General features: G+C 37.3%; 11 protein-coding genes across 23 annotated transcripts; 6 read left to right on the top strand and 5 right to left on the bottom strand.

Moving 5' to 3' along the window:
- Window positions 1–3,146: 3,146 nt before the first annotated feature.
- Window positions 3,147–13,515, top strand: pdlim3a (PDZ and LIM domain 3a). The gene is made up of 7 exons (XM_051890132.1): window positions 3,147–3,314; window positions 7,973–8,124; window positions 8,635–8,719; window positions 8,812–8,999; window positions 10,636–10,769; window positions 11,790–11,901; window positions 12,640–13,515. The coding sequence occupies exons 1-7, from the start codon at window positions 3,222–3,224 to the stop codon at window positions 12,806–12,808; spliced, it is 933 nt and encodes a 310-aa protein (XP_051746092.1). The 5' UTR covers window positions 3,147–3,221; the 3' UTR covers window positions 12,809–13,515.
- Window positions 13,516–13,828: 313 nt separating this feature from the next.
- On the top strand, window positions 13,829–17,188 carry si:dkey-256e7.8 (uncharacterized). Its single transcript, XM_051890125.1, has 2 exons — window positions 13,829–16,742; window positions 16,854–17,188. Coding segments are annotated over exons 1-2 (1,017 nt in total). The 5' UTR covers window positions 13,829–15,727; the 3' UTR covers window positions 16,856–17,188.
- Window positions 17,189–17,378: 190 nt separating this feature from the next.
- ufsp2 (ufm1-specific peptidase 2) lies at window positions 17,379–23,638 on the top strand. Its single transcript, XM_051890114.1, has 12 exons — window positions 17,379–17,457; window positions 17,670–17,748; window positions 17,877–18,060; window positions 18,136–18,196; window positions 19,448–19,602; window positions 19,723–19,915; window positions 20,298–20,444; window positions 21,097–21,261; window positions 21,575–21,699; window positions 22,378–22,454; window positions 22,882–23,006; window positions 23,418–23,638. The coding sequence occupies exons 1-12, from the start codon at window positions 17,455–17,457 to the stop codon at window positions 23,502–23,504; spliced, it is 1,401 nt and encodes a 466-aa protein (XP_051746074.1). The 5' UTR covers window positions 17,379–17,454; the 3' UTR covers window positions 23,505–23,638.
- Window positions 23,623–30,567, bottom strand: ankrd37 (ankyrin repeat domain 37). The gene is made up of 5 exons (XM_051890157.1): window positions 30,419–30,567; window positions 27,262–27,374; window positions 26,890–27,048; window positions 26,680–26,771; window positions 23,623–25,337 (listed from the first exon to the last, which is right to left on the bottom strand). Exons 2-5 carry the CDS (start codon window positions 27,283–27,285, stop codon window positions 25,115–25,117), a joined length of 498 nt encoding a protein of 165 aa, XP_051746117.1. The 5' UTR covers window positions 27,286–27,374; window positions 30,419–30,567; the 3' UTR covers window positions 23,623–25,114.
- A 278-nt stretch (window positions 30,568–30,845) lies between these two features.
- Window positions 30,846–39,299, top strand: cfap97 (cilia and flagella associated protein 97). 2 transcript variants are annotated; one of them, XM_051890096.1, is made up of 5 exons: window positions 30,848–31,058; window positions 32,516–33,479; window positions 33,563–33,852; window positions 37,417–37,564; window positions 38,716–39,299. In XM_051890096.1, the coding sequence occupies exons 2-5, from the start codon at window positions 32,558–32,560 to the stop codon at window positions 38,805–38,807; spliced, it is 1,452 nt and encodes a 483-aa protein (XP_051746056.1). In that variant the 5' UTR covers window positions 30,848–31,058; window positions 32,516–32,557; the 3' UTR covers window positions 38,808–39,299. The 2 variants fall into 2 exon arrangements, with proteins under 2 accessions (XP_051746063.1, XP_051746056.1); XM_051890103.1 differs by lacking the exons at window positions 37,417–37,564; window positions 38,716–39,299 and adding an exon at window positions 35,275–36,519 and having other exon boundaries at window positions 30,846–31,058.
- Window positions 39,300–40,542: 1,243 nt separating this feature from the next.
- On the bottom strand, window positions 40,543–42,988 carry slc25a4 (solute carrier family 25 member 4). The gene is made up of 4 exons (XM_051890148.1): window positions 42,792–42,988; window positions 41,491–41,977; window positions 41,261–41,401; window positions 40,543–41,151 (listed from the first exon to the last, which is right to left on the bottom strand). The coding sequence occupies exons 1-4, from the start codon at window positions 42,900–42,902 to the stop codon at window positions 40,994–40,996; spliced, it is 897 nt and encodes a 298-aa protein (XP_051746108.1). The 5' UTR covers window positions 42,903–42,988; the 3' UTR covers window positions 40,543–40,993.
- Window positions 42,989–43,120: 132 nt separating this feature from the next.
- si:ch211-197n1.2 (EF-hand calcium-binding domain-containing protein 6) lies at window positions 43,121–80,767 on the top strand. Its single transcript, XM_051890083.1, has 18 exons — window positions 43,121–45,656; window positions 46,359–46,450; window positions 50,368–50,468; window positions 50,542–50,619; window positions 50,735–50,878; window positions 54,369–54,506; window positions 54,625–54,758; window positions 55,229–55,365; window positions 55,451–55,647; window positions 58,608–58,715; window positions 59,113–59,178; window positions 61,506–61,616; window positions 71,828–71,927; window positions 73,076–73,200; window positions 77,594–77,837; window positions 77,961–78,133; window positions 79,035–79,182; window positions 79,261–80,767. The coding sequence occupies exons 1-18, from the start codon at window positions 45,338–45,340 to the stop codon at window positions 79,522–79,524; spliced, it is 2,679 nt and encodes an 892-aa protein (XP_051746043.1). The 5' UTR covers window positions 43,121–45,337; the 3' UTR covers window positions 79,525–80,767.
- Window positions 80,768–86,868: 6,101 nt separating this feature from the next.
- helt (helt bHLH transcription factor) lies at window positions 86,869–88,943 on the bottom strand. Its single transcript, XM_051898667.1, has 4 exons — window positions 88,713–88,943; window positions 87,962–88,066; window positions 87,766–87,862; window positions 86,869–87,575 (listed from the first exon to the last, which is right to left on the bottom strand). The coding sequence occupies exons 1-4, from the start codon at window positions 88,740–88,742 to the stop codon at window positions 87,130–87,132; spliced, it is 678 nt and encodes a 225-aa protein (XP_051754627.1). The 5' UTR covers window positions 88,743–88,943; the 3' UTR covers window positions 86,869–87,129.
- A 3,923-nt stretch (window positions 88,944–92,866) lies between these two features.
- Window positions 92,867–130,378, top strand: acsl1a (acyl-CoA synthetase long chain family member 1a). Of its 3 annotated transcripts, none has more exons than XM_051901829.1 (21): window positions 92,867–92,957; window positions 103,367–103,588; window positions 114,043–114,157; window positions 115,784–115,848; window positions 115,993–116,094; window positions 116,864–116,963; window positions 117,335–117,510; window positions 117,605–117,637; window positions 117,781–117,832; window positions 119,823–119,896; window positions 120,297–120,374; window positions 122,134–122,268; window positions 122,368–122,502; window positions 124,963–125,058; window positions 125,147–125,219; window positions 125,330–125,418; window positions 125,776–125,892; window positions 127,992–128,135; window positions 128,278–128,379; window positions 128,658–128,729; window positions 129,356–130,378. In XM_051901829.1, exons 2-21 carry the CDS (start codon window positions 103,394–103,396, stop codon window positions 129,494–129,496), a joined length of 2,094 nt encoding a protein of 697 aa, XP_051757789.1. In that variant the 5' UTR covers window positions 92,867–92,957; window positions 103,367–103,393; the 3' UTR covers window positions 129,497–130,378. The 3 variants fall into 3 exon arrangements, with proteins under 3 accessions (XP_051757789.1, XP_051757780.1, XP_051757770.1); XM_051901820.1 differs by lacking the exons at window positions 92,867–92,957; window positions 120,297–120,374 and adding exons at window positions 98,599–98,906; window positions 120,173–120,250; XM_051901810.1 differs by lacking the exon at window positions 92,867–92,957 and adding an exon at window positions 98,601–98,906.
- Window positions 130,379–131,574: 1,196 nt separating this feature from the next.
- On the bottom strand, window positions 131,575–141,376 carry casp3a (caspase 3, apoptosis-related cysteine peptidase a). The gene is made up of 7 exons (XM_051903879.1): window positions 141,209–141,376; window positions 140,414–140,645; window positions 139,904–140,046; window positions 135,859–135,987; window positions 135,490–135,665; window positions 135,272–135,389; window positions 131,575–132,874 (listed from the first exon to the last, which is right to left on the bottom strand). The coding sequence occupies exons 2-7, from the start codon at window positions 140,455–140,457 to the stop codon at window positions 132,645–132,647; spliced, it is 840 nt and encodes a 279-aa protein (XP_051759839.1). The 5' UTR covers window positions 140,458–140,645; window positions 141,209–141,376; the 3' UTR covers window positions 131,575–132,644.
- Window positions 141,377–149,725: 8,349 nt separating this feature from the next.
- On the bottom strand, window positions 149,726–238,686 carry fat1a (FAT atypical cadherin 1a). 10 transcript variants are annotated; one of them, XR_007931357.1, is made up of 31 exons: window positions 236,880–237,000; window positions 231,949–235,232; window positions 213,381–213,695; window positions 196,767–196,828; window positions 190,030–190,359; window positions 189,159–189,369; window positions 188,686–188,754; window positions 187,393–187,532; window positions 178,215–178,490; window positions 177,745–177,955; window positions 172,977–177,047; window positions 172,084–172,280; window positions 171,475–171,628; window positions 168,579–168,812; window positions 166,701–167,090; window positions 165,442–165,656; window positions 164,895–165,032; window positions 164,661–164,804; window positions 163,517–163,714; window positions 161,377–162,199; window positions 161,162–161,293; window positions 160,468–160,625; window positions 159,109–159,565; window positions 158,865–159,018; window positions 157,762–157,872; window positions 156,473–157,119; window positions 156,228–156,365; window positions 154,984–155,044; window positions 152,854–152,913; window positions 152,372–152,407; window positions 151,342–151,378 (listed from the first exon to the last, which is right to left on the bottom strand). XR_007931357.1 is itself a non-coding variant. In XM_051903422.1 (29 exons), exons 2-29 carry the CDS (start codon window positions 235,205–235,207, stop codon window positions 150,702–150,704), a joined length of 13,947 nt encoding a protein of 4,648 aa, XP_051759382.1. In that variant the 5' UTR covers window positions 235,208–235,232; window positions 238,441–238,609; the 3' UTR covers window positions 149,726–150,701. The 10 variants fall into 10 exon arrangements, 7 of the variants coding, with proteins under 7 accessions (XP_051759382.1, XP_051759290.1, XP_051759899.1 ...); XR_007931362.1 differs by lacking the exon at window positions 152,372–152,407 and having other exon boundaries at window positions 151,230–151,378; XR_007931373.1 differs by lacking the exon at window positions 152,854–152,913 and having other exon boundaries at window positions 151,349–151,378.
- Window positions 238,687–242,275: the final 3,589 nt, after the last annotated feature.

The raw sequence follows: 242,275 nt of genomic DNA, 5'->3' as shown, positions 1-242,275 counted from the left end.
TTGAGAGCAAAGCCACTGAACCTCTCAGTAAAGGTACTAAAAACATATTTAAAACAGTTCATGTCAGTTCAATGGTTCTACCTTAATATTATAAAGTGACGAGAATACTTTCTGTGCGCCAAAAAAACTAAGTAACGACTTTTCAACAATATCTCGTGATGGCAGATTTTAAAACACTGCTTCTGAGCTTTACAAATCTTTTGTTTCGAATTAGTGATTCAGATCTCCTATCAAATGGCTAAACTGCTGAAATGACATGACTTTGGCGCGCCGAACCACTGATTTGATTCGTAAAGCTCTGAAGCAGTGTATTTAGGAGGGATTTTTTTAATACTATAACAACTGTGAACACACGCCTGGCTTTAGTGTAGTTGTAGCCAGAGAGATATGAGCACCTGATTTATTCTCATCGACTTTTATTTTGTTTGGCCATATCCCCAAAAACCTTTTATGGAACAAATAAATCAGGCCTGTTGAAGTCCAATTTCTGGCAATGCCTTTGGGGTTACATTGTTACTCTGTTGTAACAGAGGTATAAACTTGTAATATAACAGAGTTCTGTCATTTATTTTTTATGTTGACTGAACCAAAATATGGAAGAATGAATCAGTCAGATAAGACGAGATAGGGAGGAAGCCCAACTGTTTGTGTCAGAAAAAAAGCAATGGAAAGAAACAGAGAAGAGTTTACATTTGGATCCATGTCCTCTGCCTTGAGTTTATTATTGCTATATCAACAAAGTGGAAGTAATTAGGCCACATGAGAGGAAAAGATGTAAAAATGAGACAAACTGAACAGGACTCTTCTTAACTAAATGTGAGATACAGTGAAATCCAGATTGGTAATAAAAGAATGTGCCTGTGAGACTTCACAAGCCTCCACTTCATTCACTCACCAAATAAGGGCAGAAGCAGTGAGCCCTGTCTCTAGGCCCATATACAAGCACCCAGCCAGCCATCAGGACCAGAGAGTCCTCCTCTATCTCTGGTGGATGCATGACAGTGTGGTCAATGTTTCTTTGTAGCTCTGATCTAAGATCAGTGTCCCTTATCAGAAATATGGAAGAAGATTCTTATATTATCAGAAAAAGGAACTTTGAACTAATGCTTAACCCTCCTAGGCTGGACAAAATGGTCACATCTGGCTGTTTGTGGTCATTTTTTTAATCTTAAACAGCCAAGGTAGGACTTTTTATGGGTGAACATGAATCAGAGACTGTTCTCCAAAAAAAAAAAAAAAAAACGACCCTATAGGTCGTTCTTCAAGCACCTTATTACGACCTATATTTACGTTTTAAATTCATGCGCCCTCTAGCGGGCGTAAAAACAATGACAGTGTTGTGTTACATCTGTCGTCATGAAATGACGTATGACTGTCGTTACCATTCAAAATGCGTGTTCATTTAAATGCAATGTGTGGAGTTTTTACACCATTTGTCCTATTTTTATTTAGCAAAACTCATTTTTTTATTAACGACTACACCCATCCCATCCCTAAACCTACTCTTAGTGATTTATAGTGCATATACTCTTTATGAGCACATGCGTTCCTTGGGATCGAACCCACGATTGCATGATTGCAAAATGTTATTGCAATGCTCTGCCAATTGAGCTACGCGAATCCTGAAATGTGTTACAGATAAAAGGGAACAATGCATTCAAATGAAAGTGTCCTGTTGTCGAGAGGGGCGCAACTTTAGTAAACGCTCCTATAGGTCGTATTTCAGGGAAGTGACAAACGACCTATATGGTCGTATTGGTTGGAGGACATGTTGGGATTTCATCAAGTATAGAACATGTTTCTGGATCAACATTCCAATCAACCTACAGTGGTTCAACCTTAATGTTATGAAGAGACGAGAATGCTTTTTGTGCGCCAAAAAAAACAAAATAACGACTTTATTCAGCAATATCTACTGATGGGCGATTTTAAAACACCGCTTCATGAAGCTTCGAAGCTTTACGAATGTTTTGTTTCGAATCAGTGGTTTGGAGCGTGTATCAAACTGCCAAATTTGTGTTCTGAAGATGAACAAAGGTCTTACGGGTGTGGAGCGACATGAGGGTGAGTAATTAATGACAGAATTTTAATTTTGGGGTAAACTAACCCTTTAAGAATCAAAAAAAGATGTTGATCCCAGAACACTTGGCACAATCACGGCAACCCTTTTTTATGACCACTCTATGAACATTTTGATTGCATTTCTAAAAAAGTTACCAAGTCACTTTGATTGAGGAAACCATTTGTATGAAATCAACAAAAAATCGTTCAAGAATGTCCCAATCTCATGTTGTACAAAATATATATAATTTTCTTTCTTACAATATAAACAAATTATATAACAATCCAGGCTACTATAGAAGCTATGTAAGGCCTGCAATCTATAAATCAATGAATCAATCAGTCAATCAATAAATCAATTCAAGGTAAAAACAAATATATGTAACTATTTCCTCAAACGGAGACCATTTTTGATATTGTTGTAATTGTGTACACTCTTTCCTTAAAGAGATAGTTCACCCAAAAATGAAAATCCTGTCATCATTTACTCACCCTCAAGTTGTTCCAAATGTATATGAATTTCTTTCTTCTGCTGAACACAAAAGAAGATATTTTGAAGAATGTCGGTAACCAAACAGTTGATGGGACTCCATTGAATTCCATAGTCTTTTTTCCCCCCATACTATCAATGGGGCCTATCAACTGTTTGGTTACCCATATTCTTCAAAATATCTTATTTTGTGTTCAGCAATTCATACAGGTTTGGAACAACTTGAAGGCGAGTAAATGATGACAGAATTTTCATTTTTGGGTGAACTATCCCACTGGATAAAAAATTCTCTTAGTTCTGAAAACTAATGTGTAAACATGGCTTGGCATACCTCACATCGCTGTATTGTTCTGATATAGAATTGAGGTAGTTAAGATTAGTTGTGATTTTAGGCAGATTTGATGTAAATGGACATAGAGAGAGTGGCACAGAAATGTAGTGAGTAAAATGAGAACTTAGTGGAAGGGAGCAGAGGGAGATAAGATGGAAACAGTGATGAATAGACTGATAGAGAGGGAAGAACATTATTAAAAATGAAAAAAAGGGAGAGAGAAAGATAGAAAGAGAGAGATAGCCCTCACTCTGGAGGAGTGGTCTTCCCTCTTCTGAAAAGGATTTAGAGCTGAACACACCATCACACTCGACACACACACACACACCTGCTGTGGATATGGCGTTCACTGTTGTGCTGGATGGACCCGCACCGTGGGGCTTTCGACTTATTGGAGGACGGGACTTCAGCCAACCCCTCACCATCGCCAAAGTGAGTGTGGGTGTTATCTGTTTAGGATTTAATTCAGTTGTAATTCAGTGAAAAACAAAAGTGCATTGTGTGTTATAAAGAACTTTCACAAGTTCAAAAGTGCAACTGTCTCATTTATAGAAATAGCGTCTTACATCACCCATATAGACATAAAAAATACACTTAATCAGATGACAGACTTGACTGCTGAATCACTGATCTGTTTTAGGAAGTGTGTGTTCATATGCTCTAAAAAAATTCTGTTCCTCATTGATTCATTCTCACATCTTCTATAATAATAATAATATCATATATATATATATATATATATATATATCATTTCAAAATGTTTCAAATATATTTTTATTTATATAGCTCAATTAGAAAAGGACCCTTCATAATGCATGCCAATAAAGAATGGTGAATACTGAAGGAATAGTAGAATAACACAAAAAGGGTGAGTAAAAGAAAAGGAATATGACAACTTGATACCAATATTGTATAAACCAAAATCGGACATGACTTGAGGATTGTAGTATAAGATGCCTTATAAAGAGAATGTTTTATGGGGAAGAACAATAGCTGTCCTCATGCTCTATTTATGTTGCACTGTGTATGCAAGTGTGTAGCTAAAATTGTTGATGAATCACTCATGCTGGAACTAACATTTGGATCCTCACACCTGTTGTGGCAGCGGATTTGTGTATTCTACATCTAAACAAATGTCAGAGAGGATCCAAAAGAAAAAGAAAGAGAGATAGGAGAACATACGTATTCAAACAGCTCTGTCTTTTCAGCCCTTAAAGGGATAGTGTAGCCAAAAATGAAAATTTTGTCATCATTTACTCACCCTCATATTGTTCCAAACCTGTGTCAGTTTCTTTCTTCTGTTTATCACAAAAGAAGATACTTTGAAAAATGTTGGTAACCAGACAGTTGACGGTAGTCATTGACTTCCGCAGTATTTCTTTCCTACTATAGAAGTCAATGGCTACCATCAACTATTTGATTACCAACATTCTTTAAAATATCATTTTTGTGTGTGTGTTCAACTGAACTAAGAAACTCAAGCAGGTTTGGAACAACTTAAGGGTGAGTGATGACAAAATTTTCATTTTTGGGTGAACTATCCCTTTAAAGGGATATCCCTTTTAGTTCGCCCAAAAATTAAGTCATCATGTCATTCCAAACCTGTATGAATTTCTGTGTCTTCCATGGAACACAAAAGGTAACTTTTGAGGAGTATCCTGGCTGCTCTTATCCAAACGGAGACTGAAGCTTTTGTATTACATGGAGGAAAGAAAGTCATACAGGTTTGGAAAAACTTGAGTGATATTAATTACAAGTTTCATATTTGTGTGAACTCAAGTCTTTCAAAACAGCTGCTTAAAATTCACATGAAGTGATACAAACTGAATCTTCACACAATGATCAACTTATTCTTCATCCTGAGGTATTGTTTCCAAAAAAAATGGATTGTTTCAATAACTTTTGCTGTGTTTAAAAGGTTATGACCTATTACATGATCAAAGATCCAGTATTGAAATACACAATGAAGTTATTGTGCTGATCTGTTTGCACAGAGGTTTTATGCTTTTGTTCCCTGTGCAGATCTAGTTTTGGATTTCTACTTTGCTTTAATGAGATTTCACACTTGGAACATTCTCTGCTCACTCTGCGGGTTCAGCATGACACCGTTACCTAATCTTAACATCGCGCAGCCATTTTTGGTCAAACGCCCTCCTGTCCTCTGTCTCTAGGCCTTGGGAATTGTTTTTTACTTACAGCTAGGATTGTAACCTGGACTTTATTAAGTATGTTTGGAAACCAGGCCTGTTTTACCAGCAGCAGGTTGCTGGACTGTGCTCAGAACGTAAGAGTGGGATTTGTTGGCCTTCAGACGTGGAACTGAGGCACGAGAGGGATCCCTAGTAAAAAAGTAATATATTTAAAATACATTTATTTCATACTAAGTATATTAAACATATTTACTGACATATCGCTTGAGACTTACTGATATAAAAATTATAATTTACTTTAAAAATTAAAATGTATCATTTAAAACTTTATTTAGAGTACTACTTGTGCACAATGCACATTTCTTAATATTAAGCCTAAAATGTGTTTTAATGTCAATATTGATAAGGATTGTATGAACTTTGAATAATATTAGTCATTAAATGCAAGATATTTGAAGTGTACCTAAAGTATACTTGCAATAGTTCCCTGTACACAATCAAAAATACTTAAGTATATCTTTAGTTGGAACTCAGCACTACTTGCGCACAATTAAAGTGCATTTAGTACAAAATTAGTTGTTCCAATTTAGCAGACTTTAAGTGTACCAGTTTAGTATACCAAAAGTACAATTGCAGGGTAATTTTTAAAGGATTAGTTCACTTTCAAATGAAGCTTTACTCACCCTCAATCCATCCTGGGTGTATATGACTTTCTTCTTTCTGATGAACACAATCGGAGAAATATTATTAAATATCCTGACGCATCCGAGCTTCATAATGGCAGTGAGCAAGGATCAACAAGTATGAGCTGAAGAAAGTGTTTCCATCCACATCTATCCATCATAAATGTGTACTCCACATGGCTCCGGGGGGTTAATAAAGGCCTTCTGAAGTGAAGCGATGCGTTTGTGTAAAAAAATATCTATATTTAACAAGTTATGAAGTAAAATATCTACCTTCCACCAGACCACCTTCCGCATTCTACTTACAAAGAAAGTGTAAAACTCTGGCAGTTCAAAAAGCTTACGCTACATCCTATGCCTTCTCTATTTAACTTACGGAAAAACACTTAACTGACGCGAAGCTAGTTCCGTTTTTTCTGTAATTTGAATATGGAAGGCGGCCTGGCGGAAGACCGCTTTTTTATTTAGGATAGCTGGTCTGCATTATTGAATGTACATCTGGGATGAATGGATGAGAGACTATAAGAAACACATTGAGTTCTTGATCCTTCTTTCTGCTTGCTGATAAAGAGCTCATTTAGCAGTCAGGACCTGATCCAAAGCCAAACCAGTGCAGCTCAACTGAAAACCACTCTGCATTCAGAATGCCTTGATGTATGACTGATATGATGGATGCACCTTTACATTTGGTTCTTATACCATTATACATGCCATTCTGCTCATGTAATGCAAGTCAAATAATGCACTGCATGTGTAGCTTCATATAATTCATCTCTAGAGCTTCAGCAGGACTGCAGAACTGCTCTGGAGACTGTTATTTCCTCCAGCATGTTTACTGTAGAGTAGTTTACACGGGTGCACATACCAATGATGACAAGGACCTAAATACACACATACACACACAATCTTGAGATATTAAATGGATAGTTCAACCAAAAATGTCATCATTAATCACCTTTATGTTGTTCCAACTTTGTATGAGGGCCAATGACAAATAAGAATTTTCACGATAAAGAAAAAGAAAAATCTTTTCAAAAATTCAAGTTCATTTATTTTATTTTTTTTATGTAACAAGTTCTTATAAATATATGCTTTATATTTATGTTGGTTTCATATTTTCAAAACATAAAGCCTTAATATAAAGCCTTAAAAATGTAAGGTATTTTTTTAATATCATGAATTATTAATTCATATTACTTTTTGGGGGAGGGAGTCACATTACATTACATTTTATAACCTGAATATTAAAATAATGGCTCCCAAATATTAACACTGTAAAGCCTGACATATGAAATAAAAGTCAGAGAAGATTATCGAACATTTTGACAAAATATTGTAAAAATCTTTTTTTTAAAAAGTACATTCTGTATGTATTTTTTGTTAAGTATCATTTGATACATCAGGCTTTTATGGCTCATATAGTATGATATATATAAAAAATGATGCTCATACTAAAAAAAACAAAAAACTATGCAACTTGGTGCAGTTGCTGATATTTATAAGGCCAAAAAAAAAAATAAGATAGAATTCTGATAGCCAGTAATGTAAAACAATGAGATCTTAATAATAGTATAATAGACTATTTACATCAAATGCATACAAAAATCAGTTGGCACTCTATATCTCCCAATAATATGCTTTAGTAATTTGATTTTGTAAGATTTAAATGCTTAGTTTTATAATCAAACCTCTGTAGTTTTTATTGTGGGGCAAAACATATAATGCAATGCAATACAGTGATGATTGAGAGATTATAAACATTTTATAAACCTGATTTAAAAGCCTAATTTATCATATTTTAAAATGATTTTTTTTTTGTAATATTATTTATGGATGATCAAGTAAACCTAAGTGTCTTTGGTCCATTAAGTGTTCATCTTCAAATATTACTAACAAGTTATTATAAAAGTTATATATTATTTATACAAAAGTTATCTTGTTCACTTTATAAAAATAAGTAAAGATTTCATAGCAAGAAGACATGTGTACCACAACCTCAAGGTGGACATTTTTAAAATTAGACAAAAAAGTATAAACTATCAATCTGAGATCAAAATGTAGTAGGTTGTGTACAACAGGTTTTTCTGCAAAGTTCTGATCATGTTGATAATTTAGAGGCTCAAATATGCTGATAAGCAGTTAAGTGATTATTATTATTTAAAAGGGAAAAAAATATATTTTAACCAATGTTGCAGCTTTGCCATTTGCTAACACTAGTTAGCTTCTGCTGATGTTGTCTACCATTCTGTGTTTTCAGATATCACCAGGAAGTAAAGCTTCCAGAGTCAACCTCTCTCCTGGAGACATCATCTTAGCGATAGATGGAGTTTCTGCATTAAACATGATGCACTCTGATGCTCAGAATCTAATCAAGGATGCCACCTATCAGCTCACACTTACTGTTGAGAGGTCAGAGGTCACTTATAGGTCCATATGAATGTGCTTGAGTACAACTTGACCAACTGCTGCACACTGCACCCACATAAAGGGGTAGTTGATGTGCATGAGCTTTTTTTAAAATCAACATCAACATTGTCCTTTACATGATGCAACCACAACATTACCACATGGCACAAGCTGATTCTGCAGCCAATGAGATTGCTTGTTCAACATTTAAATAGTCTTTTTCAGTGTTTGCTGTAGGCTAGTCCAGTATCAGAGTTCCTCTAAAACCTGCCTAGATCTGCTACAGGATTTGTGTATGTCTATTCATGCAGCAGCAACATATCTTACATGCTCACAGCAGCGTGTCTGTGTCTAATAGCAGTAGCTAGTCGATATTCTCTGCAGCAGTAGATCTAATCCGCCAACACCAAATATATTAACACTACTTTGAGAGTTATCATGATTAAAATGTATTCAGAGCAAAAAAGAAAAACAAGAAATAATTAAAAATGTGATAACATTATTGTTTTGCAGACCAGAGACTAAGCTGTGGTCACCAAATATCACTGAAGACAACAAATCCAGTCCATTTAAAATGAACCTAGAGGCAGAGAGACAAGTATGTGTCTTCATAGTTTACATATGATGTTTACCTGCACAACTGTATCATAGTTTGATATTGTCTTTGATGCTTATAATTTTGGCTGACAGGAGTACAGACCAATAGGAACAGGCCATAATCGAAGGGCTTCGCCCTTTGTGGCTGCAGCCAACATCGATGAAACGCGTCAGGTGGTGAGTCCAACCTACAACTCCCCTATTGGCCTTTACTCTTCAGGCAATATCCATGATGCCTTACAAGGACAACTCAAGGGACTCATCCATAACAAACCAGCAAGGTGAATGTTACAGTCCTTCATACCTGAACCTAAACTACTTCATCTAAATCCTTCTAGTACAGTAAATGATAAGGCGAGCAGCCATGTAAAGTTGCTGCTACTTACATGTTTCAGATGATAAGCCATATTTGAGGTTGATGAATGATAGGCAAGTGTTTGGATGTCCTGCCCGATGTACTGCAATTACCACATAGGCCAGCTGTTGACAATCTGTCTGTCACAGACTGCGTGACTTCGCCACTTCCTGTGAATTTTTTTTCCCCTGCGACTAAGTGACTAATACAGTTTTTGGTTGACTTAGCCTCTTCTCGTCTACTAACGGTTAGTCGACTATTAGGGTGCAGCCCTATGATCAGAACATGGGTATTTTTGTAAGAATGTTAGTAGAGCTGAGCTCACCAGGAAACATTGTTAGGGTTCCTATCGTTATTTGAAATATAACATCTACCCAGTTGACAGGGAACGTTCTCAGAACTGAACAAATGGACATTTTTTAAATGTTACTTGTTTTACAATGTTCAGAGAACATTCAAAAATAACATTCGTATAATGTTAGCAAAATTATAAAATGGAATATTCCCTTAATTTAAAAAAAAAAAAAAAAAAAACTGGCCATTTGAACATTCAGGGAACATTCAGAAATAACATTTTCATAACTTAAAGTTAGTTCACCCAAAAATGAAAATTCTGTCATTTATTACTCACGCTTATGCCGTTCCACACCCTGTAAGACATTCGTTAATCTTCGGAATGCAAATTGAGATATTTTTGTTTAAATCCGATGGCTCCGTGAGGCCTACATAGGGAGCAATGACATTTCCTCTCTCAAGATCCATTAATGTACTAAAAACATATTTAAATCAGTTCATGTGAGTACAGTGGTTCAATATTAATATTATAAAGCGACGAGAATATTTTTGGTGCGCCAAAAAAAACAAAATAACGAATTATTTAGTGATGGCCGATTTCAAAACACTGCTTCAGGAAGCTTCGGAGCGTAATGAATCAGCGTGTCGAATCCGCAGTTCGGAGCGCTAAAGTCACGTGATTTCAGCAGTTTGGCGGTTTGACACGTGATCCGAATCATGATTCGACACGCTGATTCATAACGCTCCGAAGCTTCATGAAGCAGTGTTTTGAAATCGGCCATCACTAAATAAGTCGTTATTTTGTTTTGTTTTTTGGCGCACCAAAAATATTCTCGTCGCTTTATAATATTAATATTGAACCACTGTACTCACATGAACTGATTTAAATATGTTTTTAGTACATTAATGGATCTTGAGAGAAGAAATGTCATTGCTGGCTATGTAGGCCTCACTGAGCCATCGGATTTAAACAAAAATATCTTAATTTGTGTTCCGAAGATCAACGAAGGTCTTACGGGTGTAAAACGGCATGAGGGTGAGTAATTAATGACAGAATTTTCATTTTTGGGTGAACTAACCCTTTAATGGGAACGTTAGCGAAATGTTTTTAGAATATATTTTTGTTAGCTGGGTAGTTTGAAGGGGACTACAGTGAAATTATGTGTGTGTGTGTGTGTGTGTGTGTGTGTGTGTGTGTGTGTGTGTGTGTGTGTGTGTGTGTGTGTGTGTTTGTGTGTGTGTGTGTGTGTGTGTGTGTGTGTGTGTAGTCCCAGGAAGCTTAGCAATATAGAGGATTCAGATGTATATCGGATGCTGCAGAGAAATCAAGATGAGGACGAACCCCACGAACCGCGACAGTCTGGAGCCTTTAAAGCCTTACAAAGCTTTATCAACAGTGAGGGTATGGCACACATGTACACACACAAGCACACATAAAAGAACTATACAGAACTATACAGTACTATGCAGTAATATTTAAAGAGACAAAAATAGGTAAATAATTAATTAAATATAACAATATTAGCCATGTAAACGTTAGATTGTTTGCTAAAAAAAGATTTCTGACATATTTTAGATCATGAAGGCAAATATGCTAGTTATGTTTGTGCTTAGTTACATGTTGTTCTGAATACACATGTAAACGAATAGTATCCGATTGCAAAGTTTAGGGTACTTACAGTTTTTTTTCAACTGCTTACACACAAAATCCTTACTTGTCACACAATTTCTGAAACCTGACACTCAAACACCAGAACCACACACCAAATCTGTAAAACCATACACTAATTCTCGGCCTTCAACTTTTCAATTTCATAAAACACTTTTTTGCAAAACACACAATTCTCTATGTGACACACAAAGATCTAACAGGAAGTATCTTGATTTCCTTTTTCAAACACAACCAGTGTTTCTGTCCAACTACACATGGTTGATGTATTTTTCTTTCGTACTGTAATACTGTATTCACAACCACAGATGCCTACAGTAAAAAATAGTTTGGTTTCAATCTTGCTTTCGTGTTTACCGTGAATTTTTCAACATCTCTCTGCCAATTTCTTTCAATCTTGTAGCTCATGAAAGAAGAGCTTTAGGTTTTGAATAACTGTGTGTATATGATATATCCAAAAATAGAATATTATGGCAAAGGTGTTTGCAACGTAAGACAAATGTTTGCTTTTGAAATGTGTTTGTGATATTTTTAATGCATTGCTTCATTTTGCAAGAGATGTGAGGCATTTTGTGTTTTGTGTGTGCAATTCTTGGATTTGTGTGTAAAGTTTTGAAAAAAAAGAGGCAAAGTTTTGAAAATGTGTATAAGCAGTTAAAAAAAACTGTAAACAATACTTTCAAAATCTGCAGTCGGATTGGATTTATTCAGCAAACATTGTACTGGGATTCAGATCTTTTTGATCTTTGACAGGTACACGTCCATTAGTGACAAGGAAAGTTCGTGCCCCAATGACCAAGCCATCTGCTCCTGCGGGGAACTTGCACAAGTTACCAATGTGTGATAAGTGTGGTAACGGCATAGTGTAAGTCAGGTCACTGAGCCATTGCATTGTCAAAACATTTATTTACCTAGACCAACATTCTTGATAATACGAGCCACCATGTGTTTCTTAGAGATGGATTGAAAATTCATCCTATGGCTAATAATGATAATTGACACATCTACACTGTTTGGCTGAATTAAAAAATACATAAATGTTAGGCTCAAGTGAAGCATCACAACATTATAATGTACAGAATGAAAAATGTACACTATACATTTCAAAAGTTTGGGATCAGTAAGATTTTTTTTTTTTATCTGAAAGAAGTTAATACTTTTATTCAACTAATAATGGTGCATTAAAAGTGACAGTGAAAAGTGACATTTGTTACAAAATATTTATCTTTCAAATAAATACTGTTCTTTTAAATTTCACCAAAGAATCCTGAGAAATATAATCATGGTTTCCACAAAAAAAATTAAGCAACATTGATACGAAATCATGTGGCACTAAAGACTGGAGTAATGACTACTTTTAATACTGAAAATTCAGCTTTGCCATCACAGGAATAAATTACTTTTTAATATATATTAAAATAGAAACAAGTTATTTTAAATTGTAATAATAATTCACAATGTTACAGTTTTTCATCTTACCAATCCCAAACTTGTGAACAGTCAGGTACACTTATAAAAGACTTCTTTTTACATGAATCCAGATTAACATCCTTGTCTCTTTTTCTGTGGCTCTCTCGCTCTCTCTCTGGCTCTGTTTTCTCAGTGGGACGGTTGTGAAGGTTCAAGATAAGTTTCGTCACCCGGACTGTTTTGTGTGCACAGAATGTGAGGAAAACCTAAAGCAGAAAGGATACTACTTCATAGATGATGAGCTGTACTGTGAAACCCACGCTCATGCCCGGGCAAAACCTCCTGAGAGTCCAGACCTCTGATTACATGACGGCACTAACTACAAGTCAACTACTCAGTGCATGAACATCTTGTTTTAACCACTGACACAAAAGTTTTGCCACAAATCATGCACAATTATGTCAACCAGATACCAAGGGACACAGGTTTATGGATAGTGCATTGTCGTGTCATGTGTGCTGGGATGCAGTATTTTGCACTTACTTTATAGGAACAGGTGTGTTGCCATTGCCTGCCGTTTGTATAAAAAAAGGTTTTGTTTTTTGAGAATCATAATTCTCTTATCTGTGTTTAAACAGGACAGGGGAGAGCTTTCCTAGCACATGAAACATAATGTCCAACAAGACTCAAGTGGTTTCATGTCTACATCATTGCCATGATCGTGTTTAATTTGCTTGCAGGTCACAGGAAGTATTTCAAAATGAGTCATGTAGCCTATAGAGTTACAACAAAAACATTTCTTAATTTTGATTCTGAACCCTTTTGTTCTACTGTCATCATTTGTAAAGAAAAGTCTGCTTTGGAAATTTACTGTCACCTGGAGTAATGTACACAAGTGAAATTTACCTTATTGTTGTGTTTTCTGCATGATGAGTCGCATGTAATCTCTCTTCATCTCAAGCATGCCCTTCACTGACACTGCTGCCTCTTAAAGAGGACTTTTGATTCAACTTTATTAGTGGCAAAATTGCTCCGTTTTCTGGAAATAAAATAACTGATAGAAATCAAATTTTATTGAAAGTCTGGGTCTGGCACAAGGCTAAGACAAGTAATTTGAAAAGTAGCAAAAATAAATGTCATGGTAAAACCTTTACAGAACTGTTTTAAATGTGACATTCAAACATAAAAAAATGTTTTAATGAAGAAAAAATTGGAACATTAAAGTTGCTTTTAATTGTTATTTTGTCAGATAGATAGGTTTGTCCATCCATAAGCATGTTACAATTTACATTTAAATGTTCCGATCGATCGTCGTCAATAATATTACCCTTTATGTAGTTACAGAAAAAAAAATGTACTAGTATTCATCAATGACGCGGTTAAAATGTTATCGTTGGTCGATAACAATTAATGTGATCGATTATTGAGTAGGGTGACCAGACGTCCCCGTTTTCCGGGGACACTCCCGGTTTTTCGTGTTGTGTCCCCGACTGGAGCTGTCCCCGTAAAATGTCCCCGTTTTACAGCTCGTTTCAAACAACCCGCAAATACATAGCAAAAAATCCCGCAGCAGCCTGTTATCAGAGCAATCGTGTAGTGATTATTTTCACCAACAGAGGGCGCTCTGCAGCTACACTACTACACTTGGTCGCGCGCGCGCCGCTACTTCATGAAGAACGTAACCTGGATCAGAGCAGAGCGTCATTATTATCAATTATAAAAAAAACATCGTTAACGGTTTCAAGGTAGTAGTAACATACTAACTATTCATGTTACAGTAAAGTAATACTGTTTGTATGTGTTTTATAACAGGGCCTCAACAGGGTGAGGGATTGTTTTGCTCAATTTTAAACGTCCCTAGAAGTTCCGCAGTCACATCGCATCATTTCCACACACACACACACACACACGTCTTAACTATATCACGTGAAGGTAGACTCAGATATGAATATATAAAATAATAATAATAATAATAAATACACTACACTTGGAACTTTGTGCTTAAAATGTGTCTAAAATGCAAAATAATAGTTAAAAATAGTTAAAAGTAAAAAAAAAAAAAAAAAGGTTGTATAGAGCCTAGAGTATAAACAGCTTGTGAAAATGAAAACATTAAATTCAATAATAAATGTTAAAAATATTAAATGCCGTTTTATTTATCTTATCTTTTTATATTTATGTTGTTTTATTTTTTGTAAAGTGCTTTTGTAAAGTTATACTTTTGTTATAACATAATAGGCATATTGTTTTAACCTGCTTTTGCAATGGTTAGGCCTACTATTAATAGTGTAATAGTTCTGGTGAATTGTATTAAAACCAGACCAAAAATCCTAATAATAAAACTAAACCATAATAATTATTAATGTAGCCTAATAATAATAGGCCTAATAATAATAAATATTCAAAAATGTATTGTCCCCGTTTTTTAAATTATTAGATAATAACAAATGAGATTTCTGCGATATTTGGCCACTCAAATAGGAAATGTCCCCGGTTTCCATTTAAAAAATCTGGTCACCTTATTATTGAGGCATTATTAAGGAGTTCTGGGTGAAAAAAAAAAAAAAAAGCTCAAGAGACGACGTAATGACGTGAACCGCACGAGACTAGCATCACCTTGGTTACCAGCTACATTCATCAAACTATAAACTAATGTGAGTCGAAGCAAGGAGAAGTAGGCTATAATCAAATTATCAGTAAGTCTCCTCCCCTTTCGCGGTATGTAGCCTAGTTTTTTCAAATACAAACAGACATAGGCCTAGAGAATGTCCTAAAATGGTAATGGTAACGGTTAGCTATAATGTATGCAAAATGATACAAAATACGGCCTGTTATAAACAAATCAATATCTTGCTCTGTTCATTTTTAAGTAAAACTAAAATGATGTTAGAATATTAAAATATAATAGGCGTATTATAATTAAAATATATATTACATTTTAACTCGTTTTAATGTAAAAAGAAGTTTACCATATTTACTTCTATTGAAATTAGCATGAAAGTATATGTGGAGTGCCATTCTTTGACGAGTGCAACAGCTTTGTTGTGTTGTGTTGATGCCACTAAATTTAAATTTTTATACATTTCTAATAGTAAATTGCATTGGGTTGCTACTCTAAAAAGCCTACATTTGAGATAACTAGATTATCCTTTTCAGGCATCACACACAAAAGAAAAGAAGCTGTTTAGTGTTGCATAACTGACAGGTTGAAGGAGAAAGTGAAAAGCTTTACGTAGACCAGATAAAGGAGACACAGCAGAACTCATAATGTGACGGACATCATGGAGAAGTGCAGATTTTCAGATGGTAGTGTACCATGTGGGTTCAATTCTGACCCTGACATGCAAGCAAGTAAAGGTGGAGGAAGAGACCATTCCAACGTTATGGACAGCAAGTCTAAAGCAACCACAGATCTTAAAGACACTGTGCGGAAACTGAGCAATACAATGGCGCCTCTTGAGGAGGACAACTTAATACTGAATAAGAAGGAAAATAAAGGCATGAAACACGAAGCAAGCTGCCATGACTACAGCCTTGCAGCTAAGCCAACTCGTCAATGTCCATTTGAGGTTTATTTACAAAAGTGCACACAATTAGAGAAGGAAAACCTAGAGGTTAAGAAGAAGCTTAAAAAGACAGAGAAGTATTCCAAGGAATGCACAACAGAGCTGCAGAGATTTGTGAAGAGGTTTAAAGAGTTTAAAAACATAAACAAAGACCTGGACTCGAAGAACAAACACCTTCTCATTAAAAACCAGCAAATGAGGCAAAGAATTACAGAGGTCTTAAAGCAGAACAGACCTCAGTCCACCGATCTGAGAGTCACCAAATGCTGTGACCACCACTGTCAGGAGAAGCAGCAACTAAGAGAAACAGTTGTACTCCAAGAGGGACTAAAGAACTTAACAGAACCAGTCGAATCTCAAAGATTGAAACAGGATTCTGAAATTATCAAAGAGAGGAAGATTGTAACTCAGCTACAACAGGAAAACCAAAATCTAAGAGAGAGACTGGACCACAACTGTCAGGTCATAAAAGATGCTGAAAGTAGAGCTGAGAGAGTTCAGCAGGAGCTGGATGAGCTTGAGTGTTGTCTGCTCACTGTACAGACTGAAAGAAATCTACTGCGACAGGAAGTAAAGAGGCTCCATAAGGAATATATCAGTCTTACTAACAGCATCTCACTGCAGCTGAAAGGAGAGAACAAAGCTGCCGGTCTCAGGGGGTTTACAGGGAAACACCCTGAGAGCAATGCTTTACAGTCCACCATGGCAAAGTTTACCAGTTTAGGATCCTGTAAGTAAGACTAGTTGAAACAAGACAATAAAAATCGTAACATAATTAACATTTTGATGATGATCATCATTTACAAGTTAACTTTATTTTTTACTGTTTTCTTACTGATAGGAGGAGACACAACATGACAGATAAAGGTGCAATTTGAAGACAGAACCAAGGAGAATGAGGAAATGCAAAAGTGTTTATATAATATAGTATTTCCTTATTTTTTGATATTTTAAATTGTATTATATTCTTATTTAATTGTATTATTATTATTATTATTATTATTCATTCTAAAATGAATCTCTACTGGTGAAAAGTTAATTAACAATATTCTGTCATTAAATATGCTGTTTGTTTTTGCCATTTTCCCTCTCTCTCCCCCACAAATTCTATCACAAAGTCTTTATTGTTATTGTTACAGGCTAAAAATAAAAATAAAAATTCTTTAAAAAAAATCTCAAGCAATATTACTTGTTCTGAAAGTCTAGAAAGAACACATCTTTACTTGCTATTTACAATTACAATCATTTCTAAAACGGCAAAGTAGGATTGTTTACACATTGAGTAGTCACTTTCGGGTCAGCAGGGGGCAGTAAGAGACTATATTCCCTGTTATACGACATCAAGTATACGAAGAAGATGTGGACATGTTATGATACGTCATCAAACATGTCAGCCTCCTGGTGACAGCAGCTGAATTTGAGCCTTGATCGAGGGAATTAAAATGGTAATAAGCTTCTTTTTAAAAAACAAACTAGTTGAAATCGAACCGCATGTATTCTGTGAAACGTTATTTGCATACTAAGTTAATATAATATGAACTAGCCTTTTGTCAACATATGCTTCTCAGAGAAGTGCTTACTGTAATGAACAGCAAGACCTATGTACTCAATTATTTCTATATTTAGTAGTTAATGGTGTGTATTTTTATTTCCTCAGGTTTATTCAGAGGAGTGCGCCATTATTTTTCGAGTGAAGGGAATCTTGGAGTTTTCTTGCCAGCTTGACAATCCAAATGGTAAGGCTCAAATTATAAAAGAATGAGCTGGATTTGTATTGGATAAAACTTTTAACTTTAGATGTCTTCATGAATTAAATCTGGATATGAAAAAAAGTGTCTGTATGTGTTTCTTTTTTTTTTTTCAGGTTCACAAAGTCAAAGCATCATATCAAAAAGTTTTCAGGGTCTTCGATCCAAGGTTTCATCCAAAAGTATTGTTTTCACTGTCTGTAACAGTCCAATATTATTATGGCCCAACACTGGTTTCCGGTCAAGCATGGAAAGCTTGACAGAAGCATCAGCATGTGGAGACATTCTGCAGTATATAGAGTAAGTGATCTATATTGGTAACTGCACACACGTACTTGTTCTCAAACTAAGATACTTTCTTGTTGCTTTTCACAGATCAGATGATGGTGGGAGCAAGAAGACCATAAAAAAGAAAGATAAGAAAAGATCTGGACCTGTGAGAGAATTTCACTAGATCAGGGGTTTTCAAACTTTTTGATTCCATGGATCCCTAAATATGATGTTTCCTTTATGAGGAACCCATTTCTTAACTATAACGTGTATATATATATATATATATATATATATATGTGTGTATATATACTACCAGTCAAAAGTTTGGAAACATTACTATTTTTTTAATGTTTTTGAACAAAGTCTTTTATGCTCATTAAGGCTGCATTTATTTCATAATAAATACAGAAAAAAACAATAATATTGTGAAATATTATTACAATTTAAAATTATGGTTTTCTATTTTAACATACTTTAAAATATAATTTATTCCTGTGATGGCAAAGCTGAATTTTCAGCATCATTACTCCAGTCTTCAGTGTCACATGATCCTTCAGCAATCATTCTAATATGCTGATTTGATACTCAGTTATTATCAATGTTGAAAACAGTTGTGTTGCTTAATATTTTTTTGGAACCTGTGATACTTTTTTCAGGATTCATTGATGAATAAAATGTTAAAAAGAACAGCATTTATTCAAAATATAAATGTTTTCTAACAATATAAATCTTTACTATCACTTTTTATCAATTTAACACATCCGTGCTGAATAAAAGTATTAATTTCTTTCAACAAAAAAAAAGAAAGAAAAAAAAAATACCCCAAACTTTTGAACGGTAGTGTATATTGTTACAAAAGATTTCTATTTTAAATAAATGCTGATATTTTTTTTTTTACTTTTTATTCATCGAAGAATCCTGAAAAAAGTATCACAGGTTATAAAATAATATTAAGCAGCACAACTGTTTTCAACATTGATAATAAATCAGCATATTAGAATTATTTCTGAAGGATCATGTGACATTGAAGACTGGAGTAATGATGCTGACAATTCAGCTTTGATCACAAAAATGTATTATATTTTAAAGTATATTAAAATAGAAAATCATAATTTTAAATTGTAATAATATTTCACAATATTATTGTTTTTTCTGTATTTATTATGAAATAAATGCAGCCTTAATGAGCATAAGAGACTTAGTTCAAAAACATTAAAATTAGTAATGTTTCCAAACTTTTGACTGGTAGTGTATATATAAATAAATAAACATAATGATTTGGTTTTCTTAGTTTATTTGCATATTTACATTGTACTCTGAACTTTTTAATGGCCCCTCTGGTTTTTGAACCCCTTCACTATTTGAAGGGTGGTGACTGTTAACAGTCATTCTAACAGAAATTCTCTTTCTCTAGACTGTAGTGAATATGAAGCTGTTGTTTGAGGTCACAGACCCTGCTGGGAATGAAGCTCCGAGTCTTATCCAAATGAGCACACAACAGCACTGTGTGAAGATGCCATTGCATTTAGACTGTGTTGTGTCTGTGACCACCGATGAGAGCCTGGCATCGTGAGTACTTTATTTTTTATTTTTTTTGTAAGGAAGTGATTTGTTAATTACTATGATTTTAATGCTAATATCTGGATGTGAAATTCACCAGAATGATTGTTTGTGTGTGCAATTGTTCAGAGTGTGTACGGGGCTGGTGGAGACATTAAGGAAGCAATTAGCAGACATGGAAGAGGTGGTGCTGCGGTACAGGAAGGGCTCCTCTTTTCTTGTGCCACAGCCATTTCACTTTCGACTGCCTGAACCAGCTGGACTCACCACTGTGATCTACCCAGCAGGAGTGCCAGACAGCCAGTTACAGGCTATCAGAGAGGCAAGACATGCACAGATTCACTACCGTTCAAAACGTTTTGGAAGGAAATGAATACATTATTCAGCAAGGATGCATTAAATTGATCAAAATATATGACAATAAAGACTTACATTTTTACAAATGATTTTTATTTCAAATAAATTCTGTTCTTTTGAACTTTCTATTCAGCAAAGAATCCTGTAAAACTTGTATCACAGTTTCCACAAAAATAAAAAGCCACACAACTATTTTCATCATTGATGATCATAAGAAATGTTTCTTAAGCACCAAATCAAAATAGGTGACACTGAAGACTGGATGTCTATGTCAATCCTAAGCATTGCTATTTATTAGTGATGCACATGGGTATTTTCTAAATCATGTCACTTTCCTTTATATGTAGGATCTGCATAGGAAATTTGAGTTGCCAAGTGACAGGCCATACCTGAGACGTGCCAATGCCTTTCATTTCCCTGATGCAGCCTATAAAGACGGTTACCTCCGCAATCCCCACGTACACCTGAACCCACCCAACATTGAGGATGCTAAGGTGAGACTGTGCTTTAAAGGAATAGTTCACCCAGTTAAATTCATTTTCTTAACAGGTTTGGAATGACATGAAGTATCTATTTTTTTTTTTGCCTGTGAAACACAAAATCATAATTTTAAAGACTTTCGCACTGCTCTTTTCCATACAGAGTCGGTTCAAGCTCAAAATATGACAAAAATACACCAGTATGCATCAAACATTAAAAAAATAAACTTTTTATTCCAAACCTTCTGAAGTCATATGAGAGTTTTGTGTGAGAATCACTGATTCTGTACTTATTTTAAAAAGGCACTTTTGGTTTGTTAGCTTAAAAAATGGTAACTTTAGACATGTCAGATTGATGTGATTTGATAAACACCAAAGAAAATGGCTGCATCTGAAATCGATCACTTCAAAATCTTGCCGGAATTAGTAGGTCATCCAGGTACTTTTTGCCTAGTCTTTCATGAGTACTTTGAATTTGGACATACTACTCTTGTAAGTGAGTAGTGACTTGGGGGTGAGTAAATAATCGCAATATTTTAATTTGTGGGTGAACTACCCCATTAAAGGGGGTTGAATATATGTTCATGAGCACCTTTTAAAGTGCCAGATCTCTTGATACCAATAGTAGTACGTTTATCCATTAACATTCTCTTGTCTATCTCTCTAGCTGTATCTGGTGCAGGGTGTGTACAGTTATCATCACTACATGCAGGATCGTGTGGATGATGATGGCTGGGGATGTGCCTATCGTTCTCTTCAGACGATCTGCTCCTGGTTCCAGCAGCAAGGATATGTGGAGACAGCGGTTCCCACACACACGCAGATCCAGCAGGTAAACACAACTGTCACTGTATGCCTGGGGTTCTCATCTCTGGCCCTCGAGATCCAATTTCCTGCAGTTTAGCTCCAACCTCAATAAAAAAAAACTCACCTGCCTATAACTTTCTAGTAATCCTGAAGACCTTGATTAGCTTATTCAGGTGTGTTTGAATTGGGTTGGAGCAAAACTCTGCAGGAAAGGGAACATCAAGGGCCAGAGTTGAGAACCCTTGTTGTATGGGATGGAGTTAAAGTTATGCTGTCTTGTTATATGGATTTAAGAGGTACAGCCCTTCTTATAATCTATACATTTGTTGGTTTGTCAGGCTCTTGTGGATGTTGGGGATAAAGAGCCACGTTTTGTTGGTTCACGTCAGTGGATTGGCTCCATTGAAGTTCAGGCTGTCCTTAACCAGCTGCTGGGGGTCACCTCAAAGATCTTGTTTGTCAGGTAGACTGAGGTTTTGTATGTTTATTATTTAGGGTGATTATGCTTTTTCTTATTTCTTTTTAATGGCCAGACTCTGAAAAACTAGATACTTTTTTCTCCTGTATACCACCTTACACAATTGAGCTATGCATTTTGGTTAAAAGCTGGAATACTTTACACAACTTTTAAAATCTGATCAAATTTTAAAACACTAGATAAATACATTTGCCGACTTAGTAAATGGTTATAGACAAAAACTGGGTATCATAAACTGAACTACTAAGGATCACATGCTACAAGATTTTTCAAGTCTTTTCAAACACAACAAACTTGCAGAAACATGTTAGGAGATGCATAAAAAAGAAAACAATGTGAGTTCTAAAATCAGTTAAAAATATAAAACACATTTGATATCCTCCAACTGGATGGAATCATAGTATGAAGTAAAAAAATTGGAGTCGGTGACCATTGATTTTCTGTGAAAACCCTGACTCTGACTGGCCAAAGTCTGGCTCTGACGTTCGATAACTAGCGTCAACTTCTCTAGACTGTAAATCAGGGCAAATATCTAGGCAAAAGTCTTGTGGTGTATTCCAGCCTTAAACTTAACTAAAGCAGATGCTAGATTATGCGGAAATAGATTGACAATAAAGTTTCTGAATGGATTGAATTGTAAAAATGTTTGCCTTTCTGTTAAAGTCAGGGATCTGAGCTGGCAACCAAGGGCAGAGAGCTGGCCAACCACTTCCAGACTGAAGGAACTCCTATCATGATTGGTGCGTTGATGTTATCTTTAGCACCTTCCTTCAATTTGCGATTGAATGGGAGCATTCATTATCATTGATTATATATATATATATATATATATATATATATATAAAATAAGAACTGTTTCTTGAGCACCAAATCATCATATTAGAATGATTTCTGAAAGATCACGTGACACTAAAGACTGAAGTAATGGTGCTAAAAATTCAGCTTTGCCATCACAGGAATAATTTACATTTTAAAATATATTAAAATAGAAAACAGTTATTTTAATTTGTAAAAACAATAATACTGTTTTTACTGTATTTTTAAGCAAGAGAAAAATGTTTAAAAAATGTGAGGACAAAAAAAAAACATTGCTTGTTTTTTTTTTTTAATGTAATTTGTTGTTTTGCTATTTTTAGATGTAAAAGCTTGGTAATTCTTTCTCACCAGGTGGGGGGGTACTTGCACACACTATTCTAGGCGTAGCGTGGAGCGAGAACACTGGACAAATACGCTTTCTTATCCTGGACCCTCACTATACTGGTGGAGAGGACCTGCAAACCATCACTGAGAAGGTACATTTGACACCATCACTACTCTAGTCAAGAGTTTTTATTTTAATAATACAAAGTTAAACTTTGTTTTGTCCCAATGATAACAAACTTCTGTAAAAATAATAATAATAATCACCTTTTATGAGTCGTTCCTCCATTATACCCAGACACGCATGGGATTTAAAATGTAACATGGTGTAAAACATCACTTACTTGTTCAGGTATTAGCAACTGTTACAAGGTTGTCTGAAGGTCAAGTAATGTATATCAAATATGAACTGACAGATTTTGCTGCACCTAGAGCTTCCCTAATATCCTATTTATATTAGTTAGTTAGTGTATTATGAGTTACATCATTTGTGAATCGATGGCTCAGTGTTTTTTTTTTTTTTTTTTTTAAGTAGGTCATTTGTTAATGTGTGTTTTCTTCAGGGCTGGTGTGGATGGAAGGGGCCAGAGTTCTGGGATCAAAATGCCTATTACAACCTCTGCCTTCCCCAGAGACTCAAGACCATCTGAGTCACGTGCATGACACTTATTCACTTGTACTACTCCTACAAATCCATGAAATCACAGAAGTCTCATTGTTTTTAATGAGTACAAAACTATATTCCACAGTAAAAAAAAAATAAAAAAAAGTGATTTATCATTTATTACCCATTGTCCTCCTTACAATGTTTTAAACATCTGTTTTCAGTCACGCTAAAGGTTACAATGATTTCAGCAATGTCTTGTGAGGCTGTAAATGGATATTACAGATTTTTTTTTTTTTTTTTTTTTTTACAACCACTAGGTTACATTTCTCAGTACTTAAAGTAGGTCTCATTTTCAAAACTCTTAACACAGTTCTCTTAACCAACTTCCAGTTTGGCACAGCAGTTAATTTCACATAAAAAATGCACTAAAACTACCAAAACATATGTCTCAAATCAGCAGTAGCAAAGGTTGTCACCCAACAAACACACTTTGTCACTCATAAAACATTATGGTTTAAAAGTACACTATATAGCATTATGGTTTTCTTTTATAACATTTCTTTACAGAACAAGAATTGCATCTCTCTACTGTTTAGAATTCACTGCAGTGTACAGACTAACATCTGTGTAGATTTTCAGCTACATCTAATTGTTTTGTAATGTTTCTCTTTTTTTGCACTTGTAATATATTTCAATATGGTATTACTGTAGAAAAATGTAGCAAATTGATGTTTTATACAGTTTTGCATTATGTTAAGTTTTGATTATAAGTTTTGAAAAATTGTTCTGTAGGTACAGAGTTTTTGTGCTGAAGCAATAGAAAATGATCTAGTTGAGCCCACATAGGCTGCTGTTGTGCTCACTGTGTGAAGAGTTGAGAAATGGGTCCTAGCAACTGTATTAAAAAAAAAAAAAAAAAAATCCTGTAATGACATAATATCCTTGAGACTACCCAAGTTTACGAGTTTGTCATACATCAAATTCACAAGATATCTTTGAACCATCTTCACAAGATAAGGCTTCCTGCAATTCAATAAAAGGAAAAGCAGATAAAATCTCTTTCAAATCATTCCTAAAACAGCTATAAAAAAACTGCTTTTGTCAAAACATGTTTATGTAAACCAAAAATGTCACATACAACTAATCTAGCCTTATGAAGAATGTCTTGATTAGCCAAGCTTGGCAGCAAGTCAATGGTCTTCTGTTTTGTTCATTTATATCCACTCATTTCCACGGTCCTCAACTGACAGTCATAAAATCCTGAAAGCATTAATTGATTCACAAGATGTATGTGATCGAAGTTAAATGTTGCACGTTTTCCAGTGCAATCTCAACCTCCACCAGGAAATTCTCTGCTTTTGCCTTGATTGGCATCTGCTCTGTGTTGGCAGGTATCTGTGTGTGAAGCACACATCACTCTGAACAGATCTACAGTGTCAGTGATTCCGCTTGAACTTAAGACCCCAAATCACTGATCCCAGAACAGGGTCAATTTCTCTTCACTGTTGAGGCTACAGTAGGCTCAATACCAAATGTCCACAGGTTCTATTCAGACTCTGAGGACATACTGAAGCATTATCTGTTTACCATTCACATCAGTGGTTAAACAGCCTATATGTTACATGAAATTCTCTCTCTTAATGAGAGCATTGATCACCAGTCCCGTGCTTTCTTCCCGTCTTGAGCACTGGAGGTTGCGCGGCCTCTCTTCTGTCCTGCGAGAGTGCTGCTCTGTACATGCCGCTCAGCGAGAGGGGATGATGAAGCGTTCTTTAAGTCCTGTGTTCTCCGATGCATGTTTAAAAACCTCCCGCATTCCTCAAACCCACAAGACCATGCAATATCTTCAGCTGTCTGTCCAGCATTGTTGCAAATGCTGAACGGAAGGGAAAAATAATTGAAGACGTGTTAATATTCATAAGATTACAGGTAAATAATGCTTGAGCTCTTTTGAACTTTTTAAAAATCAATATGCCTGTGTTTGTCTATGATATGGTGTACCAGACTTTCAGATATGCACTGGGACAATCTCAAGCACATAAACTCTATTAAAGGGATCGTTCAGTCAAAAATGAAAATTTTGTCATCATTTACTCACCCTTATGTTGTTCCAAACCTGTATGAGTTTCTTTCTTTTGCTGAACACAAAAGATGATATCTTGAAGAATGTTGATAACCACACATTTGACGGTATCAATTGACTTCCATAGTACTTTTTTTTTTTTCTTTTAAGGAAGTCAATGGCTACAGTTCTACAGAAGAAAGAAACTCATACAGGTTTGGAACAACATGAGCGTGAGTAAATGATGACAATTTTCATTTTTGGCTGAACTAACCCTTTAACTGGGCATGTGGCTTGATTTTTTTTAAACAATGGTAACAACAAGAATCAAGAAAAGTGAGTTATTTTTCAGTGAGGGATTGAGAGTTAGCTAATAAATCTACAAGATTTTTTTAAAAAAGAAGAAATTAGTATTTTTATTCAGCAAGGATGCATTGAATTCATCAAAAGTGTCTTTTACACTATTTAAAAAAATCTATTTCAAATGCTGTTCTTTTGAACTTTCTATTCATCAAAGAATCTGAAAATGTCTAAATGTTTCCACAAAAACTGTTTTCAACACTGACAGACTACTAGAGTAGCTAATTCAGCTCTGCCATCACAGGAATTTTAAAATATATTAACATAAAACTTTTAAATTGTAATAATATTTCACAATATTAAGATTTTTTTTAAATAAAATAAACGCTTGGTAAGAATAAAAGACTTTCAAAATCATTAAAAAATCTTAAGGACCCAAACTTATGAATGGCATTGTAGGCTATATGAAAAATATACAAGATCAATGTCTTTTCATTGCAATGTTTTTGTAAATTTTGATGTATTTTACTAGGCTCTGTGTTCTGTCATTTTATCTAATATTTTAACTATTTAAAAGTGAGACAAACCATAAAACGTCACAGAATTAATAAGACAGTAAAACATTCTCAAAAAAAAAAAAAAAAAAAAAAAAAAAAGATTAAATTATTTGAAGTTAGCCTATGCTAATTATGATATTGTGATTTCCAACCAACATGACTAGGGCCATTATTGTATCGCATAGTCAACGTATAATATTAATTTGTAAATATGCAAATACTGTGGATATGGAAGTTTCTCTCGGTCAATCAAACGCTGGAAGGAGGAAATATTCAACCTCCCATGCACACACACTTACTCGAAATGTGCATAACTTGCCATCAGCACACTAATGCACTCCAAACTGCCCGCTCTGGCTGCTTTATGAATGGGCGTCTCTCCACTTGCGTCCTTAAAAAAAAAAAACACAGGGAAGAATGGCATGATTAACAACAGAAACTTAAGCAACACCCGCTAGGTTTTTATTTTTTTATATATTTTTCGAAGTTTTAGAGACAACGTAGCCTACCTGCTGGTTTGCATCAGCACCTGTTTGCAGCAGCCAAAGCAAGCAGAAAGCCTGACCCCCGCATGCCGCAAGATGCGCAGGAGACTGTCCGTGTCCGGGACCATCCAAACCTCCGTTCACAGCAAATCCGCTTTCAAAAAGATTACTCGTACAGTCCAGCTGAATGGATATTCAATGGAACAGAAACCACATTTGAACCAATAGACTGTTATTTTCTAAGAGTTTTAAAGCGCGTTATTGAATGTTTTTGACAAATAGAACAACTTTCGTTATGGTCTTTTACACCTCTAAAACAGCACTTTTTAGCGACTTGGCTAAACAATAGCGCTTTCTTTTTATACTCATAATAGTATTGTAGTTAAATTGACTTACCGACTCTGTCTCAAGCAAAAACATAGCTGATGTCTGGATAATTCAACAAAGAATAATGCCGTCTAAAAGTTTCTCTGGGTGTGACAGCTATTCCGCTGCTGATCATCAGTGTTCTGCAATCAAACAAGCACACGAGCATATACAATAAAAAGCAGAAGTATAAAAAGCTATTTAGACCACATGGTTCTTTGATGCTGACCAATCAGAATCAAGAATGGGTAGTCAGTGGCACGTGACTATGCATCAATCCGCCTACAGCTCGCGAACAAGCTGTGTGCTGTTCCACACGTAGGCACTTTGTTCATCAATTCACACGTACTCGGAGACGCTCTGCTTTAACAAGTAGATTTAATAATGCCACTGTTTACATTATGGTGTTCTGAAAAATTTATTTGTTTTATTTAAGAAAAAAAATAAATAAATAAAACTGGTCATTTTAAGTTGGAGTGGGGTTTGGTCAGAGACAAAATTACACCAATGATTTTGTTGGGCTGTTCTCAGAAATTGTGTGTTTTCTTCTTGTTCGTGCTTTCGAGTTTATGTTTATTTGGCATCTACTGCTTTCCCAAATTACATCAACAGTCTTTTCTTTGCTGCAGAATTACAATACAGGCCTACATCACAAATTAGGTTGAACATAACTGAAAATGTCAACCCTTACAGCTTGTAAACTGCTGTTGCAATGTGGCAGTGTTCGGCATTGTCCTTCACTTGGTCATGTACACGTGTAAATATTTCTCAACATTTATTGTAATGGCAAAGGGTGGCATCAGGATAGCGATTGTGGACTTGCAGTCTGGCCTTGCATAGTGTGAGGATGATGGATCATCTGTCATGCCACTTGTGCCAAGCAAACATGAAAGGGGCTTTCAGGCAATGTTATGTGCTACATGCCCTCAATTTAGCAGAATGCCCTACTTTAAGACTGAGTTGGCAACAGAATCATTAAACATGCACAGTGGTCACGTACTATAATATCACAGACAAAGGCAATGCTTGTTTAACAGCTTAATTAATATAATGAAACAGATTATGCAGCTTAGATGGTTAATGTGGTTGATTTGTCATTGGCCTCACCAAATAAATGAATGCATGCAGATGTGATTAAGCCCAAAACAATATTTAGCTAGTCCAAAACAATATTAGACAGTGAAAATGAGTTAATGACATTAATGAAAGTACATAGTTTGACTTGCATTTAATTGTTGCCCTTAATTTTCTTTTCTGTTTTTAATTTTTTTATATCAATTTAATAATGTTGTTCATTCATTCATTATTGGTCAGGAGCAGATTTTCAAACTGGGGGCCACAAGGGAGTGCTAAGGTGTCTGTGGAAAAATTTAGAGAAAAAAACAGTGAAGAAAAAAGATTTGTTTTAAATAAATATATTTTAATTAATAATTAGATTTAATAATAAATAGACTATAGCAGAACAAAGCTATAAGTGGAAAAATAATGTATTTATTAATTTATTATTATAATATTTACAATATTATTTTTTTCACATAAAAACTGGGTCTTTAAAGAAACTATGTGGCATATGAAAGATTAAAAACGCATCACTCTTGGCAACTGAGCCATATATTTGTACAATATCACAGTTTAAGGGGCCATTCACATATCGCATCTAAAAACGCATGGAAAGTGTGGCCGCGCCGCTTTCTCCTTCTTTCCAAAGTGCTTGCGCTCCCGTGGCATCTGTCATTGCTATGCAACCATGTGCTCTTGATTTAAATGATTTCTAGCCCTTGCATTAGCTTTACTGATAGATATATTTATGGAGTTGAGATATAAAAACTACCCTGTACAGGTATGATCATCTGTTCGGCTGAGCTTTCGATGTTTTGTTACAGAAAGGCCGAAGCTGATCGGTTGGTTCTTGTCACATGAACCGCGGTGCGGTTGCGGCATTCTGAAAAGTTGAGAATTTTTCATCTCGATGTGCCTGGAAAACGCATCGCATGTGCATCGTGACCGCGTCGCTTCTATTATGAGCACGCCTGCCGTGCGGTTACATTTGAAATAACGAATTTGAGCATGCAAAAGACGCGATATGTGAACGGCCCCTAAAGCCCCGGGTATACTTGCGGCCGGCCGCACACCCCGTCCGCGTGCAGCCCAAATTTCGAGACCGCGCGGACGGTGCGCATGCAACAGCGCATGCGCAAGCAGGACAGAAGAGTCCACTAGGTGGCAATATGCACAGTACTGAGCACAATGTGCAGTCGTTGAAGAAGAGTAAGTAAAGAGCGATTCAAAAACAAGACGAGTAAACTCAGAAGCATGCCTTCTCCGTTGTTTTTGATTCCTGTTCTCTTGGTGTATCTTCTGAACTATGTTGCAATGGTGGATGCACTATTTTTCTTCTCTGATCTTGCCCAGCGAATGTCCCGTTGATGACACGATGTCTAGTAAAGAGTATAGAAAAAATTGTACTGCGCATGTGTCGAACTCAGTCATCCGTGCGCATCCGTGGTTTAGTATACTTTGAAAGATGCGCGGACGCGACTGCGCGTGAGACGCGTCCGGGCGTGGAAAGTGAAGTATACCCAGGGCTTAAAGCTGCAGTCCATAACTTTTTTGGTTAAAAATTATCCAAAATCAATTTTTGAGCAAGTACATAACCGGCCAGTGTTCAAAACTATCTCCTTACCTTAGCCCGATTCACAACAGTAAGCTTGTAATAATGTTTTGTTCGTTTGTTAGTGCTAATTCGTGGTACTGGTAGGTTTCCGCTGGAAATTTGAGCATGCCGCTGTTTGTCTTTGCGTCATTACGTCACGTTACATAAAGAATGAGTCCCAGCTAGTAGGCTATATGGTATGTGAAGGATGCTGCAGGTGGCGGCTCATTTATATCCTTTTCTAACAGCAGCTGAAATAATTAAACTTATCATTTTGATGGCGGATTGTATGGTATGACAAATGGACAATTAGAGATTAGATTGTACAGAAATTGAAATCTACAGGTAACGATACACGCAATGCTGATGTTGTTAACATTAACAATTTAGTAAAACAATAATAATAATTTGCACCACGGTTTGATGTGATATGAGCTAAGAGATCATTAGATTTAATCACCATTGCTAGCACGATTTATTGTAATGCTTTTTTTCTCAGTTGGTCAGAACAAAAGTAGCAGATTTGTTACTTACTTGTTCAGATGACTTTTCCGGTGAAAATTCTTATTTTGGTCATACTTCCAAGACTACAACCTGTGATTCCGAAGTACCTGTACAGCTACAAATTCTCCCTCCGTGCCGATGCACAACCCACATAAAGATGATAATTGCGCAAATAACTGCAGTTGCAGGTTTCGAACAGAGATGGCGACAAAGAGGCAACACTTACAAACTGCAGCTTTAAATTTCTCTGACGTTTTCTTAATAGTTGTAACAAAACAGCAGTGCAAAAACGGGAAGACGTTAAAACACATTAAATTAATTGCTTGAATTGCAATATATCAGCAAGTGTTAGCTAGAGAAGGACCCAAAGAACTAAAGCTCAAATGCATAAAGCAGACGGCATCGCTTTTTCTCTCTTCTGACGAGGCCGTAAACTATTTGCGGAAATGACGTCACTTAGTTACTGTAACTATCGAGCCCACGCACTCATCTGTGCAGCGAGCTAAACAGCCGAAAGAGTCTCGTTTAACTCTTATCTTCAACGTTTATCTTTCTGAACAGCTTTTGGAGATTTAAAGCGAAACAAAATGAAGTACGTCAGTTCTGTGTTTTGGAGATTTTGCCTGACAGTGTCGCGGTCCCGCATGTTTTTTGGTGTGAATGTCAAAAGGTAGGCACTGCTAGCTGCATTAGCTGTATGAGTTTGCGTTGGCGTGCTCGAATCATGCATATGTACACAAGTTTTGTCTTGTTTCTAATAAAATAAAATATGCACATTAAACGTAGAGCACGCCAGTCTGCTGAACGGTTTTTTTTCTGTGGCAGCATTGCTAAACCATTGTTGCTAAAGCGTTGTTAAAGTTCGTGTCATAGAAACATATCCCTTGTGTGTGAATTATGAGCACCTTTGCTTTAAGAGTGTTAATTGAGTGTTTTCCTGATACCTGAACAGCTTAGCAGGGTCTCGAGCGTATTCATGTTTTGATTAATGCCAGAAAACACTACAGATACACCGATGATCGATTTTATATTGACACATGTCTGCTCGGTTATTAGTCCCCTCAATATTGGTGTAAGGAGTGTACTGATAAATGCTAAAATCTTTCCATAATTCTTTTACAACATTCCACTTTGTAATCATTGACTTTGCCCGTTATTATTATTATTATTATATACAAAAAAAAAAAAATATATATATAATATATATATATATATACATATATATAAATATAATATAATATATATATATATATATATATATATATATAAAATGAATTGTTGGATTTACTTACAAAAAGTTCATACAACTAAATCGTTATCTGTACAAATTACTCAATGTAGTTGCATGGAACCCACTTGACACTGCTCTTTTTAAGTAAATCCAACAACTTACTTTTTTGAGTGTAGCCAAAACTCAGTTAAATTAAGTTTGTGTAGTTACATGAGTTTTTAAGTAATGTGAACAAGGATGGTTTGAGTGGTTTGTTTTTAGTATACGCATTCAAAATGATTGTGTTAATTGTTGTTTAAGGATTTACTTAAATCATTTTCAAATCAATTTCAACAAACCAAAACAAAACAATAGTTAAAAACAGTCAGTTTTGCATTAATCAATATTTTAGCTGTCATTAAAAAAAATGAGCAGTCTGTAAAACAGTGGTTCTCCACATTTTTGACAAGGATTAAGGATAAGGGTTTATTTATTTATTATTTTTTACTAAATTTCTTCCCAATAAAATGTTTTAAAATCTTGGCATAACTAGAAAAATGTATGAAATAATTATATCGAATTTATGTAAGTTTTTTTCTAGGAAGTAGGAGGCCGAACCCCTCTACCTTTCTACAACCGTAGCTGTTAAGGGGGTGCATTAAAATAAGAAATACTGTAATGATTAATGATTGTTTTTTTGGTTTTTTTTCTTATTTTAAATCATTTTAAGTTACCTTATGGCCCTCTTGTTAGCTTGCTGAGGCCCTGTAGTGGGCCCCGCCCCCCGGTTTGAGAACCACTGCTCAAGAAAACATCAAAATAGTTCACATAATTCATTTTTCCACATGTTGAGTCTTATAACAGTTGCTCGTAGTATAAGTTTTTGAACCACAGCTTCTTTTTTCTTTCTCATTCAGGTTCCATTGAATGAGGGCACATTTGGAAGACACAGTACAGACATGTACAGCCCCAAAGAGCTAGAGGGAGAAGTTGACCACTCGTTCTTTGACAGTGACTGTGAAGCTAATGGACTTGATGGTTCTGAGGATGGGCGGCTCAATAAACAGAAGGCCTCAGAACGGCATGATGAGAGAACAGGAAAAGAGACCCATGTTTCAATGGATCAGATAGGGAGTGAAGTTAAAAGTGGGAGGAACAGTAAAAATAAAGCCAGATTGGAGGATGGTTCAAACCAGCAGGGCAGACAGGGACGGAGTGAACAGACAGAATATGAAAGAGAGCGACAAAGTAGTGATGCACTTTTCAAAGGCTCCTCAACACTCCCAAATGCCACAAGCTTAGAGACTATGAACAACAGCCAATCAGAAGAAGGATCTAGTGTGCATTCATACTCATCTGATGAGGAAAGAGAGCTGGATGAGAAGCATGCTGCTTTTAAACTCAGGAAAACCAATGGTAATGTTAACAGTGATGATGATGATGGATACCATCGTAGTAACGATGAAAGTGAGGACGATGTGAGATCAACAAAACATAAGAGACTGTCCCATGGAACACCTAAAAAATCTGCTGGTAAATTCCACAAGCTGAGCCACAGCCGCTCGTCATCATCTGATCCTGAGTCCTCCAACAGTAGTGAAGAGAGAAGCTCAATTCGCTCGCAGAAACATCAGCGGGTAGGTTCAGCTAACCAGAAAGAGCGACAAAAAGAAGTGGCAGAATCTGAAGACACAGTCACTGATGTTACACCTCTCTCAACACCAAATGTTAGTCCTTCACAGTCCATTGATGTGGTTCTGCCCTCTGAACCCTTGGCAGCAGATGTTCAACAACAACAGCCCAGTGTTGCAGAAGAGACGGTTGTGAATGATGGTTCGGACGGTCAGGGCAGTATAAGTTCTGAAGGAGAGAATGGATCAGGTTTGTGCAATTAATTGAGATGGTTTTTGTTGTTGTTATTGTTGTGGCTGTTTCTTAAGAATCTCTGTCTCTCTTCCTTGCAGTGTTTTTAAAAGTAGAGAAACAGTTAGACAGAGTACTTGTGATCTCCAGCCCTGGCAGTGTTGGCAGCAGCCGTAAGAACTATTCCTTCTCAAATGAAGAGGTACGAGAGATTGACCGGGAGAATCAGCGGCTATTACGTCAACTATCCAATTCCACGGCACGTTCACGTAGCGGCAGCTCCGCCTGCTCCAAAACCAGCAGTCGAAGGAGCAGTACACCAGCTATACGCCTTTATCACAGCGCCCTCAACAGACAACGAGAGCAAGAGCGAATCCAGAAAGAAAACCTGGTCAGTACAGATTCTTAAAGGGTTAGTTCACCCAAAAATGAAAATTCTGTCATTAAATACTCACCATCATGTCGCTCCAAACCCATAAGATCTTCGTTCATCTTCGGAACACAAATTAAGATGTTTTTGATGAAATTCGAGAGGTATCTGACTCGTCCATAGACAGCAGTTAAACCACCACTTTCAAGGTCCAGAAAGGTACTAAATACATTGTTAAAAAAGTCGTGACTGCAGTGGTTCAAACTTTATTTTTTGAAGCTACGAGAATACTTTTTGTGCACAAAAGCAAAACAAAAATAACGACTTTATTCAACAATATCTTCTCTTCTGTGTCATTCTTGTACGCTCTTTACATTCAGCTCTTCCAGGTTCTACGTCAGAACGCCGGTTCAGTATTGGCCGACGTTGTTCACATGAGCAGCACGACGCATGCGTGTGATGCTGACACAGGAGCCGGCCAATACTGAGCTGGCGTTCTGACATAGAACCTGGAAGCACTGAATGTACACACCATACGAGGAGTCATATAGCTCTCGGATTTCATAAAAAAATATCATTTTTGATCCGAAGATGAACGAAGGTCTTACAGATGTGGAGCGACATGAGGGTGAGTAATTAATGACAGAATTTTCATTTTTGGGTGAACTAACCCTTTAACTAGAAAATCTTACCTCTCCCTCCACTAGAGGGAGTTATTTCCTATCTTTTTAGTTATATGCAGGGAACTCCCCTTCAACATTGGATTAGATTTGAATTTTAATCACACTAAGAGCAACTACTTTTATAAGAGAGAAGCTTTAATTATTTTCGGCCTCAGTCAAGGTAGACTGAGGCCGAAAATAATTATGTGTGTGTGTTTAAGTGTACTTATGATGTACACTACCGTTTAAAAGTTTAGGGTCAGAAAGATTTTTTTTTTTTAAGAAAATAATTATTTTATTCAGCAAGGATGCATTTAATTGATCAGAAGTGACAGTAAAGATTTGGACATTTTACAATAAAGTCTTTTTTCAAATAAATGTTGTTCTTTTGAACTTTGTATTCATCAACGAATGTTGTATCATGGTTTTTCACAAAAACATTAAGTAGCACAACTGTTTTCAACATTGATGATAATAATAAATGTTTCTTGAGTGCCAAATCAGTATATTAGAATGATTTCTGAAGGATCATGTGACACTGAAGACTGGAGTAATGATGCTGAAATTTCAGCTTTGCTATCACAGAAATAAATTACATTTTAAAATACAAAATAGTTATTTTGAATTGTGATAATATTTCACAATATTACTCTTTTTACTGTATTTTTGATCAAATAAATGCATCCTTGGTAAGCATAAGAGACTCCTTTCAAAAACATAAGAAATCTTACTAACCCCAGGCTTTTTGAACAATGTTATTTTTCTATTCTGTTGTTTACAGTGCTCTTCTACTCAGACGCCCCAGTATGTATCACCAAATGTTCTTTGGAGATTTTATTCATTCATGTAATGATGTTTATTTTAGTATTCTGTGAAGTGTGCGTGGGGTGGGGGGCGCTGTCAGCCACAGCCAGTGAAAGCAGAGAGACAGTTACCACCTCACTCAGACGAGAAGAGACAGGTGGAAGCAGTTTTGCGCACATGCTGGTCTTGACATTATACTGAATTCACCCCGTACTTTTCTCATCTAAGCTTCAGTGAGTGAGAGAGAGAGTATTATGCAACTCATTTTCATTGGAATAAAATATAATTTAAAGGGATTACTGCAATTCACCCGAAAATAACATTTTGCCATCATTTACCCACTTTTTGAAACCTGTATGATTTTCTTCTGATATTGTTTTTTAGCTTTGTGTTGTTTGCTGATAATCTTTCTATCCGCTGTAGCTCACAAATTTCATTTGTTTGAGAGCGAGTCAATGATGAGGATCTGTCTGGTTCTGTGCTTTTGGAAGCAACATAATGTTTGCGTTTTGAACTCTCTTAACCTTGCTTGTTTACTGTTACACATGCATATTCTCTCTCTCTCACTCTCTCTCTTTCGGTCATCCTCACAGAGCCTTACGATGTCAGATCCTCCTGTCAGTTTTTATTGAAGAAAACAGAAAACTGAAAATAAAATTCTCCTTAATCAGTGGAAGCAGGGACTATGAGCTGAGACTCCGACTGCATGTTCCTCCAGGTCTTGTTAGCGTTTTACTGCCTAGCAACTAATGCTGGAACACAATAACAAGAGTACAAGACAGTCACTCTCTTTCTTTAAGAGCACTGAGCGAGCTGTCCTCTATCTTCACCTTTACTCTATTTCCAGTCCCTGCTCTTTTCATGGGTTTTGCTTACTGAGTGGTTTCCAAAGGGGTGTTTGTACATACGACATACGGAGGCATGACAGCCTGTGACATTCTGATCCTCGTGCACAGGTTATTTTTATTCTCAATGGTTCACTGTGGCTTTTCAGAGTTCATAGTTGTAGTCTGCTCTCTTGTTCATCTTGTTTGAGGCAAGTTAATGTAAGTTCATAGATGTCTGAAAGCTTTTAGCTTTAGGGTGAACACATAAAATCAGTCAAGAAAATTTACCTTGTCATATTTTTTCCTAAATATATAGAAAAAAGAAATGTTTTGCTAAAATTAAGTTTTTTAAGGACTATTGTGGTATTTTTGTGACAATCAAGCACATTTTTCCTCCCAAATTCTCATTACTGTAATAAAAAAAAAAAAAATTATGTATATATAACATATATATATATATATATATATATATATATATATATATATATACATACATACATACATACATACGTACATACACACTGTATTGCCAAAAGTATTGGGACACCCCTCCAAATCATTGAATTCAGGTGTTCCAATCACTTTCATGGCCACAGGTGTATAAAATCAAGCACCTAGGAATGCAGACTGCTTCTACAAACATTTGTGAAAGATTATATATATATATATATATATATAAAATATACAGTGTATGTGAACAATTGTGAACCTTTTTTACGGTATGGTAGTATTCATTAGATAAGTTAATTTACTTGAATTGTGAAATTTTAATTTAAAATTACATGTTCATTTAAAAAAAAATGTAATCAATTATTAAAAAACAATAAATATTTTATTATACTATTAATATTGTTAATATTTTACATAATTTGTTTTACATTTTTATTACAGTATAATGCAAAATCTAATGAACATAATGTTCTTCATGATGTGAATTATTGTTTAGAGTTGTATGTTATTTTTTTCAACAATTATTTTACCATAAGGATTTTGGCCAAGCTAAATAACTGGCATTCTTGGCCAGCATGTTAATAATAATACATATTAATTCATGTTGTAATTCAGCAAGCTCAAATTTTGAATTCAGTTCAGGAAGTGAAGTACATTTTTGACCTGGCTGTGAAGACTGCATAACACAGGGTTTAATAGAAGGTATCCTTAACCAATTCAGTCACAAATAATTTCAATTGAACAACTAATTTGTTGCCTGCAAAATATTTACTATTGCAGAGGGGTGATTATTTTGGACACTGAGGATAATTTATTGTATTTGTAAATATTTGTGCTTTCAGGCATTTCTGAAGCGTCTAGAATCTGTGAAGCCCACTCCTGGTATGACCCGAGATGAGCAGCTAGCTGATTATCAGCGCCAGAGCCGATACCTGGGAACACGTGTTACAGCTCTTCCACCAGTCAAAGTCAAATCCAACAAGACATCTGGTACATGCACACACACAACACAAACTTAAGCCAAAGTTTCCATGAGGCACTTTGAATGAAGACATGTTCAGTTGTCTGCATGCCATCACTATTACATCAGCCCATATTCAACTGTGTTGCAGATTCCAGAAATAAGTTGGGCTATAGATTATATAATACATACTTTTTTTTTTTTTTTTTTTTTTTGATTTCAGTAAAACCTTTTGACCTTAAGTACTACTTGTGAAGTGGTTCGCTTGTATGAGATGTTTTGTACTTGTTTCATTTCAGTGATAATTAAAATCTGCCATTGCAAATGACTACTTTTAATTGAAGTCCCATCTGATTTTATTTAATTAAAGGTAGGGTAGGCAATTTCAGAGAGGCAAGCTAGCTTTGAAAGCATTAGATCCCACCCTCCCTTCAGAGCATCTCCAAAGCCACGTCTCCTTCAAAACACATGAACGCGCACAGCCAGAGCAGAGTCTGCAAAGCATCACGAGAGACGGCGTTAAATGACCTCATGTCGCAAAGCACATAACATTACAGTAATAATGAACAAAAACAACTCACATTACGGTTACAGCATGACGTGAAAGCAGCATAAGCTCGTTTTTTTGGTTCAGGAGGAGCTGTAGAAGGTGGCTGCTGTTTGTGGAGCTTAAAGACTGTCTGTCTACAACTCTGCATAGACTTACGGAATGCGCTGATGACATGTGATGTCTGTGCGAGCAGGGTGCGCGGAGGTATGCAAATAGATATTTTGACAGGCAGGTCGGACATCCTATCATTGCATTCGGACCGAATGCAATGATTGGACTAAAATTTTTTTGGTCCTGAGACTTCCACAGAAGATATATGCACATTTTTTAATATTTAGACTTCTATTATTGATTGCTATCAGGATGTGAAGCGAGTTTCAACCAGAATAACAAAAAGTGATTATAAAAAAAATTGCCTACCCTACCTGTAAATGTTAGGTAGGTCTTTCTCCATTATTTACTGATAAACAAGTGTTTAGCCACTGAATTTGAATACAGACAACTGTTGTAATGTTGATTAGCTAAATGCTTTTACTGCATGCATACATTTAGTGCTGTTAAAAATATTGAATATTGTTAATCTCAAATGAACCTACCAATAATGCAACTCCTGTCTTTCCATGAACGCAGGAAGGACTTCTAGACCTGGCAGTAGTCCTCACAAAGCTAGACCGGAAACTGCTAAACTCAGCAGAGTAAAACCGCGGCCTGCATGGTCCTGATCCCCAAAATTTTCCTTCACTTTCTCCGTTCCCGACCCTTTCACTTACATGTTCTGCTCTGAATGTAAGTAGAAAATATGACTGCAGGTCACAACATGAAGCATTCTGGACAAACTGCTTAAGCTCACGTTAATTTGTCTAGTTATGGATTGATATAAAAATGAAATATTTGTCAGATAATCTACACAGCTAAATATTTGATAAAATTAATTACTTGAAAATGTGTGGATTATATACATTTTAGATATTGTTGTAGACTAAATAAATCGAATCAAAACTGTTTGGGGACCATAAAGTGTGATATTCCATTTTCTGAGACATTCAAAAGTAAACCAGTGCCTATATTTGACAGACAACAAAAATAATTTATATATGTTTAAGCTGTGTATAATTTTAAAGTCACTGTTGCCGTTATCAGAATAATTAATTACATGATGCATCTGTCCGAAACTGTAAATTTATGTGAAATAAATACTTTATTAGTTATGGTAATATCCAGTGTTGTTACATTATTCAGAAAGCAAAAGTGGTTTGTTTATTGACCCAGCTGTATGACACTTGAATACCTGGCATGCTGATATGAAGTGCCACACATGCTCAGACAGTGTTCCATCAGTTACAATCAATGCAACAATGCCAGTTATTCACCTGTCACTCTTAAATTGTTTTTGAAAAGGCTGACTGACACTTGTTGACACATAGCAGACTAACAAGGCTACTATGCAAACACAGAGACTGGCAAGGTAATCATTGTTGCAGAAGACATTGACATGTCGTTTGACTCGCGTTACTGTAACTAGTTACTGTTACTAGCCTTTAAAACAAACATTACAATATATATTTCTTTACAGATTGCTATTTAATGTGCATTCAACATGAAGTAATGCTTTTATTTACTTTTTAAGATGTTTATAGTTTATAATCTTATATTATCCTTATAATATGGTATATAATTTTATAATTGCTTGTATTATAATATTATATTATGAAATTGTAATATTTATATACTACCATTGAAAAGAAAGGTTTGGGGTTGGTCAGATTTTTAAATGTTTTCGAAAGAAGTCTTTTATGCTCACCAAGGCTGCATTTATTTGATCAAAAATAAAAATGGTGATATGAAATATTTTTACATTTTAAAATAGCTATTTTCTGTTTTAATATATTTTAAAATGTAAATGATTTCTGTGATAGCTCTGCTGATTTTTCAGCAGTCTTCAGTCACATGATTCTTCAGAAATTGTAATATGCTGATTTGGTCCTCAAGAAACATTTTCAAAAACATTTGTTGAAAAGAGTTGTGCTGCTTGTGGAAACTGATACCTTTTTCAAGATTCTTTCATAAATAGAAAACAGCATTTATTTGAAATAGAAATATTGTTGTAACCCTATATATGTCTTTACTGTCACCTTTGACCATTTTAATGCATCCTTGCTGAATAAAAGTATTGATTTCTTTAAAAAATGTCTTAAAAAACATCTTACTGACCCCAAACACTATATATTCTGTATTTGATGTAATATGAGTGATGAAATTTCAACAGTTTTTCTGAATTGCTTCTGTTCATTTAAATGTTCGTGAAATGATTTGAACTATGAAGCCTATATGAGTCCATTATCATTACTGAGCTGTAACTTTTGACCTTTTTTTAAAATTATTCTTATTCTAATCATAAAATCATGGCAGGGAGAAATATTATAATGTCAAAGAAAGAAACCACAACAGAAACAAACAGAAGTTGTATTTTCAGCTTTATTCTTATTAAAAGAACATATAAGGTGGAATAAACCACAAGAACAGTCAGCTTTCCAGTGTACAGCCACTTGCTTCAGTCTGGGAGTGTTCAGCTAGCTACAGAAGAGAAGAGCCACTGTAGAACATGTAGACTCTCAGAGTTATGACGGATTGATTCAAATAAATAAATGAGAAAAAAAAACTTTCAATCTGATCAGACTGAAAGTCATCTAAAACTGAGGGGCAGTAGACAGAGTTAAATATATTTACAAGTGTAGGGGTGGAGGGTGCAGTGGCCACCTACGATCACATGATCACAATCCACCCCTGGGCCAGCTTGACTAAGTACACTTCCCCTACTTCGCCCTGGTTGTTAACACTCTACACAATTAAGACATACACAGTGCTCAGGGGTTCCTTTGATGGAATCGACATGAGGGATGGAGAATGTTTATGTGTACTTCTTGATCTCGTCATACAGAACCAGCACAAATGCGCCACCCATGCCTCGGAGCACATTGGACCAGGCACCCTTGAAGAAAGCTCTGGCACCCTCATCCTTAGTGATCTTTTTCCAACAGTCGATTGTGCCCTTGTACATAATGTCAGCTTTTAAAAAGAAAAATGTGTTAGACTGATCATTGAGCTGTTTTTATAATCAAACATAAAATCCATAAAACATTAGTTTGTGATAAAATTGCACAATCCTTTGGCTTACCTCCTTTGCGTCCTGACTGCATCATCATACGACGTCTGACGGTGTCGAAGGGATATGAAATGATACCTGCGGCAGCTGTGACAGTCTGGGCAATCATCCAGCTGATGACAATGTGTGTGTTCTTGGGGTCTGGCAGCATACCTGAGTGATAAAGTTCGGCAATGTCACTGAGTTGTATTTAACAAGCAATTTATTTGATCCATGTCAGATGTTCCCCAATAGTTTCTTACCTTTAGCTGTATCATAGACACCGAAGTAAGCAGCTCTGTAGATAATAATGCCCTGGACAGACACATTGAAGCCAAGGTAGAGACCCCTTAAACCATCAGACTTGAAGATCTTGGTAATGCAGTTCCCAAGACCAGTGAACTCTCTCTCCGCTGCGCCTTTGCCGATATCAGCAGCAAGCCTTGTCCTGGCGAAATCAAGAGGGTAGACAAAGCACAAAGAGGTGGCACCGGCGGCACCACCAGAGGCCAGATTACCAGCGAAGTAACGCCAGAACTGGGTCTTCTGGTCCACTCCACCAAGGAAGATCTTCTTGTACTTGTCCTTGAAGGCAAAGTTGAGGGCTTGTGTGGGGAAGTATCTGATGACGTTGGCAAGATTGCCTCTCCAGAAGGACAGGAATCCCTGCTCTTTGGGAATTCTCACTACACAGTCGACAATGCCTTTGTACTGTGTCTCGACAGTGATCTGTCTGCTGGCATGCTGGACCTGTGAAGCAGCGCAGTTTCAGTTGGTAAGTGGAAGAAAGCACATTTGATATCATTGTGGTCGCATTTCACTTGTGAATTATGGAATATTGATTTTTGAGCTGTAATTTCATTTATTTCCGTGTGTTAATGTTGCATGATCATCCTGTGTAAGTGAGCCACAAAACTTCACAGTGTGATTTTTACATTTCAGTTCAGTCTGTCCACGTGCGCGAGCTGCACTTGGCGTCACACCCCACTTGCGCGCGGGGTTTAAGTATTGGGTTGCAGCTTCCAGACTATTTTTAACTTTAAACTTACACCAAATATTGCTGCTCTTCGTAGACACGATCTTAACACACATGATTGGCCTTTATGAACACTGACGGACAGAGTGACGGAAGTCTTCAAGGTCAAATATTTAAATGTATTTATTATTATTTTTTTATTATTTATTTATTTATTTTTTTAAGCAAAGGCAGTACTTAAATGAGCAAATAACATTAATCAAACATTTACTCTTTGCTGAAATTACACTCTTTTTTTTTTTTTTTTTTGTCAGTTCTTAGTAACGCTTTATAAAGTAGCACCATGGACAGCGCCATAATTTGTAGGCCTTTGTATTATCAGCTAAACTCCCCTGTTTAGTCTATTATGTTTGATTAATCGATTCAAATTTTACCGAAACATTTTTAAACTAAACTAACTTTCCATACAAGTTCACTGCACCCTCTTTCTAATATATGCAGTTGTGACTTGCATGCAACTTTTTTCAAGCTATTTACGAGGATATTCGCTCAAATTGGGAGATTATTTATTCTGATTTTAAAACGTACCTGCAGTAACAGTTTGACCCTTTCAATGGGGGCCACAGCTGTCTTGGAGATGGCAGCGGCCACACCACCGGCCAAGAAATCCTTCAAGAAGCTGATTACTGCGTCAGACATGATGTCCTATCTCCTGGAAGACAATCTCACCACCAAAGGACCCTATAAGAACCCCTGAGACGCCCCTTCAAATGGACGAGTGCTCGTGTTTGCTCTCAATATATCCGGACTCATTATCGCGAGAGGAGCAGATGATGGATCTACAAGGGACCAAACAGAAACTCAAAGCTGAATAAATATCCCGGGTCAGAGGCCATGAGTCTTGCGCAAGTTCCTTAATGTCCTGGGTCATGGAATTGGGGACGTTTAAAGGACAAATTTAAGTTCTCACATAGCCTACATAGGCTATTTATTACCAAAATAACTGTCGGATTTATATTTTCTTTTTTTCCGCTGGAAAAGGATATTCTATCATTTATAATATATTATTGAGAAACCATATTACATGAACTTTGTCTACCTTGCATTGTTTTACAGGAATATTACTGCATATGAAATAAATTAAAGTAAATAGTAAAAGCTGTTTTGTTTACTAAATTATGTCGGCCTATTCTAAATTCAATTTATACTTCCAGGATAAAGTTGATCGATATTTGTAAATGTCACAGGTCAATGTAAATCCAGTCAACATCTGCAATATTTTAATGTATTTTTGTTCCATGTATTCAGTTAATGTTTGCTAATGTTTACTTTAAGTCTGGTGTTAAAGGTATCATTTGAATTTTCATTGTGATATTTCAAATTCTCTTGATTGTTTCTACATAAAGTAAGTTATTTTTTATAGAATCAGGGTCCTAAAGGTCAGTATCCCTAAAATGCAAGATACACTGTAACATTAAGGTGAATACAAAATTACAGTTGGTAGATTCGCGATGGAACACAAATAAAACCTTAAACTCTCCCCAAAGAGTTTGTGATGCCACAACCGTTGTAAATACTAATTCATTTCAATGTGATAATCTTAAGCTTCTGAACAATGTTAGGCATTGCGTTTCACGCAAACTTATTGGCAACAATTAGGGAGTGTTGCATTTGTTTGCTTCCTGAAAATTGATCAACAAACTAAGCTACTTGAAGAATTAGCTATATCTTATTTTGCTGATCTCACCCTATACATATTCTACGATAAGTTACACTTTGAAGCTCCCAGTGACCTGCACTCGCAACTGTGTCACGTGACAGACTGTCCCAAAAATGCGCAGGACGTTTTCTGCAGCTGTTTAATGTTAAACTGATTTATTGCATAGTGAAAATAAGCTTAGTTTTTTTAATTTATTGTTGTCATTTAGGCACAATGCTGAAAATACTAATTAACGTGTTAAAATTGCTGCCTATACCCAACAAATATGGGCTACAACTTCAAAGTTTGGATGGCAGGCTATAACTGTACCTATGTGTGGTCACACTTACAGCTTTTACAAAAGTAGTTACATAAGTTCGTTCTGAGTAATATGTATTGATTTTTTAATTACTGAATATTTATAACATTTTGAAAAAGCGCTATACAAATATGCCTAAATGTGAATTGAAAAATAATAATAATAATAATGTTGTAGTGTGTTACGATGTGCGTTCAGAGCACATGCGCATTCTGATTTTAGATATTTGAAACCACTACCCCATTTTTTCTCCCCTCAGTCTGTTAGTTAGGTCTGTTGCCTGGCTACAGTACAGCCGTATTCTTCTTGAGTGGTTTTGAATGTTACTAAAACAATGTGGGAGACTCTTCTTTACAACACAATGAGAATTTGATTTGGGTGCCAGGACTGTAATGACACATCAGCTCAAATGTCCTCAGTCACAGGAACAAAATTATTTTATTCACTTTCTTTTATTTTTATTCACTCTCTCTCCTTTGAAACTGGAATATTAAGCCCAGAATTAATAAACATGCCAGCTAGAGATCGCCAAGTGTTTGTTTCTGTTATGTTTGCATTTTATTTTGTTAAATCACTACTAAGTATGTGGTGGGTTTACTTGAAAAGCGCAAAAAATGTAACGAATTATTATTATTAGCCTATTATTACTTTAGGTTGGAGTCAAAACGGACCCCAAAAGGGAGTTAAATCTGTCAAAACCTTTCTTTGGAAATGATTAGGCCTAATGTAGGAACATAAATCCATTCTTTAATTAAAAATGCTAAACGTTTTCTTTTAAGGATTGGGTTGGGATTCGATACATTTACATAAAAAAAAAAAAAATCATAGTATGTCTTTATTTAAATAACATCACGCGCCTTTAGGATTTGCAACCCTAGGCGCGAGCGCTTGCTGTTGCTAAGAGCAACTCGGCTTCTCTTCTGTAATAAAACAGTACGCAGACAGTATCTCCTCTCATAAAAGTTCTTCAACATTGTACTACACGGAACTTTTGACATTCAAGCCATTTTAAAGCGACTGAGTTCGATGCGTAATTTATCAAATTTAATCTCTTTTCTTTGTGTTTAACGCATATTGGAAACGGGCTTCCCAGGATAGTTGACTTAAAAAGTCAGGATGTCCACGGTGGCTTCTGTGCGGCTCCCGGCCATTCAACACCCTTTATCAAGACTTGGAGATCCAGATCTCATCTCTCTCCGGGGTTTTTCCACAGACTGCGGCAGAGAACAGAGAGGCTGGATGCCTCAAAGAGGAACCAGACCTCAGTCTCCAGGGACGGAGAGCCTGGATTCTGCTTTTCGCAGTGAGAGCAGCAGAAGTGATAGAAGTTCTCTGATGGAGAAAGGGAAAAGAGGAGGATTAGATATTCCAGAACAAATCCCCGAGGGAGACGAGGTCATCCACGACCAGGATAAAGCCAAACTACCTGCCTTCCGTGAGTCACTAGCCTGACATTTATGCGGTTTGTATGAAGGGGGCTGCACCACCTACAGCTGCTGATAATGGAATAGTAATGCTTTGTGAATTTATGGTGGTCTGGCTGTCGGATAAATCAACATTTCAGCACATGAAACAGAGTTAGAGGACACATAATTTGCTGACTGTGAAACATCTATCTATCTTTCAACACAACATAGCCTATACAAAAAAATAAAACATTTCGAGAAACATTTAACGGAACTTTTAGTCATGAAAATCTGATTTTTTTTTTTTTTTTTTTTTTTTTTTTTTTTAAAAAGGTTTACCAGTTCTTGCTTCTTAACCACCATAATTCGTAAATTTAATAAATATTCAGACTGTCACGTGTTCAACCACACGAGGGCGCTATCTCATCAGAGGAATGAATTGTCTAGTGGTCAGTGGAACTTGAGTATCTTCTTGTTCAGACTTGAGCATTTAAAGCAACAGTATCCTGCAGGAACATTTACGGGTCTATAAAATATTATTATTTAAAAAATATATATTTTATATGAAAATATTTTTAATTTACACAATTCTGTTATGATATTTTCATGACAAAAAAGTTTTGAAAGTTTTTGATATTTACCTTGGTCCCCCATTCAAGTAAATAGCCTAATGGATGTTTTAAATATAGTAATTTGTATGCATGTTTGTCTGGTTTGTGTGTTTGGTATAGGTCACAGGGCAGCATCAGAGAATCGATCCATTAGTAGGGTTTCTCATTTGACATCCAGCACTGGTCCATGGATGACAGATCAAACTGATCAGGTATTACACACATTTACTTATTTTCACACTTTATATTAGGTGTCTTTAACTACTATGTACTTACATCAAAAATAAGTACAATGTACTTATTGTGTTCATGTTGTATTGCAAAACACTTTTGGGAGGTGGGATACTGGTTAGGACAGGTTTGGTGGTGTTAAGGGTTCAGGTGTAAGGGGAAGGTCAACCGTGTAATTATAGATGTAATTACAGAAATTATTTACATATGTAATTATATGAAGGTATTGTAAATGTATAAACATATATGTACCCAATAAGTGCATTGTATCAAATAATTCAAGACACCTAATATAAAATGTAACATACTGTGTAATGATATGTTTATGATTATTGGATTAAAAGATGCAGCGGCTTACTATTACATACAGTAGCCCCAAAAGTAGTATTTATGAACCAGTATTTGAACACTTAATACATGAATATCATTAAGTTTGATAATAAAATATTAGACAAAGTATAATTTAATTTAAATAATTGGTTAGCTTTTACATTATAAAATGTACTGCTTAATAATACTGTTTACTGTAAATAAAGATAAAAACACTAATGGTCAAAAGTTTAGAGTAATTAAGATTTTTAAAATGTTTTTTTTAAAGTCTCTTATGCTCACCAAAGCTGCATTTTTTTTTATTTTTTATTAAAGCTGTAATATTTTGAAATATTATTAATTTGAAATAATTTGAATATCTATTCATCAAAGAATGCTGAAAAAATGTATCACTGTTTCCACAAAAATATTAAGCAGCAAAAACCGTTTTCAATGTTGTTGATGATAATAATAAGGGCCATTATTAATATTTAAGCACAAATAATACTTGATAATAACTGAACAACAAATCAGCATATTAAAATGAATTCTGAAGGATTATGTGATACTAAAGACTGGAGAAATGACTGCTGTCACAGAAATAAGTTAAAATATATTAAATCAGTTCTGTTAAATTGTATATTTAACAATATTACTGTTTTTACTGTATGTTTGATCAAATAATTTGTGAGCATGAACTTCATTCAAAAACATAAAAAATATGAATTATTCCAAACTTATTTATCTGTCTTCATACATCCACTCCATCTGTAGACCAGTTTGTTAAAAATGATGGCAAAAAAAAACTAAGATAAGTGAAATTAATGCTGAGAAAAAGCGATTGCAGATGCAACCTGGTTTAAATTTTTGTTTAATGCAATTTTAAAAATATGTATTTTTGGAGCCACTGTGCACAAGTTTGCATAGGTCTCCATGCACAATGTGATTCTACAGAGTTTAACTTTATGCAGTGCATTAATACAGGCATATTCTCAAGTATCCCCATGTGCTTTCCTCTCAATGACAGTGTTGCTGGCCTGTGTTCCTCCTTTTGACATCAAAGCCTGGCATTATCCCATTGAGAAAGAAAGCTACTGCTCATGTAGAATAAAACACAAGAACTGATAAAATCTCAGCTGCTGCTCAGTGGTTAACACCAAAGTATAACCGAGTTTACCCAGGAGAGATATTAGCAAAGAGCGATAAAGAGGAGAAGGGGGGAGTATATGTGCAAATGGGCGTGTGAGAGAGAAAGTCCTGCAAATCTGCAGGTGTCTGTCTTCTGGAGGGGGTGTTGTGTGTGATTAACCCTGCCAGTCTTATCCCTGGGGTCCTGTCTGTCTGACCGACTGAACCCAGCACACAGGCCCCCTCGACTCCGCCTGGTCACGAGAGCTGCCTTAGTCACACAGTGGGGGTACACACACACACATACACACACACACCCGTCACAAGAGTCAGAGTGGGTGTATGGATGAACACTCAACCCCTCCATCCCATCCCCTCACAAAAGAAGCTTGAAATGCTGTCACTCATCATATTTAATACATTCAGTAGGCCTACTTTAAAATCTTTCAGTTACTGCAGTTTTCAAATGAATCTGCATGCTATCCCTAGGCCTACATTAATATTGCATGGAAATATGATCTCTCAGATATTACAGAGAGTTTAGAAGTTCATGTGATCAGTCTATGTTTTTGCAGAAATATAAATAATCCCCAGAGAGAGAAGAAAAAATAAAAAATCAATCTGCAACATATTAGCAGAAAAGAATACTAAATAGTACTTATAGGTCTATATTTAAAAAAAAAAAAAAAAAAAAAAAAGATGAATAATTTAATAAATCGTGAATTGAAAAACACTGGGGTTTTTTATTCACTAAAAAGAACCAGCTTGTTAGAATCATTCTGTCATGTTCATGTTCTGTTTAGTCTTGTCTAGTTTCTAGTCTAAGGCCCTGTTTACACTAGTGCGTTTTCATTTTAAAACAGCGTTTTAAAATGAAAACGATCCTCATTTACACTGGTGTTTCCACAGCGTTTCAGAAACGATCTCCGTCTACACTACACGACCGAAAACGCATGTCACATGACCATTCATGCACACTGGGCATGTGTGTACAAGTGTAAACAGTTGCCTCTTGTGCATGTAGGCATCTGCAGTATTAAAAAAATGCAGAGTTTAACTGCACAATGGCTGCTAAAAATGACAACAAAGCCAGCAAAGATTGCAGTTGAGTCTCCATGTTATTGTTTACATGGTCATCAAGGATACGCAGAGCGAACGTGGGCAGCCTTGCCATCATTTTCAAAAGTCTCCGTTTTGGTCCGTTTACACTGAAATACAACCTCGGTGTTTTCAAACTAAAACGGGCTCTGCAGCTTTTTGAAAGTCTCAGTTTTCTAGGGTCGAAAATGCCGGAGTAGTGTAAACGCCGGAGTAGTGTAAACGTCAGGCGTAACCTGTAGCAAAAGTTATGCGTGTAAACTGGGCCTTAGGAGCTATTTACATAACACTGTTTTCACTGAAAGCTTTTTATGCATTTTGGCCATTAATTTACATGACAACTGCATTTTAGGGGCCTGAAAACTGAAAACAGGTTTCAAAGTGAAGGTTTTTGAAAACAATACCATTATCATCTCCGTGTAAACTACAAAAACGTGAATTTGTGAAAACTGTGACGTCATGCACATGTTTATTAAGTGTACAGTCTATAGGTGCGTAGTGTTTCTTTACAAAGTGACATCGCCAACTACTAGCCTGGCATGCATAATACAGCGTTTTTAGTCGTTTTCACAGATCAGTGTGAACTGGGATCATTTTGATAATGTTGTTGTCTGTGTGCAAAAAACGTAAAGGAGAAACTTTCCGTTTTTAGTATATCGTTGTTGTGCAAACATACCCTCATTTTTTATTGTTACTGTTTTGTCGTAGTTCTAGTCATTCATTAGTTGCCATAGTCCCAGATTAGTGTCACACCTGTTCCCTGTTACATTGATTACCTTCCTCTGTGTATTTAAGCCTTCAGTTCTCCTCTGTTCTTCATCTTGTGTTAACGTTATGTTTGGTTTGTGTTATACTATCACTCCTTGTGTTGATTAAAATGTCTATTATTATCTTTTTTTCTAGTCACACACCTTCATTGGATTATCTACACAGCCTACACGTGACATATTCGTTCGGGAATTGATTGACTCATATGAGTCTTTCATTCAGGAATCTGATTATACTGGTCACACTGTGTGTTTTTGATTCTCATAAGAATCGTTTGTTTGGAAATCTGTCAAACCTGGTTGTGCTTTGTTTTTTATCCACTAAAAAAAAAAACAGTTCACAAAGAAATCATTTGTTTGAATGCATTTCTTATATTTGCGTCATTTAATGTGCGTATAATGTCCAGAAAACAAAAGTAAAAATCAAGCTGCAACATATTAGCAGCAAAGAGTAAGTAAAACACACTTTTTTTTTGTTTTTTTGTTTTTTGTGAATTTTGCTTTAAACATATGAAAATAACATCTTGCATCAAAAATGTATCCATTTTGATTTGTGCATCAGTGTAACTAATATACCGAATTTCTTTCATTTAAAGCTGGAGGATGAGCTAAAAGAGCGCATTCAAACTACTGGAGCTCTGACACTCAAAATCCTGTTCAAGAACAACCACCCTGATGGCAAACCTCTGGTCAACAGGTGAAAACACAGGCAACACAGATGTACAGTATAGAAAACATTTCCAGTTTCTTATGGTTTGTTCTTTTCCAAGATCTGTTTTACTTGAAATCCTCACAAAGTTCCTGAGGCGGCCTGTCACAGCTAAACAGCTGAAAGACCTTCTATTCCAGTAAGTAATGACAATGCTCTAACAACTCTCAAAACAAAAGTTATGTTGTTCATTGTCTAATTAGTAGTGTTTTGTCATATATTACATATATTAAAAAAATGCCCTTTCTGTGTAGTCTGCACCTCTCTGACAGAGTGCTTATCAGTTTTGAGGAGTTTTATGGTGCCCTGAAAGACCCAAGCTCCAATAAAAGTAACCCTGCAGGTCCTCTTACAATTCCTCAGACACTGGCCCTGCTGAGAGGACCTGCACGCAACAGGTGAGATCTCTGCAGTCCTGACATTCTACAGTATTTTTGGTCCAGTTAACTTAAGCAGAATGTCATATTGAATGTATTCTTTGTTGTCATCTGGTGGAAAGTGGAAATTAAAATATTAAAATTCTATATTATCAAAATAAATATCAACATCAATAAACAGTTCAGATAATTTAATGAACAAAAGTAGCATTAATAATTAAAGAAAAATAGTATAAGCACACTTTTCAATCAAAATATTCACTTTTTTTTATAGATATTGGCTATATAGGCTATAGGCTAATGTTTGAGAAAACAGTTCTTATCCTCGTGTTTGATTTGTTAAGCAGCATTCCTAGAGGGCTGCACAGCAAAATCACCAGAGTTAAATCAGCTCTGCTCTGAGTACATATGGTCCCTCTCTAAATAGTGTTAAAGCAACACGGAAGCAGAGTTAAAGTTAATGAGATAATTAAGCGATTAATTAAGTGATGAATGAACATTAGTGATGAACACCTACTGTTAACAAGCAGAATCACTGAAGAAAAGATAATCCTCCTCTGCTGAGATCTTGAGAGATATTATGTCTTTTATCTTCAGTTGATTTCATCTAAGACTGTGGCTAAAGTCAATTGTAGTTCTTGTGTTTCTCTTTTCTTCATTGATTCTTCTTGGTAACAGCACGTGTTCATCACTAACGCCCAATCATCACTTAATTAATCGCTTAATCCGTTTCCTCGCTAGAGAAGCGTTCAGTTTTTCCACTTGCAAATTCCGCCATGTAAATAGCAACTGGCTTTTAAAGGGAATGGGAGATGAGACTCTGATTGGTTTTTTTGCATGTTACGCCCAAAACACATTCATTACTCATTAAGAGAATAAGGACAACCCTTTTAGACCATGCGCCGGGCGGTCATTAAACTTGCAAAAGTGGATTCGGACATGCCCTAAGTGCACTTGCGCCGTGCGCTTCAGACCATGCGCTTCAGACCATGGGCTTAGATCATTAAAATAGGGCCCTTTGAATCATTCACTCAACTGATTCAAAAACACTGATTCGTTTAAGAGATACATTCAGGAACAAAACATACTACTTAGACTACTAGCAGTTGCTTGGACACGCAATTCTAGTTTTGCTTTGATTGGAACTATTTTCATTGGTGGAGAAAAAGGCAAAAAAGGGGTTAAAAATTTTGTTTCTAAAGTGTAAGTTAACTTGTTGTTTATTGAACGGTTGTATAGAAGCATACACTTTCTCATTTGATTTGTGCTGTTGGTCTAGATGCTTTGTGTGCTGTGATTACTTATGCTGGTGTTCAGAACAACAGCAAGAATGCGATATTGCTTTATATATAGGATCTACTTTATTGTTGTAAAACATGCCCAGTTATGAACTACATCTGTGATTACTTTGCTAGGCCACCTGTGGCTCAAAAAAAAAAAAGTTATTATTCTTAGAAATGTCTGTTTTTTTAGCATTTTAATTAAGATTATTTTAATATAACTAGCTTTAAATAGTTTTAAGACTTGGGTCCCCCTCTGGTGGTTTCCTTACATTTTATCATTTCGCAACAATGTATAAATCATGTTTTTTGTGCTAACATTTTGAGAACATTATTAAGAACCAGATCATTTTAAATTAACAATCTATTAACGTTGCTGGAAGAATGTTTGTTCATAACTTTGAGAGAACCTTGCCAGAATGTTATCCAAAAGTTCTGAGAATGTTCCCTGTTAGCTGGGTAGTCATTCCCGGCCCCCTGGTTGAGAACCATTGATCTAGATCATTAATAGATGCCATTTGGTTTAATATTTTGTATCATTCAAACATTCAGATATTTTAAGTGTAGCTTAAGTCTAAGCGTAAGTCTACAAATACATTTTGGGGTCACTGTATGATGATTATTGAATCTAAATTGTAAACCAAACAAAACAGAAGTCATCACACAAACACTACTTTAGAAAGACATGGTGATTCAGAAACAGAGAATGTGAACTGCTCACGCTCAAAAGTTCACCAGCAGGGAGTGAGAGAGCAGCTCAGAGCCCGTCTTGTGCTCAGGGTGGACAGAAAGCAAAAGGATGATCAGCAAAGCAGCTTACTGCTCTGCCACCCCCTCCGTTTCTCCCTGTCTGTACTACTGCTACTATTGTATCTAACTGTTTAAAGCAGCAATGGAATACAATGAGGTTGTAGAGGGAGTGTGCAAGAGTGCGAAAGTTTGGTTGGTGTGTGTGTGTCGTACTGATTGCGTAAGACCTGGTCAGACACACTCCAGCCGTGAGCAAAAAAATGAAATCTCTGTGACTAATCTCACACATTTTCCCTCTCTTTCTTACAGACACATTGATTATGAGTGTCCAAGTGAGAGATGGTAAAAATAGGATGAGGGAAAGAAAAAAGACTGAATAAAAAGACAGCAAGAGAGGGATAAAGATGAAAGAGCAACAGGAAAAGAAGAGAAATGTGGCACAGATAAAAAGTGCGCAAAAGGCAGATTTATGGGTCCAAAAAGGTTGAAAATAGAAAGAAAGGATAAGTGGAAGAGATGAAGGGATGTAATAAAGAGAAGTGTTTAAGCTCTTGCTCTCTTCCTCCTCACATGTTTGATTGACAGTGTGTGTATGTGTGTGTGTGAGAGAGAGAGGGACAAAAAGGCGAGAAACAAAAAACGGACTTTTAAACAATCTCTGCAATGCTCCTTCAGTTTCTCTCACACCCCCACACACACTCAGATAAAAATTAATAAAAGTTAAGCATGTTTACATAACTCATCTATAACTCTTTATTTTGGTAACTTACAAAATACAGGGGGAAAAAAGTATAATAAACTATGTGCTACTACTATCAAAACTATGCTTTTAACTTGTGAATTTTTTATTTTATTTTAGCTGCAAGTATATTTAAATGTTTAATGTCTTCAATATAGTGAAAAAATAAATAGTAAGTAAATAAATAAATAAGTGATTTTCAGTATGTCAATATTTTGAACGTTTAATGATACCACTGTCACAGCACACACCATTAAAAAAATTAGGTCTTTTTTTTTTTTTTTGGAAAGAAATTAATACTCATATTTAGCAATGATATAATGATCAGTGACATTAAAGGCATTTAAAATTTTACAAAAGATTTATGTTTCAAATAAATGCTGCTCTTTTGAACTATCTTTTCAAAATGAATCCTTCAAAAAAAATGTATCATGTTTCCTGAGCACAAAATAAGCATATTATAATGATTTCTGAAAACGTAGCTTTGCACAGAAATAAATTACTTTTAAAAATATATTAATATCATGAAAATTTAATATATGGTATAATATAATATCAGTATTACTGATTTTACTGGATTTTTGGTTAAATGAATGCAGATATTGTGGGCATGAAAGTTTTCCTTCAAAAACATTAAAAATCTTACCAATCCCAAAACTTTCAAACAATAGTGCATAAACATAAAAAAATGAGCTTCTGAGTTGCTGTTTGCCCTGATTGTGAACCCATTTCTCCACTGCAGGTTTCTGGAGTATGTAGAGGTTTTGTGCAAGTCAGACAATTTTACTGAAAGCTGGATTTCTGCCCCAGAGTTCAGAAATATTCTCAACAAGCTCAAACTTCACTTGAAAGATCCTGATTTTGAAAAATTATGGAAAAGGTTTGAATTTATTAATTTGTACATGCATTCATATATACCATCAAATCACTACAGAGATTTTTTTTTAGGATAGAATTTTCTATTTAAAAAAAATCTATGAAAAATCTTTTTAAAACAGGTTAGATGTGGATGGACTTGGAGCAGTTAAACAGACTATTTTTCTGAAGATATTGGGATTGAGCAGAAGAATTGAACCAAACAATGAAAAAAACTACCAGACTTCCATTAACGCTAAAGCTGAGGAGACAAAAGGTAAAGTTACCTGTTAGCTAATAATATAAAGTTTGTTTCATGAGCTAAATTTTTCTGCTTTATACAGTATCCTCATCTGTCAGTTTACAAAGTGATCAGTAATCAAATGTATCAAAAGAGTAGTCCAATCACAGTCAATAGAAAGTAAACAGAAGTTAAATTATTATTATACTAAAATTATTAATTGAAATTGTTATAGATCAGTAGTATTGACTGTCTGCAGAAGCAGAAGGACAGACTTTGGAAAAACTAGCAGTTTCAATATTTGCTTTACATTGATGTGTATTTGAATAACAGTCGACCTATAGAGGGTGCTGTGGTCCTGTTTCTTTATGGTACTAAAATGATTTAGACTTTGCTTGGTCTAATTTGAACTAATCAGAAGATTAAATTAATACTGACCTGTCATCAAAGAGTTGAAATTATCATCTAATACATCATTTCCTGTCATGCCTTCCTCTTCACTGCAGCTAGGACACTCCCTAAGGCAGAAGAGGAGCGTCACACATCTATCGCCATAGAGACTTGGCTGAAGGACAGATTCAGGGAAGGAGTTCAGAAGATGAAAACAGAGTTTGATCAACTGGATCCTGAGAGCATCGGGAAGGTAACAAACAGCACTGGATTTCATAAACAGGCTGGTACCGAAATGTTTATCATATTGATATCATACGTTTATTTGTTGTTTGCAGGTGAGGGGTGCGGACTTTCTGCAGGTGTTAGGGAAGTTTGGCCTGCATCTGAAGAGAGAGCACCTGGGTCTGTTTCTGTCTCGGTGTGGTCTGAAGCTTAAAAAGGGTTGCGTGCAGTACTTGAACTTCCTGCGCACCTTCCAGGACAGAAGTTCAGATGGCATCACTCACAAGATCATCTCCAACCCAAAACACCGGTCAGATTTACAACATAGCAATATTCTAATAATATTTATTTATGTGAAGCTTTGATCTCTCCAGGTTCTATTACAACACTTGCAATTCTGCATTTTTTATTTTTTATTTTTTTGGGGTGAAGAGGTAACTCTTTTTTGCTTACTCAGATTTTAAAACCATTAAAAAAAAGAAACGTTTATAGTCTCATGACCTGTATTTTCTTAAATCATCACACCCTTGAGTTTTATTCTTAAGAACATGAATGAATTTTATTTATTTTTTTATGTTTAGAGTATATTGAGTTACCCTCCAAAATTACAAAAATGTACATAATAAAAAAGAGAGGACATTTCCAATATTTTCAAGAATTTATGTGCATCTCTTAAAGGATTAGTTCACTTCAGAATTCAAATTTCCTGATAATTTATTTACCCTCATGTCATCCAAGATGTTTGTCTTTCTTTCTTCAGTCGAAAAGAAATTAAGGTTTTTGAGGAACATTCCAGGATTTTTCTCCATATAGTGGACTTCAATGGCTACCAACAGGTTGAAGATTCAAACTGCAGTTTAAATGCAGCTTCAAAGGGCTCTACATTCTCCAGCCAAGCAATAAGAGTCTTGTCTAGCAAAACAATCAGTCGTTTTCTAAAAAAAAATAAAAATTATATACTTTTTAACCACAAATGCTCATCTTGCACTAGCTCTGCGATGCAGCAAGTATTACGTAATCACGTTGGAAAGGTCACGTGTGACATAGGCGGAAGAACCGATCCAAAGCGAGCATGCAAAGACTAAGTCAAACGGCCTTTACAAAAAAAAAAAAGGGGGGAAACAACGATGTTGGACAATCTTGAAGTTGGAGGAGAAAATAAGATGGAGTCTTTTCGTCCTACTGCGGTACTTCCACGTGACCTTTTCAGCGTGATTACATAATGCGTGGTGCATCGCAGAGCTAGTGCAAGACGAGCATTGGTGGTTAAAAAGTATGTAAATTTGGATTTTTTTTAAAGAAAATGACAGATTGTTTTGCTAGATAAGACCCTTATTCCTCGTCTGGGATCGTGTAGAGCCCTTTGAAGCTGCACTGAAACTGCAATTTGGACCTTCAACCCGCTGTACCCCAGTGAAGTCCACTATATGGAGAAGAATCCTGGAATGTTTCCTCAAAAATCATAATTTCTTTTCAACTGAAGAAAGAAAGACATGAACATCTTGGATGACATGGGGGTGGGTAAATTATCAGGAAATTTTAATTCTGAAGTGAACTAATCCTTTAAGCTGCATTCACACTGACAGTGATTAAATCACATATGTATAGATATAAATAAATATTCCATATTCAAGTGGATTAATACTGTATGCCAGTTGCCTTAAGGCTGGAATATACTACACGACTTTTACAATCTGAACAGATTTTAAAACACTTGCCGACTTTGTAAATAGTTACAGAGGAAAAACTGAGCATCATACACTAAACGACTGCGGATCACACACTACCAGACTTTCAAGTCATTACGAACAGAACAAACTCACGCAGAAACTTGCTAAGAGATGCATGACAAATGAAAACAATATGTGTCCTAAAATCATCACAAAATATCAAAAGTTAGATATCCTCTGCTCTGACTGGATGGAATCAAACTTTGAAGCTAAAAAATTCTATGACCATCATACACTACACAAAATTCTGTGAAATCTGTCAACTCAAATCTGCACACTGGCTCTGACTTTCGCCAACTAGCATCAACTTGTCCAGACTGAAAATCGGGGCAAAAGTCATGTAGTGTATTCCAGCCTTTATTCGGATTGAGAAACCAGTATTGATTGGGACATGACAGTCACTTCACTAGATTTACATTACACATACTGAATATTAACCCAAATCTGTTTAAATCCATCTAATATCAGAATATTTATCAGGATTTTGCATGTAAACAAAGTAAATTGGGAACAAACAAAACATCTTTGTACAGAAAATCTTGGAGAAAAAAAAAAGTTTAAGAAATTTGGGGTCAGTAAGATTTTCTTTAAAGAAATTAATATTTTTACTCAGCAAGGATGCATTAAATTAATCAAATTTACAGTGTTACATAATATTTCTATTTCTAATAAATGCTGTTCTTTGGAACTTTCCAAAGAATCCTGAGGAAAAAAAAAAAAAAAAACTAAACGAAAAAGTTTCACAGTTTCCAAAAAATATTTTAAGCAGCTTAATAAGCAGATTTAACATTAATAATAATAATAATAATAATAATAATACATGTTACTTGAGCAGCAAATCAGCATATTAGAATGATTTCTGAAGGATCATGTGACACTGAAGACTGAAAGTAATGGCTGCTGAAAATCTGAACATAAACAACATACAATATTGATTCTGATAAGTGTTGATAATTCTGTCATCAGTAACAGAGCAGTGTGGAAACAGAAACTTTTCTCTGCTTACACAGAGCTCAAATTACACAGAAGCATCCAGAGAAAGTGATCTTTAAGCCTTGTAGTCAAACTCTTTCCATTTCTAACAAGCTTAAGGCCCATAGTTCTTCCCTGCCCTGGGTCACCCAGCACGCAGGGATGAGTAAACAGCAGCTGAACACTAGGCCTAGACTGGCTGTGTTTGGTTTGATTAGGGTGGTCCACAGCTTAAAGGATTGGCGGATGAATAAAATGGGCCAGGCAAACAGTTACAATGTATAAAACCTTTCACCATGGTGACAATATACAGTGGCCTCAAAAAGTATTTAGACACTTAAGCCACATTTTACAATCTATGAATTTTATTGCGGTAGATAATAAAATATTAGATCTAATGCAGTCTGTAAACAAAAGATGATATACATTTTCTCTGAACTAACTTTATTTTATATATATTTTTTGTAAGTATTTTATTATTATTATTTTAATCAAATGCTTCCAGGGTCATTTGTAGTGGATGTTTGAACCTTAAATTTTTTTTTTTTTTTTTTTTTTTTCCCTGTAGGTTTCATTCTGATGAGAACCTCAGTTGTGCTTCCTCTTTAAGTGCCATAGAGGTCAAATTAACTCGCCTGTTTCAGTCAGAATACCTCTCCCTCCTCCAGACCTTTCAGTGAGTACAGTCCCATTCTCTCTCTTTCTTCCTTCTACTCTTTCTCTTCTTTTCTCCTTGTGAACACCATTAACACCCTCTAAATTGAGAACAGGTATCTTTTCTTTCTCTTTTAACACGCAAGATGTTTTACTACCTTTTGGGTCAAAGGTTGACACGTTTTTTTGGTCTCTTTAATTATACCTTTGCATTGTTACTAAGAACCTCATCACAGAAACCCTTCTGCTCAAATGAATTTCCTTTAGAACTCCTTCAACTCCAAATCCTCTATCTAGAAGCGTCTCGCTTGAGTTTGAAAAGCCCATTCTCTTACTTACATACAGCTTATGCGTTTAGCAAATGCTTTATAATACATTTACAAGTATACGTGTGTTTCTCTGTGTATGTATTTGTATAGGAACATCGACAAGCTTAATAAAGGGGCCATTAGTAAAGAAGAATTTAGAGCTGCTATGGAGAGCAGGTACATTTTTTTTTTTTATCTTTCTTATCTTTCATAAAATCATTTTCTCTTTTGTCATTTGTGGAGTTATAAGCTAACTGATAATTAAACTGCATGATTATTGTAGGCAGACAATGTTTTTCTAAAATGTTGTGGCATAAATCACCCATTCACAAGGTCTGATTGAGTCTCACTTTCAGCGTATTTACTTTCTGTCGTGATCATCAGCCCTCTCATTTGGTGACACAAAACACATCAAAATGACAAAAAAGGGCATTTATCAATTACTTAGGTTAGGATTGGAACCCGGGTCCCTTTGCTTGGTAAAAACTATACCACTAGACCAGTGGTTCTCCCAGTATATTTCTGGTACTTCAGTTATAATGTCGAAGCTGTTCATTTTCAAACTTTTTTTATTTACAGAAATATATTAAAATAATTAAAATAAATAATGAAATTCCAGAATTCCGTAAGTTTCAGTAACAATGTTCTTTAGCGTTTGTTTTTTTCTAGTTGTTGTTTTTTCTATTTTTTTTTTTTACTCACAATTTGCAATTTCACAGCAATGTCTACCCAATAAAATATTCTATATTTAATATTTTATAACTACAAAAAAATATTTAAAATGTAAATTATTATTATTTTTTTTAATTTTCATGACTTTTCCAGGTAGAAATCACATTAAAATTCTGTCATTTAACAAGGTTTTCCAAGACAGTGAGAATCCTGCTCCATAAATAAAAATAACAGTTAAAGGGTTAGTTCACTCAAAAATGAAATTTCTGTCATTAATTACTCACCCTCATGTCATTCTAAACCCGTAAGACCTTCATTCTTCTTCGAAACACAAATTTAGATAGTTCATCAAAAAGATAGTTTTGATGAAATCCGAGGGTTTCTGAACCACACATCATTACACATTTTGAGGGCCAGAAAGGTATTAAAGACATTGTTAAAACAGTCAATGTGACTACAGTGGTTCTACCTTAATGTTACGAAGCGATGAGAATACTTTTTGTGCACAAAAACATGAACTTTATTCAACAATTTCTTCTCTACCCTGTCATCCTACGCTGTTGACGTAGTGAACGCAGTTCAGCGCTTCCGTGTTCTACGTCTGTACACGGGGTCATTATTGGCCGACGCTGTACACGTGAGCAGCACGACGTATGCGTGTGATGCTGACGCAGGAGCCGCCCAATAATGAGCCGGAGTTCAGACGTACACACGCTGCACAGTGTTCACTACATCAACAGTGTAGGAGAATGACAGGGGAGAGAAGAAATAGTTGAATAAAGTTATTTTTGTTTTGTTTTTCGCTTCATAACATTAAGTTTGAACCACTGTAGTCATGTGGACTATTTTAACAATATCTTTAATACCTTTCTGGGCCTCAAAAGGTGCAATGACATTGCTGCCTATGTATGGTTCAGAAATGCTCTGATTTTTTCATCAAAAATATCTTAATTTGTGTTCCAAAGATGAACGAAGGTCTTATAGGTTTGGAACGACATGAGGGTGAGTATTAATGATAGAAATTTCATTTTTGAGTGAACTAACCCTTTAAATTAAAATAAGAAATACAATGTCAGCTTCCATCTGTATTTTTTTTTTAAAGCTTGTCTTTATTTTAAGCCATCTTGTGGCCCCTTGGAAGTTTGCTGGGGCCCCCTAGTGGGCTCCGGCCTCCTGGTTGAAAACCACTGTACTAGACTGACGTGTATATGATGAATAGTTGTTAAAAAGTATTTTTTTCTGTCAAGGGTTACCTTCCCTATACGGGACTAAGTAAGCCATTACTGAGACTGGTGCCCCCTCAAAAAGCCCCTGCCTTATTAGCGTCTAAACTGAGTGAGAACCTAATTTACTCATATTATTAAAGTTTGAAACTCCCCTGTCTTTTCTCTCTGTCCTTTAAAACACATTTACCTCACCATAATCCTCTTTATTTGAGTATGTAGTATTGTAGTCAGTGTGGACCATGTCTGTCAGATCTGAAGGACAATCTCACATTTTTATTCATAATCTTTGATAAGTTCATTTGTCTTTATCTGTGTTTTCTGGAGCGAGTGAAGGTTGTAGTTTGTGTGAGTGAATATTTGAGGGTGTGCATACGTGTATGTGAAGTCTAATCCTTTGATTGACTGGCCAGTGTGTGTCCAGCTCTGTGCCATGCCCGGGTGAAGAGGGCAGTTGACCTTATGACCTCTTGACTCTGCAGTGTGCGAGAGGGTCAATGAGTGGCGTATGCTTAGAGCCTGCTGGACTGGCCGGCCCTGATGAGTGGACTCTCTGCCTGTGCTGACATCAGTGATCTCGTGCTGACCTTCCCCTGACCTTCTCCACAGGTTTGGCCTGGAGATTTCCGACCCTCAGTTTGAGCAGCTGTTGGACAGGCTCCCTCTTGACCGCCACGGAAATGTGCAGTACCCGATCTTCATGGCAGCCTTTGACACCAGGTACAGAGCCTTTAGACCGGTCATCTTAACATTTGCTATATCAATGTTAATGGCACACTAGTTTTGGATTTGTTTTTTTTAAAATGTAGTTCCAAACATAGGTTCGAGGAGTCTAAACATTCAGTCCTGTCAATCATCATTACAAGCGTATATAAGCAGCAGTCACTGCGTCATCCCAGCGACAATTCTTCCAGCATCCCTCCTCCTCCCATCTCCTCCTCTATTTCTCTTATTCTCCCTCTATGCAGTACTGTTATAGGGGGTTTAACTCGGAGCTCAAGCCGAGCCTCGGGTTCGAGCCTCCTTCAAGGACAGCAAGCCAAGTTTTTTTTTTTCCATTAACCATTCAGGGCAGGCAACTTTGTGAATTTAATATTGGCATCATATTACAGGACTGAATAAAAGAACACAGAGGTAGTTCTGCATAAGTCTTACAAATGTAATAAGAGGGAATTAGTAAGCTTTCGAGCTTAAAAAGATGTCTATATCGTTTTGGGATCTTGATTAGCATTAAGGCCTGTTCACACCAAGAACGATAACTATAAAGATAACTATAATGGTAACTATATTAGCGACCACACCAGCAGAAGATATCATTCTGTTTATTACCAGCGTGCTGCAGTTTTGTTGTCTGCCGCTTTTAAATGCTTGATTCTGATTCTCATTGTTTTCATCATTCATCAGCTGGAAAAAAAAATCGCTCTGAAAGAAATTGCAACTATATCGTTCCTCTGTGCCGTTTTCGTTATGGTTGTGGTGTGGACTCTGCTATTCTTTTATATTTAGTATGATTTTTAAAACTATATCTTTATCATTATAGTTATCAGTCTTGGTGTGAATGGGCCTTTAGTTTTAGGGATCCCTAAGATTTCACTCCACATAGCCCAAAAAAAGTAAAAAGTAATTAACTTAAAAATTGGTGACAAAATATGGATTTTTCAATTGCATAGAAAATTGATGTTTGTTTGTTTATAATATTTCAATTCATGACCATTTGTGAAAACAGTCTCCAACTAGAAGGTTCTAATTGTTCTAATAAATTTCTTCATTTAATTTTTAAATAGGTAAAAACTGTTTCAATTGATTGTAGTAAAGACTTTAGCCAAATGCTGAAAATCTAAGAAGAAAATATGATGACATTCTTTAATTACAGTGAAATTACATGTCATGTCCGCAGCCTAATGTTGGTTTCAATCTCAGCAACAAGCAACAACCTTTCCTTTGCAAATCCTTCTTATGCATCCTTCTTAAGTTTTTTTCCAGCAGTTTTCATTAAGTTTAAAAATTAGAATATTTAAAATCTGATCAAAAGACAATACAAGCCATCATTTAAATGAAAAGCTTTTGATACTGTAATAGTTATTTGTGTGTGTGTGTGTGTGTGTGTGTGTGTGTATGTTTATGGCTACAACAGTTTGCATGATTTGTATTCAGAAAGAGGGAAGAGATTAGGTCTCTAGTGACATCATGCTTCAGGGTGGCTCTTTCATTTGCTTTTGTATTTTTGTCATTGTGCTTGACCAGTAGGATGCCAGAAGGAAATAGCCTACGTTAACCTAAAAATGTAGAACGTTCAGTTCTATAAAACAACTTCATGTGCCAATGCAAGTATATGCGTAACATTGGCTAACTGAAATGACTGAAGCTAATTTGCAATTACAATCATCCTAGAATTTAGCAAGTTTAGAAGTCAGTCAGATATGCAACTAATTTTAAATTATATGCTTGAAAGTTGTCATGGCATAAAGTATTTTGCATGTTATCACACCAAACAATTGACAAATCAACTGAATTTGAAAGATATTGTAAGATATCTAAATTTTGATTTAAACTCAAAATGCTTTCAACTGAAATATTGGTTACACTTTATATTGATAGTCTACATTAGACATTCTACTAACTATAAGTAACTTTGCAACTAACTTTGTCAACTAACTCTCATTAGAGTATTAGATTGTTGGGTTGACATTAGTAGAATAAGTTGACATGTACTTACAAATGTACTTATAGTCAGTAGAATGTCTATTGGGAGACCATTAAAAAAAAAAAGTGTTAGCAGATATTAAGCAGACAGTCTACCAATACTCTAATAACTGGTAGTTGACATGTACTGTAGTTGCGAAGTTTAGTAGAATGTCTAGGGTGGACTATCATAATGAAGTGTTACCCAAAGTTTTATGCTGCTGAAAACACATTCGCGAACCAATGATGAAATAAATGCACACATGCATTGTTGGAGATTTCTTGCAATGAACCCTCAGTTTGTGTTTGTGCGAAGATGCTTTAAAATGGTTGGATATGAGCATTAGGTTCTGACCACCCTGGGGGACCCATGTGAACTCCCCTAACCACCTAATGAATGACCAACAATAACCAACGCAATGTAAACGTTTCTTAAATAGAACAGGGTAATGAATTTTAATCTGCTAGAGTAGCAGCTCTGAGACATGCGGTTTTAGTGTGTGTGTGTGTGTGTGTGTGTGTGTGTGTGTGTGTGTGTGTGTGTGTGTGTGTGTGTGTGGGTCTAGGGTGTGTGCACGTATTAAATGGGGGCAGGGTATAAGCTTAGCTGCTCATTTTATTTTCTCTCTCAGTGTGTGTAGGGGATAAAGACCTAGAAAACCAGCCTGGCTTAGTTGACAGGTGACAAGGGTTATACTGAATGGGGATTTTGTAATACTAACAGTGGGGAAAAAGCCCATGCACCAAGGGACCTCCTGAATAGAGAGAAAGAAAACTTTAGAACTTCTATACTCGCAGAGAACAGTGAGAAAGGCCAACCATGCCTCGCCAATGACAGCTACAAACTCTCGCTCTTTCCCTTTCGCTCTGCCTCTGTCCCATGAGAAATGCTAAATCATTCATGCTAAAGCGTCCTGATCCCAGTGTCAGTAGTTCCTGTGTGGCATTTCCTCTGTTTGGGTGAAACTTTGACATGTTAGTCAAACAGAGCTTTAGCTGTCAACATTCAGACCTCAGCAGATTAACATCGCTCACATCCCGCTCTAGCTTTCTTCTGAGTTTAATCACATTATTGAACCTTATATTGGACATTTAATAGCAACAATACAAAATAAATGTATACCAGTTTATTTGTTACTGTCAGATTTTGCTACATAAAGTCAGCCAGCTCAAGTTAAAGCTTCTATTAGATGTTGGGAAGAGCAGAGGCTAAGTGATGAAGTGATGTTTAAAATGAGCAGAATTTATAGAATATTTTTAGTTGCATCTTTGTTAAAGCTTGGACCAGATACAAATTCATCAAGTGCTGCTATAACAAACAAAAGAAATGGAAATACACTCTTAAAGGGTTAGTTCACCCAAAAATGAAAATTCTGTCATTAATTACTCACCCTCATGTCGTTCCAAACCCATAAGACCTTCTTTCATCTTTGGAACACAAATTAAGATATTTTTGATGAAATCTGAGAGGTATCTGACTCGTCCATAGACAGCAATTTAACCACCACTTTCAAGGTCCAGAAAGGTACTAAAGATATTGTTAAAAAAAGTCGACGTGACTACAGTGGTTCAACCTTAATGTTTTGAAGCGACGAGAATACTTATGTGCGCAAAACCCCCCCAAAAAATAACGACTTTATTCAACAATATCTTGCGTGTGATGCATGACGCAGGAGCCAGCCAATAATGAGTTGGTGTTCTGACGTAGAACCTGGAAGCGCTGAACAAGTCAGATACTTCTTGTATTCCATCAAAAATATCTTAATTTGTGTTCTGAAAAGGAAAAGTGGGTCTTACGGGTGTGGAACGACATGACTGGAACCTTTCCTTACCATTTAAAAACTGTTTGGGCCAACGGTGGAAAACGCGGCTTTTGATAATAATTAGAAATGTTTCTTGAGCATCAAATCAGCATATTAGAATGTTTTCTAATGGATCATGTGACACTGAAGATTGGATTAATGACAGCTAAAAATTCAGCTTTGCCATCACAGGATTAAATTACATTTTATTATAATAGAAAAATATTAAAATAGAACAATATAAGTTTTTAAATTGCAATAATTATTAGTAAATATTACTGTTTTACTGTATTTTTCATCCAGTAAATAGCCTTGGTGAGCATAAAAGATTTCTTTAAAAAAATTATAATATAATATAATACAATACAATATAATATAATATAATATAATATAATATAATATAATATATAATATAATATAATATAATATAAGGTATAGTCATATCCATGAAGATGAATTTCACATGTTACTCTATTCCCTGTGCACATTTAAAGGCTGTGCTGCAGTATTATTATATAATAATATAATTTATACTTCTCAAAGTATGAAGATCTGATCTATCATAAGTCATTTACTTTTTGATGAAAGATGAATTTATATTAGTTTTTTTTTTTTTTTTTTTACTGTAAACATCTGGTAATAGTTGTAGCATTAAGAGAGTTTCATCAGCTTCAATTTAGTTCGATTTGTCTGCCTCTCTCTATGGTTTTAAAGTGGCCTAAGGGTTGTTGGGCCCCTCACAGTTTGTGTGGTCCCTATGGTGAGACCACGAAACCAAGGAGTCATAGGATGTGTAGATGTCAGATCTTCGTGTGGGAACCACAGACGTCAAAATCCCAGATATCCCACCCTAATCTCCAGCAAAACATTTTGTTTTTCCTCTTTCTCTCTCTTCGGTCCCTCTCTCTCTTTCCTTTCCTTCCTCCACCCATTTAGGGCTTTAATTTTTATTCATGGGGTGTGAAGGGGTTGAGACGGGGGTGTGGGGACAGGATTGGGATGGAAGGGGATAACTCCTTGAGCTGGGTCCAGGGCTCAGACCAGCGCTGGTGACAATGGCCTCAGTGTTGTGCTGGGTGTTGTGAGCAGACCGTTTGGACATTCTTCCCCTGTCAGTGGAAGCAGATCTGGGAGGTAGCGGTGCCCGGGATTACCATCTCATTAATAGCAGCCATGACTTTTGTTCAAAGAACGACTTGTGTAATGTTGCCGTGTGGATGATGGGTAATCCGCTGAAGCTGCAGCTGTAGGGGAAACTGGACACAAACACACACACACACACACACACACACACACACACACACACACACACACACACACACATATTGTGGCTACACAAAAAGGCAAAAAATACATACATATGTTAAAAACATACATATAAATTTATAGAAGTCGATATCGACAGACAGACAAACGGACCATCATCCGCAAACCCACCTAAAAAGCACATCCATCCACCCATCGTGACAGAAAGCTGACAGTTAAAAAGACATTTGAAATGTTACTAAAGATTTATATTTCAAATAAATATTGTTCTTTTAAACTTTCTGTTCATCAAAAAAAAAAAAAAAAAAAAAGTTAAAATGTATATTTTTAAAATGTATCATGGTTTCCACAAAGTTATAAGTTTCAACTGTTTTCAACATTGTTAATAAGACAAAATGTTTCTTGAGCACCAAATCACAATGATTTCTGAAGGATCATATGACACTGGAGTAATGGCTGCTTAAATGTAAACTTTGCCATCACAGAAATAAATTGCATTATATTAAAATAGAAACCAATTGTACTTATATTTCACAATATTCCCTTTTTACCATTCTTATTTAAATAAATGCAGCCTCTGTGAGCATAAGAGCCTTCTTTCAAAAACATTAAAAAAAAAAAAAATCTTATAACAATAATTGCGCAAACACACACACACACATTTTCAGTCCCCTGCAGCTCATTCATGTGGCTCTTGTAGTCTCTTTCACACATTCCTCTCTCCACACACATGTCTCCTGCTCTCAGATGGTGGCCCAGATTAAACAGAACAATACAGTCCAAACGTGATAAATGTGCATCTACTTATTCCTCTCTTTCACTCTCTCACTCAGTCCATCCATCCTCAGACGAGATGAAATGAAAGCAAAATAAGCAGCCCATTCATTCACCAGTTATCTCTGTGGGCGTCTCGTCTCTGCGAGTGATGGGACTCCTTCCTCCTTCAAGTTCCCTCTTCTTTTAATTTCAAATCCCTCTATCTACGCTTGTGGAGAACAGCGGGTCCACAAGGAGTTCAACCGACCCCTTGTCTGTTAAAACAACATGCTGTCTATCCTTTCTGAAGATCAGTCATCTTAGGCAGAGAGGGGGTCTGCCAATGACTCTGAATCAGATCTGAACTTGGGTGGCAATCTAAATTACATGTATATTAATCTAAATAATATTTAACATGTAAAAAAGACAAAAATTAAAGAGCCATCATTACATTATCATATTATATATCATATATCTCACGTGACATGCTGAATGAAGCTCATGAAGATTAGGATGAACAGGAAACAGGATCTTTAATAACCAAAACTCAGAAATATCTCACAGAATATACTTAACACACACTATCACATTGACGAAGACAGACAACAAATGACAGAAAACTCAGAACTTAAATAGATACATCAAACAAAGGGAGCTAATGAGATAATTAAAGAATGACAGGTGAATGAAATGACTAATTATGACAACTCAGGAAAAACTAGGTCACAGGACTGAACCAAAAACACAATAAAACATAGGAGACAGACCATACATGTAACAGTTTGCCCCCTCCCGACAAGGAGCATCCTTGTGCCGTAAATATTCCAACTGCGGAGGGCCGAGTTTTGTTTCCAAAAGAAAGGTAACAAAAAGAGTCCAGGGCAAAAACAAAAACAGTCCAAGGGGGAGTGAATGGTGGAAGGAGCCAGTGAGGAGCCAGGAGCAGGAGAAGCCAGGAGGTAAGCCAGAGGCCAGCCAGGACGAGGCCCCAAGGCGGAGTTGAAGGTGGGATAAGCCATAGTGCCGACTTGATAGGAAGTACACTGGGGACGGCCGATGGATATTCAGCTGTCGAAGAGGGAGACACTGTTGGAGATGACAACCTGATGAGCCCACACAAGACCGATGGCACTGGAGACCGAGGTGGAGCAATGGCGAAGAGCATCCAAGCTGGAGCCTGAAGTCCTGAGGGCAGAGGCTGAGCTGGTGGGACCGAGGATGGAGGCGGAGCCGTAGGTGTAGGCAGGTCGACGGCTGACCAAGGTGGATCCGGAAGGAGACGAGGGAGCCCAGATAAGCCGTATGGTCAGTGATTTCTGGTGGAGCCGAGGGAGGGAGGAGCCAGGGTGGAGCCGAAGTGTCGACAGGCCGAGGTGGAGCAGGGGGCACAGAGGCTGGAGGTGGAGACAGGGGATCCTCTGTGCGAGACAGATCTGGTGGCCTGAAGACACTTGGCATATCCAAATGGCATGTGGAAGATGCAGAGTGGCTGAAGGTCAGCAGCAATGGTGGGGCTGAGGAACTGGCTGAATGAGGAGGAGGGAGGCTGGGCAGTCATTCATGGAATTTAGGGGACACAGGAGATACAGAGCGCACAGGAGAATCAGGGGACACTGGAGAAACAGGGGTGCTGGAGAATCAGGAGTCGCTGGAGATACAGAGCGCTCAGGAGAATCAGGGAACACAGGAGAAACAAGGGGCATGACCTCTCCAAAAAAGTCTACTAAATCCTCAAAAATATTTTTCAGGTCCTCAGTATAACTGCCATGGTGAATGAGAACCCATCCAACCACAGAGCGATGTTAACATACTGAGCTAAGGTCCAGCAGGAGTCCCCCCTTGGCATCGTCTCATCGTCCAGCCCATACCAAAAGCCCTCCATAAGGGTGAAGTCATCACAAAGAGCTTGCTGGCTGGCTTCCATAAACTCCTTGACAAATTCCTCCAAACTACGTTCCTTCTGAAAAATAAAAATAACTCCACACGGTCCCGTGCAGCTTTGTGGTGCCACATTGATGGCTGCAATTTCCATCTTTGTTACTCACTTGGAGGGTCCATCTTTCTGTTATGTAATGTGCTGAATGAAGCTCATGAAGATGAAGATGAATAGGAAACAGGATCTTTAATAACCAAAACTCAGAAATATCTCACAGAATATACTTAACAAACACTATCACATTGACACATGGGATAAAACTGGGTCACAGGACTGAACCTAAAACACAATGAAACATAGGAGACAGACCATACATGTAACAGTTCGCCCCCTCCCTGGAAGGCGCATCCTCGCGTTGTAAATATTCCTGCGGAGGGGCGGTGGCTCTGGAGGTGGGCATAGAACAAAGGAAAAACAAAAAGAGTCCAGGGCAAAAACAAAAACAGTCCATGGGGGAGTGAAAATCCTAGAAGGGGAATCGTGACACTGCTTTTAACAATCATACAATTTAACAATCATATTCTAAAACATTAGCCATGACAATTTAGACATTTTTTCAGTCCATTACTACTCCTAATATATATAGAAACTGACTTTAAAACATTTTAATACTTGATCACATTTTGACACATCACAAATTTGAAGCTTCAAAAAGTTCATAAAGAGATTGTGAAACTAATTCATATGAATTGAGCGGTTTAGTCCAAATTTTCTGAACAGACACAATCACTTTATATGATGAACAGATTTAATTTTAGGCACATATATACATTGATCAGCGAACATAAACAGAAGCTCTGTGTGTGAGTTGATGAATGTTTATATGTGAATAAAAGCCTAAATTAAATCTGTTTATCATATAAAGCGATCATGTTTCTTCAGAAAATTTGGACTAAACCACTCAATTCATATGGATTAGTTTTACGATCTCTTTATAAAGTTTTTGAAGTGTCAAAATTTCAGTTGCAAAGGCTGTCGATGGAGGGACAGAAAGCTCTCAGATTACATCAAAAAGATCTTCATTTGCGTTCCAAAGATGAACGAAAATCTTACGGGTTTGGAACGACTTGAGGGTGAATAATTAATGACAGAATTTTCATTTTTGGGTGAACTAACCCTTTAATATTTTTCTAAAATAAACCAGTTCTTAAATAAATAACTTAAGCCTAATTCCTTAATAAATAAATAAATCAGAAAAGCGAAGAAATCAGTTCTTAAATCAATCAATCAATCAATCAGTCAATCAATCAGAAAATATGGGTCAATTTACTAAAAGTTTTTGAATTTCTTTTTTCAGCTTTTCTAGCAAGTCAAGAGTCATGTGCCCCCTTATGGGCATAAAAGAAACACACATGTTAATTACCTTGAAAGGCTTAAATTTTCTACAAACCTTGTGACCCGACTCAGTGGATATTTGACTTATTGCACTTTTAGTTTGAGTGTCTGCCTGTGATAAGCTAAGGTGTGTTTATTTGACTTAACACGGATGTCACGTCCTGCTGTGTTGGTTTTGTGGCAGGGCTGTTGGACATGGGAGTCCTGCTGAGATGTCCGTGCCTGGGTCACAAGGTCTCTTCCCTCAGCATCCAACAGTTCCACTAATATTTAGTTCTATATTTGTTCTGCTGTGTGACAAGTAGTTTGTCAAATGGAGACTCACCCTTTGTTTAGTAGCATTTTCAGGAACTTTTTCTCACAGAGCTTTTAGCAAACACTTATTTTACCATACAGTCATGGCTTATTGCTATTCCTGGCTCATTCAGGTCAGCTTAACTGTTGAAAAGAGCAGTTTGTCTTGAGAAAATCCCGAAAGCACGCTCACGTTGTCATCGACACAATGCACAAACACAAACATGCCTCTTGCAGTCAGTGTCACTGCCGTTTGCCTCTTTGAACTGCTATCAACATTATTTGAAGCACCTCTGTCTTTTAAATCTCACCATCTCTCTCTGTCCCTCCTTTCTATTTCTTCCTTTACATAGTGCTTCTAACTCTGCTCTAGCCCGTGACCTCTCAAGCCAGTAGTCCGCCCACCTCGTTCGGACTGTGGCCCTAAGATGGCCCAGACCGCTGCCCTAAAGCATGGGGAGTGGTTGTCCTCTCTGGAGCACAAAAGAGCCACGGCTATCCGCTCAGCCGAGCCCGGCCCCCATGAACTCATCCAAGCGCACAGGGAACACATTAGCTTAGGCTGGGCTTTGTACGTCCGACTTTTCTCATGTGCTTCTTCATAGTTTAGCTAACACTTCAAGACTGTCAGGTGTCTGCATGGTTTGACCACTCCAGTTGCTTTCAAAGCGGTCAGCGCAGCAAGGCCATTTCGGTGTCAGGTCTTGTAGCTCTCCCTGTTTGCCACTCAAGCGAGAATGGCACAAAGCGGATCACTCATTCTAAGGGTTTCTCAGGGTTTCTCCTACATAGTATGAGGTAATCACAAATAATCGAAAAACCAAAGCCATGGCCTCAAAGACTTTTTCTTGCTCCCTCAGGAAAGGAGTTCCCAGCCTCTTCCAGGCGGCCGCCCAGCCTGCCTTAAACCATGATTCAGGCGAGGAGAAGAGTTCAGAAGAGGATCGGAGTGACCTTGAGGTATGACCTCATATGACTTCATAACATATCAACTAAATTCCAAGACGTACAATGCTGCTTTTCAACGTACACTACCTACTACAACACAACCACCACTACTTCAAATTTTTGCGGTCGATAAGATTTATTAATGTTTTTGAAAGAAGTTCATTATGCACACTAATGCTGCATTTATACAAAAAAAAAAAAAAAACAGTAATATTTTGAAGTATTATGGCAGTGTAAAATAATGTTTTCTATTTTAATCTATTTTATAATGTAATTTATTTCTATAATGGAAAAGCTGAATTAAAGCTGAAGCAACACATCATTACTCCAGTCTTCAGTTTCACATGATCCTTCAGAAATCAATCTAATATGCTGATTCGATGCCCAAGAAACATTTCGTATTATTTTCAATGATGAAAACAGTTGTGCTGCTTAATATTTTAAAACTGTGATACATTCTATTCAGGATTCTTTGATGAAATAGAAAGTTCAAAAGAACAGCATTTATTTGAAATAGATATTTTTTTCTTTAGATTAGGGTCCAGTTCTCACTATTAACTAACTATTAATTACGACTTTAGCCTCAATAAACTCTTAATTACTGCTTATTAATAGTTAGTAAGGTAGTTTTTAAGTTTAGGTATTGATTAGGAATTTAGAATAAGTTCATGCAGAATAAGGCATTAATAAGTACTAATAAACAGTCAATATCTTGGTAATATGCATGCTAATAAGAAACTAGTTAATAGTGAGAATTAGACCCTAAAGTGTTACCTTATTTTTCAACTTTTAAATAGTTCTCCTAGAAATAAATAGAAATATCAGAAATATTAGAAAATATCTGAAATATCACTCAGATCTTTATAATACTGGTAAAAACAACTGTGAAGCATAATTCTGTCCAGACTTATTTCTGTAAACATAGTAAAAATCATAATAAACCTTAAAACTCATTGTAATCCTTAATGTTATTATTGTATAATTATTAAAATGATTGTTATTAATTTTAAATTCAGTGACTTACATTCTGCAATATATTTACTTCTTATTGCAACATGTAGACTTGAATGGCTTTTTGCTCTATTACTAAATGAGAGTTCTCAAGAAAATCAAAAAAACTCTTCCCGCTCAGTAATAATAATGAACGTATTGTGTTTCAGCTGTTTAGTCTGGTGAAGAGTGTGGTGGCAAATCGTTACAGGGATGTACTGCGAGAGTTTGAAGAGCTGGATGAGAAAAACACTAGACGTCTCACTCAGGAGGACATGTACCAGTTACTTAAAAGGTGACATACCATACAAAAGAAAAACTTATTCCCTTACATTTGTTTTCTTTCATATTATAAAGATTTTATTGTAATGTGACTGGTTACAGTAAAAACTTGTCAGTATTTAACACTTGAGTATAATAGTTTAATAGCAACAGCTCATGAAAGTAAGAGCGAATGAATGCATGAATATCAAATGAATAATTGATCTGTTTTCAGACATAATGTCTTTATTAGCATCTCATTTTGATAGTCAGAAGATTATCTGGGGGACATTTATATTGTCTCCGACACACACACACACACACACAGACTATTGAAGTATATGCTGGAATGTGGAATGCATTCCTCCTCATTGTCTTTAGCACCATGCCGAATCACTGAGTCTTTCTCTACGGTGTTCAGTCCTGGGTTTCTCCCAGAGTCAGCGGTCGTGACACAAGCATCCCTTGTGTGTCTCACAAGACCTATGAGTCTCCCAGCTCTGGTTCTTACAGAGCTCTTGCACTCTTTTGTCTTCTAAGACAATGCCAACGGAAAGCGGGCCTTTTCTCTTGGCAAATGATGCCTTAATTGTGCAAGTTAACAACCTGCTCTTTTTTTTCCCATGAATAACAATATATTTGATGTACGGAGCCTGAGAGAGCTGTTGGCACTGTGAAGATCTGAGGCTGTTGGTTTTTCTATGGCCTACTGCACGCTTGTTTAGCTGTTCCCATGCCTGCTTCACTTTCAGCTACATTACTATACTTTGTATCTCTGTTGTTCCTCTAATTAGTGGTGCTTGCAACCATTACTGTTATAGAGTGGTGCACAGATGATGTCAAAACCCGGAAGACTAACTCGCCACTGGATCCCTTAACATTTTGCTATAGGGTTATAATGGGGATTTTCAATTTATGAGTAAAATAAGGTCTGTGGTAAACATAACTTGATGATACTTGAACATTTTTGTTCTACAACGTAAATTACACACAACCATATTGAAAGTGTGAATTTTGAAGTTGTTGGTTTTTTTTTTTAACCTATGTTTCTACTAAGTAACTAGATAAAACAGTTTGGGGTGTGAGTGTGTGCAGTGTACGTTGTAGAACAAAACGTTCAAGTATCGTCAATTTGTGTTTACCACTTTACTCATTAATTGAAAAACCCTATTATAAAACCCCATAGGAAAATTTTGAAAGAACCAGTGGCGAACTAGTCTTCCGGGTTTTTACGTCATCCCTGCACCACTCTATTATTGCTTTTTTTGTTGTTGTTGTTTTGTTTTGTTTTGTTTTTGCTTGAAAAGCTCTTGGTCTAACACCATGTCTACACCAGACGCGACTTTTATCGCGTCGCGCCGCAACAGCTAAAAGCTGTCTACACTGAACGCAACAAGACGACCGTTGGAAAGCACTTGGACTACGTCAGAAATAGAACGGGGAATCCGTTTACTGTCGGGAATTTGTTGTCGCGTTGCGTCACGCCACATCCAGTTTAGACAATATCACGGATTATAATTCTATTGTCTTTTCACGTGTTGTGTCGCGCTGCTCGCGTCCGGTGTAGACAAGTATTAAACTTGTTTTGTTTTGTTTGAAAAGCTCTAGGTCTATCATAGTAGTCAAAATGGCTTTTTAGATTTCATAGACTCTTTAGAGGGCCAGTAAGTAACACCCAACAACAACAACAGCAACTTTGCAACCACCCAGAACACCTTAGCAATATGCTAACAACAAAGGTTAAAGGCTTGGTTACACGTTATTTAGATATTTAGTCCACTTTAGACATTCTTCTATTAACTTGAAGTAACTTTGCAACTAGATGTCAACTAACTCTTGTTAATTTGCATCTACATGTCAACAAACTCTCATTAGAGTATCAGACTGTCAGATTAGGGTTAGTAGAACAAGTTGACATGAACTTGCAAAGTTACTTATAATCAGTAGGATATCTGTTTGGGGACCATCAAAATAAAGTATTACCAAGAGCTTTTTCCCAATATCATAAATGTTTGAATCATGAACTACTGGGGGACTGTAAATTTTGAAGTAAAATTATTTCACATTTAAGTTAAAAATAAATATTATAAAAATAATAATAATAATAATAATCTGGGCAGTTACACCAGCTACTGTACACATTTTGAACTATGTCCAACCAATTTTTTTTTTTTTTTTTAATGAATTAATATTAAATAAATTACATGAAATTAAGATCCTGTTCATTGTGGAAGAAGTATAGTCATGTCATTGTCTGTATTAATTGCATTTTTGCATCATGTAATTGATTATTAAGTGATTCAGTCTCTCAGGCTCTTGTCATCTATTTTTATATCAACCCTCAACCCTTGTCTCTTTCCTTTAACAATTTGTCGTTTCCATCCTTTTGCCTCTCTTAGATATCTCTCTTTTCTTCTTTCAGTCTGTGAACTAAATGCATTGTTGTTGTGAGGCAAGTTAAGTGTCCTGAACTCTTCTGAACTGTTCACCCCATGTGAGAACCTTCTCCATTTCTATAAATTATTTATCTGTTTATTTACTCTCCTCCCTCCCCTCCCTGTGCTGTTTTTCTAGCTCTTCCTTTGACCCCTTTGTGATTTCTCTCCCACCCTTTTTTTCATTCTTTTTCTACATCACCCTCTTTTATCTCTCTATTCATTTTTTGGCTGGAATATGGCGGCAGGCCTAAAAGGAGTCGTGGTCTGAATGGGGGGCATCGCGAGTGGATTTGCATAATCTGTGGCGTGGCACTGGTGCACAGACACAGAGAGAGACGGTGCCAACCAGTCCAAGGTGAACTGAACTCTCCTCGCCAGCTCAGAGATTAGTGACACTAACAGGCTTTACAGCAGCCGAGTTCACAGAGGGTTTGGCTGACATATCAGTGCCAACTTCTCTGGCTCCCACAGTGAACACTGTGTATGTGTGCGTGTGTGTCTGGTGAGAAACTGTTGCTTCTTTGATTGATTCCTACGAGGCAGAGACAAACGCATATGTGTATGTATGCACACATACTCAATTCAACAAGGCCCAAACTGAACTGAAGAAACCTACTGAAGCACCAGAAAAATTTGATCCTCTAGAATCCTCTAAGAATTCTAGAGGATCAAGAATTATTATTTTGTTTATTTTTCAAATGTCAAAGTGCTTTCAGAATATCCACCAAAAATTAAGTTCTACCACCTTTAAGTCAGACTTCAGTGATGCCAAATGTTTCAGAGAACAAAGATAATTGCAGTTTTTTTTTTGAGTTTTGCTCATTTAAGGTGTGGTCACAATAGAGTCATTTTTCTAAATTTCTCAAAACAGTTCCATTGTCAATAGTGTAGCGAAGTATGAAGCACAGCTCACACAGAAGTCACTTTCAAACCAAACAACTTTCAGTTGTTCAGTGCCTGTAAATTCATGTGACCTGCTTGAACCAGTTGCGAAATCTACAATGGCAAATCTTTTGCCCTTGCACAAAATTTCTGATCCCCTAGATTGAAATGAATTTCTGAAAAAAAAAAAAAGGTGAACAATGGTATTTGTGACCCAGCCTTTACTCTGTAAATGTTTAGCCTACAACTTTGATATTTCAAACAAATTTCATAACACAATATAATTGTAACTGTATATGTCTGTACAGTATATGTCAGTGAATGTAAAAGCTTTATATTAAGTATATATTGTAAATGTAAATACTAATATTAGTTATCAATATGTAAAATATCCTTAAAAACTATAGACACATCCTGAGATTGTGAAAGGCAGGATTTAATAATGACATCAGACAAACAAGATAGCATACTGTAGAAAATACTTATTTTTATCAAATAGTTATAGTATTAAAGAAATGCTATTTAAACCAAATGAGCATATAATGATTTCTGAAGGATCATGTGACATTGAAGACTTGAGTAATGATGCTGAAAATTCAGCTTTGCAATCACAGGAATAAACTTTGTATATAGGTAAATAAATATATAACCTTTGAAGCAGCACCATTTAACATAATGCATAATTTGATTTAATGTAAATAAAATGATGTACCTAAAAACCCAAATATACTTTTTTAACACAATATCCATGTTTAACACAACAGAGCAAAATCAGGGTTGTATGATACAGACGTGTTTGTTTGCTGTCAGATCTCCTCATAGTGTGTCTTCTCACAGTACTGTCCTTTCTTTAGGCGTGACACTGTGTTTGTTTATCTGTGTGAGAGAAACTGTTGCTTCTCTGCTGTTGGTTGCCAAGTTTTAGCTTAAATGCAGTTCAAATAAAGGGGGTGAGGGGGTCTTTAGGGTGTGGGGGGTTTAAAGGGTACAGTGTTTGTATTCTTCTAAGAAACTGAGGTGTATTCTTTAGATTCAGAGTATTCATAAAAACTTCTCATCATTTATTCCTCTCTCCTTGTTTGCCATTCTTCCTCTCACCCTGCTCAGGTTAGCGTTCCATCCTGAGGTAACTCGTGGAGAAGTTCGGAGGTTGTGGTCCTCTTTGTTCACCCAGCAGGATGGAACTGTGGACTTTCAACAGTTTATACGGCATTTTGGCCCATCGCCCAAATCCTGCTGTTACCCCAATGCCAAGCACAATCCCCCCAAACGTGGAGACAATGACTTCATGCGCCTCTCTAACAGACTCAACTGCGTCTCAGATATACTAGTGGATGCTTTACGGGCCAAGGTGGGGGCGTGCTGTCAAAAAACCTCTGCAATAGTGTAGAATTCTTTGCCTGAATAGAGCTGAGATATATGATTATGTTATTTAGACAATTTTCTGAACCTTTTTCTCTATCGCTCTCAACAGGTGGAGTTGTCTGTTTCTGAGCTCTGGACTGAGTTCTCCGAAATGGATTTTTCTGGAACAGGTTTTGTTAGCAGTGATGAATTTAAAGAGATTCTTATGAGTCTCTGTGTTCATCTCAGCCAGTATGAGTGTGATTTACTAGCCAGGAAGTTTGACATCAACAATGATGGCAGGTAGATACACTTGCAAAATTATGGAGGCTCAACCCTGCAATAAATAGATAAATAAATCAAGACATTCATAAATGTTATGTGATTACTTAAACAGTAACTCTTTACTTGAAGCATTTACATATAATGCATTATTAAAGTATTTATAATACATTATAATACTTATCTATTCATTGTTACACCATTAGAAAGCATTAAAATATGACAAACAACCAATTTCAGATGTAACAAGGAATCTTCAAATGTTATAATGCATTTTAACTTGAGTTACAATTATTTATGAAAAGATATAATTGAATTACAATTTGCAGAATATCTATATAATGAATTATACATAAAAGACTTCAAGCAAAGCATTACCAAATAAACAAATAGAGATGATAAATAAAAATATAAACAAACAAAGATATAAATAAAAATAATTATACAACATAAGAAATCTAAACGGTTTTGGAAATAGAAAAATGCATTTGTTTATTTGTTTGTTTGATGCTTAATAGAACAGGACCTTCACATATTGTATATATGTACATAATAAGGTGTACTTTTGAATCCAATGTGTATAAAATGGCAGATAATGCCATGTGACCAACAATGTTTTATCAATTGCAAGTAAACTGGCATAAACAATTGTGAAAGAATATGAAAAGAGTGTTTTTTTAAGTTATTGATGATGTGACATAATACCACCCCTCATACTTGTATTGGTAATAATAAATCATAGCTATTTATGACTGGAAACACAAGTATCATGTGTTTGTGATGGATAGACTTGATTCAAATTTGGAAAAAGTCATCAAACCTAAACATTTAGATGATTCACATTCATCCTGTAAGATGATACATAACTGAGCATTTCATGTCCTCATGAATTTGTCACAAATTTGTTTTCTTTTTCTGTCAGTGTATCCTACACAGAATTCCTTAGGCCTTTTCTATCCCAGGTTCAAATAAGGAAGCATGGGTCCCATATGGCAGCTGCTCTGCAGACTCCCAGAGAAACTAAAGAAACTGCTACTCCGGAAACATTAAGTCGCAGGATCAGGAAAAAGGTGATGCATTTTGTTATAGGTGTTAATGTGTGAATGCATATATGAATATTCACATTTCCTCACGTTTTGGTGTTGCAGCTCCAACGTAAGGCCAGGGCTCTTAGAAAGGCCTGTGCCCGGCTGGATGGCTCCAGCACTGGGCTTCTGTCTGCGGCTGAGCTGGGTGCAGTGTTACAGCTGTGTGGAGTGTGTCAGAGTCAGGAAGAGCTGAAAAGTGTGTTCTCTACTCTTCACACCCACTCCTCTGGACGCCTGGATTACCGCCCACTCCTAATGGACAAACACAGGACATCCAGTCACAACCAGCAAATCAAACACCAGCTCAGCCAAAGGAGTCAATAGGTCATGGGTTTAAAACAAATGATGGCTACATTGGCTTAGTAAATTTATAAGTTGGAGCTTTCAGCACTTCTTCAAATAGAGAGATGCAAGTTAAAGTTTCAACTAATCATATTTAACCCTATTGGCTTCATGCAGGTGGGCACAATCGAAGATACAATCATGATGCAAATATTATTGTTATCCTTTATATTAGATTTAGTTACATTGCATGAATTGTATTTCAAAGCTTTATAAAGTACAGTCATCTGATTTTAATGTAAATTGATTAACTCAAATTGAATTGAGTTATTACATTATAATAACTCTAAACTGAATTTGCATTCATTCTTATATTTTAAATACTTTTAGGAAGTTGACATACTATTGCATTTCTCCATTGTGACATGCTATACGCCATCCAAAACTTATTTTAAACATCATTTAGAATTGTTTTTTCATATTATTTGTACCATACAAATTAATTTGTCACAGTTTACACGACTGTTCAAAAGGTTTTTTTTTTTTAAGAAATACTTATATTCAGCAAGGAAGAATTAAATTAGCATTACAAGCGACTGTAAAGACATTTATAATGTTATAAAAGAATTGTATTTCAAATAAAGAATCTTGAAAAAAAACAGCACAACTGTTTTCAACACTGTAATAAAAAATGTTTCTTGAGCAGCAAATAAGCATATTATAATGATTTCTGAAGGATCATGTGACATTGAAAACTGGAGTAATAATGCTGAAAATTCAGCTTTGTCATCTCATGAATAAATTACATTTTAAAATATATTAAAATAGAAAACGGTTATTTTAAATTGTAATAATATTTCACAATATTTATGTTTTTACTGTATTTTTGATTAAATAATTGCAGCCTTGGTGAGCATAAGAGACTTGTTTCAAGAAAAAAAAAAAAAAAAAAACGTCCCCAAACTTTCGAACAGTAATGTAAGGCTGTTTAAAATGAACTACCAAATCTAAAAAGGTGATTTAAAAATAAGGAAAAACTAAAAGGAAAATGACACTGTCACAGTCATGACTCATGTTCTGTTTAGTTTCATTTTCCTTGTTTCTGTTTGCCTGAGTTCTCGTTCCTTGTTTGTTACCATATAGTTTGTGATTGAGTTTTGCACCTGCACCTTGTTCTGTGTATATTTAAGCCCTTAGTTCTCAGTTCATGGTTCGGTGTCATTAACATGATTGTTTCATGTGTATTGTGAATATTCTCCATGTTTATTAAAGTCTCTTTGTATCATTCATTCTGCCACGCATCGTTTTTCGGATCTTTGATTCCAATACACAGCATCCCGTGACAAAACACTCTGTTCCCTGGAGTATGTCTACCCATTGTTGATGTCCTCGCCTATGAACCCCGCTGACCCAGAACTAGAACCCATCCAACACCTCCACATGCCCACCACGAACCTAGAGCCAGTGCCTAAGCCTGCTAAAGACGCAAAGCCAGACCCCACCGCAGACCCAGAGCCTGACCAGGTGTGTGAGCCGGCCAGGAGCTTGAGCCTGAGCCAATGCCCGTCCAGGAGCCAGAACCTGCAGTCTCTATGTGTATGGATAACAAATGAGAGCCCACCGCAGACCTGGAGCCCGAGCCTGCCAAGTCTGACCAGGGGTGTGAGCTGGTATTGACATTCGTCCCTGAGGGAATGTTGGTGGATGTGAACATTGTGGAGCGGAGTTCAATCCATTCCCCTAGCCCTGAAATATATTTGTCCCCGTGTTAAAGGGTTAGTTCACCCAAAAATGAAAATTCTGTCATTAATTACTCACCCTCATGTTGTTCCAAAACCTGTAAGACTTTTGTTCATCTTTGGAACACAAATGAAGATCTTTTTGATGAAATCTCAGAGCTTTCTGTACCTCCATGGACTGCCTTCGCAACTGAAACTTTGAGTCTTCAAAAAGTTCATAAAGAGATTGTAAAACTATGAATTGAGTGGTTTAGTCCAAATTTTCTGAAGAGACTTGATCGCTTTATATGATGAACAGATTTAATTTAGGCTTTTATTCACATTTAAACATTGATCAGTGAACATAAACGGAAGCTCAAACGAAACTGCTTGATGTGCGAGAACAAACCTCTTATGAAAGCTCAAACATGCTGCGTAACACACGAGAATCAGCCTCATTGGTTCTCGCACATCAAGCAAACATGCTTGAGCTTCCGCTTACCACAACGGATGTGTGAATTGATTAATGTTATATGTGAATAAAAGCCCAAATTCAAACTGTTCATCATATAAAGCGATCGTGTATCTTCAGAAATTTTGAACTAAGCCACTCAATTCATGTAGATTAGTTTTACGATCTCTTTATTAACTTTTTGAAGCGTCAAAGTTTCAGTTGCGAAGGCAGTCTATGGAGGGACAGAAAACTCTCAGATTTCATCAAAAAGATCTTCATTTGTGTTCTGAAGATGAACAAAAGTCTTACAAGTTTGGAACGACATGTCGATGAGTAATTAATGACAGAATTTTTATTTTTGGGTGAACTAACCTTTAACTCCTGGACTCTCTTATCCCCACCCACTTTCAAGCCCTGTCTCCACCACTGGTCACGTCCAGCCCAAAGTCGTCTTCGTCGCCGCTGGTTCCACCCAGCTCCAAATCACCTTCGTCGCCTCCATCATCATCTCCAAGTCTCCTTTGTCGCAGATGTTCCCGCCCAGCCTCCCTCTCCCTCTTCCTCTGCCATTGTCATCCAGTTCCTTGGCCCTGTCTCCGGTGGCTCCCTTCAGCCCCTCAGCTCCTCCAGTGGCTCCACCCAGATATTTGGATCTGCCTTGGTCTTCCAGGTCTCCAGCTCCGACCTCGTGCGTTGATCCCCTAGCACCACCTCAGGCCTCCGAGCCCCGGGTTATTCTCTTAAAAAAAAAAAAAATTGTATACATGAATGAAAGCAAGTATTTCCTGCATATGAACATTAACAATGATAGCTCACAACAGTACAATATTTCAGATTGCTAAAGGGAGATCGTTTGAGATAAATAGTTGCATTTTAAAATCTTGTCAAGCATGTTTTTGTCAAATTGACTGCTATAGGTCTGAGTAGGCCTTCAGGCTGATGTCCTCCACTTATATAATTGGTGAAAGTGTCAATCATACTGAGTAAACATAGGAATATGAAACACCACACCAACAAGATGGTGTTTCATGTGCTACCCTGCAGCGTCAGATGTTTAGTTTAGACAAGACCCATAGTTTTCTTAACAAAATTGCTTGCGTTTAAATAAAACTTTAGATGAGAAGAAACTTTCTTGGCTGCTTTCGTTGGCATTTTAAGATATTTTACATGACAATAGAATAAAACCCTGAGCCATTTTAGCTCTGCTTCATTTGTTTTGATTCATACTGCGTGATGAAGCTAAAGGACTCTAATTTTACCAGCTTTTCTCCCTCCGCTTAACACAGTGTTCCCTCTGCGGATTTAAACCAATATTGGCTTGTTGGTCACTCAGTGCTCTTTCATCGCTTTCGTCTTTCATGGCATTATCATTTTTCCCATCTGCATGCCCTCTTTGTCTTCTCTCCCTCTTCTCTCCTCTTTTCCGCACCAACGTTTCGAACACCGTTTGGCAAACAGCTTTGTGTTATTCATCCAATCATCCGTTCATCCATCCATCTCTCTGTCTGTTCATCCATCAGTTACTCGCCCTGACAGTTGTATGACAGATAACTGCGCTTTTCTCCCCAAAAGTGCTAATGTAGGTGTTTGCATTGTAAATACAAAGCTTAGTTTTCACTTTAGACATCAGGGTTCTTGGTGAGTTCTGATGCATCCATGATCCTTTCGTATATAATATACATATTCAACCATTTAAATGTTTATAAATGTAAATGTTTATTTCAAATGTTGTTCATTTGCACTTCAAATATTACTATAAAAATGTACAGTTTCCATGAAATATTAAGCAGCACAACTGTTTTCAACCTTGATAATAATAAAAAATGTTTCTTGAGCATGAAATCTGCATATTAGAATAATTTCTGAAGGATCATGTGACACTGAAGACTGGAGTAATGATTATGTATTTGAGTCTGTGGTTGTGTCCTGCATCCCAGTCTCATGCCTGAATTCTGGCTCTCTGTTTAAGAGCTTTGATTTCATGGGGCTGATTATTTTTCTTCAGGTCCACTCAAGGATGAAGCCCAAGGAACCCAAGATTGTCTTCCTTTCAGCCCCATCACAATGGAGCAACCCCCGCCAAAGTACCACAACCTCTCCCGCCTTCTCCAGAATCCCTCTCCCTCTCTCTTCCTTTCTCTTTCCTTGGTGCTTTCTTGGAAGCTGGTGCCATACAACTTACTTAAAAAAGGACTTAAATGTGATGGGATGAATTCAGGATTTAAGAAGGAGGGGTTACAGGCTTAAGTCACCTATCTGGAGAAAATCACACCTGTCTTGTACCTATCATGATTCTCTAGGATAGAATGTCCCTTTAGGTATCCCTATTGAGGATATCTAAGTGATATTGGTTTCTGGTAGTATTTGGGGTGTCAAAAGCTTGTGAGACGGGGGTGGAGAGGGGTGTGGTTCACTTCTTCTATGCCATTGTAGAGGCCAAAGAGAGTAAACCCTCTACAGTTAAAGAGGGAGGGACACAAGTGCCAACATCTCAGAAACAACCAGCGTCATGGTTGACTGGAACCTGGTAAAATTATATGCAATGAGGGTAGAGTTCTTTTATTTTCCACCATGGTGGCCATCTCTCCCCTAAGCTAATCCTGACCACAGTGAAAAACTGTCTGTCTGATTTGCTTAAGTCAAGTATGGAAATGACACATATTGTCCGGACTGATTCACATATCACATATATAACAGCACTGCATAATACGGCCTTAGCACATATAGCTGCTCCCCACTGCATTATTTACAGTCAATATTCTTGTGTATTCACAATGCTTCACTATGATCTTTTCCCGCAGCAGAGCTAGAAGAGGCTAAAATAAGTGAAAAAAATGTATGTCATTCCCTTAAATATGTCAGAAAAAAAGTGAACATGCAGGGACAAATATCTGTCGAGTCTCAAAAAATGCAGAAAGGATTTTAGAAAAACACTACATGCACTATACCATTCAAATGTTTGGTTTTTTTATAGAAATTCATACTTTTATTCAGCAATTATGCATTAAATTGACCAAAAGACACATTTATAATGTAACAAAAGATTTATATTTCAAATAAATGTTGTTTTGAACTTCCTATTCATCAGAAAAGAAAAAAAAATCATGATTTCTACAAAAATATTAAGTTTTTTCAACATTGTTAATAATAAACGTGTTTCACTAAAGCAGCATTTTAGAATTATTTCTGAAAGATCATGTTACTGCTGAAAATTCAGCTTCACCAGCAGAAATTACATTTAAAAATATGTTAAAATAGAAAGTTATTTTAAATTGTACAAATATTTCACAATATTACTGTATTTTTTATCAAATAAATGGGTAGTCTGTATAACCCATTAAAGTGAAATGTAATGAATAGGTTTGTGCAAAATGCTGAAACAGAGTTAAAGCTCTTGAATAATGTTACTATGTTTAATAACATGTTACTTTTATCAATAATGAATCATGGGGGCACACAATACACGAACTGCACTATTTTCTGAGTATAAGAAATTTGTTTTTGTGGGGAAAAAGTGAGAAGTTGAATGTGTTTGTGAGAGAAAGATAAAGAGTTGACATCACAAGAATAAGTTTGTCAGCGCTTCTGGATTTATGCATTTCTTACTCATAAAATGTGGTCTGACCTTCGTCTAACTCACAATTATAGAGAAACACAAGCTGACTTAACCAATAACACACAAACATTTGTACTTTTCAAAAAAAAAAGTCACTGAGTCATTCACAGTGCTGAGTGGAGAAAGTAAGTGTGTTACGAGTCTTACGACTTTGCCAAAAGCTAATTGGAGTCAATTAAGGAGATGAGATTGGATGTGTGGGTCGCACCGGTGCCCTGCCTTTAAATAAAGGCATACAAAGCCTGTTATTGACAAATTGGTCTCCTCAACAAAGATAGGTTAGTGTGAACCATGCCTTGATCCCAAAAGCTTTCACAGGACCATAAGAAAGCATTACAGAGATGCACATAGCTGGGAAAGTCTTGGAAAGCATTGCTAAAGACTCAGGTGTTCATGAATCCACGATAAGGTAACTGTGACTTAAATTAAGATTAAACCACATTTTATGAGTAAGCAAAGAGTTGCTGCGACTGTAGCCTATGAACATTGCCTCTATGTTAAAAGATCTTACATCCATCAGACTCCCTCAATACTTAGTATTTACCAGTTTGATTTGTTTGATTTGATTTGCATCCTATTTAAATATAGGTGGAAGAGACACTGGGATAGGATGGGGGGGTTTTGGGGTGGATTTGTGTCCAAATGGATTCCCTTAAAGAGAGGCTTATTGTCAATCAAGGGGTCTCAGACCAGCAGACCATTACGCTAAGTGTTAATCTTAGAGACACTAGAGTCTAGAGACAATACAGTCTAGTTAGAAAGACAAATTTAGCCACGGTGTCTTCATAAGAATGTGTTCATGTCACAGCTGAAGTTAAGAATTCAGAAGTAGCTCTTTGATTTGATTGCAATATTTTTGTGCATTAAACTATTTTACAAATTTGAATAATGAGAGAATAAATATTATAAAGGTTATATTTATTTTTTCATGATATACAAAACTTTTTTTATGCTATATGAAAGATATTTAATTACATTAGACAAACATACTCAACATTGTTTTAATGTCTATGCAAATAATGTCCAGTTAGCCATTGTACAAAGTTGATTTTTTTTAAATACTAAATATTGACATATGTTATTGTAGCTGTTTATTTATTACATTTTCATTATAAAATCTTCTTTCTATTCTACACTGAAAAAAGGTAACATAAAAAGTGCATCTAAATTAATAAATTAGATTTTATTAAAAATAAGAAATGTTATTTAACCACTGAATCAACCTAAATCTATTAGGTTGCACCAACAAAACTACATTTAAGGGTAAGATCAAATAGCTCTTTAACGTAACAGTTGCAGGTTGTTACCACAGTACTTTAAAACCATAGTGGACGCACAAAGTAAAAGTTCTCCAAACCTATTTTCTTCCTTATGCTTAGTGCACAATATCAAAATAAATGAAAATGACCTTGTTTTCTTAAAATATCATGATAAATTGTTTAAAAATTGCTCTTTGTGCTTTTGAATTCAAATATGGAAGTAGATATGTTAAGATAACTTTATTAAAATCATAAAAATTATCATTTTATCTATACTTCATTGTTCATACCAGTTTTGGCCCTAATTTTTTCTCAAATTATAGATTATTTGATTTATTCATTAAAACGGTCCCCCTGCAGTTCTGTTGATGTTATAGATATTAGGGGTTTCATAAACTGAGTTTAAAAATAACATATTTTTATCCCAAAGAGCACACATTATTCATCCTATAGGCCTTCCAACTATTCCTCATGAAAAAGAACTTCCAACATCGCGCCAAAAGACAGAATCTTATTCAAACATCATTTATTTCACGATATATCTACATATTAAAATAAAACATGTACACATATATAAATTAAGGACATATGCAGACGTATTTACAGAGCAGCGTGTTGTGCATTGTGTAAGCTGAAGGCATTGGGGTGTGAGTGCCCGATGAAGTTCATGTAATGATGATCAAGTCCCTGAACCGGTGATAAGTATCCACTGTGCTGAGACATCGCTGGATACGCGAGCGTGGGGCTCCGCGTCGAGCTGTGCCAGGAAAAGTGTCCGGGTGGGCTCTGCTGAAACACTGAGTCGGTTGGACTTGGACTCTGGTACTCCAGCTGGCACAGAAGGTCCGTAGGGTCTGGTGAGATGGTACCTAACGAGCCAAACACTGGCTCGGTAACGACTTTGGACTGCAGGAACGCGAGAATCCGTGCGTACTTGGTGTCTTTGGTCTCCATTCGCTCCACGGTGGTCAGGTAGTGAACGAGGTTCTTCATGCACTCGTGATAGCCGTAGTGAAAGTAATTCGCAAACTCTGTCAGCAGTTCTCCTGAGAAAACAAAGAACGTTATTAGAAATGCACTGAATTCTTCAGGGAAGAAAGGGCTTGATTTGATGTTTTAAAAATTGAATGATTTTACTTTCGCGATGTGAACGTACGATGTGAATCGTATTTACTTGTTATTTGTATTCTAATTTGTTATTATTTATGTATTAAGCGGTTTATTCATGTTTCTTACCTTTCTCTCTCCCGCGCGGGAAGTCTGCGGAGTGGAGCGCGCGCAGATACTGCACCGTCATTTCCAGGATTTCTGCTTTCTCGAGTTTCCCAGAGTTCTGTTTTAATACACACATTTTGTTAGTTATAACATATACACTAACAAACAAGGCAGACATGAGCACCTAAAGGACTTATTAAAAGTTTCAGCTGCTCACCTGTTTAGCCAATGCCATGGGAACTGTCTTTCCCAGCTCGTTAAGACATCTGTTGATTCGGTCTCTTCTTCTTTTTTCAATGACCTTGTGAGAAACAGGAGTTTTCTGTGGGAAGGGGACATAATAAGATAATAATAAGTTAAGGGAACAAAAGTGCCAATACCAAACACAAAATAAGCATGGTTAGCTTATATTATGTGCTTGATAAGTTTAACTTGATAAATGTAAGAACCAATGAACGGATACATTAATGAAACTCGGGAGGATAATATATTCGGTCGATAAAATATGCTACAGTAAATTTCACTCGATTAGCAAATAAGTTTTGAGTCATGTGGAAAGCAGCGCTGCGCTCGGCTTCCCTGCACGCGCGCAAAACATATCCGAGGCAGGACGTCATTGAAGGAAAACGCTTTTAAGTCGCAACAAGTAGCTAAGCAACTTGCTTAATAATTGATTTCTTTAGAATAAAGCACTGGCTTATATTAAATATAAGATCAAGCATAAGCTACAGTAGGCCTATCCCGTAATGATTTACTCTTAAAACTGCGCGCGAGCAATGCTGAAATGATTGTTTTAAGTAGAAAATATGCCATTATTAAAAAAAAAAAAAAAAAAAAAAATTCACATGAAACATGTCAATCAGTTATAGTAGTAGGCTATTGGTAGAAAAAAATATAAACATTGAAAGAGGACATCGTCTACATGCATCATCTGACATCATGTATGCGCCACGAAAGTGTCCACATACCTTGCGATCCTTCATCTTTGACGCCATCATTTGGTAAAAACTAGTAAAAATGATAGTGAAATTGTGAAAATATTGTAGCTAGACTATGTACACGCTCTTCTTTCCAGACGCTTCAGACTGAGATGAGCTGACTGGAGGCAGCCGCTTATAAAGCGCTCGCGCATTCATGGCCCTAAATTATTCCATAGGATTAAAGGCGAGCTTTTGGTTAATGTGTGCACTTAGGATCAGTTAAAGAAATAGTAAAACCTGAAGCTGTGGGCTAGCGGGGGGCAGACCTATTTTGTTAATCCACGTGGCCTATCTAAAGACACGTGATGGGTTGTAGAATATTATTTGCATAGTAACAGGCCTTGCTGGATGTGGCTCGCGAGCGAGCGCAGAGCGCGCAATGAAAACAAAGCCCCCGGAGCAAGGCGTCTCTTTCTGTTCCACGTCGCGTTTCTCACACGATCGCCTGTTTATGGGTCGCAGCAAGCGATCTTAACTTCCATCCCAAGCCCGTCTCAGGTTTAAAGCCTGTCTACTGTTATTATAGTAATTAAGTAAGCACATAATAGGCTGTTCCGCCGAGTTCAGGGGAGACCTTTTGGAGACGGAGTCCCCCCGTTTGTTCGCGGCGTTTCTCACACGACTTGGTGACACGTCCATCTTTCATGGGCTACGGCCGGGTTTTTGTTTACATTCTCTAGTTTTGTTAGGGGCCTCGGCAGGTGTGGGGACCCGGCCTGGCACACGAGCGGCCCCTCCGACCATGTTAGAGACTCCAGCCGTCTTTGGCACACGAGGGTTACCCACCGCTGGATTCCCTTCAGAGGGGCTCAATTTGTATCCTATTATCCTATAAGAAAATGTCTATTGAGCGGAATGAATAGTTTCATTGGCCTAAATTTTAATAATGCAGTGAAAGAAAAGAAAAGGAGAAATAAAGAAGAATGCAGCTGGTCCTGACGCGCATTATTCTCCGTCACCTGCGCCTGGAGACCCCTATTCATTTGCCTAATTTCGGTCAACTTAACAAACTTTGGGAGAAATTATTCTGGTATTGTTGTGAAGGGTGAAGCTTTCTGATCGAATTAACAGCATGTTTTGATCCGGTAAATGTCATTAGAAAGAAAGAAACAATCGCGTATAGAGGGGTCTGGGTAACGCGCCAAGTGGCGACGCCAAAGCGCAATTCATGCCACAGGGGACTTTTGTACCCCCACATTGCTCAAGTTTGTGCCCAACAAAGGGCATTATTTTATACTTGAATACATTTCATACAACAATTGGCTGTTTTCATCAAACATATTTTCACAGCAAGGTTAACAACAGGTTTATTGTGTTCGCCCAGGCTCCCAGCCTCAGACTTCATGCGCCAAAACGCCTGGATCTTCTGCTTTTTTCACTGGGAACGTTTTAATCCCGAAGGTTGGCTACGCTTTAAAGTGCGATACCGTGTTGCATCGTGGAGGGAAAAATCAAAGATGTGAGGATTTTCTTTTTCTTTTAAAGAATTCAAACTCTTTAGATATCCAAAGCAATGGAGACTTTTTATATAGCGCGGCGCGCAAAAGAAAAGCACCAGTGAAACAGACTAAAGCATAAAATCCCATTACTTTTATTGTTGAATTTACCACCAAATTTTATGCAAACTCTTTGGAGCCGACACAACAAAACGTTTTAACTTGCTTTCGGATTCTGAAGTTCTGTAATGTGACCATTTTTGATCTGTTTTTGTGAACGTGCGTTGTGCATTCAAGAAGAGCGATACGTCAACGGAATTTTCTCCTATCACAATGTAATTTAATCGGCCAACATTACACCAAACAACCCAGTACAAAAAGATTACATTTTTTTTAACATCTTAAGAATAAGCTGATATGCTGCATTCATGTTTGTTTTGTGGAAGAAACACTCGAAGAACAAGAATGCACAAAGCTGAAAATCGTGAACAGATTTGTACGCAACAAGTTCATCCCATATTTAGTGCTGATATTTTTTTCGATATCGATGACATATAAAAAGACTATAACAATAATTATAAAATATATTTCTCTAACACCTGATTTTAAATGTTTACACATTCCAGATACGTTTTCTTACAAATATACCATTGCGTAAAATACGTATTACGTAAGAAAAACGTATTGATCGTTATGTAGGTTATGCCAATATGTTATTTAAAATATTCCAAAACTAATATTTATGATAATAAAATTCCTTGTGAAAAACTACAAAAGAAATGCTTAGGTTACAGTTTAAACGTTTTTAAAATAATAATATTTATGACAGTCATATTAGTAAAACAAAGCCATTTGAAAGTCCTCTCAATGACAACATTTTTATTAATGCTCATAATGCTAATTTTTAAACTACAGTGATACAAAATGGACTAAAATAGTTGATTTTTAAAATGTATAAGTCTATCAATGCGTTTGTGTCGATAAAAGCCATAAACTCTCCTAAATGTCGTATCAATGTTTTATTGCTGTGGCATATAACAGTTTAAAGCTGTCCAAACACGCTTCTGTATAGGGATCCCAGTCTTAAAGAGAGGCTACCTGAAAGCTGAACTCTGTCTGTAAGGATCTATCCATGTGAAAGAGAATTAGAGGAGCGCAGTCATGCATGTCACCCTGATTACAGCAGTACAGTTCGCCTTATATCCCAACCAACCTAAGACTTTTTCACAGACACACTAACCAATCTGGGCTTTTTCGGACAGGAGGGGATGCTTTCGCTTGTGTGGAGGGTTGCTAGGGCAAATCTTTTTAGGAGTGATTAAAAAAGTCCTGCCCATTGCCCTGTGCTACTGCTTTTACACTTTTGTAGTTCTTTCTCTGGGTATTTTGAAACTTTAAATCACTTTTTTTTTTTCTCTCTCAGAGTAATGTTTTATTTATTTATTCGAATAGTTGAAAAAATCGTTCAAGATGGCTTTTGCCTAACGTAGCTGTATAGGTTTATTAATAAATTCAAAGCGCCATCGTGTGGAGAGATTAACAAAACTTAGCCTACACGCCGACTTCAAAGGTCTTATAAATGATTTGAAATTTGAATTAAATCTATTGTAAATGTGTAATTATTTATTTTCGTTTATTGGTATGACTGTGACTGTTTGGTTCAGACAATAATAGTTCATTATTTTTGTTAGCTATTTTTAGTTAGCAGCTATTTTTGTAGCTGCAATTCTTCTGCAAGTACGGCCCATACTTCACCCACTATTAACATTTGTCATGTAGCACATTTGCGAGATTTGAAATTCCTACGTTGATGGGAAAAAATGTTGATCCTCCCGACGATGTGTTGTCATGCGAGAGGCGCTGACCCGTGGTGACCCCAGGCCAGAGACTCACACAATCCTTTAGCTTCGCGCGCCACCGTGAGTCTCCTCTGCATCACTTCACACGAGACAGATTCAGCATTGTTCGCGTATCACAATAGAACATCCTTAATATTCAAAAAAATAGTCCAAAATCCAATATAAAACTGCCCACCTAATGAATTAAACTGGTGAAACATAGCTTTCGTTGCTTCGTTGTTTTTTTCCCCCCTCATAAATGTAGGCAGCCTATCTTAAAATTTAACACTGATTGAATGGCGCCATCTTGCTCACTAGAGGGTGACATAGCACCTTATTTTCATCTGCAGAAGTAGCCTAAACCAAATACTTGTTGAAAGAAAGAAAGAAAGAACTTTTAATTAGAGCTTTTTGTTACACTTCTCACATCTTGTTCATATTCCATTCTCTATAAGCACATTGATCAGCCAGTTTAAAGATTAACCATAACACAAAAATTGTTACTAAATATTTTACAAATATAGCGAGTAGACGATTAGTGTTGGTTGTCACCAAAGAGGCGTATTTAGGCTACTGATGTAACCTACAGTACACACTATAATAGAGCATTAAAATTATGAAATAGTTAAAAAACAATTAAATAATTAATAGAGAATTGAAAATAAACCTCATTATATTTTATCATATAAACTCATATTTATTATAATTTCACTTCATGGTGAACAAAAAACAGAGCTTCATCTTGTGTCATCGCAGTTGATTTATCAACATCACAACAGTGCGTATGCAAATGTTACTAAAAAAGACCAATTGCACTCGTTCTTTCGATTCATACGCGTAAAGATATGTGACGGTTATTCTGATTGGTCGAGCGCTCAGTTTCCTATCTGAAGACCGCGCGGAGAGCCAAACACGCCTCTAAATAACAGCTGTGTGGACGCTACATTCACACCATTCAGGTTTGTGCAATTCTACTTTGATTAATATTTCTATTCCTGTAGATGGAACTGAATAAAACTTCTGAACCATGCATATTAAATGTATCACGAAGAAAAACGTCCAAATGCAAATTTTTGCGTCAGTGCATATGCTCAGCCTCATCATGCTCCGTTTAACAGTAATATTAAAGGCATTGATAATGACGCCTATGGGGATGCGTTTTCATGCAGCTAGAGTTCGTTTGGAAGCAGTGGTGGAAGTCCGACTCATTTCCACGAATCGGTTCTTTTGAACAGTTCTTTTCCGACACTTCAAAACACGATATTTTTCGCGTCGTAAATATGTCCTTTCTGCCATTCCAAATTAACAATAGGCACATGTTGCTTTTTATTGCGCTGTTAATAAACAAATGTTACTATAACTCTGGTTTGCACGAGTCTCTCATACAATTCCAGTATTTGTGTAATTTCTGTTATTTATTTAAAGTAGCCTATCTTTCCCCATTTATTCTCCTTTCACGCCAAACGCTCCCATCAGCTTACTCGTCATCAGTTATAACGAATCGATCACGTCCAGTTATCGGTTCAGTATACCTACGTTTAGGGCTCGAGAACCGACCGATTTCGTCCGTTCAGATTGATTTTGTGAACCGGTTCAGCGATTTATTGAAAAGATCCGACTCAAAAGAACGAATCATTAACAAATCAATCACGAATCGGACATTGCAAAGCATGAGCGCAGGAGAGAGCGCTTCTACTTTTTGCCTCATTGAACAGAAAGATCAGAAAATACGAAAATGGTATCCTAAAATATATTTTCCTTCGTTCTCCTCTGGCAGAGATGGCTGAAGTTGAGCAGAGGATCAGTGAAGACAAAGAGAGGGGCGGAGATGCAGCCTGTTTAGAGACGCTTGTCGGAGACTCGCGCGCTCTATTGTTAGTTAATTAGCTAATTCAGAAAAGAATCGGATAGGGAGACAATGCAGCCCTTGTCCACGGCATGTTGTGGCATCACTCCTTGTCGTTTAACCTCCCATTTGCTTGTCCAGATCACACTAGCCATCACAAATTAGATGACATCCTGAAATAGGCATTTAACTATTACAAACAGCGGTTAACTTAAACACTTTACCTTATTTCATGAGCAAAAGTGTTGACTTGGTCTATTAAAGTTTTAAGACCTCTTAACACAGATAATTTGGCCTCATTTCGTTGCTGCAGGGGCTGAAAGATGCACTTATTTTTGGATCTTAACATCCTCGGAGGAATTATATTTGTCATTTATTAAAATTTACTTCATTAGAAGGATTCTTATAAGGACACATCCTATATTTTAATAAAAAGCATAAGAGACTACAATGTAAGAATAATTATCAAATAAGTTTTGCATGAAGCATTTTAAAGATTGTGTTTTTAATATTGTGGTATAAGAGACAGTTCTTAGCTTGTCTGCTCATGTTTTTAGATAGAGATGACTGTATTCATTGTGTCTTTTTTTTTTTTTTGCACAACAGAAAGTGATAGTTTGTGAATATGTTGTGGTTGAGATTTTAAGCTTTTAAACAGCTGAGTTACGGAATATGAGCAGCAGACACATCAGAATGTTTGGAATTTTGGCGGTTTAGCGGTCTGAGGTTTTGTTGTTTCCATGTTTTTCTCTTATTCTTGCAGGCAGTTTGTTCTGCATTCAGGTTTTGTGGTCAATTTAACCTTCTTTCTCAAGGTTGAGGTTGCATATATTATATATTCTTTGTTGATGATAGACCATTTTGCCAGAATATGTTATAAAATGTTGCTGAAGGTATTGAAATAAAAGGTGAGCGGCTGGTGAACAATCCACCAAGGATATAGTAGCCCTACCCCAAAATAACACCTGCTTCTTTGGTTACCAATCAAAATGTTTTCTCATCACTGTTATTTAAGAAACTTGACATAATAGGCTAACAGATAAAAGAGACTGTCTCAAATTTCAGATCTTCCGGAATTGATATCTGTATCTCTTGTCTTTCCTCTCACAAAACCAAAACTGCCCTCTGGCCACCTATAATGTGGTTTGTATTGTGTGCTGCTCCACTTTTAAACTTGTTATTGAAGGCTGTAGGTGTGGTTCAGCTAGAAAGAGTTCAAACATGTCCAAGCCCATTTCAGGCCATAATCTAGAATCTTTATTTCTATCTTATGAAAGATTAATTACAATAAAGTTAGGAAATTCATATGAAATGTTCTTAAACATGCATAATAAGTAGAAGAACAGGTCACACTTTATATTAGGTGACCTTAACTACTATGTACATACTAACAATAAACACCTACAAGACTATGAATTGACTGTGTAACTACACGTTGTTCTGGAAAATTTCCATGTTTACTGCTAATGAGGAATGCTTAGGTTCAGGAGAAAGGGTTAGGATTATAGGGGTATTGTTAGGTTTTAAGGTAAGGGTTGGGTTCTGGTTAGGTGTAAAGTTAACGGTTAGGGTTAGAGTCAGGGTAACTACAAATGTTAATCAAATGCCTATTTCTGTTATGAAACTCTAGATGGTGCAGGTTGAATATCTGATGATATTTACAGCGTTAACTACTTGGCACATGCTGATTTGTTCATGTCGCATCTGCAGCCAATGAGCTTGCTGCTCAACATTTAAATGGCTGGTTACCATTCACTATAGCAGTTTGCAGAGCACTTTCAGAGTTCGTCTAAAACCCTCCACCTTCCCCAGCTCCACCTGTATAGATCTGCTTTGGGTAATTGATGCTATTTGTGCAGCAGCAGTTTGTCTTACATACTCACAGCAGCGTATCGGCGTATGTTTTGGCAGTAGCAACTTCTTGCTCTGCAGCAGCCATAATCTCAGCAATAATCAACAGCAGCAGTGTAGCAGATCTGTTTCACCAATGCACTTTAAATGGCATTACAATGCACCAACATGTACAGTGTTATTCGAAAGTTTGGGAACCCCTTGCAGAATCTGTGAAAATGTAAAAAAAAATGTTAACAAAATAAGAGAGATCATACATAACCCTGTTCAAAAGTTTGTGAACCCTTGATTCTTAATACTGTGTGTGGTTACCTGGATGATCTACGACTGTTTTTTTTGTTTTGTGATGGTTGTTCATGAGTCCCTTGTTTGTCCTGAACAGTTAAACTGAGCTCTTCAAAAAAAAAAAATCCTCCAGATCCTGCAGATTCTTTGCATATTTGAACCCTTTCCAGCAGTGACTGTATGATTTTGAGATCCATCTTTTCACACTGAGGACAACTGAGGGACTCAAACACAACTATTAAAACAGGTTCAAACATTCACTGATGCTCCAGAAGGAAACACGATGCATTAAGATCTGGGGGGTGAAAACTTTTGAACAGGATGAAGATGTCCACATTTTTATTTTTTTGTTGAAATATCATTTAGTACTGCCCTTTGGAAGCAACAAAAGATATCTACATGTTTCCCGGAAGACAAATTAAGTACAATTTACCTTGATCTTCAAATTCAAAAAGTTTTCACCCCCATCTCTTAATGCATCGTGTTTCCTTCTGGAGCATCAGTGAATGTTTGAACCTTTTTTTATAGTTGTTTTTGAGTCCCTCAGTTGTGATGCTGCCATCTTTCCAAAGTAATTTTTACACCCCCTAATTTGGCTCCAAATCTCAGGTGAAAATTGTCATTTGACCTCTACAAAATAGTGGATTATTCAGTAAATATGACATTTAATATTTTGGCTTTCATCACTATTTATGTTTGTTTTTCTACAAAAAATTTTTTAACAAAATCAAAAATTTGAGCCTGGGAAGTTTTCCGAAATTTAGTTGATTTGACATGGAATGACCCAATTGTAATTATCTAAAATATATTTATGGATAGTCAAACCATAGTTTTATATGCCATTTCTGCCTGCCATTCAATTCTAATTTTTCTTCTCAGAATTGATGCGATGAAAAAAAAAATAAAAAAATCCACCAAATATATTTGACAGTAAGTGAATATGCAGAGTGAAGTGCTCAGCTGATTTGTTAACCTGCAAGCTTTTAAAGAGATATTCACCTTGATGTGTTTTGAGCGGAGAAAGCTTTTACAGAGCTAAAATATATGGTTTGTGTCCATGTGGTGTGTCATGAGTTTGGTATCCTGAGTAGCATTTGTCAGAACAGCTGTTTGTTCTGCCTTCTCTCTCTCTCTCTTTTTCCATTGGCTTCCATTTATATGACAATGTTTTACATAACTTTCCCAGTCTCCATCATAAATAAATCTTTGTGTGTGTGTAAATGAAATCTCTTTATTATCTCAGTTGTTTCTCTCATTCAGCATCAAGATTAATTAGAGAGCAAGTTTACAGAACCTTTGCTTCCTGAGAAAAATTAATGTCTTAATTTGTATCTATTTGAATTCATCCTAAAGAATTTTAGGAGAAACATCTAAGGTGAAGTTAAATGAAACTTCATTTAGTCATGCTATGAAAGAAAAATCATTGAGCAAAAAAATGTTCCTCTGGGTTCTACTGAAGGACTTTCTGTCTGTCTGTCTGTCTCTCTCTGTCTGTCTCACTCTTTCTGTCTTTCCCTCAGTGGGCTGATTGTAAGTGTAGCTCTGTCATTGGTTTGTGCTCTTTGCGGCCCAAGTATGGAGAGAGGTTAGCTTTCAGTTCAAGAGCAAGCACTGCCAGAACTGCCATGTGATCAGCATGACGTTTCCCATCTGTGAGCCAGATACATACATACACAGCTGCTGGCACCAGTATTTCCCCTTCTCACAAGTCTCATGTGGCCATGTAAATGCATACAGTATCTTTTATGAATAACAACACTTCATGTTTACACTAACACTGTGCAGCACCACACACACATTTAAATCTTCAATGACACTTTGTCACTTACACACTCAAATTATGTTGGTCATATTTGTGATTTTAATTTAAAACATGCCCAGGTCACATTTCTCCCCTATAATGTATAAAAAATGTATTTAGTTACCACTTGTAGTACACTATGGGTTCAAGTGTACTACAAGTGGTAACAAAATAAATTTTTTATACATTATAGTATCTGAAAAGCACATTTCAGTTCATATTTCATAGTGTCTCAAAACAGCACAGTTGAGTACACTTAGATGTGAAAACAGATGCGCAAAAATAGAGCACTTTAAGTACATTATGGGAGTGTACTTTTTTCACCTGGGATTTCTGTTTAGTTTTATTTTTATTTCAGTTTTAGTTTTAGTCATTTTAGTACTTCAACTTAAACTCGACACGTTCCTTGAGATTTGTGAGAGAGCTTATTTTCTGGCACATGTGGAATGTCTTCCTTATTTTTTCTCTTTATCTTTGTGAATTACTGTATTGTGTTTGAGTAACAGCGTGTTTGAGCTGCCACACATCCCTTGTTCTCATATTACAGAGCAGATCTGCTGCACTACTATCAGCTACTGTGCTGTTCAGCAGGAATTTCACACACATACACAGCAATCTCACGTCTTTGGATTGGATTTGTGTGCTTATGTTTCAGAGATAAGAACAGCAACAGTACGCTTTGTATTGATGTGTGGGATGCCAGTATCTCCATGTGTTTTGATGCATTTTAAAAGACTCACTCACTCACAAGCACACACGAGTCACGACTGCATCTGCTAAAACTGACTACAGGGCATAAATACTTGAGCCAACGGCTAAAAAAACATTTATGCTGTAATGAGAAGTGGGAGACGCTTGAGAAAAAGAAAAGGAGAAAACGAGGGGAAATTCAGTGACAGTTTAGAGTGAAAGATTAGAGAGCGTGAGAGAAAAAGAGAGATACCCACGTGGTGATATTGCTGTCCACGAGGGTCATTCTGCTATTCATAGCTTATAGTTTCCTTCAGCGCTGCTTAGGTCAGTTTAACTACAACAACAGACAAACGCTGAAAGCGCCCCTTAAAAAAAAACGCTATCGCGATACAGCTATTGCTCGCCCACACAAAGAAACCTAACTGCTGCACGGTAAGTATTTTTGTCAAGCTGTGTGTGTGTTTTTACCTATGAAACTTTGGGTATAGTATTTTCCATAATATGGGTGAAATTTATGGCCGTCCTCAATTGGAAGATCGATTCATAATTAACACTAATAATATTCATGAAATGTCCTCATTGAGATAGCAATGTAAATGTGTGTACTTCACATACTCTTGGGTTAGTTCAAGGTCAGAGGCACTGGGGTTTTAGTAGAGTGGAAACGAGAGAAAGTTTTCACCTTGAGTAATCCTGAAATTGGTGATATCCTATATCTATATCTGTATATAGATATATATCTATATACTGATATTTTATTTCATTGGTTTACATGTGTTTTGTCAAATAAATTCTGTTTTAGGTAGCCTATCCTAGAGTGAGTAAAACTGAAACTTGAAATTGTACCTTACTGTCATCCTTTATGGTAGAGTACACTGTAAATGTACTAAAACACTAAAAGCATTTGACTTTTTTCTTTTATATTAGACAGATTTATTAGAGCATTTAAATCGGTTCTTCATCAGATTGTCATGGGATCATAATAAAATTATTATTCTACACTTATATGAACTTTTATATCTTTGCAAAGTTTCTGTTGCTTATCATTATGTGATGAGTGCCATATGGAACAATATTGGCTTATATAGTACATATATAAGTATTTGTGTGTGTATAACAGTGTGAAACAGTTGGCCAATGGTACAAAGGCTTCTGAGGTGAAGACCCACCATATTATCAACAACACATTAACAGTGTTGTTCACAGGCTTTATCACTCATTTTCACCCTCTGCATGACGATGATGTGGTTTCAGAGATGATATCAGCTGGCAAATGCCTCACTGATACAGAGAAGCTGTTAGCCTTTATTGAAGGTCTCCATCTTTAGTGTGAGAGCAGTGAAGTCAAGCTGCAGAAGTTTCTAAGGTCTCAGCTGAATGAAGGACCCTCATCCTGTCTGTAATTAGTCCACTTCCATGAGGAGGTACTGTACAGAGAAACACTGCTGGAGGCTATAGGCTGATGCAGCTGAAATATTTATTGCATTTTTTTATTATAGCCCCATTTTCTGCTCATTTTGAACTGTCAGGAACAAACCAGAGAAATACAAGAATAAAATGAAAGATGGTCAGTCGTATATTCTGAATGTTTTTCTCAGCTGAGTTGAGTTTGTGTGTTCACTGTTCACTGATTATTGTGAACTGCAGCAGGCTACAAAACTGTGTGTGTGTGTGTGTGTGTGTGTGTGTGTGTGAGCGTGTGTGTGTAGGGATGCACTATGATAATGACATTCTGGCTGATATTGATAAGCTAATTATTTCCATGTTATGGCTGATAAATGATAAAACAGATAAATGGCCCATTTTATAAATCTATACTAGTTTAAGAAAATGAAAACAGCATCACAACATTATAATGTCCAGTATAAAAGATAGATAAATAATTGAATTAGAAAAATAAGTCATAATAACAGAATAATATAATATAATGTATATCATACATATAAAAAATAAATTACCAATATTTTGTTATAATAAATATAACAGAATAATAAAAAAAATCAACTATGTATTGTGTACCCATGTAACGAAGCGAGACTCAGGCGGGGATCCATTTGCTAGCTTTATTATAAAAGAACGTGGTCGTACAGGCAGGGTCAAAGCAGGGGCAAACAGGAACAGCAGGGACAGGCAGAATCGTAGTCAGGATACAGGCAATAGTCAGGGCAGGCAGAAAACACTCACAGAACAGTATACCAGGCAAGGATCAAAGGTAGGCAGCAACGGGTCGATAACGGGTAACAGACAGGATCGGAAACAAACAGGCAGACAGGAAATAAACGCTCAGAATTGCAACAAGGGTTAACAAGACTTCGCAATGAGGTGGTGTGTATGTGAGTCTTTTATAGTCCAGGTAATGATCTGCAGGTGTGTGTGGCAATTGGTGATTGGAGTGGAGTGTGCATGTGATTGGAAGGGAGGATTGTGGGAAATGGAGTCCAGGAAATGACAGGAACAGACGGTGATCATGACATAACGCCCCCCTTCCGGAAGGCGCGTCCTCGCGGCGTAAATGGCACAGATAGGGAGGGGGGGTGGGTGCATTGGAGACGTAGACAGGAACAGGGTCTCCAATGCAGATCCAGGAACTCAGGCAGCCACGGTGGGTCATGTGCCACGGGCAGCCATGGCGGGTCAGGTTCCACGGGCAGCCATGGCGGGTCAGGTGCCACGGGCAGCCACGGCGGGTCAGGTGCCACGGGCAGCCACGGCGGGTCAGGTGCCACGGGCAGCCACGGCGGGTCAGGTGCCACGGGCAGCCACGGCGGGTCAGGTGCCACGGGCAGCCACGGCGGGTCAGGTGCCACGGGCAGCCACGGCGGGTCAGGTGGCTCGGGCAGCCACGGCGGGTCAGGTGGCTCGGGCAGCCACGGCGGGTCAGGTGGCTCGGGCAGCCACGGCAGGTCAGAGTCCGAAGATGACCACGGCGGGTCAGAGTCCATTAATGGCCATAGCAGGTCAACGGCGGTTGAAGGCCGTGGTCGTGTAAGGTCCCCACCCACAAGCTCAAGCAGTTCGGAGGCCGCTGATGATCGCGGCCGTGCAGGGTCCCCACCCACAAGCTCCCCACCCTCAAGCTCCCCACCCTCAAGCTCCCCACCCTCAGGTACATGACCCCCCCCCAAAAAGTTCTTGGGGAATTCAACGGAGTCCGTGGTGGTTTCTTGGATAAGGAGCTCGGGTGGCGCCAGCAGGGCAAGGCGCTCGGGTGGCGCCGGCAGGGCAAGACGCTCGGGTAACGCCGGCAGGGCAAGACGCTCGGGTGGCGCCGGCAGGGCAAGGTGCTCGGTGACGGCCTCCGTGACCGTATCAGGAAGAGCGGACTGCTCTGGGGCGGCAGCGGGCTGCTCTGGGACTGACTCACGGGCTGGAGCGGGCTCTGGAGCGGACTCACTGGCTGGAACGACCCCTATGTTCACAGACACTGGAGGGGCGGCCATCTTGCCCGTGGGCACTGGCAAAGCGGCCATCTTGTCCATAGCATCCAGAGAGTTTGAGTGCGTAGCAACCGGCGGGCTTGAGTGCGATGCAACCGGCGGGCTTGAGTGCGTTGTCACCGGCGGGCTTGAGGGCGTTGCAACAGACGAACTTGATGGCGTAGCGGCCGGCGGAGGCTTAGGAATGCCAGCTGCTCGTACTGAAGTCAGCGGTGGATCAGCCACACTGGAACGCAACCCACTCTGCTCCCAAACAGATCCAGAGACGTGATGTGATTCTAGAAGATCAGCGGAGATGGGACGTGACTCAGGAAGTTTAACCTGGACTTGACTTGGCTCACGAAGATCAGCGGAGACTTGACTTGGTGTTGTAGTACTGGTGGCCGCCATTTTATGCGTGTTCTCTGGCGCGGCGGCCATTACATGATTCGGCGAGGTGTCGTATTTCTCCGCGACACCCACAGTAAATGGAGAGGCCACAGTCATTAAAGCAAACTCCAAAAAATGACTAAGAGAGGAACGAGGTCCCTCACGAATCAATTGTGTCTTAAGTGGCTGATTAACACCCTCACAGAAAAAGTCTATCAGTACACAGTCTGGCAGATCTGAACCATATGCAACATCCAAATATTCTCTGATGTATTCCTCCAACGACCGGGTGCCCTGCTTGAGCCATAATAATAATTGTGCAATGTTCATACCGGGCCAGTGTTCTCCAGGAAAGCCGCTGGATCCATGTGTTGGCGAAGTCTTCTGTAACGAAGCGAGACTCAGGCGGGGATCCATTTGCTAGCTTTATTATAAAAGAACGTGGTCGTACAGGCAGGGTCAAAGCAGGGGCAAACAGGAACAGCAGGGACAGGCAGAATCGTAGTCAGGATACAGGCAATAGTCAGGGCAGGCAGAAAACACTCACAGAACAGTATACCAGGCAAGGATCAAAGGTAGGCAGCAACGGGTCGATAACGGGTAACAGACAGGATCGGAAACAAACAGGCAGACAGGAAATAAACGCTCAGAATTGCAACAAGGGTTAACAAGACTTCGCAATGAGGTGGTGTGTATGTGAGTCTTTTATAGTCCAGGTAATGATCTGCAGGTGTGTGTGGCAATTGGTGATTGGAGTGGAGTGTGCATGTGATTGGAAGGGAGGATTGTGGGAAATGGAGTCCAGGAAATGACAGGAACAGACGGTGATCATGACAACCCATAGTTTACTGTATAAATCAATATATATTTTTAATTATACTGTTCAACATATTCAGAAGAATTCACTTTTTTTTTTTAATGTCAAATATTCATCATAAACATTACCAAATGTAGCATTCACTTCAATGAATGAGTTTCAAACTGATTTTCAACTTACAATTAAAAATGCATTTCAGCATACACCAGTATCTGTTTTGTTTTTCCATAATCAGTTTTTGTGTCCTCCCTCTGTGTTTTTCCTTTCAGACTTGAGTAAGTTGAATTAGCAGAGCAATGCAGGCCCAGGATCTGATCCGTCACCTGCGGGTACCTGAGCTGGATGACGTGAGGCAGTATGTGCGCAGTTTACCCACCAACACCCTCATGGGCATGGGTGCATTCGCTGCCATCACCACATACTGGCTGGCCACCCGTCCCAAAGCCCTTAAACCACCCTGTGACCTCGAAATGCAGTCCGTGGAGGTACCGGTAGGTGTGAAAATGCTTCCACGAATGTAGTTTTATACCTCAAAGCCATTTTGAAGAGCAACAATGACATGAAATGGTTCATGGTTAGTAGTCTCACAGAGTCAATGTTTGTAAAACAAAGTCTGATCTACATTGTAGTTTTTTCAAGCTACATAGACAGGTAGACCTAAATGCAAAATGACCAACCACAGTTTAGTTTAGTAACTCTTTAATTTTAAGATTATTTACTATTTATTATATTATCCACTTGAGGATTTCTTGTTTCAATGTTACTAACCACATCAAACAAAGCTATTGAATTTGTCGTACTTCAAAGATTTGATGCCTTTAAACTCACTTTAAACGTTGCCATAAAATGTTGGTAATTTAGTAATTCTTCATTGGAAATACGCATTGTGGCCACCTGATAAATAAAAACTTTGATTTCCAGCAGTTTGATAAAACTAGTGCATTCTGATTTCCAACAGTTGCTTAGCAGCCATGGCTTGCAAATCCACCAAGGTCATAAGAAGTCCTCCACACCACCATAGCTTGTGAAACTTGTAATGCGTTAAAATAATTAAACACGTTTTCAAAGACCTTGGAAGGCATTCTAGAGGCAAATCTATTTTTAAAGTTTGAAATTGTCTCTCAGCTCGAGTTGCAAGATTTTAGTGATTATTTTCTCACTTCCTTTAAAAAACGGTTCAGCAGTACAGACTGTGGCTTCCTATGGTTAACCCAGCATATGAAGAGGTCCCCAGCTGCATGTCACAAAACTCTGCATTAGTGATGCACCGATAGGAATTTTTTGGGCCGATACCAATTTTAACAAACAATTATTGGCCGATTCCGATACTGATATTTGTCACTTTCTCTCTTATTTGAAGTTTTTCATTAAAATAGTGTTTTGATAATGTTTTAAATTGGCAAATTTCAACAATACATGCATTAAGTTAGACTAGCTAGTTTATTGCTGCATCATCAAATAATTTCCATTGAACATGGATTAGATCCATTTAACATTCAGCAGGCCAACATAAATACATAAATACAACAGAACAAAGATACATATGAAATAAACAGTGCTTTTTAGGTAGGTTTAACAGTAGTTTTCAGGTACAGAAATAAAGTAAACAAATGTAAAATAACACTACAAATTCGTCACTGTATAAATTAAATACATATTACAGTGGGTACGGAAAGTATTCAGACCCCCTTAAATTTTTCACTCTTTGTTATATTGCAGCCATTTGCTAAAATCCTTTAAGTTCATTTTTTTTCCTCATTAATGTACACACAGCACCCCATATTGACAGAAAAACACAGAATTGTTGACATTTTTGCAGATTTATTAAAAAAGAAAAACTGAAATATCACATGGTCCTAAGTATTCAGACCCTTTGCTCAGTATTTAGTAGAAGCACCCTTTTGATCTAATACAGCCATGAGTCTTTTTGGGAAAGATGCAACAAGTTTTTCACACCTGGATTTGGGGATCCTCTGCCATTCCTCCTTGCAGATCCTCTCCAGTTCTGTCAGGTTGGATGGTAAACGTTGGTGGACAGCCATTTTTAGGTCTCTCCAGAGATGCTCAATTGGGTTTAAGTCAGGGCTCTGGCTGGGCCATTCAAGAACAGTCACGGAGTTGTTGTGAAGCCACTCCTTCGTTATTTTAGCTGTGTGCTTAGGGTCATTGTCTTGTTGGAAGGTAAACCTTCGGCCCAGTCTGAGGTCCTGAGCACTCTGGAGAAGGTTTTCGTCCAGGATATCCCTGTACTTGGCCGCATTCATCTTTCCCTCGATTGCAACCAGTCGTCCTGTCCCTGCAGCTGAAAAACACCTCCACAGCATGATGCTGCCACCACCATGCTTCACTGTTGGGACTGTATTGGACAGGTGATGAGCAGTGCCTGGTTTTCTCCACACATACCGCTTAGAATTAAGGCCAAAAAGTTCTATCTTGGTCTCATCAGACCAGAGAATCTTATTTCTCACCATCTTGGAGTCCTTCAGGTGTTTTTTCATGTGTCTTGCACTGAGGAGAGGCCTCCGTCGGGCCACTCTGCCATAAAGCCCCGACTGGTGGAGGGCTGCAGTGATGGTCGACTTTCTACAACTTTCTCCCATCTCCCGACTGCATCTCTGGAGCTCAGCCACAGTGATCTTTGGGTTCTTCTTTACCTCTCTCACCAAGGCTCTTCTCCCCCGATAGCTCAGTTTGGCCGGACGGCCAGCTCTAGGAAGGGTTCTGGTCGTCCCAAACGTCTTCCATTTAAGGATTATGGAGGCCACTGTGCTCTTAGGAACCTTAAGTGCAGCAGACATTTATTTTGTAACCTTGGCCAGATCTGTGCCTTGCCACAATTCTGTCTCTGAGCTCTTCAGGCAGTTCCTTTGACCTCATGATTCTCATTTGCTCTGACATGCACTGTGAGCTGTAAGGTCTTATATAGACAGGTGTGTGGCTTTCCTAATCAAGTCCAATCAGTATAATCAAACACAGCTGGACTTAATGAAGGTGTAGGACCATCTCAAGGATGATCAGAAGAAATGGACAGCACCTGAGTTAAATATGAGAGTGTCACAGCAAAGGGTCTGAATACTTAGAACCATGTGATATTTCAGTTTTTCTTTTTTAATAAATCTGCAAAAATGTCAACAATTCTGTGTTTTTCTGTTAATATGGGGTGCTGTGTGTACATTAATGAGGAAAAAAAATGAACTTAAATGATTTTAGCAAATGGCTGCAATATAACAAAGAGTGAAAAATTTAAGGGGGTCTGAATACTTTCCGTACCCACTGTAATTCTTATTAAAGTTACAAAAGTTATTTAGTCGAGTAGTGAGTGAATTATTATTTTTTTTGTCTTTTATTGTTTGATTAACATTAAAACAGAGACAGCAGTGCAGCAGCGTTTTATTTCTCAGCTGTTTACATTCATTAAGACATAACCGACTACGTTTACAAGGATACTCGCCAAAACGGCTATTTTGATATAATTTTGCATGAATTAGAAGAAGTGAAAGTAAGCTCCATTTAGTATTCATGCGCTGAGACGCTGCTTTCCGTGCGCGCACTATGGATGTGTGCGAACTTCTCACATAGCGAGTAGAATTGAGTTCTCTTTCGTGTCGAATATTTAAATCGCAAGGCTTAAAACCACATGCAAAGGATAACATTTTCGTGAAGATGCAGCCCTGGTCCAAACGGGACAGTGACTGTAACTGTGTCCTATTTCGAAAGCTGTGTCCTCCGGAGGTTGCATTTGAAGGCTGCATATATCATCAAGGCGGTCTCATTTAAGAAAAGTAACCGTTAGATTGCAAAGTAAGAAAGAAATTACAATATTTTACACCTCACAAGGAATAACAGTCAATTTTATTATGGTTACTTTTCTTAAATAAGACTTCCTAGATGATGTATGCAGCCTTCAAATGCAACCTCCGGAGGACACAGCTTCCGAAATGAGACGCAGCAACTGTTGCACAGTTCAGTTGTCCCAAGCGTTAATGATGCTGACACCGGGCAGTCTTTACTGTCGAGCCCTGCTGTATTTTGTACAGATTTCATTTTGTTTTTCAAGTATTGAATTATTTTACTTGGAGAAAAACGTTGAATTATGCTATAGCCGATATGCCAGTGGTTGTAATGTGATCAAAAATCGACCGATAAATATCGGCAGCCGATACATTGGTGCATCTCTACTCTGCATGTATAAACTCTGAGCTGTCTTAAGTTGCCCATCTGTGTTCTCAGACATACTGTACATTTAAATATAACTTAGTGCACAAAACGCATGCTGTGTTTTCTTGGGACCATGCATTGTCTATGTCTAATTCCTGTCTGTAGAAGAAAAGCTTAAAAGTATATACACTACTTTTCAAATATAATGCTTTTATTCAGCAAGGATGCATTAATTGATCAAAAGTGACAGTAACAACATTTATAATTATATATTTTTTTATTTTACATTAATGCTGTTCTTTTGAACTTTCCATATCAAAGAATCCTGAAAAAAATTTATCAACCTTTCCACTAAAATAATATGTAAGCAACTGTTTTCAACATTGATTATAATAATAAGAAATGTTTCTTGAACACCAAATCAGCATATTAGAATGATTTCTGAAGGATCATGTGATATTGAAGACTGGAGTAATGATGCTGAAAATTCAGCTTTGCTATCACAGGAAAAAATTAATTTTTAAATATAGTAAAATAGAAAACAGTTATTTTAAAAAGTAATAATATTTCACAATATTACAGTTTTTTCTGTATTTATGAACAAATGCAGCCTTGGTAAGCAGAAGAGACTTCTTTTTTTTTTTTTTTTTTTTTTCGTCGGTTACTTCAATGTCCTGAAACATACAAATACAGCCTCAAACCCACAATGGAGGAAAGAAAAAAAATGGAAAGAAGAAATGCATAAAAAAATACAACTGTGTCAGGCAGTAAATATACACAATGGAATAAGGAATCAGGGAAGATTATTAACATAATGCCTAAGAGGTGTCCATATCCGCCAAAAGTCCTTGGTCTTTTGATGTGTATCGTAAGTGAATTTCTTGAGTGGAAGTAATGTAGATATTTGAGACATCCACATTTTGAAAGAAGGTACCTGACGGGATGACCACAATATACATTTCTTTGCTAAATAAAACAAAATAAAAAACAGGTGGAGTGGAGTCAAACATTGTCTCCACTCCAATAGATAACAGATACAATTCCAAAGAGAAACGAAATTGCAACTTAAGGAGCTTTTGTAAGAAATGATGTATATTGGTCCAAAAAGGGATGATTTTATCACAATACCAAAAGCAGTGAAGAAATGTTCCCTTGCGCTTTTTACAATTAAAACAGAGACCAGAGGAGTTTCTATAAATCTTTTTTAGATGCAATGGTGTGAGATGGATTCTGTTAATAAATTTGTAATTAAGTTCGTGAACCCCCAATGAAGTACACTTAAAGTACAAACTGTTACATACAGCAGACCAATCTGCATTATCGATTTTTCCCGAACACTCTTCAAATTCTCTAAAGAGGAAGTACATGTGTCAGACAAAGCATCATATATAACAGATATTAACCCTTTAGAAAAATTATTTGTCACAATCTGTTCAATGCGAGTAAGTTAAAATCTCAATTTGCCATTATCAGACAAAGGTTTTATAAAATGACGCAACTGAAGATATTTGAAAAAATGAGATTGTGGTATTGATACAATAATTGTTGGAAAGATTTTAATGTTTTGCCTAAAAAAAGCAAGTTATTTTTGAGATCCCCAGTTTGAACCAGACTGAAAGACCTATATTATGCAGAGAAACAGGAAAATCAGGGTTAAAAGCAATAGGAGATAGCAAGGTAAGATTGGCTGGGATTTTAAGATATGTTCTGACATCTCTCCATGCCAAAAGAGTATTTGAAATAATAAAGTTTTTTGAAGTGCATTTGAGTTTTTTTATATTTATAATGAAAGACAGAAATTTTATTGGAAGGGGAGCACAAGTCATTGCTTCCATGTTAAGCCTTTCGTTATACCAACTGACCATGTGCTTCACCTGTGCTGACCAATAATAAAACTGAAAGTTTGGTAAAGCAACACCTGGGTTTATTAAGTGTTTATTAATATCTTTGAAAAAGGGGTTAGCCAAGTAACAGGGAAGGGATTGAAACAATAAAAATATAAAAATTTAGAGAGAATATTCATTCTTATCACATTTATTCTACCCAGGAAGGAAATGGGGAGTGTACACCAAGTATTAAGGTCTTTTTTGATCAAATCAACAAGAGGAGTGTAGTTTTTATTAAATAGATCATCCAATACTGGTGTAATAAAGGTACCGAGATATTTAAAACCATTTGTTGTTATTTTGAAAGGAGAGAGAGATGAAAGGTCAACTGAAGTAGAAATATTAAGAGGAAGTGCCATAGATTTAGATAAATTTTATATCCAGATAAGCTACTATAATCTGAGATACATTTTAATATCGTAGGAATTGACTTTTCAGGTTCAGAGATGTATAGCAGGACGTCATCTGCGTAAAGAGAGATCCGTTGCTCTTCATCTCCTACCTTTATTCTGAAAAATTTTGACATTGTCTTATAGACTCAGCAAGAGGCTCAATTACAAGGGCGAAGAGCAGGGATAAAAGAGGACATCCCTGCCTCGTCCCTCTTTCAATGCAGAAGGGTTTTGAGGTCAGCCCGTTTGTGGTCACTGTAGCCCGAGGACTAGCATAGAGCAATTTTATCAATTCAATCAATTTTGGACCCAAATTAGATTTCTTGAGGGTGGCAAAGAGAAATTCCCATTCGACTCTGTCGAAAGCTTTTTCAGCATCAAGAGAAATAAAAAGGGCAGGAAGTTTGCGTGCTTGAGTTGAATTTATAACATTTAAAAGACGACGTATGTTATCTGTGCCAAAGCGTGATTTTATGAATCCGGTCTGATCTGGTTTAATGATACTTGGCAACACAGTTTCGAGCCTGCGAGCTAGTAATCAGCATTCAGAAGATTTATTGACCTGTAGGAGGCGCACTCTAGAGGATCTTTGTAGCGAAATTGTACAGGTATTTAATTAATTTATGGGTGAAATATATGAATATAATAAATCATAAAGCTTTATGATTAATTATAATACATATACTGACCCAAGAGGGAATTATACATATATTGTGAATTAATTACAACGAATTATAATCAATTACATATATGATTAGTTCTGGTTTAATAATAATTTAGAGAAACTATTAGTTTGTCCAGCAAACCGTTAGCTCCTCATAGACTATTATAAAAAGGAAGGTTTTCTTTGGCCACGAAAAGACTTCCTATTCTAGCATCAATGCTAAAGCAAGGATACTGGATCGAAACGTTAAAGTGACCTGGGTTTTGTTGAATGAGCAAAAAAACAATCGAGCATGAATATAATGGTATTTATTATATGAACTACGATACAGAGACTATACTACTAACATACACAAATAATACACATATATAGAGAAGCGAAAGTAAAGTCAAAAAACTGAGGTGATCAAAGGAATGGCAACTTACGAACAGTTAAAACCTTTGAGAGCCAGCAAGGAAACTCAGCTTACACATTGAGCTTAAAACGCTTAAAAAAAAATGGTTCTATACTTGCATAGGTTCAGGTGCTGTGGTCGTTTCGTGTTCTGCAGGAGTTCGTGCGTGCGCTGAAGCGATTGGTCCTTTTCCGAGAAGGTTTCTTCGCGGGGTTTTCAAACAAGGGGTATAACTTAAGAGTAAATAACCGAAAATAAAGAGAAAGATCCGTCTCCTAGCGATGAGAGTGAAGACTTCGGCGACGGATGAAGAGGGTTTTGACAAAGAAACTTGTATCAAGAGACGCGTGTCATTGTGTTTTAAGGACAACAGACCAGAATCAGCCAATGATGAGGATGCGATTTTGGCAGGCAAACTTTTTCTTTGTCTCCATTTATGACCTAATTTGCATGGTTTATGAAGTGTCAGATCTGAGTACATTTTCTTCAAAGTACCATTAAAAATAGAAAAATGCATTTTACAGTGATGTGGCATACATTTTCAATTAGGGCATAACGAAAGCTTTACAATGAGACCAAACTTGTCAGATGGCCAAGACATAAAAGGGGAGATACAATTTATACTTGATTTTTATTGTTTAGAATAAAACTAATACAACTACAGTCATAGCTAAGCTTATATACTAGGGATACATACGTGTACCTTGAACTCAATGACGGTTGCACTTTGGCACAGTCATATTTGGAGGATAAATGTATATTCACAATCTCCATGCGTGTTTGTGAGTGTCTGTATGTGTGTGTGTATTGGGGTTGTGGCCGGTGTCTGTGAACACATGGCCCTTAGCCCCACCAGGGTGACTCTTTGAAGTCCCTAGAGCTGGTGAGAATTTCTTCTGTTTTTCTTCAATGAGGTAACAAAGGTGCCAATGGGGTAATTGGTACCGGACTTGCCGGAGCCGATTCGTGATTTACACGCACAGTTCAGGAGGCTAAAAGCATTCTGAAGATTCTAAAGTTTGACGGGCAGATCCGATTTTGAACAGACGCTACATCTTTATCTTTTTTGGGAATTAAACAAATTGATGCTGTTCTCCATGATTCGGGGGCTACTCCATGATCTAATAAATTTTGAAGGGCGGGCATTAAAATATGGGAGATATCTGGCCAAAACACTTTATAAAATTCACAAGGAAAGGCGTCAGGGCCTGGAGATTTATTGGAGGGCATGGATTGAATTGCACTAAAAACTTCTTCTGGTGACAAAGGCGAGCCTAAAAATATCTTATCCTCAGAGACGGCTGTAAGGGGAAGTCTATCTAAGAATTCAGTGATGTCAGACTGCTCGGCAGTAATTTGTGATTTATATAATATTTCATAAAAATGTCTAAATAAATTATTAATCAAACCATGATTATATGTGACTGAGCCGTCTGGTGTCTTTAATGATTTAATTGTTCTCTTGTTTTGTTTTTTCTTTATTTGATGGGCTAATAACCTGTTGGATTTATTTGCATATTCATAGTACTTTTGTTTGGAGAGAAAGAGAAGTTTTGTGATACAAATTAAGTTCCGCTCTGACTCGACATAGTTGGGTCCAATTTGTTTGATTAGGAGCTGTGCTATGTAAACACTCAAGTCTTTTTACTTCTTGTTCTAACTCCTGTCTTTTATTTGACCAGGCCTTTTTACGTGCAGAAGTATATGATATAATATGTCCCCGGATCGTAGCTTTAGCAGCATTCCAGAGGGTTGCAGGTGATACGGGTGAATTTTCATTATCTGTCCAATAATTCTTACTCCATTCCGTTTCTTTAACACCTCCGTGGATAAATCTGGGTAGAAGCGCAGCTGATTCCCGTCGTGGTTGACGTTGCATTTTTTCTGCGCTGCCTGTAGTATCGATTCCTTATCCATGTATCGTAGGAAGCGGACCAGAACACTTCGCGGTGGGCGGTTTGCTCCCGGGATGGGGCCGAGAGACCTATGAGCTCTCTTGATCTCAAAGTGTAAGTCAGGTGTGAGGTCCAGCCATTTCGGCAGCATCTTCGTAAGAAACTGCGATGAGCTCAGAGCCTTCAGCTTTCTCAGGGAGGCCGACGATTCTTAGGTTTTTACGTCTGTCGCGATTCTCCAGGTCGTCTACTTTGGCTCTAAGTAAAGTCAATTTTTTGTCCAAAGACGCAATTTTGTTATTGTGAGTCATCATGCCATCCTCAGCAGCGGAGATTCTGCATTCTGCCTCCGTTAAACGCGTCTCATTTGACGCCACTCTGCCAGACAAATTAGAAAGGGCTTCCTGTATTGAGGTTACTGAAGTAGAAATATTGTCCAAACGACTGTCAATCGCACTTAATCTGCCGTCAATACTGCCTAGACTGGCTCCCAGCGAGCGGATTTCGGTCAGCATAACTTCGGCCTGGTCTGACGAAGTCTCCTCCGTCTCAGTGTGCTTTTTCTTTACATTTCTGGTAGGCCGAGAGGATGTGAAAAGCGGAAATTTGCGCGTTTCTTTAGTCTCGGACATTGTTTGTTACTGTTGGAACAGTATACTTCGAAAATTAATCAAGGTAAAAGAAACAAAAATTTAAAAAGAGAAGGAACTGGCGTGGAGCTAACAAACTAAGCGGCCATCTTCGGCGAGGTCATGGGACTCCCCAGAAGAGACTTCTTTAAAAAAAAAAAAAAACGCTACTAACCCAAAACTTTTGAATGGTAGTGTACGTCTGGAACAGCCCATCTACAGCTGGTTTTGGAATGGTCTTTTCATGACAGTCCTGCTTTTCCCTCCCACTTCACATTCTGTCCTTACATGCTGAGCAGTTTTGCCTGTGTATGTGTATGTACGCGTGCACAAACTGTAACTTTGCTTTGGATACGAATAATTACCTCTTTCACCCTCTTTCAAGTGTAATTATGTATGTCCTTGATCTCTGTCTCTGTCTTTAGCTGAAGGAGAAAACAAAGAGGATCTTGCATTCTCACCATTTCTTGTATGTTTGCTATGGTAACACTGAAATGTGTTGGCAACAGCTATAAAGCCAGTCAGATCCACTGCGCAACGACCATCTGTAAATTCCTTTAGCGTGAAGTCTTCCTTCCTTCTGCTGTTAATGGCCTGCTTCCTTTTGTTTTATCAAACCCCAATGTAGTGAAAGATGCAGTGACCTTTAAAATTTGAGTCTTATTTTCTTGCTTACTTATTTTGACATGTTAATGCTGCTGTAAACATTGTTTATGCATAAATGATATTAACATTAAGTTCTGGTCCTCAAATTTGATTGGCGTTGGAAGATTTCAAATGTACTGGGACTATTCATGCTGTTTCTATTCATGCTGTTCCAGAGTATCTTTCTGGTGTGGAAGCAAAGCAGGAGGGAATTCGTAAGAAGTTGTGATTTGAATTTTTTGGGACAGAACAACATCATAATTCATTGGTTTTGTTTTTCAGGGTAATGAATATGCTCGTCGGTCTATCCTACTGGACAGTGACACATACATGACATACTACTATAAAGACGCTCGGACAATGTATGAGTTTTTCTTACGAGGACTAAGAGTGTCAAGTAAGTCAACTGGTCATTTAAAGCAGACATTACAATCCACTAAATAAATAGTTCGCTTAGAGCTGCACAATTAATCGTTAAAAGATTGCGGTCTCTATTTAAACACCCACACGAACTTAGTCCTAAATGTCAATGATTCGTCCGTGTCTATTAAACCTTTTACCGCAGTTTGATCACAAGTTTGATCAAAGCGAACATTTAAATCTGCCAGAGAGAGCAGTTTTCATCATGTATATATTTGAAACAGCTTCACAAACATTTTTTAACCACCCAGTTTTATTATTTCTCATATTATCACAGAAGCACTAGAATATAGTTTATAGTTCAGATATAAACGCTGATGTCTATCAAAAATAGAGTAAATCACCTTTTAAAAGTAACTTGATGCTACAAATAAAAATTGTATCAATGACATCATTACACCACTAGGTGGTGACAGGTGACTGTTAAAAAATGTATTTGCCATTGAATCATTCATTAAAACGATTCATTCAAAAAATGCTGATTCATCTAGTAATGAAACAAGACTTAATGAGTGAGTCATTGAATCATTCATTAAAAGGGTTAGTTCACCCAAAAATGAAAATTATGTAATTTATTACTCACCCTCATGTCGTTCTACACCCATAAGACCTTCGTTCATCTTCGGAACACAAATTAAGATATTTTTGATGAAATCCAATGGCTCAGTGAGGCCTCTATTGCCAGCAAGATTAACACTTTCAGATGCCCAGAAAGGTACTAAAAACATGTTTAAAAGTTCATGTGACTCCAGTGGTTCAACCTTAATATTATAAAGCAACAAGAATATTTTTTGTGCGCCAAAAACAACAAAATAATGACTTTTCAACAATATCTAGTGATGGCCGATTTCAAAACACTGCTTCGAAGCTTTACAAATCTTTTGTTTCGAATCAGTGGTTCGGAGCGCCAAAGTCACATGATTTCAGTAAACGAGGCTTCATTACATCATAAGTGTTTCGAAATTTCAATAGTTTACGTGACTTTGGCAGTTTGATACGTGATCCGAACCACTGATTTGAAACAAAAGATTCGTAAAGCTTCGAAGCTTCATGAAGCAGTGTTTTGAAATCGGCCATCACCAGAAAAGTTATTTTGTTTTTTTCTTGGCTCACAAAAAGTATTTTCGTCGCTTTATAATATTAATGTTGAACCACTGTACATGAACTGTTTTAAATATGTTTTTAGTACCTTTCTGGGCATCTGAAAGTGTTAATTATCTTGCTGGCAATAGAGGCCTCACTGAGCCATCAGATTTTATCAAAAATATCTTATTTTGTGTTTCAAATATGAACAAAGGTCTTACAGGTGTGGAATGACATGAGGGTGAGTAATTAATGACAGAATTTTAATTTTTGGGTGAACTAACCCTTTAAAAACATTTTTTAAATAATTATTTGAAATGAATAATTTTTTTAAATATACTGAATTGTTTAGTTGTCTGTTCAGAATCGTGTGAGAATCATGATCTCTATTTTAAACAAAATAATTTTATTTCTTAATTTATCCAAAATCATGCAGCTCTAAGCTGACCCAAAAAAGAAGAAGCCTAAAGTTTTGTCATCATGTGTGAGATCTTTACTTTTTTGTGATTAATTTTTATAGATAATGGTCCCTGTTTGGGTTCACGAAAACAGAGCAAACCATACAAATGGCTGTCGTATAAAGAGGTAAGATTATAACCTGCTGTATGATTTTTAAACCAGAACTGGTTTAGAATTTTATTTCCTAAATGTTCATGGATCCCTCTCTTGTTTATGTTTTATCTGTGCATTTGAGTAAGTTATGTATTTTTGTATGATGTTTGTTTGTAGGTAGCAGACAGGGCAGAGTTTGCAGGTTCAGCATTACTCCACAGAGGTCACAGTCAATCAGGAGACAAATACGTTGGCATCTTTGCACAGAACAGGCCAGAGGTAATCACAGATTCTTACTAGAGCTGTCTGCCTCAGACAGTTTGATTGTAAAAATGCATTGCTGTGGACTGTAGGCAAATAATCACATATATTAAAGTAAACTAAACAATAATGTAATAACGTTAGGATTTTTGTTCCAACTTTATATTAAGTGTCAATGCACTTATGTACATGCATGTTTTACATTGTACTTGTATTATTATTAGTGTTTTCAAGCGATTAATCGCACCCAAAATAAAAGTTTGTGTTTACATAATATATGTGTGTACTGTGTATATTTATTATGTATTTATAAATACACACACATACATGTATATATTTAAGAAATATTTACATGTGTAAATATTTTATATATAAATATAATATATTTTTGTTAAATATATATACATGCATTTGTGTGTATTTATATGTACATAATAAATATACATAGTACACACACATATATTATGTAAACACAGACTTTTATTTTGGATGCGATTAATCGTAATTAATCGTTTGACAGCACTAATTATTATAATTACCTGTATTTTTTCATTTGGGTGCATTCTCAGCAATATTAATATGTACGATTTTATCAAAATACCTTGTAATTAAAACAATTGAATGTTGATTGGCAGCCCTAATTCCTACATTAGTTGCTTTGCGTATTGTACAGAAGGTTTGGCAACACTTCCTGATCCTATATTAATTCTGTATAAGATGATAATCTTATTTGTGCATACAGTATGTGTTTTCCACAACTGATTCAGTTGTGTGTACATTTGTGTAGTGGACGATTTCAGAGCTGGCATGTTACACATATTCACTGGTGGCAGTGCCGCTGTATGACACACTGGGTACAGAGGCCATCAGCTACATCATTGACAAAGGTGAGCAAGCGCACAGCATTTTTTACAATTCTGTACAGTAGTTTTATGAAAACTTCCCCTTCTATTTAGTTTTTATTTCTGCAAATAAATAATAGAAAAAGTTTTTCTTTTACAATTTCTTATTCCTGTTACTGAAAAGCATTTTGTTCACTGAAAAAGTAATTAAATCCTATTAATTAGAATCCTATTTATTAAAATAAAATTTTAAATATTTAAATTTTTAAAAATAATTTCTTATTTAATAAAATGTAATTATTCAATATTTAATTGATTCATTTGAAGATTTGAATGAAGATTGAAATTGTGTTGACATTGTGATGTGTTGTTGAAATTGTGGAAATTTGTTGTGGGTAACAGAGCTTTTGTTGTAGCCTCCCTCTCCACTGTGATCTGTGATCTCGCGGATAAGGCTCATCTGATCTTGGACTGCGTGTCTGGCCGGAAACACAGCGTCACAACCATAGTGATCATGGAAAACTTTGACAGTGAGCTGACTGCAAAAGCACAACAGAACGGCATTGAAGTTATGAGCCTCAGGGAGCTGGAGGTTTGATTACACACACAATTAAACACCCTTGGTAAGCAGTGATCTCATTAATCTTGTATTTGTACTGCATTAAATGAATTCTTTCTTTTGGCAGGCTATCGGCAAAGCCAACCACAAGACACCCATTGTGAGTAAAACTGAGTGCTGTATTGATTCAGAGACTTGTAACATTATATATGAATAATGAATTGCTTTATTTGATTGCTTTATTATTGATTTTCTACTTCATGGTAATTAAATGAATGATTAGTTATGAATTTTTTTTTCTAGCCTCCTAAACCAGAGGACCTGGCACTGATTTGCTTCACAAGTGGAACAACAGGTATGCGTTTATTTTTCAGTCATGACAACTCTCGGAATAGTTTTAGCATGTTATTGAATATGGCAATATTAAAGGGTTAGTTGACCCAAAAATGAAAATAATGTCATTTATTACTCACCCTCATGTCATTCTACACCCGTAAGACCTTCGTTAATTTTTGGAACACAAATTAAGATATTTTTGATTAAATCCGTTGGCTCAGTGAGGCCTGCATAGACAGCAATGGTACTTCCTCTCTCAAGATCCATAAAGGTACTAAAAATATATTTAAATCAGTTCATGTGAGTTCAGTGGTTCTACCTTAATATTATAAAGCTACGAGAATATTTTTTGTGCGCCAAAAAAACAAAATAACGACTTTTTAACAATATCTAGTGATGGCCGATTTCAAAACACTGCTTCGGAGCGTTATGAATCTTTTGAGTCGAATCAGTGATTCGGATTGCGTATCAAACCGCCAAACTGCTGAAATCACGTGACTTTGGCGCTCCGAACCACTGATTTGATTCGTAAAGCTCCGAAGCTTCATGAAGCAGTGTTTTGAAATCGGCTATCACTAGATATTGTTAAAAAAAGAAGTGGATATTGTTTTTTTTTTTTTTTTTTTGGCGCACAAAAAATATTTTTGTCGCTTTATAATATTAAGGTAGAACCAATGTATTCACATGAACTGATTTAAATATGTTTTTAGTACCTTTATGGATCTTGAGAGAGGAAGTACCATTGCTGTCTATGCAGGCCTCGCTGAGCCATCGGATTTGATCAAAAATATCTTAATTTGTGTTCCAAAGATGAATGAAGGTCTTAGGTGTGGAAAACGACATGAGGGTGAGTAATACATCATTTTCATTTCTGGGTGAACTAACCTTTAAGGTATCTGGTCTTTGCGGACTAAGGGCCAGATTAATTAACAGTGCAAACCCTCTTTTGCCGTTAAAAAACTACTTTTAGGATTTACTAAAGACACGAAGTGAAAAAGTAGTGCTGAAAAGGCATGGGCACAGTTATTTTTGAGGCTAACCTTATTGCATATGCATTTGTAGGAGTTTCAGATGCAAAATTTATGGTAGGAGAGTATTTAAATGAATCATGCAAGGTGATTTACTAAAGTTTGCGCTAGTCAATTTACTGGTATTTGCGCCATTTATTTACCGCCCAAAAAAGCATGTCTTTAACCAGATGCTGATTTGCGCTGCTCTCGGTAGATTGCGTTGGTCATTACGGAAATTATCCGGCTGCATCTGTGTTCAAGTTGCACGTCGTCAGTAGATCACACGCAGAACTTTACACACCCATAGGCGCTTTTTTGGAATTGCGCTCTCATGCTAATTTTCCCTGTTTAGAAAAAATCTGGCCCTAGATATGCTGTTGATTTTGCTGCTGCAGAGCTGCTAATACTGATACTTGATACTGCTAATAGATACACTGACACACTGCTGTGAGCAAGATATCCTGCTGCTGCTGCATAAATAGACATACATAAATCCCATAGCAGATCTAGGCAGGTGAAGCTGGGGAGGTGGAGGGTTTCAGAGGAGCTCTGATAGCACTGCAGGACTAGCTTACAGCAAACAATGAACCAGACTATTTAAATGTTGTTTAAGCACTTTCATTGGCTGCAAAATCAGCAGAGGCCAATCAGCCTGTGCCATGCGGTAATGATGTAATTGCTTGCTGATTGTATGTAATGGGCCTATCAGCCTGCGCTCTCTAGTTTTTCATGACTGAACTAGATATTTATGTATTGAAGTATTTAATTGTTATTAATCTCAAATAAGATTAATTATTTTGAAATTAATATGTTAATGCTTTCCAATGAAAGTGAAAAAAACAATATGCACAAATGTGACTTAAATCACTGAGTAATCATTGATGCACACAGCAAACTTCTTTCCTTTTCTCTTACATGTTGCCTCATCGTCATATTTTGGCATTTTTTTTTAGGGCTCCCACCTGGAGAATAAATGTAACTGATTTCTTTTTCCAACAGGAAATCCAAAGGGAGCAATGCTCACACATGGAAACATTGTTTCCAATTGTTCCGCTTTCATTAAAGTTACACAGGTAATTTTTTTTTTTTTTTTTTCACTTCTTTATCCTTTAAAATTTATTGTAGTGAAGTCTTTCTTGGACAAAAAGAGCAAAAAAAATGAGATTTAAATGTCACATCAGATCTGTGAGATTTTTAAGAGTATGTTTGATCAAATCAAGTTCTTTCTTTCTGTTATGTTTACCTCTTCTTTTGCCTCATTTCCTTATTTAATTGTCTGCTTCCTGTTTCTACCTCCCTCATGATCTGTATGTTGATGTGTTTGTATACTTATATGTGTGTGTGATTAGGTGTCGCTGAAACTTGGTCTTCAAGATGTTCTCATTTCCTTCTTACCGCTAGCGCATATGTTTGAAAGAGTAGTTGAGGTATGCTGCATTTCACACCGTGTGTGTGTGTTTGTGTGTTTTACAGGTTCATTGCATGCTTAACCAGACAGACATTCACATTTCTTACCTTCCACTAGCACACATGTTTGAGAGAGTGGTTGAGGTATGTATTATGCATGCACACAGTCATTAGACAAATGTTTTTATAAATTAAATTAATAAGTTAAGGGTGTTTTGGTTAAATAGATGATATTATGATTTATTTACTGTATCCATTGCCACAGATTTTATATATTGTAGGTGCCAAAAGTAATGTCTGGCCTAGGAAAATTGACATCTTCACCCTTTATCCAAATACAGTATTATTAAAAATCTGTTAAAGATTTTGTAAGCATAGTTATGCTTGGAGTTTTTTGCTATTCCCTCACATTTAAAATATTGAAAATATATAAAATATTTTCCTCATATTTTGATGGTTTAATCAAACTAGTAGGGATCTGGACATCACTTTTGGCCACTACTGTATATATACATACAGTGCACAGCATAAATGAGTACACCCCCGCTGAAACTTCTGAAAGTCAGCAATTACTCAATTACTTAGAAGACATGTTAGGGTTCTTTAGAGATATAATGTTCCAGCAAGTCCACTTAATCAATTACCAAAGAAGCATGTCAAAATTATTCAGGAAAATAAGATTTTCTTATCAAGGTGATAAAATGTTGTGTAGCAAAAATGAGTACACCCTCCTAAAAGTTACTAAATAAAACGAAATAAACATTTTCTTGTGTAAGTTTAAGGCAATGTTTGATCAACAGTTAAGTATGTTGAACCAAAACATTTAAAGAGAAGTAATTTCTTGACAATTAAAAGTGTTATATAGCCCACTGAATCATTCTCAGACTTAATGCTGACAACAATGGAACCACTTGGGAGAGAACTGTCAGGAGACTTATTTCTTAGCACAAAAGAGGACAGAGGTACAAGAGGATTACCAAATCATTATTTTAAGTATGAAAATATAGGAAAAGTAACACAGAAATTAAAAAATAATGGACTTGTGACAAGGCCCCTGAAATAATCAGGCCTTCATTTTAAGCTTTCATTTAGTGATGAGGAATTTTTTTTGCTAGACAAAGAGCAGGAGAAATACCAAGCGAGTGTCTCAGAACCAGCTATGAAGCTATGAAAAGAGTGACTGTTTATCTCACAGAGTAAGATGCAGCCTGCAGAAACGACATGCATGGTTGTGGTTCTCACTGGAACTTCCTACTGTAGCCAAAGCACAATAAAGTCAGTTATCCATTTCCAAAGCCCATATTTACAAAATATAGATTCTGGAAATCAATACTCTGGTCTCATGAGACCAAATCAATCATTTTGGATCTAACAGCATCCAAAATGTTATAGTGTTGCTAGAGGAGGAGTACAGTGAGAAGTGTCTGGTTCCCACAGTAAAGTTCAGTGGTAGTAAAGCTCTTATATAGGGATGTATAAGTGCTGAAGGTGTGAGGGAGTTGTGCTTTATCAATGCTGTCATGAATTCCCACACCACTGTGTAATTTAATACACAAACTTGAAACAGAAGGTGTTACCCTTGCCTCATTCCCTGCATTGTTGGGCATTTTTTTCAACATGACAATGAGGATATGCATTCTCCCAAGGTGAAAAACCTTCTGTGGACATGTATTGCACTCAATCTTCACACTCTTGAGCACCTGTGGGGGATTCTGTAGAGATGAGTTGAGCAACACTCCCCATTAAAGATCAGGGCATTTAAGGAGCTCATCATCCAGGAGTTAAAGAAAATACATCTTTTGTATTTGTTCAGAGGGGGTGTACTCATTTATGCTGTGCACTGTATATAGAAATGAATCTACATAATATTCTTGTTGAATAATTGTGTTTGTTGTGTGTATAGGGTGTGCTTCTGGTCCACGGAGCCAGGATTGGATATTTTCAGGGTGATATCCGTCTGCTGATGGATGATTTGAAGACTCTTAAGCCTACTGTATTTCCTGTAGTGCCTAGACTACTCAACCGCATGTTTGATAAGGTACTTCTGTTTAGGTATACACACATAAACTGTTTGCATTGAAGTCTGTGCTAAAATATACTTACAGATCATTATATAATCATGTGTGTTTGTGTTAAGATCTTCGGACAGGCGAACACTCCTCTCAAGAGATGGCTGCTGGATTTTGCCACCAGCAGGAAAGAGGCGGAGCTAAGAAGTGGAGTTGTAAGGAAGGACAGCATGTGGGATAAATTAATCTTCAGCAAAGTGCAGGTAACCTGATAAAAAGGAGAAAGAAAGAGAGTATGTTAGTGGCCAGGGACAGAACAATCAGTTGAAACCATAGAGAACCTTATAAAAACTCTGTTGCCTGGCAACTCACAAATTCAAAAACACTCAGCATCCAACTGTCCAACATTTATAAAACAAAAAAAAAAAGCAAGAGAAATCATATCTAAAGGCCCAAGGATGACAACTATAATGATAACTAAAGTTTTAATAATTGTTCAAATTCTATGAGAATAGGGTAGTCCAGACCACAGCTATAACAATAATGACACAGAGAAATTATTTTTGGAATAATTTTCAGAGAAATTGCAACAGACATCATAACTGCAGCATGCACACTTTTAATAAACAGAAAGTTATAGGGCCCCATCATACACCCGACGCAATGTTTTTTGCTAGTTTCAGCCCGACGCAGTTATCATTTTCACGTCCTGCGCCACGTTGTTTAAATCGCAAATGCATTTGCGCTCATTTGTGCACCCATGGGCGTGCTGGTCTGAAAACGAGGTGTGTTCAGGCGCATTGTTGGCATGTTGCTATTTTGAGGCAACTGAAATAGACTGCGCCATTGACTAACTGAAACCTGGTCTAAAGTCAATGGCGCTATATTTGTTTTGTTATTTAAAGAGCACGTTAGTAATATGCACCTATATGTGGGTGCACAACGCGCGTACACTCTGCTTATTACACACACAAGGAAGTGCAGCAGCACACAAACGTGCCAAATATTACAAATTAAAAGGATTACAGTGTAAAAGATTATTATTGTGTGCATAAAGATAAAAATGCTTTGGTGTAATCCGGCTTGTCCCGTAGATGGTCTGCTTGTGCGCTTTAACCTCGCGCACGCGAGCAGATCTGTTTCCTCGCTAGAGAAGCGTTCAGTTTTTTCGCTTGCAAATTCCATGTAAATAGCGAATCCGCCATGGCGCGAGCACAACTGGCTTTTAAAGGGAATGGGAGATGAGACTCCGATTGGTTTATTGCATGTTACACCCAAAAAACACCCATTACTCATTAAGAGAATAGGGACAACCCTTTTAGACCATGCGCCAGCCATTTTTTCTGTCATTAAGGTAGCAAAAGTGGATTCGGACACGCCTGAAGTTGCTGTGGATGTAAATGTCGTTCTCGCTATAGTTATCTATTGTGAGAAGGGGCCTTAGCTCATGAGTATGTAATCACAAAGCATTAAGTAATCAAAAAAAGTTAGATAGAGTAAAAAAAAAAAAAAAGAGAGAAAAAGAAAAAGAAAAAAAGTCACATTGTGAGACATGAAGTGATTAATATAAAATTGCAGTTGTGAGAAATATAGTTGCAATTGCGAAAAATAAGGTCAAATTGTGAGATATAAAAGTTCAAAAGATTGGGGTCAGTAAGATTTTTTTAATGTTTTTGAAAGAAATCTCTGCTCATCAAGGCTGCATTATTTTCATTAAAAATAATATAATATTGTGAAATATTATAACAAGTGATAACTGTTTTCTATTTGAATATATTTTAAAATGTAATCTATTCCTATGATGGCAAAGCTGAATTTTCTGCAGCCATTACTCCAGCATAATCATTCTAATATGCTGATTTGCTGCTCAAGAAGCATTTCTTATTATAATCAATGTTAAAATCAGTTGTGCTGCTTAATATTTTTACATTTACATTTTTTCTTCAGGATTTTTTGATGACTAGAAAGCTCAAAAATCATCATTAATTTGAAACAGATTTTTTTGTAACAATGTAAAAGCCTATACTCTTACTTTTGATCAATTTATTGCATTCTTGCTGACTAAATAAATTATTATTATTATTTTAACTATTTTACCAACCACAAACTTTTGAACAGTAGTGTATAAAGTTGTAATTGTGAGAAACAAATTTACAATTGGGAGATTTAAAGTCTCAATTATGAGAGTTGAAGTTGCAATTGCCTTTTTAACTGATTGATTGATTGATTGATTTTTACTTTGATGCAGAAACAGCCTTTCATAGTAATCACTCTGCTTCTGCTCCACTCTGGTGCTAGTGAGAGAAACCCTGCTCTGAGTGATCCTGGAGTGTAAAACAGAGTCACTCCTACATTCAGATACAAGTTTTAGTTTGTTTTTCAACCACACAATACAGCAATATTGAGCCTTGTTATAAATAGATTTATATAATACAATTCTTCACATGCTTATGTTGCATCTGCAATAAATTTGATCATATAAATCTATTGTCAACTGTGTACTCGTAATACTGCACATATCAACTGAATTTGCCCAAAACTCTGTCACTTAGATTATAAAAAGTGGTTATGATTTGATGAGTGATTTTGATGACTTTAAAATCTTTTGTGTAACTAAACTGTGTATGAACACAACACTATTTAGCCCTCCAAAAACAGAACTGTGACAGCTATTTCCTACTTCCGTGTGAACACAACCAAATTGACTCATTTGACTCCCCCAGGCCAGTCTGGGTGGGCGCGTGAGGCTTATGATCACAGGAGCTGCTCCCGTCTCTCCCACCGTCCTCACCTTCCTGAGAGCAGCGCTGGGCTGCCAGGTACACACACAAAGACTTCTGTTCTCATGCTATCAGTTCCCACATCTGATTTTAAAGTCACTGTTTTTGTGTGATGATTATGTTGTAGTTTTATGAGGGTTATGGGCAGACAGAGTGTACCGCAGGCTGTACAATGTCACTTCCTGGAGACTGGTCAGCAGGTAACTCATGCAAATGTACACACATTAACACATATAACAAACAGATACACCTGTTTTAATGTATAAATAGACAAGCTGTCACACAAACTCTCTTGGTCTCTTGCACTCAGGTCATGTGGGAACGCCGCTGCCCTGTAATTTCGTTAAGTTACTGGATGTGGCTGAAATGAGTTATTTTGCAGCAAATGGAGAGGGAGAGGTATGTCACCAGTTAAAATATTGAATTTTAAAGGAATGTTCTTAGTTTAATACAAGTAAACCATTGTTAGAGTGTGTGGGCTTTTCTTAAAGTGTTCCCCTTGACAGCTTTTGTGGCATAATGTTAATAATGAAAAAAATTATAAATAAAATAATCTAGACTCATTATTCAACTAATTTATGAATTAAATATTAACAGATGGAATGGCTAACTCAATATTTTCAACATTTGTCATGACCAAGCAAAGCAAAAAATGATAATTTAAACGTACTTAAACATACTTTTGTAATTTATATAGTTTTTAAGTGGCACAATGTACCTCCCAGTTTACTGGCTGTGTGTGTGTGTCCTCCACAGGTGTGTGTGAAAGGAGCAAATGTTTTTCAAGGTTACCTGAAGGACCCAGAGCGAACCTTAGAGGCCATAGATAAAGACGGCTGGCTGCACACTGGAGATATCGGCAAATGGCTACCGGTAAATTCTACATCCTCTCTCAGCACTTCTTCTCATTATTTACTCTGTCGACTTTCTATTTTTAGTCTCCCAGTTCAGTTTTAATTTAATCAACATCCTGATTTCTGTGAATTGTCCACTTGATTCAGTGAATCAGATTAATTTTAAATGATACTGACATTAACCTAGTTACTGACTTGCTACCCGTATTTGGTTACACTTTATTTCAATGGCCCACTTTAGACATTCTACAAACTATAAGTAACTTTGCAACTACATGTCAACTAACTCTCATTAGAGTATTAGTAGACTGTTAGGTTGAGGTTAGGTGTTAGGGTTCTGGTGAGTAGTATAAGTTATAGTTGCAAAATTACTTAAAGTCAGTAGAATGTCTGTTTGGGGACCATCAAAATAAAGTGTTTGCAGATATTAAGCAGGCAGTCTACTAATACTATAATGAGAGTTAGTTGACATGTAGTTGCAAAGTTACCTATAGTTAGGAGAATGTCTAAAGACCATCGAAATAAATTGTTACCCAATATTTATTTTACCCTGAGCTAACACCCACTCTGTTAATGAAAATGGCGTAATCTGCTGCATTCACTATGTTCAAAAGTTTTTATTTATTTTTTTAATTTATATTTTTGAAAGTCTCTTAAAGGGTTAGTTCACCCGAAAATGAAATTTCGGTCATTACTCACCCTCATGTCATTCCAAACCCGTAAGACCTTAGTTCATCTTCGGACCACACATGGGCAGCAATGTCATCGCACCTTTAAAGGCCCAGAAAGGTAGCAAAGACATCGTTAAAATAGTCCATGTGACTACAGTGGTTAAACCTTAATGTTATGAAGCAACGAGAAAACTTTTTGTGCACAAAAACAAAACAAAAATAATGACTTTATTCAACAATTTCTTTTCTCCCCTGTAATTCTCCTACTTTACTGTTACTTGATCAATTTGACAGGGTTCCTACACTGTTTGGAAAAATGTGGGATTTTATTTAAGTAATTTCCAAGTCTGGAAAAAAAAAAAAAAAAAAAAAAAACAAGGTATGGAAAAATATTTGTGTTTCCAGACTATTGCCCCTATTCAGTGAATTTCTAAAAGCTTATCATACAAGCAGAATGATTTCATTGCAAAGGTTTGGTGATCATAAATCACTAAAAGCTTTCCTTCCGCCAGAAAAAATAGTCCCTGACTGTGAACAGCAACAGAAGTTACATTATTACACCATTAGATGGCGGAAAAGACTGTCTTTATGAGTGTGTCAGTGAGTAGTGAAGACTTTTACACTGAAAAGACTGAAATGTTGTGAACACGAAACAAGACGCAACTGACAAATGCTTTGACTAGCGCTGTCAGTCATGGGGAAAACCCCTTAACTGTTAAAAGGACAATATATTGCAGCGAACATTTAAACATATTTTTTATTATGAACATAGGACTGACCTGAAGGAAAATGCTAAATCTGAATGCAGGTAAAAAACTCGCTCAGTCGATCTGAGAACAAACAGTTTACGTTGCTAAGAGTGGTTGCTAAGGGTGTTGTGTAGTGATACACAGAACCGTTGGGTGAAGCGGTCATAGCCATGTTTTATCGTGTACTGTATACCAAAAATAATGCTGAAAATAGTGTTGTATGAATCATTTATGTTAAATATGGTCTGAAAAATCTACAGAGGTTTGGAAATTTGAGTCTGGAAAAGTATGGAATTTTGAAATGGAAAATGTGTAGGAACCCTGATTTAATGCATCCTTGCTTAATAAAACTATTAATTCTTCAAAAAAAAAAAAAAAATCTCGTTCACGGTAGTATATATTAATGCAATGCGATTTATGAATGCAAATGACTGATGGAAAAGATTGCTCTGAGCAATTTGCATGAAATTCCTCTTGACAGGAGTTATTGTGAACTAGAACTTTACAGTTCTGCATGTGTCCACTTGCAAATTCTTAATATTTTGAAGTTAATACTAATACTATTATTAACTTTTGAAGTTAATAATAGTGTTTTAAGCCAACAGAACCTTCCATTTTGTGTCATGCATTCAATTTTATGGTCCATCATAATTTTTCTTCCTTACTTAATTAGTGAAGCTGAGTATTTGTTGTTTTAGAATGGAACTCTGAAGATTGTAGACAGGAAGAAACACATCTTTAAGCTGGCTCAGGGTGAATATATTGCTCCAGAGAAGATTGAGAACATCTACATCCGCAGTGACCCTGTGGCCCAGGTCTTTGTACATGGAGACAGTCTACAGGTGAGAAACGGGACTGAATGACTGTCACACATAGTCACACAGTGAATCAGAGTGTGTGGATGTAGTTTGTTGGGTCATAGGATAGTATATGTGTGGGTATATGCTATAAATGAGAGTAAACCCATTCTGTTACTCTTTGCAGGCATGTTTAGTGGGTATTGTGGTTCCTGATCCAGACTTTCTGCCAGGATGGGCAAAGAAAAGAGGCATTGAGGGCTCCTATAGTGAAATGTGCAAACGCAAGGTAAACTACTTAGACAGAAAAAAGACATTTAAAAGCTTTGGATTCAAACTGTTTCATAGTTGATGACAATGTTTCAATTTTCAATTTGTTGTACAGCAGTGGTTTTGCTATCAATCCATATCATCTAAAACATATATTAGAGACAATTTGTCCGTACAAATTAAATTCAATATAAATGGAAAGTATGAAGACTGAGGCCTTGAAATGTTGAATAGGCTGTAATCTTTAAATGGCCTGTGCCAACCTTGATGAAATGACGCCTTATATTGTTTAAACAGGAACTGAAAAATGCCATCCTAGAGGATATCATTCGGCTAGGGAAAGAAGCCGGACTGAAGTCTTTTGAACAGGTGAATTTCAACTGCCATTAATCACATTTTTACACAGTTTATCAGTTATTTTTTTATTGTCAAAATGTAAAAATACTAGCGCAAGGATTTTCATCCAGGGTCCATGAACCCCTTGGGGTGGTCTGTTAACTTAAAAATAACACTTTTTTTTTAAATTTTGAAATTATTCTACATAGCCTATTTCAAAATGTATTTCTAAAAATGGATAATGTGGTTAATTTGTCTGCTAATTATTTAATTTGTTATTAAATAATATTTGTAATGAAATCTTGTTGCTCCTATACAGCATAAAAATACTATTTATTAATATTTAATATTTTATTAATAACATTAATAAACATCATTACATTATGCAAAAGTAGTGTTGACCTAATTTTTAAATTAACCATTTTGTTGTCTGGGAGAATAAAATGAAGTTAAAACATTCTTAAAATAATGTTAAACTCTCTGTTGGACAATATAATAATTATTTATTATTAAGTATTATTGTGTGTGTGTGTGTGTATTTTAGATTAGATTAATATTGTATTAGTAGTAGTAGAATGAATGAATTATATATATATATATATATATATATATATATATATTATTATTATTATTATTTTCTCTAATCTCTGTGTTTGTAGGTGAGAGACATTGCCCTACACATGGAAATGTTCTCTGTTCAGAATGGACTCCTCACACCAACACTGAAAGCAAAGAGAACCGAGCTGAGAAGCCACTTCAGAGAGCAGATTGACCAGCTCTATGCCAAAATCAAAATGTGAACAACTAAGAGACAAATAGACCCCATCTACACTGAAAGTGACTGAACTAGAACACCCTTAAACACGAATGCTTGCAATGTGTTGACGGTTATGAAGGAGGTACTCCAGTTCTGACATGTTGTTGCATCACTCACATGGTGAGAGAGAAGGACCATTGCAGCTGTTGATACTCTTTGGCTCACTAAAGCTTAATTGAAGTACTTCTGTAATTTCTACCACTTGGAGGTGCCACTGTCTCTCAAAAGAGGTGAAGCGAAGCACATACCAGACATTTCAAGAGCCCTGCTATTCATTGGAAAATTCAAGAAAACTGGAAGTGAACCACCCCAATGCCTTAGACCAGTTAATGCCTTGAGTTTCATGATCCAGAACACACGCAAGATCATATAAAACAAAATGACAGGCTGATACTCATATGGCAAAAAGAGCTGACAGGTGTCTGATTTGTAAACCACATGCAGATATTTTTATCAAAACCTATTTAAAAATATAGTGCTTTCCAATAAACTTATGTAAATGGATATTTAACCATGTTTACTATTTAAATGTATGGTCTTTATTGTAAGTCACAGTGCTTTTATGATAAACCGTGTGTTTGACACAGACTAATATTTCCATATCTGAATAAATGAGTTCCACTGAAATTGACAGTAGAATGACATCACAAACTGGTTCTTGTTGACACTCAGATTCCACTAACAGCCCTTTGAAATCTCGTCCATCTCAAATGTGCCTCTCTCCTGGAGATTAAAGCTTGTATATAGGTTATCTATTTATGTTTGTACATCTTTAATGTATTCTGGTTCATGTAAATTGTGCAAAGGTTTATTTGTAGCAAGTGGGTGTTGAAGACAGAAATAAATTGATGGCGTTGACTTTTAATAGTTTTTGAGTTTGTTCATTCTATAACTAGTTCTATTCGTTTTAATATAATTACTAAAGCACAACTACATTTCTTGTTCACAGAAAGGCCAAGAGAGTGGGAATGATTTTAGGGGCTGTTTACACAACACTGTTTTCAACTAAAATGGAAAACTTTTTATGCGTTTTGGTCATTCATTTGCTCAACCACAGCGTTTTGGGGCCCTGCAAATGCAATCTTTTGAAAACAGGTTTCAAAATGCAAGTTTTTATAAAGATAACAATACTGTTATCTTCGTGTAAATTACAAAAACGCAAAATTAGTGAAAACGGTGATGTCATGCGCATGCGTATTAGGCTCATAGTTTTTCTTTACAAGGTGACATCGCCAACTACTGGCCTGCCATGAATACAGCGTTTTTATATCGTTTAAGCAGATCCATGTGAACGGGGATCATTTTGACAATGTTGTCATTAGTACGCAAAAAATGCAAAGGAAAAACGTCAGTTTTTAGTACATTGTTGTCGCAGTGAGAAGAGCAATATTAAGCTTTGCAGATTGAAATTTGTTTTATATATGGACTCAAAGAAAATATGAAATATTAACACTCTACTTTTGAAAAGACAAACAATACTTTTGTGGTAAAAAAAGAGTTGCTGTTTGAAAAGTTTTCCCAATATTTCTTTCATTGGTGCTATTTTATATTTAAAAAAATAATAATTCCATGATTTCAATATAAAGTGTACCATTAAGGACTACTCTATGGCCTGCTACTAAGAGTCCAAGGCCAATGGCTAATTATTTTCACGAATGAAACTGAAAAGGCAATGAGGCAAATGGTTGAATGGATGAGAAACTCCTTTTCTTTAGTTTACATTTCCGTTGTCACTTACTCTTACCTGTGCTTAAGGTGATTGATACACCTGAACAAACTTTCTAAATGCAAACACCCTTCTTGTAATTCAAGAAACTGGTTTCACTGGCAATCAGTGTCCTACACACGACTATGTCGATACTGGAAACAGAAAAACATGTTTTTCGCAACCTATAGAAATATTAAAAATGGTAATAAGAGCCAACAAACACCCACCATAGATGTGATTGCTCTTTGGACAGACATCGCTATAGTTTCTAACCATCAGTTGATTAAAATAACATTTTAAAATGCCTGCTCAATACTGAATCATTTTGAAACACATATTGACCAATCATCCAGTGCACTACAGAGCTGTTTAATTACATACAGAAAAAGCAAATATTCATGATTGTAGAATAAACATAAAAAGTATTTCTTAATGCACGCATACATCAGAAAATCATCACATACACAATGCATGCATGAATTCTACATGAGTGTTTATTTCAGTTGACTGATGCTAATGCTACATGCATGTGCTTATGTTCAGCATCATATTGAATGGACTAATTAAAGAACATTCCAGGTTATATTCAAATGAAGCACTATGGTAGTTGCTGACCATTACCACAAAAATTGTGATGACATTTATGCACTTACAGTGATGGTACTGACAGTTGTTTGCCCCACAGACTTCAACTTTTAGACCAAAATGTACACATTTTTCTGTGACAGAGGACCAGATGTCACTGATACTGTCCACAGCTTAACCTGATTTAACAAAGTGTGTCTATAATGCAGTTATGTCTCCGTGGAAAAGTACACATGACATTTCAGAAGTTTTATCAAAATCTGTTAACATGGTTCAGTAAGAAGTACCTGGAATAGTTCTAATTGTTTTTCTTTGCTTTTCACATTAAAATAGGCACACTGGTTTCCCTTCGATTAAGAGGAATCTCGGATCTCACTATCCGCTTTAACTGATTTAACACCCACCTATGATTCCCATTTCATCAAACTAGTGCAATAACATATTAAAGTTTATCAAGTTTATCCCAACATGACTTGCCACTAGTGATTGTTATTTATTATTATTATTATTATTATTATTATATTTTGATTAGAAAACCAGGTGAATTAGCATAATGGTATATGCTAATGGAAAAAAAGTGAGCACCTACTTTCATAAACAACACATCAAATGCCAAAAATACATTTATAATAACAGTCCCGAGAAAGGGAAATCCCAAACTATGCATGTCCAGCTAATGCTTCTGGTAAATAAGTGGATCTAAAAAAGGTTTTCCTGTGAAAAGTTTCCCTGTGAAAAGAGTGTCTTATACTTTTAAGCTCAACCCATAAATCTATATCCTACACCTGAGACATTTACAGAGAAAAGCTGGAGAAGCTCTAAAAGTTCCCTTGTACCTTTAACCAGTGAAGTACATCTCTTTGGTGAGCATTGAGACAATGCAGGGAATTTGTTTTTTAGCATCAAAGCCAGGCATGTTGGAGGTCGACTCAAAGTCGAGTGCCACTTTATGGTTGACCCTAGTCATTATTTGCATGAGCTCTAGTTCGTTGCCATACTTTGCCATCATTTCACAGAGAGACTGAATGAACCATGAACCGGTCATAGTGTTTCTCCAGGAGTAGTAACCTGACAGAGGAAAGAAATCCATTAGGAAACATTCCAGATTTTCTTCATTTAGAGGCTTTTCTCAGTAAATACTGATATTTGCCTACTTGGGATTCGATTAACCAGCATATCATACAATTAATTATATTAAAATTTCTAATTAAAGTGTTAGTTCACCCAAAAATGAAAATTCTGTCATTAATTATTCACCCTCATGTCGTTCCACACCCATAAGACCTTCATTCATCTTCAGAACACAAATTAAGATATTTTTCATAAAATCCGATGGCTCAGTGAGGCCTGCATTGCCAGCAAGACAGTTAACACTTTCAGATGCCCAGAAAGCTACTAAAGACATATTTAAAACAGTCCATGTGACTACAGTGGTTCACCCTTATGAAGTGACAAGAATACTTTTTGTGCGCCAAAAAAACCCCAAAATAACGACTTTATTCAACAATATCTAGTGATGGGCGATTTCCAAACACCGCTTCATGAAGCTTCGAAACTTTACAAATCTTTTGTTTCGAATCAGTGGTTCGGAGCATGTATCAAACTGCCAAAGTCACGCCCGACAGTGGCCTTGTTTATTGAAATCACATGACTTTGGCGATCCGAACCACTGATTTGAAACAAAAGATTCGAAAAGCTTCATGAAGCAGTGTTTTGAAATCACCCATCACTAGATATTAGGGGTGTAAGGAAATATCGATACACGTGAATATTGCGATATTATGTTTGGCGATACTGTATCGATTCTCAAAAACACTGTATCGATATTTATATTTTTATTTATTTACATCCAAGATTCGTGGCTTTGTGTTCGATTTAAACCACAGATTGTATAAAACCCAACCGCTAGATGGCAGTGTTATCTCAGAATGTAAACTGACGCGGAGCCGGAGAAGCGCAAGGTGAAGGTGCGTGCGTGGCTAGTGTTAGCATTAGCAAACTCAGCTCACAAGGAAACAGAGCTGAAGAGTGGACTCATTTTGGCTTCAGCTATAAAGAAGCCACTGAGGAAGTCATTTTGTTTGCAAAATAGGCCATGTTAAAATCCAAATACTCGGGAAACGCATTGAATCTGAGAGCTCGCTTAACATCCCGACGTCATCCGCGCTGCTGAGAAGCATTTTGATAGAATATGTGATATGTACTGCACGTTTTCCTCTCAGTAACAAAATAAACACACAACAACATTGACAGCGGTGGCAGCAGAAAGAAAGCATCTGATCATAGCTATGTGGATATGGTTGCACCAGCTTTGCAGTTCAGTACTTTAAATAGCACTTTATACAATGGACTGCTTTAAGCAAACAGCTTTACAGCATTAAATATAAAACAAACAGTCATTCAGTCATGGAATGGACTATGCACTTTCTGTTGTTAAATAGTTTAGAAATTAAAAACTGCTATAGCCTACTGTGAACCTTTAAAACATAAAGAGTCCTGCAGTCACTTTACTATTTTCCCTTTACTTAGATGGCACAAAATAGTGATTAGTGATATAAATGCAAATGATACTGTATTGATTAAATAAAATAAAGTTGCTTGTCAGGTTTTATGCATATGGTTGTGTTCTTTATGACCTTTTTTTCTAAAATTAGATCTTTCTAAAAAAAAAGAAAAAAAAAAGAAAGAAATATCGCAATATATCGCCTTTCTTACAATATTGCAATATATCACAATATATCGTATCGTAACCCCTGTATCGTGATACATATTGTATTACCAGATTCTTGGCAATACACAGCCCTACTAGATGTTGTCATAAAGTCATTATTTTGGGGTTTTTTAACGCACAAAAGCATTCTCGTCGCTTAATAATATTAAGGTTGAACCACTATAGTCACATGAACTGTTTTTTTTAATATGTCTTTAGTATCTTTCTGGGCATTAAAAGTGTTAATTGTCTTGCTGGCAATGCAGGCCTCACTGAGCCATCGGATTTTATGAAAAATATCTTAATTTGTTTTCTGAAGATGAACGAAAGTCTTATGGGTGTGGAACGACATGAGGGTGAGTAATTAATGACAGAATTTTCATTTTTGGGTGAACTAACCCTTTAACCGAGAGCCTTAAAAATAATAAGAAATACTATCAGTAGCTTTTCTTTGTGCATGTGCAACTGTAGGCAAGAAAAGTCTTATAAGATCACCAAGACTGCATTTATTTAACAAAAATACAGAAAAAAAGGAATATTGTGCAAATACTACAATTTTAAAAAAGTTTTATATGTTAAACTGCATGCCATCTGATTTAAAGCTTATTTTCAGCAGCTATTACTACAGCATTCAATGTCACATAATGCTTCAGAAATCATTCTAATATGCTGATTTGGTAGTGTACATACATTATGTTTGTGAATGTTTTATCTGATACTCAGAGGAAATGTCTGTGTGCTTTGTGTGTCTGCACCTGGTACTGTAGAGTATGCATAGAGGAAGTCTGCCTCCACAGGGATCCTCACTGGACCATCTGAGATGTTATGGCTGTCAGTCTCCACACCAGGATCCAGGCCTGTACCTCTACAAGCCTAGATAACCAAGAATAGAATGCGAGAACTCTGAGCCAGCTCATTATAAACATCAACCCAGAAAACACACACAAGACGACAGCAGAGATTCAGGATGTACCTGTATGAAGAAAAGTTTAGGCTTTCCCACTAGTGATGGGCAGCGGTCTCCTCTGAACAGGCTAGTTAAGGTCTTTAATTCCACAGAACCATCAGTGCCAAAAAACACCCCCTCATCTCCATGACTGAGCATCACACAAACAAATGAAGCACAGCGACTGTGGTCGTCATGGGCAACTATGAGAGAACAACAAACAGCCATGTTACAATTGGTTACAATTAAAATTGTTTTTTAAAAAAACAGTATCGAATAACATAAAATTTGGGTATTGGCAGCTGATTAATGTGAAATTTAAACAGAGTTCAGAGACAGGATATAAGAATTAATTTAAGGTTTATGCAGACTGAGTGTAATATGAAAACACCGTACCTGCTGTTAAAACCTGATTAATCTGCGCTACTGTCTGGTCATTGTAAACTTTCACAGTGTATCCAAGCTTTCGAAAAACATTCATTACGTTTCCTGCATCTACATCAGTGCCATTGCGTTGGTTCATGCCTGTAGGAGGTGAAGAACAGGTAACCATCACTATTCCATAAAGCAGATAAAAATATAATCACTTTTAAGACTAGGTTTAAGACTAGAGATGCACAATATATTCATAACATATTGATTATTGATATTAGTGAATCGCAGTATGGCCACAATAATTCCACTGTTGGCCAGAAACCTTGTATCTCCATTTTTCATCCTTTTTTTTTTGTTGTTGTTTGTTATTAAATCATTTGTACTGGTCACCCTTTATGTCTGTCTGTGGGTTTTGCAAATATCTAACCAATGGAAAGTATTAAAAAGAGCTTGTGAATAAACCTTGTAACTTTATTGGTTCCTCAAACTGTCAGTAAAACATCATGACTCCACCACGCCTCTATAGAGTGCAACAATGCCCCCTTTTTGAGCTGCACTGGTTCCAGAAGTATTTTTTTCAGTCATTGTTTCCATAGGGATTTTATAATATATTTTTATATATATTATATATATTTATATATATTTTAAAATAGTCTTTGTTAAAGAGTTTTTGATTCTGAATGGTCAATAGCTGTGTTTTCTTCACGATAAAACACGGCTATGACTACGCTTCACCCAACGGATCTGTGTATCACTACACAACACCCTTAGCAACCACTCTTAGCAACGTAAATTGTTTGTTCTCAGTTGATATTGTTCATTGAAGCTTACTGTATTATGTATAAGAGTATTGTGAGAAAGAGATTGATTGAGCGAGTTTATTACCTGCATTCAGATTTAGCATTTTTTTAGCATCTGAGTATACTGTGATTTTTCCCTCCCAGCCTTTACTCAACCGTCCCAGAGCGACACCCCATAAGCACCACACTCACTAATGCTATTACTAATGCTGATCTAATCTACATGTAATTGAGAGCATTCTGAAAGACTGCTTATGTGTGTGTTATCAACATGTCAATTTATTACAAGCAACACAAGACTTTAACAGCCAATGACATTTACAGCTGGAGAGACTGGACTGATTTTCTACTGTTTATTGTCAATCACCATCTAACTCAGCCAGTTTAGATCTTCATTTAGCCTTAGATGTTATATGAATATGGTCCCTGGAGCATAGGTTTTATCAGCTGGCAATTTCCAATGCACATTTAAAGGTAATGATATACGGGGCAACTTTTTGACCAATGTTGCCGAGCAATGTTGCTTAGACACTTTCCCATTGAGAATGGGCAACAAATTTCGATCTAAAGTTTCCCAATAGAAATTTGTTGCCCATTCTTAATGGGAAAGTGCCCAAGCAACATTGCTCAAAAAGTTGCCCCGTGTATCATCACCTTAGTCCAAGTTGCAACTTTTATTAACAGTATTGGAAAGATGAGGCTTATCAGTATGTCACAATATCACACTGTTTGGACTTTGTTTTCTGTTTTGCACCATTTCCTGCCAGTCTGTCGCAATAGTTGTGCATTTCGATTCACAAGCTTGCAATTTGATCTCAGTTATTTTGATATATCAGGTACAGTACATGGCAAATTTTCTCAAGAAAAAAAAAAAAAAATCTCAACAAATGCTGTAAAATATACATGGGAATCAGTTGGTAACCTACTACGGTAATATTGAAGGTTAAAAGGAATTGATTAGTATACAAACTTAAATTACACAAGGAAATTTGTATGAAATTTTATAAGGAAATTTTTATATTAAGAAAATAATAATAGTTATAATAGGCCTACTAACTTTAAAATTATTTCTATTCCCATTTGTTTTTTGAAATATAAACATTTAAATGGTGGCTGTCAATTTGAATCTGACGTATTTATTCAAACATTATAAAGGCTACCGAAGTACATTAAAAATTATAATTAATATTTAATATGGTGCATATATTTAGCTAAATGCGCCTCTCTAGAGTTAATTTTTCTAGCTGACTAACGAGTTTATGGTCACTGAACATGTTTGTTCTGAGGTAAATGTGACGTCACGTGACATTGTTAATCTTTCCACGGTTGAAATGCTGATTGAGCGATTACACGAGACATGATACGGATTTCGCTAAGTTGTACTGTATCTTTCAACATACCTTCAGATGTTCATTAATGTTTATTTCGCGCTGTAACTGGTATTAAAGAGCAGGAGAGGATCAGTTCACTGCGCTTCAGGCTGCCACTTCTCTTGAACTGAGCTGCGCTACATCAATCGGTCACACTACATTAAAGAGCGCCAAAACGATATTTATGTTTATTTATTTCGTAGTAAAATGGGCAGAATTTAAAATATGAGACGTTGTTTCATGTCAAAAGCAACAAAGCACAAAGCTTATTGCGATTTATTGGATAGTTATATATTTATTGGATAGGTATGTGGAAATCCTTGACCTTTCCTAGTGGGTATACGGTGTATACCTGCGTATCACGTAGACTACACCACTGGTTAAGGGGTTTTCCCGTGACTGACAGCGCTAGTCAAAGCATTTGTCAGTTGCGTCTTGTTCCGTGTTCACAACAATTCAGTCTTTTCAATGTAAAAGTCTTTGCTACTGACACACTCATAAAGACAGTCTTTGCCGCCATCTAATGGCATAATGATGTAACTTCTGTTGCTGTTCACGGTCAGGGACTATTTTTTCAGGCGGAAGAAAGGCTTTTAGTGAAAGTTTACTTCATGAAAGTTGCACTGATACATATTTTTGGCTTTAATATTTGTATTGTGTGGTAACCGTTTTATAAAAGCAATAAGGTAGGCTTATTGCTTACATAAGCCATGAACCAAGCCAACCATCTACAAGGTGAATCACAACACTACAAACTTTGAAGCAAAAGTTCTTGAAAATCGGACAAAAAGATAAAAAGACAAGACTGACAATGACTTACTGGTTTTAGTGGGGGGAAAGAACTACAATCCCATGAATCATTGCGAATAGCATAATTAAATTAAAAATCACAGAGAAATATAAAACTACTCATTTACAAATGTTTATTATATGTATAAAAACAATATATTTTAAGTTTATTGCAAAATATCCATTTTATATATATATATACACACACACACACACACATATTTTGGTATTTTGAGAGCGACTCAATTACGTCATTCGCAGTGCTTCATGGGGGTAGGCAGAGCTAAAGAGTTATTTTGGAGCATTTTTTTTTTTTTGACACTGATTAGTGGGTAATTTTCTGTACAGCATCATGGGTAATGTATTTTTCACCAGGAATTCCACTGTTGATGGTTGACGGGTTCAGCAAAAGCAAATACCATGGATTAACAACCTTGTAGCTCACAGTAGTTATCGTTCAAAATCAATTTCCTTATGGAGAAAATGAATGGAGTTTTTACTTTTGAACCACTCTATTGTGATTTCATTGCTGCACACAGTTTGGACCCTCTCTGCTTGCTTGCAATGCAAGGGTAAATAAAGAACTGGTTCTGTGACTTTGAGTAAGTATAGCATAGCTAAAGTTAACTTTATAACCTGTAAGTTGATGAAAACAAAAGCGATGTTGCTCCTAACTCCATTTGAGCTTGATTCTGGTAAAATGTTAAAAATATGACATGTGCAAGTGTTTGACCACATATAAAGCCACAATATCAACTTTGACAGCAGTGTTTAATTGTGTAAAAAATATGGTCTTTTTTTCCTTTTCCTGAAAAGTAGTGTTTTTGGAGGTACGAGGTTTATGCCTGACAGCAACAAAAAGTATGAAAGTATGTAAGACAGATATTCATTTGGGGTTCTTGTAAGGATTACACTTACATATTCTGTATCATCAGTCATAACTTTAATATAAAAAATAAAGAACTAAATTTGTTCGCCAATCCGTTCATAAGGAACAAAGATGAAAAGGTAAATGCATTTCAACTATGAGTTTGATGAGCATTCAAATTGACAACTTTCATAAAAACAAGACGACCGACACCTTCAACAACACAAAACAAGTGTTACCTGTCGTGCGATCAAAGTTTTTGTTGTTGATGATGATGCAGTGCCCAATGTTGGGGTAGTTTAGGCTGTATCTGAAGACATGTGACTGAGGCTTAGCATCCACCTGCATGGGCTGCAGTCCAGATGCCCCATCAGTACCAGCACTGGACAAACAGATTACATGCATGCATAAATTAGATTAAAGTTTACTGCAGTTAATATAAATGTAATAAATATTAAATGAGACAAGGCAAACTGGCACAGATTTATATTATATTTATTCAGCAGTAACCATAATGTTCATGGAAATTAATGGATTAAACATAATAATAATAAATTAATAATAAACATTAAATACATCCCTTCACGTAATTAGGCCTAAATGCTAAAATAAACAAGCAAAAACAAATCAGTCTATATATTTAAACACTATAGCAACCAAAAAAGCAAGTGTTAGGGAATTCAATACTGTTTTTGAACTGTCAATCACTTCTGAAAGCTGCATAGAAACAGTAGTCAAGATAACCTTACACTGTTGTATCCCCGCGCCGCGCGTCCACGCAGTCTCCGTTCATCTCCAAACGTTTAACGATCACTCTTAAAGATAAAAAAAGGTTTCTTCTTCACCAGGAAAAGCTGTTATAAGCGTAACTGGAGGCGTAAAACGCGTTATAACGGGCTCTCAGCAGAAAGACCACTGCACTCTCATGCCGGATGTAATTTCTTTGTTGTTTGTTGACTCGCACGACCAGCCAATGGGAAGCTGCAAAGAAAAAAAAAAAAGAAAAAAATAGAAATAAGGCGTGGGACGGTGTACTTTATTAACAATTTATACATGCAAAATGCAGCGTCTGCAAATCAGCTAGGAAGCAAGGTCAAATACATTAACATAATGGCTGTGTGTCAAAACCTAGCGAGCTGTCTTCCTAGACAGCGTGTTTTGAGTGTTACAAACGTGCAGGTTCACAAAGCGCCAAATTACGCGATCAAGGTGTGGAGGTTTTAAGACACAGACATTGTAAAGAAGGTCAAGTGTCGCTTGCCCTGCTAATGCATAAAAAACAAAAATACATTTGAGAAATAATAAATCACGGCAAAGAATGATTGTCTATTAAATTAACTACTCTAATGCACAAGTAAATCCACGATTTTAATGTAATGCAGTGAGTCTATTTAATATGTGTAATAATAATAATACAATTATCCGTCCGTATGCATGGCATTTCTTTGTCTGCTTTTGTGCGTGTAAACGGGTAACAAGTAAAGATTGACAAAAACACAACGCCTACAACATTAATGTTGGGAAACAATACAGTAGATCCTTACCAAATATCGGAGAATGTCCTGTAATTGACAGCTTATAATGAATAAAATTCCGACGACAAAGCGGTTACTCCGCATCCAGGAAGTGTGCTCATGCTACACCTCTATCTCTACGGGATTGGTGGAACTACACTACCGCGAAGCCCTTGCGCTTGGCTATTGCGCTACAATACCGCCCTCTGCTGGATAGATGGCTTCTATACACACACATTCTGCCACATGAACAGGAGCCTCTGAGGTAAGAGCCAGCTAGTGATGGGACGCTTGATACCGGGGCTCCGATGCTCCGACGCAGTTTTCAAAGCACTATTGTATCACACACTGCTTGTATCGAACATAGAGGTATCGAAATGACAATACCACGTGATTGATGACGTTTGAAGCTTCAAACGTCATGCAGTATCGGAAAGTCAGGAGGGCTGGTTTGAAAAAATTGGCGCTTCACCTGATGCATAAAAGGAAAATGAATTTAATCATGTTTTATTACTGGGGTCTCAGAGACCCCGAACAGAACATAAGGGTTAAACAGCTCACCCAAAATATTTTTTCAACTACTCCAGTCAATTATGATCACATCATTGTATATTTTATATTATTTACCCTTTTAATATGTATCCGTTGACCAGGCTACACATGACACGAGTTGTGGTCTCATTGTCACAAATTAATTTAGATGACATTAGATCAGATTAGATAGAAGAACTGTATGATCCAAGACAAGAGTGATTGATTCCGTGTGTCACAGACTTCCGAAGCTTTGCCTGGTCACGTGGTTTTTCAAACCGTATCTGCTCCCGGATTTGTTAGATATGGTGTAATGGTGTTCGAGTAATGAACCGTTTTTCGACAACAATTTGATGAAAGCCTCAAACGCTTCAGAAAGCCTCGGTTTCCTATCACTAGAGCCAGCTCAGTTAAACATTTAGGCATTTATCAGTTATGTCCAAAAATATAGTCTTGCTATACTAAGTATATTGGAGTTTAAGACCAATAGTATAATGCTTCTAATTAAATTATTTATTTCCAAATTATAACACTAATTCTAAACATTATCTATCTAGCTAGCTTGCTAGCTGAGGTCCACCTTTTCTACATTTTTAGCTCCAACCTTGATGAAACTCACCTGCCTATAACTTCCTAGTAATCCTGAACATCTTGATTAGATTGTTAAGGTGTGTTTGATTAGGGTTGGGTCTTATACCCCTGCCATATGTTTAGCCTTGGTTATTTTGGGGGAAAAAATCATTCCTGCACAATGTAGCTACATTGCATTGTGGTAGTGGTTCTGTTTGTCTATACAGTGCAGATTTCTCTAGGCTTTCTTAGACTTGTTTCTCTAGTTTTTCAAACTTGCATCCTTGGTATACAGAGAAAATAAATTTTAAATGGCAATGGCCTAGGTTCACAGAAAAAACATTACTGGTGTGCATCTTGAGACAAATCAATGTCTCTGACATAAGTTTTGTCAGTACAGGTTTTTAGTTAAAACAGCTCAAACATGCGTTTTAGTCTGGGAGAGGCTTAAGCCTCGTCTGTGAAACCAGAGGAATATTCCATAAAAAAATAAAAAAATAAAAAAAATAGTTTCTTTTTTTTTATTTGGTAACACTTTACAATAAGGTTCATTAGTTAAACATTAGTTAATTAGATTTTCTTTCTTTTTTTTTTACACAAACTCATCGCTTTGCTTCAGAAGGCCTTTATTAACCCCCCGGAGCCGTGTGGAATACGTTTATGATTGATGGATGTGGATGGATGCTTGTGGTAATTTTCATTTGAAAGTGAACTAATCCTTTAAAAGCCAGGTTTGTGAGCCTTACTCGCTACTGCTGCGCTACTAAAGATGTTGCATTCTGCGCGTCTTTTTTAAAACTTGAGTGGCCGGACCAGACATTGGTGGGCGGAGCTAGTGTAGTTTACTATAGTGTAAATAGCGTTTGCCAACAAGGGATGCTATTTGCACTTAGTGTAAATAGACACTCTGATAATTTTAGAGGTTTGTGTATACCTGTGTGCTATACCCTGGCTCACCTGTTATGCAGCACACACGAGGAGTAACTGTTTTTGACGGATATTTTATTATTCGGTGCAGCTTTCCTTGCATTTGGCACTATAATACATTTTTCCTCAGTAATTTTTTGTCTTATCGCAATCATAACTAAAGGTTTGAGTGCCACGTGCTGTGTTTTGTGACTGAAAGAGCACGCCAGTGGGAGTGTATGCGCAAAACTGTTCTGTTAATGTCTAAATTATATATAAATGTGCTCCCAAAACTTGAGCGCTTATTCGGCCACAACACAGCAGACAGCACGCAAACCTTATATAGCCCATATAGTTTTACTTGGTTACAAACCTGACCCGAACCTTAAAGGGATAGTTCACCCAAAAATTTTATGTTTATCTGCTTACCCCCAGGGCATCCAAGATGTAGGTGACTTTGTTTCTTCAGTAGAACACAAATGACGATTTTTAACTCCAACCGTTGCGGTCTGTCAGTCGTATAATGCTTGTCAATGGGAACACATTCTATAAGAGTCAAAAAAACATGCACAGACAAATCCAAATTAAACCCTGCGGCTCGTGACGACACATTTATGTCCTAAGACACGAAACGATCGGTTTGTGCGAGAAACCGAACAGCATTTATATCATTTTTCACCTTTAAAACACCACTATGTCCAACTGCCTTGCGCATCCGGTTGGTGAGGTCTGAACGCGCTCTGACAACGGAAGTGATGTCTCGCACTCATTGAAGTATAAGTGTGAGACATAGTGGACATAGTGGTGTTTTAGAGGTGAAAAATGATATAAATACTGTTCGGTTTCTCGCACAAACCGATCGTTTCGTGTCTTAGGACATCAATGTGTCGTCACGAGCCGCAGGGTTTAATTTGGATTTGTCTGTGCATGTGTTTTTGACTCTTATAGATGGAGTTTCCATTGACATGCATTATACGACTGACAGACCGCAACGGTTGGAGTTAAAAATCATCATTTGTTTTTCTACTGAAGAAACAAAGTCATCTACATCTTGGATGCCCTGGGGGTAAGCAGATAAACATCAAATTTTCATTTTTGGGTGAACTATTCCTTTAAGCTATTCATGAAACCTTAACCCGACCCAAAACCTGTGAGTTCTTCGGGACCCAACAGGCTCGGGTCTTGTAGCAGACCTCTAGTCCAGAGGCATCCCAGTGCCTGAGAACTTTTTAAGGATCCAATGCAGAGAACGACCTCTCACATGAACGGGTGGTCACTGGTAATGTGAGGTAGATGTAGAGGATACAGTGGATGATGGGGTAGTACTGCATGTCTATGTGATCCAGTGTTTCTTTTGCTGTTGATGCCAGCACTGTTTGAAGTTGGTTCTTTACCTTCCATCTGTGAATCTCCTGGTCAGTGGAGTCTGGCTGAGAGAGGTCTTCTCTGTACCATGACACCATCATTTCTTACTTTTCTTTTGTAAGTCTGGACAAAGCTGAATGTATTAGGTATGCAGCAAGCATTGCTGGCTCAGAGTTTTCCATAATCCTGTTGCTTACTTGGCTTGACACATGGTCAATAAAAAGGGTAGGACAAATTGAGTCTTCGGCAATGTGTGAATGGTGCCTATGGTTGAAGCTCTCTGATGCGTTGTTGTACTCCATTCACCTGTCCACTCATTGTTCTGGCTCCCTGCCCTCTGGGATATTCAATCTCCAGACCCCACTTCTCCAACTGTGACATAATATTCTGTAATAGATGCAGCGTCTTGTTTGACAAGGGGACAGAAACTCAAAAACTCTTAGCATATTTCGGCTCTATTGTTATGGTTGATGTAACAAATGCAGACAGACAGTTGTTTCATCAGCAAGGACTGTGAAAAACCTGCATGCTATTAATTTGTTTTAAATTCTTGATCCTATGTTCTTGGCATTTTTTGGTGATGTCTCGTAGGGCAGGACGATTAATCAAAAAGTAATCAAAGCCGAAATTCAGAACCAGAGTTGATACTCATACAGACAGTAGCTGCACAGAGAGGAGCACAGAAACTCACTAATTTATCACTAAAGTAGCTTAGAAACTCAAGTTATAGCATATATTTTTCTACTTTTGAAGTAAGTGCTTACCCACAGCTTCACAATTAAAAGAGAGACGGTATGACTAATTCACACACGCAATTGCTCTCATTAACACATTCAAATAAATGTACTGCTACTGTGCTAATTTATCTGTATCTGATTTACAACGAGCAGAAATCTGTAAGAAATGTTACATAAAATAATTTTCATTTTAACAGTTATTTTATGTCAGAGCACTCTTTCATTAAGAAAACAATATCCCACCTTTAACAGTCAAGCATATTTACAGTACAAATTTTGTCAGTGAACTATGAGGGCCAAAAAAACAAACAAAAAAACAAAACAAAATAATCGTTCATTAATCGCAATCGAGGCAAAATGTTCAATTAATTGAGATTTTGATTTTAGGTCATATTGTCCAGCCCTATGGATTGCTTAGAATTAAGAATTAATGCTTTTTTGTTGCCATTGTGAAACTTACAGAAAATTCTCAGCAAATTCAGAAGCCTTTAGGTGCCCTGGACTACAACTGTGGTTCGAAATGATTCCCCGCTTCTCTCCAATAGCATTTTTCCAGTCACAAAATCCTTTGTTTATGAAAATAGTGTTTGTTTGTTTTTTTTTTGCTAAATGACATACAAATAGCACAGTAGGTGGAATCTTCTGAAACCGAATATCTAAGCCAAGGATATTTCTCCTCCCACTTCATATTATAACGTAACTGCTTTTCACCAAACTTTGTTTTAGGGTGATTATGGTTATGTTTGAACCACTTATTGTTTAGAAGGCAGTACAGAAGCCGCCTGATCCTATCCCCACTCATCTTCTTTAGGCCATCACTTCTTCAATTATACCTGCACTTACTCACCTTATTAACACTTCTCCTCACATTGATACATTTCCCACAGCATTTAAACAGGCTAGGATAACCTCAATGCTTAAGAAACCAGCTCTAAATCTGTAAATCCAGCACTTTTAGAAAATTACAGACCGGTATCCCTTCTTCCATTAATTGCAAAGACACTTGAGAGAGTTGTTTTCAACCAACTTTCTACTTATCTCTCACAGAACAACCTCCTGGACAACAACCAATCTGGCTTCAAGAGCGGCCACTTAACTGAGACTGCCCTGCTCTCTGCTACTGAAGCCCTGAGACTGGCAAAAGCAGCTTCCTTCATCTCTCTCATAAGCTACACCCGCTGGGACTTCATAGCCTGCACAGATCAACCAGCACTTTTTCCACTGATAATTTGTTTGAAGAAAAAGTTTCAAGCCTTATTTTAACCCATTTTCATTTACTAATGCTGCTATGACTTAGCCAAGAAAGCATTCAGCTTAAACATCATTTATGCAAGTAGTGACAATAATAAAAGTCTGTGTAATTGTCATTTTAATGAAACCATTGTTTATAGCTTGAAGGCACAATGCCTTAAATAGTGACATTTGTCTTTGTCTCATCATTAAAAAGGGCAAAAGACCAGTCTTAGGGTTGACAGGATGCTGAGCCACAACTCATAAAAAAAATAAAAAAAAATCTAACAAAGCAAAATCTTTCATTGTTTGCATTACTCCAGTTGTCTGTGTTTGCACAGTCCACACAGGCTGTTAGCCTGTCCATTAGAGGTGGAGATTTTTTCTGCAGATTACATTGCAACCGGTATGTAAGGAATGTCCCATTCCAGATCAGCAAATTAAACATACGAGGCATTGTAAACACAAACCTGAATCTCTTGGTTGAGTTTACCTACATTGTGCTCAGATGCGCTCTTTGAGTAAACACTGCATTGTTCATTCAGTCTGAGGATGGGGCAGGCACTGGTCCTTCCTCTGGGGATGTCGTGGCCACTGGTGCTCCTTTTGGTGTACTGGCAAGCGTAGGTGGTCCCTTGGGGGGCCTTAAAGGGCAAGGGTGTCAAGATGACATGCCTTGTCTGATGCTGTCTCATTTTTTAATGATTCTCAGTTTTCCCCTGAATGGGGGCCTGGCAGGTACAGGTGCTCCCTGTGGAGACCCGTCTGGCATGGGTGCTCCCGCAGGAGACCTGGCAGGCACAGACTCTCCCTGCTGGTACCTAGCAGGAACTGGGGCTCCTTGTGGGGCCTCTACTGTTCCCCACTAGCCTGAAGCGAGCCCACACTCAAATGATGAGCATAAACGATCCTCTACCTCCATTATTGCCCACCGCCGCCCTGTCTAAATAAAACATTAAGACAATAACATCCATTTGCTTAAATACCTGAAAGGTGGTCCCTTGGGGGGGGCTTAAGGGCAAAGGTGTCAAGATGACATCCCTTGTCTGATGCGGTCTCATTTTTTTAGGGATTCTCAGTTTTCCCCTGAATGGGGGTCTGGCAGGTACAGGTGCTCCCTGTGGGGACCCATCTGGCATGGGTGCTCCCGCAGGGGACCTGGCAGGCACAGACTCTCCCTGCTGGTGCCTAGCAGGAACTGGGGCTCCTTGTTAGGGCCTCTATTATTCCCCAATGGCCTGAAGTGAGCCCACACTCAAATGATGAGCGTAAACGATCCTCTACCTCCATTATTGCCCGCCACCACCCTGTCTAAATAAAACATTGAGACAATAGCATCCATTTGCTTAAACACCTGAAAGGTGGTCCCTTGGGGGGCCACCTTTCAAGAGTATCAAGAATGACATCCCTTGTCTGATGCGGTCTCATTTTTTAGGGATTCTTAGTTTTCCCCTGAATGGGGGCCTGGCAGGTACAGGTGCTCCCTGTAGGGACCCATCTGGGGTGCTCCTGCAGGGGACCTGGCAGGCACAGGCTCTTCCTGCTGGTGCCTAGCAGGAAATGGGCCTCCTTGTGGGGCCTCTACTATTCCTCACTGGCCTGAAGTGAGCCCACACTCAAATGATGAGCATAAACGATCCTCTATCTCCATTATTGCCCACCGCTGCCACGCGAGGAGGGCTGTGATGAGCTCATCATGTTCATCTAGGGGACTGAAGGGTTCTGTTTCTGTGAAACAGGTGGGCATGTATCTTTGATGGCGGTAAGACATGTTATTAAAAAAAAAAGTGTATAACTTTGAAAGGCTGTGCAACGGTGAACTATCTGTGAAACACTGTGAGAGAAAGAGATTGTGAAAAGAAGAGATGAGTTAAGTACACCCAGAAGCTCCAGAAGCCAGTTGCCTTAGTTTTATAACATTCATTAAATGTATTAATTAATTATATAACTAATTAACTTATTATTATTATTATTTACAATAAGTGATATGCCCAGTGGCAGTCTGTCAAAGGAAGAAAAAGAGATAATCATAACAATGAAGTTGAAGTTAACTTGTGTTGTATTAATGTGCCTAAGGCAGATGCATAATGTGAAAATACAGTTTTATATTTTCTATATGCAGTTGTCTAGTCTTTTTTAAGTGTTTGTTATTATACATTTGCCTAATGCCCTAAAGGAACAAAACACTGCCACACTGACATAACAGAAAGATGTGTCATTCATTCAAATAAAACTGAAGATACTTTAAAACAGTAAAATAAATATACATTTTAATTCATGGTTGTTTAAACCGCTCCGTTATTATCTTTATAACTTAAAATTACAACAAACCAATGCTTTTTATCGATTAACTTGCATGCAATTACACTTTTTTTTAACAAACATGGTCCTCAGGTCAGGTGTTATTCAGTAGTTTTGCTCTCAGGTCTTGTACTCTTTTGTTTTGCCAACATCTATCTTTGACAAGTGTTGGAGTGAAAGTGTAGAAGCGGACAAGAGCATCTTTGTAACGGTAATGACAGTAACTCATAGGCTGTTATTATAGTGATGGGCGGGGCCATGACGTTTTAGCCCCGCCCAAAACATTCTGAACACAGAATTGGTGAAAAACTGTTTAACGGTCTAACTCCACAATTCAGTACTACATAGTTCACAGTCTTTGTAATGTGTTTCAGCAATACATCTGAAACATTTATAATGCGTTTAGAAAAAATTCTCAGAATTGACTTACATGGACTTATATATATGTCAGAAACATGTTCAATTTTGTGTAGCCTGTTGTATCAGGGGTTTTCAAAGAGAACCCCGGGGTTTTGTTAGATTCAGCCCTACAAGTGCTTTAGAATCTTTAAAATCAAACCTTTTACAAGAACTTTTCATCTCAGATGTCATATAGCTATCAGTAAACAACTGCAATCTAATTAATTTCATGTCATAATGGAGCTGTTACAATCCATTGGAGACTAAAACATCTCATAAGATCATTCAGACTGTTTCCCTTCTAGTTTCTAAAAGCTGCCTAGCTGATATGCTGTCACTGTCTGACAGGAATAATGCATCTGAACTGCTATCAAAACAGCATGTACTGCTCTAATCACATTCAAGCACTGATCTCCCTTTATACATGTGAAATATTTCAAGCTGAATATCTGAATTGTTCTGCCTAAATGTGTGTATAAAAAGTAAATAAATGCATACAAGACAAACGCCCATTTTAGAGAATAATTTATTGCCAGTAGTAAAGCAGTTAAGCTAGTGGCAGTATTTAATAAAAATCATAAAACAAGACCATAGCATTGCTCACACACACGCAGACCCTGAAAAAGTCACATGTCTGTGAATAATCTCGCACTATAAATATATTGTGTCCCATTTTCATGGTCGAAAAATAAAGATGTTCCAAAGTCACAATTTACAAACGACAAATAAAAAAAAGAAAACAACACATCACAAGAATATGCAGACGTCCATCAGATGATCCTTTCAGAAATGAATGCGTGTTGTGACGATCACACATTCGTATCCTTTACATTTTATTTTTATTTTTTAGATTCTTTGCTTGTGAATGAACATACAGTAAGGCTGATAATGACACACCAGTTGACTTGGTATACTACTTTTTCCTCTTTCTTTTTTTGGAAAAAAAAAAGCAAAAAATATCTACAAAAACCTAGTAAAACCTTGAAATCAAAACTGTACAATAAAATTTACATTACAAATGAATGAGGATTTGTATAAAAAACAGTTTGCATGGTTATATCTATACAAATACAGATATCACCTTGATGCTTGAAATTATGATTTTTCTCTCATTATCCATGACAAATATCAGTTATAATTTTCTGGTTAAATTGTACATCTCAGCATGATCTTGTGCATGATGATTATTTAACGGCACAGCCAAGTCTAATGCTCCCTCCAATACTGTTAAATAATAATAATATTAATAACAGCTCACAAGAGCTACTGGAGAGAACTCATGTTCAAGCAAGTCTTTCCAAAACCCCTCTTCAGTGAGATACAGATGTATACGGTGTGTGCGTTTGGATGTTTGGCATTTGCGTTAAGTGTAAGACGACGTTTGTGTACCGTGTTATGGTGTGTGGTTATGGTTTTAACACAGTCAGTCTCCTGTAGCAAGGTTTCATTTAGGCACTTTTGATACTTTTGTGTTGGATCCAGTGTCAGACTTCAGTATGCTGCTGCTGATGTTGAGAGTCCAGCGATGGTATGATGAGCCTCTGAAACTGCGCTCCCTCCTCCTCTCCTCCGCTCTCATAATCGCTCATCATCACTTCCGACTCCTCGCAGCAGGCGGACATGTCCGAACAGGATGCCGTGGACGTATACAGCGACAGTGACATGTTATCGGCAGCAGGGGGATCGAAGTCGCGGCTGTAGCCCAGTGTGAATCCTCCGCGCCTGTATCCTCCAGTGGAGGATGATGTGATGGTGCTGGTGGGGTTGGTCTGGGGTTCGGGATCTGAAGAGTAATGGTGGTGCGGTAGGAATTGGGTGAGGCTGTAGAGTTGGGGTAAGGGTGGGCGTTGGTGTACTACAGAGCCTCCGGGACTAGAGGGGGCGCTGTTTAGCGCCCGCGTGGTGGACTGCAATGTGTCGTAGCGCTCCCCGTACTCCGGCACGGGTGGAGGAGGGGGCAGGTCATCATGAGAAGGAAAGTCGTCGGGTGGAGGAGGGAAGTCGCTTTCGATGTCGTATCCGCCGGGGTAGTAGTCCGTGTCCAGCAGGGCAGGGTCACTGTAAAGGGTGGATGGGGCCTCCACTACCTCATACTGAGGAAACTCCTGGATTCCAGGAAGTTGAACACTCGGCATCCAGTCAGATGTGTCCCAATGATAGCCTGTCGGATAAAAACAGTAGTAAACATCACAGTGATAAATCACAATATAAACAAAATAAAATCTTATGATTAGACTGGGGTCACACACTGAAGAAAGGCTGGGGTCAATTCAGCTTCAGAGGGGTCAATTTTAGTTTTGAAGTCAACATAAAATGGCTTTCATAACCTGTTTTACATCTGTCATGTGATGTACTGAAGTATAAAAAAGGAGGATTTTAATCATCAGGAAATAATTCAAATTTATATTTATGGATGAATTGTTTACAGTAAGATTCATAATATCCATTTAGAAATTATAGAAATTTTAATTTCATGCTGACTTTAAGACCTGAAATTCACAGAAAATCTTTTAATGCAGTTTTTTTTTTTTTTTTTTGGTCAAATGACCATTTATTCCGTTTACTCCCTGAAAAAAACTGAATTGACTTCAACCCTTTTCATAAATCACTCAGTTAATACAAGCCAGGTCATTTAAAACCAACAACATGCAGTGTCAGTATCACACCAACACAACGCAGATGCATTCAGCTTAACACTAATATTACTGGAGTGCACACAAATACACACATGTGCATACACAATAACTCAGAATATGTCTATTGCTCGTAGAGTTACACAACCTTGACAGAATATGACAATTAGTCAGTACTTTTAAAGATTCATTTGTACACAATATATTATTAGGAAAATTCTTTTAATGGTTATTATTATGTGGTTTGGGGGAATTTGAGGAAGACAACAAAAAGTTAAACTGGGAACACAAAAGCAAAAATCAGAACTTTTTTAAATGCTGTGACAAAAATCACACAAAACAACCAAAAGAAAGTTGATTTTAAAAAAGGCGAGTTGATTTTTGTCACAGATTTGTGGACATGCAGTTTTGTTATATTGAAGGGGTAACCAAGCCAAAAATAAATTAATTAATTAATAATAAAAAAAAAAATTAAAAGGCTTCAGGCAAATTGTACAAAAAAATAAAAACAAATAAATCACCTATTGGGTTCTTGTGTTCATGAGCCGAGAATGACTCTTTAGACAAAAAGCAAAGAGAATTGCAGAGAAAAGAGAGAAAGAGAAAATGTCAAATACAAGGAGACCGAAGAAAAAAAAAAAAAAAAAGTGCAAGAGGACATGGATACAAATGAAAGAACCATGAAGGAATGAGACAATCTTCATGCCATTTGCTTACACAGAAAAATTGTTTCATATCACAGAACGGTGGGAAGGTGAAATCAGTCTTGGCAAGATCGCAATTTTCCATCTCAAATTAGCAGAACAATCCTCAAATGAGGCACCTGATTGGCTAATGAGGCATTTCAAAGAAATTTTCCAGATGTGATTAGTCTTTTGATTAATTTCTCTGTCTCTGTATATTTAGTATGGGTGAAGAAAATGGCATTTTGGACAGCTAATAATCACCCATCAAACACTAAAACAGACACTCAATAATCAGCAATGAAGCAGCAAAAGAATACCTTCTTTCTCCACCGAGTCAACAACAGAGCTGACAAGGTGGATTACTGTCACTAGGGAGGCTTGTAAGAAGGGCAGATAAAAGAAATCTAACATTAATTTTTCAGAAGTAAACATGACAGGAAAGAAACACTGGAAGTAAAGATTGCGAGGGAGAGAGGAAACAGATAGACAAAAGCGTTTCTTACAATGAGACATTGCATTCTGACATCTGACAAAACTGATGGATTTGATTTGATTTACCAGCACTTTGAACAACAAATACTAAATCTGGTTTTATGGGAATTTGGGTGTGATCTGAGGGATGGGAGAATGGCAGAGGGATTTGGTTGTGTCGGTAAGGCACACATCTGGGTTGAGCTCTGGTGGAGGACAGTGGGAGTGACGGCTGACGTTGTGCTCATGATTACACACATTAACAGAGAGATGGAAGGAAGGATCAGGAAAATTCTCAAAGATAAAAGAGAACAAAGACACTCTCTGGCCCCAAACCAAAACCAACAGATGAAGGAAAATGAAATAAGCAGGACTGACGCTTTAGAGGAATATGCGGGTACATGGCCATAAGGAAATATGGATAATCTGTTCAATATAATGCATTAGTATATATCAGAGATCCATTGGGGCAGTTTTTAGGTCAAGATCAGGGGTTGAAAAGGTCAGTTAAGGGTCAAGATACAGTGGTTAGATGACTTTAGGTCCCTTTCACATGACTTCAACTAGGGGTGTTCGAAACTACAAATCAAAATCCACTAGCAGGTTCAGACACTAACAGATCAGACATGTTGCTTTGGCGGCAGTCACACAGGATGTGCTTATGAATTCAAAAACAGCTGAATGGAGTGAATAGAATTGAGGTTAAAAAGTTTTTTTGGGCGGTTGGACAGTTTTTTTTTTTTTTTTTTTGGATGGTTATAGTGACGATGCTTAAAATGGGATGAATTGAGAGATGTAACTTCCTTTTATGTTTTAAAATGAACAGTTACCTACTATGAATTGTAAATTCTTTCACTTCTAACTGCTAAAAAGGAAAATATTTAAAAAAAAAACAGACCTTGCTAACAGACCATCCTGCAGTGTTTTTATTGTTAACTAAAACTAACAAATATATATCAAAAATAAAATATTAGATAAAAAGCTTAAACAAAAATTAGAAACGTTGCCTTGCGAACTAACAGAAATAAGTAATAAAATGACAAATTAAAATTGAAATAAAAAGTATACATAGGAATATTTAAATAAAACAAAAACTAATAAAAAGGACAAAAGACACATAAAACTAAGAAATAATAAAAAAAAAAAGCCAATTCAAAATATGAATAAATACTATAATATTATATAAATAATCCTAAAATAACACTGCCATGCTTACGCATTCCTAGCTTCAACGCACTTCTCAGCACATGCATCATTTGCCGCTTTGATCAACCAATATCTAACGTGCATAATATGAAGATTATTTTCTGAGTCTGATGATATACACACCTTTGACTAGATTTGCACTTAATCGGTCTCTCTTTTATCTTGTTTTCATTTTTGCACTGGCACCAGCCTCATAATGACATCTCTATGATTTGTCCGTTAACAATTTGCTTTGCTATGAAAGGTCAGCAGCAAATGGTTCAAAGCTGAAAATGTTTGTACTTTAAACACTGTGTTACAACGTTCAACCTGACTGCCACACAGTGCCTGGGGTACAAACTTGACGGTTTGTTCCCTGCAGTTCAACGCACTGGGGAACACTGCCACAAGTCATGTGAAAGGGCCTTCAGATATAGTTATCAGGATCAACAGACCCATCATGTGTACTTTTCATACCCTGCTTTTACACTCTGAGATGATGACTTCAACCATCCACTGGCTTTATTAAGAGAAACAAAGATAAGGGGGAAAAAAGAGAAGAGATCCAAAACATGAATTCCATACACAGAACTAATAGAGATCCTATATAGGTCATTCACAGATGTTGCCTTGAACTGATGAAAAACTTATGAGAAGCTGCCAAGAGCAACTGCAAAAGAAAAAGACGAAGGGATTTGGAGGGAAGACACGCTTTCTTCTTTTTATGCATTGAGAATTTCACAGGGCCTTTAGTGATCACTTCCTTTCACCGTGGGCGAGTGTTCACTTACGAGCAGGCCTCTATTTAAAACCTTGCTCGGTGTCTGTGGTGAGATTTGATCCAAATGGGAGCTGAAGCCCCAGTGCAGCGAGAAGGAAGAGAGAGAGAAACGACATAACACATGACCCAAAACATATCACCCTTTACACTCAGTTACATCAGTAAAATAAAGACAGACAGGGTTAGCAGATGTACATTATTAAAAACAAACAAACAAAAAAAGCAGTAACTATATGATGAAATAGGAGTCTGTCTACTAGAAGAGCATGCAAGAGATTTAGGCTATGTTTGGAATTGCATACTAGTAATGTTTCCACACTATATATACTGTGAACAGTATGCAAAATTCCTGTATGCAGAGAAGTATGAATAAAGTGTAACATTTAAAAAGCAGTTAAAAAAAAGCTTACGCTACGTCCTACGCATTCCCTATTCAACTTACGGAAAAAAGTGTAACTGACACAACGGCAGTTTACTCTTTCTTCGTAACTTGAATACAGAAGGTGGTCTGGCGGAAGCTAGATATTTTACTTCATAACTTGTTAAATATGGATTTTTTTTTTTTTTACACAAACGAATCGCTTCGCTTCAGGATTTTATTAACCACCCAGAGTGTGGAGTATGTTTATGATGGATGGAGGTGGATGGAAGCACTTTCTTCAGCTCATACTTGTGACCCCTGTTCACTGGCATTATATTTATTTATTAAAATATCTCTGATTGTGTTCATCAGAAAGAAGAAAGTCATATACACCTAGGATGGCTTGAGGGTGAGTAAAGCTTTAGGTAGTTTTCATTTGAAAGTGAACTAATCCTGGGCTGGCTTGTCACAGAGAAGAAAGGAATTCAAAAAGTACCCTTGTCACAACAGCAAATTTCGCTGTAAGATGAGTTTGCAGTTAGGCTATGGCTACTACTGTTCACACTAAAGTAGCATCCTACTATTTGAAACAATTTTTTACATCTACTTCTTTGCACACAATTATTTTTTTAAATTAGTAGACAGCATTCAATGTATACTGTGTGTATGTATCACAGAATAATATGCAGTACACTAGTGCTCTGTGCTCCATTCCAAACATAGCCTTTTCTGTCTAAAGACGTTTTATTTCCACAATATTTTTTTCATCTTGTTACAAGGAAACATGCTATATAAATAATTCTGATATCTGTATAAAAAAGGCATAAAAACGTCAAGTATTTCACTTATAATTTGCAGTTTAACTGCAAACATCTGAGTAAAAGCAAACGTACCATTGTCGTCACAGGACTCGGACTGGAAGGAGCTGAGAGAGTGGACCTCAGACATGCTGCCTCGGGTGTTATAAGGGTGACAGGCACTGTCCTCCACCGGTTTCTTACTTAGACATGGGTCCAAGTCCACTACTTTAGCTGTGAGGAGAAGAAAACAGTCACAGAAGCTTACTTACTGAGCCCATGTAATAGATTGTCTTACAAGTCACATACACAACATTTGGATTACAGATGGGTCTCCGTACCATCGTAGTCATAATCCCAGCTGGGCTTCTGTATGGAGTCGCTGTCAGACACTGAGTTGGAGGGTGGGGGAGGCGGCAGGTTAGGCGCTACACTACAGACAGCCACCGTCTTCCTGTGCCCGTGCACAGAGTCAGGGTTGAATGTGCTGAATTCTGGGTGTTCTGGTATGGCCGAGCCCTCAAAGGAGTTACGGTCTAGATTGTTGCGGGAGTCGCTTGGAATGCTGGGTGTGTAGGAAATGGGCCGTACGGGGACCTGGGGTGGGATGTCAGAGTAGATGTTCTTGTTGAGTTTGGAGTCGAAGTACGGCCGCTGGAGGAAAGTGTGTGGGGCCCCCGAGCCTACCCTGAGCTTGTCCTCATCATCAGATTTGGATTTTGAGCGCCGACAAATGCGTTTCCGAATCACGACAAAGAGTAGGACAAGAAGGAAGATGCTGGCGACGAAAACGACAATTCCGATTACTTCCTCCAGGCCGATGTTCCAAGAGGTGGAGACAAATTCGTTGCGGATTTCAGAACGGAGTTCACAATGCCCCCCACTGTAGCCCGTGGAGCAGTTACAGTTGAAGGAGCCGTATGTGTTCTGGCAGTGACCACCATTGCCACAAGGGTTCTTCAGACACTCATCTACATCACTGAGGCACCTAAACACATAAACACACACAAACATGGCATCGTCGGTAAGATTTTGAAGTTGGTAATGTTTTTGAAAGAAGTCTCTTATGCTCACCATTGCTGCATTTGTTTGATAAAAATAGAGCAAAAATAGTAATATTATGATTTTTTTATTATTTAATATTTTAAAATGTAATTTATTCATGTGATGGCAAAGCTGAATTTTACTGCAGTCTTCAGTGTCACATGATCCTTCAGAAATCATTCTAATATGCTGATTTGGTGCTCAAGTAAAATGTCTTATTATCAATGTTGAAAACGGTTGCGCTGCTTAATATCTTTAAGGACACTAATTCAAATTTATTCGATTCTTTGATGAATATAAATTCAAAAGAACAGCATTTGTTCGAAATGGAAATCTTTTATAATATTATAAGTGTCTTTACTATCACTTTTGATCAATTTAATGCATCCTTGCTATAAAAAAAAAAAAAAAAAAAAAAAAAAAACCTCAAATAGTAGTGTATAAAGATTTAAAAAGTCCCATCTAAGTACATCTCAAGAGATACAACATCTCATAAAGAAGTGCTTCATTATGTCATTTCCTCACATTATATATATTGTTATTCGTTCAAGTCTCATTGGTTCATAAGACGGATCAAAAGATTTACCTGTCTCCTTGAAAACCTGGTTCACACTCACAAACAGGACCATCCAGGCTATCGATACACTTGCCGCTGTTCTTACACGGGTTATCTGTGCAGTATGGACCCAGCTGACACCTGATAGAAAATTAAAATGAGCCAAATTGTCAGTAAGAAAATTCACACACGCACAAGTTTAGATAAACTTTAAATACGAAGAACTGTGTTTTGATAGTTTTTAATTGCAGTTGAAACTTCTCAAAAAGAAAATTGATTCTGTCTTGCTAAATTAAATCTGATTACCAATCACATTGCCTCCCAAAGCTACTGATTAAATTTCCAATTTAACAGGAATTACTGAGAATGCCGCATGGATCTCTGAAGTATTTTCCTTAAGTTTGAGTGTCAGACTTATGCATATAAATGAAGTTTAATTAATGAAAATATTGACGGAGCTTACTTTTATTTGGTTACATATCTGGAGTATACACAATGTCATTAAAATTGAAAAAGAACAAATTTAATGAAATATCAAACTTTAAAATTTTACTTTGCACTACATCCTGTTCTTCTTCGTTTGTCTAATTATTTTAATTTTAATTAGGTATTAAGTATTAGGTACAAATGAGTGATTTAACATATTTAAAAAGAAAAAGCATGACAAGTAAACAAATGTATCTGCTAAAACAGTCACATATAGAGAATAATGAATATGTGTGTATTCCAACAGTGTACAGCTGCCCCAAAAATATCAGGACACTTAAGCCACTCTTAAAAATATATGAATGTCACTGCACAAAATATCAAAATTGATAGCATTTAGAGCAAATCATTTATATTAAAAAAGTTCAAGTTATCAAACAAAATAAAATATTAATGTTCATAATTAAAACAAAAAAGTCTGAACACTATTTGAAAATACAGAAAAGTTTTCTGAACTTGGAACATGTCTATAGATAATACCATGAATCTGCACCTACATCTACTAAAAACCACCAAGACCTCGCCTCATTTGTTTGCAGATGCAGTATGATGTGATATTGTTATCTAATGTAATTAAATTCATGAATATATAAGTGTTGGCTAAGTGTCTGAATAACTTCTGGGGTCATGTGTGCATATGCTCTTACCGTTGGCCAGAGTATTGTCCTCTGCACTGGCAGTAGAAGTCTCCTCCTTGTGGGATACATGTGCCTCCATAGAGGCAGGGATTAGAAGCACAGGGGCTGATAGTAACTTCACAGTGAGTACCCATGAACGCAGCAGTGCACTTACAGAAATATCCTACAACAGCACATTAGAGCACAGCATTATTAGTCAGTCCTATATATAACCAACCACAATGATTCAAATCCAAAAAAACACCACACATACCTCCATTAGGCAGAGATGAACATGTGCCTCCATTGGTGCAGGGGTTACTGGAGCATCCCTGGACTGGAGGAGCCAAGCTGCATCCAGGAGCCGCTTCGACCAACTCCTCCAGCACTGAGTGAACCCCTCGAACCTGAGACAGTGGCAGCTCCCTCCCATTAAACACAATCCCCTCCAGACAACCCCGCAGCCCATTGGCTACAAGTCTTCCTGAGCCGGACGCCGGCCGTGCATGACCCCCAAAGAACATGCTGGTGTCTAGGTTAAGGGTGCGGAGAGTGCCTGGAGCTGTGCCGGATGCAGCATGGACCTGATCCAGGACCAGTCTGGCGTAGTTGCCGTCTACCTCAAGTGAAACCGTGTGCCATTGTCCGTCACTGACCTGGGTACTGTGCACAGACACCACACCAGGTCCACTGCCACAGTCAAACTTGTACTGTAGGCGGCCGTTCACAATCTGAAACAAACACACATAGTTTAGTCTTTCATGCTGACCCTATGCTGATCAACAATCACATACATCTGGGGTAAAGTTAAAAAAAGTAGTCTCTCAAATCTACCATAAGCCTATTATTAGTCATTTTTTTAAAAATATTATTTTAAATCATTTATGATTATTATTAAATATAAATATATAAAAATAAAAAAAAAATAACTTTAAAAATATAATTATAATATTTACAAAAACAATTTTAAAAACATAAAATGTTATGCACACAATTTTCAAATGTTACCAATCAAAAGTCATTCTGTAGAGATTCCTTTAGTTCAAAAAATATTTAAAAATGTGTTTTTTTCCCCCCAAAAAATAAATGAATAATATATAAAATAACGAATCGGAATCAGCTCAAGCAAACCTGTCCATTAAGTTATTCGAATGAATTTAAATGAGTGTCTGAAAACCTATAAAGCAACCCAAAGCCCGTGCAACATTTTTGGGCATATTTTGTGTCAGCATCATTTTTGGACAGAAAACAAGCTTATGACACCCAAAAATGTGTGCCTATAAAAACCGATGTCCAAATAGACAGTTTATTAGTTATTATTAAACAGCCAAAAAGATGAATCTGGGAAGTACTTTAGGTGTGATATTGGAGTATTCAGACAGTTAAAAAAAAAAAAAAAAAAAGATGAAATGAGGAATGATGCCACACATTATTATAATGTAACAGCAGGGAGATGACACCACTTGCATTTCAGTCCCAGACTCCTTTGCTCTATCTGTCAGTTGTGTGGTTTTCCCTCACCAAAGTGGAATGCGTGAGAAAGAGCTCCCCTCTCTTCTCCCAGCTCCAGAATAACTCCCTATTTTCTCTTCTTTTTTTGGAAGGATTGAGGGGGTTAAGAGTACACACTCACCTCCAGTATGCTGTAGTCTGTGCCTTTGGCGTACATGACAGTAGCATGGGTGGAGTACGTTCTCAGTCTGAGGGACAGCTTCATTTCTTCTTTATTCTCGTTCTCCATCAGCCTGTACCGTGCATATCCATTTCCACTGAATGTCAAGGACTGACGCTCTATAACACAGAGAACAAACCAAAAAAAGTGATGTTATCGTAATGTCCACACCCAAAAATAAATGTTTAATGCAATTTTCATTTCATGAGGAAAATGACACAGTATGCAATGACATCATCAGTTCCATTTGATACTGCTAAAGGCCAATTCACACCGCACTGACAGACGGCAACAGACACTTCGTCGGGTTTTGTTGTTAGTGCGTTACCCCCATCTGGGTCTGTTGGCGTCTGTTGGAGTTGGTTTTCGCTGATTAAACATGCTGAATCAGAATTAGGATGTCTGAGAGGTGACATGCTGTAATCTGGTGACTGTCTGCGTTGGTCGGTGCAGTGTGAATTCGCCTTATCATTCTATCAATCTAAAAAAAAAAAAATGTGTTGCCCGTAGCACAAATACAGCAGGACAATGTACAGAAGTTTAATTTGAGCATGATTGAAAACTTGACTTAGCAAGTACTACTAATAGAAGGATGGTATTTTAATAAGGTGCTTTAATAAAGAGTGTATGACAGCAAAGAAATGTGTGTTCATACCAGAGCACTCATCCTGTTTTCCTTCAGGACAGATGCATCTGAATTTGGTGCTCATGGGGTCTTCTACACACTCCATGCCATCAGGACAAGGGCTCCCCTCACACAGTTTACTCAAGACAGGACACTCAGCTCCTATAATCAAACATAAAGGGTTAACATGACTCTAGACTGGAAGTGAAATACATTTTTGGAATATTTCGTGTCTGTATATTTACCTTCGCAGAGACATTTGGATGTGCGCATATGACGTGGAGTAACAAAACTAATCCTGGCCGTGCTGTAGGCCGACACTGCTCCCGTCTCCAAAGAAACCGTCTCTTGGCAGTAACTAAGCGGACAGTCCAAACCGGCACAGAGTTTCTTTACAACTCGCACAATACGGACTCCAGTCATCTCTTCGATTACCCCAACTGAGGCGTTCAGCTTCCTGTACACCACTTCCTGGGGCTGGAATGGGCTTCCTGACCTCTCTAGAGCTAGAAGCACTTCCAAGTCACCGGACGCATCAGCAGCAGGTTGCAAGCTGACTAACTGTACATCTCCACGTCTGACACCGGCGATATTCCGCAAAGCCCGCAAAAAGTTGCGCCAATAATCTCCAATAAACTCCTCTGGTGCTATTGCAGAGAAACGCACCGCAATGGAGTTATCGAGCGCTTGCGCCGTTGCCTGCCGTACGTGAATATTGACTCGGGCAGCTGCGGTAAAGCGACCATCTGTCACTGTAATGTTAAGGACGTACTGACCAGCATCCAGATTCCCACGGGCCACGAGTTTCCCATCGGCAGGGGAGACAGAGAAGAGGCCAGAGTTTTCGGAGGTGGAGGAACTATCGGGCACGAGACTGTAAGTTAGAGTGTCGTAAACATCCTGATCGGTGGCGTGGATTTTACCCAGAACCCCACCTGAATATTCGTCTGTTGCAGTGGTGATAAATATGTCCAGGGGAAGAATGACAGGAGGGTAGATGCTCTCTTCAATCAAACGAACACTCACAAACGCCGTGGAGACCAACGGTGGTCGACCGCTGTCCGTTACCTAGGGTAAAAGAGTCAACAGAATCGCAACAATTAGAAGTTTAGTTTCATACTTAGATGTCAATGTTTAAACATAAGGTTTTATGTTTTTTTTTTTTCCTTTTAATTTTTTCTTTGATTTTCAATACCACAACAATGGTAGCAGAATCTCAAGGCAGCATTGACAACATCCACTAACTAACATGATCTAAGCAGGCATTTGCCTTCATTAAGAAAGCCCCAAAGAGAAGACCATGTGTGCCAGAAAGTGTCAGCTCTGTGATGATGATCTTTGTTAAGTTTTTTTTAACCCTAATTTTAAATAATAGTAATAGTGATGTTTTCTTTAGCAAGCACTATTACGTATTTACAGAAAGAGCTCAGAAAGGAGTATTTAAAGTAATTGTTTTCACAGCCACCTATGATGTATCTCACTTTACAGCACAAAACAGCATGCATCATAAACATTATCTAAAACAATCGATTATTAGTCTTCCAACATATGGTGCCAAATTATGAAGTCAGCTGTTTGAAGTGTAATTGAGTATTAAGGGCAAAACGGCTTTGAACCTTCTGCATAGAGAGGCTGATAATAAGTGGCAGTCATGGTCAGTAGAGGGAGCACTTGAGCCTGAATTTATTCTTGGCACAACAGACTATTTGAGTCCCAGCTAATTTCTCAGTTCTCACACACACAGACACAGACACACACAGACACACACAGACACACACAGACACACACAGACACACACACACACACACACACACACACACACACACACACACACACACACAGACACAGGTTTGTTTTGCTATCTTAGTGAGGACATTGCATAGACTTCCATTGGTTTTCTATCAGGTCATGATATTTTCTATCACCTATTTCACAACCCCTACTCCTAAACCTACCCATCACAGAAACATGTGTACATCATTAGATTTAAATTTAAACCTCTTTTGGCTGAGATAAAACAAGTGAGGACCAGTGCCTCCTATTCACCCTATTACCATTTATTTCAAATAAATGCTGTTCTTTTGAACTTTCTATTCTTCTATTCTATTGGTCAGAATAAGATTTTTTACAACAGAACACCCAAAAGAGGGGGTGACTGGGAAAGAGACTGCTGTAATTATTTCCTTACAGGTCCACTCCTCTGCTTTTCATGCTTGCTCCTTCGTCTTACTCGAAGTGCATGCCTGGCCTGTGCGGGGAATACTGAACAAGCTTCACCTCAGCTCTATTGCTCATCTATCCCTTCAGACTTCCAATGAAAACTGAACAAGACCCCTACAGCTTCAGTTAGAGTTGGAGAATCAGAGAGAGAGATTGAGGTCTCACCTGGGCCTGTAGGAGGTAGAACTCTTGGGTCTGGCGGCTCAGCATTTCTGCGGAGACCAGGACACCCTGAGGAGTGATGTGGAAGGCGTTGCCCTCGTTCCCACTTATGATAGCAAACGTGAAAGGAGGTCCATTGTGGGAGGCATCACGGTCAGACACAGTCAGCTGGAGAACACTGGTACCAACTGGCTGGTTCTCCTATACAACATATGCAGAAAGTGTTAAAGGTTTTATAACATAGACCTACAACATTCACACTTTTTTTTTTTTTTTACACTTAAGGCAAATTTGGCATGTTACACATTTCTTACAACTTAAATTGAGAAGCTATGATTATATTTTATATGTGCCAGCAAGCACAGGCATTTCTGGTGACTAATTATAGTTTTTAGAGCAACGTTTCAAAGGCAAATGGAAATGGTATTCGCAATGCATTTAACTTCCACAATGATGAATTTCAGCATGAAATACAATAATCCTTGGGAAATAATATAGAGAGGGACATTTATCCATTGATATTTGATTGCACCAGTAAAAGTAGACTATAATGTTACTGGTTAATGTTATTTTTTTTTTTTTTTTGGGTTCTGTCTAGGAATGGGTCAAGATGGTTGATTTTATATACAGTTTCAGTGTTACCTTAGCATTATTTTTATACTATAAAAGTATTAATATTTCAAATTAGCTTTTATTTTTAGATTTTGTTTTCTCATATTAATTTTAGTTTAAGTTTTGGTAATTTTATTATGTGCTTTTGCCATTTTCATTTATTTTTAAAATGTATTTAGATTTAATTTATTTTTTATGACAGTAGACATTTTTCATTTTAATTCAGCTTTTTTCAATTAATGAAAATGATTTTTTTTTTTATAGTTGTAGATTATTTTTAGCTGACAATAACAACATTGTACATTTTTTTCAGTCTCATGTCATCAGTGTTGCAATGTTAGGACAATATAAAGAATTCTGTTTCTCCATCCAGCTGTTTTTGAATATGTCCTATGTGAAATGCATCTGACTGGTGTCTATTGACCCCAAACCATGACTCTAAACCAGTGGAACTGGACTTCCTTAAGATAAACAGGCATTGGAGTGAAATTACTGGCAATGAAATCACTGTATCATTTCCTTTGAGGACTCAGACCTGAATAATGATGCTGTAGTTGGCCTGAGAGAAGAGAGGTGGGTTATCATTTATGTCTGAGACGTCTACATTGACCGTAGCGCTGCTGGATCGAGCCGGGCTTCCGTTGTCAGAGGCCAACACAGTCAACGTGTAACCTGAAGTCTAAAAAACAAACAAAACCAAATGTCATTATTATGTTTCAGCAACAGACTGTCAATGCACCTGCTGCAGAGACACCTGAGTGTTTTGTACCTTCTCTCTGTCGAGCTGCCGAGCCACCTTGACCTCTCCTCTGACAGGGTCGATGGTGAAAGGACTGCCTTGATTGCCATCAATGATAGAAAAGCGCACCTGATTACTGGATGGACCATCTGCATCGTCGGCCATGACCTTCACACACAGAAACACACACCTGGTTAAGACAAAGATTGCCACGGACTCAGGTATGCAACACCCCCGCCTTTCGTCCTTGCTTCGTGAGTCAGTAACTATTGGCTGAGACCCTCGAGGGAAATCAGAAGGCACGCAAGTGAAACAGAGCTGGGTATCAAAGCCTCACTTTCACACTGACAATTTATATTCAGCATGATAAGACATGAACATCTCTAATAAATGACCAGAGTGAGAGAGAAGACTACAGATTAAAGATTGGGGTGAGTCGCCAAGCTCCGGTTTGACACTGGACTGTGTTTGTTTAGTGTGTGTGTTCTTTTCTCTGTGTTGATTCTAGCAGATGATGTAACACACAGACCGGTGAATAAAATCAGAAGTGCTTCAGAAAGAGAAGCCAATGACTTACAGTGAGAACAGTCTTTCCCAGATCTGCGTCTTCACTGATCACAGCTGAGTAGATGTCTTGGTTGAAGATGGGGCTGTTGTCGTTTACATCAGTCAGGTTGATGTTCACTGTGGCCATGTCGCTGAGTGATGGTGTGCCTCCATCTGTAGCCTCCACTGTTAGATAAAACTCATGTGCTGTTTCATAGTCCAAATGTTCGATAACAAAGACACCGCCTGGGAGGAAAAGGACAATGAGAGTAAATAAAAACCTCACTAAATAACGAAATATTTACAAATAATTAAACAAAATATATAAATGAATGAATAAATACCCTCATGTCATTCCAAACCTGTAAGACTTTTGTTCATCTTCAGAACACATATGAAGATATTTTAATTAAATCTGAGAGCTTTTTGTCCCTCCATTGACAGCTACGCAACTACCACTTTGACACTTCAAAAAAAATTATAGAGATATCGTAAAACTAATCCATATGAACTGAGCAGTTTAGTCCAAATTTTCTGAAGAGACACAATTGCTTTATATGATGAACAAATTTAATTTAGGTTATTATTCACATATGAACATTCATCAATGCACACATCAATTATGGTAAACAAAAGCTCAAGCATGTTCACTTCATGTGCGAGAACCAATGAGGTTCATTCTCATGTGTTACGCAGCAAGTATGAGCTTCCACAAGAACCAATGAGGTTTGTTCTCGCGGGTCACATAGGTTCGGTTGAGCTTCTGTTTATGTTCGCTGATCAATGTTTATATGTGAATAAAAGCCTAAATTCAGTCTGCTCATTATATAAAGTGATTGTGTCTCTTCAGAAAATTTGGACAAAACCGCTCAATTTATATGGATTAGTTTTACGATCTCTTTATGAACTTTTTGAAGCGTCAAAGTGGTAGTTGCGTAGCTGTCAATGGAGGCACAGAAATCGCTGATTTCATTAAAAATATCTTTATTTGTCTTCCGAAGATGAACGAAAGTCTTACAGGTTTGAAACAACATGAGGGTGAATGAATGATGACAGAATTTTCATTTTTGTGTGAACTTTCCCTTTAAAGTAAAAAAGGAATGTGAGTGTATATTGTGGGTGTTATATTTGAGTGAAGCACTCCAAGTTCTTTGTTTTGTATGAATGCAATGAGGATTTGGGAGCTTCATAGATGCTACATAGTTCACCATTTTAGGCATCATATTTTCTCTATTGGAATCCTCAAGTGCTGCAGGGATCTCAAAAGTTTGCCAAAGCTGCTGTGTTTACCTGTTTGGGGGTCGATGCGGAACGCTCCTCTCTCGTTTCCATTGATAATGGAGTATGTAATCTCTGCGCCTGCTTCTGTGTCTCGGCTGGCTGCGTGTACCCGCAACACCTGGCTGCCCACCGGGATGTCTTCAGCAATGGTAGCAGTGTACTCGCGCCGCTCAAAGACTGGAGGGTTGTCGTTAATATCCAAGATGGAAACACTGACGGTTGTGAAAGAGGAGAGACGGCGCGGGGAACCACGGTCGGTGGCGCGGGCACGGAGGGTGTAGAGCGACTGGAGCTCACGGTCCAGAGGACGATCGAGCCGTACGACGCCCGTGTCCTCGTCAATGGAGAACACACCATCAGCAGAGTCCAGCAGTGAATAGAGGATCTCTGCGTTAGAACCTAAACAAAGCATAATGAAATTAATATAGACATTTAAGATGTTTTTATCTTGTTTTATCACTCAAAAAAAAAAGGAATCAGTTTAGTACAAATTATACCACAGCATTGTTGAACTGATTCTGATTGTCTGACACATATACCAAGGCTGCAATTAATTGATCTAAAATACAGGAATACATTCTCTGATTCATCAGGATTCTTTGATGAATAGAAAGTTCAAAAGAACAGAATTTATTTAAAATCTTTTGTAACATTATAAAATCCTTACTGTCAATTTTGAAAATGTAACTCATCACTGCAAAATAAAAATATTAATTTCTTTTTCTTTTCTTTTCTTTCTTTTTTTTTTTTTAAAATCTTACTGACCCTAAACTTTTGAATGGTAGTGTAATTATACATACACTGAAATATGATCATAATTCTTACTAAGAAAGGAAAATAATTCATAAAGATAGCCAACAGATCAATACATTTCACAAATTAAACCGCTTTCAAATCAATGGCAAAGCCTCCAGCAGTCATAATGATTTGCAAGAACCTATAGTTCGACTGTGTCTCCATCTCATTTGCTCAATTATAATGACTTATAAATTCATCCTACAAAGGATTCAGTGGTGAAACCTCTGGTCCTGTGCTGCATATTAAGAAGTGTGAGTGAGTGCCACTTATTGTATTGGGGAAAGCACACATGAACAAACAAACAAGATGAAGATAGAGTACACTAATCCCTCTAATGCATTTTTGAGTAAGCCTCATTTGTGGCTTGCTAGTACAATCCTATCTATCAAGACACACTCACTCATTATAGCCAGTTAACACAATCTCTTGTCTTTTACAAAGTTTCAGACTAAATTACTGGAATGCAGCTGCTTCATGACAGTTCAGTATGATGTAAGTCTATAGATCATTGAATAAACCACCTCTTATGATCATTTCAAGTTTACGGTGCAGCTATTATAGAGGAGTACCATAGACTTTCATTGTAAGTGTAGGTAAAATATGTCACGGATGCAGTCTACAGAGTTTTACCACATCAGGGGCTTTCAAAAAGCAACTGGTGATCTGAATGTTGTGGCACTTATGCTGAAAAATGAAGCAAGAATCATAGATTGATTGTGTTTAGGCTGGGCTTAAGCGAAATAGAGTCTGGAATATACACGAAGCACACAATGTGTCTGTTTGAGGATAGAGAGTACAGAACAAAAGGAAGATAAGAGAGGAATCCATGCAAATGGAAATTGGAGCAAATTGAGTCGAAGTGAATTAAAGAGACAGAAAAACAGAGAGGTTTGTGTTCTCTCAGATTAAAGGTGCTGCCCTGTTTGACTGAGAACGTCATATATCTGTGTGCTAGTAACCTCTCTAATGTGCTACCACAGCCGACAGGCCATACTGTTGCAAAACTGGAGAATATCTTGGGAAACACACTTAAAAGCACATTCAATAGTGACATAAATATATCATTGTACTGGATACTGGAGATCTTACCTGTGTCCAGGTCCGAGGCATACAGGCGAGCCACGGGTGTGTTTATCTCGGTGTTCTCAAACACAGTGAAGGTGTAGGGGTCAGAGGAGAACTGTGGAGCGTTGTCATTGACATCTTCGACTGTGATTTCAACTTCCGCTTCACAAAAGCGTCCGCCTCCATCCAGAGCACGCACCTTCATCTTGTGCACTTCCACTTCCTCGCGATCCAGAGGGAGAAGTGTTTTCAATTCGCCTGATAAAACAAAAACACTTTACACTGTGTCCTAATCAGATGTGACAAGAATGTCTCAAAAGAAGTAGCCCTGCCCATTATGAATTCTCATTGGTCCAAAATTGGTCATAACTGTCAGAATCTGTTGCATCAAAAAATTTTTAACTTTTGGTCGCACAACAGTGTTTTACTTTTAATGAACCTCTGCATTTTCCACTGACTTTGCAAACCTTTTAATTGAAATTCTGTTATTATTTATTCACCTTCATATCATTTCAAACGCATAGGACTTTGATCATCATCGAAACTCAAATGAAGATATATTTTTTTTAATGTGATCTTTGTGTGTTCATTGATCAATAGTAATATGTGCATAAAAGCCCAAATTGTATTCGTTCATCATAAACAATGTTTTTATGAACTTTTTGAAGTTGTCAAAGTTTTGGTTGCATGTACTATTAGTGGAGGGACAGAAATCTCTCAGGTGTCATTAAAAATATCTTCATTTGTATTTTGAAGATGAATGAAAGTCTTATGAGATTGGAACAACAGAAGGTTAATGAGTAAATGATGACAGAATTTTCATTTTTGGGAGAACAAACCCTTTAACTCATTTGCAACATTCTGTGAATTAGCATAAAAGTTAGTTTGTATGCACCCTGATGCTGCTAACACACACAAATAGTTTACTGCTCTCTCATTTTTCATGTCCGCAAAGTTGCTTTATGTATATTTATTATAGTTGTCGCTTGCTAAAAAAACATCCAAAATGATTGATGGGGAGTGAATTTTGAACATCAGCTGGCACTGCACTAATGAACAAGATACAATCCAAATCCACTTCAAACTCTCTCATCTGTCAAGTCAAGAGGACACTCTAAGAACGCCCTTAAAAGAAAAGCAGCGAGTGAGGGAGACAGTCGTCTCTGTCATGAGAAAATGATCTGACCTAATAATTTCTGCAAGCCAGAGAAGTGGTCACTAATTTAAAACTGCACTTTTGTGTGCCAGCTGTTTGGTGTCGACCTTTTAGCTGGAGCACATCTCAAGAAGGAATGAATGCAGGGTGTCCAAAAGTTTCCCCTCGAGGGGAGCTAAAATCATCCTTGCACTGAGCGGCTTTAAGAAATAGAAAATATTAAAGAGGAGAGGGATGGTGAGAAATAGCAAATAGGCTGCTCGGAGAGTGAGCTGAGTGAGAAAAGAAGGAAAGGGAAAGTCACCCTTGGAAAAGCAGCCGCCAACTTTCAGGGGTCTAGTTGGCTCGGACGAGAGCACTCTTGGCACTGCTAACTTGCTATAATGCTCCTCTTCTTTTCCATGATGGAACGAAGGGGAAAAAAAGCGAAGAAAACCCTCCGTGCACACTAAACCCACACAGAAGAACAGTAGCGCTCCTTCAGTTTGTGTGCCAGCATTCCCTGCCTTCACACTCAGTGTTATCAAAGAGCCAGTGAGTAGCGCCTTTACAATAGCTTTTGTGTTGTAGCAGTGTGACGCTGTCACAAACCCACTTTTGATTTCTGCTCTCTTACCGCCTGGAACCAATGTTTAATTCACACAGTTGAGAGACAGTTGACTAGAGTTAATAGCTGAAGTGGGGTAACACTTGCTGAAATGTTTATTAAAATATTTTGTCTGAGTATGTTTGTATGAATAAAACAGGCAAGTAAAAAAAAAATGTAAAAGAATAACATCAGAAACAGAATTCTGTGGTATTAACTGTAAAACAGCAATGAAAGCCCAAGGGTGTACATTCTTCTCTGGAATTATACAAGTAATTAAATTAGAAATCATTATGGTTTTAAATGGGATGTGTTTGACTGCAGGCAAAAGCAAATGGTACTGAAAATGTTCTGTGTATGTGGCATGTTTTTGTCTGGTTGTTGAGTGGTCTTAGAACTACTGTTTAAAAGTTTGGGCTTGGTAAGATTTTTTTTAATGTTGAGAAAGAATATGGTAGAAAGAAGTTCATCAAGGCTGCATTTATTTGATTATAAATACATTAAAACAGCAATACTGTTAAATATTGAACTTATATTTAATTTATATTTCAAATTTAAAGTAACCACTTTCTAATTTAATATATTATAAAATGTAATTTATTCCTGTGATGTTAAAGCTGAATTTTCAGCATAATTTCTCCAGTCTTCAGTGTCACATGATCTTTTTGAAATCATTATAATATGCTGATTTGGTGCTCATGAAACATTTTTTTTTTTATTGTTATCAAATGTAGAAAACAGTACTGCTTAATATCTTATTACTAAACCTCCTTCAGAATTTTTTAATTAAACTTTAAAAGAACAGCATTTATTTGAAACAGAAATCTGTTGTAACAATTGTAACTGTCACTTATGCTCAATTTAATGCTTCCTTGCTGAACTACTCATAATCTTACTGACCCCAAACTTTTGAACAGTTGTGTATATAAATATGCACATTTTAAAATATATATTTATATTATTTTTCCTTTCTAAGGCTTTACAATGCACAAAAATGCACAATAATACTATAGCTTTGAGAAAGTTTATAATACATATTGACCCTGCTGAGGACCCAGTCACTGTGCAATAGTGAATGAGTTTGAGTAGGGTCATGAGCACACACAATCAAATACACACAACATTTTACAAGGTACATTTGACCTATTTGACATGCACATGCAAATACGAATGCATACCTGTCTCAGAGTCTATGCTAAAGTGCTCTGATCCAGGCCCTAGCAGCTCGTAGGAGATTTGTGCATTGGAACGGATGTCGGCATCTGTGGCGGAGACCTGCAGGATCAGCCTACCGGCAGGGGAGTCCTCCGGGACGCTTTCCATATAAAATGACTGCAAACAACAGAAAGGGAGACATGTGACAAGCAGAAGTGACTTCACAAATGGGATGATAGGGCCAAAAAGAAGAGAGAAACGAAAGGAAAGAGGAAGAGTTTGGTGGTAATTGTAAAGCCAAATTGAAAAGAGGGCTAAAAGATTTTCACCACAGGAGTTCTATTAAATTAACATTATTCAAAATGGAACACAATACGTAAAAGAAGCACATTAGCCCTCACAAAACCCTCTCACAGTGCAAAATCGCTCTCTTTGTTTCTTAAATGCTGCATTTCACATAAGGACCTTTTCAAATCCCTCCTGACATTCTCTCTTTCTCTCTAAGTCTCGTCCCATTTAGCATGCACAGCGGGTAGGCAGCGCCCTCCCCTTAACTGACAGAATCAGACTACATGACATTTTGCAGCAATACACTTCCCACACACACATACACACAAAACTAACATTCATACCTTCTCACAAATTGGGCTGTTGTCATTGGCATCCAAGACCTTGACTTCAACTATAGCCTTGGCTGTGAAGGTCCCGTCAGTGGCTGTAATGTTCAGCAAGTAATTGTCCCTCTCCTCCCTGTCGAGAGGTTTCCGCACCGAGACCTTCCACTCACCTTGAGTATGCTCAATGCCAAACTGCCCCAAGGGGTCTCCACCTTCAGAGAGAAAACATGAGAAATGTCAGTCAAACTAATGAACATGAATGGCAGATAAATTGACTGTGTGTTTGTGGGGATTCCTGCAGTATGTGTGTAGTAGCTATAACAATGACTTAATTTATAACGTGTATATTTCACAGGTTATTGTGAGATATCTGTGCAATGAATAATCTCCAGAGTTTATGAAGCTTCACTTCTTGTTTGCTTGGACTTCACAACAGTAACACAATGTAAATAAATGGCAGTGTGTCTTGTTATGCCAATTTCTGTCATCACTCTACGATCAGGCGAAGACGAGTGGATGTAATGAGACTGTTTTCTGTGCCAGGAAGGGCTCATCTCATCTCCAGCTTGGCTTCGATGTTTGCGCTAATTAACTATCGCCAGAGCTGAAACATTCCCACTTTGTTTCAAAAGCATCATTGGGAAAATTATCCAGTTTTCAATTTAGAATCTCTTTGGTATCTAAGTATTCTTTACACAAAAATCCCTTAGAATGCGACAATCGCACTACATAGAATATTTTGCTTTAGCTTTGAATGGCTTCCCACAGATTATGAATTGCTTGTACTATAAATTATTCCATTCTAAACTAGTAAATTTAAACTATCCTTTTAAATTCAACTCAAATGATAATGGTGGCATGCAACTACTAAAATTAAAATAGAAGTACAAAATCAACATTAGACTAACCTGTGATAAAGTAGCTGATTTGCTTATTATTATCCTCTGTGTCCAGGTCTGTAGTGCTAAGAATGGCAATGACTCCACCAGGTGGGTCATCTTCGCTTACTGTGCCCTTATAGATCTCTGCTGTGAACCTTGGTGGGTTGTCATTCACATCTACCACTGTGACATCCACCTTGGTACTGGCCATCAGCTGTTCTTTGTCTCCACGGTCGGTGGCTAAGACTGAAACAGTGTACTTATTTGTCTTCTCACGGTCAAGTTCCTTTAATGTGGTAATCCATCCAGTTTCACTGTTGATGGCAAACAATTCTGCGATGTCTCTTGTCTCTTGGTTGGGATCGAGATTGTAAACCACATGGCCATTAGTGCCTGAGTCCAGGTCTGTGGCCTTTACCTGTATAACAGAAGTGCCACCTGGAAGATTCTCCACAACGAAAGCTTCATAAGGGTTTGACTCAAAGAGCGGTCGATTGTCATTGACATCTTTGACCTGGATACTAATATCCACAGCGGAGACAACTTTACTACCATCATATTCACTTTGTGCTTGTAGGGTTAGCTGATACCATTTGGTGCTTTCGTGGTCAAGCTTCTTCTCTAGCTTCAAAGATCCTGAGTTGGGGTCAACCACAAATACCTCATCCTGGTTGCTCTCAGGAGTATTCCCTTTCACCAGGCTGTAAAAGACTGGCTGATCACTTTCGGCCTGAATGACATCTATTTCTGAACCAAGAGGAAGATCTTCATCTATGGCAAATCTGTAGTGGGACTCTATGAACTTTGGCACTGGGACCTCGGGAGCAAGAATCCTGACATAGATAGGAACAACAGAGGACTTGGTAGGATTTCCGCCATCTTTTGCTCGCACAAGAAACGTGTATTGCTGGTTCTCCAATCCAATGAGGCTTTCCTTTGTTACAATGACACCACTGAACTGGTGGATTTCAAAATTCTCCTCAACATTGTCTGTGTCCGCTTCAATAGAATAGGTGATGTCTGCATTACTACCTTCATCCATGTCGGACGCTGCAATCTTAAGTATGGTTGTTCCTCTTGGCATGTCGGAAACAACATTAACTCTGTAATCAGCAGCTCTGAACTGTGGAGCATTATCATTGATATCCGTTAAGATCACATTTACAGTGCAGAAGCCAACTTTGCCACCACCATCTTTAGCAATTAAAGAAATCGGAATCACTTTCTCCAATGTGTTCTCTCTGTCAAGACTCTCCAAAGTAAAAATCTCTCCATTCTCAGAGATTGAGAACTTATCTTTAGCAATGTCATTGACTATATGGTAGGTGAGTCGTCCATATGTGCCAGAGTCTTCATCTGTCGCTTGAGCCTCAGCCACCATTGTTCCAACTGGTGAGTTCTCAAGAAGCTCAACCACGTAATCCACCTGGTTGAAGGTAGGATTGTGGAAGTTAGCACTAATAACATTGACCTTCACAATAGCTGAGTTTCTGAATACACCATCTGATACAGACACATTGATGTTATAGAGAGACTCCATGTGGGGTTTCCGGTGGTTTGATATGACTATAACCCCAGTCTTTGGATCTATAGCAAAGTTTTGCCCTTCATTTCCTGATATAATTGAGAAATCAAGTTTACCACTATCTGAGTTGTCAGCATCAGAAGCCTGAACCTGGGTGACAAAGTGGCCACGGGGGGCCAGCTCACTGACCGTTGCTTCATAGACTTTCTGTGAGAACACTGGAGCGTTGTCGTTAAGGTCTGTTACATCAATTAACACTATGACCTCACTGGAAAGGGCAGGCACTCCACCATCTACTGCTCTAATTATCAGTTTATGTGAGGGTTTTTCTTCATGGTCAAGCATCTGAGTTGTCCAGATTGTGCCTGTGTCACGGTCGATGCTAAAGTAATAAGAGCTCTTGTCTTTATCTTCAACAATCTGGTAAAAGAGCACTTTGTTGTTACCAGTGTCAGCATCTGTAGCTGAGACTTGCAATACAGACGTTCCGATCACCGATGCTTCCGAAAGACTTGCATTGTACAATTTGGTATAGAACACAGGTGGGTTGTCATTAACGTCTTCCAAGATTATGTCAACAAAGACTTCAGCTTTGGCACCAGTTAGCGAGTCGGTGGCCCTTACGCTAAGTTTATAGGCTGGGTGGGTCTCGAAATCCAAAGGCTTTACAACCTGAATGACGCCAGAATTGAAATTGATGGAGAACTGATTGAGAGGGTCCCCTTCTGTGATTGTGTACACTATTCTAGGGCCTTCTGAGTCATTAGCCTGAATGTGTACAATAGGTGTTAGTAACTGTATGCTCTCTGGGATCTCCAGACTGTAGAAGGCTTTCTCAAACACAGGCATTGCTTTGTTTACAACCATTATTGGCACCTCAACAGATGAGGAAAGTGCTGGATCACCTCCATCTCTGGCTACAATGGTGATTACAAATTCAGTGTTAAGGGAGTCTTTCTCAAGCTTCTTTGTAAGTGAGATTTCACCATCTATGCTGATTTGAACAAACTCATTTGGCTCCTGGAGATGGTAGTTGATCTCAGAATTTCTGTCAATATCGGCATCAACCGCAGTCACTTTTGTAATGACGTGACCCACCTCAGAGTCAACCTGCACCAGTGCCTGATAGGGTAAATTGACAAACACAGGTGGGTTGTCATTGACATCCTCAATTATCACAGTGACGAGGACATGGGCTACATCGGATGACTTGTCTTCTCTAGTCACCTCGACCACAATATCAAATATGCCTTGCTCTTCTCGATTAAAGGGTGTGCCTGTAGAGGAGAGTACTCCTGAGGTACGGCTTATTGTGAATCTCTTATCAGGGTTCAGAATGCTATAAAACAAAGGTTCATTGACTTGGTTTCCCACTGCAGCTATTACAGCTAAAGTCTTCTTCTCCGAGGAATTTTCTGGCACAAAGGCCTTATAAGATTCTTGGGTGAACCTCAGAGTACTCTCCTTATTCTCTCTGACATTTATTTTTACTAAAGCTGTTTTAGAAAACCTGCCATCAGACACCCTCACTCTGAGCTCATACCTGCTTCTAAGCTGAGTGACATTTTGAATAGTGATAACCCCTGTGACCGGGTCCATTTTAAACTTCTCTCCAATATTGCCTTCAACAATAGAGTAAAACAGCCTTGAATTTGGACCAGAGTCTGCATCTGTGGCATTGACTGTGATCACTTCCACTCCTTTGAAAGTTGGCACTAATACTGTGGTTTCATATAGATCTTGGCTGAACTGAGGGGGGCAATCATTGATGTCCAGGATCTCAATAGTCACGTTAGCAGCCTTCTCTGCAAAATGACGGGGGATTCCCATATCGTGGACTTGAACAGAAAAGCGAAACACAGATCTTTGCTCATAATCCAATTCGCTGATGGTTCTAACTGCACCAGTGCTAGAGTCAATAGCAAAGTAATTATGGGCAAATGGCTCAACAATCTGATAGACCAGCCTCGAGTTAGCATCACGGTCAGTGTCTAACGCACGGATGACAAGTGGTATGTTGTCTTTGGTGAGGACTACACTGTTGACAGGAGAAGACTCGCTGACCATTCCAATGAACTCATCTTGAATGAATACAGGTGCATTATCATTCTCATCCTTCAAGTGAATCAGTAGAGTAGTGTTACTTGCCAGACCGGCCATGTTGGTTCCCTGAATGGTTAGTTTGTATGATGGAATAGTCTCGTAATCCAAAACCGAATGGGTCACAACCACTCCAGAGTTGGGGTTGATGTCAAATGCTCCATTCATATTTCCATCTTTGATCTGATAGAATACTGATGATTGGCTGTTGGCGGTAACCAAACTTACAAAGGCTCCAGGCAAAGCAGTTTCGCTGACCTCAGCAGAAAACTCATTCTCTGAAAATTTAGGGATGGCATTGTCAGAAATAGTGACAGTTATGTCAACAGAGGCAGTAGCACTAAGTGGTGGTATGCCTTTGTCAGAGGCTTTCACAGTTAGCTCAAAACGGTTCTTGTTGCTACGGTCCAGCTCCTTTGCCACAGTGATGATGCCCAGGATAGGATCAATGGCAAATGAATTGGCAACATTTCCTAAGAAGAAATATGACAAAGATGCATCACTCACTTGCCAAAAGGTTTAGATTTTCATTTTCAGAACTCTTTAGAACTCATTAATTTAAAACTTCGTTGTAAAACTTTGTGCATTAAAGACTAAAGTGAAAAAATCATGAATGCATTGATTCAAAGGAAAAAAAAAATTACATCATAAGCATAAATCCTTTTGTTTTGCTTTATTTATACTGAATATTTGAGTTTGTAGTTAGTCAAGCGGCTGTATTGTCTTAGAATAATCAGCTGCCTAAGCGTCAGTCAGTATGTGATCTAAACAATGTTCTCACACACACACACACACACACACTCACACACACAACATTTCAATTAGCTTCTGTAATCTTGGATATTTCAAATATGTGCATTCTTAAAAGGCCACTTGGAGTCATTTCTGTGCTATGCTCTGCTTTCAAAACTCTCACAGAGTTTGGTGGGACTGCAGGACCCATTCAATATCTCCCACGTTTTCAACTCTAAGTGGCCAGCATGGGCCGCTCCTGTGGCTCTCTCGACAATATTTTAAAACTAAGAAGACATGATAGGCTTTCAAACTTACAGTTTGTTTCTACTTGCCTTTTCCATGGTCAGACATTTCATACATCATATGTATACATATGTAGTTTGCTAGACAAATTGGATTAAAGTCAAGAGCAATCAAATCAATCAGATGAATTACCTGACTCAATGCTATAGATGATCTCAGCATTCTGGCCTTTGTCTTTGTCAAGAGCAGAGACCTGAAGCACAGCAGAGCCGATGGCAGCAGATTCAAACACACGGCCCACATATGGTGAACCAGAGAACCAAGGTGCATTGTCATTGGTGTCCTGCACATTTACAATCACACGCACCAGGTTCCGCTTTACAGGAATGTCCTGATCTCGTACCTGCAGTGTGGAGGGCAGAGGAAAGGGTAAAAAAAAGGCAATTCTCCAGTAATTTCAACACTTTAATTACCAGCTTATGTGAAACACATCAAACACTTGCAAGCCCTTAGAAAAGTCATCTCAATGTCTCACGAACTAATTCAAATATAAACTGCCAGGATAGTTTACGCTGAGGGATGGCTGACTAGCTGAACATTTCTAAATCAGACAGAAAAATCAATTGGACAGATGATGTAAATAGCAGACCACATGATCTTACCATGACAGTTAGTGTATGTTGGTGCATGGTTTCATGGTCTAGTCTCTCTGCAGTGTACAATACTCCTGTTCCAGGATCTAGTCTGAACTTGCGTAGACTGAATGGGTCAGTGCTGCTGAGGAGGGTGAAGGTAAGCTTGTTCTTTTCATCCTGGTCTGTAGCTGTAATCCGTAACACTTCCGTCTCAGGTGGGGTATCTTCAGGGACATTCACTTCATACTTAGACTTAGAGAACTGAGGACGATGGTTGTTGGTGTCAATCACTTTAATAAGAACCTGTAAAAACATACAATAAAAGGTAAAGTAAATAATTTAGAAACTGTAAGGCCTTGTTAAATATATTTACAGCATAACAATTTCTTTTCATTAGGATGAGGATAGGCCAGTCTAACAGCCAACTAATTGTTCAATGCGGTTGATTAGTAAGTTTATATACATTTATCCATGTTTTTAGTATTGATACATTCAAAAGGATGAATTAAAAGACAAAACCTCACATCTCTGTGCCTGTCAGCTCAGTTAAACCCTCTCAGGAAGGTTGGCTGTCTAAATTCTTCCTCTTTAAAGCACCGCGGCTACAGCCATCAAAGCACAGCTTTTGTAACAAATATTCAACAATATATTTCTAGACAATTACTACTAGATTTCAAATCACCTTGCTGTGAGCAAGGTTGGGCATAATCTGTAGGTCTCTGATTGAGGACTATGATGGCTTTATGCAAATATGAATGAAAAGTTATCTGGTTGTTAAATTGTGACATAATGAATTTCTGTATGGAGATAAAGTTTAGGATCATGATTTTTTCAGAGTACTACAGCACACTATAAGTGTATATTAACACTATGTATATTTGGGATTTGATAGAGAGTTTGAAGCCTGAATTGGTGACACGTGACATCAGTCTTAACCGAATTCAGTCTATTTGTAGAATATCTGTCAGGTACCTCATCTGATCAATGTTTAGTTGACATGATAACCAGCCTAATTATATAGAGCATCTTTAAGACAGATTAATCAACTACAAGTTGTTCAGACTATACAGGGACTATTAATTTTATAAAAAGGCGTAGATTTGGACATTATGACATTGCACTTAATTTATGTTTGCTGTCTCATACCTCAGGGAATCAGAACTCCTATCATGGCTGCTTTAATATAGGCCGGATCAATACCTGTATTAACTCAGGCAATAATTTAAATGCCTGGTTACTTATGACTTACATTCAGTAATGAATGTTAGCAAACCGACATGAATCCAAATGAGTTGTGGCTGGTTGTGATAACATTGCATGTTGACATTTTCTTTGGTTAGGGATGATTGTATCGTGAATGCACTGGGATGTGTTTCATTAACAGTTAAAAGTCCTACAGCGAGTGAAATGCCAAGGTTATTCCACTGCATACTTATGAGCATTTTGACTTTTTAGCAATACTCAATACACACACTTCTTGTGCATAGGCTAATGCAGTAAAATAATTTATGAGCTGTCATTCTGAGGCACAAAAACACACACACCAACTGTGTGCACACATTTATCGTCTTTTTCTTTCAGTTATTTTTTCCCCCCCCAAAGTCAACCATCCATCTATTTGGCTTCTGGTTGTGGATAAGTGAGTGGACAGGGAGCTCCATACTCAACACAACCAGAGCAGCTAGTGTAGACTGAAAATGTGTGTGTGCTTAAATGAGCTGTGTTTATACAATCAGACATACTTTTATTAAACCAGGATGGAGAACAAAAGGGTGAAATGAATTTAATTATTAGAGTTCAACATGCCAGCCATCAGGTGGCGCTGTTTTACATAAAACGCACACACAAAAAAAAGGTTACAGTTCAGTGGATCCACTGATTTAAACCAGAATCTTTAGAATAGATTGGCCACATATGCGTCCCTCTAGTGACATATGTTTTCAAGTGACTGAACAGGAGTGAAAGTTGGAATATGAGGGACAGCTTTGGTATGTCACAGATTTACAATTTGAATGAATCTACCGATAAGCAACCGTAAAAGAGTGCATAGTCTGGAAAGCCTGACGCTCTATTCTAAGCATCATATTTGTGTACAAACAGATATTTCAAGAGCAGATTCTCATATACTCTAAACTTGGCTTGTGCTAATACAGTGACATATCAATATATTACAATACATTCAATATAATCCCAGTTCCTAATTCATCTATTATAGTTCATTACATTTTCGAGAGCTCAGTTATTGAAGATGCAGGTCTTATAAATAAGCATCTCTTCAGGCATTTCTCAATGAGGTCAGAGCCTCTTTTAAGAGGCGTTGTACTAGACAAATGCAAAGTGAGTCAAACGTAAAATTGGTACTGATGTTTGGTCTCTGTTGAGCATTTGCCGCAGTTTCAGTCACAATCGAAATATAATAGTAATGCATCACCATGTATTGAATCTAATGTATTTCTTATCGTGAGGTACTTGCCAGCTCTACTCTAAATCATAAATGTCACAAAAACATTTGCCTTATATTTAACATCTATCTAGCATATACACTACTGTTGAAAAGTTTGGGGGTCGGCACGATTTTTTAATGTTTTTAAAAGAAGTCTCATGCTCACAGCATTTATTTGATCAAAAATACAGTAAACATTTCTGACTATCATCACAGTTGAAAACAGTTTTGATTTTTTTTTGTGAGTCTTTACTGTCACTTTTGAACAATGTAATGCATCCTTGCTGAATAAAAGTATTAATTTCTTAAAAAAAAAAAAAAAAAAACAACTCTTGCTTAACCCAAACTTAAATATATAAAATATAATTCACAATAAAATAAGACACTTTATTTGTCAAACATTCTGATTCACAATAAGCTTTTGTGATGGGTTTGAACACTTCGTAAGGCATCATCTCTGTTAAATGTTGTTTCACTTTGGAACATATATTTCAACGTTTGATGGATGCAGCCCAAAATAAAATGTATGTTTGTGTGTGTGTGTGTGTGTGTGTGTGTATATATATATATATATATATATATATTATATATATATATACACACACACTTAGCTGTTAGCTGCCACTTGCTCTCAGCTCAAGATTAGCCCATGTGGGTGTGAGTGTGGGCAATGCTCACACTTGTCCTGACAGCATCAGCACGTCCCCTGTCCCTGAAGAACATGTTTGGTTTTATCGAATGCCAAAGGTCGAGGAAGAGAAATCTTTGCCTTTTTCTCTCTTCTCTTGCCTTCTTTCTCACACCTTACCCTGGAGACATGCCGTCTGGCCCTGGCCTTGCCAGCCTGGCTCTTTTTCTTTTTTTTTTTTGTAAATCATGCCAGCACAGACAGTCAACTGAAGCACCGGTGTAAATAGATGAAGCTTGCAGCTTGTATTTGTTTATATCCTGCCTGCTTTCCATGATGCTTTAGAAGCAGAACGACAGGCTTTGCGACTGTGATGCAAATGTACATTGAAAAAACTCAAAGGAGCTTCACTAATGTCTAACACACATAGAGAAAGAAGGACAGATGGAGGGATTCGAGAGGAAGTGGTGAGTGAGGGAGTGATTAAAGAAAAAGATCAGAGAGTGTGAATGACAGATGAAGAAGGATGCGTGTGTGAAAGACAGAAAAGCAGAAAGATGAGAAACAGAAGTGAGGCACAATAAGAAGTAAGAGAGAGAGAGAGAGAGAGAGAGAGAGAGAGAGAGAGAGAGAGAGAGAGAGAGAGAGAGAGAGAGAGAGAAAAGCAGAAAGGAATGTAACACTATATATGAAAATGAAGGTGTATGTGTGAACGTGATATATACACACACACACACACATGAGATGATCCCTAAGGGGGGGCTATTCCAGAAGCCGGAAGCCTACTATTGAAGTGAAATTCCTGTTACAAACTCCTACCACTTAAACAGGCATTACCTCTCACACATGGACATCTCTTAGACTGAGTTAAAACTTAACATTTATTATATTATGTTCTAATCCAGTCTACACACACACTGGACAATTCTAACATGGAACATACCAGCGCTACTTTTAGCAACAGATGTAATTTTAGACTTCAGACTAAATTGCATTTAAAATTGGTCACATTTTTGTCTCTTGGAAATTGTTCCATTTTGCAGTCATAACCCAATTTGTTCAGCTAATCTCTAATGCTTGACCTTCGTGGTCGCCTCAATGCCTTGTTTGTCTCGATCAGGGTGTTATTGAATCATAGGCATGCACATACCTTGAAAACTCTCGCACAATTACAGTCAAACCAAAATTTATTCAGACACCTTGAACATTTCATTCATTATTACAGTTTATTCACTATAGTTAAAAAAAAAAAAAAAAAAATGATAATAAAATATGACAAGATCGGACAGTTTAAACTGTTTCAGAAAAAAATAATCTTAAATATGTCAGATAACACTTAAGCAAAACATGGTCAGGTCAAAGTGTCCGAATAATTTTGGTCCCAAATTTTTTTTTTTTTTATCAATTTTACTGGTAGTCCACTTTTTGGGAATTTTTGGATATAATATGTCACAGTTTACTTTATTTTGCTATCCTCACTTACATAAATGAACTGTAGTGTCCTGCACCCACTAGTAAAAAAAAAAAAATAATAATAAAAATGTCTGAATAATTTTTGGTTTGACTGTATATGCATGCTATTTATTAGATTTAACATCTGTATTTTGCCAGGCACAGGTACTGTGGCAGGCATAGTTATTATATTACACTAGCGTGCAAGTTTGGGGTCAATAAGATTTTGTTATATATAGAAATTTATACTTTTATTTAACAAGGATGCATTAAATTGATTACAAGTAGCAAAACTTTCAACAATGATAATAAAAAGACATGTCTCTTGAGCACCGAATCAACATCTTAAAATAATTTCTGAAGGATCATATGACACTTAAGACTGGAGTAATGGCTGCTGAAAATAATTTACATTTTAAAATATATTAAAATAGAAATCAGTTTTTCAATCGTAATATTCATATCAAAAAAAAAAAAAAAAAAAAAAGCAGCCTTGTTAGCATAAGAGAAAAAATGCTACCAACCCCAAACAGTTGTATATATTGTACACAAATTCATGAGTAAGAAATCACAGGCAGAAATGGGCACTGTTCACCCAGATCCCCATATTTCTTTGTATGTGACATGTCTTAGAGAAAATGACTTTGGCACAGTCGCAAACAGACAGAGTTGCTACACATTCACTCAGAAGGCCTAAAATAGGATTACACCCAGCATACACTTTCCTCCCCCTCTGCATTCTTTTCTTCCCTTCCAAAATAATCATAATCCCTCATTGCCTGTCTGAAATGTGGTGCTTTTGTTGAGATTGGGGTGAAAGAGAGATAAAAAAAAAAAGTGTGGAGATAAATGGCAAAAACAATGAAAATAGAGCATGGAGAAGGTCTGGCAAGCCCATGTGGAATACACATGACTTTGATTTAAACAAAGATATGCGGCTCCACGAGGAGGAGAAAGCTAATCGCTTCAGGAGAGGGTCACTAGACATACAAAGGCAAAAGCGGAGCCTGAATGCAGATTTATGATTAAAAACGTGCATTTGGTGGGTTGCAAGGGTAACGAAATTCATGCAGATAAATCAAACAAATAAATAAAAATCCCCTCCTTGTCAGCTGTAATCTGTTTAACTTTGTGTTTTCTTTCAAACACAACTGGCACATGATAAAGTTGCAGATATACTTCCTTGGTCACATGCTCAAATTGACTTTGGAACCTGCTTTTATTTAGATGCAGCTGTTCCAAAACAAGTGCTTCTCGGAGCCAAACTCATTAGTTGGTCAATGTAGAAATCAAAGATGAAACAAGTTTCAAATGGGTTATATTACTCATCCATCTTTCTCTTGCTTTGTAGGGCGAGATGAAAGCTTGCAGGCGTACACTTAATATCGCCTCTTTAATGTTTTAAGGGCAAATATTTGCTTGATTTGTTCGTTTGGTCTAGTTTGCTTTCCAGCACCTGCCTGAGTGTTTACAGAGATATTAGAAAGTGTTGAGTATAAACTGACTTTTGTCAATGCTAATTAGCCAGCAAGCTGAAAACTCCTGTCAGGGTGATCTAATGTACCAAGGACATCTGCAAAAGTAAAACAAACTTGTGTTCCCTAGTCTAGTACTGTTAAAGCAGTACTGAGACACCTGGCAAAAGTTAAAACAAGCTATAGATTCTGCAATTTAGTTTTGTTTATAGTATCAGTTAGCAGAATATGTCCAGGTAATATTTCATCACAAAAAAAAAAGAAAAAAAAAAAAAAGAGAGAAATTATATTTTGAATTATATTTTCATTATAATATATTATATTTTGCATAAAGAAAATAAATTGTTTTTAGGATCATTTAATTTATTTATTTATTTTTTTTACATCACTTACATTATTTGCTGTTATGTCAAAAAATCTGAATATTGCAAAAAATATCTCACTTTTGGCTGCTCCTCTATTAGGGGTTGCCTGAATACTGGAAAAAAAAAAAAAAAAAAAAAACATAAGAAAAATATATGTTCTCTGCCTTTTGATATTGGGGTGAAATATGATCCACACATACTGTGAGAATCACCCAAAAGCTCTTGTCTGCTGTTGATTTTCAGACTTACAAAAGATCTACAGATTTTCAGACTTTACAAAAGAAATACCAGTTTTTATTACAGGGGATTAAATGGAGTAGATCAACCGACAAAACTGACATTAGACACGCAATCACTAATTTAGAGCCTGATTAAAATTTACCATCAAAGCCTCAGTCGTCATGGGTCAACGAATACATAACTGAACCTCAAACAGTAATGATTAATCACCACATCAACATGACAAACCCAACACAAAAGAGTCAAAACCCCCAAAAATATGTGCACAAGCAGCTCCAGCCAAAGCCAGATGCAGGGCACCTAAGTTTGCACTCTGTGCCCTGAGAATGTGACAACTGTAACTGATTCGACTTGAAAGGTTCGAGGGTCCAACAACAGTTTCAGATTAAGCAGGGCCAATCGAGAGACGCTTTGAAGAGCTGCAGCGCAAGGAGTGTCACATCACTGCCTTTGTGTTTGGAAATTTTGTCAATAAGAGGGAGAGAGATTTGGAGGGGGCGGGGGTGGTCTTTGGTTCAGGATATTCGTGGCAGTTAATTTTGCGTGCAGGAATGTATGTGTTCGGTGGTATCGTTGGCCACAGTGGTCTGCTTGATCACAAGAGAGTTCCGACAGTGTTGCCTAAACATATCCCGGGAGGGGGGTTGGGGATCTGCTCACAATGCAGGCTCTGTTCACAAGAGTGAGGGCAAAAACACAGTCCTCATCCAGCGAGCCCCGCTCTTCAGTGACCTCTTTAGGACCATATGCAAAGATTTACTCATGCTCCAACAGGAAATCAGCACATGAACTATGTGGCCAGTTTAGAGGTGATATAAATGATGTAGGGAAGACCAGTGGCAACGTTTTTTACACTTTCTGCCATAACTCACAAATCTGAGTTATCATAACGACTACTACAAATCCTGGTAATATTCTGGTAAAAAAACAACTGAATGGACTTATGAAAATGATGAGATTATACTATCAAAATGAATATAAAAGGTCAGATATTTACATTCTCCTCCAATTACATTATATTAACCATTTAACTCACAAAAAAGCATGCCTCAAAGTAGTAATGTTACTTAAATACACCATAGTCTCACTAATTTGGTACTATTTAGTTTTTTAGGAATGTGTATTTAGAGCAAAAGTAATACATATGGTATAATGTTTTAAATCGGTTTAATAAAATGGTAACACTTTACATTAAGGTTCATTAGTTAAACATTAGTTAATGGATTAACTAACATGAAGTAACCATGAGCAATACATTTGTTACTGTATTTACTAATCTTTGTTAATGTTAGTTAATTAGAATACAGTTGTTCATTGTTTGTTCATGTTAGTTCACAGTGCATTAACTAATGTTAAAAAGATTTTAATAATGTATTAGTAAATGTTGAAATTAACATTAACAAAGATTAATAAAAGCTGTGTAAGTGCAGTTCATTATTAGTTCATGTTAACTAATGAACCTTATTGTAAAGTGTTACCAATAAAATATACTGATCAACTGACTCAGCTGGTGTTCTTTGATTCAAGTAGATACTTTGATTAGAGAATGTTCATTATGCACTTTCTATTCACACAAATTTAATTTCAGTAGTGTTAAAATTACACACAAACCTTACAAGACAGTGTTAGCATCTGTCATCCAATTTTTAATCCAAAATAGATAAAATGGGTTCAAAGGCAACTTTATATAGAAAAATGTGGATGTCCAAATGATTTCTTTCCCCAAACTTTTTTTTTTGGCAAATAACTTGGCATTTGCTGAGTAAGTGTCATCATCATCTTATTTGTAACAAATGCAAAGATCAAAGTAAATTGATAAGTTTGAAAAACCTTGCAGCATCAACTTTGTAATTCACATTATTGAAAGGTGTGGTTAATGTTCTCCTAAGATAAATATACAACAGAATTAAAGAAAAAGAGCGAGACTGTCAGGGGAAGCGAAATGAAAGAGCAGGGAGCCAGACGGCTTCATCCTCCTCGCACGCTCCAGGAATGAGACAATGGAAGATTCCAGGAACCCTGGCCAAAAACTCTCCATCCGCCAGGCCAAGGAATGTCTGCCAGCATGTTGTGACGTGAGGTATTTGAAGAACATTCAGAGAACCTTTAGAAATCAAAAAATGTACAATATCTGACCTGATTCTAACTAGAGAAATTATCCAATGCCTGGTATTTCAACCCTTTTTCCCAGAAAAAAACTTATGACTTGGCCTGCACTCAACCTGTACAAGGCATATCTATAAATATACCTCTACAATCACTGCAAAACATGTATTTGAATCAGGTTTAATTATTGTATTTTGTGCTTTCACTATACCTATCGACAACCACATCAATAGCAAGACAGTAATCTTGAAGGCTGATATGAGCTTATACAGAAAAGACCTTTGGGACCTATAGTGCCAGTGCAGCCAAAAGAGGAAACTCAATTTGGAAAGTTAGAAATGCTTGGGTTGCTTTTTCTTCCTTGCCACCGTGTACATGCACAAAAAATCTGAGACATGTTTTGCCCCTCATAGTGATCTCAAAAAAGAAGCCCAGGCCTCTATGGTAAGCGCACAATGCTCAGCTTCCATAAACACTTCATTAGCAATTCAATTACCTGCGTGCTGACAGATCTGGTGCCATCTGTTGCGTCCACCGTCAGGTTGTAATGGGATTTCTGCTCGGCGTCCAGCGCTTGGGCCACAATCACCGTCCCACTCGCCTTCCCCACCTCAAATCGACTGTCAGAATTACCACCTGTTGAGAGGAGGTTTTCACCACAACCAAAATGGACAGGAAATTAGATGGCCATCATAACAAGTTAGGCAGTTGAAGACAGGAGAGAGAAAAGGAGAACTGCACAGGTGGCAAAAGTCAGAGTGTCACGTCTGTGGCTTTGCTGCAACTGTTTCACACTTTTTGTGTAAACCACAATAATCGCTATCTACCATATCCGCGCATTAGTGCGTCAAAACCCGAAAGATATAATATTTACATATTATTAAAAATATGGATTAATGAGAGTAAATAATAAGAGTGTCAAAATAAAAATTAGGTAGTGAAGCAGGTTTGCTGATTTTTCTTTATATCATTTCTTTATAAATTTATTTTGAAGTGTACAGAAAAGCTTGTTCCTTGAAGAAGAAGAGGTGTATTCAAGTCATTGCATGTGAAAATGTATTTTTTAATGTATTTTGAAATAAAGTAATATTAAATTTAGTAATAGATATACATAAATTAGCCATTTCACTCATATAAGAATGTGTACAGAGATATATATCGGTCAAAAACCATTCTGCTTAGTTGATTAACTGTCTATGGACAGATTTTGGAACTGTCACAAGGAAAAGCTAAGAATTAATCAGTATTTTAAAATTCTTTATTTGTCATTTTAAAAACACCAACAGCTTTGCCGAAGGATAATATATGTGAATTTTGAGTAAACATTCATTTGATATCATTAATTTGTATTATACATATGTATCAGTCATCCTACTCTTTTGATCTTGCCAGCAGCCACTGAATCACCAGCAGTATATAATTATTTTCTGATTATATGACCAAACATAAATTTAACAATAATAAAAACACCATACATTAAAGAAAATGAGAGCACTGGGCCTTCAAAGTGAACAACACTAAGTGCACAGGCTGGCAAAGAAAATAAGCTACGCTTTATGTATGCAATACTAAGACAATCTCATAGGGTGGATAGAGACTACTAATTTTGATTTAAATTTAAATTTGTAACTCTTTCATTGCCAGCTCATAAGCCCTTAGTGAGAAAGAATCAAAACTTGGGACCTGGTGCAACCAATGTGAAACAATCACAACAGCACGAGTACAAAAGCACATGACAGATCTCATAATTGGCCACGCACAGTAGTATTAGGAGATCTGCGGCAGATACCTTCTGCAGTGCAGTTCAGGTCGCAAGCCATCTGAACGATGTAAAACAGTTCTTTAGCCGCTATGTCCTCTTCCAAAGCCAAGAAGAGGAGCAAGGAGACAAACAAGAGGAGGAAAGCAGGAGGAGAGAAGCAGAAGAAACCAAACCATTCCAAAATAAAGAAGGAGAACAAGTAGAAAAGAGAGAGAAAGTAAAGGTTGTCAGTGATAGATTGGTTAAAAGATAAAGGGACAGGAAAAGGATGCAAACTATTAAGTCGTATTATGCCAATTCTATTGAGAAGATAAACACAAAGATAGAAGTTAATTCATGCAAAGAAAATTCATCTAAAGTGTCTCATTAGAAGATTTAATCATTTCAGTTTGTAACAAATTTGTGTAATAACAAAGACATTTATTAGGATCCAAGCTTTAGCATAAATGCTGTCAAACAAGCACACACAACAAACTCAGGAGGATTCACCTCCACCATACCTGTTATTTCAAACCAGACTGGCGTGTCAACAGAATCCATGGTGATGACCCCGACCATGTGTGCCACGGGGTCGCTCTCCATGACAGAAAAGGAGTAAAACGGCTCGTCAAATGCCAAAGGAATTGTATTCGGCTCCGGCTTGGGGATCCATTCGATGTGTAGACGGCAGGTGGACGATTTCTGGGGACGGCCATTATCCACTGCTTTAATCTGAAGGATAAATGTTGAATAAAGACATGTCAAATCAAAGAATAAAACGAATAGAATAACAGTGTTATTTATTATAGTAATTAATGTAACAGCAATGTTTTCAAATATATGGAAGCCAACTGAAGCCATAAAATAAGTGTTGATCTCAAAAATTGTAAGAATGATGGGTTTGGGATTCATATGTTTGGGAACAATAATAATTTTTGCAATTCTGTTAGTGGTATTCTAGACTTTAAGCTCAATAAAGGAGAGATACAACTATCTGAACACTACTAAATGCGGGAAAGACAGAACGTTACCAGAACACCTGTCACTGAGACCTTTGGAAAACGACAGATGTTAGGTAATGAAACAATAGGAGGTCTGGCAAAAATGTCACTGGCCACATGGGCGGGCAGGAAGTTCATTTTGCGCTCGTAAAACTTCAATCGGAGGGACATTCAGGAAAAAGGTAGTGTGTGTCAATTCTGAGATCTCAGATTTCTAGGACATAATAATGACCTCCTTAAATGCTTTAACTCAAGATAGAAAACAAATATATTTACAATAAAAAAAAGCATGCAGTTATTTTTAATATCTTGCTATTTGCACATTTCTAATGTTTCCAAGTGTGCTAATACAAATAACAGAATATTTGCTACAGAAAGTGTACGTCCTCACCGTTAAGATATCATAATCTCCAGCAGAAGAAGTCTTCTTAAAGGAAACCAAGCCAGTTTTGGGCTCAATGAAGAACTTTCCCTGTTCGTCTCCGTCCTCGATGCTGTAGGAGATCTCAGCATTTGGGCCTTCGTCTCGATCTGAGGCGATGACGCGGTACACAGGATCTCTCTTGAGCGCACGCTCTTTCTCTGGCCTTTCTCGCTCTGGGAGTTTGATTTTGTAGACTTTCTCCATAAACTGTGGTTTGTTGTCGTTCTCATCCAGAACTTTGACAATGACTCGAACAGTAGTGGACTTTACAGGAACGCCCTGATCAGACACCGTGATCTGTAACGTAAGATTGTGGAATGTGAAGTTATAATGCTCCTTTAAACTCATTTTCATCACAGACAGATAGACGGACAGATAGACGGATCGATAGATTATAGAGTGTATTCTTAAGACCAATTAGTTGACTTGTTCAGGCAACCCACTGACTAGATGGTTTTGAAAATATGTACTTTTGCACATTCCTTTAAAAGTTTCCTTTGTTTGAATAGAAAGCTTCAGGGGGCTGATAGAAAATGCTGTAATCGAGGGGGCGGAAAGATTCATTCACTCAGTTCTAGTTTTCTTTCCTTTCATGTTGAATAACCCCAAAACCCAAGAGAGCCGGTGTCATAATGAACATTTTCAATTAGAGTGACAAAATGAGCAGTACTAAAAGAGGTGCACAGGACAATAATAGAACACACTCAAGAATATCTGACACAAGTGATTGAAAACCTTCATTATAGCGAGCGCTTCAATCAATCGTCGTTCAGAGGTAAAGAAAAATCTCCTGTTCGGAACACGGGGGCAAGTGTTCCTATCTAAGTCAATTGGCTGACAAAATTGAAGTAATTCCCTGTGCGCTTAGCTGTCAAGCAATCTTTTCAGAGACGTGCAGAAAGGCGGGAAGGGTTTCCGGGGGTTAGAACAGACTGTTATGCATTACTCTGTGTGATTGCGGGATGACGTTTTTCCTACATAATTTCTCTTTTATGACATCTGATGAAAAATACCATCATGAATGTGATAGCCAAACAGGCTACATGGCCTCAAAATGAGTGTGCTTTTTATTTTTCTCAAAGCTAACCCTATCATCAAATCGAATTGTGTTTTTAAAAGAACTAGAAATGAGTACTTCATACATTATTCAAAAAGGCATTAGATCGATTTAGTTCAATTGTACTGCAAGTGCACTATAGTGACAAAAAATGAAAAGATAAAAAGTTCACACCAGTTCTAACAGCAAAGCACTTTTGTCAACAATATGAACAGTAATAGGTACAGGAGTTCTTCCAAATGAGCAGAGACGGCGGCATTAAGCAGACACTGGTGGTTTGTTGAGCATATACTCAAGCTCAGAACGCCGTGTCCAATCTCAGCTGGTATCCGTTAACCAGCTCATTAATTTCCTCTGGATATCTTCAGTTAATCTCGGAAAATGCCCATTTGAGGCAGCTTAATGGTACGCTGGTGCATAAGCTGATGAATACAAACACACACAGAGATGCAGACATGCACACTATTTCCTTCTAATGAACTCAGCAGACTTGTGTAGCTTTGAGTGCAAAATACAAACTACCGCTTTCTATGGCTGAAGCAGATTAATAACAGGCCGGCACAGACATATAAAGCATCTGTTCAACACTATAAAAACTGTGCTTTTGGTGTGAACAACAAGTAGACCTATAATGTATATTTGTTTTCAAAGATGTCCAGTGCTGTCCAAGTGTTTTGACCAAACAGATTTAATTGAATAGGAAAGACAAGGGACTCAGTCAGCTCCAACATTCCTCTCTCCCAAGCTGAGCTTTTTTGTATGCCTGCAATGCATTGCTTTTTTAAAACGTTTACCAGCAACTGGAAAGAATTCAGACAGTTGAAATTAAATTTCCAGTTTAATAAAAAAATTATATCATGTCTGCTTTGAACATCATTTATATAACTAGATTTTTACATTTTCTGTGGTGCTAGCCTGAGTAAAATCATCCGAGGGGTGAAAATAATTGCTTAAAGTTAAAGCACAACTCTCCTGAACAAGACGTAAGATTTGCAGTCTTACATGACATTTATGCAAATGAACAAAAAGGGGCATGTTTTTTGTTGTTATAAGCTATGAAAGGCGATTTGTTGATTGGATGATTCAATGACTCACTCATAACACACAAAAGGATTGTCTACACATACTGGTGTAATGATGCCAAAAGAATGAATCAGTGAACAATTTTTTTTTTTTTTTTTTTTTTTTTTTTTTTTTTTTTAGGTGAACAGATTCAGAAGTCATTGCAATGAATCACCAGTAATAGGTGCAAGCATCTTGAACATTAGATATGTGTTCAGAGCTTTCAAGGCAGTAACGCAATTCACATGCCTGGAAGACAGGCAAAGCAACGCCCTACATCCTCAGTCATTCAGAGTGAATTCCAAGAAATAAATTACATTTCTTTGCAAATCAACTTAAGTGTATCGTGGGCATACTTTCTTGTTTGGTTTTAGAAGTTCAAAGAGCAACAGGGCTATGCATGCCTCAACATGTTCCAGAGTAGCTCTCTCTCTGTTCTTTATTTTCTCAAATTTCCCTCCCTTCCCCCTTTAGGAGCATTTGCACCTTACACCTTCCTTCCCAGCTCTTAAGTGTGTGTGAAAGTTTGCAGGGCTCTCTCCCATATATCTCACACACACATACACTCAAATGCCCTCACCCTGGCCCCGTATAACTGTCCCTCCCTCTCCCCCCAGGCATCTTCTGCCTCCAACTAACCTCAGCGAACCCCTGAGCACCAGCTCATTCCCCCGTCCCCTGCAGTGCTGTGCCCAGCAGGATTGCACTGCCCCTGGGAGAGAGACAGCCAGACTCCTGGGTGAGAGGCTGGGTGAGACAAGACCCCTGGAGGAAATATGTCAATAAAGAACTTCCTGTTGCTGGACCCCTGACTAAACACCAGCCAAAAACCCAAACTGCCAGAGTTGTCATGACTACTGCAGTGGGCCACCGGAGCAGTGCGAGGAAAAAAAAGAGGAGAAACAGGATCCAGAAGAATGCGTGTGAACAGTGACTGGACTGACGGTCATTTGTTTATTAGCCTTTCCCTCAGCCGGTCTAAAGCAGTGCGGTAATCAAATTAAGCATGAGATCATAACAGTCCAAGAAGGTGTTTGAACAAAAAAGACAGTTGCTTCAAACAAGAGAAATGTATCCAAAAATCACATTATAATCTTTCTGTTTCCACGGACCAGATATCCAACAGACTAGTCAGTCTGTCAAGTTTTTTGTTTTATTTTAATATTCTTTTAGAGGAAGTGCTGTAGAGAGGGTAAATTTATTGTGACTGTAATGAACAATTCAGTCTGCCTGATGAGATCGCCAAAGACCTAAAAAGTGATTCTACTGGCTGAAAGAATTTTTTAATGGGAAATCCTACAAAATCACTTCATGATGCATGTTGTCTGAACAATGTTATTAAGACCATTAATATTTTTATAACTATACATTTTGGAACCAAAAAAAAAAAAAAACTATAGATTTTGGAACAAAACAGTTGATAAGTTCACTTGTATTAGTAATCTTATGATTTACAGTAGCATTAATTTTGTCAGCTATTTTTTTTTTTTTTTTCATTTAGTCTGACTTTAGCCCTGTGTCAAATGTACTTTTTTTTTTTTTTTTTAGTTTTTAGCATATTTAGTCAACCTTGTCCTGTTTTTGTTTAGTCAAGTTTTAGTCGACTAAATGTCTGGCCATATTAGTCTAGTTTTAGACAATGAAAAATGTTGTCTTGCTGCATAATGTTTAAATTGAGAATCACAATTATTTTGCTTAAAATTATAAGCAATATTATTTGTCATTTGAAAAATGTATTTTTATTTTTTTATCAGAATTTGTGCACTTTCACCTATAAGCACAAATCAAGAGGAAGTCAACTCACATGCATGGTTTATTTTACCTCATCTAATTTCCTGATTTATTATAGGCTATTTATAATATAAATTAACACACTCTCTAGTCTACATTATGAAAATGGGTAAAACAAGAAACTTCTCTCAAAAATGTGAACAGTAAAATTCCTAATAGTAATCAAACAGTCGATGGGCCCCACTGGCTTCCATAGTATTTTTTTTTTTTTTTTTTTTCCATACTATGGAAGTCAATGGGGCCCATCAACAGTTTGGTTACCCATATTCTTCAAAATATCTGCTTTTGTGTTCAGCAGAAGAAAGAAATTCATACAGGTTTGTAACAACTTGAGGGTGAGTAAATGACAATTTTCATTTTTGGTTGAACTATCCCTTTAATGTTTTTCTATTAAAACAACAGCAAAAAGACTTCATACTGTCACACGCAACAGTGGTTGCATAAGAGCATTGATTCTGCAACCACAATCGCAAACAATGTAGTCGAGATTTATGTTTGGATTTATTACAGTTTATTACTAAACAGGTTTGATCGCAGATTTGATCGCAGCAAACAGAACATGTGTACAGACTGGCTGTATGAAACTTTCATTTGAGCAGAATCTCTCAAGTAGCACATTTTCTTAAGTATACCAGGAAAATGTATCCCCTGATTGGGGGATTTAAAATCTTGACATCTAGCAACCGCAAACATGAAAGCTCGTAGAGGCCTGTTTAAAACAGTCTGTGTTCTTGTGTTCAGTTACATATTTGATACTTCAAAAAGCATATAGCTCAAATATCTCCCAATGTGGATATATGTGTTTGCATTTACTCAATAAACCCATAGAGACTTTAAATGTGATTGGGCTGGCCACCAATTAATGCAGCCTTGCTTTTCTATTTAAAAGTGCAATTAAAAGGGTAATAGACAATGTTAGGTGAAAAGCATTCTTTACAGCTCCTTACAGTTAAGGCAGCTGATATACGGCATCTAAGTCGAATGAAACTACACGCACCACCAAACTCCAATCTCAACAGTTAAAAAAAATAAATAAATAAAAAGCTTAGTTAATTAAAAACCAGTGGAACAGTTTTAACCTTGAGGGGATCTTGGCACTACTAATATTTAGCTGAATTGTTGGCATTAGCTAATTACAAGCCTACTGTCTATCGGTCAGCAGGCTTTGCTTTGAAGTCAAGAGGAGCTCTTCACATCACTGAGGCATGGAGAGAAGAAGGGAGGACAGACACTGGATGAGCATTTGCTGCAGGGTGTACCATCCTCCCTGGTTTTATTTCCTGTCCGCATCCCTCTTGTCATTTACAATACAATTAAAGTTGCAGAAATGGGCATGAAAGAACTGGGAAGGGCTGGTGCAAATTTGCCAAATTAAACTACATGCCACAGGCCTTGAATTGCACAATCTATAATGATAATTAAAGTAGCATCAATCTCTGAAGTCTTTTGTGCACAACTTGAAGTATCAGCAAACTGTGGTTGGTTTTTGGGGAAGAAAGGGAAAGGGTGGTAAAGAGTTATTGAGAAAAAGAGGGAGAGAGAGCGAATGAGAGAAGCTTGCAGCTCAATTAAAATCCACAAGTATAAACTTTGGCTGGGCAGGGTGACGCTTCCTGTTCTGGCCTGCCTAATCCCGAGACGGTACACTGAGAGAGAACAAAGGCAAACCCCCACACGCATATACACACACACCTACCCTCCACACACACCGGATATCTAAATCCCCACAGAAGCATGTTGGAAGGAATGGAGGGGGGAAAATGCAGTCTGCTCACGTGCACAGTTTAGTTTGGTGACTTGTGTCTTGAAGTTTTTTAAAGGCTGAAGTTTTTTAATCATCTCCCCCTTATTAGGCTTTTTCCTTTGCTCCCAGGGAGATTCCTTTAAAATAACATTCTAGGTTAAAGTTTTGTAGGTTAAACTACAAAACAGGGTTCAACAATAAGTTAAGAACAAAAATGTGTAAAAGTTGCTTAAAAATGACATTACATAATATTATATTTTATTATATACCAATGTTCAAAAGTTTGGGATCAGTAAGATATTTTTTTAGAAATTAATAATTGTATTCAGCAAGGATGCATTAAATTAAATAAGTGACAGTAAAAACATTTTTGTAATGTTACTAAATATACATACATATTTCAGATAAATGCTGTTTTTTTTTTTAAACTTTCTATTCTTTAAAGAATCTTTAAAAAAAGTATTAGTATGGTTTAGACAAAAATAGTAAGCAGCTTAACTGTTTGCAACATTGATAACAATAAGAAATGTTTCTTTAGCATCATATCAGCATTTTAGGATGATTTCTAAAGGATCATGTGACACTGAAGACTGATGCTGAAAATTCAACTTTGCCATCACAGGAATAAAATGATTTTTAAAATATATTAAAACAGAAAAGAGTTGTTTTAAATTGTAATATTTCATAATAAAAAAAATGCAGCCTAGTTGATCATAAAAGACTTCAAAAACATTTCAAAAATCATACTGACCCCAAACTTTTCAACAGTAACAAATGAACAAAGGTTTGTGAAATGTACAACGGTTGCCCTTAGACTTCAATTGCAAAAGCATTTTTGTACATGTTTTAAAGAAATTATTTCTTGCAGTTATCAACAGCACACCAGAGTTGCTGCACATATAGATTAACTTTAACCTAGAACATTCCCTTAGAAGAAAAAAAGGATCCTTTTAGGACCTCTCGAAATATGCGTTTCTAGGAATGTGATTGTTTGCTCTTAGGAAGTGTGTTGTGAACATGTGATCAGCAGATGTATCTAGGTGTTTTTACCTCCAGAATATGTTCATCCTGCTGTTCTCTGTCCAGCTTCCGAGACGTAGTAGTAACCAGACCTGCAAACACATGAGCACAATTTAATAACAATTTAATAACCCCATTAAAATTTCCAAGTTAGGGCCTCATTCTGAAATGGCTACATTTTTTTAACAACAATTTTGTAATAATAATACAATTTTATCTCTGAGGATCTGCTCGAAGGTAGGTTTTGTCTGATTTATTTAACTTCTGGGTGCAATTTTGTTGAGTAACCCAACCCCCACCCCACACACAAACGTTAAATTCAGCTGCACATAACTACAGAAAAGGGCATTGTGCATGTGTCAGGATTGTTTTAAAGCTAAACACACACACACACATGCTTTAAACACACACTCACACAAAACAGACAACACAAACCTCACACACTACCTTCAACCAAACACACAACACTCATTATAAATTGCTTCAAGCACTGAAAAGATGAGTGAAATGTCAATGTAACCATCTCTGCGTTTACTCTGTGTGTGGATCTGTTAGTAGGTGTATGTTTTTCTGAGGTGGGTTTTTGAAGATTTCTCTCAAGAGCTTTGCTTTATATTACAGCAAAATAGAATCAGAGCTAAAAGGAAATTCAACTGGAAGTGAATTCAAGCACCGGACCCAAAGAAGTCTGTATAAACGGGCAGACAGGCAGATCGAACAATGCAAATGAGCACACATTTCTGTAAAGAGCGTCTCGATTGCAGATAATAAGCAGACTTGTGTTTCTCCGTCAGTATAATTGTACATTAGATGGGGCAGAGCACGCGGCGGACTTTGCCAGCCCCAGCCACACGAGAGACGCCTGCCGACCGCACCACGTCTGATTAGTGCAGAAAAAGGATTTCCGAAACCAGAAGCCATCAATGGCGCACATGCAGGCAGCAGAAATAGCCTGGCCACAACACGCCTCCTGCTCCTGGTCAAAACTGTGTTAGGTTGCTAACCATCTCTCTCTCCTTAGCTCTCGCAGTCATACATGGGAATGAAAATAAACTCTGAATGCGGGCAGTCATCAAAATCTCTACACTTTAAAACGTTATATTAAAGGCAATGCTACGTTTATAGACCAAGAACTTGACTAGAATGGAAAAGGACATTAAATAGGCACATTTAACAGGGTTTTATAGGAATTTACAAGCAATATATATATATATATATATATATCCCACTGTTAGGCTTTGTAAAGTAACAATATGTGGCTGATATTCTGAGTTATTGAGTTAGGCAGCTTATAAAAAGTTAGGCAGCTTTTAAGTGTCTCCCAAGAGTTTGGTGTTCAGAATATGCAGATATGACTCTTTTTCCACTATTAAATACTTTCACAAGTTCACATGAATATATATTGCATATGAGGGATGCCTATTAAGCTAAAACAAATCTCTTGGCCGAAATGAACGCCCTTCCCCTAGATATTGTTCCACGTGAGCATATGTGTATACCGCTGAGGTGTACGTCTGCTGGATGGACCTTAAGAACATGCTGCTAAAAAGACGCCCATGTTCGTACCCACAATCCATTTCTTCCTGGGCCAAAAAAACAGTGGTCTCCTGCAACGTGGGCTAAGCTAGCCAAAGAAAATTACAGTTCAGCCATTTTTGGAAAAAGAAAAACAAGAAGGAGGCTAGAAGATGCGGGAGCAAATGGAAAGAAAGAAAGAAAGAAAGAAAGAAAGAAAGAAAGAAAGAAAGAAAGAAGAAAGAAAGAAAGAAAGAAAGAAAGAAAGAAAGAAAGAAAGAAAGAAAGAAAGAAAGAAAGAAAGAAAGAAAGAAAGAAAGAAAGAAAGAAAGAAAGAAAGAAAGAAAGAAAGAAAGAAAGAAAGAAAGAAAGAAAAGAAAGAAAGAAAGAAAGAAAGAAAGAAAGAAAGAAAGGTTTATGATGTTAATGCTAGTTTGGTCAGACAATATTGTATTTCCAGTGAAGCTAGTTGACCACGGGACTCTAGTTAAGCTAGTTAAGAAGCCTGGTGGAAACACCAGTAAACTGGGATGAATTAGTACTCTTTGCAGGCACCTTAATTTCATTAGCCATCAGATGATATTTACCCTCTTTGTATCTGAAAAAATAAAATGAATTTTACCCAAAGATTTCATTATTTGAGCTGTACTTACAGCTTGTGCTTGTCTCACTGAGAGCAAGCGCGTGACCCTCAGCTAAAATCCTCTCTGCTAACCACTGTACTCTTACAATAAACCCATAGTGAAATCTCACATATAATGATAGCGCCGCCACACTGCCACTAAAAAAAAAAGGATAAAATCAGAAAGAAAACAGCAAAAAAGAGCATCAAAGTGCCTGGGTAAATGACACTCTTTCCTCTAAAACACTTCTGTTCTGCTCGGGAAAAAAAGAAGGGCTATTTTCTCTTTCTGGCTCACTTGAACTCTCCCTCACTCAGACGGAAGGCTATTGATGGACTTTAGAAGAGGTATCATTTAGCAGGCAGGAATGCAACACCTCGTATCTGAGACTGAGGTGCCACATTCCTCATTAAGGGTCTCGAACACATGTTAAAGCACACACTCTTAAAGAAATGCACATGCAGATGAATGTACATACAAAAAGTTCTCAAGGCCTACTAACAAGCACAAAACAGTCTGTGCCACAGCTACATAGATAAATGAGCACATACACAAAGATGTGCTCTACAGTGGGCAGACCCGGGCAACGTTCCCAAATGCACCCTAACTGTGTGTGTGAATGGCAGCCATTTCAGAGCTGAGAGAGAGATAGAAGGGCAACACTTGAGGTTGAGAAAGGAGTCTTTGCGTGGTTTGTGTCTCTCAGAAAAAGCTTCACATTAGCTTTACACCATTAACCTCCTGCAGAACACTCAATAGAGCATATCAAAGCCACACTACACACACAAATATGTGCTCAGATAAGTCACAAACATGCAAATGCTGAAATATTTTAGATTATTCTACTAATAAATTTGCTTTCCACAACTAAGGGCCAGATTTTCTAACAGCTTGCACCAGCACAAACTCTCTTTTGGCATTAAAAAAACGACTGTCAGGATTTACTAAAAACATGCAGTGAAAAATTAGCGCTGAAAAGGCATGGGCACAGCTACTTTTGCGGATGACCTTATTACATAGGCATTTGTAGAAGTTTCCCTTTCAGTTTCCATTTCAGTTTCCCTTGCAAGGTGATTTACTATGGTTTGCACTAGTCAATTTACCGGTATTTGCGCCAATATTTAATGCCCAAAAGGCATTTCTTAAAAGGGGGGTCTAATGCTATTTCACGCATTCTGACTTATTTACACTGTTAAAGACTTGGATTATCATGCTAAACATGGCCAACGTTTCAAAAAAACGAGTTGTACGAATAACAGAGTATTTCTGTGCCAAAAATACTCTCACAGACTTTGGACAGTTTTTTTTCGAGCATGGAATTCCTAGTATGGGCACTTCTCCCGGAAGAGCGTGCGCACAAATCGACTAGAGCGAGAGAGCAAGAGCACGCCCATCAACGCGCTTCGTTTGGCTTTACGGAAGTCGTCGACAGCCCTGCACAGGACTTGCTTGAGAAAGAGGATATTATTATTATTATTATAAGGATATTATTAAAATATCCATAGAAACCGCCTTAAATTAACAATCAAAATAAGGATAAAGTCGTGTCTGATAGTTGCAATCAATTTTTTATTGGTTAAAATGAATGGAGAATATCTCGTGTTTTTCCGTGGCTGCTCGAGCCCTCAGCATCGGCTTTTTTTTTTTTACAAACAAGGCCCAGTTTGAAACTGAAAGATGGAGCGTTCACAGCAATAAACATCCTGGTCATGAGTCGGAACCGCAGGTGGTAAGTAAAACTGCATCATATGTCTGTGCATATAATGTAAACAACATGAATGTAGTGAATTCATAAATTCATTATTCATCATTCAATATACGCTATATTCTTTTTAGTGATTCAAAAGTTATCCAGGGATAATGCGATGATGTATTGTGTGTGTTTAAATACATTTGTTTAGCTGACAATCGATAGCTTGCAGACGTTCACGGCACGCCTCCAGGAGCTTGGCTGTTTTTGGAAAGACTCGGTACAGCGTATCTGTCTTTTATAAATCTAATAAAAATAAAGATTCTTCGGAGATATGAAGGATGTTATACTACTCGATAGGTACTCAAGATTAACATGAGATTGGCAGAAACTGTGCGTGTTATGTACCTAATTTACGCTACTCTTGGTAGATTGCGTTGGTCATTATGGACATGATCCGGCTGCATCTGTTTTCTTTAATTTGTGCGTCCTCGGTAGATCACGCACAGAACTTTCCACTCCCATTTGCACTTTTTTGGAATTGTGCTCTACACTAATTTGCCGTTTATTAAATCTGGCCCTATATGTATTATATGCGCATGTAGCAAATTTACATTAAACAGCGTATAAAGGACCTGTTAAAGGCATTTACAGTAACAGTAATTTGTAGTGGCAAAGCAACCTAGTAATTAATTTTCAATCAGAGTTTGCAATTAAAGATGACATAAGCAACAGTTGCAACTATTAGGGATACACCACTATTAAAGTCGGCATGAAACAGAAGTTTGAATAATATTTTCTTCCTTATTTTGACATTTATCCAAGCTAAAATATAGGGTGGGACTTCATTTTGTTCTTTGGGTATTGACTGGATCATTGTCATTCGCTGCAATCTCATGCGAGTAACAGGTTGTCCCGCCTTCACAACAGTAAACACGTCATCAGAAAAGAGATGTTGTTGCTAGAGGGAGGGGGAAGTGATTCGGATTTAAAAATAAAAGGGCACGTGATTTTAAAAAATGAATGATGTGCATGGATAAATCATTTAAAATAAATACTGCAATATTCAATAAAAAAGACTTATTACCTTTAGGTGACCATTGAATTAATATATATATATATATATATATATATATATATATATATATATATATATATATATATATATATATATATACATACATACATATATATATATATATATATATATATATATATATATATATATCTACATACATATATATATATACACATACATACATACATACATACATACACACACACACACACACACACAAACATATTTTTCAAATGTATATGTGTTCTATAATTGTAAATTCAATTAAATTCTGACATCTCCAGGCATTTCTCAAAACAGGACCTCTCAAAATCATTTGTGTCATTTGTGGATAATGCAGACATCATCTGAATAAATCCCATCAGTCTCGTCCGGTGACTTCAGCTCAGTATCTGCATTTAGCAACCAAAGGGCCCTGGAAATGGGGCAAGCTGATGGTAGGAAATTCCTATCTGAGACTGACTGAGATTACCAACACTGAGCTTTCAGACCTCCGCTCTATTCTGTGTACTAACTCCATTTAGAGTGTGGGTCAGGAAGAGAGAGAGAGAATGAACAAGAATAAAGAGACAAATCCCTGGCAGATAATGTCTCTTTCAAAACATTCTTTCTGATTTGAGTATTCCAGAGCTCACAGCTCACTCATGCATGGGGACGGCCTGGATTTACTACACTAAATCACTGCATTCCTGCCTCTGTGCAAGCATGTGTGCGCAAGGTCATGTTCACATTAAGACTGCAGCATTTTTTTCTACATCATGTACGGCACACTACCACAAAAAGTATCTGTGCCGTCCTTTAAGCATAAGGTGCTTCTGCACCACTAGTGGCACCAAAAGGAATTGCAAAAATAATGATTATTGAGTGCTGCAGGAATGAGTCCTAAAACCCAGAAATTAGCATTTTTAAAAATTTCTGGTTCCATTGTCTTGAAGTCGATACGTTTTTTAATGTGTTTTTGGTTAAATACCTGAATTAAGGTCTTTGGTTAACACAAGTTAAATACATCAATACATCAATAATAGGGATGCACCGAAATGAAAATTCTGGGCCAAAAATAAAAATTTAGAATGCACTTGGCAGAAAAATGAAAATAAATAATAAATAATCAATTAATTAATCAAACTTATTTAATAATCAACACTCAAATAGCTAAAGCTGAATTGTACAGACATTTAAAAATTGCACATAAGGCAGTTTTTATATCAACTTTTATATCACCTTTTTAATAACAGAATTGTTTCTACTCCAGTTTGTTGGTGAAATATAAACATTTAAACGACAATAAATGGTAATAACTTGTTTTCATGACATATTTATTCAAAAATAGCCTACATGTACATTAAATAATGAAGACATTGTCATCTCCGCAGCAGTGTTCATGGAGTTAGTCCCACCTCTAACACGCCATTGGTTGATTCATAAGTTGGCATGTTGGGTCACTCAAGTACCAAAGTGGAAGTCAGCCTATAAATGACTTAATTACAGTGGTCTCTAAATGTTAAATTGGAAAATGAGAAATTATTTTAACATTGAGGGGAAAAAACTTATACTAATAATATACTAATAAAATACTAATAATATTATACTAATAAAGCTTCTTTTACAATGGCAAATCACATTGTTAATTATATGTATGTGTAACATTGTAAAGATTCTGTCAGAGGTCAAACGCTTTTATGTACTTTCACTCGCTCGGCTGGGTTGAATATCAGGAAGATTTCTGGTGTGTGAAATCCGTAGGTTAGCAGTAAACAAGAGGGACAGGTGTGCCGGTGGATATGTTCGCAAGCCTCTAAAACCCTGCAACTTTATCCACAGGAATGAGTGAGAGGGAGGGGGGAGTGATTTGTGTTTTTTCCCCTCTGCACCTCGCTTTGGTTTTGCATGCTTAATAACCCTTTGTGCCTCGTGCCAACTGCGGGAGCCTAAAAGGCAGGAAACGACAGGAAGTCGTTGGACATAGTATCCATTTCTTTTCAAGCTTCCCCTGCTTTGGGTTGAACCCTTTGAAAAGAGTGCATGGCATTGTTGTATAACAACCCCCAGGTTTTTTCTTTTCCTTTTCTTATTTTTTCTCATCTAAAAAAAGCAGGGCCCTACTGAAAGTTGATAGGAAGGTGAAAAGGAGGCAAGAGGAGAGAGGAGAGGAAAGCAGGTCTTGTGAATCATTGCAGCTATATCCTCTTTTCACTCCAATTAAACAAGCAGAGCAGAGCTCAAAGGCACAGAGGTGGCTCGTAGACTTCTAATTACCTGAGCTGATTTCTATCCCAGCAGCCAGTGCTCTTGATATTGTCAGTACAGTGAGCTAAAACTACTGTGGTAAGAGGACAAAGAGGGACCTAATGCAGATATCGTGTATTACACCAGAGATCTGATATTTCCAGTGTGTGTGTGTGTGTGTGTGTGTGTGTGTGTGTGTGTGTGTGTGGTTTGTACACCAGAACACGAGCTGTCAGCATTATACTGAGCACAATTCGTTCTGCTTGTGCCTGCCAGCTAGAGAAATAATTCCAATTCTCACACTACCTGCACACCCAAGGTACAAAATTAACATGCAGTCTTATTTTAGTTTTATTTATATACTATAATAGTAATATAGTAATACTATTTTGAATTAGCTTTTATTTTTTATATTTTAATTTGTTTGTTTTGATTTTATGTGCTTTTGTCATGTTTATTACCTTTTCTACATTGCTATATCACTTTAATTTTTATTTTAGTTTTATTAATTTTAGTACTTTAATTTATTTCAACTTATTTTAGTTAGTTGCCAAGGCAACATTTCAATATTTTTTAAGTTAAGTTTTTCTATCCAATGTTTATATTTTATTTTAGTTTTATTTCAGTTACCAAAAATGCAAAAATAGGTTTTGGTGAATAAGTTACTGAGTAACTGACAATTAGTGTTTTTTTTTTGTTGTTTTTTTTTTAAAGATTTATTTTTGGCATTTTTCATTATGATACAACAGTATGCAGACAGGAAGCAAAGTGGAAGAGAGAGGGGGGATGGGATGGGGAAAGGTTCACAAACCGGGACTTAAACTCGGGTCGCCAGAAGTGCAACAGTGCTATATGTCGCCATGCTGCCCACGAGGCTATCGGAGCCGACCTGACAATCAGTGTTAATCAACAAAATTACTGACAAAAATGTTTGTCGTAGAAGTTTTTTTTTTTTTGCACACAATGGCAAATGCCAGACGAAATAAACAAGTTTTAACATACAGCTGACCCCCCCCCCCCCCCCCCCCCCCCAAAAAAAAAAAAAAAAAAAAAAAAACAGTTTACACATTGTCCATTAAAATGTGTTTGCTGACTGAAATATGCAATTTTAATCACAATGAAATGGATAATGAATACATATGACATGATGATAAACTGAATTTGAAAGGACAAAAATTTCAAAAGACAAAGTTCCAAAACTTACTGTCATTGACAAGTATAAACAAGCCTCAAAATATTTATGTTCCACAGTATATAGAAAGTCATATAGGTTTAAAATGACATGAGTGAGTGAGGATGAGTAAATGATGACAATTTTCTTTTCTGGGTGAACTATCCCTTTAAGCTGAAAATGCTTTTGACATGAAGAACATACTGATATTTGATCCTCCTCTCTCTCCACACATGCGCTTCCGCTCCCAGAAATGAGTAGTCACATTCTCTTGTGTAAATACACTCCCTCACATAAAGCCTTTTCTTTTATCACATCGTTCGAAGTCCAACTCAGTGGGGTGCTTTCGAAAATCAGGCTGAAAGAAGCTTTCAGGCGGATAGGTTAATTTCTCTCCACCGACAGGTAGAGCACAGAAAGAATTTCTCTTACACATACAGTCGAGCAAAAAAGTGTAGCGCAGTCATTGAGAGAAAGCATTTCACGAGGGCAAAGGAAAAGATGGAGATGCTAGCGAACCGCCCACACACCTTACACAGAGCAAAGGCCTCTAGGAAAGACCTTAAAGAAATAGAGAAAGTGAGAAAATGAAGGTGTGAAAATGAAGGGGCAAAGGGAGTGTGTAAGCTAATGCATGTGCACTTATGCAGGAACACGTGTGTAAATACACATCATATTTATGCAAGATCACACCCACACACTCACTTTATCACTTTAACTGTCCTGTGAGGAAGGGATTGAGGTCAGTATGAGCAGGTTAACCAGACTCGGGTTCTTTTGCATGACCTGACTCAAAGACTGGAACAATCCGTTCACCTGCAGTGCGTGTCATTATCCTTAGCTACACTCGCTGAACAAATCTGCGGCTGTGAATGAAGCTCTAGCACAAAACACAAATTCAACAGGGATCCATGTTTCTCTGCCAGCTATCTCCATGGAAAATTCTAGTGCTTTTTGTTGAGTGTGGCTGTGGTGCACAGGTGTCAGAGAAAATTACAGTCTTCAGATGTTATGAGCTGGAATTTTAGGTCGGCTGTATTTTGCATTTTCTTTATTGCCTGAGTGTCTTTTACCTGAAGTACTTTGTCTGATGTCAGAAAATATTTAATACATTATCTCTCTCTCTCTATTTGTTTATATATCCATATTTATCCATCTACAAATAAACAAACAAATACATGAGGAGATAAATAAAAAGAGAGGTAATTAAATATAAATACTGTATTCATTTATTTACCTCTCTATCTATCCATCTGGACGGATGGACGGACGGATTGTGCTCATATAGATGTGTGTTTTTGAACGTGTCATTTTACATCTTTCTATAAATGGTCTTAATGGACTGTGTGGGAGATTTGTGTTGTGCACATTTGATTATGTCTACATAGAACAATAAACTCTTTTTCAAAAGATCAAGGAAAATCCTGTTTTCCATGACATGTTCCCTTCAATGAAACACAAAAGCAGTGCTAAGACCTGTTTACTGTTGCCAAAAGGGGGGGGGGGAACTCTCATCCAAGCCCTTAGTTATATCGTCCAAGGTCCTTTTGTGACCATGCAGACAAATGTGCCAGCTGAGAATAGGGTTGTTGCGATAACCGCAATATTGTAATACCGTAATACTGACAAGACAACCACAGAGGAATACAAGCAACCGCCGCAATCGTGATGTTCACATTTTTTCTTTTTTCATAAGGCTATGCCCTTCTTATTTAACATTCAATACACATGCATTAAGTGTAAAAAAAAAAAAAAAAAAGTTAACAATGATAACAAGAGTTAAGAATGTTTTTTTTTTTATTTGTTTTGTTTTTCCGCCAACTGGCTCCTTTCTACTTAATTAAGACTCTGTGTACCATTGTGATTTGTACAGAGGCTCCATAGATTTGCACTAAACAAGCCTAAGCAGACAGAGAGTGTGAGAGAGAAATCGACTGAGAAAACCTGCATCTGTCCTTCTTCAGGTCAATTCATATATTCGAAAAAAAATTTGCCATGTCCGAAGAGGAAAACGATATCTCTATCGTAGCATCATTTCAACATTAAAGGGTATTTTTTCCCATGAATGCTGTTAGCGCTCGTCAATGCTTTGAATCAATGCCATTGGTCTCTATGTGAAGCATTAGCTTCAGCGTTACCCCAGCGACACATTGCTGGTGGGTTGAGCCTTGTAAAGTGGTGATCAAAGTTAAAATAATTTCAACACCTTGTTTAATTCATGAATGAATCAACTAATACATTCAAAAATGCTATATGTAATGACTCACTCAAAGACAGTACAGTTGCCAGGTTTGAGTAACAAAACCAGCCCAATTTCTATTCAAAACCCGCCCGATAACAGCCAAAACTACCCTGATCGCTGGTAATTCCCTGGTAAAAATCTCGTTCTGGCAGGGGGGTTCCCCATAAAATTCGCACTCCCTGGGGTAAAAATCGAGTGGGGGGGTGTCGCTTCAACCTGCGGCAACAGTGTAAAAGTAGCCCAATTCCACAGGAAAACCACAGACTTGGCAACATTGAAAGACTGAAAGTCCCTTGCCATAATAATGGCGCAATAATGTAACCTGCACTGACTGAAAAGCCTGTCTAGAATGCGCAGAGATGAGCAGTGCTGATACTGGTGAAACAGCAGTCTTAGAAAGCCTCTCGTTCAGTCAGATTCGAGGATCAGAACTAACTATTATACAAATAACAATAGCCCAACCATATTGTCAGTTTTATGCTCTGTTATGCGGGCCCTTATTTTGACATTCTGTTTCCTTTAGTTCCTGTTTCCCTGCTCTGTTTATTTTCAGTTTCATTGTTTACGGATTATCTTCTTGTTTGTTTCTATAGTTACGTATTAGTTTTACGTGTCTAGTTTACTTTCCTTTCTTCTGCCTCTGTTCATATAGCCCTGTGTTTTTAAGTTGTTCTTGGTCAGTTCTCGTTTATACATTGTGTGATGTGTTATTCTCCTGCATCTTCAGAGTATTTGGATTATTAATAAAGTTTTGTTTTTGAATCTCCATCTTCATGCCTGTTGGCCACTTCGTAACATGTAGGCCTATTTACATAGCAAAAAAAAAAATGAGAAAAAAATGGCGATAATATCACATATTATGCGATATTGAGCCACTCAAAATCACCACAAGGGAAATTACTACCACGACAGCCCTAGCTGAGAAATAAACAATCAAACACCATGGCTGCAGATGTGTTCTTCACCAATCTACCAGCAAACCAACAAACAAGTTTATTCTGTTTCTTCCCACAGGTCCTATTTTTTGCAGGGCAGCTTTGTAGACGCGCCAGCGCAGGGCCCTGCTGTTTCTGAGCATGTAATTACTGAGGTTTGGCCTGCTGCATATTTAACTGTTTTATCGTCAAGCGTAACATTTTGTGCAAAAAAAAAAAGAAATACTAATAATAGAGGTTAGCAGTGATAACAATTAAACTCCATATTCAACGGAGCATTCAAGGAAACCTTGTTCAAATACAAACAATGCAGGTAGCTATGGTATTATTGAAACCTGTGATAAGGGTTACGAGTTAATTGCTTGATTACTTTGCGCCATATCGCATGAAGCGCTTTTAAGTCTTGCAAGGAAGTTATGAATTGTTGAAATGACTAACAACATTGTAGACTATGATACTGTCTGCACACTCGTTCTTTAGTACACACAAAATGGCTCCTGGTACTCGTGTACAAAGATTTTGTGTGGATATCTTACTCTAGGTCTGCTTCTCAGTGATGAAAGTTTAAGAGGTTTTGATATACTGGAACAGACCTAGCTTGTCTGCTGCCTTACCTGGGAAAAAAAGGGGCTGTCACACTACACTTTTCTTTCCATTGACTTCCTTTCATAAAAATGCAGGAAATCGGAAACACAAGCTCATGCAAAGTTCTCTACATTCCAAAGTTCAAGTTTGGTGAACTCTGACCAGTGATTTGCGTCATGTGAAGAAGTGTGACCAATAGAACACTGAAACCTCACAGTGTGACCTCTTAACTTAGGGCTGGGCAACTCTGGCCCTCAAGATTCACTTTCCTGCAGAGTTTAGCTCCAACCCTGATGAAACTCACATGCCTGTAGCTTTCTAGTAATCCTGAAGACCTTGATTAGCTTGTTCAGATGTGCTTGTTTAGGGTTGAAGGTAAACTCTGCAGGAAAGTGGATCTAAAGGACCAGAGTTCCCCATCCCTGTCTTAGCTGAATTAAAAGAACAAACTTTAATGCTGCAGGTTTGCAGCGTTGCATGAAAGTGGAGTAGATTCTGTATTTTTATATTTTGGATTTATTATTTTGTTATATATCTTGTCTGTTGTAGTGTGGCTGCTACCTTCTTTCTGCGGAAGTCACTGAAACCTGACCAAAATCTTTCATTTATTTGAGGTAGTGATTGTTTTTTTTTTCATTTATTTTTAAAGGTAGTGACTGAAACCTTTCATTTTTATTCTAAGGAGTAAGGGGGTAGTGAAAGTGTTTTTTTTTTTTTTTTTTTCATTCTGTGTTAGTAAGTGGAATCTTTCATTTTCCCTCTGAGCTCAGAACTCTAACAGTAGTGCAAGTCATCATGATTAAATGGATTATACTCCTGGTTATTGTGAAATGCTTATTAAAGCAGGGAGAGCATTATCTTGTTCATTCATCACCCATGATAAGTAAATCTGGGCTAAAGGAAATTCAAGCAAAAAAACCAATCAACCTTGAGGCAGTGTATTTTAGTATTATTTCTATACTATTCGTTTTAATTTTAGTTTAACTTTTTGTCATTTCATGTGCTTTTGTCATTTTTTTTTTTTTAAATATTCCTATTTACCTTTCATTGATTTTTATTTCAATTTTAGTTTTAGTAATTTTAGTACTTTTCAATTAGTTGCCAAGACAACATTTGTAATTTTCATTGACATTTTTAAAGTTATTTTTATCTAATATTTACACATTTTATATCAGCTTTATTACAATTAACGAAAACAGTGTTTAATAGTTTTAGTTAACTATTGCCTTGAAGCTGAATTTAAATGTTTTCATTGACAGAAAATAACTTTCCTTTTCATTTTATATTTTTTTATTTATATATATATATATTTTTTTTAGATCTGTATCACATATTTCCTCCATTGAACTTTATTCATTTACAGACATGTACATGCTGTGCAGCTGTATGTTATCTAGGAAGAGACAAACCCATCCCTGATTACTCCCAGTTATGTTATATTATGTCTTGAGTCTGTAAGTGTTTGGGTGGGTGAGAACCCTGTGAAACTATGTACCGTCTACATTACATACTGATATGGCTGTACGAGATCAGTTATGCTTTGCAGAGCCCTTCCTCTACAGATCTGATATGCACTTTCAAGATGACAAAATATTTCAGGAACTTCTCTGAACCATCTTTGTTGATGACTATGAATGAAGGACTTCAGAACATGAAACTAGAAGAGCTGCAAAAAGATGTTTCCTAAATAGAAGTCTTATCTGTTTCTCATTGTAACACACACAAACATGCACTTTAATAATCCACACATCCGCCGCTCCTGGAATGGTTAATATTCGACTAAAAAAGTCAGACTGCCTCTCTTTTTTCCTCCCTTCCCTTTCTTTTCTTCCCTGGAGCGAATCCAAGTGTGGAACAGTTACTGAGAGAACAGTCTGCTGGAGGACAAACCCTTATTTGGTCTGAAAACTCATTGGCCAATGCTAGCAAAAATAACCTTCACATTTGTGTATGTAACTGCATTGGGAAAAAAGACCACACAAGTCAGTAAAACACTGTGAGAGAGGCTGGCCACCAACTTTCACAGACTGGCCAAAACCTTCAACTCAAATAAAACTTCAGGGCCAGTTTCTCAGACTGATTGCTTTCAGGTTCACAAATTCGAATGATGCTTCAATGGGCTTTTTCATTGCACATACTCACTTCATCCACATAAAGCTTGTGGATTTCAGAGAACCATACCCAGAGGAAAGAAAATTCACAAAATAAAGAGATCTCTTCAGTTGTTCCTCATGAATGGGAATGAATATAGAGCAAATGGAGACTTTTGCTTAAGTTTACATAATGTTTCCTAAGAAAAAGACCCTAAACAGAAGTTTCAGAAAAGATCTCAAAAAATGTCTCAAACTTTGCTCTGAACATTTCTCATGATATTCTTAATTTATAGCTCAATACTCTTACTGTACACTACAGCACTGTATTCAACATTGATAATAAGGATTTCTTAAGCACCAAAATCAGCATATTAAAATGATTTATGAAGAATTTTCAAAAACATTAAACATATCTTACCGCCCCTGAACGATTGAAAGATAGTGTATATCAATGGTTGGCTCATTGTTTTCTCGTCTCCTAAAAATTGATGGAGCAATAGGAATGTAGCCACTAGCTATCACAGTGTTTCTCAGTTAAGCTTTACAAGTTATTTGTTCTTAGCACTAAAACAAGTTCAGACAACAATGGTGAAGATATTGCAGGCGGTAGGTAATCTGACCTAACATGTTTCTGAAACGTCCTGAACTTGAAGTGTGAATCATTTCAAGGTTTCCTACATCTGCCGGCCTTTGAGTTTGCACCTTTTCACACCCGTTCTCCTTGGTATGCCAGCAAAATCATGTTCTACTCTACGGGGGAGAAGAGGATGAGGGAGGGAAACCATAGCTGTATAAAATATTCAGTGTGGGTCCATTTAGTAAACCCCATATGCGTACACAGTGATCCATGAAGAGAGTGAGAAAGAGAAGAGGGCGACAGTGGGAGCGAGAGACAGGGTGAGAAAACAAGAACATGGAGTAGATCTGAGAGCAGGCGAGTGTGCCTTCGTATGCTTTTTCACTGAGCCTTATGCTTCAGTAGATTTACATAAAAAAACAGGTTTGGGATTGATGGCACTCAAAGAATCTCAGAAGACCATTAGGACGCAGCTAACCGATCTCTTCCTGTCCGTTCGTATGTGTCCTGTAGATGAATGTCTACTCTGATGGACCATTTTCACTGTACTGATGTAGCATTAAAACGAACAAAATCCGCTCCGCAAACCATGCTTGACTGGGAAATGAATCACCAAGTTGAGAGTGAGCTGAACAAATAATTAACAGTTTTTTTGTTTTTTTTTAAACACAGAGTTTGAGCTTGGTAAGATTTTAAAAATGTTTTTGAAGTCTCTTATGCTCACCAAGGTATTTATTTGATAAAAAAAAATACATTAAAAAAAGTAATACTGTGAATTATTTTCACAATTTAAAATATATTTAAATATATTTACATATTTTAAAATGTAATGCACTCCTGTGATAACAGAGCTGAATTTTCAGCAGTCATTACTCCAGTCTTTAGTGTCAAATGATCCTTCAGAAATTATTCTAATATGTTGATTTAGTTCTCAAGTAACAATTATCAGTAATTATCAGTGCTGTAATAATCAGTGCTGCTTATGCGTTTTTTTCCAGGATTCTTTGAATTGAAAATTTGAAGGAACAGCATTTATTTTAAATAACAAAAATTTTTGTAACAAGTACAGTCAAACCAAAACTTATTCAGACACCTTGAACATTTCATTCATTAATACAGTTTATTCACTATAGTTTAAAAAATGGTAATAAAATATGACAAGATCTCAGAGTTAAACTGTGTCAGAAAAAATTAATCTTAATTATGTCAGATAACACTTAAGCAAAACATGGTCAGGTCAAAATGTCAGGTCAATAATTTTTGGTTCCAAATTTTTATCAATTTTACTGGTAGTCCACTGTATGAAGAATTTTTGGGTATAATATGTCACAGTTTACTTTATTTTGCTATCCTCATTTACATAAATGAATTATAGTGTCCTGCACCCACTAGTAAAAATATATCAAAAATATCAAAAATGTCTGAATAATTTTTGGTTTGACTGTAAATTTTTTAACTGTGACTTTTGTTTTGACCATGTGTGCTTTCAGAATAAAAGTATTAATTTCTTAAATAAATAAAAATCTTCCTGACCCCAAACAAAAGTGCTTGGTTTCCTTTTCGCATCATAACACAAAAATTCTATATTAAAGTCTGTTCACTCTGATGCAATTCAATTGTGTGTGCTATACTTTTTCTCCTCACTGTGTCTGATCCTGAAATGTCAGCACATGTTATTCTTGAATTAAAGCAAAATATACCCTGAGATATTATTTGAATGGTGGACCAATAAGGGTGCAGAGTCATTTAGACGTAAATCTGCCTTATGTCTAATCTAAACCCGCTTTTGAAAAATTCAATTACTTCAAACATCTTACAGTCTATTCCTGTCCTTTAACCTCAGCACCATCTTCAAACTGACTGCTAGAAGGACTGTAAGACAAAAAACAAAGCTCTTTGATACACTCACCAGTCTTAGGGTTGATGCTGAAGAAGCCCTGGGGGTTCCCACTAGTGATCTTATAGGAGAGTTTTTCACTGGACTTCGTGTCCGGGTCAAACGCCTCGATCTGGATGATGGAGACGTCTTTGGGTGAGTTCTCCATGACGGATGGATAATAGACAGGTTCGGAGGTCTGTGGGGCATTATCGTTGACATCCTGAACCTCGATGTAGACCTCCACAAAGGTAGACAGTGGGACTACACCGCGGTCAGTGGCGTACACCGTCAGCCAGTAGTGAGGTACGGTCTCATGGTCGAGCAGTTCTTGTGTCCGGATCACACCTGAGGAGAACATGAAAAAAATCTTAGCGTCGTCTCCATAAGACTAATCAACAGGCATTTTTTAACTCTTTGAACTTACACCTATTAGCAGGTATGCTTTGGAGGACTAGGAGTGACATTTAAAAATAAAATGAAGAAACTAATTATGTATTGATCAAATGAAAATAAAAAATTAGAATAAAATAGGCGATGCTTTTAAAAAAAGTTAAAGTGTTTAACATTTTAAATGCAAAAAAAATCTAAATTTTAGAAAACTGATTATTTTGTTACACTAAACTACGCTTTTAAACATGAATTAACTAAACAGTTTTAAATATGCCCATTTATGTCAATTTCAAAACTAATGAATCTATTTACTATTTTTTTTTAAATAATAAATTCATTTTATTTTCAAGTAGCACTCCTAGTCCTTTATTGGATGCAACATCACGCAAACATTTCCAGGAACCGAAGCCAATATAGAAACACATTGATCACAAGAATATCTGTCACACATCATTCATTTATTCTGCAACACATACTAAGATAAATTGATATCTGGCTGACATCATCATAAGTTAGTATAAAAAACTTCACACATATTGTGTTTCTTTCTCTAACTTAAAACCTAAAGTAGACCTTTAAATAGCATTTTGACTTTTCACAGCCACAATATCCTATACCCATAATGCTTTGCCTATGATAATGGTAGCCTTAGAAGCAGATAAGTGGTTCTGATAGGTTTACGTGGGAACCTAATACCTCCTATAGATCGTCTTATGGTCCTCTAAGTGTACAATGCCTTTATTAAACTTGCTTGCTTAGAGCCAGAGTCACCTGTTCGGCTTTCTACCTTGCAATCTCAAAACATTAGAGACGTTTCACATGTGTGCCGCATTGCACTCAGCTGTGTCAACAGTCTGCCTATTCACTGCCATAAAGGAATGAGAAGGGGGAGGAAGAGGAGGTGGAGGCCGCCAGAGAGCAAACAGCAAGTCTGCATACAAAGAGCAGTCAAATTCATCACATATGATGGCGAAAGAGTGAGAAAGTAAAAAGAGAACTTGGATAATGATCTCTACATTTTTCCAGTCCATGCACACTAGTGCAAAAAGGTGCGGCATAATTTATGTTGCAGAATGACTGTTTTATTGTATCTCACTGTATATGACTTATATTTTATTGTATCATACTGAATTAATCATAGGCTTGTTTAAGGGTAATAAAGATGTGGCTTGCCTGAAAAGACCTGTAATGTTATCAGTAGCCGAGTGATCTCATCCTAACTCAGGGCAGGCAGGTGGGGTGTGTGTGAATGAAAAACAGAGTTAGATAGACACTCCCTGGCCAAAGTTTAACGCTGCCAGGACAGGCAGGCTCCTGTTGCTGAAAACTCAATCCAATTAAATTTTAGCCCATGAACTTAAAGATTATACTTAGTTGGTTAAGAAGTCTTAAGATCCGGTGTTGTTAATGTTGCAAACATTTTAAGAATGCAGTCTCATTCACTAACTCTCAAACTTTATTTAAGCCAGCTCAGCAATTTTTTCTTTAGTTACAAAGTACAATTATGTCGCACAAGGACATACGAAACAAGGAATCGACAACGTTATCCTATTTGTTCCAGAGCTGTTTTTGCACAGTGCATTGCGCCAGTTCTGGTTCTTTGTCTTCTTAACTTGCTCTGCTGGGCTTTAGCAAACTCAGAGGACTAGATGGAGCCTCAAGGGGGATAAGTGAGAAAGAATAGACTTACTGTTTATAAAACAGACAAGGAAAAACTGCTGCTTTTCGCAGCTTGGGCTGTTTTATTTGACCTTCTTGGACTTATTTTTCATTCATCATTGATCTGTAACACCTGACTTTATGAATAGCTTAAGGCTCTAATATATAGGAGAGGTGAGAGAAAGGAAACGGATAGCTCACTTCATCTTGCCCATGGCTATCGGTGTAGGGTGGCCCATAGATCAGCACTGTAAAAACTCTGCAGAGTTAATACTTAAAGAAGGAACATGCATAAGAAATTGGGCAAATGAAACACTACCGTTCAAAATTTTTGGGTCAGTAAGTTTTTTTTTTAAAGAAATAAATACTTTTATTCAGCAAGGACAAATTAAATTGATCAAAAGTGACAGTAAAGACATGTATAATGTTACAAATAATGTTTAAATAAATGCTGTTTTTAAACTTTCAATTCAGAATCCAGAAAAAGCACTACTGTTTAACTGATAATAAGAAATGTTCACTGAGCACAAAATCAGCATATTAGAAAGATTTCTGAAGGATCATGTGACACTGAAGATGGTAGTAAATTCAGTTTTGCCAGCGCAGGAATTAATTGTATTTTAAAATATAAAAATTACTGTTTTGTTTATTGTATTTTTGATCAAATAAATGCAATCTTCATTAGCATAAGAGAAAAATAAACTTTTTGAACAGTGGTGTATGTGGTTACTAGCATGTTCTGGTTTGTTTAACTAGCTAAAATAATCTGCAACGAACTCTCTTATAATAATCTGACATCTAAAACCTATAGTTATGTCTATGGATTTTTTCTTGCTCATGTCACTTAGAAAGTTAATAGCATAGTCGAATAAGCCACATGATGAGGCAGCGTTCATGTCGTGGCACAAATAATGTTGGATGAGTTACATACTTAATTTTAATTCTTAGGAAAGGGATTTGTTGAAATCCCTAACCACAAGTACGAGCAATAGTAATTGCGTTTCTTGCCTTGGCAACCTAATGAATCATCTTTAACTGTAAGGTTGTTAAACTGAACTTTGCAAAGGATTCGTTTAGCACTGAAGATTAACTCATACACGTGTAGAGGTTTAAGTGTATTGAACTGGGGGTAAATAGAGAAATTGTTTGTGCAAGACTTTGAATGCAAGACATTTATAAAAAACAATTACTTTTATATTTGTAGATGATTGGCTAAGAAGGAAGAGTGGCAAAGACAAATGAGTGTGTGTAAGCGGCTAGCAGGGTATGAGAACATGTCAAATAGAGTCAGAGGAGCTGAACGATAGATGTGGACAAGAAAGAGGTGGTAGGAGAAGAGAGAAAGGGTGAGACAGAAAATGAGCTTTGTCTCTGCCAAACGACTGCCCATGCTTGAGTGCTCATTTGGATGACCAGGGGATACACACAAAAGAAAGCTGCTCCTTCAAGCTCAAAAGGCCGCTGCTTAAAAAGCAGTCACTAGGATGATGACTTCACCAAGCACACTCCCACTAAAGCCTGTATACTTTTGTCATTTCTGAGACTTATTTAGAGAGGCAACTAAGTTTGCAAGCCAGATTCGAATTCACACCACCCACATGAGGGCCATGCTTGACGTTTCCAACAGATCCAATTTAATGCTCAGGGCTTTTAGACTTGGTTCATAACATGTCCAATGCCTAAGATTGTGTATCAAGAACCAGTTCCATTTTAGAACCGGTTCCAAATTTCCAAGAACCGGGGATTCGATAAGACACGTGCATTTCGATTCCACTTAACAATTCCTGTGTTCACATTTTAACACGATTTTAACCATTCAAGTGAAAGCAGATAAAAAGAGAACAGTAGAACACTGTTTTCAGCACTGCGTACACATCTAAAGCGTGCACAGAAAGCGTCCTCTCATGCAGTGCGCAAATACTGAATTGAGTTGTCTTTCGTATCTTATTGCGCGGACACATACACACAAAATTATGTCAAGATATCCTCGTAAACACAGTCGGTTTTGTCTTAAGTGAACGTGAACAGTTGAGGGGAAAAAAAATGCATGTGTACCAGTATAATAAAACGGCTGCAGTCTGTCATTAATGTTAAACAAAAAAAAAAAAAGAAAAGAAAAAAAAAGAATATTAATCTATATTTTATTGATAAAAAGAAAACTATGAAGTGTTAGGCCTATTTTACATTTGACTACATTTTATTTCAATTTCTGTACCTGAACTTTGTTCAGTTGTAAGCCTGTTTATTTGTGCTTATTTTATTACTGACTGTTTACTTGTCTTTAATAATATTTGACATTTATATTAGGCTAGTTGTTTTTGCTGTGTTATTTTTGTTAAAACCATTAGGCACAAGCTCCTTGTATAAGTTCTTTGGGCTGCTGATTTTTGTTCATGGTATTCAGCTGCAACAGAATGTTTTGCTAAAAGAAAGAATACATACGCTTGATATCTAAATGTTTGAAATTTTTTGCCTTATTGGAATCGCAATCGGAATTGCTAAAATTCAAACAATACCCAACCCTACCAATACCACTAAATGATGAACAAAGTTGACGCACAAATAATTTTGCACACAAAACTATTCAACTCGATTCTGGTACCTATATATACTATATATAAGTAATGAAACTTTGACTTTGCCTGAATAGGCTTTAAATCCAACAGCATGGATTTACCAGGTGAACTGCCCATAATCAATTGTCTTCTAGAAGCCTGGCTGAGTGGATCAGGACCAAATTGACATGCAAGAACATTTACCTAACAATAAACAGGATTCCGATTCATAAACACGAGCCCTTTACAATACTAACCAACCCTGACTGAGAAAAAGCTATTGCTGTAAAAAAGGCTTCAGGAATTCCTCAGTGTTAAAGCTCAAGCTTAATTAATGGTATAATCCTTAGCACATGAGAGCAACAAGAAGATTTCCAACTGTACTGTCTGTTATTGTAATGATTCACTTAACAACTGCATTAAAGTTGTTTCATAGGTATTCTGCCACACCTTTGAACCAACTGTGGTTGAGGAAGTTGTGAAACCTGCCCTGAAGCTATAGAATATGACGACAGAAATAAAGCAGGTCTTTCTTTCTGGCTGCTTTGTCTGTTCATTTCTTCGCCCTGAAGCGAGGCATTTCACAGCTACCTGAGTGCCTCAATGAACAATGAGAACCGCTTGCACTGACTCAACATGGCTGACCTTGCACATAGGTGTGTGTGCATATTTGTGTGTACAAAGGGAGAAAGAAAGGAAGCAAATTTCATTCTCAGACTGGGTCGACATCCCCAGTGACTGATTAGATCATAAGACGGAGATGACAACACATCTCCACAGTTAACAAACACAGAGATTCTGATCCTGACTTGACATGTTAAAGTTCGGTCCTAGTTAAGAGTATCAAGGGCCATAATGATGGGAATGTTAAGTAGATTGGGGAATAACACAGCCTCCAAGCTCCCTTCCCTTTTCTAATGTTTCTCAATTTTCCCAAAATGTGGGTCAGAGAGAAGGTCTTGTCAGAGGTAGTATGAGTTCTCTGGCATGCTGCGTGCTGGTGGCCATGCGACCGAATCCAGCTTGGGTCAATTCCAGAACTCGGGTCAATTCTCTTCTCCCTATTGTCTCTCGTCTGTCACTTGAGATCATAATATATGAACATCCATCCATAAAAATATGAATTATTTGTATTTTTGACTGTCTCACCTCTGAATGCAATTAAAATTAACACTGTTCAAAAGTTGGGGGTCTATAAGATTTTTAATGTTTTTGAAGGAGCTTATGCTCAACAAAGCTGCATTAATTTGAAGAAAAATACAGTAAAGGCAGTAATATTGTGAATAGTATTACAATTTAAAATAACTTTTCTATTTTGATTTATTTTAAAATGTGCATGTATGTGAAAAGTGTGTTTTAAGAGTTTACTTTGTAAAAGTCTAAAGGGCTAAAAGTGCCCATGATAGCTGATGAAACAGTCCTATGCATCAACAAAACCCCTCTTTTTTTCTACACACATGGCACATCTTCAGTTTGAGAAATTGCAAATTGCATGTATACGAAGAGCTGGCAATTGCACCAAATTAGAAAGCCAGAAAAGATTACCGAGGTTGTCAAATAGAGGATTATGATATGTTAAACCCTGTTTATCCCTAGCACTCATTTTCAGAAAGAGACAAGTTGCCTTCAAAAAACTGTCAATATCATCGTTTTTTTGAGGATGCGTAATAAGCCACAAGACATCATCTCCTGTAAGCGCACTTGACGTTCGCAGAACTGCTGCGAATATCATCAAAGCAAAGCCTGACTAACTCTGAGCAATTCTCTGACCTTCAGAGAGTGACTCTACAAGGCTTTCACATATGTAGTGGAGGTGGTGGAAACAGAGGGATAAGTTAGGGCAGCTTAGGACGTGTATTCCCCTGGTCTGCACTTTAAAAAGCCGTCCGTTTCTCTTTGAACTGGCTTGGTTAATTCTGTTTGCCGGGCTCCTGCATTCCTCAACCTTCTTAGGCCTCCTGCTCACATGCTTACATAAACTTTCTCAGCGATTTTTCTCTCCACCACCCATTTTACTCTTTTTCTTTCCCGAGACTCCAGAGAAATAGTTGAGATTCCAGTGTCAGAACCTAGAGTATTATAAGGGAACCCTCAGCTAAGCTCCCATCACCACCCCCCTTTTCTCAACTTTAATCATATCATGCTCTCTGTTCCCAGAGTTCTTTTTCAGGGGCTTTAAAAGGGCTCTACCCCACTTCACTTTAGGGGTGCAAGTGCAGCACAAGCCTTGAGGAACACTTGTACTACAAATGAACTTAAATATTACTTCATAAAACCATGAATATTACCATGACTCAACAGCAGTATTTCTTTTTGTTTGCCCAATTAGGCCACTATTTTAGATTTCTACTTGTCCTGCCAACATTTTCACAGATCTTAGCACAAAAATTGTACATATATATATATATATATATATATATATATATATAAATAAATAACAGCTGTCAAATGATTCATCGCATCCAAAATAAAAGTTTGTTTACATAATATGTGTGTGTACTGTGTATATTTATTATGTATATATAAATACGCACACACACACACACACACAAATATTTGATTTATATTAATATATTTTATAAATTATTTAGAAATATAAATATATATTTACACATATAAATATTTCTTAAATATCTACATGTATGTGTGTATTTATATACAGGTGCTGGTCATATAATTAGAATATCATCAAAAAGTTGATTTATTTCACTAATTCCATTCAAAAAGTGAAACTTGTATATTATATTCATTCATTACACACAGACTGATATATTTCAAATGTTTATTTCTTTTAATTTTGATGATTATAACTGACAACTAAGGAAAATCCCAAATTCAGTATCTCAGAAAATTAGAATATTGTGAAAAGGTTCAATATTGAAGACACCTGGTGCCACACTCTAATCAGCTAATTAACTCAAAACACCTGCAAAGGCCTTTAAATGGTCTCTCAGTCTAGTTCTGTAGGCTACACAATCATGGGGAAGACTGCTGACTTGACAGTTGTCTAAAAGACGACCATTGACACCTTGCACAAGGAGGGCAAGACACAAAAGGTCATTGCAAAAGAGGCTGGCTGTTCACAGAGCTCTGTGTCCAAGCATGTGTCCAGCATGTTCTCTGATGAAAGTAAATTTTGCATTTCCTTTGGAAATCAGGGTCCCAGAGTCTGGAGGAAGAGAGGAGAGGCACACAATCCACGTTGCTTGAGGTCCAGTGTAAAGTTTCCACAGTCAGTGATGGTTTGGGGTGCCATGTCATCTGCTGGTGTTGGTCCACTGTGTTTTCTGAGGTCCAAGGTCAACGCAGCCGTATACCAGGAAGTTTTAGAGCACTTCATGGTTCCTGCTGCTGACCAACTTTATGGAGATGCAGATTTCATTTTCCAACAGGACTTGGCACCTGCACACAGTGCCAAAGCTACCAGTACCTGGTTTAAGGACCATGGTATCCCTGTTCTTAATTGGCCAGCAAACTTGCCTGACCTTAACCCCATGGAAAATCTATGGGGTATTGTGAAGAGGAATTCAGGAATGCTGCAGTAATTCAGGCAAAAGGAGCCCCAACTAAGTATTGAGTTCTGTACATGCTCATACTTTTCATGTTCATACTTTTCAGTTGGCCAAGATTTCTAAAAATCCTTTCTTTGTATTGGTCTTGAGTAATATTCTAATTTTCTGAGATACTGAATTTGGGATTTTCCTTAGTTGTCAGTTATAATCATCAAAATTAAAAGAAATAAACATTTGAAATATATCAGTCTGTGTAATGAATGAATATAATATACAAGTTTCACTGGCTCCAACACAAAAAATATAAATAAATAATAAATCTAAATTTATATATTTTATATTTACATTTGTAATTTTCTAATATTTAAATTTATTTTTATATTTAAATGTATATATTTATAATAATACTAAAATACTTTTTTAAATAATCAAATACACATATTTTTGTTTTACCTAGCTGATTTTAGTGGACAAATTCGTAACCAAATATCAAAGAAAACCAAATATTTAAGTTTACAAGGCATTAAAATACATTTAGGGCAGCCTTAATGTTGTGCTCTAAATATTCAGACAATTGTATGAACTTTATAATTTAGAAAAATCTATAAATGCATGTGTGGGAAAAGATGCATTCCAGACCAAAATTCTCTTGAATTTTGAAAAAAGGGACTGCCACTGCCAAGGTTATCAGCCTCTAATAGCGGATTGAGGAAGCAATTAAAGAACGAGTGCTTGATGACTTTAACAAACACTGTGGCACACAATAGCCATCTTATCTGCAGGGCATCCTGGACAAGTGATTACAGGCTTGCCGAGCCTCTTGAGTCAGCCCTCTATTTCCGCGTTACGCATCATTGCGTCTTCACTATATGGTCCTGGCTAACAAAGCAACTACCAACCTAACTAGCACTAAAAAAAGCTTGTAACATCTGGCTGGAGGGAAAAATCATACTTAGGAAGAGCAGAACCGACTTAATGTAGTCCCGCTCTACATATCACACTAATCTCATCTTAAAAGCAGAGTGTGTGCAGAAATCACAACATTTGCAAAACAACAACAGGTAAGTAATAAACACATGTATACTGCAAGCTAAAGAAAATTCAAAGCCGGAACAAGAAAAAGGGAAATTTGTCAATGATTGAGGGAGAGGTTTTTTTTTGTTCTGCCTGCTTTAGCCTATTAATTCCAGCTGAGAGCTTCTTTTGACATATGCCCAGACAGATCCTATTGTCCAGAAGACCTTGTGTTTTTGCAGAGGCCTGGCAGTGAGCACGGCCTGTTTGTTTAAATATCATGTTTGTACTTTAAGCATGCTCTTTCCCCCCTGAATTGACTCCAATCTCTGAGCCCTTCCTGATAACGAGCGTCTGTCCTCCGTTATAACAACATTTTTTCGAAGCATGAAATAGCTGCCCAGTGACAAAGTCGGCACTGGCATTATCGCTAGGCCGGCACATTAGCGTCCCAGTTCATGCCGGAGAGCTTTTCTCTCCTCTTTTGGGAAGGCTGATAAGACTATGAAGTGAGAGTGTGTTTCATACGGGGTGCTGTCTTGACATTTTGAAAGCCTCACTTCTTTTTTCCTCTCACTTTTCTATTTATAAACTTGCACTCCTTGGAGTGTTTCTGTGTGGTGAGGATCAAAGGCGTTTAAAATATTGAAGGGAGGAGTCTGGCGAGGCAGTAAAACATAGGGAATAGAAAAGTCATTTGGTTCAAACCCCAGATGTTTGACTCTTAACTAGGCTCCTAATTACACCTTTACATATCATTATGAACATGAATTTATACATAACCGTTATCTAGGGGCAAAGCTGTGCAACCGACATTCCGAAACAAACACAGACACTGTAATAACGGTTTGCATACATAAGAGAGTTCAAATCAAATGAACCATTCTAAATTAAGGCACTTTAGCTGTTTCTGACAGTATTATGACTACAAATCTGAAATGTGCAAAGCCTTAAAGCCAGGCCAGCTTGATTGCAGCAAAGATGACATGAAAGAAGACAATGTATGTTACCATTACGGCTGTTTTTAAAGTTTAACACAACGACAAGTAGTGTTGCATGATTAATTTATATAAAATCAATATCGGCAACCATCTTCTCAAACTTGTAATGAGATGTGCTTATAAATCTATTGTTGTCAGCAAAATAGAAGCATTAAGGGCTCCCTGCCAGTGGTTTCCCGCCAAAAATTATGGTTTAACGCTTGAAAAATAATTGTACTGTAGAATAAATTATTATTTGATTTTTTTTTTAAATGTTAAATGGTAACACTTTAGTATGGGGAATACATATTCACTATTAACTACGACTTTTGCCTCAAACTCCTTATTTACTGCTTATTAATAGTTAGTAAGGTAGTTGTTGTAGTGGTTAAAGTCCCCCTGTGGTGAAAATCAAGCTTTTAATGTTGTTTATATGTCTATGCGGTGTTTTTAGTATGCTTTAAGACAAATCATAAGTCAACTCCATTGCTGTGTATTTTCTCCTTAAAACTGCAGTGAACCAAAGACAGTCTTAAAAACGCGGTTTGAAATCGCTGGTGTTTCTGACGTCACAAACTACCTTGTAACCAATCATGTCAACATGTGATTGTCAACGAGTGGATCTCTGAACTGGTGTGAGTGAGTGGAGGCGGGGCTAGTTTGCATATTCATTGAACCGCGTATACTAAATGAGGCAAGGGTGTAGAGTTACATTCAAGTTATTTTAAGCCATACGTTTTTTACATTTAAATATGTCATTTTGGTTAAGATGAGTTTTAAGGGATAAAATTATTGACTACAGGAGGACTTTAAGTTTAGGAACGGGGTAGGATTAAGGGATGTGGAATATGGTCATGCAGAATAAGGCATTAATTTGTGCTTTATAAATACTTATAAACAGCCAATATGCAAGCTAATAAGCAACTACTTAAAAGTGAGAATTGTTCCCCATACTAAAGTGTTACCTATAAAATGAACAAGCATTGGAAATCAAGCACATGAATTCCATCAAGACTACCTCATTGTAATTGGATAATGCAATGATTTTTTTTTTTTTTTTGTCCCTTTGTTCAAAATGCATACAAAACAATATATCTAAATGGAGGTAGCAGTTTTCAAAACCAGGTGCGAGTTGAGCAAAAACACTAGTTTCGCTAAACGCTCCATGATGCAATGATTTGTTGTGCTTTTGTTGCAAGCTGTTCTGATTATCTGTCAAGCGCAGGAGCCCAGCAGTGAAATAAAAAGCATTCATCTTCATTTCTCATCTCTAACCTCTGAGTGGAAAAGCCGTGGGTATGACATTCATAGTCCCAGGATGTGTAATTCTAAAATGCCAGTTAACTTTGACGCACAGTCAGATACAGTTTGGGAGCAGATGCATCACACAGTTTGTCTCGCGTCGGTGGTTAGCGTCTCTGGTTTCACACTCTGCATCCACCAGTGCCGTGTTTACATCTGCTGTCACTCGCCTTCGATTCTCGTTATAAAAATCTGTGACATCACAGATGAACAGTGAGCGCAATAACATCGCCCACCGTTTTGGGAATTGGTATAGCTGAGAGCTGGACCATGACATATGGAATTTGAGTATGAAATATTGGGCTTAACGTCAAACCGTCAATCCTGTAGCACACACACATCTAAAACCATTCCATTGCTGGTTTGTTTTTGGCATAGGCGATCTTCTTTCGCTCAACTGGCTTTTATTTAGGGAACATTAAAATAACAAGAGTTAACATCAGCACGAGTTCCCAAAAATGGGACCTGATAGTTGGAGACGGCAGTCGACTTTAACAAGGGAAAGTGTGCTTTTCATTTAGCACCCTACAATCAACTCCTGATCCTGCATTCCAGAATCCGGTTGCCCCAGCAACACGGCTCAAGCAGAGACTACACGGAGTCAGTCAGTCATATACCCTCAGAAAAAAAAAAAAAAAAGAAAAAAAAAGTGGAAAAGTAGTAGTCACACTCTTGAGAGAAGAGAAAAGACGATGAGAGGGCAAGCTGGACATAGCAAAGACAGTAGTCACATAAAAGGCTCGATATTTTAACACTTAGTGGAAAATGTACATGAGAGCAAGAGAAAGCCAGAGGAAAATATACCAGGTATGCAAGAAGAAATCATGATAGGAGAGAAAACTCGCTCATGACCCCCTTTTTTTTTTTTTTTTTTAAGATGACCCCTTTCCCGTTCTCCCTGCCCGGGCCAACTGATAGGTAGCCAAACATGACAAGACAAAGCCACCAGCACATTCCTCTGTTATCTGGCATCAGAAAGAATCAGCCAACCTTTCTCCCCACAGGAAGGGCATATGGGGGATATGGCACAAAGAGCAACACATGCTAGTGCTTTGTATATCAAACTAATTCACTTTTTTCTAAAAGTGGCATTTCACTAGTCGGAGGAACAACAGCCAATATCTGTCACAAAGCAAGAGGGAAAGCAGTTTAAATAGAGGTTGGGAATATTTTGAAAATACTAAAATCAAGCTACCCTAATAGTCTTTTATGTATTAATTTTCAGTAGCGCCACAAAATCACTACTGAATCTTTAAATTATATGTGACCAGTAAGGTACAAGTCACAGAACTAAGAATTATGATCCAGTTCTTTTGAAATAATCAAAAACAGACAAGCATGTCCAGTGTAGTCTGATTAAGAATCAATGAATGTTACTGTTTCTTTTTTTAGCAAATCAAAAACATATGGCTTAACCACTGGAGTATGATTCATGACCAAATAACACTTATGAGCTGGTACTTAGAAGTGCATTTCTTTTCTCCAAATATTTCTTTCTCAAAAGTGCTAAAAGAATCATTATTGGAACGGAGTCATTAATTTGTGTCAGCCAGTATCAAGTGGACTGAGCATTTTAAAAATGCTGCATTGGCTACTACAAAAAATGCATTTTGAAACATACTAAAAAGATAGCAGGGTTGTGAGTCTTCAAAGAGAATTCTTGCCAGAGCATATGGACTTAAAAGAGTAAAAGATGTTAACAGATATGTTAATAAAATCAAGGACCAAGTACATAAATTAAAACACAATTAGAAACAGAGTTTGAAGCTTTTGGCCTTGCCTAGGGAGTAATCAATCTGAAATATCTTAACCAGAAGTTGTAAGTGTTGTTTCTTATGAAAGTATTGTTATATCATAAGTCAGTCTACATTTTCTGATCATCAATCACATGAGCAACAGCAATGGGGAAAAAGCCACTGGCTTTCTGCTGCTTCATGCACAAACAGATATTTTTGAGCAACGAGTCAGGGGATTAGAAACGGTTGCATGCTCAGCATTACAGGCCACTCTCTAACCTAATGGTGCCTGGCTCAAGCGGGTATGTCTGTATGCCGACGTCTGAGTAGGTGCGTAGGTCCAATTCACATACTTCTGCACTATTCTATGCCATTTTATTATATAGTGCGAGTATTGTGTTCACAGTGAAAATTCCAATAAGAAGTGCACTCCAAATACCTGAATGATGCACTTATTTAAAGGCGCAATAAGTAATTTTCACAGCTATAGGTTGTTTATTCAAAACAAAGGAGTAGCTTGATGATGCCATGAATGAGCGTGGAATCATGGGAGTTGTTGTCTAATGTATTAAAGTTTTATTAAAAATGCAGTATGTAAGAATTACAGCTAGTGGTTAAAACGTATACTGCAAATACATTTGAGTGTGTTGAAAGTTATGTTATAACGTTACTCTCTCGATGGTTGGTATAAGAGACTTGTTACACTTTGCAGTAATCTAGGTCAACATTAGAAAGTCATAAAACTGGATGACTTGTGTTGCTAAATGACATCCAATTAATTTAAAAATATATTGTATGATTGAAAAAGCTCTCTCTGATTATGCTGTATTATCTCATTGACAAAATAGTGTTGTTTCTGAGGCATGGCAAAAACACGGTTCTCATGGTAAATCAAGAAAGCAAGCAATTCAAACAAAAAGACTAACCATGTTGAGCTATATAACAATGATTAGTTTTCTGTTGATAAATGTATCCAAACAGTTGCTCACCTGTCTAATAAAACACATCATTTACTAAAGCGTCTTTGGCGTTTCTATGGTTTCTACAAAAGCAAAGCTGGAAATGACATGTTCTGTGTCCTGGTTACAATTACTGATTTCTCTGGATTTAAACATTGTTGGAAACGTTTGGGATAATATAAGTCAACAAAATATATAACATTGTTATAGTGGTTTTTGGATATTTTAATCTAAAAATCTTACATATTGTGCCTTTAATCAAAAAAAAAAAAAAAAAAAAACATATATAGAAAGTCATTTGGAACAGCTAGTTATTGACCATGGCATCAGCATGTAAGCTTTTTTTTTTCTTTTTTATAAATAGTTGAGTCATTTCATTTTCTTAAATTTAATGATCTGAAATGTGCGACTACTCAGTATCTTGAAATGTAGGTGACCCCCGCAAACTTTCACAAGAGGTGTAAACTGCTTTAGCACATTTTGTGTGGACAACTGGGCAAAGAATCAGAGCTGGCTTCCCTGCAGATCAAATGAATAAAATAAAGCAGAAATGTAGGCTACTATTCTCAGAACACAAATGAGAGAACTGCCTGGTACACATGGTTCTATAAAATGAGCTCTAGGAAGAGGACTAAAATGAAAAGTTAAAACTGACTGAGCATACAATGTCATTGGCCTCAGAATTAGGGTTACAGCTCCTCAAAATCTAAGCTCCTTTGCACCATCTTCAATGAGTTGCTTTTTAACTGATCCCATTAAAGACAGCAAAGCAAGACTTCTCACTTCAAGATCAAACCTAACGAGATTTTTATGGTGTTCTGGGAGGTTGCTAGGATGTTTTGGTAGGTTGCCTACTGGCCTGGTCCCAATGATATTATTATTATTAGAGGTTGTTTTTGCCAGTTAATTTGTTTTTAATCCTCATTTTAATGAATATTTTGATTGGATAATCAAGTGTTCTGTACTGAAGTGAAAGGATGCTGATACAAATGCAAGTACATCTGCACACATCACATTGATAAGTTTAATTATATATATATATATATATATATATATATACACTCGTCTGACAAATGATATACAAATACGGACACACTGCTTATCTAACCATTATTTACAGTTGACTACATGTTGTCTATGAAGAACACTAGGTGTGTCCCTAGAAAAAGCTCTGCATCTGCAACCTTCTATTTCTAAAACTGTTCTTAGCATTTTATTTTATAAATATCAAAGTCAAAGATCCTTGACCCATGATTTTGCTCTCCACTTTTACTCGTTCCCATTTACCACAGGTGGTTTATTAAATAAAAGGCACTAGATTCTTTGTGTAGCTATGGTGACATCAATCAATTTAGCAGCATACCTCAATGACTTGTGCATCTGTGCTTGTGTGTGTGTGTGTGTGTCATCTTGATACACAAACACACGGCAGAATTTGCCTGTTTGGAACACTAATGTCTCACCAGGGCCCAATGTAGCCCTCTGCTCTTGACATGTTTGTGAGAATCACATATGTAAACACTGCAGGAGGTTCTACAGACAGTAGAACCTCCTGCAGCTACAGATCTAGCTTTGTTATTGGTTGCTGCAAAATCAGACTGGGAAAAAAAAGACAATCTCTAGTAACCATTCTGTTTTAAAGCAAACTAATTTGATTGTAACTCAGTTTCAGTTGTGTCAGTAATAGTTTAATTCGTACTATGTTTCTCAGAACTGAGGTTTTTGAGAGCAGCTTTCACTCCACTCAGGCAAAACAAAAATACATTTATGGGAAGACAGGATATAAATGATGGAAGCCTCAAATTCCTACGAGGCGAAACTACTGGAGTCAAACATGCAAGGCTGAGGCAAACAAAATTGGGGGTAGAAATGAATGACAAAACATTTTATTTGCACATTCCTCATTCCCCTTTGGGGTCTACAGAAGTAGAGAATACAATGAGTACACAAACTTGCACGGAAAACACAAACACATGGAAAATATAGTCCAAAGCACCAAATCTGGCCCAAAATGTGTTTTAGTCTTTCTTTTGGTGTTCATTCTCATAAAACATAATTAAAGGTGCGCCCATAGCCCCCGGCAACGGTGACCCCACATTCTCAAAATACCCATTTAGTGCAGAACAACAAATGACTCTTTATTACTACTCTCTGGCCTCAGTTTAAAGATTGATTCCTTGCTTGAAACATGATATTCATCCCACATGTAGTGACCTCAAACCTGAACACCTCCTACCCGTCCCTCTTCTAATCTTTCCATTCCCATGAGAGTTGCTGTTACCTCAGGCATATTTGCTTTGCTACCAGTCCTGGCTATGATCCTTAACAATGGTACTCTGAAAAAGACAATGGCATGGCTGCCAGAGCAGATAGATCAATTTGGGGGTCAGAGAGTGGGGGAGAAGGTCAGAGACTCCTGCTGACCCGCATCTCTAGTTAGGGGTGGTGCTAAGTGGACCCTCAATTGACAATATTCACTACCACAAAACATTATGGTAACTATTAGATTAAAACTTTGATATGGAGATTATTCTGCACCCAGGAAACTGCTGGAAAGTAAAAAGGCCTACACGATCAATAAATATCAAATTTCCATGTAAAAGTGACAGTTCTGTTAACTGGCCCAAAACTCCCTCACAATGGCCCTGGATCAGCGAGCCATCCTTATCGCTGAGCCCTGCAAAGTATTTTTAGGTTCAGAAGTATTGATTGTGGTGGTGACAAAAATAACAGTTTCTAACTTTCTAATCTTTTATTATTAAAAGATTCACCTCTCAAGACACCATTTATTTTCTCTATCCAAATGAATTTGGAAAAACCTTCAAATAAGCATCCATCCTTTGGAACTGCAGCAAAGCCCAATCTCCATAAGACTGGGCAGGCACAATGGGCAACAGATGGTCTTGTTGGGGAGTAGGGGGGGGCAACCCTATGCCAGCACATCCTGTCATGCTAAATTTACCACCCAAGAAAGCAAGATTTCCCAAAAGGCATTTAAAAGAGATACTGGTAATTCACTTTCTTAAGGCCCTTTCACACTGAGCATGACGCGATAAAGTGAAGCGAATAGACGACGAACGGTGCTTTCACACCGAATGCGAAACGATTGCTTTGGCTAATTCATGCCTGCACAATAGGTGGCGCTGACCGAGAATGCATTTTTCCTCATGTATCTTGTAAGTTTTTCCCGTTGGCTTTAACCTCATCCACTGCACAACATACAACAGTAAATTAAGATAAATAAAGTTTGGCACTACACCAGAAACACAAACTATGCTTACGAGATCTTATGATCTAAAACTCAAATCTAATTGGATTGCCCGTTTCATCCGCTAGTCGAAAAAAAAATGAGCAATTTGTTGAGCCGCAATTGATTCTGAATAGCTCCATAGGGACCTACTGTTACGATTCAAGAGCGTCATCGCATCGTACGTTTGCGTCGCTTAATCACGCTCAGTGTGAAAGGCCCTTTAGGCAGATATGCTTGATATAAATACCTTGACATAAACTACAGTACAACTATTAATATGTTTTCACCTTGACTAACTACATGTATTTGTAAGTCCAGATTTTGATTGGATACATAAAAACATTATGATGTTTCACTGGTCTATTTGTACATTAATCATTAAGCTCAGCATAAAAAACCATTAATCCAAGAAAAACACTCGATATTCACAGCCTTATGAGTTTTGTGTATATTTGGCCTTCATTTTTACTGGGTGGCCATTAGTTGCTCAGCGTCAAAGACCGTTGGAATTCCAGACTGCTTATTTTAAGCTTTTGGCACAGGTGCTTTGAGTGGTCAGGGCAGCTGAGAGAGGTATTAATACATTCTTTGTATAAAGATAATGAGGCCAGATGTTGACTTTTGCCACAGAAATGTGTATGCTTCAAAAAGCACCATTCCCTAACACTCATCGGCTCACATTAATACACGTTAAGTACCCTATGGCCTACATAACAAAATAATCTATAAATGAGAAATAGTCGGTGTTTGATTTGCTTATTTAATAAGAAAAATAGACAGAAAGAAAGAATCAAGTAAAAAAAAAAAAAAATGTGTGCACGGAAGTAGGGGGCGGGGAGGGCGAGCAATCCTCTTAATACCACGGCAACTAGTGTGGAATGTCTACAGCAGGTCTGAGAGACAGCTGCTCCATCTGTTCCTGCCATCAATTCTCTCTCCTCCGGTGGAAAAATGAAAAGAATCAGGATGCTCTTCATCAGCTCTCTCAAAGACATCCAACTGCTACCACCAACCTGCGCAAGTATCCAACTGATGCCACTCAGAATAATATGAATCCCTCCTTCTGTACACCCTAAAAAAACCTTTAATACAGCAAGTCCTTTCACATTTGCACCGTTCATATCACCGGCTACTTTCGTGCATAGGAGATTTGTTCCTTGAATAATTCATGACCTGACAAAACATCCCCCGCTACCCCACCCCAGTCATGAACAGATAAAAGGGAAAGGAAGATAACTTACCAGTTTCTTCGTCAATAGTAAAGATCCCCAGACCCGACCCATCCCGAATGGAGTAACGGATTTCTCCGTCTCTTCCTTTATCCTCATCCTGAGCTGTGATTTTCATCACTGATGTTCCAATGGGCACATCCTCTTTGATAAATCCCTTATCCACAAATGATGGGAACAATGGCCTGTACAGATTCTCGTTCACATCCACAACCTCTACCTCTATGTGACAACTCGAGGACAAAGATATCGGCTTGCCTTTGTCCTTTGCCCTTGCTGTGAGACTGTACACTTGCTTTTTCTCGTAATCCAGATTCTGTACGATTCGTACGGCACCACTCAATTTGTCTACTTCAAACTTCCCGTCCCCATTGTCAATGAGGCTGTATCGAACCTGGCTAGATGGCCCAACATCAGGGTCATGAGCCTCCAGCCACATTATAACAGTACCGATGGGTAGATCCTCACGTACTCTCACCTGATAATTTGGGGGAATAAATTTTGGAGGGTTGTCATTTACATCCTCCAGTGTGATTTTAAGCAACACAGTTGAGACAAGTTGAGGTTCAGCAGCAGCCTGGTCACGAGCTGCTATCTTGAGTACAAAACTGGGTTGCACCTCTCGGTCTAGAGGCTTCTTCACCGTAACGATCCCTGTTTCTGTATCAATAGCAAATTGATCTGTATCTGCCAATATGGAGTATCTGACCACGCCATTATCCCCAAGATCTTTATCTTTTGCTTCAACTTGAATGATCTCTGTGCCGACCGCAGTGCTCTCGCTGATTTCCACTGAGTATGTGTCCTGTAAAAACTGTGGGCTGTTGTCATTAGCATCCAGGATCTTAACATCCAGCAGACGTGAAGATGACTTCTGGGGAATTCCAAGGTCATACACGGTAATGTTCAACGTATAGTGATCAGTTGTTTCTCTATCAAGAGGAGCATACACTTTGAGCCATCCACTGTCCATGTCAATGACGAAACGACTCTCAGCGTCACCCCCAGAGATAACGTAAACCAGCTTTCCATTAAAACCGCTGTCAGAATCCGAGGCACTAAGATGAACAATCCTGGCCCCAACAGGCAAGTCTTCTTTGACCTCAATCACACTGGGAAAAGTCTCAGCAAACTGGGGCACAATGCGGTTCACAGAGTGAAAGTCTTGGAAATGGTCTTCGGGTTCACTCTGGCTATGGATCTTGCTTCCTTGCAGGAGCTTTTCAGCCAGCATGCTGGCAACTCCAGTATCAACACATTTCACTTGGACCGGTTTACGTGCCGTAACAACCGTAATGTTCAAAAACATGGGCTGAGTTTCATGTTCTCCATCACTGGCTATGATCTGCAAGCTGTGATAGGACACTTTTGCTGCCTCGCCCTCATTTAAAGGTTGCTTCAAAGACAGTACGCCAGAGTTTGGATTCATATCAAAATAATTTAAGTCATTCCCAGCTTTTATTCTGTACCTCACCAACTGCAACTCATCAGCATCAATAGCAGACACCGTTGTGATCTGCTCACCAACACCATGGTCTCTCGGCACAGTTATGTCACAATCCACACTCTCAAAAAGTGGCTTGTTGTCATTTAAGTTGTTAAGAGTGACTGTAACCTGGGTTTCCACCTCACGTCGAAAAGGGGAACCCCAGTCTGATGCCCGCACTTTCAAGGTATAAATCCTTGGCATCAGTTCATAATCTAAAATCTCTGAACTGCTGATGACACCAGAGAAGTAGTCAATGACAAACGGCTGGGGATTCACATTGGCAATGCTGTAAGTGACATATCCATTCTCCCCACTGTCTAAATCAGTGGCTTTCACTGTTAGCACACTAGTACCTATGGGCATGTTTTCATCAACACTAGCTTTGTAAGATGTCTGTTTGAATTCTGGGGCATTGTTGTTCACGTCGATGACATCAATAATGACTTTTGTGACTGCCTTTTTCTCGCTGGTCACAACTTCTAATTCATACTTGTTCAAGGAGTCTGCGTGAAGGGGCCCAGCTGTAGTGATCAAGCCTGTATCTGCATTTATGGCAAAATGATTTTTATCCAATTTGTGTCTAAATGCATACTTAAGTTGAGGATACTTTGGCACAGCTGTTACCATTACAACAGGTGTGTGCAATGGTGCAAATTCACTCACATTGACTCTGTAAATAGCTTGACTGAATTTAGGAGGCCCTACTTTATAGTGGGGAGACATGACATGGATGACCTTTGCAGATGAAAACTGGGGTGGACTTCCTTTGTCTTTGGCTTGCAGTGTTAGGTTGTATCCAAAGGGCTGACTATCCCAGTCAACCTGCTTAACTGCTTTGATTTTATATTCCTTACTGCCTGGACTTGTCCGCATGGCTTTAAACTGCTGAAGAGGGTCGCCCGCAACCACACTGAGAGATGCTATCTCACCATTAGCACCTTGGTCATTGTCTTCGACAGTCACGACAGCATAAGTAGGATCCTTGTCGGTGTCTGAGGGTGCTAGGGTTACAGCAGTGATGATCGGTGCATGCTCATTGGCCTGCTCCACTCGTACCGTTAACTTAGCCATGCTGCTAAATCCACTGCTACCATACAGCTTCATACCTCTGTCCACTGCTAAAATCTCTAATTCATAATGCTTTGTCTCAGCGTAGTCCAGCTTTCCGGTTAGTGTAACTACACCACTCGTGGGATGGACCGAAAACATGTCTGTCCATTCTCTGAAACTGTAGTAGTACTCTCCGTTTGTACCAATATCTGCATCTGTCGCCATCACCTTGGCTACGCTTGTGCGAACAGCTGTGTTTTCCGGTAAAGATATGCTATAAGCAGTAGGGGAGAACAGTGGCCGAAGGTCATTTGTGTCCAGTACCTGAATCCTGACTCGTGTTCGAGCCTCAGCATTTGAATTCTTTTCCATGGCTTTGACTGTGAGAATATAGTGGTCTCTAACCTCCCGGTTAAGAATGGCACTGCTACCTCCTTTGGTCCTTATTCGCAAAAAACTAAAGTCTCCCAATTGATAGTCCTCAGCTTTGAACAGGTTCTCGTTGTCTCCTGACACGATTTTGTACCGTATTTCCCAGGTAGGGTCTGTGATGTAGATTCCCATTTTGACAGGACTTTCCACATAGGTCTTAGCAGCAGAGTTCTCATAAATGGTAGCATTGTAAACAGACTCGGTAAACAGAGGGATGGGCGCAGTGTTGAGGCTTTGGTTACCAGTGCAGCCGCACAGGAGCAGCAGAACCACCAGCAGTAAAGTCACGTGGTTCTGCATGTTTGCAGCGCACTCCTCACTGAAACTGTAGAGAATAAAAAGAAAAAGTTAATCGATCATACAGTTCCACTTTTAATCGATTTAGTATATTTCGGGCACATTCACATGGTTTGGTCTTTCATCTGTAAATTTCAACTCTAAACACCTCGTAAATTATCATTAAGAAGTTATATGGGTTGCAGAAGATACAGTTTACACACAGCACAAAAGAAACTGACAGACAACTTTTAAATATCTGTTTATGGCACATCACTCAAAACAAATATGATTAGTGCATCAGCATCCTTAGACGCAGGCACTGACTATTTGTCTATATTTCTAACTTCACAATCGACACCGTGACAGCAGATACGCCAAATGATGAATTGTTGTGAGCATTGAAGCGCCTTTTGTGTATATATAACGTCACATTCCACTACTTCCTGAATAAATTACACATTATTCTCACTGCCTACTGCCATATATCTTCTTCAACTAAGAACAACACAATGTGTTTAAAGAGAGATATATTCAATGATATGTTAATAGGAAAAAAACACGAACAATTATGTTGATGAATATGAAAAGGCACAAATACGAAAAACTTTCTTTTTACACCACTAGTTTGATCTGCATCACTGACACACTATAAAGAAGTGCTTATTTATCTAATCATATTATGTATTAGTGGTAAGCATCATTATCGTTCATTAGCATTATAATAAGCACCATTATTATGGTGGTTCGTAGTAATAGTGTTTATTGTATTTTTCTGATATGCTGTACATCAGTAAAGTAACTTATGTCTAACAATATTAAACAAATTTCTAAAACTAAATAAATAAAAGTTTCAGCGTTAGTTTCTGCTCGCATTAAATTTGCTGATAATACGTAGACGATACATTCGGATCAGCTTGCATATTCGCATAGCACATTAGATCCGACGAAAGACGAAGCAATGTAACAAGTAAGTGGTTTATGCGAAAAGCAATTCACAACATAAGACTTCATACTCCGCGAGCGCGTGCTCGAGATTTTCAAATGTCCTTGCGACTATTCGTGCCCTCGAGCGCATAAAAACAGCAAGAGACTCACAGCCGTTAACGTGACGTTTAGTTCAGAAATTAAATATATCTGACCGAACTTTCTCAGCGACACCAAAGAACCATAAAACCTCTTTACTGTTAGCACACTAAACAACATACGATTTTAATGTTTTCACAGGAGCCTCAGTGTTAACTCTCCCCCAATATACGTACGGCAATTTAGCCTTTGGAATGGAAACAAAATACAAAAGTAACAAAAGACGGGCTTCTGCTCCGTTGTTAAAGTATATCCCCATCCCCCAGTCCGTCAGTCCCTATTCATTTCACGTCGCCACACTGATGCCTTCATGCGCTGGCCAGATGTATGAACTGTTCCCATTAGAAAACAATTAGCTGGCCACTCTGGACCGCTTATCTTAAATAATTAAACTGCAACTGAACACACTGAGTATTCCTAACAGCTTTTCCAAGCTACGGTCAACTTCAAAGCTGCCCTATTTCCACTACGGAGAGCAGTGGGGGACTCCCAACGGCAACTTTACACCGCGAGCTGGCTGAAACTTTTAAGCATATCTGAAAATAGCACAAAACCAGAATAGGTCCAAGAAGTCCTCGCTCAATTTTAAGACTTCCCAAGTCGTACATACCTATTCCAGTACTAACGTCCTTTGTTTGGTGGCTTTTCATGAAGTTTATAAGTTTCAAGTCTCAGCATGGTACCGACACTCTCAGCAGCACTCTCTGTTCACTGAACTCTCCGATCTACACACACACACACACACAAAGCGCTCTTAGTATTTCTCCGCGCTCCTTGCACAGCGCACGGATCTACTTCCTATTGGCATGTAGATGAAACGGCCGTCGCTCTCCCCTCACAGTGGGACGGGAGAAGTCTTTGATGTTTTATTTTATGTGCCAAACCTCTGTCTCTAATGAAGAAATATGCTGCGTCATACGCTTTTTGGAACAAAGCAATGAAATTATCTCGACGGATGTCAGCATTTGATATATTAGTCACGATAAAAGCCCCACGCGCAAGGTACCTACATTACCTGCACCTCGGTACCAAGTTGATAGTAGAATTAAAAAGATATAATGATGTTTCTACAGCATTGCGTTTTCTGACTCGCATGCGACTGCTCTTTGCGCGCGTGCTCTGTTGTGTGAAAAGCGCTCGCAACCGAACGCTTTTGACCGATCAGTACACTCGGCTAAATGCTCGTCTTGGTGATTATTAATATAAACAGAATTGGGTATGTATATACGCAGGGAAGGGTGTGATGTGTGAAAACATCAGATATAGAATAGGCTGTGTAGTAGTATACTGTCGTATATTAACCAAACACAATTAAGAAAATGAGAAACCACTATTCTCGTGGCTAGATAATTATAATAGACTTAATAAGTAGGCCATGTAGACTATAAACTAGGCTATATCCAATTCATATAGTGAAGACTATACAGCTTTTATTTCATTTGATTACTTTTTTCCTAATTATTTACTCTGTAGCCTAAGTAATTGATAACCTGCTAACTTTGTTCTATTGTCTTTATTTGAGCTACTGCTTGTCATTTTTCTTGTTTTATTATTTGACTGATTATTTGTCTTTAATAGGCATAAGTCTTTGCAAACTTAAAGCAAAGTTTGCTTAAATAAGAAGTTATTGTTAATCTTTGCTGTGGTGTCGCGTATCGTATTCGAATTTCCATGGTATTGCTATCGACTGAAATCTTGGCGACTACCGACATTCTTTACATAAATGTAATAAACATAAACTCTTAAAATACAAAGCAACGTTCCATACCACATGGAAACCGGGAAAAGTTGCATTGACAGACCTTTATAAAGCGTGGCCCTAGCACGGCACATGCACTCTGTTGCTCGCGAATGATGGCGCTGTCTCACTGCTGTGCCAGAGCGCGAGCGATCCACGAGGCTGTGCGCTCTATACCTCAATCTGTGCAACTCACTTTATAATGCTTACATCGAGTTGCGTGTGTCCACTGCCTCTGCATGACTATTTATTAATATGCATAAGACATAATATTAATAACTATTATATTTATTGCGGGTTAAGTAGCGCGCGTAAACGAGTAATGGTTGTAGTAATAGTAGCTACTGTTTTGCCTTTTTCTGTAATGCATTTTTTTTTAAAAACAAGTAGTTGCATTTGGCAAAGTTGAAAAGCTATTTTGAAAGAGGCTCACCAGATTCAGCGGGCAATAGCCGCCGCTCCAAAGTTGCGTCTAAATGATCTCCAGGATGTGTTGGCAAAAAGAGTATGTGAGCATATCTTCGCATGGAGATTCAGTCAAAACTCGTAATAAATCCGGGTCGTGGTGTTGTAGCCCCTACATTTCCTTACACATCCGAAATCCTCGTGAGCAGGATTCCACGCAGCCACGCGTGCAGAGACTATCCACAATACTCACTCAGAGCTCGTGCGCTCAGGCAGTGGAGGAGGCGCGCGGATCCTCCGGGATGCCTGGCTGGCTTTCCGCCGCTGTGACGTCACCGCTCTCCCTGGGGAGTCGATCATTTGATTCAGTGATCTCACCTCTACCGTACGCTTTGACGTTTCGCACTGACATTGAAGGCTGTTTATTGAATTATCAGCGTAATGGAACTTTGTAACTTTAGACATCAGCTGTCTGTGGTGATCCATTACATTAGGATCAATAAAATAGAGCATTCTGCCTCTCAAATAGACTTTTTATTCAGTTTAATAGTTAAATTCTTTAGCGAGTTTGAGAGCGTGAAACATCTTGATTGTATAAAGTGAGTATACTGACCTTTGGGTTTGAATTTTTATTATAGCTGGACTGTGGCATGTTGCTTAAATAAGAGCACCTGATGTTCATTAAGTTTACACTCATAAAACATTTGCCCTGGGAGCTCTGTGAATGAGAGGCATCAGGTCCCTGTATGTGTGTGCGTGCATTTGTGTGCCCCACACTCCTCTTCTGACCATTTATCGAGATGCAAGATCGTCCAGTCACCCCCACCATTGCACCTCTTTGCACACTCACACAGACACACTGTTTCACTCTGATCCCCCCATAAAGGTTTAATTGGATTCCGGTCAGGTGACGTGAGGGAGCCGGCCGGTGCTTTTGATCCTGCCAGTGCTGAGACATTCCATTGCTGGTCTGGAGTTTGTGGAGTGCCGGCCCTAAGAGAGAACAGCCGGCATGGAGGAGGTGCATCCAAGTGTGTGTGTGCACAGAAATGAGAGCTTCACAATTGCTGGATGTCTCAGCACTGGCAGGGAGTAAATTTTTTACCTCAACATCTCAGAATAGTGGCCATGAAGTTTTTTTTTATGTTCAGTTTTTGGGGCAGATAGGCTAATAGGTTTCTGTAGTGTAATTCTTATCAATAAAAATTAACCAGCAAGAATGAATTAAAGGGATGGCCACCCAAAAATGAAAATACTGTCATCATTTACTCATCCTCATGTTGTTTCACAATGGACTAAAAATACAATGGAAGTCAGTTTACAAGTTTGCCTGCCCATTCAGTCTGAAAGGTTAATGGTAAAACAAACTTGGCTTGCTGTCCTCGAAGGAGGCTCGAACCCGAGGCTCAGCTCGAGCTCCGAGTTAAACCCCCCTATAACAGTACTGCATAGAGGGAGAATAAGAGAAATAGAGGAGGAGATGGGGAGGAGGAGGGATGCTGGAAGAATTGTCGCTGGGATGACGCAGTGACTGCTGCTTATATACGCTCGTAATGATGATTGACAGGACTGAATGTTTAGGCCTGTTTGGAACTACATTACAAGCTGAAACTGTTCCCTTTACCAGCATTCTTCAAAATACTGTATCTTCTATTGTGTTCAGCAGAAGAAAGAAAGTCATACAGGTTTGGAATGACAATAGGGTGAGTAAGTTCTGACAGAATTTTCATTTTGGGTAGCCATATCCCATTAAAGATATTGAGCATGACTTTCCACCGTTTTCTTCATGTCAATATCTTTAGTCCATAAGGTTGAAGAAAATATCATCACAGCCATATTTGATCACTAAATGATTCATTTGATCATTAAAAAAGTCAGTCTAATTGAGTTTTCTCTTAAAAGACAAGTGGACACATGCAGTTACACTTCCCAAGTGTTTAGGTAAAAGCAAAGTCACTTTGGATAAAAGTGACTGCCAAATTTATACATCATGTACAAAGCTGACAGACATTTTTTAATCAAAAGCGCCTTTATGCAATTTCATATGGTAAATAACAAGCTCTGTCCCTACAAATATCTTCAAAAGAAAATAAGAGGGATCACCAACCATACCATATTTAGAGAATGTGGAACATGGCTGTCGCATCACTCTCTTTCTCACTTCTCTGGAGAACTGCAGATTATCTCTATAAATCCTTCAAGCTAAAAGTCTCAGAATAATTGCCACTTACCAATATCACACCACATACTTAATATCTGTTCACTAATCGTTGAAATTTAATATGGATGATCTCTATATTACACTTGGTTTTATTTGCTGCATTGCCATCCTGCATGGTACAAGATGCTTTTCTACAAAAATAGAGAGCTTTTTCCTCATTCAGTATTAGAAGCACTTTTTAGCTACGGATGGCAGTACAATATATCTCTAATATATTGCTGCAGGGTGCTATATTCTCAGCAGTACAGAATGAAATCTTACATTCAAAAGCCTAGAGCTAGTTCAGCCAGTGCTTATTTGAGGTATTTGTGCTCGGTTACTACATAACCTACCCACAAACATACGTGGCAGATCACAGTCAGTGCCTACATTCTGACATGGAACACTTCATTGATTCGCATTTCGCATTTTTCTTATTAACTAAATGCCACTCGTGAATATGTCACAGTACATTACTGTAATATTAGTAATATGGGATGAGGCGAGAAAATCTATTGATTTAAGTAAAATAAAAATAACTGTAAAAAAATGAAACAAATTTACACAGTAAAATACCGTTTTCCATTCCAAATAATGCATTCTGGGTAATATTATTAGTAGTATTACCCAGAATGCATTGTTTTTACAGTATTTTTTTTCTTCTGTATATTACAGTGCATTCTGTACATTAAAATGCATTCTGGGTAATATTATTTGTCATTTTCAAAAAAAATTGCCTATAGGTCTCTCTTCTTAAAACGTCAAATATTACCCAGAATGCATTGTTTTTATGGTCTATAAAACCAAAAAAAAATTATCAATGCAACTTTCATGAAGTAAAATCATTAAAAGGCTTTCTTCCTCTGGAAAAAAAAAAAAAAAAAAGTCTGTTTCTCAATTCCAAGAATGCAGAGAACGGACTTGCGTTCTCGTGGGGTCTGGTCTTGCCAGGCGACCTTGAAAGAACAAACTCGGAAGGACGCGAGGACACAGAACACATCATTTGAGAATTGAGATGTGCTTCGATCTTGTTGCTCAACTGACCGTCCCAGCATCTTATAAGTGGCTAATGCACAATAAATACAACATAACATCACAGACAAATGTCATAACCTAATAAAAGATTTCTTTCATATTATTATAGACATTGTTTTCATATAATTTTATATCTTTTTATTTCACCGCGTGTATTTATGAAAATGAGTAGCCTTTGTGTTACATGCTTTGTAACAGGCTTTCTTCAGGTTATCACTTTATTAAAATTAAGCAAAACAAATGGACAAATGTTTACTTTCACGAGCTGTCACGTATATGCAAGCTTGTAGCGGGAATCTCATAAGTGAGAACGAGAACTTTAAAGCTCGCAGGCTTCCATATGTCAACCGCCCGCAGCGTCTTCTGGGATTTTTAACGGTTCGAGTCTCTCAAGTCTGCATTCGATGCATCCTCGATATCAAGGACACATCCGGGTACTTTCATGCGTCCTCTGTTCTTGCGTTCTTGAGTATTGGAACTTCGATGGTTGATGATGATGTAGAGCAAGAACACAAGGGCCCTGTCCCAAATGGCACGCTTCATGTGCACTTTCGGTCTTGTGGACTTACAATGGCCGCTGCGTGCGCGCGTCTGTTAAGCCCACAAGACCGTAGGGTGTCCCATTCGT

The sequence above is a fragment of the Ctenopharyngodon idella genome, chromosome 1 (assembly GCF_019924925.1).
Source record: "Ctenopharyngodon idella isolate HZGC_01 chromosome 1, HZGC01, whole genome shotgun sequence".
Taxonomy (NCBI): domain Eukaryota; kingdom Metazoa; phylum Chordata; class Actinopteri; order Cypriniformes; family Xenocyprididae; genus Ctenopharyngodon; species Ctenopharyngodon idella.
The sequence above is the reverse complement of the archived record's forward strand: the minus strand, read 5'-3'. Positions and strand labels throughout refer to the sequence as shown.

Bases quoted from the DNA above. Each gene is read 5' to 3' on its own strand.
- ankrd37 (XM_051890157.1), bottom strand. From the start codon at position 27,285: ATGTTTTTGCTTGAGACAGAGTCG. The intron at 26,772-26,889 runs GTAGGCTACGTT...TTTTTTTTTAAG, and splicing joins GTGCTGATGCAAACCAGCAG to GACGCAAGTGGAGAGACGCC. The intron at 25,338-26,679 runs GTAAGTGTGTGT...CCTTCCGTTCAG, and splicing joins GCAAGTTATGCACATTTCGA to CATTTGCAACAATGCTGGAC.
- fat1a (XM_051903422.1), bottom strand. From the start codon at position 235,207: ATGCAGAACCACGTGACTTTACTGCTGGTGGTTCTGCTGCTCCTGTGC. The intron at 188,755-189,158 runs GTATGGTGGAGG...TGGCTTTGGAAG, and splicing joins AGTCTGGTTTGAAATAACAG to AGGACATAGCGGCTAAAGAA. The intron at 171,629-172,083 runs GTATGAATGTTA...TGTTGTTTGCAG, and splicing joins ACAGCCCAATTTGTGAGAAG to TCATTTTATATGGAAAGCGT.
- ufsp2 (XM_051890114.1), top strand. The intron at 17,749-17,876 runs GTAAGGCTCAAA...TTTTTTTTTCAG, and splicing joins CCAGCTTGACAATCCAAATG to GTTCACAAAGTCAAAGCATC. The intron at 20,445-21,096 runs GTGAGACTGTGC...CTATCTCTCTAG, and splicing joins CCAACATTGAGGATGCTAAG to CTGTATCTGGTGCAGGGTGT.
- si:ch211-197n1.2 (XM_051890083.1), top strand. From the start codon at position 45,338: ATGTCCACGGTGGCTTCTGTGCGGCTCCCGGCCATTCAACACCCTTTA. The intron at 54,759-55,228 runs GTAAAGTTACCT...TCTTCACTGCAG, and splicing joins TAAAGCTGAGGAGACAAAAG to CTAGGACACTCCCTAAGGCA. The intron at 55,366-55,450 runs GTAACAAACAGC...TGTTGTTTGCAG, and splicing joins ATCCTGAGAGCATCGGGAAG to GTGAGGGGTGCGGACTTTCT.
- slc25a4 (XM_051890148.1), bottom strand. From the start codon at position 42,902: ATGTCTGACGCAGTAATCAGCTTCTTGAAGGATTTCTTGGCCGGTGGT. The intron at 41,978-42,791 runs GTACGTTTTAAA...GCTGCTTCACAG, and splicing joins GGGTCAAACTGTTACTGCAG to GTCCAGCATGCCAGCAGACA. The intron at 41,402-41,490 runs GTAAGAAACTAT...TTTATCACTCAG, and splicing joins TGTCTATGATACAGCTAAAG to GTATGCTGCCAGACCCCAAG.
- casp3a (XM_051903879.1), bottom strand. From the start codon at position 140,457: ATGAACGGAGACTGCGTGGACGCGCGGCGCGGGGATACAACAGT. The intron at 140,047-140,413 runs GTAAGGTTATCT...CTGTTTGTCCAG, and splicing joins CGGCGCGGGGATACAACAGT to TGCTGGTACTGATGGGGCAT. The intron at 135,666-135,858 runs GTACGGTGTTTT...GTTCTCTCATAG, and splicing joins TAATCAGGTTTTAACAGCAG to TTGCCCATGACGACCACAGT.
- cfap97 (XM_051890096.1), top strand. From the start codon at position 32,558: ATGTACAGCCCCAAAGAGCTAGAGGGAGAAGTTGACCACTCGTTCTTT. The intron at 33,853-37,416 runs GTCAGTACAGAT...TTGTGCTTTCAG, and splicing joins GAATCCAGAAAGAAAACCTG to GCATTTCTGAAGCGTCTAGA. The intron at 37,565-38,715 runs GTACATGCACAC...CCATGAACGCAG, and splicing joins CAAATCCAACAAGACATCTG to GAAGGACTTCTAGACCTGGC.
- helt (XM_051898667.1), bottom strand. From the start codon at position 88,742: ATGATGGCGTCAAAGATGAAGGATCGCAAG. The intron at 87,863-87,961 runs GTGAGCAGCTGA...GTATTAAAACAG, and splicing joins CCATGGCATTGGCTAAACAG to AACTCTGGGAAACTCGAGAA. The intron at 87,576-87,765 runs GTAAGAAACATG...TTGTTTTCTCAG, and splicing joins CCCGCGCGGGAGAGAGAAAG to GAGAACTGCTGACAGAGTTT.
- acsl1a (XM_051901829.1), top strand. From the start codon at position 103,394: ATGCAGGCCCAGGATCTGATCCGTCACCTGCGGGTACCTGAGCTGGAT. The intron at 115,849-115,992 runs GTAAGATTATAA...GTTTGTTTGTAG, and splicing joins AATGGCTGTCGTATAAAGAG to GTAGCAGACAGGGCAGAGTT. The intron at 125,059-125,146 runs GTACACACACAA...ATTATGTTGTAG, and splicing joins GAGCAGCGCTGGGCTGCCAG to TTTTATGAGGGTTATGGGCA.
- si:dkey-256e7.8 (XM_051890125.1), top strand. From the start codon at position 15,728: ATGGAGAAGTGCAGATTTTCAGATGGTAGTGTACCATGTGGGTTCAAT.
- pdlim3a (XM_051890132.1), top strand. From the start codon at position 3,222: ATGGCGTTCACTGTTGTGCTGGATGGACCCGCACCGTGGGGCTTTCGA. The intron at 3,315-7,972 runs GTGAGTGTGGGT...CTGTGTTTTCAG, and splicing joins AACCCCTCACCATCGCCAAA to ATATCACCAGGAAGTAAAGC. The intron at 11,902-12,639 runs GTAAGTCAGGTC...CTGTTTTCTCAG, and splicing joins AAGTGTGGTAACGGCATAGT to TGGGACGGTTGTGAAGGTTC.